General features: G+C 40.1%; 4 protein-coding genes across 5 annotated transcripts; 3 read left to right on the top strand and 1 right to left on the bottom strand.

Moving 5' to 3' along the window:
* Nucleotides 1-50,182: 50,182 nt before the first annotated feature.
* On the top strand, nt 50,183-234,559 carry SCUBE1 (signal peptide, CUB domain and EGF like domain containing 1). Of its 2 annotated transcripts, XM_056481851.1 has the most exons (23): nt 50,183-50,367; nt 52,962-53,084; nt 80,223-80,351; nt 97,842-97,976; nt 142,732-142,857; nt 150,239-150,355; nt 153,122-153,211; nt 167,508-167,624; nt 186,863-186,985; nt 205,835-205,951; nt 207,883-208,005; nt 210,787-210,906; nt 211,918-212,010; nt 213,953-214,069; nt 215,684-215,842; nt 217,020-217,223; nt 218,543-218,704; nt 221,987-222,154; nt 223,025-223,186; nt 224,613-224,810; nt 226,238-226,390; nt 226,863-226,942; nt 227,964-234,559. In XM_056481851.1, exons 1-23 carry the CDS (start codon nt 50,280-50,282, stop codon nt 228,114-228,116), a joined length of 3,057 nt encoding a protein of 1,018 aa, XP_056337826.1. In that variant the 5' UTR covers nt 50,183-50,279; the 3' UTR covers nt 228,117-234,559. The 2 variants fall into 2 exon arrangements, with proteins under 2 accessions (XP_056337826.1, XP_056337827.1); XM_056481852.1 differs by lacking the exon at nt 153,122-153,211 and having other exon boundaries at nt 50,216-50,367.
* Nucleotides 234,560-239,695: 5,136 nt separating this feature from the next.
* On the top strand, nt 239,696-265,021 carry TTLL12 (tubulin tyrosine ligase like 12). The gene is made up of 14 exons (XM_056482576.1): nt 239,696-239,930; nt 246,824-246,999; nt 248,962-249,160; nt 250,323-250,482; nt 251,034-251,167; nt 252,677-252,753; nt 256,801-256,917; nt 257,045-257,239; nt 258,761-258,872; nt 260,211-260,362; nt 260,438-260,519; nt 260,962-261,030; nt 262,505-262,643; nt 264,520-265,021. The coding sequence occupies exons 1-14, from the start codon at nt 239,811-239,813 to the stop codon at nt 264,669-264,671; spliced, it is 1,884 nt and encodes a 627-aa protein (XP_056338551.1). The 5' UTR covers nt 239,696-239,810; the 3' UTR covers nt 264,672-265,021.
* A 1,409-nt stretch (nt 265,022-266,430) lies between these two features.
* TSPO (translocator protein) lies at nt 266,431-275,534 on the bottom strand. Its single transcript, XM_056482579.1, has 4 exons — nt 275,411-275,534; nt 269,472-269,672; nt 267,667-267,805; nt 266,431-266,822 (listed from the first exon to the last, which is right to left on the bottom strand). Exons 2-4 carry the CDS (start codon nt 269,657-269,659, stop codon nt 266,646-266,648), a joined length of 504 nt encoding a protein of 167 aa, XP_056338554.1. The 5' UTR covers nt 269,660-269,672; nt 275,411-275,534; the 3' UTR covers nt 266,431-266,645.
* A 120-nt stretch (nt 275,535-275,654) lies between these two features.
* Nucleotides 275,655-279,203, top strand: MCAT (malonyl-CoA-acyl carrier protein transacylase). The gene is made up of 4 exons (XM_056482578.1): nt 275,655-276,186; nt 276,265-276,352; nt 276,599-276,816; nt 277,089-279,203. Exons 1-4 carry the CDS (start codon nt 275,743-275,745, stop codon nt 277,509-277,511), a joined length of 1,173 nt encoding a protein of 390 aa, XP_056338553.1. The 5' UTR covers nt 275,655-275,742; the 3' UTR covers nt 277,512-279,203.
* The last annotated feature ends 9,155 nt before the right edge of the window (nt 279,204-288,358 follow it).

Below are 288,358 nucleotides of genomic sequence, written 5' to 3'. Positions count from 1 at the left end.
TCCAAGTCTTATTTAACATGACTTTTTCTTGAACTTTACTATGTGTCAGAGGCTGAGATGCTGTAAATAACTCTAAAACCTGAATAGCAGTTGCTTATGCTCCTAATAGTGAGTTGAAATATCTGCATCCTCCTGTATTAAAAATACAAAATGAAGTAGAGAGAATAAAAAAGAAAATGAAGTATATGCATTTTGAAAGCTGTAGTATTATATATTTGGAACAGCTCTAAGAGATGAGCTGCTTTTCAGTGTTATAAATTAAAAAATGTTACTGGGACACCATCTATAGCAATAAAAGGTTTTCTGTTTGGTTGTTTGAGTTTTACCAACTGTATTCTTCAGCTGAGGGGAAAATGTCCATTTCAACAATCAAGTGGACATATTTGTGTTCCTATTTTAGGAACATATTCCTTTTATAGGCATTAAACACAGTTTACTAATGGAAAATTTTAATTTATTATATCTGCTTCATGTAGGGTCTTTCATGTAAACATTATGAAAAGGATTTAGTGTTGAATTTAGAAGTTGGGGTTTGGGGTTTTTTGCCCTTTGTTCTCATTTTGTATTTTATTTCTTTGGAGAACTCTCTCCCCCCCCCCTCCCTTTCAGGAAATTTCACATAATCTTTTCCATTCGTCATCAGCCAGGTTGCTGATTACCAGAGTAACTGCCAAGCTTTCAACTCCTTGTCATCAATGGGCTGTGAATGACAGACAGCATTAATGTTGGCAAGCTCCCACTCTCCTTTTTGCCTTTCCCAAATGTAATTAAACTGCACTAATACAGCGAAAGAAAAGCTGCAGCTTTATTTTACTCACCCTAATAACATAACAATTAAATCAGAGAAGCACACAATTCAGTCAAATAAACCCATCACCACAAGGAAATTCGGAGGTAAGGGTAGTGTGGATCTAGCATTCAGAGACAAACATGAGAAGAGTTTTCCTTTCCTTTCCTGGCACTCCAGTGACTGCAGCGTTTGACCTTCAGTGAGATGATGAGTCCAGCATCCAAGGAACCACCCTCTGACAGCCTGGGCAAAGACCTCCAGTGTTTCCTCTCCTGCTGCACCTTTGGGTTAAGCATAAAGGGAATAATGAACTTCTCCTGCAAATGATCTGCTGTCCCAGGGATGGCTGGATGAGAAGAAAAAAAAAAAAAAAAAAAAAAAAAAAAAAGTTTGGACAGTACTGCATGCCTTGTCCACCAGAAGGAAATGGCATTCTCCCGAGTTTTGGGGAAGCTTTGAGTCTTTGTTTTAATGCCTGTAGTGGCTAGAGGACAGCCAGGGGTCAGGAAGAGGGAGAAACCAGAATCCTCACTTCATTTGCAGGGCACTGTGGAAATCTATAGAATGCACGTACACCACTGAAGGAGATGAGTATAAATATATATGTGTATTTCTCTGGATCAAGGCCAGTGAAGAAGTTACTGGCTCGTAGAAAAGCAATGGAATTTCCCCATGAACCTCTCATTTCTCACAGCAGTGTTCTAGCATGGGAAGCAAGCACTCCTAAGGAGGCTGAGGACTGCCTGCCATGAGCTCTGTTAGCACAGCTCAGGCTGGCAGGAGAGCCTGTCTCATCCTTCAAGCCATCCTTAAAAGCAACACAGTTGGCTTACAAGACAAAGCAAATTTTCAGTAATGCAAAGGAATAGCTTGACTAAAAGCTGACAGAAGAAAATAAAGGCTGTTACACAACTAGCCAAAACAAGGGGCACCATACTCAAAATGAAAAAGCCAAGACCCTCCTCAGCCTCTATTTGGCCAAAGTAGACACAACCTCCAACATGACAACCCTTAGGCCAGCCCAGCTAAACAGACTAAGTGAGTCTGTCTGCTTGTGCAATTTGGGTGAATAATGGTGACTGTTAGCTGACAGGTGGTACCTTATAAATACAGCCTGTGCCAAATTCTCTGAGGAACTGTTCAGTACATACTGTAAGTAAATAAGTAAGTTCTGTGGAGTAAGTCATTTACAACACTGAACAAATTGTCCTGCAATGCCAAAAGCAGTTCAGTATGATGATAATTTTCCAGAGGAAGAAAACTTTGGCTGAAATCATCTTTCAGACAAAGTTTAAAGTAGGATGTTATATTTTTTGTAGGTCTGGGGCTGGGGTGATTTTTTTCTATGCCTGCTAATGTGGCTAAAGTGTAGTGAACAACAGAAAGGAAACAAAGGGAGGCATGTAAAAGATTAAAATGTAAACCCACTGGAGAATAAGCATAGCTGTATAGGGGAAATGCTAAAGTGTTGGAGTTGGAGGTTTCTGTTAGATTTGTTCTGATGTAATACTGTTGCTTTAAACAGGCAGTTGCAAAATGGCCCAAAAGACCTTCTGGTTGAGTGTCATGATTTTCTGCTTGATTCAGCAAAGATCAAGGCTGCAGTGTTCCAAGCCAGCTCCAGGCCCTCAGAGGGAGCAACAGCACATCAAACACCCACCTCATCTGTTTTTGCCATCGAGCAAAGAAAGAAGAGGCCACAAAGGACGTGGAAAAACATATCAGAAGGGCATAACTGAGCCTTCAGCTGTTCTTGTGTGTCAACCATAATTCTTGTTAAAAAAAACAAAAAAACATGGCAGATTTGGTTCTGTGTAGAAACTACCTTGAGCACTTTAAAAGGCTTTTCTCTGAGTTTCCATGAATAGATAATTCCCAAGACTCTGTAAAAATTTAATCTGATTTTCAGACTGCATACTAAGTGAAGATTGGCAATAGAAATTGGCCCTAAAAATGAGAGAAAATGCTTTTACTGCAAGCAAGGTTTGCAGCATTCAATGTGGTGTCCTTTGATTGTTGCAGTGGGCAGCTACATTTGAGGCAGTGCTAACTGATGCATTGGTCCAGGACTACTCCTGGCTTACTCACTGCACCTACATAACACCCTGGGCACGTGTTAGCATCTTTGAACCAAATAAGATATATTTACAAATAGGCTGGGATCAACCCAAAGATTCTGGCCTGAAACTGCACCCAAAGCAATGAGGATTGTGTTAAAAAGAATGTATTTAGGTGTGGCACATATAATAGCAGGTAGGGAAATTCTAATCTAGGATCTTTGGACACCAGAGAGCTTCCCAGAGACTTCCAGATGTGAAGTTTGAGGGACTTTAATCCTAGCAGAGAAGGTTTTTTCCTGTGTTTTGCAGTATTACATAATATTTGCATAAAAGGGGAAGGAAAACAATGTTATTTCATTGGTCATTGCATGATCTACTATTCAGAGATTAAATGGTTCTTTTGACTTTTTCTCTGTTAACTGATCAGGGCTGCAAACCTCATTTTCAAATAGACACAGATGCTACTGTTTATGGACTGGGTATTGATACAGGAATTAAAATTACTTAAGAGGATGACAGCCTATTAAGAGTAAAAGGCAAACCTCTCATGGGAAAAATTACCTTATGTTCTGCAAGTGCTTAAAACTGTAGAATATGTTCACAACTACTTGTAGGAAAGAGATGGGAATGGACCAGCAGTGCTACTTCAGATTGAGAACCAGAAGTGGAACTTACATCCCCCACAGACTGGAATAACTGGTGCTATGGCTTTGTAGTAACCCAAAAGCATGGACTGAGGCTTAAAATTGACTTCTGTTGATGTCTTGTCCAAAAAACTTTATTGTGATTGCAAATGCCAGCCTGAACAAGCAAGGAGCAAAGAATTGATCGTTCAGGGCAATGAGTACGTTTGGGGAGAGGGGATTTTTTTCTCCTCTCCTGTGTTTTTCAGAAGTGCAAATCCAGTGAAACAGTTGCTCCAGGGATTCCCAGGAAACTGAGTGATTCCCACAGAGAGAATCTGCTGCCAGAGTACTGTGTCATTTGCAACAGCCATCCTGGAATATCATCTGTCCCAGTGTGAGTGAAAACTCCTGAGTTTTTTTCACCTGAGTGAAAACTGCATTCACAGTGGAAGGGCTCAGAGTTTACCATCATGTTCTGTATAAAAGATGAGAGGAAAGCAGCAGATTATAAGCTTCATTAGCTAGCTCTAGATCTACTGAAAAATAAGGATGTAGTGTAATGTCATAATTTAAAAACTGCTGGCAATTTGAGGTGTTGTGAAATTATATGATCTCCTTTGCATGGGTTACAAATGGAGGTAGAAGTTGCTAGGAACTATTGAGACATAGAAAAAGCCTCTCTTGAGCAGATTTTCCTAGCAGATATTTCTGATATTTTTAATAAGGACAATTATTTATTATTTGCTTGGGAATTTTGCAGTAGTTCCCAAAATTACTTAAAGATTACTTGGGAAGGCATTGTCAGGGCCCTGATTGCACTAATAAATCTTAATGATCCTGAACAGCCCCACCTGAGCCCTCTACCCACATTTCTTGAGAGACCAGGAGCTCTATTTAAGCTCAGCCTCAGCCCTTTGTTTTGGGTTTTTTTTAAAGCTTTGCTGGAGGAGTTATGGGTTAGAGCCATGCTATACAGCCAGATTTGGACCCATGCTCTGACTTCCTAGCTTGACCTGAACCTGCCTCATCATCACAGTCTTGCCTGAAGACCTGGATTCTTCACTGGACCTGGCCACCATCTCTGGATTTGTAGCTACAGGTATCCAGAATGTCTGTGGGATGGAGCTTGGCCAGTGAGGCACCTGCCTTGGTGGCCCCAGCATTCCCCTTGGCTCACTTTCCTTTAGGAAATAGCCTTGCCCAGGTTGCTTCCTCACAGGTACAAAGTAGAGCAGACTGTAGTAAAGAGGATTAATTAGATGCAGAATTTTGGGGTGGGTCATACACAGGTCAGGGAAGAAGTTGTGAATTGAAAGTGTTTGTGTAGCTTGTGAGACTACAGGAAATTATTAAATAATCACCATCTTGGTACAAGAACTTCTGATATGATGGGGGAGGAATTTGGAGGGGATGCTGGCAGTTCAGCTGACTTTCTCATCAACAAGAGGCAGAAATTAGCATTTTGCATTCCTTTTGAAGCTGTATGAGTGTAGGCTAGCACTCCTCACTCTTGGTTGGCAGCTGAAGACTTTGAGAAATCTTCTACCTGGATGTTTTTTTGTGGAGTAGCAATTATTTAGGTCATTCATAAGCCCTTAATTCCAAAGGGACAAAATCCAAAATGTCCTACACTTGCTGGATATGTTTAAAAACAACCTGTGTTAAATGGGCTATCTGCTGCTGATGTTGTTCTGGTAAGATACCAGTACTCCCCCACTCTTGGATGTGGGTGCTGTGCTGAGACAAGACCCAGAGCACATGAGCCCTTCATCCAAATGAAGCTTGGAGTTTCTCAGCTGGGGAGATCAGGACTGCAGGCTGTGCCAGAGATGACTTTTTTTTCAGCAGCAACAGTGTCATTTCCTCAAATAAAGAGGATTTGTTAAAAGCATCTTAGGTCCTGCTAGATTTTACTGGATCTAAGATAGTTCCTAAGTTACTGGCAAACTTTGGAGATTATCATGTCCTCCCCACAGAACACACCACAGATGGAACTACTTGGAACTGGGAGTTTGAGTCCCTATCACTGCTTTGTGAAGTCAATGCTCATTTTATCTGTGATAATCACTGAGCAGCTGAATGGTTTGGGGAACTTCCAGTTCAGAAGAATTCCTGAAAATATCTCACTTAGATTTGATTTGGATTGGAATCAAGTCTGAAAAGCCCCCTCAAATTTCCATTGAACTGCAAATCTTGCTTTTGAGCCAAATTTGATTGGAAAACTTAAACCAGCTAAACCTTGGATAGGGCCCTACATGAATCTGATGTGAATGCAAGTAGTGTCATTGGAGATAATTTGGGGTTCAGCCCTGGATATAAATACTCATGGCCAAATGAGAGCATTTCCAGGGTTAAGATTGTTCCTCTCCCTTTCTCATCCTAAAATTTGAGCGAGTACTTGTCAATCTCAAAATTGCAAAGGCCATTTCAGTGAGAAACTGCCCCCCTCATCAGGACATCATGTGTGAGGTGCTGCAGCCACAAATTCCTGCTCTTACACCTGACACTACTCAGGAGCCTTTAGCCATATGCTCCCGCAAGCAGCCTGAAAGAAACCTGGACAGTGAGTGGAAAACTGCAGACAGGTGCACTGAGATAGAATTTGGAGTAGCACATGAAAGAACCCTAATAGATAGGATACAATCCTATTGATACTATAGAGTTATACTATAGATAGCTGTTTAAAGTTATGTAATTTGTATTTAATCCTCTAGAAAGACTCTTCTACTTTTATTTCCTTTGAAAGGTGACATATAGATGTCAACCTTCTGTCCCAAGCTGCTGTGATGAGTAAGTGAAGTTAACAGATAGAGCTGTGAGTTGTCTTGAATCGGATCCTAGCACCTCCCTTATAATTCTAGTAAGCCACAGGAAGCTGTAAAGCTTCTTCAAGAAACTCTGCAGTAGAAGTGATGGAGATTTCAATCCAAACAAAGTTATTTATCCAGAATAAAAGACACAAAGAGTCTTCTTTGAGTCCCCTCCTGCTCAGGCCAACAGGGTGGCATCAGAGAAATAGCTGGCCAACATGTTTCTTTTCCAGCTGGAGCAACCTGCAATGGCCAAAGCTGTGAGTCAGCAGGTAAGAGGTTTTATAACACACGTGTTAGTTGCTAGAATAGTTCTGACAGTTTAGAGACTAGTATCTTTTATTCAGTGCATGGATCCAGTTTGTCACCTTGCTGTTTGAGAATGCACAGTAGGGAGAAAAAAAAACCAAACATTGGCACTGAGAGATGTGGATCCTTTCACACTAAAGTTGAGGAATAGGGACAAGCACAAAGGAAAATTCCACAGTAGAACTCTTTTGTTCAGGGTGCCAAGAAAAAGCATGAAAGATGATACTATTAAGGTTGGAAAATAGGAATCTCATGCCACTGATGTTAGAACCTCGGAAATAATGTGTCAAAGATGTTGGAACATTTAGAATACAATCTTTTACTGCTTCAATGTCATCAACATGTTGTTCTCACTATTTTCCTAGACAGGAGGATTTATTGAGTCAATTTGTCTTCAACATGTTAAATGTACTACGTGTAGGAGGGCAAGTTAACCTTATTTATATAGTATTACAAGGGAGAATGCTAACTCACTTTTGCACCCTTGAAAACTGTATTTCTTCTGACAGAAAATACCACACATTCAACACTCAGGCAGGTGTGAGAATAGTGTTTTTTAAAAGAATGGCTTCAACAAAGAAGAAATATACTGGGGGGTAACCCTACCTGTGGTGTTGAAGATACACAGAAAAGTTTATTTGGCTCTCGTTACTTTGCTTAAACTGCTTTCAGGCCAGGTACTCATCCGTCTTCCCTATGAGACCCTAAGATATCTTTTCTTGCTGGCCTTGAAATATTAGTCCTCTTTCTGCTTCATGCATTGCTTTGCTCTTCTCAGCTCCACCTTTTTTTACTGAATTTTGTGCTGCTCTTTGTGATTTACAGGAAGAACAATTTCTCTTTTTCCTTGATGTTAATTTCATTATCCCTTTCCTGCAGGTGTTGATAGAGCAAATAAAACTCAACCTTTTGCATTTTTCTTGTCTTTTACCCTGGCCACTTTATACCTGCTGTATCATCCCAAGGGTCTCAGTTCTCCAGCCTGCTCCTTCTGAGTGAGTTGGTTTTTTGTTACTGTTTGGTACAACCTGTGCAGTACAACATCCCTCTCTGCTGCTGTGTGTACTCAAATCCAGCTGGAAGTTAGGCTACTTTGTGCTAATTCCACATCTTGGGGCAATATCCAAGAGACCCCACCTCTCTGAGTTGCTTCTGGCTGAGGTGCTCTTCCTGCAAGTGATCTTCAGAGTACTAAACTTCTGTGGCTGTTCTTTTCATGTTCCCTTTCCCACTTGGTAGCTGCCAAACCCCTTTGGTATTTTCCCTTTTACTTTTCCTATATACCTGTTTGCTGTGCACACACACAACTGAGATTGTCACTGTGTTTTTTCCTGTACTTATGTTCATTGATATTTTCCTGCAATCTGTTTGAGATCAGTAGTTGTTTATTTGAAACTTCACCCTGAAAATATAAATATATGCTCTTTATATTTTAAACTTTTGCCCTTTTCATTTTCCTTGCACAAATTTCCCTTCTTAAAGCATATCATTCCTCCAGTCTCATCTTTTTCAACCCTTATTTTTTGTGTTTTCTGAGCAGCTTTGTATTTCCTCCACTTTCAATGGCTGTTGGTCAAACCTCAACATCTACATTTCTGCAGAGCAGTCATCCCATATAATTAAAATATCTAGCAGCCCTTTTACCTCCTAGCAAAGGCAGGTTTGGTAATATTTCTAGATGATTAATTAATCCTTAAATGCCTTTCTGTTTCTGAGAGGGATGCCATATGTTTGACTTTCCCCTCTTCAAGCAGAGGTGACGTAGCTGCTTTTGCTAATCATGTGAAAGGTGATATCATATGCAGAGAGAGGATAACAAGCAGGCTGAAGCCAAACAAGTCTAAAGGGTTCACAACTTGAGAGGCATGGTCTGACACCTCTCTCCTTTTCCTCCCCACTCTGCCAAATATTTCTTCAAAACATGACTGGCTTCTTCTCTTGCTAAGATAAGGGTCCTTGCCATACTGTGTCTTATGTCATAGATACTACAATCTGTTCTGCTTTGGCTTTGTAACAGCAACCTTACTTATTCAAACTAAGCCACTAGAAGTCCTTGGATGTCAGTCTCCAAAGCTCAGTCTCTCTTTCCCTCTCCACTTTAAATTGTTGAATCGGCTTTTCACCCTGAGCAGAACATCATCAGTTGCCTTTCAGCACCCAGTGCCTGTCTGGTGACACTTCTGTCAGCTTGAACCCAGCAAACACCCTGCTTCTACAAACTGCTACGGACCATCCTCCTTTCCTGATCTCTTAAACCAAACCCACGTGCCTGGAACATTGTGCTTGATGTTGTGCCTTGCAGCCTCACGTATCAGCTGCACTGCAGAAATCTCACTCTTCAGAATCTTGCAATTAATCATATTAAATGTCCAAAATAACAGTCCAGCTCTTACATATCAAAACTAGGCTGGTGCTTTATGGAGATATACATCCCATTGTTCACTGTGGTGTCTCAAGGAAGAGCAATCTGACTGAAAATTTTGTCATGGTTGAGATGTTTGCATGATCACTCTTGCACACATGGATCCTTGGTGACTAAAAAATCCTAATATAAATAACCCTATTTTCCTCAGCAGAGCTAATTGTAATGTTTCTGGTCACTTAATTCACTAATGCTTGAAAAATTTGGTTAGTCTGGAGCCCTTCCTATCTGGCAAATTTGTTAAAAACTGTTGATGACTTGCAGAGGTACTCTGGGAGAGATAGATGTGCATGTGCACACTGAGAACATGATTTCATAAACGAAAACCCTATAAAGAAGCTTTTAATGTTTGTGGACATTATATTTATCTGTTTTATTGTTACACACCACGTTTATCTCTCCTCACTGACATACCTGGTAATGTTGCCTTATTTTCTATTACTTTCATTGGGTGTAACACATTCTTATACCAGCACTTCCTTAAGTTTCCATGGATTTAAGGTTACAGGTGGCATGAGATTTCCTTTTCCTGTCTTTTGTAGTTCAGATCATCATCTGCCAAAAAAAGGCCTGCAAAAATGCAAAAGTGTCTGTATCCCGTGAACATATAAAATATGTATGTAAAAAAAAAGTATGTAAACTGCTTTCAAGGAACTCTACATGTTTGTGGATTTGAGAATATTTTAACTTAGCACAAGGCACTTGAAAAAATAGTTCAATGTGTATAGAGTGAAGTTGGATACTTCTCTGTTTCATTGCTTTACTTGAAAGAACAAAGAGCTGTGATGGCAGAGGTCATGTCTGTATCTGCATTTTGGACAGAGGTAAGCACTCAATACAGTCATTGGCATGTGGGAAGGCCAATTCATAGATAGGGGTGCTTTAATAACATTTCTAAACTTAGAATTTGGGCACTCTGTTAAGGTCCTCCAGGGCTCACACAATCTGAATCCATTTGGTAATAGTGTTGAGAGCTCTATAAAAGAAAGACCAAACAAAAATAAATTTTAAAAAACCCAAGCAACCATCAAAACTTTCACTTGATACCTAAAATTTGGATATTATTCAAACCACAAAGCAAAATAAGGTGAGAAGTACAACTGGTCTGGAAATTGGAAGAATCTCCACTCGGTTTAAGTAATGCAAATCCTTCAAAAGGGAAGAGCTTGGTGTGCTAGAGCAGGACAGATATGAGTTATTTCTCTAGAGTGGATGAAATGACAGTGATATAAAAATAACTTTTTGATATCTGATGGTGTTAGAGTTTTAGCTGAAGTGTACTTGCGCTAACAAAGCATCTCTAGTAATGGGACACTGCAAAATGAGGTCTGGGCTCACACTATGACCTTCATGTTTTTGGATTTTACTGTGAATGTAATGAACTAGAGACAGGTTTGTCTAAATATGAGCAATAACAAGTGAGGTACTTAAAAATTCAGAGTAAAAGAAGAAAAACAAGATGGAGTTGCAGTGTCCCTGTAAGCTCTGTGGAGCAGGCTCTGATTTTTTTTCTCAGCACTTGCACCATGCCCACATTAATAGCAAGACCCTAATTATGGATCTGGAGTAAGAGAATAGAAGATAAATTTATCTTCAAGAGACACAAATCACAAAGCAATAGCATCTGAGAGGAAAATGTCATCAAAACATGCTGGAATTAAATCTACTAAGGGGATGCTTAGTCAGAAGATTTTACAAAGTTTGGTGCTTTGTCTACAAAATTCCTATTACATTCTGCATGTATATTAGGCAATGATTTCCAGCTTCTTAAATTTGTTATTTGTTTAAATTTTCCTAATTACTCTCCTTAATTTTGTTTCATTACTTCTCACAGTGCTGAACCACATAAAAGAACATCTACAAAGTGAGTTGTGCTTATCACTATCCAAAATGAAAGTATTAAAAGAGACCTGTTAATTCTGCAGGTAAGATCACCACAAAGGAAGATTCTTTGGTCTGGACTCAGTTCTACCAATAAGTGATTCTGGATGCCATGTGACTTTCACTGATGTTGATGTTAAAACTCAGAGTTTAGTGACGTTTTAGTGACTCACTTTAGTGAGTTTTGAGTCATGCAATCTTATCCCTTGATTTACTTGGACAGAAAAAGACCTGAATGAAGAATAGGATGGAATAATTAAACTTTTTTTCCCTGAAAAAAACAATTATTGGGGGGATGAAACAGAGGAATGAACAAACTACTGGGAGAGGGAAAATATGTATCTAAATAGGAGAGAAATTGAGAGACTTGCATTGTTACACAAAGGATTTTTAGGGAATGCTGAGATCTGCCCTTAAACTTTGTCTTGTACCTAAAGTCCCTGTGAGATAAACCTGAGTTCACACCTTTGATGCTTGGTTCTGGGGAGATTCATGGAGTCTCTGCTTTCCAGGAAAACCCCTAATTAGAGAGAAGATGATTTTTTGAAATAGACCTATCTTTAAGTCCCCTTTCATATTTTTTCTTCTTCTCCAAAACTGTCCTTACCATTAAACTACACAAGGCCAAATAATAAACTCACCTTCATTTGAACAACTTTCCTTGTGAATCTGGCCACTTCTTTCCAAAGCTTCATTCTTCAGAAATAAAACACTTCAGGTCAAACAAAATGTTTCCTTTCACTTGAAAAGGAATGTTTTTCCTTTTCTTAAAGCTGAAAGTGTAACTGTGGGTCACACTGAAGCCAAATGTATATTAGATTCAGCTACCAAAATAATTCATTAGCACAGCTCTATGGCAGGGTGTTTTTCATGGCAAATTAACAACTGTAGTGTGCCTTAGGACCTTTGGATGAAAGAGGTTATAGGAACTGGAAGGGATCATTAGATCTATTTAATTTGTCTTTAGTAACATGATGGAGGAAATAACCAGTATATTAAACGTACATGAAATATTTTTGGAATGTGTAGTCCCTTGGAAAGGAATGAATAGTTCATGTTATTAGCAGGAAAATGAAGTATATATAATCCACTGTGTGTGGTTGTCATCAAAGCCCTACTAGGAATGCAGGACTAAATGTGCTATTTTTACTTTCTTTTTCTTTCCTGCTTTGTTTGTGGCTTTGGCAGAACTAAAAAAGACCTGGATAATATGAGAGAGATTGTTTTTCATTTATCATGATTGCATTTGAGGTGCTGTCTTCAGCATGAAGGCACAATAAGCTTTTCATTTATTATTTGCATTAGAGTAGGGCATGGAAGCCTAGGCTGATATCAAAACTCCACCTCTAGGCACTCTGTGCTCATGGGGAGGAAGGGTCTCTGCATCTGAAGAGTTCATGATAAAATAGTTGTGGCAAATGCTGAGGGGTGCACAGAGGTGTTCACCCCATACCTGGAACATCCTGCCAGTGCCTGGTTTCTGCCCTGCTGCCTCCCCTGATCCCTAATGGATGCACATCCTTATTAGAAGAGTGTGATACATGAGTCACTACAAAGTGCACGTGTATGTACCTGCACTATCTTAACTTTGTTGTGACAGAAATTTAAAAATAAATATATTCCTTTTCACCTCCCAAATCTGACCTGGCAAGAACATTCATTTTAAAAAGCTGGTGGTAATGCCATATAAGATATTAATCAGCCTTCAATCCATACCCTTTGTAAGAGAAAATGGGATGGTACATGCCTAGTCTTATTTTATTGCAGTATTTTAACAACAGATGCAATGCTGCCTTTGTTATTATCCTTTATTCCTCAGACAGTGTTCCCCCTCCTAATTATTACTTGTCGTCTTCAGTAAGATTGAGAAATGGCATTTTTTTGAGCTCAGGTAAATATCAAAGCAATCTTACTTATAATGACAGAGCTGCTTTCACTGGGGAGTGAAGCGTAATGAACTAAAAAAGGAATTTAATATGCTTTCCAAATTAAATAATGTATTAATTTCTGCTGAACAGTGGTCCCCAGTCCCCTTGAAAACCGCGGGTCTGGTATAAATACCTGCAAAGTTTGAGGGAGGTTTGGTAATCAGTACCCAAGAAGCAAAAAAGGAAGATCAGGGCCATCTCCTTCAGCTCCAAGTTGCCCATCATACCCAAGGGTGGGCTGTGTCAGGGCATTCTCTGGGACACTGGGCTGTGTCCTTTGTCTGTTCCTTGGTTTGTCCCTTCCCCACTGGCAGTGGAGGATGTTATCAACCCCATTCCCACTGTGTGAGCCCCAGGTTTGCTCTCTTGCCATCCATCACAACATGCAGATCTTCCTTGCTGGAATCAGGATTACACCTCCCCCTCAGAAATGGCCAGGTTTCAGCTTTTGTGATAGCAAACTGTTTGGATACAGAAATTCTAAAGGTTTGAAAATCAGAGGCAATTCCTGAGAACAGGCAATTTCTCTTTAGTATTTCCTTTAGGCAGATACTCTTTTGTTTCAGGCACGTGTTTATTTAAAAGGAATAGGAGAAGATAAGAAACTCATTCAGCTCAGTAGTCTGAACCTCTTGGAGAATTCTTTAGGATTGTGCTGAAAAAAACAGTGCATTTAATGATTTTTTTTTTTCCCCCCAGCATCATTATTTTTTTCCCTCTCTGAATATTTTTTTTATTTCAGAAAAGGAACAAAAAACAATCCAAACAATTTTAGGTAGAATTTAGTGATTCTTCTCTCTAATATGGCTTAAGGTCATTAAAAGCAGCATTGCTGGGAGCAAGTGTGGGCACAGAAACCTGTATTCCACCACTCTCCACAGAATAACCATACTTAAAGCATTCCCATCTGGGCAGAGAGAAACAGACTCTCAAAAGTGTTAAGAAATAAAGGAAAAGTCCCTGAAACTGAGAAATTTCCAGGCTATTGCTGCTACAGTGGGACTAACAGAGCTGGCCAGAAATTTGCTGTTTAAGAACTACTTAAAAAAAAAAAAATCATCTCATTTTGTTCATTAAACTCAAATCCATTTCATTTTAATTCACTTAATGAGTGAAATAATCCTTTTCACTGTGAGGAAAAATAAAAACAACAAGGATGTACTTCACTTTAGGCTTAACTTTTCAGTTGTTCCATTTCTCTGTATATTCCTCCTATTATTTAAAAACAAGCCACTAGTACTCAGAGATATCCTTTATTTTTCAGAACGAAGTGACAAAATACCATTTTTTTTTCATTAAAACATAAACAAGAAGCTGTTTCAATCAGAACTCAGAAACAGCCACTCATCATTATTTTTGAAGTAAAAGATTGAGTTCTGAACCACGGCGACGATTCGGGGAGCGCTCACATTTACATGTTCTTCCTAATACCTGGAATCGAGGTCAAAAATAAGAATAATGTGTTAAAAAAAAAAAAAAAAAGTTTTTCTTTTTTTATCCTTAACAGGCTCTTAAAGCTATTTCGTCCGGAGAGGGATATTGAGAAAGCATTTCCTGTGAGGCACTGACCTTAGTTTCCTTTCGTGCTCTGATTTTTATTCGGCTTTTCCCCCGCTTTCCCGCGGCGGCTCCTGAGGCGGCGGGCGGGGCGAGGGCGCCCCCTGGTGGCCGGCGGCGCAGCGGCCTCACCCGGCCCGGGGCCTCCCCTCAGGGAAAGGCCGCGAGAGGAGCGGTCATTTGGGTATTTGGGGTCGGGAAATTCTTCACCGAAAGGGTAGCGAAGTGTTGGGACAGGCTGCCCAGGGAAGGGTTTGATTTGCCGACCCGTCACGGTGTTGCTGAGACCTGTAGATGTGGTGAAATTCGCAACGCCGGAGGTTTGTGTCCAAAAGGGAGACGGAGGAGTCCTGTAATTTTATTTGAATAAATGGAGAGGGGGTCCATCAAATTGTTGGGAGATTCAAGATTCAGCTCCCTTTTTATCCTAATTTTCCTTTCCCCCATTTGGATTCAAGATTCAGCCCCCTTTTTATCCTATTTTTCCTTCTCCCATTTGGCTGAGGTACTTGGAAAGCACAGATTTCCCAAACTGCCTACTCCATGCCCCCCTCTAATAGGCACAACCCTCCCCCACCTTTTTTTTTTTTTTTTATCCTATTATGCAAAAAAAATATAATTCTATTAATCCTTTGTTATTTTTCTCTAAGTTCAGGAATTTTATTCAGCTTTGGCTGAGCAGCAGTCTGTCAATTAGCAACGTTTTCTGGAACTGACAATTTCTTCCTTTACTTCCTTATCCGTAAATTCCTTGCCCTATGTCCAAGCAGATTCCCATGGTTTGTTTGTAATACATTCATCTTTTTCATTTCATTAGGGACACAGTTTGGTGGTCAGTGCAAGGTTACTGGTTGGACTCAGTGACCTGGGAGGTTTTTCCAACCTTGATAGTGTGATCAGCCACCAGAAGATGACCAGAAGTGCCGTGTTTGTCACAGCTCTGCTGTCCATCCTCTCCTGGCTTTGGCAGCCCTGCAGGGAGAACCTGCTGAGCTGAATGCCCTGCCCTGTGCTTTCCTGAGGTTTCCTCCGTGGAACTGTTGTGCTCATCGTGCTCCAAAGCACCTGATTGCTCAAGTGCAAAAAAAACTGGTGAGTGCCCAAGTAAGTCACCCATGTAGGCAAAGCAAGAAACTGAGCTGTTTCCTTTCCCTCCCAAAAGATATGAAATGGGATAAATGAACTGTATGACACACAGGCTACAGACTGAACATGTTTCTCACTTTTTTTTTCAGGCCAACTGGAAAACCAGACATTTTCCCACAAATGTGTTTGACTAAATTATGGGCTCTGTGTTCAGCAGGGGTCCAACAGATTGTCCCATATGGGAATAGGGCCTTATGAGAAGAAGTCCTGTAAGAGCTTGTCCTAATTCCAAAGAAAGGAAATATATTGGTTCTCTTCTGTTTCAACTCTTCAGGTAACCATGATGTAGCTGGGAGAGTGAAGGAGATGATGACACTGCTCTGATCCTCAGCCTTGGAAACCTTAAGCATGCACTGAAGTGTTTCTGCTGAAGACTATACCACACATATTAGTAGTTCATCTCTACACTTTACCAAGTTCTTGATCCTTATACCCCTTGTTTTTAATATTTAGGTGACAATGCTAAGCAGAGTCTGACTTGAGGCTGAAGAAACACTTGTGTCCAGGCATTGATATGTAGGTAGGTGGACAAATAACACAAATTGCTCACTCAATCTATTGATTGGTCACTGGGTGGCACCTTCCAGGCCATTCATTAATCACTGACAAAGCCTCAGAAGTGATGCATTAAAAGGTAAATACTTTCTGGATGTTTTTCTTCTTTTTTAAGGTTTTGAGGCAATGTTGGAGTCTCTTAGGAAAAAAAAGAAAGGAACAGTTGGAACAACTCATTCAAAACAGTCATATTCTTTTATTTGACAAAGGGATCAGAGTTTCTGCTTTTGTAGAACTTTCCTGCTCTTTTTCCTTACCCACAAGTGAAAAAGGGCATAAACAACAGAAAGCACCAAACCCCTTTTCCTCAAAAATTTATATTTCCCTTGGAAGAGAGAACTGCCTGCTTTGCTTTGCTTAAAAGGTGTTCCACCTATTTTTTTTTTAATGGAGAATGGATGAGAAGTAAATGAGAAGTCTTCTTTTACTTACATTGTCCTTTTTATTCCATAGAAGAAGATGGTTACAGAACATATCTTCCCACACACTCTTATTTTGAGTTGTGTGCCCTTTTCTTTGAGAAGAAGGGGTTTAGAGATCACAGAACTGAAATAAATCCCTCCAAAAATCTTTTTTTTTTTTTTTTTTTCAAATATTTCTTCCTGTGAGAAAGGCAGATGCAAGACAGCAAATAACAGAAGTGATTTCTTTTAAAGGTGGTACTAGGAATTAAAGTAGTGCTTTTCTTAGGATTGCACAATTTTTCCCTTTCTCTGAAGTATCTGCTGGGGTTTTTAAAAGTTGTTTCACTTCTTTAGTCAAAAAGCTGAAATTTTATCTCAGAGTTTCAACAGAGGCAGGGAAAAAAAAGTGAGAAATTTGGCAGGAACAAAAATCCTGCCAACGAGCTTCCATAGTTATGTGAAGTGGAAATGGAGCCACTGCTGGTGCTGCTGTTTTTCACTCAGCTGACATCTGGTCTGCATGAGAATTCACATTGGCACGTAGGGTGTAAATCAGGTGAGATTCCATGTCCTCCTTGCCCTTTCTGGAATTAGGAACTCAATGGGGCTGTGGTTTCTAGGTAAAACTTGTGTTCTAGGACTGTCCAGGTCAGCCCTTGACATGAGACCATCCTAGACAGAACAAGGATATACCACCCTTACAGGAATGAAAAAGAGAGCAGGGAAATGGAGAAGCAAATCAGGAATTAATGTTTGCTCATCAGTGTAGTCAGAAATATATAACAGTTAAGGTTAAGTTAAGTAAGGTTAAGTAAGTTTAAGTTAAGTAATATGACAGATTGAGGCTCTTTGTGCCAAAGAAGCGATCTTGTATTTTTAGGAGTTGATAATTTTTCAGCCTGTGCCAAATTTAATGCTAATAAAACAACATTTTTGAAGATTTAGCTATTCATTCAGGTGGGTTGCTCAGATATCTCCTTAAGCTGCTCCCAAGCTCAGTGATGTCCTGCTCTGTGTTTCTCAATGGGCTAGGCATGCCCTGAAATGTTTAAAGCCATATGAGAAAATGTGGCAGAAAATGTCTAGAAGGAATTATTGCTGGGAAAACCAAATCTTAAGGATATTTCATTACTGGTTGGCAGATTGTATGCTGTGGCTTTATGCAGTTTTGGTGCCTTCATTGAAATCTTCTGTAGAGCTCGAGTGTGAGGCAGTTATCTCACAGTCTGTGCTGACCTGAGCCTGGAGAGCACACTGTCCACTTTATAGATGACAAATGGCACAAATCCCCCTTGAACTTGCATTCTTGTGGCTCACCTTATCATGGTTCTTGGTAAAGTGTCCCAGAGAAGCTAAAATAGTCAGTGGAGTCTTGTCCTGGATAAGTTTAATAAGCTGGTAGGCTGATCGCCAGTCTGTGCTCATGCAGTTGTTATTAATCCTGTATAATTCCAAGCACATAAATCAAGAAGCTCTCCTGAGTTTCCTTTATAATCTCTAGAGGAATGTTTCTCCCACCCCTCCCCATGAATGTAATTCAATTCTTAAGTAAGGAGCAGTGCATCTCCAGAGAATGGTTTAGCTCTCCCAGGTGGCTCAGATGAGATGGAATCAGATCACCATCTCTTCTTTAATAGAAATGCCAGGATAGGCTCCACTGCACCTGGATCACATAGCAGTGAGTGCTAGCTGCTGAAGAAATTTGGGAAGCAGAAATATGAGACGAGGAGCTGCAAAGATCTGATCAGTCCTTTCGGTGCTGGAGAAGGGCAGGCAGGGCAGTGCTGACCCTGACATGACCTTATTCTGGCAGGCAGTGCCTGCTGAGTCAGCACTGGCTCGTATCTCCTCTAGTGCTGGCCAAGGAGTGCCACTGCTTCCCCATCTCCCTGCACAGTCCCCCGTGCTGTTCTCTCCAGGGCTTCCCTCCCTACAAGAGCCTTTTCCAGGAATGCCTCGGGTTTTACTGTTTTCTGTGTTGTTTTCCTCCTTCAGTGAAGGGTCAGAGTTATTTACCCCCACACTTTTTCCTCAGCAGTGGCACAGAATAGAACCACACCTTGTGCTCCACAGGGGTGAGGGAGACCCAAAGTGAAAGCCCCATTTACAGAGCAACTGAACCCACCAGCAGCACTTTGCTGCTTCCTTACCTGCACTAACTAGAGAGCAGATTTGGGGCTAAAACAGAAGAAAATTAACTTTTTTTTCCATCTTGAGTTTAGTATAGGAATAATAGGGATGTATAGCAGGATGTGATTCCTTGATCACTCAAAGCACAGCCTTGGCCACTAGGCCAGCAACAGTTACAGCCCTTGGGGCCTGTGCAGCTACCACAGCACCTTCATGGCCATCCCCCCACCCATGTCCTTCAACAGCATCCATCTGTTCAGCTGTTTGTGCTTTTAAACCCAGCAGATAATTAGAAATACTCCTGCAAATTGGTTTGAACTAGAAACGCTGTTGCATTCGATTCTGGTTTCAAAAGGAATTCTAGTTAAAGCATCCCAGCTTCCACAGGGAGGCAGCAGAATACCTGTCAATTTCTTTGCAACTTTAAACTTGCTGATGCTTTTTTTCCTTCTTTTAAAGAGCTCTTTGACCCAGTGTATATATTGTTTGGATTAAGAGGTTTTAAGAATTTGAAGTTCAGATGAAAATTTTTTCTTGCCAAGACCGAGCTTGCCAAGATCAACATTCCCGTTATTTCCCTCTGAGCTGCCACCAAAATGATTTACAAGTTATATAAGAGCCAATTTTGAAAGAAATATGCTTTTAATTAGAAACAAAAATCAGGGTGACCCTATTGAGACAGTGTAGTTACATTCTGTCAGTATTTCCATTATTTTCAGGGATTTATCACCTCAGGAGAAGAAAGCATTCTACTCCTGTGAAACTTGGAATTTTAGTACTCAATACTAAAAATATAAAATTAGTAGAAAATAATACTATAAAGTACAGCATTTCCAAACCAGGCATTCAAATATCATGGAGCAGACATCCACCCAGCTCCCTGCTGGCTTAAAAAAGGTGAAAATTTTAAAATAATACAAATAGATTTTTTGTTTGTCTTCTGCTGTGTGAACTTTTATGATCTCTATTTTCAAAATATTTCTTTGCAATCATAGAGGCTAAAAAGCATTTTGCTTTTTCCCTTTCTCTAAATGGAAGTTGAGATTTTTTTTTATGTGCTTGCATGACCCTGAAGCAGAATTTTGGAAAAAATTTCAAATATCAAAACTTTATATCTTCACTAAATTCAGCTATATGTAACTTTTCTGAACTGCCTATATGCTTAGAGTAGCTTGCTGGGAAAGAGAGTCAGAAATGTTTTAAATCAGAATGGACAAGCCAGGAATATTTAAATTGTGTATTTGTTTAAGTTATGAGCAGCTGAATTGAAATGCACCCTTCAGAAAATATAGATTTTTTACTTTGATTAGTTTTGGATGGGCTTTTTTATTAATGCATGCAAATTCATAATTTCTGTTAGCTTTATCTACAGAAGAGGTTTCTCATTGCTAGGAAAGCACACATTTCTTTCATACTGTCCTGAAATAGATATCTGTCTGCCTCTGAATTTCACTTCACAGGAGACATCCCAAATAAGCCTTCTCAGCTCCTTTACTCCATGTATTTGCAAAAATACTGCTCTCATGAGGAGTCTCTTAATTGATCCAGGTGGTAAATCTATGTTCCTGGTGAGACTGGGGGTTTTAGACTATTCTTACAGGTTCACTAACTTTATCTTTTTTGGCTATCTCCAGGAGATCAGATCTTGCTCATTTCATGGTCATTTCTTACCAGCACAGAGCTAGATTTGGTTAGTTCAACCCCTGTCTACTTAAGAAAAAGCAAGAGGATTTCAACAGAAATTTCAAAATTCTGTTGAAAGCAAAATCCTTAAAAACTCTTCTGCATTTTTACCACATACAGATACTTTCTTCATATCTTTTTTCATTGACTTACCCAAACAGTGGGTTCCATTAAAAAAAAAAAAAAAACAAAAAAACAAAAAAAACCCAAAAAACTGGTGAAGCAAGTAACAGGTAGAGAGAGGTAGAGATAACTGCCCTGCAACAAACTCAAGTGAGTTAGGGAAAGAACCAAAGAGTGGCTTAGAATCATAACCAAGGGACACTGTGAGCTGGTACCAGAGTTGTGAGCTTGTACCCTTTGGAACATGGTTACAGGTAAAAGATGGATGATACAATTTGAGTAACTGGTAGTGTCAGGCTCTGCTGAGGCACTGGGTTCCTTCTCTAGCTCTAACATTGCTCTCTCTGCTTTGGAGGTGCCTCATTCCCAGTGTAAGCTGCTACCCTGAGCTGAAGGGCAGGGTTAGATGGCCCAGAGGGAGAAGGATGGTGTGGCACTAGGGAAGAGCCAAAGGAGAGCTCCATCTTCATGGTCAATGATAAACACGACCTGAAAGCCTACAGTAGTTAGGGAAACACCCCAAAATACACTTAACTTCCACAGCAGCAGCTGGAAGAAGCCACCAAACTGTCAGTCCTGGTCCATGACTCTGGGAGTGCCTTAGGTCCCAGACCCTGGTGGGGCCTGTCCAGTCCCCAGGGGGAGAGGGGCCAATCCTCAGCCTCTGCCTAGAGTCATTGACTGGACTTTGATACTTTGATCTAAGTGGAAGAACAGCTGCTGGGCATGGAGGGTGTGAGTCTTTCTGAGCCTTTGGTTCCTCCTCAGTGTAACTGATGATCTCTATCTTGCAGGATTGCTGGGAGGGTGAATGCATTAGTCACTGTTCCGGTGAACTACAGGGATGGCTGTTGTCAGGGTAATTTATTAAGTCTTTCCTTCTTTGCTTTTTCCTCCAGTGTTTGGAATTGGTATCATTATGGCAGGTCCTCCTGGTATTCACAACTATATTAAAAATAATCATATTATGATTAAAGGGCAAATGTACATCACAGCCTGAATTCAGGTAGGGCCACAGAAACATAGGACCACTGTGTTTTACCAGTAATGGAGAGCCAAGAACCTGACAACAGGGTATCAATGAAGGTTTTTGTGATGTTTTCTGTTAAATAGATTCAAAGGCTCTGATTCAGGCTCAAGAAATTCATCTGCCTTTAAAATTAGCTGATCTATTTTTCACATCATAGCTGCAGTGTTTCTGTTCTCTGCCCTCTCTTTCACTTCATATGTAACCACATTTTAGTGGTAGATGAAGTGATTCCTATATATAGCATGTAAAACACTTTGTGATTCTTTCAGGGAATAAGTCCCAGATATATCAGATATTTATTTAGCACAGTATTTTTCAGTAGGATCACGGTCAGGAGCACAGCCTTGGAGCACTTTCTGGCTTCAAGCTCAAAGCTGAGCCTACTGAATGTGACTTGACCAGAGTGTTTAAATAGTAGACATGCTGAGAAGAAAAAACAATTTTTGTCTGCATCTTTGTTGAAGCAATGAGCTCCTCACCCTGGATTAATTGCAGTTTCCAAAGAGGCTGACAGTTCTGCCCATTGCCATAGGAGAGGAAATACCAAAGAGTACACTCAAAGGAGGCCCTTTCCAGGAATTTAGAATTTGCTATACCTATCAGGTCAGATATCCTGTTCCTAGCAGCTGTCAGGACATGATGCTTCAAAGGAAGTTGGATGAGTTTACGTGGCCAAAGCATGACTGACTAAAGATGGAGAGGACTGAGGTAAGCATCTCTCTGTGGTGCAGGACTCAGCTTTCTGCCTGTAGGAGGAGATCTGATTACCCTGGCTTAGTAAATTGTATAGCTGTATTGTAAGTAGTAATCATCTTCAGGCTTCTACAATTTTGCCAGGTCATTACATTGTCCCTCTCAGTTACCTGTTCAGCATTTGCTACATTTTCCAAAGGTTTTACAACCAGAATAGGGTACAGTTCAATGGGGAGGCACCACGTGATTTTGTGTGACCAGTTATGTGATTATTCTGCAATGTATTTTCTGCTGGGTCCTGATTTTTGAAACAGATGGAAAGTGGGCAGAGAGCTGAAAGCCTGAAGACCACTCAGCTTCAGCTGCTTTCCTGCCCACCAAATTACAAGGTCAGGCCTTCCTCAACACTTCTGAAAAGTGCCATATGCTAGAGACACCACCAGTCCTTTCAAGTGTCTATTGACTTCAGAGGCCAGCCATCTTAAATTACCCTTTGCTACTGAGGCTTCACACCAGCAAGGATTTTATTCCATGTATTCTTTCAATGTGCCTCAACTTTTGAAAGCTTACAGCATCAACTAAATTTGTCATCCACAGTAAGTGGACCTGAGGTTTTCTAAATTATTTGAAAATTAAGAATTTGAGTACTTCTCATCTGCCTTCCCCTCCTCCTTGGAAATCATAAGTCATGTGGTGTTGTGCCCCTAGTGCTGCTCCCTTGCTTCTAGGAATGGGTTGACTTGAAAGTAGGTTGATAATTTAGTCATACTTATCTTTAATTATCTCTACAGAAAAAGGACCCTTGAAAATGTTGAGTAGGAAAATAAAACAGAGAAACATTAACTTATTCCATACCTTCCTCAACTTGTATATGTTTTTTTCTGAAGTATTAGGTACAGTAGAAGGAAAATATTTTTTTTAAATTGTTGTGTAAAGGTAGGAAATTAAAGAGGTTCTATTATTCCAAAGAATTTCATTTTAAAACAGAACATTCCTTCTCTAAATCTCTTGAGATATACATATCCTCTAGCATAGGAAAATCAATAGATAAAAAGTTCCAGTTCAGTTTCCCCTGGATGTGATCAAGTACACTCAAATATTGAATGATAAATAGGCTAATTTACACATCTGCCAAACTGGCATTAGCATTTTACTAACTCCCTGCAGTGTCATGAGGTTTAATTAATGGTTGTAAAGCACTCCTCTGAATGAAAGGTATGACTTTTTACATTTGAGATTATGTAGGTCCATAAGTTTCTGCTGTATTTGTAACAGCTGTCTAGAAGACTAATGGCTTTGCAGATTTACTGCTGTGCTCTGCTGCTTTTTGCTAGCCTGCACTTTTTGCAAGTTTGGTACTGGTAGTAACTTTCAGAGATTAAGACCCATCCTAAATTTGTTTTCAGATGAAAGAAAACACTTAATTTTTCAAGGCCATTTCCTTACATTCTAATACCTGTAACTTGCACTGTGTCAAATTAATGCAAAGGGCACTACATTATTCACAAGAATGGTGGTTTTCAAGTAGCTGTGGAAAAAAAATATCAATTTATGCAGCCTCAATGAGACAACCCAATGAAGAAATGTCACTTTGTCTGGCTGCAACATCACTGGGTTGGCTGCAGGAGCAAGGTAACATGCACTGACATCTCTACAAAGAGTTTTAAGAAGAAGATGGGTAAAGTGACAATTCAAAGTATTTGTGCAGTTCTTATCTGAAGGCTCTGTCTCAATTTCTGCTTTTAGCTCCATGTGGTCCTGCATGTTAGACCTTTGAGACTGCCCAGAGTATTCCAGTGAGATCACCAGCTCTGTCTAAAGATCATGATGGGACCATCTTACTGAGGTACAAAGGACTTTTTTTTTTTTTTTTTCCTAAATCCTTATCCTCTGTTCTACTCCATCAGTGTGTCTCCTGCTAATTTGGTGTAACTGCCCTTTTTGGGTGGTGGGAAAGAAAGAGATGAGAGTGAATGTATGGCCTTAACTTGAGCAGCAAAAATCTGCAGGCTGATCAAATATTCAGTGATTTTGGCCTCTGCCTTTTGGATTGCTCCACATCACTCAGCACTGTTGACTTGGTCCAAAAAACATCCCAGTTTTTTCTGTCATTGGTTTGAAAACTAAAGAGAGACAAATAGAGCATGGTTGCCTTGGTCACCCTGAAAGTGTCGTATCCCCAGCTCCCATGGATCTGCTGTATCCTGTCTGAAAGCAGGAAGGCTTCCCAGCTCTGAAGCAGAGCCCCAAACAACCCACTGCAATGCTCCATGCCATGTGCCAAATGGATTCAGTGGTCTCCTGAGGCTGACACAGCTGCCAGATCTTGACAGGAAGAGTAACAACCAGGTAGGCTTTTTTAGTATTATCCCATAATTCTATCAGATATATCAATATTAGATACAGATCAAGGCAGGGTATCCTGGGCCTATAAAACTAACAAGTGAATTATTTTACTTACAGAAGGATGTGGCTTTTAACCACATCAAGTAGAATGAGTAACCCAAAGTGTCATTTATGTGTTCTTTATTGTTATATTGATCCTAAATATTGGGGACTGCCAACAACAGCCATCTCTGCTTTAATTATTTTTATCTGTTCTGGCAGTGTAAAGACCAGGACTATAGAAACACATATATCTAAAGTGTTTGAGTTTTTCCCATGCTTTTCCTTAGGATAACCAACTTAGATTCAATTGTTTTTAGAACTCAGCAATTCTGTGGCATGTATAATCAGAAATAATCCTGAATCAATCCAGATGCTGACATGTGATAATTCCTTTACCGCCTTTCTAAGACAAGCACAGTGTTGGAGATGCATTCTTTTTAACTAGCACCTCTTGTCTGGAGAGCTAGAAAGCAGCCCTGCAAATAATTATCACCTCTGCATCAGTGTTGGAGCAGGAAGCAATGCTGTACCAGTGCTAGTGAAGGACTGAAAAGTATAGAAAGAGCTTTAATTACTGAGCAATTACTCATAGCAGGTCAGCAACAAACTTCAATCACCATCATTCTATTACTCTGTTTTAAATTGTTTCCTTTTCCTGAGAGAATTATGACAAAAAACACTGTATAAACCTTATGTGAGCTACATCTGACTGCAAAAAAAAATTCCAAAAGAGAAAAATCTCATTATTGGTGATTTTAATGAATGTATCCTGAAAGGTAGAGAGTGATGCCTCTATGGAATGCATGGATAAAGGTTGAAATTACAAACAGTGCATGGGAACATGTAAGAAGGAAAAGTACAGGACAAACAAATAAAAGTGTCACTCCCCTTGTACATGGAAGAACATATCTAAGGGGCTGCAATTTCTGTAAGTAAGGAGAAGTTGCTCCTGAAGGATGGGCTTTTGCTCCTGCTAACAAGACAGCACTGCTGTAGCTTTTTGCCTGCCTCCTGCATTGACAGAAGCATTCCCAGGGATAGAAACCATGAGATCTTTGTAAGCACTCAGCAAACCCTCTATTTTCTTTGCAGGGATGCAGCTACAAGCCAGTAGGAGTGCCAGTGGATAGCCCTCCTCTGTTCTGGGTACTTCCCAAGAGCCCTGCAGGCTATTGATAGGGAGGTGTGGTGGGTTGACCCAGGTGCCCATCAAAGCTGCTCTGTCACCAATCTATACTAATCAAATCACAGCAGGATAATAAAGGAGAAATAAAACCAAATCTTAAACCCCCTTCCTCTACCCTTCTCTTCTTCCTGGACTTAATTTTATTCACAAATTTTCTACCTCTTTCCCTGCAGTAGTGCAGGGGAGCCAGGAATGGGGGTTGTGGTGAATTGGTCTCTAACTGTTTCTGCTGCTTTTTCCTCCTCAGGGAAAGGGCACCTTACACTCTGTCCCTGCTCCAGTGTGGGGTCCCTCCCACAGGAGACAGTTTTCCAGCAACTTCTCCAACCTCAGTCTTTCCCTCAGGCTGCAGTTCTTCACAAACTGCTCCAGAGTGGGTCTCTTCCGCAGGTCAGTCCTTCAGGAACAGCCTCCTCCAGCGTGGGTCCACCACAGGGTCACAAGTCCTGCCAGCAAACGTGCTCCATCCTGGGATCCTCTTTCCACAGATTCTGCAAGGACCCTGCTCCCAGCACAGGCTTCCCTTGGAGTCACAGCCTCCTTCAGACATCCCCCTGCTCTGGTCTGGGCTCCTCCAGGAGCTGCAGGTGGATACCTGCAACCACCTGCCCTCCAGGGGCTGCAGGAGCTCAGCTGCCTCTCTGTGGGCTGCACCACAGGATCTCAGGGGAATCCCAGCTCTGGAGCCTTGAGCAGCTCCTGCCCCTCCTTCTGCCCTGGGTGTCTGCAGAGCTGTTCCTCTCATGTGTTCTCACCTCACTCTTGTCTGTACCCAATTACAGCTGTGCAAAAACTCTTTTTTTTGTTGTTATTCTTAAATCCATTATGCCCTAGGCATCACCACCATCTCTGCTGGGCTCGAGCTTGACCAGTGGCAGGTCTGTCCTGGAACCTGGGCTGGCATTGGCTCTGCTGGACATGGGAGAGGCTGCTGGGAGCTTCTCACAGAAGCCACCCCTGTAGCCTCCTCTCCACTCCCAAAACCTGGGCACACAGACTGAAGTCAGGAAGGGGCAAGTGCTGCAGCCATGCAGTGCCTAAATCACCTCCCCAGGAGAGAGCTGAGATTCAGCCTTGCTGGCCTGGGTCAGACTTGTGCAAATAATCCATTTGTACAACTGAATGGAAGGAGAACAGAAGAGGGGAAATAACTGTAGACGTTTTGAAGCAGAGAATGAAAGATTGACTTAATAAACAGAATTGTGCCATGATACTGTAATATATCCAGAGAGTCTCTATGCCTCCTTTGTGTTACCACCCACAAAGTTTGTTTGTAGCTGTGTGGCATAATCTGCAGACCAATTGAAGGATGTGTCATGCCACTGAAATCTGTTGTTTCATGACTTGAAATTGCATTTTTTGTTTGACGTTAGACCACATTTGTAGTTTCTGAATTATTTTCTGTTGACATTTTAAGAACTGGGTGTTGTTTCTAAGTAAAAGTGAATCCATCCATCCTCTGTCAGGAGCACTTCAGTTTTAGGCAAATGAAACAGTATTGTTTCTTGTTGTCTTTGTATTTTAATCAGTCATTCCTTAATCTTTACTCAGTATATTCCTTTCACCTGAAGTGTTAGATAGCCCTGATGCTACACTTTGCAGGTTCAATAATTTCTTTACTAATCTTGATTTGCCTTTCAATTTCACCAATGAAGTAAGAGACCAGTTTTCAGGCAAATGGTCTGGGAAACAAATGCAAGAGAATTATATCACACAAAATCAGTCCCTGTTTTGCACAACACTATCTGGCTGTATCAGGATGCAGCTCATGGACAAGCTGCAGTGCACTGACAGCCTCTGTTCCTTGAGCAGGTAGATGGGAGTGTCCCACTTGGCTTTGTGCTTGTGTTGGATACTAAGCCCTTGAGGTTTATTGGCTGTGGACCTTTCCTACTGTTTGTGAAATTTTGGCTGGCCCTGACTGTTGAACAAGATGTGTCACTGCTGCTCAGTGTCCAGTCAGAGGATGCTTTCCATCAGCCCCAGCATGAGGTTGGGTTATCCCCATTGGTCCAGGGGGACAAGTAAGGTCATAAATAGTGGTTTGATGGTTTAGTATTGGGCCATGGCTCAGCCACTGCATGGGGAGCTGCAGTGTGTGCTCAGTGCACCCACAGGCCATCTGCTTCTGTGCTGATGTGATTTATAAGTTAGCTAACAAGCCTCCATTATGGATAGGGGTGTCACAATGTCCATAATTGTCTATCAGGAAAAAAACAAACAAAAACACCCAAAAAATGAAAACCAACAAAACCCTCTGTGAACTGAAGTTTTTTTGTTGTGGTTTCATCCAGCAGACAGCTAAATACCACACAGCTCTTCCCTCTTTCCCCTGCACTGGGATGGGGAGAAAATCAGAAAAAAGGTAAGTTAATAGACAGAAAAGGAAAGGAAAATAATAATGAAGAGAACATGCAACACAAGTGATGCACAGTGTGATTGCTCACTACCTGCTGACTTATGCCCATCCAATCCCTGAGAAGCAGGTTCCCACATTCCAGCCAACTTCCTCAGTTTTATTGTTCATCTTGAGGTCATATGGTCTGGATTATTCCTTTGGCCAGTTGGGGTCAGCTGTCCTGGCTGTGTCCCCTTCCAGCTTCTTGTGCAACCCCAGCCTTGCTTCCTGGCAGGGCAGGAGAAGCTGAAAAATCCTTGACTTAGTGTAAGCCCTTCTTAGCAACAACTAAAACATCAGTGTGTTATCAATACTGTTCTCAGCCTAAACTCAAAATCACAGCACTGTACCAGCAACTAAGAAGAAAAATATGTCTACCACAGCCAAAACCAGAACATTTTTAAGTGTGCTTTTGAAATGGCTCAAAGTACAGTAGGAGCCCATGGCAGAGTCTCTTGAGAGGCAGAGTCCAGAACAGTCCCTGCATTCAAATGTCACTAGTCAATTCTCATGTCCCATTTAGGTTAAAATATTTCATGTTCTTGGGTTTGAGACAAAAAGTTTAGACCAACACTTAATGTCTCATTCAATAATGTGTTAGTGAGTTAATTACACTGAGAGAGCAATTTTATTTTACTGGCACCAAAAATTTCAGCAAATGTCAAGCAAGCTGCAAATGAGGCAATTCCAGACTGGGCTTTTATTGAATTAAATGGATTATTTCCTTGGTGCCTTCAAAGTCTTCAAATATGTCTGGAATCTCTTGCCCATTTCTCTGAGTCTGCTGAAGCCAGATTATTAAAATGGCCCATTTTCCATAATATCATCCTGGGTTTTTCTCATCACTCCCCTGATTATTATAAATTGCATGGTATGATATTTCAGAAGATTAATATTCCATCTGCTTTGCACGCTGCCAGAGGATCAAAACACTTGGCTGCTTCAACTCAGACTTAATCTGCATGATAGGCTAAGCCCTGTAAACACCCGAGTTGCTCGTGGTGGGCTGGTCTACATGGGTGGTTTACACTGGTGGAAAGCTGGCTATCCATATTCAGAGATCTGTGCCACACATCATTGACAAAATGCTCTTACTTCTATTGAGAGCTTTTATTTCTGTTGAGATTAGTAGCACTGGGGCAGTGGAATAAATAATGTCGAGAATCAAGTTAATTTTGTCTGTGCTACCATGTTTTGTTAGCTGTCCAGTTATGTTCATGTATTTCTTTGTGTCTAGTCCTGCACATCGCCTGAAGATTTCCACTTCTGGCCATCTGCTGCAGCACATTGGTAAATGAGAAAAAGGACCTATTCCTCATTGAAGGGGAGCTAGCATTAGTCCAAAGCTTTTTGGGACACCTACCCACAAGCCTGAATGCATGAAGAAAATAAAATGAATCCCAGCAGTAATAGATAACAGCCAGCAGTTTGTTTTGATATGGTTTCTGTTTTTCAGCATTCTGTCTCAACAGCACAGTCTGTACCACCCTGTTCACAAACTCTTCAGCTCTAGAGACTAAGGGGAAATAATACTGGCTCAGTAGTAAGCCAGCAGTGAGCATTACATGGCAATTTATACTCTTTATCTGTGACAAAGGTGAGCTTCAACTCACAGAGGAACATGCTTCTGGTAATTTTTTTACACTCAGAATTAATCTGGACTGTAAATACTCAAACACAGTCATGACAAAGCAGTGTTGTTCACTTAGAGTAATGGCTAGTGGTTCTTCTTCTTCAGTATTTTTCTATTGGTAGCCTTTGCTGACCAGCTCTGCTCCAACTACTTCTGCTCACCTTTGATGTCCAAAGGGAAAGGAAAGCATTCTGTGAAATGACACTGTAAGTGTTTTTGTGATGCTTATTTGTACATTTCTCCATCTCTCACTGAACAGGGCCAGCATGCTAAATTCATTGCTGCAACCCCACTGTAATACCATAAATGAGGAATTAATTGGGTATGTTCTAAGTGGTTACTGGAATCACGGTGTGTAGGTTGTTTAATCTTTTGTTTATCCTGCCCTGAAAATAAATTATCCCCAGCTTGAGAACTTTTACTTGCTAATTTGGACTCTTTAGAAGTTGTTTCCCAACTCTTCTTTGGTCCCCACTGTTTTTTGGTCCCCAGTTAAACTGCTAAAAACCATTGAAACTGTGTGTGAGCAAAAACATATTATCTGTTATTTCTGTGTCGTTGAAGCTAACAAAGCCAATCAAAAACTGCCCTGCTGAGTTTCGTACAAATATTCATTCGTTTCTGTGGCCAGGATTCAGAACCTGAAACCTCCCAAACCATCACAGATATTTCTCTTTTGAGAAATTGAGTCTAACAAGGCTTTGAGAACCCTCATCTGGTACTGAACTTCTAATTCAATTGGGATGGAAATAACACAGAGGCAAAGAACACAGGTTTCTTAACACAGAAATTGTATTTCTAAAGGACTTGTCTGTACAGGCCTTGGGAAATGAGTCAAGACCAGCTACATAGTTCCATTAATCCAGACCCACCACTTCCATATATCTGAAATTTTATCATTATTTTGGGAGTCTTCCTGCTACATCTTGTGTCTTGCAAGACAGTCACTGTGTGTATCCACCATTGACCACACTGCAGCAATGACTGCTCCAGTGCAATCCTCACCTCTCTTCCATGTTCTCCACTGAGTTCCTGGAGCCATCATGCTGCAGTTGTGGTCTCTTGCACAGGAGATGTCCTGGTGAATAGTGAAGGGTCAGGAGCTGATGTCCCCAGCATACATCCCATGAGTTTTCATTCTCACTATTCTTCTATTCCCAAGTAATTTTACTTGGCTGGCCACCTTACAATACTATGGACTGTGGACCTTACCTTCTTTGCTGCCCTACTTCTCCTTTGGTTTTTGGAAATTCTGAATTAGAAAGCTGTGATAAAATAATAAATAATCTCTTGGGGATATTGAGGAGCCAATTTAGAGCAGCACAGTACCCAGTGTGTGTGTGCAGATCACTCTGCATGACTAGCCTAAGTGCCAAGGGACACTTTTTGAAGCAGGTGTGTTTATCAGGGTAAACATAGACCCTAACTAAAGATTATTAGTGGAACTTAATTGTAAAAGTCACTTTGAAAAAGATCCTGGGTATTCCAATTGAATTAAGCTGGATATTTTTTAAGGTATAATGGTGTGAATTATTCTTTATGCCAGTGCCAAGCATTATTATCAGGCTCTTGAAGATGAAACCCTCTATTTTCTGAGTGTCCAACTACAGTGGGAGTCTGAAGTGCAAATTGTCCCAATAATTTAAATTGTTCTCCAGAACCCAATTTGCCACCAGATATTGAACAGTCAAGAAAGGGACAGTTATTACAAGTATTACAAGTGGAGTGAATGTATCCATACCAACTTCTACACTATTCCTTTCTAAAATGGACTGTGAGATTCTTCTAACCTGATTTGTTCAGCAGCAGCTGTTAGCTTGACAAAATGGAGAGAAACAACACATTCTGAAAAGTAATCAGTTTTGAAATTTGAATACATGCTAGTGTCTTTCTTAACTTCCACAGAATAGCATCTTTTATCTGAAGAGTTCAAAGCATTCCTCAGATAATTTATTGCATCTCACCACCTCCTCTCTAAGGCTTTTGAATATTATTTTCCTCATTGCAGAAGATGGAAAAATGGAGAAATCAGAAAAATTAAGTTACTTTCCTAAGACCACACAGTGAGTCAGAATCAGAGTGAAGAGTACAAGTCTGAAGTGATAACTTCAGCTCTGCCATTCAAATGCTGGATTATAGTTTGTCTGCAACATTCCCTACAGGGAGAGGTAATAACTTTCTGAAGAACTGCTGTAATTCAACTTGCAAGTTATTGGGACAGATATGTTAATTACTGGATGAAATTCTGTCACCTAGCTATTCAAAGGGTCAGACTAGATGGTCAGAAAATAGATAGTCTTAAAATAGAAGAGTCATTGCCACCACACAAATCTATTTGGCCTTTCTCTCCTTCCTAATCAGTAATTAGTCGTGTTGAAAAGCTTGCTATGAAACTGCATTTTTCAAATCCAAGGCATATTATGCCAGAGGTTAGCAAAAATAGCTTCAGAAATCCTGAAAAATTGACAGATTGAATCTATCAAATCCATTTTTAATTTTATTTTGACAAAAATTCACACTGGGGCTGACAGCTCCTTGTAAAAACAACGTTGCTGACTGCAGTTTGAAACACACATGCTATAAAACCTTGGGAACAGGATTTATAATAGAAACCTGGCAGTCTCCTAACTCTACCAGTATTATCACCATGTGTGACAATAATATATTAGGACCATACTTCAGAGCTCCTTCATTAGATTCTGACATATGGAGGAAAAAAGAGACCCTGAAAACTAGAGAGGACATAGAGTGCAGTCTCAGCTGTGCATATTTATCATCTAAATCAAGTGAAGGCTATTTATTGACTTATTGATTCTAATTCAAAATGAGAACTTAATTAAAAGTTTAGTTCATTACCACACAATTACATGGCCCTCAAGACATTTCCAGGATAGCATAGTGCACATTTAATCATGTGGTATATTGGATCTTCAGTTGTTATAAATCAGACATTAGTGGTGCCATGCTAATTCATGCCATCTGGGGACAGGGCCTATTAGTTTTCTATGCAGGAGACATTTGGTATTGTTTTAAATAAGGGAATTACAGTTTAATGTTGCCCTTTGCTGAGCAATAGTGTTAACTTCCAACCAGAAGGCAAAGCAGAGATAAGAAATTTAGTTTTGGTGCCATATATACCACATACATATCCCAGTCTCTTCTCAAGCAGCATGAAGGTCTGTCTGCCAAAATTATAACACCAAGCCCCAGAGAAGCTGTTCTGCATTGGAAACAGGCTTTGGTGACTCTGCTAAGAGAGATTCTGGCAGAGAACAAACTTTTTTGCCAATTTCTCCACAGAAGCACAGCACTCTTGTGCCAGGTGCAGCCAGCATCTCAATCACTGTGCTGTGTCAGCCCTGACCTCCCTTTTGGTTCCCAGCCTCACAGGGCTGCACCCACACCTCACAGCTTGTCCTGCTTCCCCTCAACACAGCCAGTGGAAGGGCTTGGTTGTGTAAATTTGCCTTCTGAGGTTGTTTGAATGCAGCAAATTTAGTATTTGGCCTTACAAAGGATGAGAGTCATAACTCTGTTAGTATTCACCTAATGCAGCATTCCAAGGCTATAATCTTAAGGATTTTTGTGTCTTTCTGTATTTTTTATCATTTTTACGTGTTTACAAAGTCTGGAAATCAAATTGTGACAGACCTTCACACACAGGCATGAGCTGTACTATATAGAGCATTTGAGGGCAAGTTCAGCTGTTCATGAAGAATCTTCAGTGACTGAATTTCATTCTCTGAAAGAGAAACTCCAAACAAACCTACAGATTGATACTATGCAGTGTGATCCACAATAAGGTTTTGAAACTTTCACTTTGCCTGGCATCTTTATTCAGCCAATGCTTTCCACCTCTGAGCCTTCTAAAAAGAATTTGGGCAGACAATTTCTACATATGCTCATATTTTGGACTCTCAGCACAGGACTTTCAGCAGTACTGTGGATTGGGCTAATGTCAAGGAGCACAAATTTTACTGTACTTCTGACCTAAGGGACTAAAAGATTTTTCATGTGGTATTTCCTGTACTTCAACACATTAGCTGGACACCAGCAAGGAAGCAGGACTAGAAAAAGTTTTCAGTCAATTTTTGGCTGCCATCTCCTTGGCTGTGTGTTGAAAGAAAGTGCAGCTGGCAAGGCAGGTATGAGCTGACTGAGCAAACAGCACAAACTATACTTGTCCAATCTGAAGCAAGGGAAAGGCAGAAGGAGAGGAGCACAGAAGGGCACCAGACACAGCCATAGAAGCTGAATTCAGGCATTTTTAATCCAGCAGAGATGCAGGCTGTGCTGCAGGAAGCACAGTGATTACCCACCACAGGTACATGTGCTCGTGTGACTGCTGTGGTGGTGGCAACAGAGCCAGAGAAGAGAAGCCTTAAGTGACAGAGCTTCAGAAAACCCCATAGCCCAAGGAGTATCTATAAGGAATTGACTGGGGAAACAGGCATTTTAATAGCTGCTTATTAGGTGCACCTGCTCCACCCAGTGTTCAACCCAACAGTGTTTTCCAGCTATTGATTGAGCACATCCCAGAGCTGCTGAGGAGCTGTTTTTACATAATGCTGGATATTGTGTGTGACTGCTCTTCTCTATTGCCTGGGATGATTCTGTAAAAAGGAAACATTAAGATGGCCCCTGCTATGTTTGGTTGCAATATCTCCAGCTGGCAAGAGCCCATGTTTTACCCATTACAGTTAGAATAATGGTTTGTGCCTTTCTAGTGCTCACAGCTCTCAGCCATCACACTGAGTTTGTAGCAATAGCTGCATGAGACATTCTGCTCTCTCAGATCCCATTTACTGTTTCACTAATTGTCTTTTCTTTCCCTGCTTATGGTTTCTCCTAGACTTCATTTTGGTAGGCTGAGATCACACAATGTGTTTGTGTGTGGCCAGTAAATATTACTGGAAGGGACAGAGGTGTGAGTAAGGATAAAAGAGTTTGTCTTGCAGCTGTGCTCTGTGCCATAGCTTGTAGACCAGTCAGTTTTCATTTTGCAGAAATTTTTGGCATTTGAGAGAGAATTTCCCTGGCACCTGAATCATACTGAAGTCTGAAACAGTACTCAGGGCTAGCAGAGCTAAAACTGCCTTCAATGTTAACAGAGCAATGCAACCAAGCAGTTTATCAGTGCTTTTCATGTCTGCAGAAACTGATCTGATGGGGAAGAGCTCATGCTAGATAAATTTTACATTGATTTCAGAGAATGTCCTAGTAGTGAGGGCAACTGAACATTACAATAGATGAAGGGGGCAGCATGATTGACACCACTTGGAGCCTTTATGAGGCAGTTTGGTTATCTTTCTAAAAGATATTCTTTCAAACCTGCTTTGGCATGAATGGTCCCTTCTGGCCAAGGAAGCTGTCTGGAATGTATCATTCATTCAGCTCTTTCCTTCATATGTAACAGGCAGAATAAGTCCTCAGCATGATCATGATTTGCATAAAGATAATAAAGCCCTGGGCTTCAGGGGTTTAGCTGGGTAACCACTGGGGTCAGGAAAGGTTTTTTTTTCTCTCTCTATACAATTAGCCAGATATACTCTGGGTTAGTGCTTGCTGAGCTCCTCTGAAGCTCTGGAAGTTGGCCATGCCTAGAAACCAAGTCCTCCCTGGTGAACCTTGCAGTGTCCCAGGGTTGCACAGAGACTCCTCTCTGGAATACTGGGGGAAGCAGCTTGCTCAGACCTCAGAGCATCTCCTGCAGCACGAGAGCATGGCTAGCTTGGTCCATCTCACTGTCTCTAAGTGCTCTCCCAGCATCTGAGAGGCTTTGGAAATTGAACAAATAGTAAAGATTGGAGTGACTCCTTTGTTTCTAAATTCTGCTTCTTAAAACACCATTTCTGGAGCTGTAAATGCCTTTCTGTGCTAATTTAGAGAGGACAATACCAAGAAGTTCCAAGAAGGGAGTACATTAAACAATCAGGTTACATAGGGCTCCCTATATTCTTTAACTCTGCTGCTGCATTTTTCCAGCCTGTGTAGGTGTGGCCACCCCATCCCATCACCTTCAGGCCCTCTGCCAGGAGCTCAGGCACACAAGGAGAGGTTGGAGGAGCCTGTGAAGGTCAGTGAAACCAACCACATTAAACCCATTAAAACCCAGCTGGAAATGCTCAGGGGCTGGGAGAAGGACATAGCACCCCCTGGGAATTGGAAGAGGAGATTAGAAGTAAAGGTAACCTGCCAGTTTTGAGCTTGTTTTTAGAGATGCTGGGATTTTCAGGCATCTGAGCTGTCTGTTGATCCACACTTGTAATGTGCTTGTGTCACATTAATTTTTACTTTGTGGGTGCTAAGAACTGTCTGTATTATGCAGACTCTCAGAGAAATTGTTATTGCTGGTTAAATCTTTCCTGTGTTAGTAAATACATAAATATGAGACCTATCAGGCAATGCAACATAGATTTGATCCTTCTTTCTTAACCTCCAGTGGTTTTAATAGAGCAGGAAGAAACCTGATGAGATTTGTCAGGAGCTACAACTGAGATCTGGTGGCTGAATGCTGGATAAAATATAAAACTCTTCATATAGTGCACAGTGCTCAGGTTGAGTCATTGACCTTTTACTATGGCTCCTCTGGCAGTAAAACTCCCATCTTGGAGACAAAGTAGTGTTTTCACACAAATGAATTCTCTAATACAGGGTTCCTGCAGCTCAAGAATGGGTTCTGATTCTTTCATTACTGTAAACTGTTGGTTTTAGTCGAGCTGCTTATAGTAGTTAGTCTCTCTTAATCTTGCCCAGTGCTGGAAAATGTTACTTTCAAAGGTTTTTTACTCAGTGTGACTTCCTGTGGCTACTCTACTGCACAGGTTTGTTGGCTGTTAATAGACTGGCCCATAAGCTAATTCTTTCCACGTTCAACACAGTAGCTTTTTTCCTCTTCTTTTGTTAGGAACTTCAACAAAGATGGATTTTAATGCTTTTTTTTAGCTGTTGAAACCAAGGCTAAGGGAATATATCTAGTGTACCTAAATTCCTAAGGCAGCTCCTTGGCACAGAACAAGATCTGATTTGCAGTCTTTCTTTGTTACTGCTACACAATGATAACAGAAATATAGTAGAAACAGGAGATATTTTATGTATAACCAAAAATCTGTCTTGTGTAGGGTGGGAAAGCATCAAGTTTCTTAGAACTGAGTGTCATGAGATATATGTCTGCTCTGAGGCACTTCCTTTCAAACCATTTTTTCAGTATTTTCCTGTGTTCTTATAATATATATTCAGGCAGAGTGCTGATTTTTCAACAGTACTAAAACAGAGCTGGATTTGTCACATTAAGTGTTTACAAAATTTTTCCCCCCTCTGTCCCATTGCCCTCTCCCCATGTATATTTGTATTCTTTAATGTTAATAGCAGAGCTCCCTCAGAGTTTTCAAAATCTAAGGAAACAGTTTTCCAGAGAAAAACCTCTGCTAAATACCACTTGTTTTCAACCCTCCTGCAGAGTACTAAAAGACAATGGAATTTCTTTTCACTAAAAAATTTCATAAAGTCTAATTGTGCTTAGAATTTTGGATGGTTTTCCAGTTTTTTGTGGCTTCTACTTGACCTTGGGTTTTATGCTGTTTGATTTTTTTTTTCCTTTGTAGGCAAAGATAGCACCTGATTTACCCTTAAACCTGCTTCCTCCAGAACTCTGTCACCCTTCAGTGACTCAGGTGTGCAGGTTTTCTCCCTCCCTTTCTGAAGGGAACAGATGGTCCAGTTACAAGCCAATTTTCTTATGACCACAGTAATTCAAATACACATTGATTCTTGGTCCTGTTTTGCCTAGTGACACTGGTATGTTGTCAGGGACGTGCCAGTGTGTGACAACAGGACAAGCATTTGCTCAGCAACAGCCAATGTGCCTGGTCTGGGGATCATAAACTAACTTTTACAAACCTTACCAAAAAAAAAAAAAAAAGAGGAATTTTAGTTTAGGATATGTGTAGTTTAGATTGTATAACTGTTAAATATGAAGTGTTACCTTTAAAAGAAAATCACACATGTCCAATGTTATGCCAGTTGCAATTCATTTCTCTAAAAATATTTGAGTAAGGATACAAACTAAAAGAATATTTTTCTGACCACTGCTAAAATTTCCTTTTCTGAACCATTCTCATTTCAAAAGTTTTAATCAGAGTTGCTTCTACCACTTCCTGTGAGCTTTAGATTAGGTTGTTTGCTCCACTGTCTGACTAGGGTTGCAGTCATCTGTAAACACAGGGGACATTTAGAGTTAATAAAAGGAAAACATTGAAGCTTTGATCAGGGGAAAAGGAGGAGGTGGGTTTTGTTTTTGAATTTCTTCTTCATGATTTTACAGTTTATTAGCACCAATTTAAACAAGCTAATAGGTTCAAATCACAACAAAATAACTGCAGTTTTTTATAGAGCCCCTATGAAATAACCTCCCTCCAATTTTAACCTTTCATCTTGGTCTCATTCTTATCTGTGGGCTGCTCCTTTGCTCTCTTCTTCCACTTTGCCTGAAAAATAAGCAGAAAATACAGTTTACATTATGTCTGTACACACGTCTAGGTTTTTTTAATATATCCCCAGAGGAAAGTAGATAAATAAATATACATTTTTCAATAGCTGTAGAGCATTTCTTTAACATGGACTAACTCCCCAATAACTAGCAGAAGATTATACATGCAAATCTAATTTTCTGGCTAACTTAAGTCTCTCTTGGGAACCTTGGTGACTACTTGCAAACACTTTCCTTGAATCAGCAGTATCAGCAAAGATACATTAAGGTGCTAAAAGTATATAATGTAAAAAGTGAGCTAAGAAGATGGAAGAAGGTTTAGAAAGAAGAAGGAGATGGAAAAGGGAAGTACTATAAAGGGAAGGGCATCTATAAAGAGAGAGGAGTCTAAGCCTTTTACAATAGAGGCAGACTGAAATAACCATGGTTTCTTCTTTGAGTCGTGAGAATAGCTATTTTCTTGTTTAAAAGCTTAAAGAGCTATTAAGTTGGGCAAATCACTGGTAAAACAGCTGGAAATGTAAATAGCAATTTAAACAGTCCATTGCCCCTCAATCCAAATGTGGAATGTGCAGATCTACTTCAAAAAAGTTCCTCTGGTTTTATTATATTGTCAACGGTAAGAGGATTGAGTAGGCACCCTTTCTCCATGGGCTGAATGGAGACAGTCTGCTTTATTTAGAAAATCCACAATTTTTTTTTCCTTTTCTCATTTTTCTCCTTTTTTTCTCCTCTTCTTTCCCCCTTTTTTCCTTTTTCTCAATTTTTTCCTTTCGTTTTTCTTTTTTCTTTTCTTTTTTATTTTTTCTTTTTGCAAGTGAGCAGACGAGTCTCTAATTTTCACACCATTCTCCCTTAGAGACCTCCTTCAATTGCACCATTCTTTCATTATGTGGAACTAATGAAGTGCTCTGCAACCTTTAGGTCTCCAAAGAATCCATTCCATTGCTCTAGGAATATAGTCCTTAAATAAAACATGTTTCATTGGCTGACTTCAAAACACTATTCTTATGGGGGAGGGGGGATAAATAATTGGCCTGGAATCACTGTGTGGAAAAAAAAAAAAAAAAGTAGAAGAAGAAATTACATTGGACAATTCTTTTAAATTATAGTTACAGTCAAAGGATACATTCAGCAATGGCAGTTTGGGTTCTCATTCCTAGTAAGCTGCCAAAATTGGAATATGATTTCTTTGAAGTTGCAGGTTGCAAATCTTTTTATGACTATTGTCTTTTCAGTGTCTGTGTTCTATTGAAAGGAAATGGGTTTTGTGGTGTTAAAAAAAAAATGCAGTAGCAGATCAATAAGACTAATAATTCAGCAGCTGAGTTGGAAGGCTGGCTGCTTGTGTGTCTTAAAAATAACACCTCACATTTTATAGGTTGCTTTTCTTCTCCAGAGTACCCACCAAACACTAACTCAGCCCTGTGGCTTTTTTATTCAGCAAGTGGAAGAACAGATCTGTTTTATCCATGAGATATCAGATGCCTTATTCTCCCTTGAATATTTGTGGGTATGAGAACAGCTTATTTTCATCTGTCATTATGGACTATAAACAACCGAGTTATTTCAAATTTGTCAAAGTCTCTTCTCTTTCTATGCAATGTCTGCCCTCTGGCATTTTTAATTGATTTGCCTTTTTTCTCTAAAGCTTTTAATTGGTCTGAGCCCTGTTTCCCTTCCCCTGTCCTATAACCTTACAACTGAAATATGCTCTCTCATAATATCTTTGTCTGCATAATCTGCTTTTAAATTAAAAAAAAAAAAAGGGGGGGGTAGGGGGATGGCAACAGGGGGGAAATAAAGCTGTAGTTCAATGTATGATTGCTTGTGTATGTTGGGTTTGTATCTGAACCCAGCAAACAAATGTAAACATTTAAATTTCTATATTAGTATTCATTTCCTTTCACATTGCCTATCTTTTGGTGCTTGATCTAATTTGTAGCATATTGGATTCTGGCTTTTTGTAAACTGAAATAACACTATCAGCATGATTATTGTTATAGTACTGGCAGGAGAAATTTGCTGGCTTAATTTCAGTGAAAACTAGATGTCTGTCTTTGGCTGTAAAACAATTTATATTTATAGAAGCTGTTTTAATCATCTATTTTTGAGTGGAAGGATTTCTTGGAGCATAACTGTTCTGCAATGCCGAGGACTTATCCCAAATTTCTAGTGTCAAAATAATGTGTTTAAGCTCTGTTGAACTCATTAGAAAAGGAAACAGTGCTTAATGAACGTGGGGCTTTCATTTTGGGGTGGCTAGGGATAAGTTACAGCCTTTAATTAGCTCCCACTGAATTTTGGTAGGACAGCACACTGGACTTTGCAGGACTGAAGACTGTGGAGCAGTAGTCAAGAATAGAGACTAACTTTTGCCAAGGTCATTAGTAGCAGTGGTTGCCTAATTGTGGATGCTCTTGAGTGGCCTGATTTCAACCAGGCACAGAGCTTGCAGTCCCTGTGTCAAGCCACTCTTACATTTATAATGGAGACACCTGAAATTCCTTCCAAAATCCTGGCTCTGGCTGTGTTTCTGGGTTTCTCAGACTTCCTGTGTGAACCTGAGAAAGCAATTTAACCTTCTCTGTATGATCATTCCCTTATCTTCTAAGGGAGAATAATACTCCCTTTTTCTGTTATGAGACCTCATTCATGAACATTTATCAATCTCTTTAAACAGAAGAGATTTGTACAATACTGACTTCATCATAAATAATTTTCTAAATTGCAAATTGGAGACCTGCTGGAGTTTTTGTGGCTTGACATAGGAGTGATTCTGGAGCTGCACCCCCTCAGTCCCTAGCATGGAGTGACTTTTTTGTAGCTTTGGTATCCAAAGTTCCTATTTCCAAATCTAAGTGCAACTGAAGGCCAAGTACAGCTAGCAGAAAGCTCTGTAATATTCTGAGTTATGGGATTGGACTTGCAGAGGTAGAAAGCAGACGAAAATTAAGATCCTGGTCAAGCATTTAATGCCCTGATTAAGCACTAGCTGAAGACAAAACAGACAGGGAGAGCTGTAGAAGGTAGGTACTGGCATGTTCAGTGTCAGCTCCATAAAAACATGTAGATGAAATTGTCTATTTCTAGGTTAAAAAAACCAAACAAACAAAAAAACAAACAAACAAACAAACAAACAAACAAAAAAAAAAAAAAGAAAAGAAAAGAGAGAGACGCTGTGTTTCATGCAGGTTCTGAATGTCAAGATCTTACATGTACTATCTGCAGTCTTGACACATGTAAATATATCTACAGACATCTGGACTTTTTGGTGTCCAAGGTGTCTTTCAACAGGAAATTGGTGACACATATATTGATTTTGCTTCTCTAATTGTATTATATTTGATTAAAATTAATTCCAAATTATTTTAGATGTCTAATTTAAATTGAAAAACAATGAAAATTTACCTGGGAGCTTTCAAGCAGTCAGTAGCTTGTGCTTGCTGATTTTCACTTTCTGATAAGATGCATTTTCAGATTTCATCAGCTCTCTCAGCACACTTTTATGAAGCTTTACTGTGCTGTAATCTTCTTTTAGCTACTTTCACTGTAATTTACTATACCTATGTTAATCCAATCCATCTCTAATGACATATTAATACTAACAAAAGGCAACACTAATAATGGGTCTGCACTGTGTATTTCATGTAATTTGAAAAGAGAAGCAATGAACATATGAGACTAAATCCTGCTGTCTTTATTCATTCAGCCATGGCCTTTCAATAGAACAAAATAATATGCAGGATTAAGGTGAGTGGAATTTTACCCTTTCTATATCCAGGCCTCCTGAGGATGCTGCATTTAATTCTATTTGATAATCTTCTCTTTTATTTGCCATTTCACACCAGCTGAAACTGCAGCTGCCTGTCAGGAATTGAGTTAGTCTGAGCTTCAGCTATCTCATAGTAGCTTAGTGCACTAAAGCATAGGCTCCTCTGGAGAGTCCTTAGGGAGGAGAACTCATTTAGCAGAAAATGATAATTGGGGCTTCCAAGTGGTTCTGGAATCGTTGCTGTGTATTTGGATAGAATGATGTATTTTCAAAGCCTCTGCCAGTGTGTAACCAAGCAGGGTGTGCTTTTAAGGGTGAAGCATGCAAGCAGAATGCCTTAATTCCTGGTCCTTTAAAGGTGGTATCTGGGAGAAGGTGTGAGATGTACAGCCTACCACTGAGATGCAGCATGCTGGCAGTATGAAGGGCTTGGGGAGGGTGTTCCCCTTCTGTGCTGCAGAGGGATCTCTGCTGGGTCCTTCCCAGCAGGGCTGGTGTCTGTGTCAACATGGCCTGAGAGCCACAGGCTCCCTCACAGCAACTGCAATTACCCCTGCAGCCACCATGGGACTGCAACAGAGCCCTGGGACTTGGGCAAAACGTGCCAGAAGGAATGAAAATTTGCTGACCTTTTGTTTTGTTAAACTCAGGTTAGAACTGCAAAAATCAACACACATGGGTGTATAGACTTTTTTTCTCTTATTTTGCTTTAAGAAGGGTTGGTGTGGTAGAACAGTCTGAGGCAAAGATTTGAGCTTGGACACTTTCTGCAGTATCTTCTCTGTTGAAAGTTTCTCATAAACTACAAAGATCATGATAGCCTGGTTCCAACAGATTTGTCTGGTGTGTTGACAAGTGCAGCATGATTCTAAACAAGACATGGACTTTCCTATTGCTGGCCAGTTCTGTGGGGACTGAATTTTACTTATAGTATTCCCATTAAAACCCTAAGCACCCAACGGTATCCTTAAGTCTAACTTTCATTTTTTATTTACTTTTTCTAATCTTTCCAACTAAAATATGTTCACTTTCACTGGTGGTGAGATTCATAACAGTGCTCAGCATCAACATTTTAAGCATTTGAATATCTAAAAATGTGAGAAACACAGCTGATATAATATAAACGATAAAATAATTTAATTCTACATTTTTATATCATTCTACTTCATAATGTATATTTATTATAATTTTTAATTATTAAAACTATTTCATGGTATTAATGTAATATAAATTATATTATAATCTTGGCATCTCTAGACTCAGTTGTCTTTAAGAGAATATTAACTTTACAATGCTGCATCCAACTATTATAAAGATCCTGTTGTGAGATTTATCCTTCTTCCTTAAAAGACAGTGAGGGAAAATAGTCTTCTCCCTGCTTCAAATTCTTCTTGTTTCAGAAGCACTATTCTGTTTACTGGGAAACAGTTAAAACTTTTTAATTGTCACAATCCTTAGCTAATCTGAGCATGCCTAGAAATGGAAAATAGTTACTACAGGACCATAGGAGACAGGACCCTGCTTGTTCTCTTTCTGAAATTTTGATTCCAGTGCTCTGAAAGTTATTTCTCACCAGGTGAGCCCCACAGTGCTCATGCTACAGCACAACAGGCCTAAATTTCTGCTGCTATGCCCCTGATACTCACTGGTCTCTCCAGGTGACAGCTAGAGCATTTTATAGTATTTTTTCACAGCTGAAGAGGTTAAGGCTACAGTCACACCAGGGGAGATGCAGGCTTCCTGATCAAAGCCCATCTCAGTTCAGCTGTGCTGAAGGAACTGAGCAACTGAATTAAAATGCATTTATATTTCAATATAGGTACCTACTTTGGAATAAAACTTTACTTGGTCTACACAGATTTTGTCTAGGATAGAAGTTGTTCCTGGTAACAGGCCAGGCATCCTGGATAAAGTCAGGGCTTGAACTCAACCACATCTTTTATAACACACTTCTTGTTTAAGATTAAGTTTATATGGCAGTGGGCTCTTAAATTGTGGATTGTGTGCAGTAAAGACTGCAGCTAAACAAGGGGATGAGTACATGTTTACACTTGAACTAAAATAAGCACATTGATTTTAGGAAATCTGCACTCCATAGCTCTCACTGCATAGCTGGCTTAGGCTTGGACTGGGGAAGGGATTGATGCTCTGACCTGGTTCTTAGTCCCCCAGCTGGTTTTGATGGAAGAGTTTCTGTCCCTGCAGTAAATTGAACAGATGCTGCAATGCAAAACCATCTAAGTTTCAACAGCATTGGACTCTCTTCGTATTACAGCAAATTAAAGGGAAAAATCTTGAGAGCAGCTTTGGTACTGTGGGCCTCTCTGAAGAATGCAGAATTTCAAATTAGTACACAAATCTCACTCTAGCTCTCAGTGGCTGGGTGAGTAGGGAAGGAGGAAAACTGCAGGAGTTGGCTACATTACAGATATTTTTCCTTCCTATCTGCAGGAAGGTGTCTTGAGAAATAATCTTTCATTGTTTGTGGAATTGTAGAGTCAGGAAAAGATTTTATTTTATTACAAAGCGTCTGTTGGAATTTTCCTGAAGTCTTGTTGTTGCTATTAATATTAAAAATGAAATGGTTTTGGTTCAGGAAAGGTTCAAAGGAATTGTTGCAGGAGTCTTACAAGATCTTACCATGATTTGGCAAGATGTCCTACCAACTCACCCACATCTGCAGCTGCTCTGCCAGGCTGCTGTTGAAATTTGCAGCATCTAGAAGTCCTGGGTCTTCTGTGAGTTTTTCAGTTTGTGCTGGGTTTTGGGCATCCTTTTTTTTTAATTATTTTTTTGAGGAGAGGGAGGGCAGGGAGGCAGGGCTCTGAATTGAAAAAAAAAAAAATTAAAATTTCACAATATTAAGTCATTTGTGAAGCTGAATCAGCTTTTGCCTCTGAGCTGCTTCCATGGTGTGTTCCATGGAGCAGAGGTCTGCCCATGTGGATTAGAACCATGTCAGTCCCCACAGCTGGTTTTGAGCTGTGCTGAAGGATAAAGGGAATGTGAGTGAAGGGCATGGCCTCTTCTCTTTATCCTGCACTATGCAATCCCAAGCCTGCTGAGACAGTTTTGCAGAAGTCTCTAGGCAAGAGTAGTCCTGCTGATGAATATGTACATGCTTCAGTGTTCCTTGCATGTTCAGGGCCTTGATTAGGACGGGAAAGGGAACTGATAGCTGATCACAGATCATAGGTACAAGAGAAAGAACCTCAGCCTCAAGGCCCAAAGGGCTTTGAAGAAGAAATCAGAGCCAGATGTAGACATTTTTGAGAAAAAGTTCACTTCCAAACAAGAGATCAGAAAATGTCTTCTAAAACAAACCAAAAGATTTCTCTCATCTGCTGAGTTACTAGAATTCTGTTTGCTGTCCTGTGCAGTCCAGAGCAGTAAATGACTATCCAGAATTTAAGATTTTAACTAAGTATGATAAGCCTAAAATACCGAAGAGAGGACTTTCCTCTGGGTTGCTTGACATTTTTGGAGTGTGCAAACCCGGGTGTTCAAGAGGACTGTGTGCTAGAGCAGCATCAATACAGCATATTCCTTTGCAATCACAATAATCTGTGAGATTCATTTTGAGAGCAACTGAACTGCCAATGCTAAAATACAATGGCAACTCATCTGCAGCAGGTTAGGAGCCAGAACTTGTACTAGCACAAGTCACTGTTTTGAAGTCTTCAGTGGAGGAGTCATTGAGTAAAATTTTCTCTAGTTTAAAGCTAGTGGATGCACAAAGAGCAATTGGAGGATTTTTTTTTTTTTCCCCTTGATATTTCCCTTCTGGCTCCCTTATGCCCCCACTTCTTAAAGCCAAACCGTTTCAGAATGCCACTGCTCATCTCCTTGTGAACACAAGGACACATCACTGCCACTTCTAAAACTATTTGGGCAACAGAATTATCAAACAGGACTTTTAAAAGTATCCTTTCAGCTCTATTTCCACACGTCCTTTCTCACATGCTAATGTATAATCCCAGAACAGGTAGTAGGTACAACCTTGTTTTGTCCATTCTCTCTTGCAGCTTTTACAGGTGTCCCTTATTAATTTCAAGAGAGACTCCTATATAATGAAGGTTATGATGTTTTATCCAGCTTTTTATGCATCAAGCCCTTATTCACCTGTTTGAGATGTAACATCCATCTTGGCAAAATATGCTTTTACTAGGAGTGAGTACCTCTAAAGAAGGATCTATTCAACTTTTCATGGTGATGGTGGCATTTTCCATCTCTTCATTAATGTTATCATCTTTCCCTCTCAGTGGTTATAACTCAAGCAGGAGGGAAAAAAACCAAACATCTGTTACTCTTCCTAGTAACTCCCTCCTTTCCTGCCACTTTCTAGCTGTTAAAGCTTTTTTCTGAATGGAAAACTGTTCATGAGACACTTAGAAGGAAAGAAGCTTATGGATTTGTAGATAGTAATGCTCAGTAAGGTGTTTTGAGCCTTATGAGCCTCATGATCCACTATTTTAAAATAATTACAGGTTTAAGGAAATGCTTTTGCATGAGCCTTCATCTCTTTTAGCACCCTGGCAATGAAAGGGAAGGGACAGTTGGATGTAGCAGGTGACAAATTTTGGAGGAAGGTAACAGCACAAAGAGTAGCTGACATCAAGCATTGAGCTGATACCTCTCTTCAAAGTCTGGCACTGACTTGCACCTTTTTTTCCCCCCAGAATATCTGAATTTAGTACTACTTCCACAAGGTTTCACACATTGTCTCACTGATGGGAGAGTGAGATAAAACTGATTGTGATCTCACCAAAGCTATGGAATAAATGTCCTGAAAAAAAGAAAAAAATATCCTTGTCCTCTTATATGCTGCATTTTCTTGTGCAAAACTTTCACTATGGATTATGGTGTACTTTTTTTGTTGTTGTTTTTTACTCCCATCTACAAGAACAAATCATTGAATTACTTCAGCTGCATGCTGCTACTTGACTTCTGGGAAACTTACATGCTGTATTTTCCTGGAAATAAGTAACACAGCATTGAGTATGTGGTGCCATGCATGTCTATTGCCTGTTAGTTTCAAAAGCTTCCTCTAAGTATGTGTACAAATGCAGAATGGTCTATGTTGCTTTGGAGAGTTGGGCTTGCATTGTTCCTTTCTTCCTAATAGAAAGTACTTAAGTGAAGTTTGGAGATACATGGTTCAGGGTTCAAAGTGTAGGTGCTCCCAGCACAAATTCTAGCACATGGATTCCTTGTCCCCTGTGCAAGGGAGCCAGGACCCTCTCAGTTCTTTGAAGTACAGTTCAGAAAAAGGGATGAAGTTAAAAGGGTCAGGGTTTACGTGCCTCGCTGGCCTCATGAAAGCCCTAAGACAAAATCAGTTTAGTGTGTAATTTGGAGAGGTGCTGTATTAATACAGTGAAAGAGAGGCCCTGCTACAGTGGGCTGTCACTGCAAACAGACAAGAGGGACAGAAGGAAGGAAAAGAACAGAAATGGAGAGGTAAAGCAATTGGTTCAAGTTTGCACAGGCTGTTGAGTGACTGCTGTGCTTCCCAGCACTATCAATAGCTTGTGCTGCCTCCTGAGGCAGCAGTGGCCCCAGTATACAGGTGTTCATAAATAGCAAACCAGGAAACCAAATAATTCTGCAGATGCTATCCTGTCTTTTCAAGGCACTTTTGGAATGGTGCATATCTGTGGGAGAAGGTGTTCTGAACGTGGGAGTACTGTTCTGCAGCCACCATTCTATTTATGCTCTTGCCTAATACACAGCTTTTCATGGGCCTTCTATTCTGTAAAGAGATGCATCCTAATCAAACATACCTCTTTTATTATTAAGCATTATTATTATTTTATTGGGAAAGTCCCCAAGGCTTTAAGGGCATTAGTATGGAAGAACATTAGAAGCCAATTAACATGCTGCCCAAAGGTCTTCAAGCAGAGCAAAGCGCTTTGGTAGAGAGCTGAAACACTGCAGGTGCTCCCCAGGCTGGGCTGGCTCCACCTGCAGCCTGGTGGATAGCTCTTGCTTATCCCCCTTACCCAGAGCAGGTTTACAGTCATGAATCTGCCTTTTACTGTCCACATTGGAAGAAGCTGCTTAGTCATTGCTTCTAATACTAAATTTTTCATAGAATCATTTGTGGAATTGAGGTAGAGATGATGTTAGAGTATTATGACCGAGCACAAGAACATAATTACAGGTGGAAAAGGTGGAAATCCACAAGGATCCCTTTTCTAAGATGTGTCCCTTAGCAAGGAGGACTCTGAAAAGACCCATCTGGGAATATTCAGCCAGGCATTGTAGATGATATTCTTTATTTTATGTGATAATCCTGACTTACAGTTCAGGCCCTCTTTTAGTATTTTTTTGATTCCTCATGTATTCTATCTGTCAGGATCTTGATTTAAGGAAACACACAACAAGCTCTCTAAAAGATAGACACCTGATGTGAATGATCTTTGGCTTCCAGCAGTATGCCACCCTCAGAGTATATGAGAGCATATATAGACAATGTGAGATTTGGATCAAGGGGACTTCCTTTCCTGAGTGTAGTTATAGAAAGTTATATATCTATAACTGTACAGGTGTTATAGGCTACAAATGTATAGAGCCAGGCACAAGTGTGGTGATTCTGTAACTCAACAGATGCAGCTAACATGACACATGGCAGAGAGCAAGTCACCAAGGCAGTGAAAGTATTTTGTTGCTTTACCAAACTTTTTTATTGCACTGTGGCTTTTAAAAAGTTGAGATAATTGGTTTTTTAACAACTAGTGGGTTCCTTCACAAAATATAAACTCCTTGGATTATTTATCCCACGATAAATTTTAATATGATTCCACGAAATTTAATGAAAAGGCCAAGTATGAAATATTTAAAAAGAAACAAATAGGGGGTAAAAAATATTTAGCCTCAATTTTCGGCTAGGACGAAACTCCTTCTTTCCAAAATGTTGGAAAAGAGGCGGCGCGGGTCGCGAGGTGGCGCTCCAAGGCACCGCGTGTCCCTCCGGGGACTCGGGCACGGACGCGCCGCGGGGTATCCACGGAACACCCGGGCTTGGAATCCACCGCTGCACCTCGGCCGGGTCACACACACAGGGGGGAAAAAAAAATAAATAAGCGTCCGGATTTAAAACAGCAATAGCCCTAACCCTGAGGGATTAAGGACGGGAATGCCTAAAGCAGAGGTGTAAACAGGCGGAAAGCAAACAGCTTCGGCACCGTGCGGTAGTGGTTTAGTTTTATTGGAGGATAAGGACCGTGGTGTGGAGTTTTACTAAACACGCAGCTGCGCTGAGAAACTTTTCTTACGTTTCCTTCCCATCTCTTCAAGCGTAAAAGTACTTAATAGTGCTACTTTCTAGTCAAGTGTATTGTAGTAAAGTACACGTACATTTGGGAGGAACTTGTCAAAAAGAGGCATCTGAGGCTATGACAGGGTGTATTTATCTTCCAGACAAGTGGAACTCATGCAGACAGACAGACAGCCTCTCAGGGGAATTAGGAGTTGAAACAAGCTAAAGTAGCAAAGCATTTCAGCAGTGGGAACCTGTGAAAGGAAGGTGTAAAGCCAGGAGAGGTGGCACGGCTGTAACAAGGGATGTCTGGAGCTATTTCAGTTCTTTAAACAGAGTTTAGGGTCATGGAGCCTGCTTCCGATGGGAGAAGTGTCTCATGTTTGGGTTTAAAAGTATTTTCGCCTCCCAGGTGACGGTGACAATGACACTCACGTGTCTGCCTGCAGCGATTTTGGGGAGAGCATCTCGGCCGGGCCAGGGCCGCAGGGATCACTTACGGAGCTGTGGAGGAGCAAACCTAGGGCTGGAAAGGCGCACCGGCGATTAAAAAAAAAAAAAAAAAAAAAAAAAAGTTGTCTTTTAGCCTGAACCCTTCCCAGGGGGAAGGATCCCTGGCCGCGGTTGCCAAGGAGATGGGCAGTGTCCGCCGGCCTGTCTGCCCTCACAGCCGCGGTGTGGGGCTGTCCGTCCGTCCGGCCGGCCCCAGCCGCGGGGGGGCGCGGCGCGGAGGGCGGCGATGCTGAGGGGCGGCAGCGAACCGGGCCGGGCCGGGCCAGCAGCACCGGCCGGGCCCGCAGCGGCTCCCGGCGGCCCAGCACCCCCTCCCCGGGGCGCAGGGGCGGCTCTGCCCCCGGCCCGCCCCGGCCGCGGCACCGCCCCCGCCGCGGGAGCCGCGGCGAATCAGCGGGGCGCTGTCAGGGCGTCAGCGCCGGCGGCTCCGCGCGGCCGGCCCCGAGCGCGTCCCTTATCGCGCACGGGCACCGCCGATCGCATCATTATCATGGGCACTGTTTGCTTTTCGCGGCGCTGCTGTTTGCTTTTCGCCCTCGCCTGGGCCGGCAGGTTGGCGGGAGGCAGCGGGGGCGCAGGTAAGGAGAGGGGGCTCCGCCTCGCCCCGGGGGCGGCCGCGGGGTCCGTGTGTCCGCGCCGCTCTGCCCGCTGCAAGGTGGCTGCTCGCCGCTCGCAGCGCCGGGCGTCTCGGAAGGTGCGGCGGGGAGGCGTTTTCTCGCGTGCTTGACACAGCCGGAGCCGAGGGATTTCTGCAGGGAGAGATGGGGAAGAAAAAGTTACTTTCCTTGAGTGCCTGCGAGATAAGTCTGTGCTGAGCCCTGGAGACTCCGCAGAGTGAGCATTAGCTGGGATTTCTGCACAGGTTTTCCCTGTCTGCGCATTAACCCAAAGACCTGGCGGTTTTAACAGCGGCGCTCGTATCAGGTTAATAGCTGTAATTATACTTGGTCTTTGCTTCGGTGTTTAAAAAAGACAAACCAGAAATCAGACTCCCCCCTCCCAGTCCTATCTGCTTTGGAATGTTGCAAGCCCAAAGTGATTTCTGAAAGAAATGTATGCGTGTTTTGAAGTTGTGCGAGGAGAAATCTTTTAAGGTGAAGTTCGAGCGGGGGCAGGCGGGGGTGGGGGGGAGTGTGTTGAAAAAAATCGCAGTTTCTCGGATAGCGGAGTTTGAATGTAACAAAATGAACGAAGTCAGCCTAGAAGTTCTTAAAGTCCGAGTAATGCAATGTGAGATGTGGAGCAGAGCAGGGGCTCATACTTGGTTTTGCCCTTTCATTTGACTCATTGGCATTCACGCCTGACTCCCAGGCATCCTCTGGTTGCTGTGAAATGTCCCCCTTGGCTCAATGCAGTTTGAATTTTTGACGGCATTATAAAGAGTCCAGCTGTCACTTTTGCTGATCTTGATGGGAGGTGGGTGCCGGTTTAATGACTCAAAAGTATGAACGAGAGCATTAAAAAAACCCCAGAGAAAACCCCCCTAAAAACTTATTTTCTCTTTGTGCTTGACTGAGTCTGTGCCTGATCCGGACAACACCTAAGCTAATTCACGTAAATCATAGCTAGATCTGAACTGGCTCACTGGTGAAAATAAACGAATGGACAAGAAAAAAGGCAACAGATTATAGCAGCTCTGCCTTAGTCCGGAAAATTACGATGCTCGATATTAAAAAAAAAAAAAAAAAAAAAAAAAAAAAAAAAAAAAAAGGCAGAAGCTCTACAACAATACAGAAGAGTCCGGGCGATTCTCTGGCTGGGATTCCAGAGGTGCCCCGTGGGGCCGCCAGCTCTGCACCTCTCACAGAAGTTCTCTGCTGTGTGCCATGCTACAATGTCTGCTTATTCTCCGCTCTCTAAATAGCCCCCTCCTGTTCCCGGTGACTTTGAAGGATCCGTGTGTTATCACTGGAGATGGCTGAGTGAGCACTTCTGAAGCAATTAGCGCTAGGATCTCAAGCCAGCAATAAGACCCGTTTTCACTTTAGCGCACCTTTTTGAGGACGTGTTAATGTAATTGGCATGAAACCGACTGCTCCTGCCTGTCGCTGGGTGCCCGCCTCCCTCCTTCCCTCCGCAGCATCCCCATCCCTCGGTCCCTCCTGCCCCTGAGGCGGGGGCAGCGCTGCGGGTCCCTGTCCGCCCGCCGTGTCCTGCGGAGCCGCAGGTGTGGCTGTGCCATCGGAGCCGTGCGAGGGTTGGTACCGGGGGCTGGTACCGGGGGTTGGTACCGCGGGTTGGTACCGGGGGTTGGTACCGCATTGATGGCCCGGCCCGCTCCGCTCCGGCCGGGGCCGGGCAGATACACAGGGCTGTGAGTATTCCCGTGTTCCCAGCACACGCCATCCCTCAATAGGTCGCAGTTGTTGGGTTTTTTTCTCTCCCCCCCCGTGCTCACTTCATTAACATTCCCACGACTGCCAGGTCTCGACTCTGTCTCATCCTCCTCCCTCCCCATCCTCTTTGAGTCCGGGGAGAGAACGAATGCCCGTCACTGCAATGTTTGCTTCCCGCTCTGGAAACAAGAAAAGCGGTCTGAGTCTCCACTTTCAGAGTCAGACTTACCCACCACAACTGCTGGGACTTTTTTCCTCCTAAATGAGTGTTAGTCCAAGTAGACGATGTTATTGCAGGTTGCTTTCCTCCACTCTACCTTACCGAGTTTCATATGGTCTTCCATTTATTTATTTTTTTGCTTCTCAGTAAAAAGTATTAATGTGGTTTTGCTGTTCAAATATTTCTTTTTTCCATTCCCCCGCCAGCACAGTTTATTTAAACTAGGGTCTATCTTTATAAATTAAGAAAAATCTCTGTGTTAGAACATGCGAGTGGTCTCTTTTTCTCCTCTTATAGGTAATTTAAGCATTCTCTTGTTTTACTAAGATGTGGGTCTCCAGTACCAAACTTAAACAGCAGAAGCTAATTTGTAGTGTTTAAGTATTTCATTCCTGGTGCAGAAATGTGAGAGTGAGTCCCTCCAGCTCCGGGGAGCAGTGCTTAAAAGTGACTTAAGGAGAATATCACATTGTCTGGATTAGTTATTTATGCTCAGATGTTCTCATTTCCAGCATGACACTGGGAAGGCAGGCAAAGGGGAGTATCAATCCTTGGTGTTTTGTGTCTCAGGTCTCCCTTCTTATCTGTCCCCTCGGGGTTCCTTCTGTGCTTCCAGATGTTGACGAGTGTGCAGAAGCCACAGACGACTGTCACATTGATGCAATTTGTCAAAACACACCAAAATCCTACAAATGCATCTGCAAGCCGGGCTACAAAGGGGAAGGGAAGCAGTGTGAAGGTAAGGACAGATCGGCTCCTCTCCTGTCTCTTCTCCCCTCCCTTCTTTTATTTGTTTGCTCTTTAAAAGCTTTTGTAAATAGCTGAATTCCTGAAACGATTAATGCAGATTTACAGCTGCTTAACCTCAAATCTGGGTGTTTATTGGCAAGCATCCCCCTGCTGCTTTTGCTAATTGTCCTGCACTGCAAACGTTGTGCCTGCCAGCCTGCTCTTAAGAATAAAATAAAAGTGGGATGAGAAGGGTAGCACCAGCTTCTCCTGGGCACAGGTGGGCCCAGGGATGGCATGGCATGGCATAGGATGAGCCCCTGGGCAGCTCCCCAGCAGAGAATGGATGGAAAGGACTCACCACTGTTTTCCCCAGGCAAGTTACAGAAGGTGTTTTTCTTTACCTACTCAGTCAGGATGCTGGAGTTTGATTCTCTTTGACACTCTACATGTGTTATGATCACGTATTTCTAGTCCTTGGAACATTATTTTAAAAGGAAACACTTCAGCATTATTGTGCTTATACAGACTTGAAAGAACTTACTTTACTTCTCTATGTCCTCATATCAGTCTTGTAGTTGATAAAGACCTAGAAGGTTTTATTAGACTCTATGTACACTCATATTCTGGATTTTATGCACCCCATCTTGTCTGTTGAATCTCAGCAGAGAGATTCTCTGGTGAAAAGAGCAAATACTGTGATTGCAGCAGAATGCCTTCCAAATAAAAGATGAAAGATTGTTATTTTTTCCTACTTGTAGGTGCTCAGTAGGCATAACATTTTCTTTCCAAGTATTCTTTGTATGGCAGAATGCACCTTTTTTTTAAAAGTCTATAGACAATCCATTAAAAAGATTGAAGACCTAGAAGATAATTTAGTCTACAAAAATTTGAAACCACATATTATTCTCCATGGACCTCCAAAATGTTTGTTCAAGTGCCCTCAGAGAGCATTTTTGTGGTTGTCATATTTTTCTGTCTTGGGCTTAAATTGACAGAGACAAATTCTCATTGTCCACCTTTAGGTGCTCTAGCATCTCTGAGCTGCTTTTCCTCTGGAAGCCAGATTTTCTTTCCTGCAAACAGGATAATCATTCAGCACCAGTTCTTTCTCTATCCATCCCTTCCAGGGAAAGAGCTGCAGAACTCTGAGAAAATGTACTCCAGGCCACAGCTGTGGAGGTTATGGCATTGGTACTTCTTGTATTGTTTTTCTACATTAAAAGTTTCCTTATGCTTTAGCTATTTATATTTTAGTTGTTGAGCTCTGTTTAGTGGTAGACATGGCTTATATTCATGCTTGTCTATTACACATATGTGTCTTTGCCTGGTTTGCCTTGGCTCAGTAAAAGAACACCCAAAAATCCCAAACTCACTAAGTAGTAAAAAAGACAAGATTGAACCTTGTGATGATGTACAGAATAATGGGACATCTATGTTTGATATCAAACTCATATCTAATAGAATTTAGTGTCTCACAAGCCTGATAAGTGAACTGGGGCAGACTGCAGCACATTCTCTCTGGGTGTTCATTCAGCATTAGTTAGGTAATGTCAGCTGTCTAAACCAGGTGTTACTGTGCATGATATATAACTTTTTTTTTACAGTATTATGTTAACAGTGCTAAAGATTTTGTGCCAGTTCTGTGTCTTAAGTTGGTAATCACTATCAAATTTTAGTAGAAGCAGAAAGCTTCAGAAAGGGTCAGTGGCAGGTCTGAGATCTGCCTCAGGCTTCTGTACATGGAGAGTGGGTTTGTTTTGCATCTTGAGGTTAAGTATTCAAAACCTACAGAAGTAAACAGACTAGCTTAATTGATTGATATTCAGTATTCTGTCACAAGACACCCTCAGTGATCAGCTGTTAGAAGTTATCTTTTAAGATAAAAGGGGCTGTTAACAAAGATGAAACCCACTGGATCATTTCTGTTTTGCTAAAACCAGAGCTAGGTCATGAAATGATTCTTGTCTTGATTCTAAAGCCCAGTCTTTATAATTGGGCTTTTCAAAATAAGCTTTTTGATCAGTGGAACTAGTTACCTATGAGAAAAAGATTTTGTACAGATAATGAGCCTCTTCAGCTAAGTTTGTAGCAATCTACCAGTGTTGCTTGATGTCTGAGGAAAATTTAGTGTATCATAACAACTTGCTTATTGCCCAGACTCTCATCCAACCTGATTTTACTAAATTAATAGAATTGCCATTCATACAGTACAATGAGCTTAAAGACATCACACTGTCAAATTCATCCTGATAAATTTTAGTGAGCTGCTGGGTTTGGTGGTATTAGGGCATTGCAATTAATTCAGAAATGTGCATGTTTGTTTATTTTAAATGGTAGTCTTAAATACTGCTTTTGTTCCCTGAAAATCCTTTTTAGAGCAAGGGGTAGAGTATGGAAAGTAACATTTTTTGGATGATTCTTAGGAGCACATATTTGTGTGCTCCTATGTGTCCAGTACATCACTGTATTTGTGTACTCTTGTGTATTTATTTATAGTTTTTCTAAACAATGAGATCCTTGGGCTAATGCAGTAAATGTGGAGCCCAGCCACTTGTGCAGGATTTTGCTCAGGGTTTGCTGCAGTGAGCTGAAGGGTGGGGAGAAATCCATATGACACAAATATTTTTTTAAGGACATGTGGAGAACTCTAGCAGCAATTATACAGAAATGAAACATTTTCCTGACAATCTGTTAAGTTTCTTCAGTAGGGAATTTCTTTCTGAACTTTGATTTTTCTCTCAAAATGTCTTTTGGCTTGAGTTTCTCCAGAGCTTTTGAGGATTGAGGATGACTTTTTAGTTCACAAGTATTTTTCTTGGGTTTTTTTGTCTGGCTAGCTTTCTTGCCTGAACCACTTGACCTGTTTATTTATAAGCAGGTATAAGCAGAGTTATTTCTCTGGACAGGAGAGTTCCTCATTCATATGTCCTGTCTTCTGCTTCCCTCTATAGATTTCAGTTGACCTTTTTTCTTTCTTTCATCAGGTATCCGTTATGCTTTGTAAAGCCTCATGGTCAGCATTGCCATGATATTTTCCCATATCACATAATCTGTCAATATCTCTTGAGCACAAATTCTCCAGATGTCATTTTCATAGGACAGAATAATGTGTCTAACCCAGATAATCTTTAAAAAACAATTCTCTATTTCTAGTCAATATACAAAATCCATTAATTTATAATTAATTTATTTACTTGCCCTTGCCCACCTGCTATTACCTAAGAAGTCTTCCCCATTGTGATTTTAGTCAGGATCCCAAATGCATTGGACTGGATTCAGCAAGCATGGTCTTACATGATCCATAGGACTTTGTCCTTACCTTCTCAACATTGAATTTTGGCTTCCCCATAGGCTGATATCTCAACAAAATTGTGTGAAAGCAATGGAAATTCCTGAAGGTTCAGAAGGATTTCAGGTCCTGGGTTTCTTTATGCATTGACAGAGCCTTGTCTCCAATGCAATGTTGTGTTTGCAGTTTGTAGGATATTGTCATTGAACGTGTATAAAGGGGTTTGGCTCTCAAACCCAGTTGTTTGGAGTTTTTACCCCATACTGCTTCTCTGACTGCTCCAAACTCTCTTGCCATTGATGGTTAAAATTCTCTGTATAGTTGTTGCTTGATGTTTGCCTATGCCTATTTTATATCCAGCTAGTGTTAAGTTTATTTTATAGGTTGTTTTTTTCCTTAGCCTACTTTTTATCCTCAGTGGGACTGTAATTTCAGTGAGTTGCTCTAGCTGTTGGTTTTTTTTTTCCCTTTTGGATTATACCTTACATGTATACATATACATGACCCTCAAGACACATTTATTGGGACCTGTTGCTTCTGGACTATTAAACTCTACTCTCTGCTTTCCCATATTGACTGAAATTTTCCTCTTGGAAAATTTTTTTCTACTGCCTTTCATAGTATTTTCAGACCTCTGCTTCAGTTCCTTTAATAATTGATCTCATAGAGTTGTTAAAATGTTTCTTCAACTTTTTGTGTAGAAGAAAATTGTTCACAACTTTCAGCTGGACTTTTTTCCTTTTTTTAATTCTCCTGTGAAGTTTCATAATGTTGGTGATGGATTTCTTGCTGAGGGCAGCATACAAATTCCATGGCCAAGTGTCTTGGTAGAGTCTGCCCTGAGAGGGTGATTTTCAGATTTCTGCTCAGGTTGGAAATTTGTGCTACATCAGCAGCAGTTCTGCTTGACTGCTGTGAGTGGGATTGTGCAGTTCTAGTGATTTAAGTTGATCATGTGTTCCTATATTTGTAGTCTTTTTCTTAATGTAAACAACCAGTCTAAATAAATAGGCAGATGATGGTGATAATCTGCAATGAGGGCCTTTATTCTTGATTGCCTCAGTGGTAGCACCTCACTGGGTTTAAGTATGGGCTATCTCAAAGTATGATAAACCATTCCTGCCTCAGTCACAGGTGTATTCAGCCTCTGCATGTGTCCATTTGGAAACACAGACCAATTGTCCCTTCTGATCAGTCATTATCATCCTCTGTAGTTTTGTGGATTTGCAACCAAGTTTCTGTTTGTACCTGTTCATTAGATCTGTTTTTAGTGGATTTTAAACAAATCTTAGCAATTGGAAAAACAACTCATCACTTTCATTTAAATAATAATGATCGACTCTCTAGGCTTTACTTAATACTCATCTTACTATTTTAATCTTGCTGACCTGTTTTACCTTTCATTTTCTTAAGAAGCTCATTCATGGTCTCACTCCTTGGGTTTTCATTTTATTACGGTTTTGAAGACCTGTTGTGTTCTTCTCATGCTCTTCAGAAGTGAATCCAAATATTGTGAGAGGGCTGCTCTGAATCAATCAACCTGGAAACACAGGACTTTCCAGACTTCTCATTTCCCAGCTCCCCATCCAGTATCTCATACCAGAGCCTCCTTTTGTCTGCAGGGATAAATAAGTGAGGGGCTTCTGGATACCCTTTAAGTGGAACAATGATCCCTTTTCTTTTAAGAGCTTTCTTTCTTAAGTGAGTCATCTTCATCAATGATATCCTGTGAGAGCTTTGGTTTCTGAAACTCTTGATGCATTTTGGTGGCATCTTGATGCTTGCACAACTCTAGTGAGCTTACACTTGTTCAGTCTGTCTCTGCAGAATAACAGTGATGCCACTGAACAAGGCAGCTTAAGTGACTTCTTCCTGATTGATGATTCTTCCAATAGCAGTAGAAGGTGAATTAATACTTTCAAGGACTCCTTTGATCTCCCTGGATGAGGTTTGCAGTGGATATTAGGTGCTGAAGCTGCTGTGCTTTCTGAAAGAAAAGAAACCACTTTCAAGGAGAAAGGCAAAGCAAGAGGGAAATATTTTTCTTTTCAATACCAAGAAATAGGTACTCTAAAATAAATTATTGCTGGTATAGATACTACTTTTCTACATGTAACATTAGTGGTAATCATACTGGCAATTGTTTTTAACTGACAGTTTTAGGGTGAGTCTGTTGTTTTACAGAGGCATTTTTCCACTTGACTGGTAATGCCACTATAAAAATTTTTTATTGAATTTCCTTGCTTTTTGGCATTGCATTCTGCATGTCATCTGTATACATGCATATGTAAACAGATTCATGGCAAATTCTATTTGCTTACTCACCATAATGTACATGGTTGCAGGATATAGTAAAAGGCATATGAGTTTAGCATGGCCACTTGTCCCAGAAACTATTACAGTCTTTAGAGAAAAAAAGGTAGGAGGGATATGAAAATATGAGAAGGCATCAAAAAGATGAATAATTGGCAGATGGTGCTTGTGTCGTGTTGAAGTTGATGTCACCCTGCCCTAAGGATCATGTTCCAGGTGAGACCTGGTGCTCCAAAGCTTGTGCTGCTGAGTTTGTGGGGTTGGCTTGCAGCAGCTCATCTGAGCACACAGCAACACTCTGCCACCTCCAAATTTTATGGGGATTTGTATTCCAGGGTCAAATCTTCCCAGTTTGATTCACACAGATTATAGCTTTACTCTGGGTGAGCTTCTGTGCAGCTTTCACAATCAATCAGTACATGTTGTCAAAAAAATGAAGGAGAGGGGATATAAACTAGCTTCTTTGATTTGAGCTGGTAACTGCTTTTTTATTTTCTCTTTCTCTTACTGGGTAGCTTGATGCATTTTATGTGGTTCAGGCTGATAAAAGTGTTCCCAGAATTGAATTCTGATGCTTTCTGTATCTGTGCTTTTTTCTTTCTCCTTTTTTTTTTTTTTTTAATTGTCTGGTACTGTTTAACACTCAATTCTGACTTGCAAGTTTTCTAACTTGCACCAAGGGATGAATTTTCTTGGGGGATGGAGAAGTGGAGAAGTAGCAGCAAGTAAGCAAATACTCCTGAGAACATTCTATATTAAATCAGAATTTTATTACAGCCTAAGTGAATTAACAGCTTATGATAACTTTTTTCTTTTTCCTCCTTCATGCTGCTTTCTGTTCAGTGAATAGGGCTTTTGTTTTGGTCAGAGTTGAGCCTTGATTTTATTTATTTATTTATTCAAATTGCTTTAGTTTCCCAACTTTGTTCAGTAGTTCATCCACTAAAACCAGAATATCCCTTAGCTAAGCTGACATGCCCTGTTTAACTGCTCCCAGGGCCATCAGTCCCCATGTGTCACGAACCCTATTGTTTCCTCCTCTCCCTTTTCTTCCCTACCCTTGTCCTACCTCTCAGAGCTGCTTTTTGACAGCCCATAATGCTGCTTCAGTGAACAGCTCCCCCGGTGGTCCACTTTGGAAATCTTCCATTTTGACTTAGAAAAAGAACATTCACTCCAACTTCTTTTTTTTTTTTTTTTTTTTTTTTTTTTTTTTTTTTTCTTTTTTTTTCTCTCCAGAAATGCTTCTTGGATACAAATATCACTATATTTTGCATAAACAAATACCATCCCATATTTCATATGGACCTCATTCTTCAACAGCATTACACATAAATCTCAATTTGGAAAAAAAAAGAGGGTTTTTTTCAAGGACACTTCTCTAAATAGTTGATAAGCTCCCTGTCTGCTGATGGTCTGTGGGTACTCTGGGAACTTATAAATATATATAAAATTTCACCAGCCTCAACAGTTGCTAAGCTGCAGAAGCCATGGTGGCCTCCTGGGGTGATGGAAACTTGGTATTTGGAAGGCACTTCCTTCCACCCAGATAGACAATGTAAATTAACTGCCAGGAAAATGATACTGAAATGGAGCATAAATAAAATGTACTAATCTCTATAGGTCTGTCCTTTTGTCTTCATTCTTTTTGCATCTGCCAGATACTATCCAGTTTTCCTTGTTTTCCCACCTGTCAGCTTTACTTCTGGTGCAGTCCCCTTTCCTCCCAGTCTTCATTATGTTGTCTTGTATGCTCTGTCACTCAGCTGACTTTTAACCTTGTCATTTCCCTACTGCAAATCCCACTTCTCTTTTGTCCTTTTCTCATGTATTTTCAATTATTTCATTTAGCTTTCCCTCCCTTCTCCTCTCAGGGGCTTGCAGTTAGAGCAGCATTGTTCTGAGAGCTCTAAGTGTCCCTTATTGGTCCTTTCTCTTGAATTTCATCTTTAAGTCAAAACAGCTTCTACCAGCTCTCAGATTTCCCCTTTTTTCTTGCTTTTTCTCCTTTTTCTCCACCTCTTTCCTGGCCCCCATCAGCAGCTCAGAGCTCACCTGTCCCTGCTGTTTCCACCCCCTGCAGACCCACAGCTCTTCCTCAGTGTCTGGCTGGAAAAGCATCTTTGCCTGGCTGGTGGCCATCATTTGGGAGCTCCTCTTTGCTTGTGGGCACTGCTGAAATACACATTCTTTGATCTGAGGCTGATGCAGGACATTGCCAGGGAATCTCTCCTGGGATGATGGCATAGGAGGAATTAGGGAATGTGACCTCCTGCTGCTCCCATGCCCAAAAAAACTCCACTCATGCTGCTTCTGTCTGCTGTGCAGGTAGCATCCCCTCTGTCCATTAGCACCCATGCTAATGGGCACTCTGGAGGCAGTGGGAATCAGGGATGGGGGATGCTGTACCTGAGGAGGAGGAGGATACACTCCCTGTACCCCTGCTGCCAGTCCCAGGCTGTTCTAGCTGTGAGCCTTAAATGCAGGGCAGGTTTGGGTTTGGCCAAACCTCAGGCAGTTCTGGGATGGAGGATGTATGGCAGGAATTTGTAGGGAAAATGTGCATGGAGTGTGGTGGCAAAAGGAGTAGCATGCTCCTTTTCCTTGATGGTGCTTTTTTTCTTTTTTTTTCTTTTTTTTTCTTTTTTTTTTTTTTTATGTTGGGGCTATTCTGTGAAGAATATCACTGAAATAACCCCCAAAGTGAAAGACAACACAAAGGAGTACAGCCTGGCCCTGTAGCCATTTCTACACTGACAAGTCAATGAACTGGATATAGAGGCTGAGACACATGGCAGGGAGAAGGGTGGTAATAGTGTGGATAGATTCCCTTTCCTAGTTTTGTTTCTGGAGCCATTGTGGTGTGAAACTACAGCAAAAAGTGTAAAAAACACCTACCAAGAAGGACATTTTGGAAGCTTTAGCTGCCTAAATTTCAGCAGATGCCTGTTGACCTTTGAATTTATTATATCTTGAGGGAAGGGACTAAGGAATTTTTAGATTTTTTTTTTTTTTTTTTTTTTTGTAAATTTTCAGCTGTAATTCGACCATCTTATTCTGTCCTGAGAAATCTCCTGAGAGGTAACTCCCTGACACCTTATTTGAGATAAAATCTGAGACTATTAAATCTGTTAGAGCAGTTGAGGGAGATTTTTTTAAAATATAGCAAAGCAGTGATTTTGCCATATAATCCCTTTAGAAAAAAGCTATTTTTCCTGGTTTTTTTCCTTAATTTGTTTTAGTGTATATATATTTGTTTTAAATTTCAGCTGAAAAAAAAAAAACCTGCCTTAAAGCAGATACCCTGCAAGAAAAAGTGTAGTTCATACATCAGTGTTTGGCAGAGTTATAACAAAATGAAGATAGGGTTTGAGAGACCCCCTTGAAATTTCAAGACTTTTCTACACATTTAAGATGCTGAGAAAAAGGAATATCTTTACATTACAGTTGGAAGAATTTTTTTTTCAAGTGTCATGAATCACCAAAGTACTCAAGCTTATGTGCTCAATCTTAAGAAACTCTTACCTTTTAAAGTAATTCTCTTTAAGTGCTTTATTAAATTGAAGCTACTGCCTCATTTTATGTTGCAGTGCTGCTTCTGTGAAGCCTGTAGAAGGTCACAGTTTTTTTCAGTGACCAAGGAATTAAAAAAAAAAACCTGGATCATTGAAAAAGGTGATTTAAGACCTTGATCTTGCACGTGCTCTAGACCTAAACTTAGTACAGTTTGTTTGGTGCTGCAGGACTCGTAGACAGCATATCAAATTCAAGACCATGCTTTCACAACTACTGACAATGTTTTAGAGTGCAGCCATCAAAGAATTAGAAACATTAAATAAACAACTTTCAGATTGTTCTGATTCTTACAATCAATTTGCTAAGCAGATGAGCTGTTATCTCAGAGAACATAAAAGACAATTTTCATTTACTCTCTCAGGGTGAGGTTACTAAGCTTCATACAATTGTTCCCATGCCTTAATCTGCATGAACTACTTCCAGTCCTTACATCTAACGTCGTGCTCAGCATCAAAAATTTTACTGAGGGGGAAAAAAACAAGAGCAATGCATAATACCAATTTGATTATTAATTTTGTTGGAGGGAATGGTGCTGCTGCAGAAGGTACTTCAGAGGAGGGGAACCTCTGCAGAAATAGGTATTTATTGGACATATCATTGCTGAAAGTACTATAGGATGTTACTGCTGTGCACTCTAGATTTTGCTGTTGTGAGAGGGGAACTGCACTGAAGTGCATTTGCTCTAATTTAATTTTCTGGAAGCAGAGGTCATGTTCAGATCTTTCAGTCTCCCTGTTATAGTGGAAAAAGGGGTTGAAGGAAGTGGGGTGTTTGCTTTGCTGAGTAAGTAGGATAGGTAATGCACATCTAAATTGTCTGGCAGCACATGCATAGAAGGAATTTGATATCAGCCTTCATGCCTCTAGAGATGTCAGTGTCTATGCCAAGCAGAGTTGTGCCTTTATTCTTTTTGCACATTTCTGTTTGTAGGATTTTGTTGGAAAAGGATTCCATAAAACTTATGACTTGGAGACATGCCACAGTTTTTCTCTTACTACAAAGCACCAAAGTCCAACTTTATTTAGAAATTTCCATTTTTTTCCTGATGCATTCCAACCTGTCTAAAGATTAATGGGATCAAAGCTCCTCTTTACTTCTCCTTTCCCCTCCCCAATCCCTTTTCTCTTAAAGCAGCCCAATTCTTGCTTGCACAGTGGTGAAGTCCACCTGATCCTTAGTGCAGGGCTTGGTACAGCACCCTCTGCAAGGGCAGGTGCTGAACAGTTCACTCCTGGGAAATTTGGGATTTTCCTTGGGATTTTCCCCAGGGTCTCGTGGTGATTTGGGCTCTCAGGGGAAAGCATTCTCCTTTGGCTGTGCTGCAGACCAAACCCAAAGCCATCAGGGAGGCCAGCTGCATTATTTGGCTACTAGAGGGCAGACACAAGTGGAACCCTCTGGCTTCTGCTTGGCTGGAACTCCTGGGGAAGTGATTTTACCTCTGTTCAGATGGGAGTGTGCAGAAGGATTGAGAGTGCAAGGAACAAGTGAGGGAGGGAGGGAGGGCTGCCAGGATTTCTGACCTGTGGCTGCTTTGCTGTAGGAGTGAGCCAGGGAAGGGGTATGAGAGAGGAACAGACAACCTCAGCCTGTTGTCTGGGAAAAAAACCAAAAACCTGAATACTAAAATGCTTTGGTTGGATATAGTCTGTTTCATTGGGTAAGAATGTTTCACTTTGTGAAAATGGCAGCAGCTTATTCTGTATACACACAGTTTTACATTTAAGGAGATTATAACTTCAGAATGGGAGAACTTTTATAATACAGTTTTCTCAAAAGCTTTAACAATGGAAACTACCCCATCAAATAGTTTCCAGGAAAATGATTATTTACTAGGAAAATATTTTCTTGTGATATGGGTGAACAATCACATCTAGGTGTATAATAAATGTATTTCTCTTCTTGATCCTTCTGTTACTTTGCATCCTTTCACTGACTGTTTTGAAATACTTTTTTTTTTAAATCTTTATCTTTAGGGAAGTGCAAGAACTTCATTATAAAAAAAATACCTGTTGACTGCATCACATGTGGCCTTACAGAACAAAACCCAAAAGCTTCAGCTTTTATTCTAAATGAGAAATACACATAAATCTATTCAGGATAGGAACAGTAGTAGCATTAATTTTCTAGAATAGCTTAATGACACATTTTACCTTAACTTAATATATAAGTTTTCAATGCACATTTCTGAGTTCTTTCACTGGACTTTGCTGCACAAGACCCAAAGAGAGTTACTAGAAAAGAGTTATTAGAATACATTCCTGTACTGTTTATGCTGAAAGGCTCTTAATGATTTCCATGAATATTGATGTTATGATTAGGTACTAGACATAATTTTGGGCTGTTTATAAGACAGATATTCTGGTGGTCTGTATGGAAGGCAACAGAGAGTTGCTGTAGCCTACTCCCCAACATCAGTCTTTATTATTGATATTTATAAAATTGATATTTATATTATTGATATTTATAAAATTAAGGGAAAAACCATAATAGGAACAAACTTTATACTATGTAAAACTGCAGAATTTATATTTTATATCTTGTTTTTTAAACTATTAACAACATATTGTTCCACTGAAAATCTAGTTTACCAAGATTTTCTTCTTCAATAAACTTTATGATCAACAAGGAAGTAAAAAACTTAAGGGAAATAAATACATGTCTTCTGGTCTGAATTAGGCACTGACATAGTCTTTTCTATTATAGTATTTGAAGCAGGAGGGAGTGCTTTAAATGCTTCAACCCATTTAACCTTAATTGCTTGGTTTTAATAGACATTTGCTAACTAAAGGAACCAAATTATAGCTTGAATTAGGCCTTACTAATCTTAATTAAAAGCTCTACTTTATAATGGAAAACAGCCTATGTTTAAAACAGTAAGCCTTTCTTAAATGGCTTACTTTAAAATACTAAATCTCTTTTGCTAATAATTGTTTAGACTGAATATGGGTAACCCTTATTTTCCTTATATTGCACTTAATTAAAAATATCTCCTCCATGTGGTTTTGTGCAGTGTGCTGGCTGTAAAATTGCTTGACTGGTGGGAGTGGGATTACTTTACTTTTCCTGTGGTAATTTGAAAACATGCTTTCTGCCTTTGTTTTGAAAGTTTTCTGGGGTCACAAGTTACAAGAGTAACAAGTGAATCAATACAAACATTGGCTTCCTGCATTTGTCTGTCCTCAGGCAAATGCTTGTCAGTCACTCACAGCATTAATAATACACCCTGTAATTCCCTTAGTTGAGCACTGAAATTGTGCTCAGGCACTTGATCATGGTCTCTGCACTCCTTCAGACACCTGAATTTCAGAATAAATCAAGTTTGTTGTATTGGGAGGAAGGCAGGCCCTGGCTCTGTCTGTTGGGCATTTGGTGTATTTACAGAATTCCTGTGCTTTTCTGGGCTATCTGAAGAGAACAGAGTGGATTTCATCTTTCCAAAGGTGCATCTCAGTAGTGCAGATCAGCCCAGTCAAACCATTTGCTTTGCTTTCCCTTTGTGGTTGAGGGAGAGAAATTTCCTTCATGCAGTTTTTTATTGGAGACAAAAACAGGTCAGATAAATCATGTCTTGAAAATAAGAGTCTTCTTTTGACACAGGTGTGGGCATCTACAAAGTTGGATGAGGTGCATGAGGGCAAAGAGCCTGCAGGTGTGATTTAAATTCCATTGAAATTCATAAAGAATGTTCTGTGCTTCTATTTTTAACCAGGACATGGTATTTTTAAGCTGCCATATTATAATTGGATCATGGTGAAGTTAATCCTCCCAGTCTCAGTTTTATCTTTTTAATTCTTTAATTTAAGTTTTTTTCTTGATGCACTCTACTGAGGGAGCACTGCTAGACTGTGTGATCATACCTTTCTTTAATTTGCAATGCTTTTAATTCAGTGGCTGAATCACATACTTGCACAAACTAAACGCAAGTTTAAAGTCCTTTATATGCTAAGTCTGCTAGACCTCTGTATGCACTTGGGAGAAAATTCCATAAAAAGTCACTTGTGTTATAATGGAGATGGACAGAGCTTCTTGTATGTCAGTTTTGTTTGCCTAGTTATCAGATCTTTGGAAAACCTCTAAAGCATTTTTTAGAATTTCTCCTTGTTGTACAGTTAGTTTCATGTTCTGTGCTGATGGAATATACAAAGATTTTTAAATTATACCTAGTAGAGGAAGGCAAAAATCAGGAGTCTTTACAGTGGATGCAAAGAATCTGGTCCCTACCCATGTGTATTTATCTTTTGATATCAGAAGTTTGACTGAAGATCTGTCTATCCTGATGTGCAGTCTTGACAGTGGCCAACAGTGGAGATTACAAAAAAAAACCCCAATAAAAATGGAAGAATGCAGCTTGAGACTTAAAGACCTCCTGAGCCAGAAGTTTCATTCAAATCTCTGTGTTTAATGACATCTTTGGAATAGGAATAGAAGATAAGTATGTTTGCTTCTCCAGGTGTTCTGCAAAACTCACAGTGCCAGACAGGTGATCAGCCATGCTCAGAATACTGGGAAAGAATTGTGCAGGAACAGGGAATTGTGTGCACCTCTCTCTTTTCAGCCTCCCATCTGATGTGGTTTAATTGTGTTTCCCTACATGGGCAACCCCTAGAAACCTGAGTTTTTGGCTTGGCAACTAGCACCATCTTCAGAATGATGGACCTTCACACTTTTCTGAAAATGAGACTTCATTGAGGAGAGTCTCAAATCAGTTGTGAAAAATTAATAGATACTTTGAAAAGCTTGACCTGGATGTTTGACTGAACTTCAGATGGCTACACTGTTAAATCAGGTGCTGTGGATCAACACCCATAACCCCAATTTATTTCATTTTTGAGCCTTTTACTGAGGCTGAAGTCCTGTCTTATTTATGGGTGAGTTAATTAGTCAGGCCTTGCTGCCCTGTTTTCAGTGGATATTATTATTACCAAGGATATTGTAATGTGTTCTGTCCTGGACTTCTGTTTATGTACCTTAGAAATACTGTGAGTATACACCAGACACAGTGCTAAAGCAGGAATTCTCTAGAAAGATGGGAGGAAGGAAGAAGCATGTGGAATTCATGAAGAATGTTTCAAGGTGTGGCATCTCAAATCTCTAATTTTGTGTTGGATGTACTGTCCAATTAAAAAAAAAAAAAACACAAACAAATTCTTTTTTAGGTTGTTAACAAAGTCTTTAGGCAGGACATTGCTGCATTTTGCTTATCTCTGCATAATAAAATAACATTGTTGAAAGGCATCTCATAAAAAATCATCTACATGAGAGTATTGGAAATAGGTCTGCAGGACTAAACAATTTTTTATGTAACCTCAGCCACTTTTATCCTTCCACTGCTGGGAATGAGATCAGTACAGTTGTACAGCTTGGCTTTCTATGGTGCATTCTGTCAATAGCAGATTATTATTGAATACTGCACAGAAATTGTAGGCATTCTTTGATTCTCTCTACTGAACATTCTCCCCAACATAATGAACAATTATAATTGCTTTAAATTCCCAAAGGAAGATTTCCAGTCTATCACTATGAGCACTCTTCAATTTTCAGCAAATGCCCATGTTATTATTCCTGTGTCTGCAGTTCCATCCTTTTTTCATTTAATAGTGTTAATGGAAGCTGTGTGTGCTTTCTAGTACAGTATATTTGAGCACTGGAGCCAAATAGTCTGATTTTATGGCAGAGCTGAAATTGCATCTGTTTGCCCTATCTCAGTTTCTTGTCCAAACATCAGATGTGAGAACAGCTTATAAATGAAAATATTTGATGATTCACAGGTCAGCAATGCTGTTTTTCAGATTTGAATGTTAAATTTCATCCTTAGCACTTTCCCTGGACTTTTCCTCACTACGAAATTCGTGTTTGAACAGCTTGGCCTGGCCTCATCTAACCCTCACTTGCCTCATGTCCAGCAAAAATGAGGGTGTAACTTCATTAATTCATGGTCCTGGTATTGCTTACATCTCTGGTTGTCAGAGTGTCCAGGAAATGTTTTGAGAGTCTGGAAAGGGTGATGATGATGATGGAAAAGCCAGTGGGTTGCCTGCTACTGTTCAGTGTCTGTGCATTTATGTCCCTGTTGGACACAGGTCAAAAACCAAAGGCTGCTTACCACTGTTTATTAGGTTTTCTCTGTGATTATTTGTCTCTGGTGATAAATAGGGCTCTGGTTCACAAGACTAATTTCTGCATAGTCTTTTCAAAGATTGAGGAGTTCATCATAACTGATGAACTGGGGATAAAATTTTAGAATTGCCAGCACATATCAGTAGGATTATGTTCTCTGTTTCATCTGGAATAAAAAAATTACATCAATGTGGTATTTGTTTAAAAATACAACCCTTTTGCATTCATCAACTGCAACAACATCTAGGGCTTCTTGTTGATGCTGGCCAGGTCCATGCTTTCAGAAAAAAAAAGGAAAACATTCAGTCTGTACATCCAAGCAAAACTGCATGGCAGGTACTTTACACGCTGTGGAGACAGAATTGTTGGTAAGAAGCTGAGCGAGGCTGTGCCAGAATTCTGAGTTGTGCAGAAAAATTGCCAACTGTTTTGGCATCTTGAAAATAGCTCCACATTTCATGCTGGTACAGTCCTGATGGAGAGAGCTTTTGGAGCTGTGAACTGTTTCAGACAGTGCTTGTGTGTGCTCACATTTAGGGTATCATCATTATTATCACAGGTTTAGTAAGGTAAAACTCAGTGAAAGTAAGATGCTGAAACACAAATCTGCTACAAACTTAAATTTTCATTACAGGAACAAAATGTGACTTGATCATCTCAAACTCTTGCATAGTAACAAAATTTGTAGCCTAGTAACTTTTGTACCTTCTAGATGGTGCACTCAGCTGAAGGGTGGTGCACAAAAATGAATTTGAACTTTTTTGCAAGACTATCTCAGATTAAAATTTTTGTAAACATTTGATGATTTCTATTCAGTTTAGTCCTCTCAGATTTTTTTGAAGTGAATGCATCAAGCACATAAATGAGCCATGTAAATGGTTTAATGTAGGGTCATCTCAACTAGTTTTACTGTTTGTTTCCTAAAAATACCCACAGCTCTGCAAAGGACTCATGAGCAAAATTAACACCACTCTCCTGAAAACATAAACTAAATACAAATAATGCATCAGTATCTAGGCTGGAGCACTGAAATATTTTTTAAGAAAAGCCTTCTTAACACCATAGAAAAGTGAAGGAAAGTAAGAAATCCTCAGTACTGTCTCCTGAATAAAAAGAAATGTATTGTGAAATTAATAATATTGGAAAGCAGGCAACATGCTGCTGTTAATAGATTACTCTTGCCAGAGGTACCCTGTAGTCTTAATTAGCATGAGTGTGAGGGACTTCTCTTTCATTGGGTTTTAATGAATGAGCAATACTCTCATTTTTCAGTGCATTCCATGTGTTTTACACTGTTTTGCCATCATGTCCACCCTCCTAGACTAGATGAAAGCTTCTTAGGTACAAAAACTGTTTACAGCAAAACCAAGCGTGATGATTCTAAACCAAAGATGGATCTGTGTTTTGATGAACCAAGTTACTGTCATTCAGCTGCAGTTTAATGGGTGAGGAGTTCAGCCTTTATCCCTGTGAAGGACTTAGAGTGGCACTCTTTGTAGGCTGCTGTCTGCAAACCAAAATGCTGAGAGGCTCACAGGTCATCAAGGATGCTGTTGGGAGTGGTGTGAATTAGTCTGTGTTCTGGGACAGGTGGCAAAATAGGAGGCAGAGTTGGTTTCTGGGGCTTCATAACTATTGGATCTGGCAGGGAACACAAGTTCATGGTTTCCCTGTGCATCATGTTTAGAAGTAACCTCATGACTTCAGTAATGAAGTGAAAGGCAGCCCTGAGCACACCAGCAGTGTAATGCAGAGCTGCTCTGCTCATAGATTTATTTCTGTGGGACTGTCCTGCCAGTTTTTTTAGGCTGGCAAAATTAATATCTGGTATGCATCTCATAGAGAGTAGGAAGTTTAACCAAGTGATACAGGATGACAGGAAGCCTTGCATTTAACAAATCTTGCATGATATAAATTACATTATATTCCCCAAGTGCATAACCAGCACAGCAGAGTAGTTTTCAACCAGGAGTCTGCAATAGCCCAAGGACTACTGCTAAAGTACAGGTGGGAAAAAATAGTTTGAAAAGGTAAGCCTGCTGTCAGAAGATGGAAATTTGCAATACAAGTGTTTCCACTTCTGCTGGAAAACATACTAGTTCCTCATATCCAAAAAGGTTGAAAATCACTGTTCTGTAGCTTCTCATACTGTTTGTGATCTTGACTGAAGTGTCAGTCTGCCAGGGGCTAAGGAAGCATGTGCTCTATGACACCAAGAAATTTTCTATTTGGCAGTTCATAATCTACCACTGACTTGTTCTGAAATGGGCAAGAAGCAGCCTTCTGTTATCCTACATGAAGGGCCACATAAAAAAAGTTAATATTCATTCTCTGATAGATAATAAAGAAATTTCCTTCAGAATTGAAGGCTGGGATTTTTTGCCCTTGGTCAGTGGACAGACATTTAAAATTAAATGCAAAGTAAGATTGGAGATGAACAATCTGAGAATAAGATGCCTGCAGAGTCTGGGGGGAAAAAAGTAGGTGAATTATATCTGTATCAATGAGCTAATTTCACTACTTGAAACATTCTTCTCAAAATTTATAGGTGCATATTTGAATTTAAAGATCTAGGAACAACCTCCTGCCATGACTTACTGAAGCAATTATCTTTAGGATGCATGCACACCAGCAGTGTCAGTAAGGACACAGAAACACTCTCCCATTAGATCAGCAAGAACTTTGAAGATTCAATGTAGAATCAAACATTTCCCATTGCATTAAAAGAAGGAATTGGGGTGGAAATGGCTGTGATTTAGAAGTGGTGGGAAAAATGCTGTCAAATGTCATGTTTCACATTCATAACAGCTTGTGAACAGGAAACCTCTCTGCTTGAGCTTGTCAGGCATGGCAGCTACTAAATAAAGACAGACTCTAAAACTGTTACGTGCTCTGCAGGTATCCATCTTTATTTGGGTATCTCACTTGAGCTTCAAAGAACTTGCAGCCAATCTGTTTAAATATCAATTAAGACAAATGTCAAGCTGCTCCAAACTCTAATCAAGGGTTTAAGATGCTGAATGCAGGATTACAATAATTTTGGGTTAATCTAGAAGATAAAATGAAACTGGAATGGTCCCAGATAAGTTTCCATTGTGTAGTTGAGATGGCAAATGTCACATAAGGGTAATACTCAGATATATTAATAGAACATAAAATATTCCCTAGGGAAGAAAGTCTGCTTAATTATTTTTTCCCTATAAATGATTCCAGCTCTCCAAGGGTTTCAGGCACCCAAAAGGTAGTGGAGGTGAAAAGCTCTGTAAAACCTCAATGATAATGCAGTAGGAAGATTTGCCAGTTCAGCAGTCAGAAACTCTGTAAGGTCCTAGAGTGTTCCATATCACTTATTTGGTCTCCCCATTCCTGCTGCTGGGGAGTTATGTGTGCCACCATACAGAGGATTTAGGTGATACCAAATGCATTCAGAGTATCAGCTTTCAGTTTGTATGTTACCTTTTTTTCAGTATTTTTGCATATTTCTTACCTCATTGTGCTCCAGTGATAACTTTCCAGTGGCAAGATATGTTTGGACTGAAGCAGGAATACCTGCCTTGAACATCAGGCATCCTCAGAGAAGGAATGAAAGGGGGGGTTCCTGTGTCTGTTGTCAGTTTGATTGGCATATCAATGTCCAGCCACTAAAAATGTCCTTTCCTCTCTTTGAACTAAGAGTTTAAATAAGGAGGGAAATGCACAGGAAAGAGAACAGTGACAGGAAATGGAGGAAGGGAAGGTGAATTTAAGAAAAATGTAAGGAAGGGAGTCTCCAGACACCATATTTCTTATTGATGACTGAAGAATGGGATGGTTGTTCACCAAAAGTGTGAGCTATAACCATTCAGCTACTGCAGAAATTTTGGATTTTTGTCATCTGTTGCCTTGTTTCATTTAGCAGAGTGTGAGCAGACTCAGCTTACAGCACTGGGTGCTCAATGCTGTCTCATCACTTGTATCTTTAAATGTGACTCTAATTCTCTTTGTATGGTGCATAATATTTGAAGATTATTAACTAAAACTTAGAAAGCAGCAAGTGCTAAACACACCTACATTTTCTACAGCTGATAAACTCAGTTCAATTACTTCATTACCTCCCTGGAGAAGGACTTGTGTGTCTGAAAGCTGCTTTTCCCCTTTTTCACTGAGGGTGATTCCTGTAAGGCCAGCTGTACTCTGTGTGACATGAAAATTTGATTCATGCTTGCTGTATACATTATAATAACAGGGAAAAAAATTACAGACACAGGGCAAAATAGGGATCATTAATAGCTGTCTCTGTACTTTCTTTAAAATGGAAAATTAATAATTGTGGTTAGGGAAAAATGATGAAACAATATTAAAATAATATTAGATTGAAAATTACAGAAAATTTTAAGTCATATCTGCAGGCAGTGATAAATGTGATGATGTCTCATCTTTCAGACATATCCTAAATGCTTTCAGGCAAGATAGTTCTAAATATGAAACTCTTCACTCTTAAAATGTATGTGTTATTTAACCAGCTGGACATACCTTTACATAGTTTGGTTTGTATCCCATTTCCCCCACTTTTTTCAGACAATACTTCAGCAAGATATAAAGCATGATGAGCTTTGTGTTTAGCCATCAGAGAAGGCAAGGAAACAAAACTGCTGCAGAGTACTTGATCTTTTCTGGAAACTGGATGAAACAGCTTCCAGAAAAACAGCACAACAATACCACAGATTGTATCCAAATCATGTCCACTAAGCTGGCATGGCCTTTTCATTTTATTGCTGGTTTAATACTGGGAAATAGGGGCTTGTGACATTTTTGAAGGAAGTTGTAAATTGAATTTTTTTTTTTTTTTTTTTTTTTTTTTTGTGGACACACTAATGGGAAAAACATGGGAGAGGCAGTACCCATAGTGGAAAAGCTCTTGAGGGATTTACACTGAAAAAAATTCATGTTAAACAGCATATTGTACCTGTTCTTTTTCCTTCTCCACCGAGAAACATCCGGCTGCTCGTTCTGAGTTTACCCTGCTCCCAGCCTGCCCACCCTTGACCTTGCCTCTTTGAGAACTCCTAATGGCTATCAAATTTTACAGTTTTCTTTGGCACCAGCGTCTTGAAAACATCATGGCAACCTGAAAGCTGTAAAAACTGCACTCTGTGTTCCTCTGGTTCATTAGATTGTAACATTTACAAGGTCACAGCATCTAAAGAATAAAGATGTTAACGTTTATGAGTCAAAAAAATAAAGTATCTCAGGAAGGGCCAGATGTAACAAATAATTTGTTTTATAGAAAAAGTGATTTAACAAGGTTTTTGTGGAATGGGATTTTCAAAAATGGACTTTTCTCTGAAGGTGAAGGGGGTTTTTGGAGTAGAAATATTGAATGAATCTTGGTATGTCAATATTTTCTTCATAAAATTTGAACTTGGAGTAGATGCTGAATTCTGATACCACAAAACACAGATGGAAATGGTATTTCATCAGGTCAGATTGAGTGAAATTGATAATTCATAACATTTTCCCACCCAATTCTTCACACATGGGTCAGATTTTGCAAATTTTAAGAGCAGAGCAGACTTCAAATGTGTGGAAATGTGCTGATGTTAAACTCTTTGTAAGAATCTAACATGTTTAGTATTGTTTCCCAAAGAGCTGCACTTCTGGCAAATTTCACCTGCACTTTACCAGAATGGTCTTTAACCTGTGTTTGAGCTTTTATCCTGTCCTTTAGATCTGGAACTGGTTCCCTTCTTAAGGAAAGTGCAACTTGATATGGGAAATACAAATGCCACAGGTTCAGGTTGTCCAGAGTGTGATGTGTATCTGCTGAAAGTATATTAAATGTAAACTCTGCCAAACATACATATAAATATATAAATATTCCCATGTAATTTTTACTTATTTTTTTGGCTTTTGCAGTCTCAAACCCATGAAGGAGAATAAGATGCTGATCAGACTGTCATCCAGGACTTGAACTTGTTTGTGATTCTTGTCAGTGTGCATGTAACTTCACTTCCACCTGTTTCCTTTAAAGTAGTGGTGTCAGTGCTATGCTGCAGTTTGCTCTGAATTGGAAATGGGAGCAAAAACTTTCAGTGCTGATCCTGTCTCACATATCTCTCAACTATGAATCTCAGAAAATACACCTTTCTTAAAACTAAGCCAGTGGCAAAAAAGCCTCGTGGCTTTTGTCTCAGGCTATTTTATCTTTGGGTTTTACAAGGTTACTTTTCTTTCACAAGCATCTGAGATCAAATTGAAGCTATGCAATGAGGCAGAGAGTTCTGCACTGTAAATCTGTTCTTAGTTGTGCAGGATTTAGAACCCAGGGGTGGACCTTTTTTCCTGTATTTTTCTGTGGATATGAGAATAGTGCATTAGCCCTAGGAGGAACAGTGGCCATAAAGAATCAATAACATTTTTGAAAGTTCTCTGTAGAGAAGCCATAAAAGTGAAAAATATTACCAACATGGAAATATGGGCTCCTGCATCCTACAGTGTACTTTGCTGCATAATTGTTGTGGATAAGCAGGCAAGATGCTGCTGATGCAGAACTGTAGGATGATAGGATGATATCTTTTAGCAGAAGAAAACTAATAAAAGATAATTTTGCATCTGGTATGCTTTGCCCTCTATAGGAGCTAGCAGCAACCCCCCTTCAATCAAGAAGGTAAAACACAGTTTCTTTCCTGTCAAGTTTGTAAGGGCAATGTTATTTGCTGTCTCCATAGTGTCTTTCTGGCAATATTTTGTTTAAAGCAGTTAGAAAAAAGAAAATTAGTATAAATTTATTTTTCTTTAGATGCTGGAGAAATCCATGGCATCATCCATCAAGATGTACTTACAAAGATTTTAATATTTCTTTTTCTAGTTATTTAATGGATCCAGCTTCTTTATGAGATATTCCACATCTTTATAATATACCTGTACAATTGCTTTTGTTTCTGGTTCTTTAAATTAGAAGTCTATTTATTTTAAAATGTCCAAGCACATAAATTACTCCTTTCAAAGTCAATTGAAGTTTTTGTTTACTAAATTAGCTCCAGATCTTGCTCTTATATTGCTAGTCAATAAATACTTTTAAATGGACGCAGATTTTGTTCAATCCCACTCCTATTCTGAACATCTTCTGTTGCATTCTGAGTGTTGGGATCTGTGGCCTTGACAGATGCCAAGATAAAAATTGTGTCAGTGCACACTTTCCCATTTTCTATAGAAATCTGTGGAATTCAGCACTAAACACTGAATTTGGCTCATTGACTTCCAGGCCTCAGTCATTCTTCCTTTTGCATGTTAATAGCCATAAGGCTTCTTGTGACAGTTCAGCTGTGACACTCATCCAAAATTCATCAAATCCATGCAGGCATTTGCTTTGATTTCAGTAGTAGCTGTGCCCATGATGATCTGTAGCTGTGCTGACAAAGTTTGTTGCATGTGTTGGAATGATTTTTGGACATTCAGGAACTTTATTAATTGCAAGTGGTGCAGTGAGGAGTGGGAATGGATTTTTCTGGAGGTGGACGTTTTACTTTCTTGGCAGAAATTCTGTGCCACCTTCTAGGAGAGCTGGTTACTGCTTGGTAAAGATGATTAGCACACAGTAAATTTCATGACACTGCTGAAAATGTTTAGACAAAATGGGAAACAGCTGTTTTGCAACTTCCTTGCTGTTTTACAGTTTGATTTGTCTTGTGGACATTAGTTATTGCACGCTGATGTGTCTTCTGTTCTCTGCTGAAACAGAAAGCTGAAATACTGTGATATAGGAAGCTGAAGAGTTTGATTCTTGTTTTATTTTGACTATTTCATAGCTGTATGTGCTTCTGGAAGAGCTGCTTCTCAGCAAGGTGGCCTTGTGGGATTTCCATCTCTTTGTGGCAGAATACACAAATCAAACCAATCCTGGGGGAGGGTCAGTTTCACCTTTGATAATGAAAGAAGAATCAACCCCGTTATGTACATAGGAAATAGAGGTCCCCAAATTTTCTCAGATACTTGTCTAGGGGTTTCTTAAAAAGTTCTTGGGTGCTTGCATGCCATAATAACTTCAGTCTCATAGAATGGGTGTTTTTTAAGTAACACCACTGCTCCTTGAGGAGGACAGCAGCAGAGCATGGCTGTGTTCCCTAGGGATGTGCTAACAAAAAGTTTCACCTCTGCTTTCCAGAAAGAATTAGGATGGAGTTTCCAAGCCTCTTTCACCTTATAAATAGCTGAACCAGTACAGTAACTAGTACACCCAAGTAAACAAGTCTCTTTTTACCTCTTTTTTTGTCCTGATCGTTTTTTACCTTAAAACTTTAGAAACAAGCTGTGGATTTTTTTGAGATTTTTCCAAACCAGTTCCAGAAAAAGATGATCAAAATTATTTTGCTAGCATCTGAGGATGTCCTTACATCCAGTCCTGGGACTGGAAGTTGCTGTTTCTTTTGAATACACTAAACTCAAATAGGTTCTTGGCAAACTAAGTGTGTCAGTACTACAAATGTCTCTACACCTTCTTAATCATTTTGGTGCATTTAATTCTTCTCTGAGACTCCCACGATTCCTGCCTTTGTAGTACCACATGAAATTAATTTCTCTTGGAATGGAAATACTGCAATTCTCTTTTAAGGTGATTTCTTCACTAAGCAACCCAAGAGTTCCCCATCTGAACAGCTGGAATTTAAGGAATTGAAAGCTTTAGAAGCATTTTGCCAGTGTAGATAAAACCTCAGGTTTTCCTTTGAAAAACCTTGCAAATTCATCAGTAGATGCACCTACATCCATGACAGTTTTGTGGCTGGATACCTACATTTATTTTTTGCTCTTAGTTTTGGTTTTTGTTATGGTAATTCCTTCATGATGAAAGACAGTATTAAGTGACCAAATGCTAAAAATGTTAAGCATAGTTGAAGCTACAAAATTAGCAGGGAAAGCTTAATTTCTCAGAGGTGTTTAGAGTTGATATTTTGATTAGTACCCAATTCTATCAATTATAGGGGGAAAAAAAAAAGAATAATAGGATATGACCTAACCAAAAGGATATGAACAAAGATGGCCCCTGCAAATTTTGAGGTTTACAATAGACTAAATGAAGAGCAAGCCTGCAGGTTTTATGTGATTGAATGTACTCCTATTACTTTTACTCTATATGAAGCTTACTAGGGAAGCTGTATTCTGGCATGTCAGATGTAGCATTCTGCCCATAAATTATAATTGTTCCATACTCAGGCATTCTTTAAAGAATCTCTTCTTCCAGGTAAAAGAGATAGTGGTGGAGTGGTGGTTGTTTGTATTTCTCTTGGCAGCTGGAGCCTCAAAAATGTTCAGCATTTGGGCTTTGTGCATGTTTTTGTGAGGTTTGTTTGTTTGTTTGTTTGTTTGTTTGTTTTGTTGTTGTTGTTGTTTGGGTTTTTTGCAGGGGCAAGAGGGGCTGGGAATTTTTGGTGCGTTTTTGATTTGGTTTTTTTGGAAATGCAAATTCACCAGTCTTAGCCCCTTGTGTTTTTTTGCTAGCCATACTGGAGATAAAAATTCCAATCAGCCTGCCAGGTGAAGTTTTTAAATAGTTATGTGGGTTTTGGAGGGAAGAAATACCAAAACCCCCACAACATGGCTCTGAAAAGGGGGTGGAATGTTTGGTTCCACTTGTAGTTTTGTACAGCTATTGGGGGGCAAAAGGGAGAAATAATTTTCTAATCCTTTTGCAATATTAATTGTGACTTGAACTCCTGAGAGAATGAGATGCAAAGAATCTGTTTCTTTTGCTATTTTTGTGGTTTCTGTATCTGTTGTATTATCTTTCCATAACTTGAGTGTTTGTATTGCATCATCACTTTGTGCTGCTAATCACAGTACAGCTTTTTAGAAATAAGTATTATATAAGGGGCAGTCATTCAAAAGGCTTCACATTTCTTTGTTTTTGGGGTTTTTTCCCCTTTCAAGGCTCTCCCACTGCTTATTTTAACAAATAGTCCTGTTTGAGTCATTGTTTGAGAAAAAGGACAATGAGTTGCTCAACTCTTGGCATTCTGATGCTGAGGAACATAACAGGTAATAACAGCTCCTTCTGAATTCCCTCTTCTGAAAAGACTTATTGCTGGATAAAAGTTGAGAACAAACCTTGAAATAAAGATGCCATTTTTTTCTGAGTGTCCTGAGGGGAGCCCCTGACACATCTGACATCAAAATCATGTTGGATATTTTTTGAGTATTGACTTGGCCTGTTAAAACATGGCATTACTGTAGAGCTATGTTTTTGTAGAGCTCCTGTTCCCTGTAGCCTGTAGGGAATGACAGGAAGAGTCTGGAAATATTCCTGAATAGTTATGGAAGCTGCAAATTTCTGCTGAGTGGAAAGCAGGCTAAGATTTTGGGAATATGCACCCAGGCACATGGAGATGTGGCTTAATGGGAGCAGCTTCTCAGAGACTGCATTGCAGGTTGTTTGGAATGAGCACTTGACTTGCTGGCTCTTGTTTTCAAGAAAAATCACAGATTTTTTTTTTTTTTATTTTTTAAAAACCTCTTTTTGCTGTCATACTGGACTTGGAAAGCAGAGCTGGCTGTGCCAGGTGGGCATTTGTACAACTCATGGATGGAGATTGTTAGTGAAGAATGAGAACATTCTGAAAAAGTCTGGTTCTTTAAAGACTGGGAAATTGACCTTTAAGCAGCAGATTGTGGGGTTTTTTTGGAAGATCCCTTCTCCAACTTCCTATTTCTGGTTTTGCTGTGGTGCCAAATGCTGAGTTATGAAATAGCCAGTTGGTTTTCCAGATAAAGCCAAGTGTGTAATTCCCTTTTCAAGCTCTTGAGGACATTGTGGAAGGGGGAACTTCTGAGCTGTTGGAGGCAGGTGGATGGAGACTTGGAGAATACTGAGTAGGAATCTGAGTAGATTTTTGGGAGAGGCCAACATAGAGAGAGAGGACATGGAACAGAACTTGGGAGAAGCCTGTTCCTGCTCCCACAGATTGTGTGAGAAGGGACAAACCCATCCTCAATCCAAGGGTCAGGAGTGCTGGAAGCACTGAGTGGCTGAGTCTTCAGAGGAGTCTGGTTTAAAAAAAAACAAAATGAGAAAAATCTGTGTGAACAGGAACCTATTTCAGAAATATGTCAATCACCTCTGCAATGAAAGGCACATTTGAAAATGCAGTGGTGGATAGCTCTGATATACTAACTTTAGGTGATTTTCTAAAAGGATAACTTTATCTGTTTATCCTGTGCTGCCTAACTTAGGGAGAGTAGCTGTGGGCTTTGGTGTAGCTCACCACAAATTTAGACCTGATCCTTATCAAGCCATGAGACTCTCTTTAATTATTTATGTATTTTTAGCTGGTTGATGTGCACCACTGAATTATTCACAAGAGTGACTGTGATACTGAAGTTCCATGTATAAGCCAAAATACAGTTTGTAAAAAGAAGAAAGTTTGCATTTTCTAGAATGAGTGAAGAAGTGATTTTTTTGTAATGAGAGAGGGAAGATCATGACAGATCTTGAAGCAGAATCCATCTCTGATCTTTTATGATCCTCTTTCAGATACAGGTTAGTGTGAAAAAAACCCAAACAACTCTATCATATCTTCTAATAATAAAATACTGGACTTCTTGTGGGTCTTGTGGTGTGGATTAATGCAGAAGATTATAGTTTATTTGTTACAAAAGGCATACTTTGTCTCATGCCATATTAATATTGTGCTTCTCATAGTTGTTATAAGTCAAAGGTTTGACTCATTCTCTGCTTGATTATTTTGAAGATAGAAAATAAAAAAGAAAGTTGAGGCATGTGCATATATCAGAAAACATGCTCAGCTGGAGAAATTTTCCTGTATTGTTAGAATTCTCTTTTTACAAAAGCTTCTTTTTCCTCCTCTTGTGTTTCAGATATTGATGAGTGTGAAAATGACTTCTACAATGGGGGCTGTGTCCATGAGTGCATCAACATCCCAGGCAACTACAGGTGCACCTGCTATGATGGGTTCATGTTAGCCCATGATGGCCACAACTGCCTTGGTAAGTGGTGCATGCTGGCAAGAAACTTCCATTTCTTCCTGTGGCAAGAAGGCCTGATGTGTTTTCTGCATTTTGTCATCTAGAATCTCTTCAGGAAAGACTTGACACAGTGAATACATTCAAACCTGTGTGTTTAGTGGGGTTTAGGTCAGACCCTTACAGCTGTCACTCTTAATCTCAACAGGCTCAAAGCATGTTTAATATTGCTGGGGAAAACCCTGATCCCCAAAGCCTGTGCTGGATGCTTGGGCTTCTTCTTTAAGAAGAGCAATCTGTTAAATATACTGAGATACTTTTTATTTGTTTTTTCCAACTTTTGTAATCCCAGTCATTTTTTTTTAGATCTTGCCCTTCCCTTTTTTTCCCTTTTCAGGCAACACAATTCTAGGATATGGTGTATGAATTTAAATTACAGAATGTTAAAAGTACAAGTAAGCAAGGAAGGAATACTTGGGCATTGAAACAGGGCAGAGAAAACACTAATCACTTATAACTGGAGGGACACTGTCCATTGTGCAAAGCCCCAGTGCAGGATCTTCATTGCTTCAGCAGTCTGAGCATTTGGGGATCTGTATTCTTGATTCATGGCCATTGCTCTGGTTTAAATAAGTTGGGTTTGTCCTAGAAGCTGCACAAGTTTTTGTTCTGAAATTCTTCACACAAGTTACCTGGAAATGAACCTACATTGCTATGTCCAGTTTCCCATAGCTGCTTACTTGTTGGTCTTTTGTTTTTTTAATTCTGGTGTTTAGAGACTAGTCTTTCTGACTACTCCCAGTATAAATGTAATGACCATGTTTGGTACAGTCCTAAGTTAATTTCAAGGTGATGTTAATAAAACAGTGTGTAAAAGGGATTTTTTTTCTGTGTCAGCAACAGCTCTGCTTTAGTAAAACTGAGATATTTGCAATGAAATTCAAGAAATGAGGAAGTGAACCAGAAATATTGAAGTTCACCAGTCTGCACTAACTGAAGCTATGAAAGAACTAGGATGTCAGGACAAGGATTTGATTGGCCTTTCAGTAGATGTATTTTGTACTGCATTTATTTTCAGAGTAATATTTGTTCAGATGGATTATATATCCTGGCCATTGACAGGGGTTTGACTCAAAATTCCAAATTTCATTTGTTATGGAACAAACCAAAATAGATTTATTTGCCTCAGCCTGAGGTGGTCAAATGATTAATGGTGCAAGAGGTATTTCTTACACTAAGAGCAGCCAGACATTAGTTTCAAAAAGAAAGAAAAACTATTTATTCTAATATTCATAAATTCTAACTAAAACAGGCCACAAACATAATAAAATAGTTCAAGTATTTGGAATTCAAATAACTGTGCATATGTGTTGTTTCAAACAGCTTGGTAGTTTCAACTTTATCCAAACAACTCCCATTATAGCAGGGAAAAAGCTCTTTTGAGCCATGAACAGCAAAAGGAGTGACCTGATCAAGGATGAGCCATTGAGGAGGGTTGTGGGATTTTTTTGGACCTGCTGTCTGCATTATTGCTCTCTGGTCATGAAAGGAGGAGGCTAAATCAACAGAGAAAGTCACATTTCTAATTATGTTTTTATTATTTTCTATTCAGCCACTTGATTTTTTGTGGGGTTTTTTTTTGTGGGTTTTTTTTTTGTTTGTTTTGGTTTTGTGGGTTTTTTTAATTTAAAAAGAAAAAGGCCAACAACAATACAAACAGATGACTATAGTGGGAGTAATAGCAAAGATCTCCCTTTATCCCAATGTACAACTAAGGACACAAAAAGAGGTCACAATTGTATTCCTAATTTTGAGGCCATGGGCTGGGGAGGTTTCTATAACATTTTGGAAATTGGTTTGCTTATGCCAAAGATTTTCTTTTTCACCATGATGACATTGGGCATTGAAAGGATTTAAAGTTTTGGTGACTGGTTTCCATCTGTTCTTGCTTTTTGAGAAACCACTTGTTTTTCATGGATTTTATGGAGACAAAGGATGCTTCACAAGATTACTAACAATGTTTCTCCCCTTTCAGTGAATTCTTGTAAGGAAAAAGATTGCATCAGAATTTCTGCATGTCTTGTTTGACATCAGGATTTCTGTGTATCTTGCTTGACTGAGGTCTCTGCAAAATCTTAAGCCATTCTTCTTGTTTTTACATTCCTTTATAAATCTTCACTGAATGTCTTTCTAGTAACATCAGTATAGCAAGATGATTAAAATTTTGTCTATAAATAGCAAACTTGGAGTATTCAATTACAGCAGATGCTGTGGACAAGTTAAGTGCTTTTTCCTTCCTTCCTTCCTTCCTTCCTTCCTTCCTTCCTTCCTTCCTTCCTTCCTTCCTTCCTCCCTTCCTCCCTTCCTCCCTTCCTCCCTTCCTCCCTTCCTCCCTTCCTCCCTTCCTCCCTCCCTCCCTCCCTCCCTCCCTCCCTTCCTCCCTTCCTCCCTTCCTCCCTTCCTTTTCCTTGTCCAGCTAAAAATAATTTATTTTTGCACTCCCCTGAAATAGCAGTAGTTTTTTCTCAGAAATTGCTCTAAATTCTGCTCAGTGGATGCAGGACTAGTATTTGGTCTCATACAGTAGGTTTTAAATATATTTTCCCTTCTTGTACATGAAATACAAATCTGGACTGTTTTGTAATACTTATCTCTTCTGATATAAATACCAAGAGTGACCTGCTTTCATCCCTCCTTTTTGTCTGTTGGTTGGGTTTTTTTGTCATATTTTCTTTCTCCCTAGGTCTGATATGTGGTAGTCACTCTTTAATAGGAAATAAGCATTGCTTTTTTGCAAAAGCAATTCTTGGTCCCAGGCTGCACACATCCTAACTCTTCCTTTTTCTAAAGATTAGGAAAGATGCAAAGCAACATGGACAAAAATTTTATTATATTCAGAGGCATGCTTATTTTATTTATAGGTTTTTCTGTAGTCTTAATTGCTGTAGGAACATGCATTAATACCTTGTAAATTGTAACAAATTTGTCCTCAGAAAGTCCTGTAAGGAAAGAAAATAGAATTTTCATTTTTTTGTGGATTAGTAACTAGGGCAAACAGATTGAGAAGAAACTTAATCTTCACACAAGGTATCTTGATGTCCAAAACATAGGTAGGAATAGAATCCTTACTGTTCTGCATCCCTGCTTTTATTTCAGACAGTCTGTGTAGCTTTGGTTTCTCTTACAGAAAAACAGCAATTACTAAGTTTGGACATATGTAATATGATATCTCAATCGATCCTTTTGTGTGTCAGACCTGAAGATGACTATAAAAGTGGATTTTGATGATTCAATATAGTTTGTGGTTCTTCAGCAGTTAATTCTTTGTCTGGGAAGCAGAGGGGAGCAGAAGTCAGGACAGAAATGCAGCTCCTAGCAGGCATGGTGGGTTCCATGGAGCTCTCTGCAGCAGCTGGGCAGACACAAGTGTGGCACTGCACAGTGCCAGCTGTGAATTGAACAGTGGAATCCTGGCTGTGTCCACAGCCTTGGAGGTGTGCTTGGGGCAGAAGGCCTGAATAATGGAAATTAGCTTTTCACTTGTCTGTTCTCAGATGGTGCTTTGCATCTGTTGACAAAGTCACATGGAAGCCTGTGGGGAAGGAGAGGTGGCACCAGGAGTGGCACTGATTTGCCAGCTCTGGCAGGGGGAGCAGAGCAGCAATTCCAGCTGGGCATTTGGGAGCCTACAGATACAGGAGAAACTTCTGGGATAAACCAGGAGCTGATGAGGCACAGGCCTTGAGATGCCTGTTATAAAATAGACCTTGTTCATGTTTGAAGTCACAAAACTTCCTTTCTTCTAAGGTCTGAGGTTAAGATCTAAACCCAAGTGCCTGTCTTGAAGTGCTCCTTTAAAATCTCTTGGCTTATTTTAGGACCTTGGCATGCAGACTTAAATCCTGGATGGGTAGTAGTAATCTGCAATCTGACTAAGATGAAAAAATTTACATTAGTATATACATAGAATCATTTGGGTTGGAAAAGTTCTCCAAGACCATTGACTTTAACCCTTAGATCATTGAGTCCAACTTTTGATGTATGTATATCATTCAGTCCTTTTTCAGTAAATGTTCCAGTGTTCTATGTGGTTTTGTTTTTCATTTTTTTCAAAATAAACCCAAACCCACTAGAAATCAAAATCTACCTGTTCCTACCCTGCTCCTCAAACATCCACACTGGGACTTGGGATTGTGGCCTCATCTGACTATCAGCATGAAGTGGGAGGAGAGTTGCAAATGTGTGAGAAATCATTCCTAAAGCTGCCAGATGTATCTTGTCCAGAAGTGTCACATAACTCAGGATTGCATAATCACTGGTGTGATTAAAGAAACCAGTGTCTTCTTTTTAATTTAGCTGTATTTTTCTTCTTCTCCTGACAGCTGTGCACAATTGTTGCTTGCTTAAACTCCAAGCAAATGCTGGTATTCCTGATGTTCATTTTTCTTTGTTTCCCAACAGTTGAAGTAGATTTTTTTTTTAATATAAAACTAAATAGCTTTTGCAAAGTTGTTTTTAGTTTCATAAAAACAAATATTTTAAAGAGGAGCTAAAAATGGTTCATTTCCTTGGTCATTTTCCAGTTTTCCTTGTCCTTCTTTCCTAATTCCAGAAGACTTTTAGGTGAGCTGACAGTTGTGTTGTCTTTCTCTAGCACATTAGCAGGGCCTCTAATAATATTATCAGTCATATACTCTCTTCCAGATTTTCCTGGTTAGTAATTCCAAGCTCCTTGGCAGATGGAGGAAGGTTGAATACACCCAATAGCCTTCTTTTAATAACTCTTCATTTTTTATTAAAACAAATGTAAAATTATGGTATTTTTCTCGAGAAGGTTAATAATCTAAATCTTGAAGTTCTTACTCTTTGGCAGGTGGTTTATGCCTTAAGAGAAGCAGGCCAGACCCTAAATCAGGTAGTTGAGTGGCAAGAAGCTGTTCTAACTGTGAGGAGTCCAGGCTACAAGATGGGAATGGGGATTTATAAAATATATACTTACAGACAAGATGAGAACTGTTGAAATGCAAGGTTTAGCAACACATTTATCTGCATGATTTAAACCCTTGTGAGCTCTGCCTTTCTGCAAAAGATGACAGATGGTGATCAGGTCCTTGGGGTGTACTAAGAGCCTTGAGATGAGGGGAGCTTCTGGTATTTAGGAACCTTCCCAAGACAAGCTGCAGTGAACACATTCACACAAATCCATGCTGCAAATTGCACAGCAGACTGCCTTGTAGTGACAAATGTGTTCCTGCAGAATGGAAAACTTGAAAGCATTTTTTGAAGTTCTTTGGTTTTCAGAAGCAAGCCTAAGTGACAAAGAAACTTGTTTTCTGATATACTTCTTCAGCAAACTGATTTTTACCATATTCCTGATTTCAGATATTTTACCAGTCTTGTTTGGTCTGTACAAGTAGATTAATAAAAACAACTGTGATTCATCACAGCAATTTAAAGTGTCCAGTCTTCATGTTACAGCAGCATGAATCAGATTTTAGAACATGTATTGCTCTTCTGCAGATTGTGCTGATTTATAGCTAGGTGCTGAGGAAATATGGGTAGCTAAGATGTAAAGAGACAATTCTTGATTAGATGTTTACATGCAACTTATTTATACATGTATTTGCTTTTGTTACTTGGCTGCCAGCATCCTGTGGAAGTCTCCATGGTGCCAAGTGGTAGCAGGCAGTCAGAAAACTAAATTAAATCTCTCTTTCAAGATGGGATTATAATATTTTAGTTCTGATGATCTTCCAACATCCAATAAAAATCTGGAATCCTCTTTGTGATTAATGGAAAGATCTTTGGTATCCAGCCCTCTCTGAAGCTGGGATCTCAACACTGCTTTTCTTATCTTGCTTTTTCTGTTTCTGTATAAAGTTTTCCCCTTTAAAAGTACTCTAATGTTTGGTCACCCCACATTAATCTTTGGAGTTCAAATGGGATATAACTTTCTTTACATGTTAATTTGCCATGTGTTTGCTTTCTTAAGCCAATAAGAAGTACTAAAACAAGTGAGTGTATAAATCAGCATAGACCAAAGTTTTCTGTTAGGTATGGGGAAATAATCAGAAGTGTAGAATAAATCTTGGTGGCTGTCAGCTATGAAGTTAGATTCTCAGACTGTCATAATAAATTAGGAAACTGGGAGCTGTGTGACAGCAGCATCAATCTCAGTCTCTTGTTTCTGCAAGTCTTCTTGTTGTCTGAGCCTTTTTATTTCTTTCTTTTTTTTTTTTTTTTTTTTTTTTTCCCCCAAATACTTACTCCCTGGAGGAGGTAATCAATCACAGCAAAGATATCTCTACATGAAACACTCAGGAAAGTAAAGAGTAAACAGCTTAAAGTGTGAAGCTAATATGTATAACTTAAATCCCACATGGATGCTCTTAGTTTGATATAGGTGTAGATAGTGTCTTGGTTCAACAAGCTCAGAGATATTGCATCCTTGCTGCTTTACCTGGTTTGTGTTAGTTTTGTGTCTTTTGTTAATTCATCTTAACTTTCTCATTATAGCAAATTTCTGAGCCAGTGTGGCCTATATTGATGTATACCTTAAGGGAAAAACTATAAAATGGATTGAATTTATCAAAGCTTTGGGAGCTGCATTGTGTTTAGCACTTAGTTAAACCAAGGGAGAATGTGTGCTCACCTGGGGGTGCAGGATTCCAGCCCATAATGGGTGTGTCAGGTGTGCATGGCATTCAAGCCCTCCCTAATGGAACAGTGCCTTTTTCACTCCTAGAAATGACATAGAAACACTGAATTCATATGGATTACAGAAAGGCATCAGACAAAGTCATCTGATCCCTGGTTTCAAAGAGAGTCACTGTCGAGCTATGCTCAGAATGCAGTCAGTTCTTGGCAGTGTTGATTTATGATAAACATTGTGATTTATACAGTCAAGAAACAGCCATCAGGAAGAATATCTGCTGCATAGTTGCTGACTGTATTAGAAAATGAGACCTAACTCTTTTCCAGTAGGAATGAGCTCTGGATGAAAGGTTGGTAGTGGATTTCTTGTTAAGTAGATTATAGGATCAGATTTCCATAGTGCCTTGCCTTTGCTATCTAATACTCTCCATGAATTTCTGTATCTTTATATTATTCTTTGGGTTTCAGTGGACATTGTGCAAACTTGAAAGTATGGATTTAACTACAAGACCAAGGTAGAGGCTTGTCTTTACTGCTTTCATTACCTTCTGCAGACTTCAATCCAGTTCCTTTTCAAGCATCTCAAAATATTCCCTGTTTCTTACTGGAGCTGGATCAGAGCATAAGACATAGTTTTGCATAAAGGAGGAGCAGGAAGGAACATGGAGTAGTTGATGGCAGCATGTTTTAATAGGGCTTTTTTTTTATGATTGTAGCTAACATCAAAATAATAATAGTCATTAAAAAGTCACTGGACATACTTTTATAAGAATGGTTGTTTAGAGAATTTCCAATGTTTGGGATTAAAGTGGGGGTCCTGGTCCTGGTGAACAGCAGAATATCCCTGAGCAGGCAGTGCCAAGGGGGACAGGAGGCCAGTGGGATCCTGGGGATCATCAGGAGGAGCAGAGCCAGGGTCAGGGAGTGATGCTGCTCCTCTGCCCAGCCCTGGGAGGCACATCTGGAGAGCTGTGTCCAGCTGTGGGATCACCAGCACAGGAGTGGGGCCAGCAAAGGGCTGTGTAGATGATGAGGGGACTGGAGCATCTCTCCTGTGAGGAATCAAATGGAATCTGGTTCTGTGGAAGTCTGAGGGATCTTATAAATGCATACAAGTATCTTCAGGGACAAGGGGCACAATCTGAAACACAGAGTCTCCTTCTGAATATAAGGAAAAACTTCTTTGCTGTGAGAGTGACAGAGCACTGGGACTGTGAAGTCTCCTTCTCTGCAGAGATTCAAAACCTACCAGGACACAATCCTGTGCCACCTGGTCCAGGTGCCTCTGCTTCAGCAGGGGTGGGCTAGATGATCTCCAGGGGTTCCTGCCAACCCTATCTGTTCTGTGTTTCTGTAATGAAAATATATTTTGTTACACAAATAAGGGTTCATATTGTGCCATAGGATGGAGCAAAAATGTTTGAAAAAGTTGAGAAACTATTTAATTATTTGTGTTGTTTATTTTGAAGGCATAATTGAAAAACTACTTCTGAAATTAATCAGAAACTCCATAAAAATTATGAGTATGACAGCAATGGAAGGGTTCTGGATCCAGCTAAGGATTTAGAGGGACTGTGTGATCAGTCATGTAGAGCTTGTTAGATAAGGTGCCTGTCCCTGTGCATCAAAATGTGCAAGCACTCTGGTCCCTGTGCATCAAAACTTCTGTGTGCACAGCAGGTACCAGTCATGATATCTTGCTGCCTGTACAACTGCAGTGCTTCTTAAATAGGCCTGAGAGTGGCTCTGTGTCACCAAGTGTTATTCAGTACTTCCAAAAAACTCTGCAACTCCCTGTATGAACATGTTAGGGAAGTCTAAGAGACCTGGTTTAAGTCACTTTAAAAATAACTTGAAGAACTCCTCCAAAACTATAAAACCTGAGTGGACCACAGGCTCAGGCTGTTAATGACTGCACATTGAAAGAATGTGAGTACTCATTCTTGTGCTCTGAAATGACATGAATACCCCAGGCAAGGACTGACTTTTGCTTTGAGTAGATTCCAGCAAGTGTCCACTTCATCATTTCACACAGGCTACGTGTCTGAGTGGGACCTCAGGGCTTTCAACTTGCAGAATTTGTCAGTAGATGGTCATTCCATTTGCCTTAGCATGTAAATAGTTTTCCCTCTGATTTAATGTTCTGTACAACCAGCATTAGATATCTCAGAGTAAAAGGTAAGAAGGCTTTCAGTGGAATAAGTTGCCCATAGCAAGCTCTGCATCATTCCTGTAATTTACAAATTAATTTATGTGCAAGAATCAATTGGATTTGGTCCTGCTGAGGGCTGTGGAGATGCTCAGGGGTTTAGAACATCTCTTATATGAGAAGAGCCTGAGGGAGCTGGGGCTGGAGAAAAGACCAAGAGAGAATCTTACCAATGTCTGTCAGTGTCTGCATGGAGGGTGTCCTGACAAGAGGTTCTTCTCAGAGGTGCCAAACAGCAGGACAAGAGGCAGTGGCAGAAACTGCAACACAGCAAGTGTTCTATGAGGAATATAAGGAGAAACTTCTTTGCTGTGCAGGCAGCTGAAGCCCAGAGAGGATGTGGAGTCTCTTTCCATAGAAGACCCTCAAAAGCCATGTGGGCACAATCCTGATATGCTCTAGGGTGACCCTGCCTGAGCAGAGAGGTTGGATGATATCCAGTGTACTCCTAAGTAAGAATTCTTAGGGGTTTTTCTTTAAAAATTGCACCTGTTCTATAGCTGTTAGAGAAATCCACTTATGTGTTCCCAGGTGCTGGTGAAAAGAATATACAGGTATGGTGAATTTTACAGGGAAGGTGGAGTTAGGGTGCTTGTTTGTTCTGATTTATTTTGGATTCTTTGTGTTGGCTTTACACTACTAAGCTCTAAACTTACTAAATTCATGCTTTCTCTACATAAATATGATGTTCCTGAAGTCAGGTTTTTTGACTGCTGTTGCTTTTCATTGCTAATTCCCAGCTCAGGGCAATGCTGCAATTTCTTTATAAGAGGTGAATGTGGCTGATGTGTCCATCTGTTGAGTTGCTCAGCATTAACACAACTTACTGCAGCTTACATGTTCTAATGGGTGGCTGGTGCACTGGTGTCCAATTGTTTTCTTAAACCCAAGTAGTCAAAAAAACCCCAACCAACCAGTCCAGCTTTGTACTGTGTGATACAGCACAACTGGGGTGAGTGGTAAGCTGGTGTTGCCATTTCATATTAAAAAAAAATACTATTTGCTGTAAGACCTTAAATATGTTTCAGGCATTTCTGTCCAGAGAAATCAGATAAAATATTTGTTCTAAATACTGGGTTTTGTGGTGCTCATGTTTAGGAGAGTGGATATACTGAACTCATTTCTCAGGTGGCAAAAATACCCATTTACCCAAATGTTTTATGCCAAAGGAATCATTCATTCTCTGAAGCTATTCAGAAGCTGAGGCTAGCTTTATAAAACAGTTTTCACCAATGGAGGTAATTTCAGGAAAGTGTAATTGTTTTGATATGACCTACAGGAAGGATTTCAGGACTTACAAAACATTTCAACAATTTTCTGTTCTCCAGAAGTTTAATGAGTAGTTATGTGTCTGACTAAGCCAATTTACCTGAATAAGCCAATATTTTTCTACTCCTTCTATAATTCTCGTTTCACTGTATTGAAAGTTGTGCTTGAGACTCTCCCATTTCTTCCACTTTTCATGAACCTCAAGTATTATCCACACAGAGCATGAGAATGGCTTCATAGCCTACTGGATGCTGCAGTGCTTAAAATCCCTCATCTGAATCTAGAGAGGCCCCTGTGTTACTGATAGATAACAATGAAAATCTTTAATCTAGCCATTTTCTAGGCTTTTATTACCAGAGCTCAGGAAGGAAGTACTTCATGTGGTGTAGACCTGGAAAATGTTACCAACATGGGATGGAGATACTGTCTCATTTTTCACATCAAGTTTTATGGGTTTTTTAACCCACAGCAAAATCTTTTTTCATTATTGAAACAATAATAACACTACAAGAAGAAGAGCAACAAGCAGGTTTGAGTTGACCCAAACCAGATTTTTCTCATCTTAGTAGGGTCTATAAGTAAATATAAAAGGTGGCAGGTATAAGCTGTAATTATCCTGGAAGAAGGATAGTTCAGTTCAGCTTGCAGCAGTTAATGATGCTGAGGAAAAAGACAAAGTAAGGGGCATGATGGTAATAGATAAATAATAATAAATTATTTTATTATTTATATTATTTATATTTATTATTTATAATAAATAATTTACTTATCTCAGATTTTTCCTTCAATTGATCTGGACTGCTGCTTGTTTGTATCTGTAATTAGCTTCCCTCCACTAGTTTATGGAGTAATGTTAATCAAATATTTGCCACTTGGAGTGCCTACATATAACTAGATGTCAGTGGGAACTGCAGACTTATACAAATGGGGTGTGTGGATGTCTGTGCCTCACAAAAAGAGCTTCATGCCAAGCTGGAGGCTGCTGGCATTCCTAGACAGTGGTACAGATGAAAAGAAGTGTGATCAAATTCACACAAAATTGTCTTAAAACCCCAATCAAGAGAGTGGATAACATGAACAAATAATTGAGCAGGAACTTTGTTGTCAGGAGGCCACCTGTGAAAGGATAGAAGCTACAACTAAGAAGTCACATTCAGGGACTTGGATGTTTATTTTGGTGTGTTCCCTGGGCTGTACAGAGCAAAGGAGTCTCTTGCAGCTGCATTTATGCCATGTTTGCCTGCTGTGACATTTAAGACATTCCACTGTGTGTCACAAAATAGCTGCAGAAACGATTGGAAGCATCCTTTTCAAGTTGTGCAGGCAAACAAGAAACCCAGTCAGTGAGTGCTGGGTGGGAGTGGTGATTGTAGGTGATTGTAGCCCATTGAAAGACTGAATTCTGCAGGGCAGATCACAGCCAGCACTTTAAGTGTTCTATCCTTGTACATAAGCAAAGAGTGGTTCTAGGGATCAATTCATTAATCAATTATTTTTAAATGATTGTAGTTTTCATCACCCAAGAGCGTTCTTGTGATTTTTCTTTATGTTTCTCATCTGTAAAATATGCTTTATTTCTCAGGGGAAGGTAATTTTCCATCTTTTTTGTTGTTTTGGGGGGTGTTTTTCATGTCTAGTTCAGTAAAGATTGACTACTCTAGGATCCATCTTCTGCAAGTGCATCTTTTCTCACCAAGGGCTCTAGTGAATATTTTTGCAACCATGGGGGTGAATGAAGCACTGAATTCAAGGCTGTGGTGCCCTTTCTCCTTTTCTTCACCAGATTTTTCAGTTTCTAAAAGGAGAGGACAAAAAGTAGAATCTAGCCTCATGTGCAAATAACAGAAAATTTAGGTCCAGCTTTTAAATTTTTGTTGAAGTCCAATTTCAGATCTGCTGGAGATTGAAATGCTGGGCACAAAAGCAGCAGTGCCTCATAATATTTCTCCCTGCTTGCTGATACGAAGTCAATCAAAGGAAGATGGTTTGGCAGCTCTTTGAATTAGCAGTGATTCCTGTTTCCATGGCCCCTCAGCTGCTGCAAGGGATCACCCTCCCCACCTCCTCAGCGTGTCACTGCTTGTAGCAGCGTTCCAGCAGGAGCACCTGCCTGCAGCCTCTGCTCTGATCCCACTCCTACTTGCCAGATTTGCTCCCTGGGCTTACATGGGTATCTTGAGATCCCATCTTCCAAGACACCCACTCCAACAGAGCATCATGGTACTTGCAGGATTACAGAATTGAGAAGAGTGTGTTCCAAATGCTGCTGTCATTAAAGGTTAACTCCTAGAAATGAGCACATTTTGTTTTAAACATGATATACTGGAGTGATTTGAATTGTTTCTGTGATTATCTTATTTGTATATTTCTATGCTCCAGGGTTCAGAGGAGATGAGAGAGACACTACAAGGCTAAGGGGGATTTGTAAGATCAAGAAAAATGCAGAAAAATCAAGTAGTGAATGAATATTTACTCTTTTTCACAATAATGAATTCTGGGGGCATTCATCCAGACTATGAAGCAGCATTTTAAAAATAAATACATGCATGTCATTTTTATAAACAAAATTAAATCTCATAATAGTATTGTAGAAGTAATTGCCCCATTGTGTTGGGCACATTGAAGGTTAGAGAAATCCACACAGGAAAGATCCAGCAGGACAATGGTCTAGGAAGTGATTCAGGAAAGTTGATAGGTGTGTGATGGCTGAAACCTGGGAGAACATCTCTGCAATGGTTCTGTCCCATCTTTACAGTCTTCTCCTGAATATCAGCTGCAAGGACAGTGTCAGAGATGCTGGGCTAGAAGTGATTTTGGTATAATTATGACTGTAGTAAATCCAGTATCCAGTAAAACTACTAAATGTAGTTTAAAAAAAAAATTTCATTTACTTTCAGCCAGCTTTCTGACTAGAAATATTCAGATTATAATGACTTTAAAATTCCAGAATCAGGCACCTACATTTTCCAACCCTGTGGTTGCTAATCTTTTCCCTTACAAATGCAAAATATCCTAAGTTGTGTTTTGTTGCTAACAAAACATTATTTGAGAAAAACAAAATTTGAGAAAAGTCTGCAGTATTGCTATCAGTGCTTCATCTCTCTGTCACCATGTTTTGCACTGGTAAAATAGGCATCTTAGAGACATCTTCCAAAAGTTTCCAAGAGTAGCTTAGAGGAAAAGAAATAGCAGGATCAGCTCCCTGGATCATGAGTCAAAATCCTGTTTTTAGAAGTCTCAGTGCTACAGCAAGTACATTTTACTATGGTTCCCAAATGCTTTGGAGATTTTGAAGACTCAGATTTATGAGGGGCTTAAGTGTTTATGAAAATGCTGACATGAAAGAGAAATGTCAGAAGGAAGGAAGAGAAGATCAGGGGAGGAAGAGAACAGTGGACATACTGTCCCTGGCATTGACTGTGTGTAGTGTTTCCACTTTTGTGTCTTCCTGCTGGTGGTTTTGGTTTCAGCTACCCTTAGCAGACCTTTCTCCCTCCATGGTGTCTTTTTGGAAGAGCTTCTTCAGGCCAAATGCTGCAAGAAGCTCTGTGCCAGATCAGGGTGAAACACCAGTGAAGTTAATTTGAAAAATTCATCAGATAAATTAAATGAGAAACTGAAAACATTTGTTTATTTAATATATAAACCATTCATCTTTATCAACTGTAATATTTCCTACCCTTTGATACTGTTCCACACTACCACTCTCCAGAGGATCTCATCTGACTGAGGTACAGAGCACAAGTTTGATTATGTGAAGGCAGTGAGCCAAAAAGCTAGAGGTCTTATGCAAATTGAAATCTGCATTCATTTACATAATGCTTCTGATATATAGATATAGCTATATATGTATGCATTTATGCAGCCATTATCTCTCTGTTCAAAGATCCTTCTCCTTTCCCAGCCTTTCCCTGGGCTGGCTCTTGCCCTGGTCCTGCTTGTCCCAGATGAGGACTGGCCACTCTAAAGTCCAGGGGCTCCTCTCCCTGCAAACATAGGTTTGTCACTGGTCTAAATGCTGTAGCAGCAATTCTTGCTTTTGTGCTGGTTGTCATCTGAGCTGTTTATTTGTGCTGGTAAGGAGCAGCTAAGAGAAACTGAGCTGTTTCTAGGTGCTTCCAGCAGCAAACAGAATCACAGGACAGTTCTTTGTGATGGGCACTACAGAGAATGGTCTAAGAGCATGTATTCACTCCCTACTAGATCTTCATCCTCTTTTGAGGATGGGGTTGGAGCAGCCATGTGGAATAACCACCTGAGCTCAGCTCAGGTTAGATTCTTTCAGCATTCTTTTGTGGGTTTGGACTATAAAAACTTGCTGAAATCTTCCTGCATCAGTGGGGTTTTGAGACTCAGCTGTCCTGTAAGAACTGGATAATGTACTTTAGGAATCTGCGCACTGTTTGATGGGGAGACCAAGCTGAAACTTTTGTTATATAAAGAGGCTAGGAAATGGGTTTGACTTCCCATACACCATTTTAAAGGAATGGAGTCTTGCTTCTGCTCCCTTGAGGCTGCCATCCTCAGAGAGAAAATCTGGTCCTGAATGATCAGTGGTACCTGATTTTGTGTAAAAGTTTATCAAAGAAGACCTGTCTGTTGTTCTAAAAGAAGAGCGAAATCTGTTCTATTAAGAATAGAGTAATAAATCAAGTTAGCTTTGTATTTGTGTTCAGTCAATGTAGAAGTTTTTAAATTGATTTTAGCTGGGGCTGAGAGTAGATGTTTGAGTGAAGGGATTTTATTCCATAAGTGACTTTTTTCAAATCTCTAGAGTTAGACCCCTGGGGTGCAGGTGTAAACTGTCACACAGAGTTGGCACCAATTAAAGATCCTGAGATCTTTAAAAAAAACCCTCAGTTTTTTCAAAACAGTCAACAGCCATATTTGTCATGTAGAGAGCCAGCAAAACTGGAGCTAAAAAACTTTATGGAAAACCTGACTGCTTATTTTGGTGTTTATGTGGAACTTAATCTCTAGAAAATCTGGTTCAAAATTCAGTCCCACCCATGCTGCACTACCAATGTTTCTACATTCAGGTGGATGACTTGAGCTGCACTGAATGAGAATTGCACAGTGAAAGAAAGAAATAGGCCCTTGTGAGCTTTGAAAAAATTCAGAGACATTAAGGAATTACTCTGCCAGATCTATCAAAACTTAACCTTCTTGGAATTGATGGAGTTCACTTGCATAACTTCAGAAGACTATTTTATGCTGTTCTCTCAACTGGGTTATTAATAAACTGACAGGCTAATCACAAAGTGCTTTATTGGAAAGAAATTTTACACAGTGAAGAATTGAATAAGTATTTTCCAGGCATCCATGTCCAATAGATTGCTTGGTGTGGTGGGTATTAAGCAATACTTCCCTGTAAGGCTGAAGTGATAGAAAGTGCTCCAAAAAGCCCAGCACTAGCAGGACTGAGACCTGAGAAGAGAACATGTAAATCCTGCACCATCACCAAGATCCATTGCAAAACATGATAGAGATAGAGTCATCCTAGATCCCAGCTGTCTCCTTTCTTCAAGTCCTTCTCATCAATGCCTATTAAAATGATTTTGAGGCAAGTTATTGCACACAATTGGAAGAAATTCCTCATAGAAAAGCTTTCTAAAGAATTTTGACTGTAATAGTTTTATTCTAGCTTATGGATTTGGGGCTTGGTGGTAAACTGATCTCTTTGTGGAAGTAGTAAATTATTAGCATTTGCTATCAATAGTAGAAGAAAAATGTTTACAAGTCATTGCATTCATTTCAGATTATTCACCAGAGTTGAAAGGCAACTGTTTGAGTGACTTTGTGATACCATAAACAGAGCTCTGGGAAGAACACATACTCTGTAGCATAATTTGGCTTTATGCATGTACCAGCTGAGGCTTCCCTTCAGTAAGTGTTCAGCTGATTTTCCAGAGAGGAGAATCTAGATTCCAGCTGTTCTGAAGGAGCAGGTTTGAGTTGGCACTCAAGGGCAGCAAGGCCTGCTGACTGACAGAGGAAGGGTCTAGCCAAGATATTTATTTTCTTTCTTGTGAAGCAGTAGGCAAGGAAAGTCTTCATTTCCCTGTTTCCTGCACACTACCAAAATCTCAGTTCTGGAAAAGAGTAAGAACTGAAGGCAGGGGGAATTTTGATATGGAGAGTTTGAGTCAATAGTGCTTAAAATTTCCTGGTAAATAAAAAAAGGAGGGTTGTCTACACAGTTCATGAGGCTGCCTGGTTTCCCTGGGTGCTGCAGTAATTACCCCAGAGCTGTCACACCAAGGCAGCACAAACAGCAATAGCTGGGTGAGCTCACGGCCAGCCCTGTGTTCAGACCAGCAAAAGCAGCTTGGGTTTATTTCAGTGTACACTGTCCAGTCCTGGTGGAATTAATTTCTGCAGGAGCTGTGCCAGCTCTTCTGAGGTTTAGAGTGTTGTGGATCATTTAGCTTTGTTGTGGGTTCTTGTTTTTTTTTTTTTTTCTTGCCTCTTCCAAAAATAAAACGAAAGCAAAACACACACCAGCTCCATTGCCTGCATGTTGGCACATACTGTGAAATAACTTAACTGGCTGAAGAGTCCTCATAAAAAAAGGAAAGCATGGAATTTTCAGGTGGCAAGAAGAAAAAGCAAAAAATAGGTATGACTCACTTTCATGAGCAAAACAGGAGAATTGTAAAGTTGAATGTGGGTCGGATGCCTAATAGTGGCAGTGGTTTCCCAATGCTGATACATATGTGTCTGCTAAACACTACAGCATAAAAACAGTTATGCCAAGAGAAGTGATGGGGGAGAGCCCTCAAAACAGCCAGTAGCTAGTGCTGCCTTTGTGGTTTTATATATTTGCCTATTAAAATGACAATACAGACATGGAACATTTAAGATTTAAGAAGCCTTCTTTTCACTAAACAACATTAAACAAACTGACAAAATAGGGGGTTATGACTCCAGTAATTGAAACATGCTGTTCTGTTCAAGACCAGAACTCTATAAAGACTCTTTTCACCCAGTAATGCCCTTTGTGTTTGCCTGCTACCCCTGCTGGAAATTACTGTAGACCTGAAGTATGTCTTTCCAAGTGGAGTGGGAATGACAGAGTGCAACAGCACACTTGGCAGATGGGGTCACAGCCTTTTTAGGTTGTTCATGTTCATTGTGCATTGGAAATCAATTTGCAGCTCAGAATACATGAAGACGACGTGGGATTTCTGTCTGCACTGTTTGGGGTTTTTTTTCATGTTAACTTTAAGCCTGAAATGCAGGAGAAATAATTAGAGGGATTAATTTGGGTAATCTTCACTAGGTTAATTTACAGCGTGCCTTTTTGTGTGTTGCTCACTCCTCTAGATTTATATTCCAAATATGTATATTATCTTGAATTTCTTTTTCCTTCTGTCTTGTAGATGTTGATGAGTGTCTGGATAACAATGGAGGCTGCCAGCAGATTTGTGTAAATACTATGGGCAGCTACGAATGTCAGTGCAAAGAGGGTTTTTTTCTGAGTGATAACCAGCACACCTGCATTCATCGCTCCATTGGTAAGTTTTCAGCATGTAAAATTTGCTCTTGAGATAACAGTGTTCAATCAGAAAAGCTGAAACTGTTTGGGGTTTGTTGGGTTTTTTGTTTTTTACTCTCCACAGTTCCCAAAATCATTTTACTGGTTGGTTGAAATGGATTGATTCCTCTGCTACCCAAACTTGTAGCAGAGCCATAAATAAGACAAAGAAACAGGCTTTGGTTTGACACACAAATTATGCTTGGTTCGCACAGCAGACTCTTTGTGCAGGCAGAAACAGATTTTTCAAATGGTAACTTTCTGCTTCTGAGTTTCCAGAAGTAAAAAATCTGATTATTGGATAATGGTGCACCTGTGTTTCACCTTAGAAAGCATGGTGTCTTAAATCCAAGAGGACAGCTCGTTAATTCTGCAAATTACACAGGTTACAGGGGTTTTGCCAGCTGTGTAACTCTGCTTCATTGCAGACTGATCATGGTTGAATCTGTATTGACACAGGACTTTCCTTTGGTTCAGTACCCTGTCCTAGGTGGATTAAAACACAATTTCTGTGTTGCCTATGCACTAGCAATAGAAACAAGGAATCCTTGCAGAGCTGTGATCCTTGTCTGCTGCTGTTTTGGACTAGAATAAGCAGCTCTCCCTTTTCTATAGATGTCAGACATGGAAGACAAGTTTGAGGGGAAAGGGAGAAAAGAAAACAACATAGTCATAAATCTTTGCAATTAAGTGGACTCTCTCAGTGTTCATTCAGGTTTCTGTGGCCCTGGCAGCAGTGGGAATATATGCAGCAAACTCATTTACCAATAAGCAATACAGCATGACAAAGTAGCAAGATGAGACTGGTGATCAACAGTGTAAGCATGCTGTAAATTTCAGCAGGCCACACAAATGTTTCTGAACTCTTTTAAGTGACTAATACTGACCAGGAAATCATACTTGAACAGGGTATGAGTTTATGATATTTTACTTTCTTACCAACAGAATGACTAATTTTGCTACAGCACAGCATCTCAGAAGTGTAACTGTGTTTCTGGCACTGTGTGTCTGCTTGAACAGAATTGTAACAACAAGCAGTGATTTCAGAATCATGAAACTGTGGAATATATTGACAGGTCCACTTTTTAGCATGATTATTATGTTTTAAGTATTTTGATTATGACAAGACTATGCAATTAAGCTACATGAACCAGTGCATGTTTGTTATCTAATAGGTTTTTAGTCATTCTTTAAACTTTAAATTGTCCAGATTTCTGTCTGCCATAAAGTAACCCTGACACAAAGATATCCAACAGAGCAAGGAATAGTAGCTGGAGGCTTAATGAAAAGCACATGCAGAGTACTGTGCTACAATCATTATTTCAATTTGCACATTATAAAAATTCCCAGCTGTAATAAAAAAAAAAAAAAATTATCTGAGATGAAAATTAATGAAATAAATTAAAAATGAGACTCTAAAGTCAAAAGTTTATTCTAAGGAATAGTTTCATTGGGGGAAAAGGGTATTTTTTTATGGCTGTGAGGATTCCTAGTTTGTTAGAAAGATGAGAGGAGTGGATTTCAACACTGACTGCTATGGGCATATGATAAATATGCATGGAAAATATATTTGTGTTAACTTGTTTACAAAGAAAGTGTCATACAAGACATGGATGTTTCATTTGAAGCAATATCTTAAAACTGTTTCAGATCTGAAAAAAGCCAAGCAAACTAGCAAATAGACTCGTGGGGATTGCAGTTTGTTTTATGAGCAAATGGTTTGCAGCTTTTCAAAAGCAAAGTGTCAATTTACAATAACAGCAAACATTACACTGCAGTGTCATGCTCCCCCACAGAAATACATCAGGTGGGTATGCTGGAGGAAGGAACTGAGATGAAATGATCTCTTTCACTTGTCAGAGGTGACTGAGCTGCAAGCAGTAAACATGCATGGTGAGAAAGCAAATGGCTTTTTTAATATCTGTGTTTACTCGCTTTCGTAGGTCTCACTTGTAAACACTGCTACAGAAACTGTTGGAACACAACATTACACATTACCATATTTATCCAGAGTGGTGCCTGGGGCTGTATTGTGACTGTACCTCTGTTGGTAAACAGGGCTGAGTGGACAAAGCACACCACGCAGCCAGCCCTGCAGTCCAAACACAAAGGCACTGACTTGCCAAAGCCCTTTAGCAAGTTTGTTGACTTTGTGCATAATAAGATCCATTCATTGCAGGGTGGGTGCATTTCTGTCTCTGTAAAATGCATGTGCAGTCACAGAGTGTTGGGTCCCCAGCATTACCTAAAGTCTCTCCAAGAACTCAGCTAGTCTAAAACCATCAGCCACAAGGCTCTTCCTGCAGTTTGCTGCCACCTTTCCCCTCCAGTTTTCAAATGCCTTGGGGAAAAAGGGAGAAGCATTGCAGGGTGCTTAGGACATGATTGGAGTTGGGATGAGTTGGAAGGGAGGGAGCAGCACCAAGCCTAAGGATGTCCAGCTCACCTCCCCACACACCAGCAGAACTGGTTGGAGCTCACCAGCACATTCAATAATGGGGTGGTTTCAGAGTTTGAAAAGAGCTTTGGGTACTGAGAGTTGAGCAGAGGAAGGAATACAACCCTTTCTGCACTCTCCAGGTCTTCCAATAGGAGATATCCTCCTTAAAATTGTTGGCTGCTCTGTGAATTTTCTCAGCTTCCAGAGATGCACTGTGCTTGTCCCAGTGTTTTTGGGGTGTTGGTGTCACTGTGCTCCTACCCACAGGTTGTGGTTAAAAGCCATGTTGGAGTTCATGATGGGGGCTTATGCTCTTGTTTCTCAAATAACATGTTGTCTTGCCATCCAGAAGTGATATTATGTCTTGTAGACAAAAAGGATTAATGATCCACAGAGAAATAATAATTTTATACTAGTGGGAGGCCAGGCTGACATTAAAGTCAGAGCAAACCCTGGTGTCCCAGCATTTGCATTGTTTCACTGTCTTCATTACAGGCCTACTGATTTCTTATGTTTAATCCCAGTATTTTGGGAGGATGCTATGCCCAGTACAGCTTACCTCATTTATTTTTGCATAAAACTTAATTTTGCTTTGCTGAATCAGATTTCAGTGCTAGTTTACTTACAATAGCAATGGCAAGAACAGGGAGAGAGAATGGGAGGGAAAATAGATTGTAGAAGTTATGGAGAACTTAACAGTTGTTTATCTTTGTGTATCTTAATTGCATGAGTGTGTATGAACACTGGGAATTGTACCAGAGACAAGGTTGTGTTTGTTTCTTAATGGCTTAAAGAGAAACCTGAATAAAACAGCTGTTACTGTATCATCTCCAGCTCCAGAGGGAGCATGTGTTTAATAAATGTGGAGATTAGTATCGTGCACTTCTGCTGGGACTGAGGCAGGTTAGTGGGTTACAACACATTTTCACTGAATCTGATGATTAGCCAAAAGCCTTGATTCAACAAAGCCTTGGGAAGGCTGGTGAAAAATCTAAATTTGGCTTTAAAAGTGTCAAAATAGATAGAGTGCCTATAGATAGACAAAACAGACAGAATGCCTGTATCTCCCTTGAAGCTCACACTGAACACAGTGAAGGGTATGGTACCAAAATCCCTTTTGCATTACAACTCACAGAAGTTATTGTGGGCAGGACCCTGGCTCCAAACTGCCTCACCTACCTGATTCCCAGCTCCAGGGGCAAGTTTCCTAAAGCCTAAAGGATTTTTGCCTACAGGAAACATACTTCAGGAGCTCTGTGGCCAGGAGGACTTCAGCCCCTTTTGATTCCATCCCCTGGATGTTTGTATCTAGCACAGTTATATTAATGGTCTTATGTCTGCTCATCATTCACTGCCAATGTTTTTATACAGCAATACCTAGTAAGCTGAAAAGGCAGGTGAATTATGAGTGGCAATTTCATGTGGAGATGAGAAGTGGAGAAGTACCAGGCTATAGAAGGCTGAAATCATGGTGGTCTCATCAAGGGGTGAAAAAGCTTTTTACACAGTTGTCACTGTCATTTTCAAGCCTGTTAAAAAACTGATTAGCAAGGAAATGTTTTTTCACCTCCTCTTATCCCATTAGCCTTAGCAGAATTAAAGAATTCAACATAAAGTCAAGCTGCCACAACTTAGCAAGATTCTCAAAACCAGCTTGTCTCTTTCTGTAGGTTTAGACTCAGAGGAAAAGGAAATGTGCTAAGCCACCTTGTCTTGCACTTGCTAAGCAGACCTGTGGTGTGGAATGGTTTATCATGCTTTTGCTGATACACAGAAGCTTGTTGAACTTGATTATGTGTTAAACCCTTGTTAATTTTGCAGTAGAAGCAGAGGAGTCCATTGGTCAGCTGACATCAAACTGCTGAGTTTCTGCTTCTGAGGATTATAAAGCCACCTTTTTCATTTTTTTTCCTTCCTATTTTCTTGGTTTTTTTTTTTTTTATTATTTTTTTTTAATTCTTCATGGGTTTTCTTAGTTCAGTGAGATTTTGTAATGGTAGAATAATGTGTTAGGACTCCCTGGGAAGAAGTGCTGTCCCCAGTCACTGAAGGAGGTGTAACAGTTGGGATTCTGGGATTCTTTATTCCCATCTCTGCTGCTGATTCTTGTGGGACTCTGGGCAAGAAGGTTTTTGTGACTCAGAATTTCTGCAAAGCAGTTTAGAGGAAAGAGGTGTTTTTTTCTACAGAAAACACAATAATCTATTCACATTTAAATTCATGTGGAAGGGTGACTTTAAATAATTAAGTGTTGCCAGCACTGTTCCAGACTTTATGAAGTACAAGTTTCTCATCTCAACTCTGAAAGCTCTTCCATGATGAAGCAACCAGCTAAATTACTCCACTACCAGGACATGCTTCACCATGGCTACCCTGAGTGCAGGCATCCCATACACAGAACAATCCTGTCCTTTTGTTAGTTGGAATCCTAATATGATTGTAAAGGAATACATGTAAAGCAAATTTTAGAAAGGAAATCACTTCATAGGTAAAATAATGAGAAAACATTTCAGGCAGCAGCAGTTTTATCTGCACAAACATAGTGCAATCTTGGAAGCCTTTTCCTGGAACTGCACACATTATGACCTAAGTGTAATAGAAACTTGTCTCTTTATATATTCCCATGATACATTTAGAATAAAACATTCAATTTGTTATCTTTCACAAAATATAGGAGATACAGATATAGAAAAGCTATTTTAAATCTGACTGCACCCTGTTAGAAATGCATAACTTTTTGAAGCTGTGTATAACCACAAAAATTTGGGTTCTTACTTGTTCCAGCAGCCTGTGTGAGGGACAACTTGCATTTCTTTCTCTATTCCTCTGGAATAGAAAGAGATTTTACTTTGCCTAGAGGGAGGTTGCAACAGGTGAAAATACCTGGCAGGAGTAAAAAGTAATTTCTGTTAGAACCAATCTCCCTTCTTTCATATACAAATGACTTATTATGATTAGGACTAGTAAAATGAAACTGGAGTAAAACCAGTTTAAATGTAACCTGACTTGGGTTTGGCTGTGAGGGGAAGCAGCAATCATCACAGAATCACCAGATCAGTTTTAGGTGAAAGTTTAGGGCTAGATGTGATAATAAATAGTCTCATAGAATCCTAGGTTGGAAAGGATTTCCACTCTTCTGTGGAAAAGGGAGTCTGGATGAAAATACCAAGTTGCCTGTCTGGTCACATCTTGCAAACCACCATCAGCAGTGATGGTGACTCCAGTATGTCCCTGGGGAGGTTGTTTCACTGAATGGCCATTCTCATTGCAAAAATTGTCTTTCTTAGGTCATAAAACTGATAAAACCTTGATCAGTGCAACTTGTAACCATTGCTCTTTATCTTTTCTCCTTGTGGCTCCTTGCAAAAAGAGAACCTCCATCCTCTTTGTAGCTGCCCTCCAAGCACTATTCAAGTAAAACTAAGTCTTTCCAAATAAAACTGCAAAAGCGGGTTTTAAGTATCAAAATTCTCAGTACTATTTTGTTGATTTTTCCCCCTTAGCTTTTCACTTTAAGACCTTCAGTAAATGTCAGCTTAAATGCTTAGGATGTCATAGAATTGGAGACAAAGGTAAGCCACTTTTGGCTTACAAAAATTTTAAATGCATATGAAACCTGAGGCTGCAATCTTCCTTTTCTGTGTAAGAAAACTGAGGTGTAAATATTCCAGTATTGTCTAAGACTGTGTCTGAAATGCAGGACAGATCCCATCCATGAGAACAGCTGCAGTCCTGCTGCTTCAGAGCAGCCCAGACAGAAACCAGGAGGTGAGAAAATGTTATGTGACATGAAATCAAGATAGAATTTCAGTATATCCCATGTTGCAGAGTTAAATACAGCCAAGTGAAGTTGATTGCAGTCCTCTGTTGAGTTCCTAGGGACCAGTTCAGATTGTTATCATACTTACACTCAGCAAAATGTGACCAAGTCTCTGCACATTCTACTTTGGCTTTTAACTCGCTTGCCTTCTTAAAGAAAAATCTTGTGTTTCAAAATTTTCTGTGACTTTGAATTAGTTTTTAATTCAGAAAGAAAACCAGTTGTTGTTAAGTAGTGAATACCTACTTTTGCTTTTCTTCAGCTGAGATTGAATGCACTAGAAAACCAATAGTTATGAGGATACAATAGCGGTGAGTTAATGGAAACTCAAAGGAAAAGTCTCCCAACCCTCAGGAACAAGAGCAGATGTCCAGATTTTTCCAGAAACTGGGGTTGAATTCCAAGAGTGTTGTGCAGAAGCTGTCCTTCAACAGATACAAGATTTAATCATACTGATCAGAACAGGCATAAATATTTTAAAAAGGAAACAGAAAGAAAAAAAAAAAAAAAAAGCTAAAACAATCCTAGCCTAGATGTGTAGAAGTCATATGGATATAGTGCTTGAGTAGTGGATGCACAGCTGAATATGACTGAGTGATGAACTAGGACATGCAGATCATTTCTCAACAAGCAAGAATCTGAAATAATTTAATGGTACAGTTGTTGTTTCTGCATGGCTCCATTGCCAGTGCCTTTGGGTGTGGAAAGGATGAAAACTAAAGGGGGAAAATTAAGCTGGAGGTGCAAAGAAGTGCACCTTGGAAAGAGCAGCTGTTGGAAACACCCTGCAGCAGCATGACAGGCAGCCAGCTTGACAGGGGCAGCTCAGGATTTGTAAATCAGATGGGAAATCTCTCCACACCTGTGTGGCAGAAAGTGGCTCAGCAGCTGAGTGACTGGCAGTGCTGACAGGATGGGAAAACTGCATGCACGAATGGGAAAACACACTGGAAAGCAGGACCTTGAGAAAAAAATCAAAAAGAGAAAATAGGCAAAAGAGGCTTTCACACTCAATCATTCAGCAGCATTGGAAGTGAACCAATGTTCTGTTCATACTGTCTACTTTGGATATAGCAAGATTATACTAAATAAAAGAACTGACATGTTTTTTAAAGGCCTCTAGCATCCAGTTGACTGAAACATCAGGTGAGAAAGATCTGGGAAGAATATTAAGCCAGAGAGTGCTGGAAAAAAGCTTCCATTCACACACAGCACAACAAATGGACTCTGTTTTAAATATACCATATGTTGTATTTGTCATGTGTCTTTCTCTGAATGCAGGGCCTGCTCTGAATACTGTGTACAGATGCTCAGCATCTTTCATAACTGCTGTAGTCACTGTGGGTGTCTCTATGTGTGTCTTGTATTTTTCTCTGTACAGGGAAATCAGTCACAGACTGTGTTGGAGGCACTGTTCCTCTTTTCTGCCCTTCATGACAAATCTCGGAGATGTGATCCAGCAGGAGCTCTAGAGACTGATACTGCAATGTGTTTCTGGTTATAAAACAGTAGAAATTCAAGATTTGAATAGCAAGGACCTGGTCATATAAACTGTTAGCCTCCTGTATGTGGCATGCATTTCATCAGTTCTATTAATTATTCAGTTCCATGTAATTATGTTTGAGGTTGCTCTGAGCTATTCGGAATTAATTCTGGAGTTAATGGAAATAAGAAGGGAGATGCATATATTTTATAGTAATGTATATTTCAAGCCTAAGAGTACTTGCATACTTTGTTAAATTTCTTATCTTAGAAGTCACTGTGAATGCTTTCATAGCAAGAACTTTGTAGGAGCACCATGAGACATTTTTGAGAGGGAGCACAATGGAAGAAAAGAGACAAGGGTTTGTCAGGCAAACAGAAAGTAAAAGGAGGAAGAGAAACAGCCAAACAAGAGGGAATGAGGTGAAGAGGAAGAGAATAGATAGAAAATGAAGAGTAACAACATAAGGCAAAAATCCTTACTTCTTTTCTCTCCTTAATTCCCTGTCCCACCAGTAACATTTCTTTTCAATATCCACTCCCTTTGACTTTTCATGGAGGTGAATTCTGTCCTGTATAAGCCACAGGACAGTCATGGTAGCACTGTCTTTGGAATGTTATTTTTTTCTCAGTGGAATGGATCTTATGCTGAGATTGCAAAGTCAACCTGCAATCTTGAGCAGGTCTTCAGGATGATTTCCCTGCTTTGCTGCTCCCAGGATTCCAGAAATGGGGAAGCAGAGCTGTTAAGTGCAACAGGGGGAGGAGAGCATCTGAACTATGTTCATTATTGATAAAAGCATTGAACCTGTGCAGCAAATCTATTAACCTGGAGTTTGTGCACTCTGCATTTCCCAAAGGCTGTGCCTGGTTTATCAGGGCTGAGGAGCTGCAAGTAATCTTTCTTCTCTTGTTTCATCATAAAGCATTCACCTTGGAGTAAAAGCAACAGCACTTTTGGCCCCCTTTGGTATGGAGTGCACCTTCTTTACAAGTTCTGTGTGTTGACAGCTTGCCAAATGACTGCACATGCCATGTAAGCCCATATTTCCACTTTGGTGCTGCAAGCATTGTGTTCCACTGGTGATTTACCAGAGCTGGCAGATTTTCTGCCTGCACTTCACATGGGCACAGGATGGTGAAATAGCTGCTATCTTCAATACATATCAAACTGCAAAGTACTAGAAAGGCAAAAACTAAGAGCTTCCTTCCTAAAACATTAATTTTTAACAGAAATCCACATGATCAGTGTTGGCATTTCAGTATTTAGTGTAATGAGAATTGGTTATTTAAACTGACATTTCTTTGTAAGGCTACAAATGCCAGGATGGGGAAGCAGGGAGGTGAATGTTCTTATGCTGTGTATTTCTTCTCCTTCTGCTTCTCCTAGTTACTTGCTTTTCTAATCAGTAATTGGCTAGAGAATATTGCAGGAGTTTGCAAAAACTACCTCAGGACTTTACACCCCCTCTGAAAGAGGAGCTATTACACCAAGATATGAGGGACAGAAAAGTGAAATAATTTGCCTGGAGTTACACAGAAGGCTGTAGAAATCACAAGGACTTTGCAGAAAACCTTTGAAGGGACCATTTGTCAGTGCATGCACTTTAGTTGATACTGTGTTGATTCCTTCAAATCTGTTTAGTTCAGCTGAGTATCTGTTTTTCTGTATGCTCCTAGTATGAACAGAATGCAGATACCCTGAACCCCATTCTGTTAATCTGTTATTTAATGCCCTTCTTTCATCCCTGGTGCACTTTAGGATCAGTGATTGATGAATTATGTGTACATGTTTAGAGGTCAAAGTGTAGCAGAGGCAGCCTGGTGGATAACAGTGCATTTCACAAATCCTGTTCTCTCCTGCCTTTCCTTCCCTCATTTCTGTTGTCTTTGTTCTCTGTTGGCTCCCTGTTGTAAATTGTACAATTTCTGATGGTGCCAGGCAGCTTGACTTCTCTCTGAAATTCAGGATGCCTGCTGGCTCTCTGCACTGTGCCTTTGTACTGGGAAGGCAGCAAAATTGACTTTGGAAATGGATAGGTTCTGAGAAGTGAGGAGGAATACAACTACCTGAACATGTCAACAAAATGTTGTTAGCACTAAAATAAGTGTATTCTCCCACTTAGCCTAATTTTGTTCTCTGAAGTAGCTGATTTTTCTGGAATAATAATAACAATTATATATTTTTTAAAATTAAAACATTTAAACCCCAAACTTCAAAACTCTGAAACATGTAGAAGTGGTATTTCCTTGTGTAGAAGTGGTGTTGTATGGCACTGAGAATCCATGGAGCCTCTTATCAGTTTCCTTTTACAGGTGAAATTTTTCAGTGTTTTTCAGCTTTACAGAGGAAAAAAAAGGAGCAAAACAAATTCAAAGGGTCCTGCCAGCTCTGCTGAATGCTTACTTAATGGTCATTTAATTGTTCTGCTCTAATTTGGGTCTGAAAAATATCTCACAAAACAAACCAACCTATCTGTAATGAGCTGTTTTAAAGCAGCATTTGTAGTTTCCTAGGCTAATCTGTGTCTCTCATACTTGAATCCTGAGCAGTACATTTACCTGGAGATTTATTTTGAAAATGCTCTATGTGTAGATCTAAACAGGACTTTTGAGCATTTGGCATTCAAAATACTGTGTGCTGTTCAATCTTCCTAGAATTCCCAGAAGGAGATAGTGAGCTTTCATTGCTGTGCTGTCTCTCAGAGAAGCTGACCACTTATTGGCCCAATGAACACTGAATTAATCTGGAGGATTGCCTATCAGGAGCTCACCAAAATGCTCCATAAAACAGTCCCACAGCAAAGTAAAATGCCAGGAAAACAGTAAAATCAAAGAACACCAGCTGTAATACTCAGTAATTAGAGCCTTTAAAAGGATCTAAAGGATCCTCCCTGGTGGGAGCAGAAGAGCTCTTTTGTGGTTTTTATGTTGTTTTTTCTGGTTTTATGCAAAAGGGATATTAGGTGACTAAAGGAGTTTTCCTGTAGTCCAGACTGTGGACTTGTTGTTTAACCCAGCTCTAGTGTAGATGTAGTAGCACTTCTGAATGTCCATCAAATTCACTTCTTCCTATTAGCTATCAAGTGTCTAAACCCAAAATGTAAATAAATATACCTTATTTATATGTCATTTGGTAAAATATCTTTGGGGTTGCTTTGTTTCTTCATTTCCTCCAAAAACACAGGCAAAGGCCTCATCTTCTCTTAGTGTTTTTTATGACTCATTTCATGGAGATACTTCTGTGCTGAGCTTTATGAAGTTGAGCTGTCTCCAAAACATCTTTGTGATCAGAAGTGTGGCTGTGTTGAAGGATATCTTATTTTTCCTTTTTCATATTTATTCTCTCTTTGGACTTCCACAAGTCCTATTTACAGGCAGAAACAGATTTTCCTTGCTTTCCAATATGGCATGATGTCAGGAAAGCACTGCCATTTTTTTCCTGCTTATCTTGACCACCAATAAATACCACACAAATTAAAATCCATGTTCAGTGTTTAGCTGATGCTTTTCATCAAAGTATAGAAATCAAATATAGCTGCTTATCAAGAATTCTATTTTTTTGTGTTCACACAAGCAGAGCAATATTGACTGCACTCTGTTTAGTCTTCTGCTGACCTCTGGCAAACACCTTGTAGAATCCTAAGGATTTTCTTCACCTTTCTTTACTTAGGTCATTAAAGCCAATTAGTGCATACATGGTGACTGGGGTGAAATAATACAGCATTTCCAGCCTGTGTAATCTGTAGAGGCCAGAGACTGCTCCAGCCACTGCTGCAGTGTTCTCTCTGAAGTGGAGATGAGATCCAACCAAACTGGTTCTGAAGCCCACAGACTCCCAGCAGTGTCAGTAGGACTTGGCATCACAAGTGAACATCTGCCAGCAGCAGAGATTGAATGAGAAGGTGAAGCAAATCCTCATTATTTCTTTGGTCAGGTAAAGAAAGTCAGGAATACCTGTGCTACAGTTCACTTCCTGCAGAAGAAATTAGGAAATCATTTCATTAACCTGTAGGAGAGAAGTGACTCAAGGTTCTGTGCAGAGCTGTGAAGAAGAGAGTAAAAAGCAAGAAAATAACCAAGAGGTACTAAGAAGATTAAAGGCAATTCAGTCCTGAAGAATATACTTGCAGAGCAATTACACAGCCTGCTATTCCCAAATGCTGCTAATGATTGTTATGGTAGTAAGGGCAGAGCTATAAACAGGTGATGCTCTTCACTTTGGCACAGAAGAGAGCCTGCTAGTGTCAGGGTGAAGAAATTATGCTGTGATGCTGACTGAGCCTCAATGCACAGAAAAAGAGCAATGATATGACAGCAGCAGTGTGGTTTGTGTACACAGTGGATGTTTCTCACCCTGAATGTGCCAGCAGAGCATATAGAGTTCTGAGAGAAGCAGGTTCTTCCACTTTCACACCACTACTGCCCTGTAAACATTTCATTCATCTCTGAAGTACAACTTGCAGATTAGACTTCCACTCATTGTGTTCTTGATAGCATTTGGTCTTAAATGGCTAATAACATAGGACTGCTATTTCAGGTGCCTCCACCTGAAATCTGATGCTGAGTGCCCCAGAAAAAAAATTAACCATTTGTGACAGGAATGGGATCATGTTTGCTGCTTTGAGGAAGATGTATTTGCCTGCAAATGCCCCCTGTGTGTCTGTGTTAGGTGCTGGTTGTAGAATTTGAAGAGAGAAGAAAGAGGAATGTAAATGCTAGTGACAGTAAAAGCAGAAATCATAACTATGCTTTAAAATGGTAATATTAGTTTTTGGTAGTGTTCTTGTTCAGATAATAAGGGATTTTGTTCCCTGAGGTAACTGGAAAATGTTTTTTGAGCCCTTTAATGGCACCATCTGATCAAATCCTGATTGCAGGTTACTTTTCTCAAATGGCAATATATTCATCATCCCCATGCTGCACCCATCCCTCCTGAGCATCTCCCACCTCCCCCCTGACCTAGACCCTGCAGTATCACCTTCCAGACTGTGGATCACTCACCTCTGTCCCTTGTGCCCCCTCCAGATGTTATCACCACACCCCCTTGAACCCTGACATTTGGTTTGTGTAAGCTGCATGGCTCAGGCTGACATTTCATTCAGATTCCTCTTCTGAACTAAACTCAGGGAAAACACAGCAGAATATTTTGTTTGCACAGAATGGTGAACTGTCTAACTGTAAAAGCAAGCACAGTAAAAAGTTTGGACATTTTTTCATAGCTAAATAGCCCTTTTGTGTTTCAGCTAGAAAACAACCTGTGGGTTTTGTGTTTTTTTCTTTTTGGCTTAGAAAACAGTGTTATATCACCAATGTGTGTATATTTAATATTTGTGTATACAAATACACATGCATTTTGTAAATACATTTGCCTAAGCTGTCTTTGAAAGTGGCTGCTGTGACCCCACTCCTTGCTTGGAATACCCAAGGGAGGCAGCATTGATTTTCTTCTCTGAGTTTTGCAGGCTTTAATGAAAGCAAGGGAGAGGCTTGTGCCTACATTGCAATTTACTTTAATGTATGGGCAGTCTTTCAGACCTTTGTTGTTGGGACTATTCATGTGCTTAAGTGTTTTGCTGGATTGAAGCCACAGACCAGTTAGCAAATTAGTGCACATACCAGGGTCTAGCATTCTATTTCTTCTTCCCAGACAGTTTGCATTTCCAGTATTTGTACAGGATAGAGAGCAACAAGCAGCCTCTTTGCTTTATTTATGAAGCTGGATGTCAAAAAATGGGATGTCTTCTTGGTAGTTATTATTTCTGTATCACTTGCTGATTGATGATATTCCCCTTTTCTTCCCATCCTAACTCCATTCCCTACAGAAAAAGTGTATGTGGTAGCTGTTGTTGCCATACTTTGTTATCTTGTGTGCATGGTTTCTCCTCTTGGTATGTTTCAAACACTGTTAGAAACAAAATTTAGCTGCCACATGATTAGAGTGAGAGTGACCACAGATATTCATTGCAGGCTGACAGAAGATTCTCTGGAAGCACCTGTCAAATTCTGTTCTTCCAGCTTGGAGTATGGGAGAGTAGCTGTACATCTCCTTTGGAATAAAATTGTGATAGTGGCACTTGAATTGGAAAAACCCACATTTCTACACAGCTTATTAGGCAACAAATATCTTCTAATTTTGCTAAATTATTTGTGAGCTTCTATATTGATGCTCCTTTAGCAGCACATTGCCCAGGTGAGCTGAGGATCCCCACCCTCCCTCTGGCACTGCTTTTTGTGGTGTGTGCTCTCAGGCACCAGTCCTTTTATTCCTCACCTCTGTTGCATCCTGCTTTCCACTTCTGATTAATATGGAGTGGCTTTCTCAGGTCATGCCCCAGTAGAGCCAAAAGCACCAGAATTCCACCTTGCAGAAAGCAGGGCTGCTGACTGCATCTTACCTTGCATGTTGCCACTCTTTCCTGGAATTCTAGGCCTTTTTCTGCCCTCTCCATGCTTGGTTGCATTAACTTTTAATTCCTGTGTGGACTAGTAGGCCAGAAGTTACTTTAAGGCATGGCTATGCATTATTTACTCATGCTTCTGAGGTAGTTATCTGGTTTTTTTTAATAGAGCACCTTTCATCCCCAAATATCCCAGGGTGCTTTAGAGGTGTGATCTAGGAAATGACATTACCTCTGGACAGAGTTGCTTAAATTTATGGACAGCATGGGATGTACAGCACAGGCTGGGTTTTACTGGAAACAAGCTGTGATGCTCCCAGTAGTGATGGACACTACAGTCCAAGGCACAAGCCTCCAAAAATAAAACAAAATCTGTTGTTGTAGGGAGTGGAAATGCTGATGTGCAACCAGGTCAAAGAGTCAGCAGAGGTGGAATTATTCCTTGAAGAGGGGGAAGTTCTGTATAAGAGAGAAATAAGGAAAGAGGGGTTTGTAGAGAAAGCAAAGATGCAAGTGGTAACTACTCTGTAGGTAAAGAGAAGAAAACAGGAATGGTAACTTGCAAGGGATATTGTGACAGAACAAATCTGGCACTGCAGGAGCTGTTAGCCATCATGGCATTAATTTGGGAGCTGCACACAATGATCCTGATTTTTCCTGTCCAACTAGAGATAAGTTATGGGTCTGATTAGGGATATTATTAAGAAAACCCAACAAAAAGAACACCACCTCAGGAAGATACAACTAGACTGGGATCAGAGAATGACAAAAGAGGATGGGATGAGTGATGTTAAAGAAATAGAGAAGGGGAAAGGAAAAATTCCAGATCCTTGCTTGGAAGTCTTCCTTGAATTATCTTATTTTCCCTGCATAAGAAGAGGCCAGTAGTTCCACTACCTCTGTGGGTTAGCATGTGCTTTTCTTTGGTACCCAAAGGTCCTGAAGACAAGTTCAGGGATCTAGAAGGGAGTAACTTCTACCCTAGAAAGCTAGCACAAATCTATTGGAAGAGGGATGAGTAGATGATTTTTTTTTCTTTTAAATTGCTGTAAACAGCCTCAGTAAAAAGTAACTAGTGGTAAATGTGTTGTATTGTATGTAGTACAGTGCTCTGGGTTTGTTTAGCTACTGGAAACTAAAGTGGGAAGTGTGAGAGAAAACATATCTGAGCACAGTAAAATCTCTGTGTGCTTCTAGAAAGTGCATTGTCATATGCTGATTCATAAAAGTGTAAATCCCTTCACACACCAATTTCATTCTGAGAATCCTGGAGCTTTCTGAAGGTGTGTTGATATTAACCATGTAATGAATAGGTGGTAGAGGGGAGTTATCATCTGCACAGTGTAAGCACAGTGCAATATTTACACAATCATTAGACTCTCTGCATTGCATGGGTCATTTGCTAAGGTAATTTTTGCTCCTCATGTTATCAAATGGTCCCAGCTGGCAGTACCATTATGACCAACAGGTCTCAGGCCAGCACAACTGGTGCCCTTTGGTTTTGAGTCTGATTATGAGTAAATGGATTTATTCTGAGATGCTGTGAGGGAAAAGGACTTACTGCTGCTTTCCAACTCTATGGAAAACATAGTCATGCTGCCTTTAGCTGTTCCTGCCAGAAGAATACAGTGACTGTGTGTAGCACCCTCCTGTGGTGTCTTGTGGCTTTTACTGCTGTTTTCATTTTCTCCTCTGCTCCCTCTTTACCAAAGTTAGTGTCCTGATACTCACTGCTTGTAGCCAAGACTGAGAACAGAAAGTTCTACCATAATGAGCAATTCATGTGATGCTGTCAGCTTTCCTCATGGGTCCCATTCTTATTTCTGGATACTACCACATCTTTTCCCCATTCTGCTTGAAATAAAGATTTAAAGAATATTTATTACTTCATCTTCAGCTTTCTGAATGTCCTTAGTCTCATGTTAAGAAGGTAATTGAAAGAATGAGTAATATTGTGAAAACATAATATGAGTAAGTGCCCTTCACCACATCTTTCAAAATTCCTTATTCTTATTTGTTGGTGGCATCTCTTTTCCTTCGTTTCTGACCCCTTGCCTGAGCAAGAGCATGTTAGTTATGCTGAATTAAGTTTAAAATCCTCATATGGAAACATTCCCCTGAATGGTTCCATTTACTCCAAGAACTGAATGTTTCCAGGGTACAGTACAAGCAGCACCAGTCTGCTGTGATGCTCCTCCATTCCATACATTCTGCTGTATCCTAATCATCTTCACAATAAATACTGCAGTGTCACTCTGCATCATCAGTAGGAGTTATTTCTTTTGCACAGAGCTTGTTTTCTCTTGTTTTCCATGTGGTGTTTGTACAGGATCTCATCATTCATTTCCCCTTCTTCCATTCACCTCCAGGAATGATGTGGCTCTGCCATAAACTAGCTTTACCTCAGAATTATACCTTCACAAAGAAGTGATTTTTTTTGTTAGGTCGTTCACAGTAAGGACTTTATAATTCCTTTGAAGATGATGAGAAACTGGGTGTAAGCATCAAAAATTTGATGACACTTCAGTAGCAAGGCAGTGGGGAAACTTGGGGTGAACTCTGTTGTGCCTAATCTAGGTAAGGCACTGCAGTTTGTTGTAGTGTAGCACCAGCATTCTGAAGCACTAGAGATTTGGAGCCTGTCACCTTGCTCTAGTCCCACTGAAAGAGGATAACATGAAGAATTACTGCAGCCAGGCTTGGTGACCATTTTCCTTTATAGCACAAGGTGTTCAGATGCTGTGAACTCTGCTGTTTTAGGGTTTACTTGCCAGGTAATGCAAGAGGCTTCTTCAACTGGGGATAGAACTGTCCAATTAATATTTGACCAAAAGAGCCTGCAGAGTGTCTGCAAGCTGCTCTGAATCCTGTGTCCATCTGCATCATTTGGATGAGCATTAGTCCCACTTTTTCATGATGATGATTTTAGAAGCACAGCTAAAGTGCTGCAGTGATATAACAGACTGCTGCTGTTTAAACTTATGGGTCCTTTAAGTACAGAATTTTTTATTAATATTATTTTTTCTCCCTTTTTAAATCCATTATTATTTTTTATCCATATCCATTTTTATCCATTTTTAATGGATAAGTTCTGCTACCTCCATAATGAAAACAGGCACTATTTCATATGGGTTTGGAAAACAGCCATACAAACATTAGTTTGAGCTGATAGGTTTTAGACTCTTATCTGTGAGAGAATGTTGTTCCTTTTGTATAATATTAAATTGCTGCTACATGTCTCTGTAGAAACAAGAATGGTTAGATGGGTGATGGAAGATAGACTGACAGAAAAGCACTAATTAAATACTGTTTTGCAAAGGCCTCATTGAAATTCATAGCTTGGTACCTTTGGGGACTTGAAAGCAGGGGAGATGGAAAGATTTCAATTAAAAAGGTATTTGTGTGGTTCTTTGTGAAGCCAATCATTGTCTTTTTAATATAAAGCATGTAAGTATCTAATACACTTTACAAACATCAAATATCTTGCCTTGAAACAATGAGTGTCTTAATAGGACTCAGAGCAAGATACTTTGAAATAAAACAAAAATCCCATAGACCTAAAATTTTATTCAAATTAAGGCTGTGCAGGCTTTTTAGCACAATAGCAGTCTTATGTAATTTCTGTATTAACAGATTAGAAAAATTGAAAGGGAAAATATACATGCATAAAGAAATAGTATTTTTAATAACTAGTTATTTGTGTTTCACTATAGCTGTAGTTGCCATTTACAGATTTTTTTATGTATATGATGATTACTTTGTTCTTGCAATACTTTTAGATTCTTTCTTAATTCCAGGGACTTCTGCAGCATGAATCCCTCATTGAATTGGTGTCTGGGCAACAAATAACAGAAATATAGCAATTTATGGCCACAAATTTAAGGCCATCAGTTGAAGTCATTTGCAGGAGATGCACATTTCAGAAGGGTTCAGAGAACATGTATTCCAGATGCTACTGAATACCACGAGCCCACAAAATGCTTGTCTGCAAAACAAACTCAAAACTTACAGTAGAACCACAAAAGCCTCAACCATAATTTACCACAGTAAGAAACAAGCAAAAATCCAGGCCATTGCCTGGTCCTTAGATCCTTGAAGTCACAGGGAGCATAAATGAAATTCCCAGATAACCCTAGAGTTCTGTGTCCAGTTGCAAGAGAGCAGATTCAGAAAGATTGATCTCAGCCTGATTTCAAATAAAAATTTTTCTTGCTCCTGAATTTCCTGGTCAGAATAGGAGAGTGTAGCAACAGACACACATTGGCAGGTGCTTTGCACAGCTGTTTTTGGAGCTGCAGAACCCACCTTGTCTCAGCAGTGTTCTTACCTTCCATCCTCTTACCCAGCTGTGAGCTCCCTCTCTCCTGCACATCCAGGCACAGCCAAGGGTTTCCCACCACACCTCAGAGAATCCCTGGTGCAAGTGAGATGCTGGAATTCAGAGCCAAGGCAATTTTGCAGAGACATTTTGATCTCATTAGATCTCATGCAACACTCAAAAACAAATCTTGAAGCCAAAAAGTTTTCACCCTGTGGATCTCCAGAGCATTGGCTTTAAAGGCATGGAGTTTCTTGGCAGGAGAAGAAATGGCAGCATGTTAAATCTGTGCCCTTTCAAGGCAAAACTGCTCATAAATTTAATCATTTTTGCTGTGTCTGGATTTTTGGGGACATCTGTGATGACACCCCTAAATGGTTGCATCATTGGAAGCAGCAGAGCACTTTACAGGCTCTACAATAAACACAAATATCAAAAGATGGGCCATTCTGATAAGACAAATTCCACCTCCCTTATTGAGTGACAGGAGGATGTAACAGAATGCCTTATTTGAAATAAATTATTTTACCTAATACCATCCCCCAAGGTTTGCTCATCAACTCCTTTTTTTTTTCCCCTGAAGTTCCCTTATCTTTTAGTTTGATCCACACCCATCTAGTGAAGCTAGATTTTTAGATTGTATTTCTGCAGATTTCTGATGTAGAATTGCATGGTTTATGTCCATAAAGAAACTTCATCGTGGCTTTTTATCATGGGGCATGATTCAGGAGTCAGAAAATAGCTGTGGTTTGGGGCCTGTTTGTTGTCTCATGGTCAGTGGAATGCTTTCTCCATACTTATCTGCCACAATAACCCTTGCTTAGTTGCACCAGCATAATTTCACTGTAAACAGCAATGAAAACAAATGGCATTTAAGTAATAACCACAAATGGTACCAATAGTAACAAGTAATAATCATAAATATCATTCAATTATTTATTTTGTAACTATTACTACATTTTATTTTAAAGTAACAGCTACTTGAAAAGCTCAGATGCTTAGATTTGCATTTTTCCATTATGAGGTATTCTTAATTTTCTTTTTAACAAGTTTTGTGCATAACTTGAATTAAAACATATAGTCTCTTGAATTTTTTTTCATTTTTGGCTATTCATTCTTGATAATTATGGCTGTTTTACACAGGTTTAAACATAGTAAGAACACAGTCTGCCAGTGGCAAAGCTTGTGCATTTTTCACTTTGGAAAAGCACATCACTATCACTTAGGTGATGAATATTTCAGCAGAGGAGCTGGCATTGAACAAGATGATGCTATTTTCTTTTTATACCACTGAGGTCTAAAAAAACAGTTGCATCACTGTGGTAATTGCAGCAGGGATGGTGAAAATCTTTAATGCAGTGCATTTGTTTTGTGGATGGTACTGTGGCCAAAAAGTGTATTTAGGTAGCACTGCTGAAGGGCTTGTGGAAAAGTAGTATTAATTTGTATTACAATAGCTTTTAGGTCTGGGTCTATTGTGTCAACTGCTATACAGACACAGAGAGAGAGAGACTGAGGGGTTGAGGCTCTCCATTCAGCCAGACAAAAGATGTGTATCCCTACTCTACAGGCAAGGAAGCCTGGTATTCAGTGGGCTCCCAGAGAGAGAGTGCTGCCTCCTGATTCCTGGCTCACTGGATTCCTAGCCTTCACTGTTTTGGGCAAGATCCCACAGGCAAACTGTTCATTAGTTGAAAAATCATGTCTGTGTAACCTGGGCTGATAAGCAGATTTGCAGAGAAATCAGAAAACTTTCTCAGAGAAACAGTAATTTGAGATGAATGCATGTACATCTTTTAGGCTAAAATATCTGCAGGTTAAAACAATAATTTGGATTGTTTTTAAATGAAATTGTTGATGCTTCATTTTCCCAAGCAAACTGCAAAAATATCCACTGAACCTAAAAGAAACAAAACCAAAAAGTGTATTAGCCTTAAAGCACAAAGCCATCCCTCCCCTATGGATGTGGTGCTTTAATGTGATGCTCTGAAGCTTTAACATTTGTGCTCAAGTCATTAATAGGAATGGCTATGAATTCCAGTGGAGCTGTGATTCAGAGCACTTGAGTTCTGCACATCTCCAGAAGGTCCCAGGAACATTGGCATTAGATGCCTAAAATTAACAGTGCAGATGCCTCCTTTTGCCCTTGAATTTGATGTGAATTCAGTACTGCAACTTCACCAGCTGGGAACATAAGCTTACTTCCACTTGAAAAAAGAGACCAGTGAAATCCTATTATAGGTCTACTAAGGCAGCAAGGAGCAGGAAACATTTGTTTCAGTGGCAATTAAGCCCCCACTAAGTAAATTGAAAAGAAATTTGCCTTTTAAATTATGAAATAAAACTGCATTGCACATCAAATTTTATTTTAAATGGTAAAAATTGGTTTAAAGGTATTTTAAACCCTTGCAAATTAGCCTTTGTAAAGAAATATTTGCTGGTATTTTCAAATACACATATCTAACTTTGCATTCTGTATTATGAGGCTCGTTCACCCTTAACGATCTAGAAAAGTGGTTTGTTATCAATCAGAAAACTGCTGGGTGAGAGTAACTGGGATTCAAATATGCAAGTGTGTGAGTGCCAGTTTATTTCTGTGGACTTAGCAGCAGAAAAGCTAAAAAAAAATAGCATTTAAGAAATGTCTCATGTGCCTTATGAATAAAATAATTTCTTCATTATCCAGGAAAAGTGTGGAATGGTAAAATCTGGTAGTAATGGGGAAAAAAACCCAGAAAATGTAGGCCACAGGGAAGATACCAGAGGGATTCTTCTTAGATAACAAGAACAGTGGTACTTGATCAGAGTACATGCCTGTCCTGCTGTAATAGCTGTCTCCAGTAATAGCCCTAAGTACCTAGGGAAGAGGAAAAGCAGGGCAGGCACACGTGATTCCTGCACTGTTCCCAGCTCAGGGGGATTTCCCAAGCCTGGTGTGGCTTGTCTGCTCTGCAGCCATTAGTGGATCCCTCTACACACTCTCCTTGTCTGTCCTGAATGCATGCAGGCTCAGGACAGAGCCCTTCCAGCCTGCAGCCTCTTGTCTCAAGAGCTGCCACATCCTGTTTGTCTCATCCTGGCTCCTGCTCCCTGCATTTGGTGGCCTCTTGGTCCCAGGGGCTGAGAGAGAGAGCTGCTGGTGTGTGTGCAGTCTCACACATCCTTCCTGATCCCCACTCAGTAGATCTGCTCAGTGCCCCCCACCCTAATCCTGCTGCATCCCCCTGCTCCAGCCTTGGAGTGGAGCAAGGAACAACCTGGGGGCCAGCAGGAGATGCAGAGCCCTCCATCCTGGTGTCTGTCAGAGAGACACAGGAAACAGTGGGAGTTTGCTTGCTGGAGGATTACTTGGTGTGATGTGTTTGAAAATGTAAGAGAGATTTCTGAATATTTAAAGCAAGGCTTGCTTAGTAAAAGCATCAAATATGTTTCAAAGTAAGTAGTGAATGGAGCTGAAAAAAATAATTCTGTGACTGTGTTTCCCTCTGTCCAAACAGACTAATTGCCATAAAGTTCTGTTTCATGTAGGTGGGTTGCTAAGCCACTATTAAGAAGAATTACTTCTGTTGCACTTGGTTAGACAAAAAGTTCAATTTTTCTCCCTGACTTAAAAGTTGCAGCGATGATTTTACAGTGACAGGGAGCAAGCAGACCTACTGCTTTGTCTCTCTGTCTTAGCTGCTGGTAATTCCTCCTTCCAACATGCTGTGCTGCCTAACAATTGCATTTCTGGTGTTCTGGTCTTGTTTCCAATATGAACTCACAGTTTTCTGCAAGCTGCTCTACAGTTCTGTTGCTTTCCTGAGACATTAAGTTGGTGCAGGTGTGAGGTGAGGCAAGAGGAAGCAGACTCGGTATCAAAGCTTCAGCTCTGTGCTGAGATGAGGTGGAAAAAACGAGTAGCAGACTTGTCAGTTGTGTCAGGATGTCTGAGTAACAGGGATGGAAATGTGCTGTTAAAAAATGATGCACTAGAGCATTGATAAAGCTCTTTTTGAATTGCAGAAATAAATTTCAATTATCATTTTACAGTTTATGTCCTGTAATGCAAACTTACTTACATTACTCCATAAAGATAATTTGATGTGGCATCATTGTGGTTTGTTGGTCAAAGATAAGCAGAGCTGTCTTTCTATGAAGTAAAATCATAGCATGGAAAATAATGAATGGAGCCATGTTTGGCATGTAGTGGTAGTTGTGGTACAGAGTATTAGGGCCTCTGTTATGGCCCTAATCAGTTCTGAAGAAAGGAATTATAGAAGTGAACTGAAAAATTCAAAATTTGTCGTTTTAATATTTTTTTCAAGAATCATATCTAAGCTGTACCTTTCTGAGCAAACAAAAACCGTTATGGGATTAATCCAACACTACTGCTATCAATACATCTTCATGTTGAATTTAGCAGGATTAAACACATAACCACTGAGGTTTTTGTTTAATTTCCAAGAGTTTTTCTACTCATGTTATTCTGCTGGAGGGTGTTGATTTAGTTAGATGTAATAGATTACAATGAGCTATTACACAATGAATTACCTATTTTAAAAGCAATAGATTTCACAAATGAATACTTCTTTTGCAAATAACTCATATTTTGTACCACTTGCATTGTTTCCCCCTGTTAGTCAGATCATGAAACAAGGCTGTGCTTCACAAATGTCAGTAGTGAAATGAACTTCTGACTCCAGGAGGAGTGAGTCTCATGCAAGATCTGTGTTCTCAGCTGCCATTCTGGAGCAGCAGGTGTGTTCCTAAGGCAGACAGCATGAGCATGATGTGAGGAAACTCTTCATCCTTAGCAGAGGAAAAGTCTGTTTTCTATGCATACCTAAGAAAGATTAAATTAAAATTTATGTTGGAGACAGATGCACTTTGTCTAATGCAGGCATTTTGACACAACTTCTAGTATTATTGAACAGTTTTTTCAACAGCTTCAAGGAAAAAAGTGCAGTGGGGCTTCAGATTGGAGCCATTTGGATTTCTGGTTTTCATCAGTGACAGGTGCCTGCAGGTCCAGTTAGCTACGGTCTGGCATTAAATGGACTAATTATCAGAAGGAGAGTGCTTAGTAATTTCTGAAAATTTTGCTTCTTAAGCAGAACACAGAAGTTAGGTCCTGGAATACTGACACATCCATTTCTGAGAGCTGGCCTAAGTAAAAAAGGAGCTGATAAGTCACAGTCTCAGTCAATGGAAATACATCTCAATCCTGATGAATACTGCATCAGACTCAACATGCCTACAGCAAGTGAATTCCTACATCAAGAAAAATTCACTTCATTCCATAAAAAGGACAGGGATCATTTGTGTTTAGAAGAGGTCATACAAGTATATAGAGGTCCAAACCATTTTCTAGTGCTGTCTGACTTCCCTCCTGAATTTTCTTATGTAATTTTCAAGGCTGTTAGGTGTGAATCAACTTGTTTCCCCTTCCTTTGCAACCACCTTCCAATTAGAGAAATAAGCTGAAGTGGATAACAGCTCTGGCCTTTTGCTCCCAGCACTCTGTTTCTACTCCAGTGTGTTGTTTTTATGGAATGACTTAGGTGGTCTCAGTTCACATCCCGCCCGACTGTGGACTGTGTTATAAAATCACTGTGCACAGATTCCGTGGAATTGGCAGCCCTTGCTTGAAATAAATCCAGGGCTGAACAGGCATAAAGAATTAATTATTTCTTGCTTCTGGAGAGGGTCTCTTTGGGTCAGGGTTGAAAGCATTGGCAGGCCAGTGTAGGGAAGCTTCCACTCCAGCTGCCTGCATTGAAATTAGGCTGTCGATAAATAGAGGACTACAGTTTTCAGAACTGCCAACTCCTTAACCTTCATTAGCACAAATATTTGCTCAGGGTTTCATGAATGTTGTATTTTCAGTGTGTACTGTTATATTTCATTCCTAGAATGATCTCTTCAGGCCAAAATATTGGGGAGTTATCTTTTTCTTTAACGGACATGCAGCAGCATAAGCAAGGTGTACAGGATTCTGCAATATTCCCAGAGAAGTTTCTGTAAATTTCTCAAAGCATTTCCTCTTGTCTTTGGGTGTTGGGTTATATGGTAAAGAGGTAGCACGAATTTTTCCTTCATAAAATAAGCAGGAGGCCCACAGGGACTCATAACTTGACTTCAAAAAACTGCTTTCTTAAGCCACTCCTTACGGCAAACTAGGAATCCCTGGAGAGCTGGGTTAGTTTGTGGTCTTGGCAGGGTTTTCTTCTGGCCCACCAGGTCTGGTGCAAGCACAGGTAGTCCTAGGCATAAATAACTCTGATTTTAATGAAAAAGATTTATGTGGTCATAAAGGAGAAATTTCCCAGTGAACCAGTTCTGTACATACCTAAATACCTAGACACATATGTACAGAAAAATTGTGTCTTTTTTCTAGTGTTATCCCACCACATTGACAATAGAGATGACTTTGGATAAAGCTCTCATCACTGTGTATGTTGATGGAAGTTTCTAACTAGATGCACATAAATTAAGGAAAAATTGGAAGTGAATATCACACAAAGAAATACGGCATAGAAAAAAACCCTTCTTCCCCAAACCAACATTTTGGGTTTGGACAACAGTTCTCCCTATTTCCTGGTTGTGAATCCAGTGCAGCATCAGGTGCAGGGAAGTGTGAATCTAATACATAAGTTAGGATGATCCATTGCAAATATATTTTTGTGGATTTCTTCTAACTGTGACTTTCATCACCCCACAAGCAGAGTTCAACCATAGGCAAGGGGCACTGGAGTTCTGACAGTGTGAAAACATCCCCTTCCTCACAGGAATGGGACCTGACTGGAGCTGGATGCCAAAGTTCTCTCCATCCTTTTTTGAAGCAAAATATAGAGAGGGTTTAAAACAGTGAAATCTTAGTTATATTGAAATTTCAACAAATTTTGGTATTGTGTTAAAGCCAAGGGTTCACCCAAGCGATGGGGTGTTTCACAGTGGGATCAGATATCTTATCAGAGCTCTAGGGCAGTTTGGGGGTTGTCAGAAGACTGGATTTTTTCCAGACTGACTTGATAGGCATGGAAAACAAAAGTGTTGAAAGGTAAATCTGAACCAAGCACAATTGTTCCATACTTAACCAGATGCACAGAGGGAAACACTGGTTGTAGTGAGCAGGGCAATGAAGGATGATAAAATCATTATCTCCAGTGTGGAAAGGAGAAGGATGGTAATAATTGTTCTTCAGGTGATTCTCAGTATCTCCTCCATGCAGGTAACTTGGTGTATTGCATTACTGGTTTTTTTTTTTTTTGTAATAAAAGCACATTGCTAAAGTGACAAAAATACAGGTGACAAATATCACCAGCACGAACTTATCAGTAATTGCATAACAAAGGGCTGAGAATTTTATTATAAGATTCCTCAGAACTGGTTTTCTTATGTTTAAAAATGACATTTCACCAAATATAACATAGCTCATAGCTATGTGCTGAATAAGCAAGATCCAGCAATGCAAGATCCGGTGTAACTTTGAAGCTTTAAACAAAAGATCTTTAAAGCAGCCTTCCAATCTGTTATTCAATTAATTTATGACACCAAGAGTAGCTATAATTGATGTTCTGATGCCATGAAGGTGAGTATGCAGGTAGACAGGTGTGTAAGGTGGTTGGGTTGGAAGAGTGTTCTCTGAATCTAGACTGCAGTTGTAACCCTAGGAGTATGTATATAATGCAGTCAAAAGTATGTGCTGTGCTTCTTAGTCCATATTCATCTCTTTTCAGAGAAGTCCAGCATTGACCTGGCAGGAGAAAAAGGTATCCAAACTTTTTAAAAATTGTTTGGAGACACCTAGCTTATCAAAGTGCTTCTAAAGTTGCCCCTGAATGAACACAGAAAATAATATCTCTGTCTACATGACACTAAAACAGTTTTCCAAAGACCTTGAAGCTCAAATCTCTGGCTCATGAGTTAATTTTTTAACAAACTTCAACAGCAGAGTCACCTCACATAATGATCAGTTCACAGTTCAGAAGGAGATATAAGGGAGAAGGGAAGATTTCCAAGGATGCATTATCCTTCTTTGCATTTTCAAGCTAGGGTGCTATGTAAAGTTCTTCTCCACTCCACTTTATTTCATTTACAAAGCAAATTCCAAGATAGCATACAAATTATTTTAAAACTCTCCCCAGCTGGCTTTTCTATTTGAAGATTGCACAGCCTACACCTTAGATGCTGCATCTCAGCCACTCCTGTCACCCTTAAATCCAGAGACAGTGACTCAATCATGACCCTTTTCTAACCTTTCCAACCTTAGCTGAAAGATTGGGGTGTTACAAGCATGTCATACTGTGACATTGCCACAGAAAAATGAAATTTCTTATATTTCAGTGGAATTCTCTGTGTTTTAGTTCATGCCCATCACCTCATGTCACTTCACAGGGCACCACCAAGTCTGGCACTGTCTTCTTTATTTCTCTTTTACTATGAGATGTACACATGGATGAGATCCCACTGAGCTTTCTGTTCTTAAGGCTAAATGATCCCAGCTCTCTTAGCTTCTCCTCAAATGCTCCAAACTCTAAATCATACTGATATCTCTTCACTGGATCCTGGTGAATCCAAAAACAAACTTAAATTTCCAAGATTTTTGCTTCAAGATACTATCACCAGGATAAAAGAAACATTGCCATATCCTGAAAGTAAATTTGCATGGATTTGGACAAGTTTGGAAGGAGTTGTCCCACACCCCTGAAATTTTCCCTAATAACTGGCAGAAAGGCTATTTGGGCTTTCAGGTCTAGAACTGATGATTACAAAATTAAAGCATGTTTTCTGCTCACTGCCATTTTGTGAACAACTGTAATATTCCAGTATTTCAAGTTAAGCCTGTAAAGTTGACTTATTTCCAAGGCCTTTTTTTCTCTACCCTTTTATTTTGTTCTTGCTTTCATTTCTGGTAGGCAGGTATTCTTAAATGGTTGCAAGAAAAAAATGATATCATTTTTAGACCAAAATATGTTGGTTTATTTGGAAAAAAAAAAAGTTTAGATGGATGGTTTTTGTCATTTTTAGTAGACTCATTGCAGGGATTCCTTCCCTAGTTTTAGGTGATAGGTTGTGAAAGGAAGTTGATCTTGGTTTGTTTCATGGCCTAATTGTAATTCAGTGTTATGAGAAGTACTCTATCACACCTTGAATCTTGCAGTAGCAAAAAAGAAGAGTTTCTCCAGTAGTTACAGTTCAGAGCCTTCACTTGCAAGGTAAAAGCTGTTTGATTAATCCATTTTTCAGTCCATATCTACATACTCTAGAAGCCATATCTTCATGATTTATGTTACCACCATGGCTAGCAGTCAGGTGTGAATTCTTACTCATATACTCTCCAAATATTTCTTTTCATAAATAATGTGTAATTCCAGCTTAAAAATTGCCATTTCAGCAAAATGCTTTTGCCAGCAAATTATCTGAGTGAAATTCATTGAAAGCATGCCTAAAAGGGGAATGTACTTGAAAATACAGATGCACATTGGGCATTCACAGCATTTTTAGAAGTATCTAGTGCATTATTGCTCAGATCTTCAATCCTATGGAATTTTATGGCTGAGAACCAACATCTCTGTAGACCATACTGGTGATGATTTGTGGTTGGAACTGCACCATGTAATAGTAGGGTTTAACCCTGAAAAATACCAGCAAATTACACAACTATCTCATCTTCTAAACCACACAGCAGTTATATGGTAAATACTCAGGGATCTGATTGAGCATAATTATCAGGTGAGCTGCAAAGACATGTAATTATTGTGAAGCCCTACCTATGATATTCACTGGTGGAGTTCCCACATAAGTCAAATATACTTCAGAGCTCTGTACTCACTCTGTCAGTATAAAGTATTACCATTAGTTTTTGTCATGGTTTTTCTCCCAGGATTCCTTTATTTGTCGAGTTTTCAGCTCGTGTTTCCCATTGCACCCTCATTGAGGAAGGGCTCAGCCCACTCCTCCCGTGGGAAGGGTCAGAAACCTTCCATGCCATCCATCTTCCCTGTCCTCCACTTCCTTCAGCATGCAGGTAGTTTTAATAATTTTGGTTTTTTGGGTATCATATGCTCCTGTCAGCAGCCAGCTGAGCCAGCAAACCTGACACCTTCAGTACTGCACTTCCAGCTTTGTGCAGGCAGCTCATGAAGAAAACCTGCTTGTTCTAGCAAAGTCCAGTGCTAAAAGCTGAAAAAAAGTTCTACATACCTCCAAAAAGAAAAGCACCAGCTTGAAGAGATAATTGCTGCCTACATTTCTTGGTACTTGCATAGAGTGATGTGAATGCCTAAAGGTGAAGCACAACTATGGCACAAATTGTCACCAGTGGTCCTGGTGGCAGGAAAGAATAAGAATAGTAGGATGAAAGTATTTTAAAGTCTGTTAGGAAACATGGGTAGATGCTCCAGATGTAGTTGTTGCACTTTTTGAATGAAATAGATGTCATATTTTCTGCTGTATTTTGTAATTTGTATCTCCAGGTGCGAAATTTTTTGCTAAGGATCTTTTTTTGCTTCAGTGTGGTACACTGCACAGGACGAGAATATCATAGATTAACTGAAGTGAAGCAGAGTGGCTTGGATGCTGGATAGTTGTTTTGTTTGTTTTGGGGCTTCTTTTAAAGAGGAAAAACACAACAACTTTGAAACAAATAATGTTTTCTTTGGTCATCCTGTACTACCCTGTTGTCTTAGACACTGGAACACAATCCACACACACTTTTTATAATCTCTTAGTCATAGGAGTGTTTGATCATTTCTCACAATGATGTCCAAGTCTTTTTTTGTCTCTTTATGGTATTAAAAGTGTGTTAGATGACATGGACCTGTTGGAGCAGGTCCAGAGGGAAATGATCAGAGGTACAGAGCACCTCCCCTGTGAAGACAGGGTGAGAGAGTTGGGGTTGTTCAGCCTGGAGAAGAGAAGGCTCTGGGCAGGCTTTATTGCAGTGGTTCAAGTACTTTAAGGGGTGGTTGTAAGAAAGATAAAGTTTTTAGCAGGGCCTGTTGCAATAGGAGAAGAGATAATGGTTATGAGCTAATAGATTCAGGATTGATATGAGGAAGAATTTTTGTGTGTGAGACAAAACTGACATGAGAGAAGACTGTTCTCCAGCACAGTGAACATATTCAGTCATCTTTTAAAATACATTCATCTGACATCATGTTGGAAAGCTGTAGTTCACCAGAAAAACTCTCTTTAAAAGGCTGAGGGGATTGAGGCACTGGAACATTGTCTCTGCACTTAATGTCATATGTCTGAGATTCTGACTTTTAGGGGAGTGTATTTCTCCTCCTTTACCATGTAAGAAGAAAAGAGACTACATTTCTTCTATAGATAGAAACTATTTGAGATGGATTGTAAAAATACAGATTTCCCACTTTCACATCCCTTAGTTTCTTTGGAGTTATTAATGTAATCTAAGTAGTCTCAAATTTGGGTTTACTGTTTGTTCATGTAAAATGCAGTTGGTTTGGAGATTTCTGGGAAGAAATATTTGTGCTGGGAGAAGTAGCAATTAAAATCACTGACTTAACTGGCCTTGCTATAAATGCTGTTTAATTTTCTTCAAACATCTTTATTATCCTTGGAATCAGAGAATCACAGAATGGCTCAGGCTGGAAGGGACCACAGTGGTTCATAGGGTCCAAGCCTCATCTCAAGCAGGGCCATCCCAGAGCACAGGGCACAGGATTGTGTCCAGAGGGGTCTGGAATATCCCCAGTGAGGAGACTCCACACCCTCTCTGGTCTCTGTTAGTGCTCTGGCATTGCCCAGGGAAGAATTTCTGCCTCATGTCCAGGTGGAACTTGCTGGGAATCAGTTCCTGCCTGTTAAAAAATTTCTGAAGATATTGAAAATAGTCATAATTACAGATTTATCAAGCTGGAAAAGACCTCCAAGACCATCAAGTCCAACCTATGGATGGTTGATCCCCACCTTATCTCCCAGCCCAGAGCACTGCCCAATCCATCCTTGGACCCCTGCAGGGACAGGGATTCCCCCACCTCCCTGGGCAGCCCCTTCCAGTGCCTGACAGCCCTTTCAGTGAATAAATCCTTCCTGATGTCCAACCTGAACCTGCCTTGACACAGCTTGGGGCCATTTCCTCTTGTCCTGTGCCTCCTCCTGGATTGCAGCAGGTCTGTTCTGCTCCCTGTAATACTGATGCCTTGTGTCACTGCATGGCATAGGAATGCACACTAATTTATTCTTACTCCTAGAAAATAAAGGTTATCACTTGAGGCCTTTGAGCTTGTCTGAGAGTAAGAGAAATTATTTAACTTCTTCAGTTTTAAACTCTGTACAGTTCTTACAGAACCAAAGTAGTCAGTATTAAACAGAATACTTTCCATTGGTAACAAATCTTGTCTTGAAAAGGTATCTGTGCAAAAGTGATCTTTAAAAAGTAAGCTTTCACAATTTTTTCTTAATTAGTCATGTCAGGCTATCACAACCCATTTTATAATCTTCAGTGACAACAACAAGGGTAATTTATACAGTGACAATAAATTAATCTATGGTGCATTCACAATGAACCAGTAGCTGCAGTAATCATTCAGCAAGTGGCTTCCATCATCTTAGAAGGAGGAACCTCTATAATTTTCTGTCCAAACAGCAGATTTCATTCAGATGCTCTTTAATACACTTTCCTTAGGGACTTTTTCTAGGATAACTTGTCATCAAGGGCCACAAAATAATTTTCTGGTTCCCTTCTTGTTCTAACATGAGTGGCTCAGTTCAACCAAGTCCATCACAGTTTTCTGTTCAAATGGAGACCCCTTCCCAGCTAGTCCTTCATGAAGGAAATTAAGTGGCAGCTCTGTGCTGAGTAAAAAGTTCACCAGTGATTATTGTGTAGTACTGTCCCCTTTGGATCTGAAGGCTCTTGCAACATCATAAATTCCATGCAAAGAGCAATGACTTCTAAATTATCAATCTAAGCTTGCTCAACATTTCATCAAAAACCCCTCTTTGGTAGGAATGTGTGTGCAAATGTCATCTTAGAAAAACTCATTAGTGCAAAGCCTCTCACAAATTACTACTTATTTATAAGATTATGTGGGTTTACCTAACATTGCTCTTGGATTCCTTATTATTTCCAAATTACCATCAGTAGAACTTGCATGCAAGAGAGAAGACCTGGAAGACAGGAGTCAGGGTCAAAAGTAACAGCAGCTCTGTCAGTACTTACAAAATATGGGAATTGCCATGGTGAAGGGAGAAAGTAGAGTGGCTGCCAGTGGGGTTTCATAACAGAAGGAAAATCTGTCCTTTCACTCACTGCACGAAGTTGGAGATGGAAGTTCATGGCATCATTGTGGAGCAGCATGTTATAAATCATGTGAAATAAGTTCTTGTTAGACAGGGATGGGACATGCCCTCGTTAGCAGATGTGCCAGACCCATAAACCTGCATGAGCAACTGTGAAGGTGAGGTCACAACAGCAGCTTCCCAGAAGAATTGCAGAAGGGAAGAAGAAAGGTTTCCTGTAGCAGTTCTGGGACGCTCAGGGGGAGCTGTCCCAGTTTTGCTCTCTGGCACCCATCACTTGGCCAGTCTTCTTCATCACTTTTGGGAGAGCAAGCACTTCCAATCTGCTAAACACACATCCTCAAGCAGCATTGTGTTCTCTTCCTTGGCTGGCCAAGTGATGTAGGTGGAGCTTGTTGAGCATCTGTTGTGTTTAATTCAGATTGTGGTGCCCTGTAATTTTCTAGGATGTGGATTACCATCAAACTGGATTTTAAAACTTGAAGTCAGGCCCGAGTGTGGGTTCTTTGCCTCTTTCATTGTTTCAATGAGTGTAGAAAAAAGCCCAAACCCAACAGCACAACATGTAAAATGGCACACAGCCCCCACCCTGTGGGGATTTTCCAGATCTACAAAAAATTCCAAGTTATGGTAATAACACAGCCAGTTAGAAACATATTGTCTGACCCACAAAGAACTCCACTTCATAAGGACTCAAGAATGCTAAACTCAGCCAATATTTTACCTGGAGTCTGAAACTCCTGTTTGTATCACAGGTTGTTTGCTTCTAAACTGAGAGAGTTTCCAGTGTTATGCTTTGCTGGATATTGATAATGATGGCCCTTATGCCAATGGGAGAGAGGAATGCTCATGTTTTTTCAGTCTGATGTCACCCCACAAGCAGCCTGGGCACACAGAGCTGTGATGAGAATGTAGCAGATGAAGTCAAGCCTTCCCACAAAACTCTTATTAGAGACCTTGGAATGTTGTCATGTACATGTTGTCAAGCCAAGAACTTGAGTGACATGTAAGCAGTTGTGTCCTGTCCTTGAGGAATGTGGGAAAGCTCAGTGTCACACCTTTTCCTGGTGAGCCTGAAGGCTCTAGACAGTGACTGCTTCTGTCTGCTGCCCTTTCCACTTATTACTCCATTATCCTGCTTTTTCAGTATTTTCTTCTGGCTTTTTCCTGTTTTTCTAGGTGCGAGGAATGTACCTTACTGGTCTGTTCAGCACACTACCTTCCCTATTCCATATCCACTCTAGATCACTTCATCAAAAACATCTTTGCTTTCCTTCTCTTGATGGGACTTGCCTTTCCTTCTCCAGCATGGATTGTTACCCTGTGTGCTGGCTGCTCATGTGCATCATTCCTCATGTTCCCTGCTGGCTTCTGACTGTCCCTTCAAGCCTGTCCAGCCTCCTTCAGCTCTTTATTTTACCCCCAATGTCCCAGCTCTCATTTGCTTTCTCCATCTGAGCAATGCCCACACATTTACAGCTTTCATTTTTCTCTCAGCCAAGGATCTGGCAAGTTTCTTGGCAGGGATGTGTCACAAAAAAGTCTACTCTGTTACCTCCATGGTGATGAAAGAGCAGCTGTAAAACATATTTGCTAGCTTTTGTTTTGCAGGTTGTGGCCAAAAAAATGTGTCATTAAATCTTTTCAGTGCCATCTTTGAGAACATTTAAAAAATGATTTTGGCACCTAAGTGTAGGGCAAATATTCCCATTCAAGTAGAAATTGTGATTACATAGAGGTGAGTGAATTCTTGCAGAGGCCATAAAAATCCCAGAATTTTAATCAGGTTATAGTATGATTTAGTTTCCTTTATTTTTGTGACAGTCCAGCCATAGGCCACTACGGACATTAGGTTTATCTTCAGGTTTCTTTTCTGCAAATATTCCTAAGATAGAAAGATCTCTCTTTTGAGAAGCACCATTAGTATTTAGAATATATTAGCATAAGGAAGTTTGATTTTTTTATGTCATTCCTTCTGCTTCTTCTTAAAAATGATACTATTGTATAGAATCAAATGGAGGAAATTCCATCTGAGGATTCAGGGGACAGAAAAAAAGAAATAATTATTTAGGTAATGATGAGCATTGTGAAGAATTTAATTTTTTTTTTAATTACTGGTGAAGGAGAATAATGTAAGTACTGGCATATCTTCTAAAATATCTGATCTCAGTAGCTTTCTTCTCTCATCAGAATAAAAATTACAGAAAATTTTCTCAAAGATCTTTGTAAGAACAGTATTATACTGAAGTGACCCTTATTTATTGCATGTGTTCTGAGGTAACCTACAAGCAATTAATACTAAATGTCCTTTCAGTCACAGAGTTCAGCAGAGTTAGGAAACTGTTGCTTAATAAGACACATGTACACTTTTAATACTTACTTCATAAATTAAGCATATAAACTTCTAGTGGTTTTGTAATTATCTCAGAGGAGTTCAAGAGGCTTTTACCAATTCATCAAAACAATTGGTTTGTTTTGTTGACAGCCATGCAGGAGTGTTGATCTGAGGGACTGGTAAACTGGGAATTATCATTCAGCTTTCAGCCTATTGAGGCCAACTAGGAAATTACAAAAGTTGACATTTTCTTTCCAAGTCTCAGGCAAGTGGTAAGGGAAGGGAATCATAATGTTTCCTTCCAGGAATTTGTCTTTTATTCCTTCGATTTAAGAGATAAAGAGTAATGTTTGGATACTGAGAAACAGATTTCACTAATTGTTGTTTTCTGGGGAATTAGCCCCTCAGATAAGCTGGGTTAGGCCATTAGCTGCTGTATTAAAGCCTTTTCACGGGGTTTTCTAAACAATTCCTAAATGTGTTGAAATCTAGAAAGAATGTGGAAGTTCTTTTTCCATTAAAGAGTACCCAGTCAGTGTTAGCATTTAAACTGAAGTGAATAATGGAACACTTTACAACATTGCAGAAGTTCTAAATAGAAAGGAAAAGAATTGGTTCCTGCCATCTCCATGTGTTTTTCCTCTTTACTGGGCCACAATTCCTTTGGGATTTTCACAGTGACAAGTAGAAAGCTGAAGGAGCTATCCAAAATGAGCAAGCATAATCTCTCTCTTTAGAGGTAGAGGGAGAAGCAGTGAGAAACTGAAGGACAGGTTAAGACCATGTGTGTAGGAAAAGATTCAAATATCTTGACATCCTTTTCCTACCTAGCACAGACTTTTCATTGTAAGTGTGGCCATATGGTTAACTTCTCCTTTGCTCATAGACCAAATTCAGCTCAAGACCTTGGAATTGCATCCTCTTATTAAATTCATGTTGCTGGTTTCAATCTCATCAGTTTTCTGCTATGTATCTTTGCTGTCATTAACCCTTTGGTCTAACTCTGTGGTGTGTGCACATTCCTTATGTCCAACTCACATCTTTCACATCACTCCTTTCTTCCTTTCCTCCACTTTTCCCTTGCACGTGTTCCTTTCACTACCCAGAGGCAAGGAGAAGGAAGCAGAAGGTTTCCATCCTCACCTTCAGCCTCTGACCCTACTAGGTATATAAAGAAAGGTCCAAAAGACACTAACAAGCCAGTGCACAGTACCTGGACCTTCACTTCATGTAGAAAGCACCAAGCAGCACATTCAGGGTTTGAACATCTCCATCAGAGTCATGACAAAAGTGTAATGTTTCAGAATTGCTTCCTATTTATTTGCTATATGACTCTTAGAAGTCCCTGCAGTCAAATCTTACTTTGGTAAGGATTTCATTATTTATGAACTGACTTTGTGAAAGAAGTGTATCTACCATTTTGCTTTGGCCACTGAGGTTTTAAACTGAAGAGTGTTTTCCATCTGTTTGGTAACACATGTAGTGTTGAAATCCTGTTTCCCCCATTTGTACAGAATCAGAATAGCTTCCTGTTATTATGTGACTTAAAAAGCCCAAGTTTCCCACTATGGGCAACTTTAACCTGCTGGCTTGAAATTTATATTGGTTCTGTCACTAGTCTAGTTGCTTTTGTTATGAGTCTTTTAGGTGAATGAGCAGGGTTCTGTAAATTTAATTGCAGCAGATGTTTCTCTGGGTTTTCTCTCTCTCATTTCACTCTGGATTTTAGTTGTTTTTCCTTGGAAAGGTACATGAAAGGGAAATCCTTGTATAGTCAAATGTTTGTTTTACCATCTAAAGCTTGCAAAGGGTCCTTAGCCTAGGCTGATTTCTTCTTGAAGAGCTGTAATTATTCATGGAAAGGGAAAAAAAAGCTTTTGTCACTAATAGGCTTCTTGGTGCTTCTTGTAACAGTCTTTATTATTCCTTTCTACATAATTTTCTATTGATGAGGTGAATAAAGGCTTCCTCTGCTGTTGAGAAAGAAAAGGTAATTGTTCTTTTTTCACATTTACCAATGCTTGTTGCGTTCCTTATGTGTTTAAAGGACAAGGATGCAGAAAATGATGTTATTGATGGCATCACCATGGCAACAGTTCTTTGGAATAACACATTCTGGCATTGTTATTCTGCACACACAAAAAAAAAGGGGGACTTTCTTTTAAGCACAAACAGATTGTGCCCCTTTTAAATGCACCCATGAACTTTGCTTTTCTGAAGATTTACAGACTGGTTTGGGGCAGAAAGGATTCTGACATCATTTACCTCTCTGTGTACATCACATTATGGTGTTAAAAAAAAAAAACACTTTGAAAAAGCCAATGGTTTAAAGAGACACAGTATGGGAAGGATACATAAACATTTCTTTGATCAGAAAGACAAAAAAAAACTTGAAAGAATTTTGGAATTTATGAGCTCCAGGACCAGACTCACTAAATAATCAATCAAGAGACAGAGGAGACTGGAGGAGCCAAACACTCTCAGCTTATTAAAGTAGTTATTTAGTTATGACAATACTCCAGATAACATTGCTTTTACCCCAGACACTGCACACATCTTAAGACATTTTGATAGGAAATCAAATTCCATTGTTTTGGTTCTAACTTGCATGTGACTTTTCTGGAAGTCACCACAGCTGGTAGAAATCAGCTGTTTGGTTGTTGGACTATAACTTTGACCACTGGATTTTCCTGCTCTCACAATCTTGATGAAAATATGAAACTCTGGGGACTATAGCATGGCTACATATGGATTCTGCTTTACATTCAGCTTTCCATGGCTGAAGTGACTCCCAAAAAACTGAACAGGAAGCTGGAAACTCTGCTGCTTTGTCTCTGAGTGCTGCATGGACCTATCAGCACAGGGGCAAGTTGAGGAATTCCTTAACATCCCACTCAGTGTTTAGTTTGTTTGGTTTTTTTTTTTTTTTATTTTGCAAGAAACAAGGTGACAGAATGAGCTTTAGATCTTGATCATGTTTAGCCCTACTACAAAATTTATAATCTTGATGTAAGAATATTCTTAATCTGTGCTCTGTATTTACCTGGAGAAGAGTGAGCAGCCTTCATTCCTTGCACAACATACTTTTGAATTTGAATAGGTTATATATGCATTAGTACATATAGAATGACATATAATTATGAATATTCATTCTATATAAAAATTGCTACATATATATAATATTATATCCTATTACATTATTATGTAATATTATGTAATATACATATTATTATGTACTGTAAAATACATACAATATGTACATCTATTACTGTACATAATATCTGTAGATCCATATACTGTAATGTCATGTATCATTTTGCTAATGATGTGATTTTGAAAGAAGTTGTGAAATGTCCTGGGAAGAGTTTGGGATGTGAAGGAGTTCCTGCAAAGTGTTGTTGAAATATTTACTGTTATTCCATCTATCTGAATATACTCTATGTGTTTGAAAAAGTGCCCTAGAAATATTTACCTTTAAAATACCTTATTAGAAATATTTCTAGGAATCAAGTCTATCTCATGTCAGTTGTGCAGATTGCAGAAGGAAAAAATTTCAAACTTTTAATTGGGTTTTTTTAACCCTATCCTCCCATTGCTTGCCTTATCTTTACACAAATGATACTGTAGTGACTTAATTTTTGCTCAGAACTTGTTCAAAACCTTCTTATGAAACAGTAATGAAAAGCCATCTTTTCAATTGATTTTTTAATTTATGTTTGTGAAAAGTGTCTGCTGTCTGAGATTATTTTAAGTGTTTTTATTTGAGATCTAAAAACTTCGCTGTATATCTTTGTGAGAAGTTTCATTTGGTAGAGGTGGTGAGTGTTTAATTAAATACTGAATTTTCCTGTGACCAGGAAGGGCAAAAATATTTTCTTGCCATTGTCTGATATTCTGCTTCACAATTTTTCCATTTTATAAACAGGTACGAAGAGGGAAGTTAAAAGCAAGTTGTAGTGCTGACTATTTTTTGTTTCTCTTGCCTTTTTCTTCCCTTGCCATTTATTCCCCTTTAACTTCAGGTGCCAAGTCTGTACTGGCAGAGATCCACAGCTGATTCTGCCAGAGCAGCAGTGGCACACAGGTTCTGGGCTATCTTGCAGAATTATTGTTTTTTTAGATAATCCATATTTATGTGTGTGTGAAGGTTACAGAGACTATTTGAAAGAGTTTCAGCAAGCCTCAGCTTCTCTTGGTAGCTCTGCAATGTGGAAAGCAAGTTGAGATTGCAGACCTTCTTTTATGTGTTCACCAAAAAGCCATCATGCTGTCACAAGCTGGTCACAACCAGCATGGGATGGATTTAAGCCAGTCTTTATTCTCTTCCTGGTTCTATGGGAATTGATGATTTCTCTCCCTATTTCCATAGTTTCTCTCTTAAACTTGGACCATTCATTCTCATCATTCTCCTGAAACCACAGCACCTTTGCAGGACTGCAGATCTGTGCTCTTACTGCTGAAAGAATGAAGTTATATTTCTGAGACATGCCCATTTCTAAATCTCAAGACAAAAGCCCTCTCCATGTGGTTTCCTGGCTGCCACTCAGAGCAGGAACATCTTGTCAGAGATCAGACTGCAAGTCTGCCTTCTGAAGATGCTGGCCCTGAGCACGTTTCAGATCCAAACTGAAAAGACATGTAATTGCTAAACAAACTTGAATTTGTTTATTTTATAATATACCAGCAGCTGTTTTCTTGTACTATGTCCAAGATTTCTCCAGACAACCTACTTAATAGTGTAGAATTCTGTTTCCTTGGGCCAGTTTGCCTGCTTTATTTGTTTTCTTTCCAACCTCTCTTGGGGTGAGTTGTAGTCACTGAAACAACCATTTTTTCCTAAAACTTTAGGCAGAACCAAGTAGCTTATTTCAGGAATGAGGATGGGAAGATGTTGTGTTTATTCAGTTAACTTTATGAAAAACATTAGATGTTTATATAGATGATTGCATTTCCAGCCTGTCCAGTATGGAATTTCTCACTTAGCTCCAAAGGTCTGTTCCTAGGTGGATGCTTTGTACCTGTGGCATTGGGATCAGCTGAGGAAGGGCTTCTGCCTCAGCCAATTAGTTTCACCCTCCATTTTCCTGCTGGAGAGAGCAAATCTTGGTGAGGGTTTTTGATGCTCAAGAAAGGACATTCTCTTTTGAGATGAAAACATCTTGCTTGTCTCGCTGGGGAGCAGAGCTCACCCAGACATTCCTCACATCAGCAGGTTCTTATCAGGGAGCCAGAAGTGTTCAGAAGATCTGATGCAACTAGGCAGATCCAGTCTGCTGGAAAACAGTCCTTTGGCTTTAATGATGCTAAGACCTGACCATATGTATTTGTTGGCTCTAGTTGGGTTCTTTAGCCAAATGCTGATTTTCCTCACCCTTGAGATGCACACGAGATCCTGGAGTTAAAAGGCAAAGGCAGAGACACTCCCAGGTGTAGGTGGGGAGCTGCTTTCCACAAGCCAGACAAAAAGTTAGCAGTCTGTTTCTGTATGACAAAAAACCTACATGCATAATGTGCCATTTGGCTTAGAACAGCCATCTCACATTTTCACTAACATCATGTTCCTGTCTCCATCAGAAACTTGGTGTCTTTTGGTTGGCTTGCATTCCTCACAAAGTAAGAGCTCTGTGAGAGGAGTTGTCTTTGTTAGTTTTCTAAACTGCCTGGTTGTTGAGCAGTGTGGTTCACTGTAGCTCTGTAGTTTCTTACACAATTTTTAAAAAGAGGACAAAAAAAAAATTCCTATGATGTTAATAGTTTACAAAACAAGTAAAATGAGAATGCTTGTTCCCTCTTGTATTCTTTCCTCTCTCTGCTGCTGAAGATATATCTTATATATGGTACAACTTAGTAAGAGATCTCACTGTGTAGCTTGTGTTAAAATCAACTTATCAACAAAAAAAAAAAAAAAAGGATGTGATTGTGTAGTTTTCAAGATTGAGTGTAAATGATGCAGATGCTACTGGGCATGTCAGTGTGTATGCAAGGGTTAAATTCAAGATTTCCTGTGTCTTCTTTGCACATTCAAGCACATTTAGTCTGACAATATTCTGAAAGTTGTTGATGCAGTTTAAAGTAGTCTTTTTGGAATCAGCATGTTTGTTTGAAAGTTATAAAAACAGCAGCAATATAAATACAGAGTAAGTGAAATCCTGGCAATATAGAGGATAATCTATGCATATATGATGAGCCACACAGTAAAATAATTGCTAAAAGTCTTAATTAAGATGAGAACAGACAGTGTTAATGAGAAATAAAGGCTGATCCATGCTTTAGTTGTCACAGCCAGCCTGATTTAAGCACTTTCAGGGCCATTGAGCTGAAAACATTTTTAGAGCATAATACAATGGAGAGGCCATTATATCAGACTGAACATTTTGCAGAGCAGCACTATTAAGAGATTTCTGATAACTAGATGGCAGACTGGATTAATGTAGTAGACTCACATCCAAATCTCTCCTAGGCCAGGAACAAAAATGAGTGTGGATTGTGGGTATACATAACAGTGGCTGTCACTCTCCCATGAACAATCTTTTGTAACTTAGGAAAAAATCCAGGAAGGCAATAGAAGAGAGTTTCTCAAGTCATATCTAAAATGCTGAGAGAGGATTTAGTTTCATTAGATCAGTGTTTTCCTTTCTTAAGTGACACTTCCCTTCCTGTTTATATTTTCCATTGGATTTTGTTTTGCTGTCTGTAAGGTGAATTTGCTGAGAATGTGTCTGTGTTTCAGAAGTTTATTTGACTGTCTGCCAGCACTGCTGAAGAGACATGCACCCATTCTTGTGCTGGCTTTAGAGATTGCCTAAAGTAGCAGCATTTGGGATTAAGACACTGCTGTTATTAACAGTTAATGTGTAAAACCTAGAACATTTAAATAGTGGACATCTTAGTGTTGTGCTGATAAAGTAAGGATTCTCTCTTGTCAATACTTAGTCTTTCCCTTCATTTGGGAACCATGGTTTTGCACTTTACTCATAGTCCCATCATTTCTAGAAGCTGGGACACACCAAGCACTGCAAAAATCAAGACAAGGTGGGAACAGCTCCTTGTGTTCCAAACCAGAGTGAGGCAGATGTGCACACAATGGGAGAGAGAGGGGGGGTCACAAGTTCTGTAAATAATTCAGTAAATTCCTTCTGGTGAGGCTTGGATGGAAGATCCATTGTCTGGTACTTTGCCCAGGCTGTGCAACACACTGAGGTAAAACTGCAGTGGGCATAATTCTGTACTGACTTGGAAGAAGCCTCCAATAGTTCCATGGGATTCTCCCTCTCTCTCCTGTCTCTGCACTGCATTAGTCAGCTCATGCATTGTAAGAAGCTGCTGAGTTGATGGTGATAAAGAGAAAATCTTCAAACACATAAATAAGCAGCAAAATCCCATGCCATTTTTCAATGATAAGTGTTGCTGTTGTTGTTGTTGTTATTATTATTATTATTATTATTATTATTATTATTATTATTATTATTATTATTGTTATTATTATTATTATTATTATTATTATTATTATTATTATTATTATTATTATTATTATTATTATTATTATTATTATTATTATTTTTCCTCCCCTTTCTGCAAATAAAGTAAGTTTGGCTTTGATTGTGGCAGTGGGGCTGGAGCACACTGCCCACCTTCCCCTTGTCCTGGGGTTGGGCAGCAAGGCAGGCATTGAGAGATTTAAATCCCCCTTCAACATTAAGAAAAGTTTTCCCATGCTGTTATTCACACTCTGTGCCCCTTATGGAAAAGCATGTGGCTGCTAAACAGTAACTGAAATATTGCAAAGCTTTTTTTCTCAGGGGGCAATATTAGGGAGAAATGATAACTCAGACATCTCACTGCTCCTGTGGCAGCAGTGAGAACCCATCAGGGAAATAGTGAAAACAGTTCTTCACTACCAGCAGTGCTTCTTCTTCCAGTATAGGAAAATACTGGAGGTGGTTTATGTATTTCTAGTTGATTTTAAAGTTTGGACCACGTGCTGCTCAAGAGAATACAGAGCAAAATCATTTTAGGAGTAGTTTTCTCTCCTATTTACATGCATTTGTATAGAAACTAAGATTAGTACCAAAAAAATGCTTAGCATATTGTTGTATTTTTAGTGTTACTTATGTGCTGTATCATTAAAGATTCAGTATTGCCTGAAGAGTCAACTTGCAAAAAAAGTAAACTTTATCAATGGTGATTCATAAATTATTTGTGTATGTAGATTGATACTAAAGACATTTGGAGAAATACTGAATCTGAAAAATCTAAATCTAAATACTAATCTGAAAAATTATGATTTTGAATTATTAAAATTACTTGCCAATTAACACAATTTTGGGTTAGATTGCATCCTTAGCAAAGTAAAATATTAATTTGCTGCATTCTTATTTCGTTCATTTTTTTCAGGCTACAAAGGTTTTGTTTAGGAATTTTTTTGTAATTTAATTTTTAGAGATTTTGAAAAATACTGAAATAAAAATGGGAATTTTTGTTGTGCATGAGCTCCTGCTCTTGACTGAAAAATAATGGTCTTTCATTTTACCAGAAAAGAAACTTGTATTTTCTAAAATAATGTTTTTTAAGCTTAGGAGATTTCTATGGTGTTCTCCAGCTAAACATGGAACTGAAATAGTTTTTAGACTACTCTGATTAATACAATAGCTAGAATAATTAATACAGTAACTAAAATATTGTGGTCTTACACACAAATCCAATCACTTTTGTTTCTAAACGTAATGATTTTCATCTTTGTTTTTTCCCAATATTTTTAGCGGCGCACAGTCTCTGTCTTCCCATAAAAGCAGATATTCAGTATCTGCAAGTAAACACTGAAAAATCACTTGCTTGATTACACTTGTGGGCCATTAAATATCTGCTTTCATCTCTCTAATTCCTCTCTTCTCAGAGCCTGGGCAGTGGGACTCAATCAGCCATGTGTTATCTTTCCCAGATCCCTTTCGGAGCACAGCGCAGTGCACAGGAATGCAGTTTGTCAAACACATTGTGTCTGAAATCCTTTGTTGGGAGAAGTGGAGAGAAAGAGATTATAAAATGCCTCAAACCCTTCAATAAGGCCATTCCCAGGTTTCTTGTATCTGTTGAGCCCAACAAAGCGTTCATACCTCGCTTTGATGTGTAGGATGGGATATTATGGCTTGTAGTGTGGTTTGGATCTCACAGCAGCATCTGCTGTCCAGGCTGCAGTTTACACAGAATAACTTACTTGGTTATAGCAACTCACTTTGTTTTGGCAAGTTTTTAGGCTCAAGGACAGCACAGAGGGATATTTAGGATAAATAAATACATCTGTTGTCTATAGTATTAGTTTTCGTAGGGGGTGAGATTTAAGACCCGATGTGTTTTGTAGGAGAGGTGAACAAAAATATCCAATCAGACTGGTGATGTATGTTTTTCATTACCCTGCTAATACATACCTCTCAGAGGTAAAGCTGAGCAGTGTGAATAACTTCTTGAAGCTGTTAACTTCTGTCACCCCCAGGCAATCTCTGGCTGACTTTCTCCTCAAAATTCGAGACACAAAAATATTTACTTGCAATACACTGGCACTGTAGGTTTGAACATTTGCACTGGAGTAGTTTTGAGAGATTAGCCTAGAATAAGTAGGAACAGACACATTGCAAAGTGCCAAATGAATTGCAGAGTCCACCCTGATGTCTCTTACAGCAGCATTTTTTTTGGGCAGCACACGAAGTTTTCAGCGTAGCAAGCTGAGTTACAATGTGAATTCTCTGCCAGTGCATTCTGAGAGAATTTGTCTCTCCTTTACAGGTCAGATATCCAAGGGGAAGTCTGGGAAGGCTTTGTAATGCAAATCTAGCTAGCCTTCGTTCACACAAGGAATGTTAGATGCTGACCCATAAGAACTGAGTTCAAGATTTCTGTGAATATGTGGGATTTGAATTAACACAGTAATGAAAGGCTCTAAGAGTATAAGGTGCATTCAGTGTCCAAATCACTGACATGGTTTAGAAAGCTAAATTTGTCTCTGTGATGATTAAAAGAAAGCTGGTTGATACTTTTTCCTTGGCATAAACATTAGCAGGAATCCACCCATGGCACTTGGATGTTTGTTGAGCAACTGGTGTGTTTTGTTTAATAGAGTCAAAGAGAAAAGTGGTAGTAGGTTTGTTGGAGTTGTGCTGTGTTTATGGCAGATGACAGAGGATTGAGATGTAAAACAAATAGCAGAGAAACAGATCCAAGCAAAAATGCTTGGTTATATTATTTGGCAGATTTTGTGTGTTAGAAAATATAAAGCACATTAACAGGCATATAAAAATGCACCAGACAGTAACAGCCACTCAATTTATACAAGAAAAAAATAACAGTGAGATAATTTATTCAGCTCTGTGGGACAGACAACTTCCTGGACTATCCTTTAAATCCCTGATATTTTCATGCAAGATTAGAATATAGATACAGAATAGAGAAATCCCAAGTTTCTATAGGAAACAGAGACACAGAGTAGTGCTTATATTTGCCCTAGAGCATGTTTGTCTTTTATTACACTGTTTTGTTGGCTCTCTCTTCTCAAGTCTGTTCTTTTGTCTTGTGGAACATGGTCCAGATGAAAAACAAAAGCTACAGATAAAATTATTGGAGGGCTGGATGCGCATAATTATTTTGTAATTTTATTTTAATGCTAATATTTTCTATTTTTGTTTCCTTTTCCACAGAGGGTATGAACTGTATGAACAAAGATCATGGGTGTGCACACATCTGCCGGGAGACACCCAAAGGTGGGGTTGCCTGTGAATGTAGACCTGGCTTTGAGCTTGCCAAAAACCAGAAGGACTGCAAATGTAGGTAGATGAAGATTAAATTTCCAATGCCCCAAAATGTCTTGTTTTTTTTCATTGTTGTTATGTTCCAGAAGAAGTTCACTTTTTTTTGGCCAAGGGTGATTTGCAATTTTAGTAATGAGGGGGTTTTTGCTGTAGAAGATGCATTTGGGGATGGGTAAGAGGGATTGAATAATAGAATGTTGGCAATTATCAAAATAATAACTTTGCTACCTTCCTATGAATGCAGAAAAGTGAGGGATCAAATTAATTCAGACTTTCCTTGTGAAGCAATACAAATAAAGCATAGTGGATTCTGACTTGGAGTATTTTGAAGGTCCACAAAGGTGGATGCATCAATGAATTTAATGCTAAGGATGCAGATACTCATTAGCCCACAAAATTAGAAATTGTTCTGTACAGGTTCAAATAATTGACCTCAGCATCATCATCTGAAAGCTTCAGAACATTTTTCTGATGGCTCCAGTGAGTCTTTGATCTGGGTCCAGTAGCTTGCATTCCTACTTGGTAGCTTTGAGAGAGAGAAAAAAAAGTGCAGTAGAACAACATAAAATGTTTGCTGCTTTGCACAGGGCCAGGATTTTTGAGACAGTCTTTCTTACACTTCAGGGTTTTTTTCTTTCTGAGATCTTCACTATTCAAACACACTTTGGTGATATTAGTTCCTAAGTACAAAGTCAAAAGAATAACTTTTGAATGTTATAAATAAATGCCACATAGTATTGTACAGCCTGATTTCTCCTTAATATTAAGAGGCTGCACAGGGGTAAAGGCCAAAGCATAAGAAAAATGCCTTTATGGTATTTTTCATTCTCAATGTTTATTAGAAGTGAATATTGTGTGTTGTTAATTGGAGTGCAACATCAGCTGTATTGGTGAAGTGTGGGAGGATGTTTAATTGTGTTGTTATTATTTGTTTCCTCAAATCCTTATATTCTTTGGGAGTTTCAGTAATAGATGGTGGCAGGAGGATTAGAGCCTTTTCTGGAACATTATTTCTAAATGTCTCAGGGTTTAACAGAGTAAAAACTTCAATTTATTCTGTGCCCTCTGGTGTTCAAATTGTAGTTGGAAGTATAATGAACTTTTGGTGACAGACTTCTAAGAAGGGACACTGAGTTTTCCAAGGCTGCAGAGCTTACTTTGAAGCACACCAGCCTCTAAATCCACAGCACATTCTTGCAAATATGATCCAGAGTCTTACTTAAAATAATTACTTCTAGTCCTTCCAAATGCACAGAAGTATAGAGGTGTAGCTTGGGACAATGTATGAGATTACAGCAGGCTATTTATAGAAGCCTAATTCTGAAACCAAATATCTACTTTTTTAAAAAAAAAAAAAAACAACTTTTTGACAGCTAACCATTTCAGTGGAATTGGCTTAAATCCTGACCTGCAGTTTTGCAGCTACTCAGTGCAGTGTGTTGGAGAGTTAGACACTCCCCACTTGGACTGGGGCTGTAGTCCTGTCTGACAGGGACTGGTAGGGGCTGATACACCTTGGTAAAATCCTGTATCCCTCTGAGTTATGCTGGTTTATCATGGTCCTCCAGGAGTCCATGCCTTTCAGGGCTTGTCAGAGCTTGCTGCTCTGGTTTTTTATGAGAAAAGTGGCAGAGAACATAGTCCCTCTTAGTACACCTGGTACCTCTCTGGGTGAATTTTTATCAGCCAGTTTGCAATTCAATCACTGGGAGAGGTTTTCAAATGTATTGGCCCAAAGGCTTTGGTGACAATTCAAATCTTCCTCAAAGGAAGGTGTTAAAATAAGTTAGAGAGCAGAAACTTGGAGGAAGGCTCCATCCTTTTTGTGCATGCATCACATGATTGTCATTACATGCTAGTTACATAATCACATCCCATCTTACCATAACTTCCCATGCTGTTAAAACAGTCACTCTTGCTTCACTCAGTGTCCATGATGGTCAGTGGTCATTGAACAGGCTTGTGTTGAGTAGTTTCCTCTCCACAATTTAGTTTCATGCCTTTCCTGCAGCACAGTATTTAAATCCTATTGTGAGCATAAAATTTTTCATTCCCTCATGGATTTTCCCATGATACTCATTACTGTAGTATCAAAGTGCTTTGTAGACATTTGTAATGTATTTTCAAAATATTCTTCTCAAGTGAAATAGTACTGCTTTGACCATCTTACAAAAGGGAAGTTAATAAAAAGATATTAATGTCAAAGTCATTTAGTAGTGATAGGTGATTAACAAGAGCCACACAGAACCCAGCTAAGCATTTACAGCAAGTTAATATGATCCAAGCCAAACTCCTGATGGCTCCAGCTGTAGTTGCAAATGCCATGGAGAAAGGACTATAATATCAACAACCTGTAATAGAAGAGATGTGAGTGATCTGCCAAGCTCTAAGCAGGAATTCCACAGTGAAGGCAGAAATAGGGTAGAGTTTTAAGGGCTCTTTCCACTGTCTGACAGTCCATTTCTGGTTTGCTACTCACTCTGCAGCAGATGAGAAAAGATTCCCAGCTGTTTCCACAGCCCTGACTTTCCCCAACTTCACTAGGCACCAAATGAGACACAAGCATTTTCTGCATTTGTCACTTAGGAGAGTTATCATGACACAACAGGTCTATGTACAAGTTTGGTATTTTGTATGTATATAAATTTTGAGTGCTTAAGATTGCAGCCTTGATGGTTTCTTAGTGTAAATTTTAAGTATGTGATTTCTAATTGCCCAGCATGTTAAGAAAACACTGAAGTGTTGAGGCTGAAAGGGACATCAAGAACCATCTAGAAATACACCAGGCAGAATCACACAGATCCATACATGATCCCTCAGATGAGCTGCATCCTTTAGATCCAAAGCATCAGTAAACTTCAGCTTCTGGGAGTTTGCTGCTACTCCTGTAAACTTTTAATGGCCTCTGGTGTACACAAACCCAGAAGAAGATTGTGCTTTGTCAGAAAGTTTCTTAGATACTTGCTGGCAGCAGAAAGAAGCTTCAGAGCTGTCAATTTGGCTCCAGATCATGTTGAAAAAAACCATGCGAATTTATCTCTTCTTTCTACATCTGTATCCATGGTAGATACTAAGATCCTGCTCCTAGGCATGATTACATTAGAAATTTTTTATAAACTGAAGATTTTTTTCCCCAAATATGAACAAACCAAGACATTTTATGTTCCTCTCTTTCTTAGCTGGAAGCTTAAAAATAAGAGGAAATCTAAAGCAGGTTCACAGCCCTGCAAGTTGCAACCTCAAAGAGTTATAAACAAGTAAAAGCTGAATCTTTTAGTGAAAAATGCTGGGTAACCCTACCTGCAGCTGTTTCTATCTGCCTCCTTGGAAAATAATGATTTAAGTGAGCCAAAAGGCTAGTACAAAGTAATTCTAAAATTCCTAAATTATTTACACAACAAATTCCAAACTCCCTATGCCAAGTGGCAGCTTTTCAGCTCCTGCTGAGAGTGTCCTCATGCAACTGTTTGCTATCTATACAAAGATCTCCAGAATGTTAAAAATGTAAAGTCATACTAGAATAAATCATGGAAGCAGTGTTGCATGCACAGCTTTATCACATAGAGGTGTCCATATATTTATGTAAATTAGGTATTTAATGGCCAATTTAGTTGAGAAACAGTTTTCAAGTTATCTGGAGTGGCAACATGCTCATTTGAAAAGTCCATTCTGCAAAAAAGAAATATCTGTCTTTTGACAAACTCTGTGGCATCTGAGCCATGGTATATATTTCAGTCCACATATGAACAGGATCAGGACACTGTTGTCCTGGGAAATTGATTAGGTTACCAAGTAATAAATGCTAGATTAAATAATTGGCCATATGTTTTCAAGTACTTCTTGTCATGGCCACGTAAGATGGAAGAAACCAGGAAGGGGGTTCTGTGAAACTTCAGAGAAGCACTGAAAACAGGATTTAGGCTATAGAGTGAGGCTGGATTCTGGTATTTTCTGTCTTTTGAGGAGTTTAGCATGGAATATCAATATCAGTACTTAGTGGAATGTTGGGAGAACATTCTGGTGATTTTGCTGCCAGCACTGGATGTGTCCCACGAGGCTGGGGGTCACTGTAGGGCTCCTCTGCTCTTGTACAGGGCATTTCTCCCATAAGGAAAGAGCCCAGCATTCTGACTGCACTTCAGACACATGCAAATGCTGAAGCACTGTCAAAAGATGGTGTTATTCTGGTTTTAAATCTGCCATGTGGGGATAAGTATGTCTGAGTTGTAACAGATATGTGAATATTCTCCTTTGCTTAACAAAAAAAAAAAAACAACTCACTGTTTTCCATCCCTTTCATGTTAACATGATTTATGATACTTGAAGGTGATCTGTGTTTTGCCTCTGTTTGCCTCTTTAATATCTCAGATTCTGAATGAGCACACAGTTGTTTGCATAGCTGCAGAGTCCAAATTTATCAGAAATGGTTTTTAACACCTTGTGAATTCTCCTATTGCTTTAATTCTTTCTGACAAAAATGGAGTAGATCTGGATGTCTATTTGCTTTTAAATAATTATGATTTTCTTCCTCTAAGCAAGAGAAAGTTCTCACTGTGTCACTGGCACAGAATGAGGGCTGGAAGAAAATTGAAGTGACATATTTTACAACAAGATTTTGTACCAATTTCACCTGTAGAGCTGTCAAACTTCAAAATGGTGACTCAAGTTACTTAAAATAAATAAATAAATTGTAGTCTAGACAGAAATTCAAATCCTTCAAAAACATGATTTACTAATGTTTCTCAGAGACAGGAAAAGGAACTGACCTACATGTGCATTCATGGACTGGGTAGAACTTTAATATGCAGGGAAGCTGTAAAAGTGTGTGATTCTGCAGGATTTGCCATAAATGCCATCAGCCTAGTACAATTTTTTTCATAGACAAATATAGTAAGGAAAAGTTGCTCATATTACATGGGTCAGAGCAAGCATGTTAAGATATTTTCATCTCTGCCAGCAGAGGTTTTCAGCAAGGAATGCCAAAAATAACCACTGCAGTCTCATTTTTTAAATACACACACTGTTGCTGATTGCATTTTAAAATCCTCAATAAAAATACTGTTGGCTAGAAATGTATTTAAACATCTGGCATAAACAACACCTTAAAGTTAATTTGTGATGGCACTGCAGTCTTACAAGGATAGAAACTCCTAGAGGCATATGGGGTCAAGTAATAAGCATGTCTTAATTCGAAAGGTGGAAATTTTAAGAATAGAGAATTAACATAGAATTTTGTTTGTTTTGCATCAAAAATAAAAACCAAAATGTTACTGTGTATTGAAGGGAAAGAAATGTTGCTTCCTGTTGATGCAAAGCTGGCTGATTTGCTTCAGCTATTTTTTCACAAAAATAAATTATTAGGTAAGCTGTAAAAGTGGAGAAGGAGAAAGAATGCCTGAGGGTGGCTGTTACTTAGGGGGTTTTGTAATGTAATTCCTTGCAAGTTTAGGATTCTTACGATTTGGGGTATATTCCCTCCTCTGTCTGGTTGGGCTGAACCCACAATTTCCATTTTCCAATCTAGTGCACAAACTGTCAAGCTCCAAAAAGAGATCATGGATCAGGCAGGTCTCCCCATCTTTCTCACTGCCATGCTTGCAGTTGGATAGGGCAGTGATATTCCTGGAGAGTGAGGTGGGAATCCAGGCATTCTCCCTTCTCAGGGATTTGCCACCAGGCTCCAAGGCTGTTCCCTCTCTGTCCTGAGCAGCACAAGGGTTTTCATCCCAGGTGTACAGGGAGAAGGATGCTTGCACCTGTGGTGGCCTCAGGTCTGTAGTCACTTGAGGGGTGGACAATTCCTATTGTGATCTTTGCCAGAATTCAGGAGCTGAAATTGTAAACTTGTGGTTCCCATTCTGGCAGGAGGTTTTAATGGGAATTCTGTTGGGTGTGCTGTGGTGGGTCTCCCTCAGTAGCTTTTTTTAGAGCTGTTCCATTTTAAGCTAAATACTTCAGTGATTACTGAGAGTGGCAAGGCTGCTCAGCACTGAGGAACTCACACTAGAGGTGGGATATTTCATTTCCAGTTACTGTGATGGAAAATTCCAGTCTACTCATTTTCAGGAGCTAGAATTAAAGCAGGGTCACTGAGTTCAGTGGGGAAATATATGAATTTAGTCCTCTTGCATTAGGTACAACCTCAGATTTTAGTTAGATACAGGATTTTCAAATCCTGTTAATCATTATCTTGATTTTACTGTATGTTGCAACTTGCTACCCTTCCTCTTTTATAAATTCTTATCTAGAAGGAAAATTCTGCTAAGACCAATGTGAGGAAGCTCCTTCTGATTACTGGGAGTCAGTATTTAAATACATGTAGTCTGCATTTAAATTACTATAACATTTCAAAACATTTAAGCCCTCTGAAATGATAAGTACATAAATAAATAATGGCATATTGGATTTCCCCTATATTTGCCAGTATATATTTACCAGTAAAGAACCTAGTCCAGATAAAGACAGTAAATTCAATTCAGAAATCAGTCAGATCAGAGCTGTTATTCACCATCAAGGTGTGCAGCTGCAAAGGATGAAATGACACAGGGGCAAATGAGAGGTTTTATTAAATTGTACTGGCCAGCTTAATATTTTAAATCTGGTTTGTCTTAGCTGGCAGAAATTAAATCCATTGTGTGACAAAGGTAATTAATTGAATCTGATCTATTCATTCATGTAGCCTTCAAGACTACCTATTCTCATGCAAAATGTTTTCTTTAATGTATGTTTAGTACTTTTTCACCAGAAGACATTTGAATACTAAAAGCTGTTCTTCACTATATTCCTGGAAGTGAAAGTGGCATCTCCAGTGCTTCCTTCCTGGCTGAGGCCAGCACATGGCATAGCCATAAAACTGTGTATTTTTGTTGCAAAGAAAAAAAAAAAAAAAAAAAACCAAAAAACCAAGCATTTCATGTTTTATTTTTAAGCTTGTTGCTTTAGGCCAGCACTTTGTATAGTGGATTTCAAGACTTTTGTGGTTCTGTTCTTGCTGCTTGGTCTGTGCTTCCTCTACTGAGAGAATGAAGGGACAACAAAAGACAGATGCTGTCTATGAACCTGAAACTGTGCATTTCTGTTGGTAGACTGTTAATTTTATCATGGATATGAGGCATGTAGCTTTTAGGAAGACATGGAATTGGCTAAAGGTCACACTAAGATTATTAATACAAATAGAGTGGGGAAAATGCTTTTATTTTTCTTTCTCACTATATGGATTGAGGCTAGGGCATGAGGGAGGGGGCAGAGGGAAGAAATAGAAATAATTGCAAGCACAAATGTTATGTTGCCTTATGTTACTGCTCTTCTATGTTCTGAAAGGCTCTCCAGACTAATTGGTTTCATTGTCATTTTATTTATATATACATATATACACATTCATTTGGGGCTTAACTAGTAACCTGTAACTATGGGAATGGAGGCTGCCAGCACACCTGTGATGACACAGATACTGGTCCTGTGTGTGGCTGTCATCAGAAGTATGCCCTGCACTCAGATGGCCGAACCTGCATTGGTGAGTACTTCTCTGCAGAAGAACTTCTCTGGTTTCGGGTCGCTCAGAATTTCTGTGCCATGGCTCTGTGTGTGTGTGTGTGTGTGTGTCCCACAGAAGGTGTTCCTGCAGCTCCTGGCTCAGCCAGGCACACACAGAAGCGTTTGTGAGTGTTCTGTGCAAATGTTTGTTGGTGAAAAATCCCTTTGTTACCCGCTTGTTTGTGTTCATAACTATATTTGAAGTAAAAGGTGCAGAACGTTCATCATTTTGGATGAAAGTTCAGCTCTTCAGTTCACTTCCTTGCTCGAGCAAGGTTAGAAAAATTACCTCCCTTTCTGAGTTGTTACCAGGGAAAAGGAGTCATCATTATGTGCTTTCTTCCCTGGTGTATGTTCCATGATTCTGAAAACTACAACACTTGCAGTGACTAAGCTTTCATTCAGAATATCAGTAGGGAAAAGTTGGTCAAGACATGGAGCATCTTGGCAGATGCTTTGCAAACATTTATGATTATAAAGTGTATAATTTGCTTAACACCATTTCTTTCCACTCCACTTTAAAAAAAAAAAAAAAAAAAAAAGTGCATTTTTGCATAGTGCAAATTAACATTTGAAAATTCTTACTCCCAGATCAGAACCTGAAATCCATAATGGTTTTCATTGGCATTGCGGACACATTGACTTTTTTTGTTTGTACAATTTCAAGTTCTTACAAATTCTTAGTCATTTCCTGAGGTTAAAAAAAAAAAAAAACACAGACACATATTTATCATATTTTCTCTCCTCTACTGCAAGACAGAGCATTTGAAACTCATGGAAACCTGTCATTTCCCTTTAGCCAGTCTGTCTTGGTCAGATCCATGGCATAAAGCTCCGTGGCTGACAAAGCCTCGCTCACTTCTGAGGGGTTTAACTGCACAAATTGTGGGGCAGGGCGAGGTTTATGCTGGCAGAGGTAAAGCTGGAGAGCTGGGCTCTCCTTTTTGTCTGCACAAGGTGTGTCTGAGTGCAGGGGATCTCTCAGTGAGTGCCTCTGATAATGCATCCTACAGCCCCTGTCCTGTGGCACTTCCAGGTGGGGAGAACTTGCAAGGGTGAGAGCTTTGAGAGCAGGTTTTTTTGAGTGGATAATTGCTCTTCTATTTATTATTGTTCACTGATATCCTTGGATTGATGTTTTATTTTGTTCCAGCATGTAAAAAATTATTTTAAAAGCTGTGTACATTGCATCTGTATTTTTTTTACTTTTTTTTTTTCCCATTTTTGTAATGTAATACATACAACTCCATGTTACATTCCTTGGTCTTGTGATGTAAGTCACATATTACTGCCTGTGCTGATTTTCTTCTCTCTAAAATAGTTCTTTCTCTTAGAATACTTCTAATTTTTTTTATTTATTTTTTACATTTATTTATTCCTGCTTTCTGGTGATGGTTCCTGATTGCCTGTCTTGTCTGATAACTGACGTTTATTAATTATTTACAGAGAAAAAAAAAAAAAAAACAAACAAACTCAAACAAAAGCCTCTATTGCAGCCTGATCCCATCTAGAACTTGTTAAAAACAAAACAAAACAACTTCTTGTTACCACTCAACCATGTAGACTTGCCACAAACAAAACCTGCCAGCCTCCTCCTCCTCCTCACTTCAGTGATTCCAGTGTTTGCTGTCTTCAGTGGTGTATATATTCCAGGCATCACTGCAAGAATGCAAACTTCTGCAATGCCAGATAAATACTTGTTGACCCTTTGTCTAACATATTTTGTCTTCGTTTGCTTGTCTTAACCTTTTATTTTTTTTAATGTTTGCTGCATGTGAAAGTCCCCACTTGCATTTTCATTTTTTGTTTTCCTAATGAGCATTTCCCTTTTCCTACAAATCATTTTATTTACCCAGCTCCTGCTTCTCCATTGCTCTCCTGTATCAGAAATCTTTAATTTTATTTCACCTACTGATCATCTCTTCCCACACTTGTGACTGTTTCTGTGTATTTCTAATGAAGCATAACCAAAGTCCTCATTATGCTGTATGAAACTCTTACTTGTAGGATGTCAGAGACTACCTGGTAAAGTGACCTCTGATGCCATCATCCTGCTCACTGCATGCTAATAAAATTACTAAACCCTGTTCTTGCAACATCTTTCCTAGCGTTGAATGTTTAGCTAGTAGTGTTTCATAGACAAGCAGGCAACCAGCACTGCCCAAACTGATCTTTTTTTGTGTTTGTTTGGTTTGTTGTTTGTTTATTTTTGTTGTTGTTGTTGAATTTGCATGCTGCTGTTCCATTTCTCAGTGTGTCCATGTGTACAAGGCTGTGGTGCATCTGTGCCCATCCATCACCGGACTCTTGTGGCTCTCTCTGTCTGTCTCAGTCTTCTCCCTGCCACTTTCAGATCCTGGTGCTCCCCATTAGCATAGTTTGTCTTTGGTAGTTTGTGTAACTGTAACTAGCCTTCCTGAATTTTAATTTTTGTCATTAACACCTCTCTGGGGCACCCATGTTAGCTGTCTTGTTCTCCAGTAGAAATCCAGCTTCCTCTGTGTGATTAATTACTTCTGAGTTGACCATTCTTCCTTCTCACCCTCTTTCTTCCTCCTTTCCCTAAACACCCTTTTCATTTTCTCCTGGGTTCTCAAAGGGAATTAACTCTCTAACGGGGATTTAGTGCTTTCATGCCTTGCTTCTTGGCTTTGGCTGTGCCATGCCAAGAAACTGTCTTAGGCAGTGGAAAATTGGGCTTGTGATTAACCAACTGCTCCATGTTTGTCCCTTACTTGTGTTTTAGAGAAGGATGAGGCTGCAATTGAGAGTTCTGAGTACAATGCCACGTCAGTAGCTGATGTGGACAAGCGGGTGAAACGGCGGCTACTTATGGGTAACACTTTTCTTCCACTTCCTTTGTTGTGCTCTCACTTTTGTCTGTATGTGTGTGGGGGGGAGGTTCTCTTTTGGTCTCATTTGGTTTTGGTCTCCTTTGGTTTTTGGTTTGGCCTGATTTTTTTTTTTTTTTTTTTTTTTTTTTTAAACCTGACTTCATCTGTGTGGAAAGGTCACCAATTTTGTTAAGTTCTCATCTGTTGTACAACTTCATTCCTTGTTTTTAAACTTTTTTTTTTTTTCCTAATGCTGCAGCTTTAATGTTCAATTTTCTCTGCATAGAAAGAAGCTTTTGCCATTAACCTTACTTAGCTTATGCAAGCTACTTTTTACATGTGATTTGTGTGTTTGTGTGTATGTGTTGCTGTAGAATTCCTGAAAAATCTCCTGTTGCAGACCTGCCTATTGACTTAAAAGTGGATGATGCTGATGATGATAACAATATAAACCAATGTTCTATTACATTTGTGGTGTTAAATGAACAAGTGTATTTGCCTAATTTAAATTTCCTGCTCTTTTTATAGAAGTGTAAACATTATGACTGGAAATGCATTGATTTCCTTTGTACAGTTATTTTAGTAACCACTGAAAGATCTTTCCCTAGTGACTAGTGAGCTTCTGTACATTCTTCTTTCTGAGGCATGGCTTCTTTCTCTGTGTTGTTGGAGGCTGAGAGTGGAGGAGAGTAGGAAGTGCACTGAACAGTGAAGATAATTCTTCAGCTTCAGCTCTCAGTTAACCCATTGCACACCCTTGTGCTTGCCTCCTTCACTTTACATTTCTGGCTGTTACTGAGAAGGGCTTTTGGGAACAGAAAGGGTTGAGTGGCTGGGGCTCTGCCAGACTTTGCAAAGAGCACAGAGTAGCACTGGCTGCTGAATGATGCTTGGAGGTTTTCAGGTGGTTTATTTCTCTGTATTTTCCACTCTGATGCCCTACTCTCCCCATAAATTTATTTCCACTGGGTTTTGAACATAGTGACCATTGGTGAGATGTACCCAATGGACCCATTTAAAAGACAGGGCTTCAACACCACAGAAAAGATTCTGGCAGGACAAAATTCTGCTCTCTTCCCATGGTTAAAAACCACTGAGTCCTTTGCAGACTGTCCTGCTAGCCTTTGGAAAGCTCAGCTCTGCCTGTGAGCATCCATACCTGTCTGGAGTGACCTCCTCAAGGAGACCAGAGCATCACTTTGACTATTGAGTTGATTGGTGGCCTAATAGTTGCAGTAGGTGGAAATATTTTTAAAGTTTCCATATCATTTGTATCTTGTCATCCATGACAAAAAAATCCATTTACCCAGAGGCCAGCATACAGCCACTGTGTAGGAAATGGCATAGTGTTGACTCTGAGATGGTATTAGATGACAAGATTGAGGTCAAATCTCTTCCTTCATGTGAAAACCTGGGCACATGTTCCTTTATTTTTAGATTTTCCATGATTGTTAATTTCCAGTTGGTTTGCAGACCTAGCAAGTGGCCCATATAGTTTTATTTTTTTAATGATACACAATTTCAAATAATTTAACCTAACAAAAGCTTTGAGACAGCTCATCTTGCTTTATAAATGTGCTGTTAACACTTTTAGCTATAATTTCAGTAAGATCTATAGTCTCACAAGAAATCAGAAAAAGAAATGTGCCAGAAGGTCTCTAGACCACTGAAAAGTGCAACCCTCTGGGTCTCAATGGTGACTGCCCAGCCACAAATAGTATGTACAGTACTCTCCAGAGGTACTGAGCAACTTAGTGCACTGTGTTGATGCCTCACCTTCTGAAAAAAATAAATATCCAACCTGAAAATAAGCTCACACTGCTTCCAAGAGTCCAGGCAAATACCAGGTCTGCAAGTTCCAAGCTGAACATAGATGCTAGAAATAGGCTTAGGGAGATAGTCTAGAATCCAGTTTGCAAAATACACTGTTGAACTCTTCAGTATCTCCTGTATCAGCAGAGAGTTTCTGGACATGCTGTGTTTAAACCACTGATTCCTTAAAAAAACATTAACTAGAGAGGAAAATAAATTTAATTAGTAAGTGAGATCTGAGTGCGTGGCTTAATATTTATGGACTTTTCTACTTGTTTGTTTCTGTTGATTGCTGACACTCAGAATTATTTTTTAATGCAGTGTTACTCATTTCCAAAGTGTAGTGGCATTTCCATGAAATTCCATATTGTCTTCAGATGTTTTCTAAACATCTGTTTTAGGAAACACTGGAAGGCCCCTCAGGAAACTTTTTTCCCAGTTTTTCTAAATGGATTGTGATTTTTGACCCTCCTTGCAGGCAGTCTTGGGAGAGTAGGAAAAGTAGACAGCTTTATGTAATTTTAGTATTCTGATGAAAGATGCTTTCAGTTGCAAGTCCTGAGATGATAATTGCTAGTCCCCTGTCATTTGCTGCTTGCTATCAAAATTATTATGGTCTGTAGAACCCTTAATGCCAGCCAAGGCTCTGGATGAGCTTGGCAAGGTTGCTTTAGAGCAGTGTTGCTGTCAGACAGGGCTGCCTGTAGCAGACATTGTGCTCCAAGACTGGCCTCTCTGTGTCTCAGACTGGCTCTTACAGGAGCCTGTGTCTGAGTCATGCTGTAGTCCTGTGACTTGTGGCTAAATCTTAAACAGAGAAAATTAGATAAATACACAATTCTCCTTCCTGACAGATGCATTCTTATCTAGATCTTGTGAGGCAGATGAGAGACTGGTCTTCTGTGATGACCTACAAGAAACTTCCCTTTGGAGCTGTCCAAAGATGCCTAGGAGCTTTCATTCAATTTTTTTGTAATGTTTGAACATCAAAAAAGCTGAGGGCTTCCAGTTGTCACTTATTTCCCTGGATTCAGAGTCAAGGGAGGTGGCACTGAATGGCTGTTGTCTGGTCAGTGAAGGTCATACAGCTCCTTTCCCTCTTCCTCCCCTCCCCTTGGCCATTGCCATCATGGAGTGGAGGCAGTGCAGCCTTCATTCCTCCCCAGGAGGGCTCCTGGAGACTGAACTGGACCTTGAGCCATGAGCAATCCATGGATGAGGAAGGACATTGATCCTGCAGAAGTGCACAGCTCCAGCACCAGAGCTGTACCATTCTCCCTAAAGCACATTTACATTCCCGTTGTTGCAGGACACCTTGCACTTGCTACAAAGCAGAAGGGACAATCAATGTCTTCAGGTCTTCTTAAGCATCTGGTATGGTTCACCTGGCAGTTAGTTGAGCACAGCCTTCAGCTCTTAAAATTATGTTCAAATCTCTGTTTTGTATGATATAACAGAATTTTTTCTGAAAATATTTTCTGTATTTCTTAGGAGCATCACAGAGACCTTCTCCATTTTCCTTTACTTTTTTTTCCTTGGGAACACACTTGCCATGATTCTTTTTCTGTCCTAGCATCATAGCATGACTCTGCCCTACCTGGTTAGAGGAGTGGACTGGTGTATTTCACTTAATTTTCTGTCTGAATCCAGAATGAGTGTGAATAACAGTTCATCTGCCCTCCCTACCTGTATGAGAGCCATTCTAGTATGGGCCCACAACTTTAAAAGCACCAAATTTCCAGTTAACCCTACTAATGCATGTATCTTCAAAGTATTTTGTTCAGTGTCACATCTTCAGCAATGGAAGTTGCTCTTATTCATGTTTCCATATCTCTTTTTGCTTTTAGAGCCCTGGATAGAATTCATAAATCAAACAGCCCCATCACAGTCTACAACTGTAAAAATAAATTATCCAGCAGCCTAGCACTTTATCATTAAATAAATTGTAAGTAATTAAGCCTTATTCTTGTTGGCCACTGTCTTTCACTTGAAAAGGCTGCAAGATTTTTATAGAGTAAGTGTCTGTTGATATCCTGAAGCTTTCTTTTAAAAACCTTTTAGAAATCATCTTTTAGAACTTGATATTATAGGAATAGGAATAGGAATAGGAATAGGAATAGGAATAGGAATAGGAATAGGAATAGGAATAGGAATAGGAATAGGAATAGGAATAGGAATAGGAATAGGAATAGGAATAGGAATAGAATAGAATAGAATAGAATAGAATAGAATAGAATAGAATAGAATAGAATAGAATAGAATAGAATAGAATAGAATAGAATAGAATAGAATAGAATAGAATAGAATAGAATAGATGGCATCAGTTATGCCATCAGGCTCCCTCATTACCAACAAGTCAAGTGCTTACAAAGAGGTGACAAGCAGCTGGAAAATTCCTCTTTCAGGAACCAGAACTGTAGAACTGTCTGAAATTTGGATTCAAGGAGTCCTCCTCTCCCAGACAGAGATAATTCTTTGCTCTTTAGCTGCTCTTTACATCAACTCTTTAGGCAAGTAATTTTATGAAGTATTTTTTTCTATATTGTCTTTAAAAATGCAGTTACTTGCTACATTACTATCATCTGAGGTCTTATTAGACTGCAGGAACCTGTAAAGTGTTTTAGCAACACAACCATGATGCTTTGTGCAGGCTGTTTGTTAGATCCTGTTCTCTGGTCAGCTCTTCTTCAAGAGGCAGACCTGACTGTTCTCCCACTGTGTTTCATTTTCCTTCCTCTACTCTTCAGCAGTCAATGGATCAGGTTCATTTGGCTTGACATAAGGTGAATTCAGAACAACTGCCAACACTATGCATCTTCCTCACCTTCAATCCCTTTTCCATTTTTCCCTGAGATCACTCTTGGAAGAACTCACTTTGGCCATAAAATGTTTTTTCTCTGGCCCTAAAAGATAAAAAGTTGGTTCCTTCTTGTCACAGAAGAGGGGTTGTACAAAGTACAAAGTTTAGCAAAGAGCATTGGGACAATGAGCCCATCCTGAAGTTGAGGAATTGTAGTTATTTCCCTTGCATGCTTAAGGGAAGCAAAAAGGACACCATTGCTAGAGGTGTCTTCAGAAATCCAAACTGCACAGAAATTCACTCCTTCATGAGACATATTCAACTAATTTTGTCTCAGGGCAGCTGAGGATTTTGCCATTGGACACTGACTTCTTGGGTCATCAGTAAGGTTGTTTGCAACCCACCTCAAAGAGAGTGATGCAATTCTCTTCCCTGGAGGCTGGTTCCTAAGAACCCTCCAAAGGCATATATGTGTGTGTGTATATATATATATATATGCTGATCTTTGTTACTTCTCAATTTTACTTCTGCCTAGATTGCTTCTGTGGTGCCATTTGGAAACCAGCAAGGACCAGCTTTGGCTGACTGGGATATATTACACCTGTATTACATTTCATCCCTGGTTTCCTAGAGTTGTTCACAGGCAGGGCTGTGGTCTGGCTGTGTTTCTGGCACAAAACCAGGAAATAAGGCAGTATTTTCACTAGTTCTGTGTTTCCCCTCATTGTGGCAAGAATCATTTGACTTCTGCAGATGTCTCCTCTTCCATTACCTTATCAGTGGCTTTCCAGCTGTTTATAATGAGCACCCAGCTACCTGCCTGGAGAGGTGAATGTGCATTCCCTCTGCACAGCAACAACTAGAGATGTGAGCTATGGAAATTGCAATTTGGGCATTTCTGCCATGGATTAGTATATGAGAGGGAATATACTTCCTGCATGTTATGTGGGGCAGAATCATCTCTTCATTTGTCTCTGTATGCTGTAGAAATTGTACTTCCCCATCAGCTCAACTCCAAGGATCCCAAACATTGCAGTAAACAGCCAAAGCCAGTGCAGAATAATAGATAAAATAGATCACAAGTGCAAGTCCTGCTCTGGCCACTGTCATGATGTGCCAGTGTTCCTTTCTCTGTGTATTGTTCAGCTCTTTCATCCAGTCTTGTGCCTCCTGAAGGTACCTGGAAACATCAGCCCAAGTAACTGTGTTTATCCTGTCCTGGCCAAAACTGTTTATTTAGGTTTCATATCTTTAGCCCAGTAGCTACAATGGATTTTAATGAGATGCTCATATCATGTTAAATAAAAATCCCACAATTTGAACTTATGGCTGTGACTTACAGCATTTGTAGCAAAGGCAAGCATTTAAATATGTTACATCAAAAAAGGCAGAGATTTACAAATTTAGGGCTTGGGTTTACCCATTTGAACCAAAAGTGGTACTCAACATCATATGCCTTGAGTTTAATAGTCAACCATATGGCATCTTTTCTTAACCCCAGTTATCTAAGGATTAGGCTGCCCTATTCATCCTGAACATCAAGCATGCTTTGACTTGTCTGGAGCACCTGATAAAAAAAAAACACCTTCCTATTTTTCTAGTGAGCCTCTTTTTACTTCCACCTCTCTGTATGACACACAGAACTCTCTTTGAATTGCTGTTTTCTCTTCAGTAGAGGCATCCAGCTTTTTCTTGATTACAGGAAAATAGAATGCACAAAGTTAACTGCAATTACCATAATTAAATTTATTATCTCCTGCCATGTTTAAAATGACAGCACATCAATATGGAAATTTGTCTTCTATAGTCTTTCAGCATCCAAAATCTCTCTGCTGGTGACTCAGTGTGAAGAACTTATTCAAAATCAAACATCTATCTTGAAATACTGTATAAACCACACAGTGACAGTGTAGATCATATGGAAATCCACCACTTGCTGGATTTCAGGACTCTGTGGTAGCTTCTTTGCAGATAAGGAAAAGGAGCCACACATTCTTAACCTAAAAGAATCTTGTCATCTGATGAGAGTTTTGTGTCAAAAGCCTTTTTTCTTGAAAGTGGGTTTATGGGGAGGCTCTGGTTTTCACAGTGCTTTTGCCTGCAATGATCTTCAGAAATAGGGAGATAGAATGTACATAGACAGAACATACTTGTTAGAATATTCATTTGAAATATTCTAAAGACCCTTTCACAGCACATTGCTGTCCCTGTTCAAGGAAGATGTTATTCTGTAAAGTCATACTAAATCATGATTGCCTCATGTAAATGTTCCACCCTTGGGGCCATTACTGGTAATCAGTAGCCTGATAAGGATTAGGGATTTTTTAGTTCCAGTAGACATAAAATCATAGAAAATGTGACCTGGGTTTCTAACATGCAATTTAATGCCTGTTCTACTAAACACTGGAGTAAAGAGTGTACGAGATCTGATTTGCCATCAGAAAATTTCCAAAAGTCTTCCGTTGTTTCATTCCAACTTGAATTAAAAACTGATTTTGCAGACTTTATTTTTGTCTTCCTTCAAAACAGAATGAGGGTGATGCTAGTCCCAGGTTTCTGTCTCAAAGAGCAGGATGATGGACAAGCTGGTGTTTGTTTTCAAGTGCCCTTTCAAAGCAGTTAACTTCTATCACAGTTGCAGCCTACCAAGGGTCACTGAGCCAAGAGCACCTTTGCAGTGTGTACTTCAGTACCTGGCTTTGTTGTACTGCCTCCTAGGACTCTTTCCAATTACTTTAAATGTGTCCTCATTTTTCTGAATGGCTCCTACCCAACTTAGAAATGCTCACTGTCAGAAAACCAAGTGTGTGGCTCTGTATGCATCATAATCCTTTTGTGCTTTAATCAATAAAGAATTGCAAACGTTTCATGAGCAGGCATATTGCTAGGAGTATAATTCAGTTACTGACTGTGAATTTAGCTCCTTCTGTCAGTTCTACTTTGCTGTATGAAATCATAGCAAACAGGGGGAAGGAGTTCCTGAGGTCATTCATGCATTCTCTGTCTCCCACGGGCAGATCTTTTCATCTTGAGTTACCGTCACTTTTATTCACTGAGTTTGTGAATGGTGTGTTATTTCCTGTAAAAATCCCTTTTCTTCATTCCTTTGCTGATGATAAAGACTATGACCTTATCCAGAATTCCTGGCAATACCTTCCATTGTTTTGCTTTCCCTTTTTAAAGGAAAGGATTTCTCCAAGGTCAGGAGACAATGCTCCTTTGCAATGTTCAGAGAATTTCAGTTTTTCTTAAATGTAGCTTCTCTATCTAGAGAGAGCACCACAGCTACAAGTGTTAATTTTAAGAACCAGGCTGGACTCATAGAATGCTTATAAAACACCTGATCCAATCTATCAAGCAACATTCCCTAAATATTTAGTGTTCCCTGAAGAGGAATCGAGTTTTTCTGAACTGAGAGCTGTGGAATTCATGATTCAGTGTAAGATTCACCTAGTTGTTTCTTCACACATTCCCTATGTGGCAGGGCAGAATCCTCATCCTATTTTCATGCAAATAAAATTCTACCAATCATGAAATTGCAAGGAAATGAGGAGACAAGCATAACGAAGTGAAGAATTCCACATCCTGCAAGTTACCCTTTCTGCCTTACCTTTTTCATTCCCTGAATATGAAGCTCTTTCAGTTTCTCCTTCATCTGTTCACAGCTATTTGTTTCTTTCATTATACTCTTGTGAATGCTCTTTCTCCATCCTTTCAGCATCACAGAGCATAATTTGCATGAGAATAGAATAGTTCTCCCTTAACTGAAAATTGAAATATTTTGTGTGTTCAGTTTCTTGTTGTGCTTGTTGGGACCTTTGGGTCTCTCCCTGTACCCTGATCTCCTGACACACAGCACATGTACCTCATGTACTGCTGCTTTTAGTAAAATTCTTTTTATGGATGGCAACAGCAGTCTTATCATCTGTTCTCTGTCTCATGGCTTTCTTACTCATGCTGCATATTCCCTCTTATGTAAAGGCAAGCTCTCATTTTATAATCCACAGAATTGTATTTTTTAATGGCTTTTCCTGAGTTAAGTTTGAATCTCTTCCAAGTTTCAGGCATTTCAGAATTTATGCATTTTTGATCAGAATTTGCAGGGGATCTTCAGTGTGGTTTTTTTATTCAGTTAGGAATTGTTCTTAGGATGGTCATGCACTTCACCTACCACTAGTGGTTAAAATTATTTCTGGATTCTCTAGATAAAAGTTAGGAGGAAGAGAAAGAGCCCCAAGTCCAAAACCACAGTGTGTCTGGAATTCAGACAAAGTGCTTTTCAGGAGTGAGAGGAGGGGAGGTGCAAATTAAGGACTAATTTGACTCCAGACACTCTGTATATTAAACTAAATTAATTCAACATTCTTCAAGGGGAGGGACCTGGTACCACTCAGCTGAGCAGGATCTTGCCCTCTCATAGAACTGCTCTGGTACCTCCCCATCATCACTTTTTCAAAACTGCAGCATAGCTGGCACAATGGAGTTGGTCCTTTTGAGTGCCCCAAAACACTACAGTGATGGAAGGAATCATAACAGACAATGGCAACAAATGGTTTCAGGTTAGACCTTCTCAAAATTCTCAAAACCAGGTATTTGGTATCTTTAACAGATGTCTTTAATCTTTTCTCAGTTTTTTGAAGTTGGTGTTTCAGTGAATTAAATACAGAGAAATAAACTCATTTTTAGGATAGGTAAACAGGTTATCTCTTGATTCAGAGACAGTAGCAGTTTACAGCAGCTTTAGTGACAGCACATCTGCTGAGGAGCAGATATTGGGAGTACTTTACCCTTTTTGCCACTCCAGTTGCCAGGAATTATTACTACAGAGGCACCTTTTTAGCAAAACCAATGGTCTAATTAATCCATATACCTCCTTGTTGCACTGGCTGAAACTGAGTGCACTAAAGCTGCCATCCTGCTTGCACCATTTAGCTTTAGTTGCATGAAGATTGCCTTGTTCATGTGTCTGACCCCCGAATTTAAGACAGTTATTCTGAGCATGAGATGCCATGTTCAGCTCTTGTGCAAAATTCAGACCAGGTGTAGAAATAGATACAATTTCCATCTGAGTACAGTTACTCATAACTTTGCTTGGACTATGATTTATTTGATAGGGCATGATTGATTCACTAAATTTTGAGCTCCAGGCTACTCCATCAAGAATTGCTTTTGCCTAGCATAAATGTTGACTTAGAATAAGCTCAAAATATAGTGGCACAGAGTTTTGAGAGCAAAGCCCAGTCATCCTGTTTCTGCTGACCCCAATGAGCTTTAGTCCTCTGCAGATGAACTCCAAATAAAGTTTGAATTGCTAGTTTTCTTTAACTTGCCCTCTGGTTAGTGTTATCATTCGGGCAATCATAGGAACTAGGTAGTGGGAAAAAGCATTTTTCCACTTTCAAGTCTTCCTTTCAGCTGTACTTACTGCTTATCATGTCAACCTAAACAGTTTATAGAAATCTGGCAAACTTAGAGGATACTCCTTGTTTTGGAGGACTTTATTGGTGTTTACTTGTCCAGTTTTAATACCTGTCCTCTTGATTTACCACAGATTATGGAGAATGACCTAGTAAAGACATAAACTACTGCATGATCTCAGATGCATCCCTGCTAGTCTCAAGGACCTGTGTAATTTTGTTCTGCTTTGCACCTTATCTCAGTTCCTGTAAAACTGGTTTGGATCTAGTCCAGATTGAATTAACAATGAATAATAAAGATTCCAAGATTTGCCTGATTTTGACCAATACCCTTAAAATCATGTCATGTTCTTTTGTTCATGAGATAAATTGAAGTCACGAAAATTGGCTTTATAAAATAATTATCTGCTTATAAAATCCTCAAACAGATTTTTATTAGAAGCTTATATTTTAAATGGTTGTATTTACTTGTTTCATAGAAGAAGCTAAAAATCAAACTTTCAGAAATATTTTCAGACTTTGAGATGTGATTGGAGTTTCAGGCATTTAATAGAATTCAAAGCCAAATAAATCCTGTCTAGTATGACTCTTCTTCTTAAGAAAGTGACCTGTTGCCACCTGGTAGAGATTCTGCTTTAGCTCAAAAGCTTCAGAGGTAGAACCTGAAGAGCTGCTTTTTTACTGCCAAACCATTGCAGGTGGAGTAACTTCACCTGGTAATTAATTCAGTGTTCCTGATCCAGTGCTGAAGGACTAAGAGCTGGAGCTTGTGCTTTTTAATTGGATATTTTGATATCCAGAAGGAGTGCATATCACATAGTGCAGTGGGCTAATGTTGAAGCAAGAGTTCCTATGCATTAAAGCATAGCATTTTTATAATGATTTTTAGTTATTTCTTGTCTGTGGATCCATTAAACAGATACACAAGAGATTGTTCCAGAATTAGGAGCTTACACTGGAAAAATATAATGTAATATCTCCCAGACTGCCTTATATAAATAGATGCCCTTTTCTTTAGTCAGTTTCTGCTTGAATTCTCTGGTAGGAATTCAGAAGGGATGTAGATGGGGCTGCAAGCATCACTTTAAATTAACAGTAAGGTCTAATTGTTTCAGATTAGCTTTGTAATAATTCAGAAGGAATCTAAATGTCAGCAACATGACACTGCTTTAGTTGTGTCTTTCAGTTCTTTTTTCTGCTACCTTGTCAGAACAGAACACAATGAAACAAAAAGTTTGAAATAAAAAAAAAAAACCAAGAAAAAAGGCTAAAATGTTGAGGTTGTCTTTCACAGAGAAAAAAAAAGCAAAAATTATCTGTAGGATCACTATCACCATGAAGACTTGATCCAGTTTTTAACATCTGTTCTTTCCCTTCCATAGCTTCTTCAGTGTGATAGGATGGAAATAAGTAATTTGCTTCTGCTCTTGGCTTGACACCTAAAATTCATATTTGTGTTTCAAATATATGCTGAGGTTTGGTCGTGGTGAGGGGATGGAGTTGGTGTCACCCCTCTCCGAAGCACAGGTGGTTTCTGAGCACTCAGTTTGTGCTGTGTGTAGGTCTCAGCTCCTCCCTTTGATGTAGCCTCTTTCCCACATTCTGCTATTCATGTTTGCTTTCTTTTACCAATGTTTTCTCACGACCTTGAGCTAAAGGAATTTCATCAGCGCATCTCTCCAATTATCCAAAGTGTGAGAGGTACTGCCACATGTCCTCTTGCTCACTTAGATCTTCATTCTGTTAAGAGTTCATCATGTATGAAAGTCAGAGTTGCTAGGAAGGTTGCAGGGTATTTATCCTTCTTGGTTTGTTTTACTAAATCTGTGTGAAAATAAGAAAAGCTGGCTTGATTCCTTCTATTTATACGTAGAAATAACTCTTGTTCATTGAATGACCCTTACCCTATAGATCCAGTCATCCATGCCATGGGAAAAAAAAATTGTTGTGCCTATTCATTTTCACTGGATGTCATCCAGAAAGCAGAAATATTGCTGCTTATGTTCATCTTGTGTTGAGGCACTGCAATAAAGGAGTCTTCATATGCCAGAGTTAATCTGCAAACAGAAGATTTACTGCTCTTTGCAGTGCCATTCCAAACGTGACCTTCAGCTTTTTCCTGAGTTTTAACCTTAACTCTTTACTCCTGGCCAATCTTCCTGCCCTTAAACTGTGCCCAAGTTAAAAATTTTAAATTACCTGAAAAGTTATTCCTGCCCTGACATGTAAAATTCTTATTTGATGTGTTGGTCCATATCAACATACACATTCACATACAAATGGGAATGGCAGCATGTCATTTGTAGAACTCTTCAACCAGGAGTTTCAGCTTGTAAGTCTATAAAATAGTATTTCCCAGAGCAGTAGATGAAAATGAGAACTATATTGTTTAAACAGTTAGGTTCAGGTCCTGCAAGGTGAGCAAGAACTGCCTGAAAATCAGGAGCTGCAGACTCAGCTCCATTTTCAGAGAGCCTTTCCAGAAAACAAGTCAATCCATTTGTTAGCTATGCTTCCTGGCAGTTATATGCAAATCCATTTCTATACTGGTAGCTCTTTCTACACCATGTTATTACATAGCAAAATAAATAAAAATTTAAAGTCTGTCTGGAGGACCATGTGTGAATGTATATGGGCTCAGAGATGTGCCCCATGCTGTTAATGCATGTGTGCCCCAAATCTGTGTTGCAGTCTGTTCTTAAGTGCCAGGAGCTTTTTCACAACTGATGGAGAGGCCAGTGTAAAAGAAAAATAAAAACAGTTATACTTTTCTTTTTTTTTTTTTTAAAGCATTGAATTCCCTCCAAATGGCCAGTCTAAGTTCACCTTCAGGGCAAAGCACAGGCTACTTTAAAATAAAAATCTTTTAGTGCTAGTCAATAGAAAAATAAAGCCTGTTCTGTTCTGTGTAAATAATTTTTGATCAATGTACTGTTCTAAGGCAATTCCCAATTAGCATATCCTATAGCTGATTGTCAGACCCTGTCCACAGGGTACAATTGTGACACAGGCTGTGAATATTCAGCAATAGGAGTCTGTAAATCTGAGTAAGTAATGACAAAGCCTCTTTAGGGAAAGAGGTGAGCTGAGTAGAATAATGGCAATCTTGGGGGGCACTGGGGTATTTTAATTTAATCAAATCCAGAGCAACTGAAAAAGATACTATTAAAAGGACTTATTCTCTGAACTAAATACTTCTCAGAAAAATGTACAGTTCAAACTGACGTGCTAAATTGGCATCCTTACATCCACTCCATTCTGTGGATCAAAGCAAAGTTAATCATTTCCCTTGCCTTTTATCTCCTTTCTGGATGTGTTTGTGAGTGTGTGTGCATATGCATGTGTATGGTGTGTGCATGTGCATACATGAGTAACACAAAACAATGGCAGCGAGGGAGGGGTTCTTGCTTTTTCTGTAATGAAGTTGGAGATTTTGTTTTTTTATTTTTTTTAATCTAGTGGTACCTAATAGTCACTGCCCACTGTAGTAAAAAGCTCAGAAGTATTGCAACTTTCTCTTGCCTGTGTTTGCCCAGCCACCCTTCTACATACTACAAGCACTGGGAAATTTCAATGACACAGCTTGGAATGGGTTCAGTGACCTCAATTATGCCCTCCCACCCACTCCAAACTCCTTTCAATTTGCAAAAAGCTTTAAGTGGACAAAACCCAGATGCCTTTTGCTTGTAGTTCAGTAAGAACAGATTGGGCATGTAGATTCTTGTCAAAGTGATATATGTAGTTCATTTTCCATTAACTCTTTCTTAACTAAGGGTTTTAAATTCTCAGTTCCAAGTCTAGCACTCTGCTTTGCTTCCTACTGTTTTTAAAGTTCATTGTGCCTAAGACATCATTTAAAAGTGAACCTTGAAATACCTCAGCTAGACATTGACTGATACAAAACAGAATGTTTGGTTCTTCTTTCAAAGGCAATCACTGTTTTTTTTATCCTTTTTAAACTTGTTTCATATGTAATAACCCATCCTATTGTCTAAGAGAGTTGAAAAACACTAACTAGACACACTAAGTCTCCAGTTTGGGAGGGAAAAGAAACCATGACTTGTGGAAATGATTTACCAGTCAAAACCAGTACATGGACATTGATGACCTTGAGCTTCAGTTGGCTTGCTTAAAACTTAACAAAAACTTACCATTGCTTTTAATACATGGTGATATTGCCCCTCAGAGGCAGAGCTCTTCCCCTCCCCCAGAGCATTTCATTCCACTGCCTTTCTCCCTCTCTCTCCCTGTGTGTCTTTCATTCTGCAGAAACATGTGCTGTCAATAACGGAGGCTGTGATCGGACTTGCAAGGACACCGCGACAGGGGTTCGCTGCAGTTGCCCAGTTGGATTTACCCTGCAGCCTGATGGGAAAACGTGCAAAGGTCAGCCTGTGTTTGCTTTGCAATGCATCATTTGCTTTCAGCAGGTCCACTACAAGATGTAAATGTTCAGTTATTTCATCAATACTTATTGAGTCGAGGCCATGCTGGTGTAGTGGTTGCAATTACGTTCATTAGTTTTCTCCTTCCCTAATTTTTACGTATTTACCTGGTTCAGTTGTTTTTTTATTTATTAGAGGGGTTTTATTACTGCAAAGAAATGAGATGCAGAGGTCAAACTGTTTCAAGCTGAGCAGAGATTTAGGGGAACAACTCAGGGCTGCAAAAGCCTTTAGTTTCAAAGGGTATTCTGATACCTTTGTAAAACCTCAATCATCTAATGGTGCCTGCATTTATCTATTCAGAAAGTGAGTTACAATTATCAAGCAATGCTTTGTTACCTGTGGATAATCAACTGCTTATTATTAAGCTAATTAATTATTATTATTAAGTGAAGCCAGGTATTGCTCAGAAAAAAAACCCCAGACACTTGCTCATTTCTGCACCTTCAAAAGATAAATAGCCAGCTACAAAGAAAAACCAGAATAACATTTACAAATTCAGGAATCTGAAACCACACAGCTGATGCTCAGGTTTTACTGCTCCAAAGGCAGCATGGGAACCTTGCTGTTCTGTCTTTCATGTGTGTGTTAAAGCTGAGGTCAGGGGAAAAGGGGGCAGAAAAGAGCATCTGATGGCACTGTCAGCACAGGGACAGCTCTCAAATGTCCCTACACAGTCACACTTCGATGGCACATGAGGAGATTTGGGAACATATTGGTAGGACCAGGCCACCCACCAACCATTTTTCCATTTTCCCACTTTCCTGTGTATTCCTTTTGAGCTTCTTTGCAAAAGACTTGGAGATGGAGATCCAGGAGGACATGGCATAAATTCTTGTCACAGAGAATATTTTTCATCACTCAGTGACTTAGCTTAAGTTGACCTAACTTGCTAAGAAATTACTGTGACTTTTTTTCCTTCAAATTAACCAGAAATGTCAGAATATCTTCAGTCTAAGGCTTGATGTTACTTAAAATAGTAAAACCCACAAAAATAAACAGAAAATGTGTGGTTTCCTCTTGCTCCAGGCTGAAAAATCCCAGTGCTTGGGCATGATCCTGTTAGTATTTATAGAAATAACAGTCCATTTGCCTGTTTATTTGAAAATAAAACATTTAAGCTGCCATTGCACACAATGTTAATAGTTAAGGGTGAGCACACATCAAAACTCAGTCATCTTAGTTCAAGCCACATAAAAATAAATCTTCATTTTTACCAGCAGACTAGCTAAGCCATAGCAGAACAGTAACAGTGATTCCACCAAGTGCTTAAAAAGGAGGCATTTTAATAATGTAACATACACCTAGGCTTGATCATAACGTTTATTATTGAAACTCTGTCATGAAAAAAAGAGTCATTCTAAATTTAGACATTTGGCCAGAGAACTAACATGAAACAATATTTATATAATAATCAAGACTGTAATTATTCCCACAGACAAAATGAAATATTCTACTGATCCTCAAACCAAATACCTTAGCTCTAAGCTCTTTCACATTTTGCTTTTTCCCCTTTTTTATGAGTAGAAAACAGTAGAAACAGAATCTGTATTTTTATGATGCTTCTGATTCTTTGTTACTTTATTAAAATAAGCAGCAACTGAAAATTAACACAGATGGTTTAATAAAGTAACAAGCCATTTCTTTTTAACCTTTATTGACATTTTAGGAGCTACTCTTTATCATAAACTGGTAAAATATACATTTTGAATTTGATTTAATTAATAAAATTTATCTTGTGTATTGCACTGTGAGATTTCTGGGCTAGATCCTGCTCTCCTGAAGCTGTATTTCCATTTAAACCTGTGCACAAAGGACCCTGCACTTAAACTGACCAGTGAAGTTTCTTGCACAGCTTTTTGCAGGCAGCCCTTAGTCAAAGGGGATGCTCTGTAGGATTTGCATCTCCTAAAGGCAAAACTTTTTGGTCGAGTGACACTGATGTCCTCTTGGCTGATAGGTAAAGCCTGGAAAAAACCAGGCAGGAGAAAGTCAGTGTGTGCATATTCCTTCCTCTGCATTCTCTAGAAAAGAAAAGAGGAGAGTGATCAGTACAAGTTTTCTCCCTGTATTTTTTTTCCTCTTTACTCTCCTTGATTGGACTGGCCCCCAGTTCTCATATATCCATTTCCCTGTTTCCAGCTGTAATTTTACATCTGTGTGGCAAGAGCAGGGGATTATCTCTTGGATGCCCTTTAAAGCATCCTCAGGGATCATGGAGCTGTCACATCCTGTCTTTCTTGGGCACAGTTTTCAAGCCCATGGAGTGTCACAGCATGTCCAAGTGAGGTTTCTCATAGAACATCATTTTAAGGGAGGTTATGTTTCTAAATATAGAAGAAAGATATGCCATTGTGTGTTAAGGGAAAGGGGAGATGTAGGGCATGTGAGAAATGCTGAGAGGAACAGGAAGGAGAATTAATATATTAACTGAAAAGTGCAATTGTGGGTTGAGAAAAATGATTAATGTGTTTAGGTTTAATTTAGCAAATAATGGTGACCAAAAATAATGTTTTTATTGGAAAGTCTGTGATATTTTTTTTTAGTCCATTTTGGCGTCTTCCTCTCTAAGCCATTCTACATAGTGCAGCTACTGCATGAAATTATGTAGATGCTTAGATTCAAGAGGCTTAAATAAGACTCAAAGAAACATCTGAACTTTTGGGTATTGCAAAGTGGATGTAGGGTAATTTATTAATGTGTAATTCTAGCTCACTTGTAGGTGATTTCCTCAATAATGTGCTTTTGCTATACTGGTAATTCATAGAAATCTGCTGACATTACTTCCTTATTTTTTAACCAGAGAATGAGTTAGGTTTTTTTAAAATTTCATTAAATAGAAATACCATTTTTCTAAATAAAAAAAAATTCTCAATGATTCTGTTCAACAATCAGGACTCTAGGCAATTTTAGGCATTGTGTAGACATGTCATGGGAAAAAAAGTTTACTGTCCAAAATATCCACAGGTTTTTGTTTAGTAGTTGGGAATTACATTAATTGTTTAGTATAGAAAAAAGGCAAATATAAAAAGGAAAGACAAGTTCTTAAAAGAGTATGTGCAGATATGCTTGACTGCCAGAATATGGCTTTGCTTTCTGGAAACTGGAAAAACCTTCTCATCTCTGATTTAAAATCTCTGATTTCTCTGTTACATACATTACTTACCTGGTCTTGCAGTGAAATAAGAGCAAAAGGATTGTCTGTAGTCTAGTTAGAATGATCTTCAGATGTATTAATGGTGCTGGATAAAAGTTCATTAACCTTTTGCTGTCTTCTAAAAGTCACTCTTGAACTCAAGTCTTCCTTCAGTTGGCTTGGCACACAATGGAGAATGCTCCTTTATTCCCTTCAGCTTTCCTGTCAACTTGGCTCTTAATAAGCCAAACCATGGAGGTTTTTGACAGCTAAGAGAAGAGATATTCCAGGCAGAAAGAGTTTCATATTCTCCCTCTAATTAATGCTATTTAATTTCTGCTGCCATTGTAACTGGGTGATGCCAGCTTGATGCTCAGCTCATTGGATGCTGTCAATTATTGTGCTACACATGAGGAAGCAGTGTAGGTCACTTCCTTGAATGCCTACCAGGTTATCCCACAGAATCCAACCAACTCAGAAAGGGAGACTGAAGATTAAAAGTTGCAGAGGCCTGGGATGCATATTGCCCATTGCCTCCTACCCACTTTTTAATGTCCTCTGTGTTGTGTATATCAGAGTTCTGTGGTCCTCAGCTGCCTTGTTTGTTGGTTTTTGTGCCTTTTTCCTGCTGAGTGACCTTTTCATGGATCCAGCTCCATTCTGCCCTCAGTTAGAAGATTCATCAGCTCAGCAATTTAACTACACTGAATACAGCTCAGGTAACAGATAATGCAGGAGGCTTGTAGGGTTCAAGAGGAGTGAAGTCAGACTAGATTAGACTTAGCAAACATTTCTGAAGATTGTTGGAATCCATCTGCCAAACTGGATCAAAAAATAAAGAGCTCACCTTCCCGAGGGCAGCTACAGGAGATGAGCTGAGCCAGGGAGAATTCTTCTCTCAGGGCTTAAAGGAGAGAAGGACTGAGAAAGATGGCAGAAGATGATGTCTGAGAGAGACAGGGACTTTCCTTTGTGGCTTCTCCAAAAAGTGAATTAGAGCAGGAGGAAGGGCCACAAGCTTCTAGCATGGTGTAAAATGTATGACCACATGTATGGTATAGATGCCCTGGGATTTAACAAAATGTGCCCCAGGCACTCTTGTGCCAAAATAAAGCAACTTCCCAGCACTCTGCACTAGACATAGAGGAGCTGCAGCCCTTGCTGAGCTCCTAGAGTCAAATGGCACAGCAAATGAAACTTTGAAGCAGGACAAACTGGATTTCTAAGGGACATTGAGCAAAAGCAGCATCTCAACTATGACTTTTCCATGAATATCCATAAAGTGCTACCTCACTTTGCAATGTAATAGCAAGATGTGGATTATTTTGTTCAGCTGCTGTTTTGCATCATTTCACCCATCATTTGATTTGCATCTTGTGATCCACCCTTAATGGGAAGGAGCCTGACAACAGGATTTTGGGATAGTCAGCTGGGCAGGAATGTCAGGGGGTTTAGTAGCAATGTGATATTACAGGTTCATAGTGTGCTGTGGCTGAAGGATCAATTCCTTGCAGGAATAGGTCTGTGCCAAGCCCAGGGGATCCCACAGTTCTGTGTTTAGGAGGCAGAAAGTTTCCTTGCCATCCCCACCTGGAGCTGGAGCATTTTCCTGGCCCCTCTCAGTGCTCTGGCATATTTGACCAGAGCAGTGTTACACTGGGGTTATGTGCCTGCATGGCAAACATTTCTCCTTCCTGCTGTCTCATTGTCATGGTGACCCAGCAATGGGGTGGGCTCTGCTCTTCCTCCAAGGCCCCCATCCTTCAGCATTCAGACCTAGCAAAGAAATGTGGCACTTAGAGCTCAAATACTTGCAGTGGGAGTATCAGGAATGCCTGAGTGGTGAATGATCTGTCCAGTAACTCAGCTCTGAAATTTCCTTTATCATTAAGCAATCTAGAAAAAAAAAAAAAAAAAAAAAAAAAAAGCAAGAGCATAGACACTAATAAAAAAATTCAGTCAAAGAACTGCATTGAAATTTATCTGAAATAAAAGGGAAATTTAGCATTGGCTGTGCTAGCTTGATATAGTAGTTATGTTTTTTTATCTTGCTTAATTGCAGCCTGTTACAGCTGGAAAATGTGTTTTAAATCAGTTTTGGGTACACAAAAAATGAAACCCTGAAAGTGAATTAAATTTTGAAAATGGAATTGCTTCAGTGAGAAAAGAGTTTTTTAGAGAATGAGTTTCAATGAAACAAAGTATGTCATGTTTTGTTAAATATGAACTGAAAGGTTTCATTAAATTAATGCTTGACATCAGTTTGGTATAAGATTATGACTCAGATGCTGAAGGCTTTCCTCTCTTTTCATTCAGAACACACTAACACTGGTTGAAAAGCTCTCAGTGAACACTTTAGTTGGCCAATTTGGCTTCATTTCCTGGCTGCAGAGTATCTGTGAGCAGTTATGATTTCCTCCATACTTCCATTAATCGAAATTACTTAAAATTTGTTTTAGCTTTTTTTGCTCTAAATTGAATTAAATAGACTTAGCACTTAGAATTGCATCTTGTCAGTCTCAATCAATTCATATGAAACTGAAAATGTTTCCTCTTTTCTTTAAAAGAGAGCACAGGTTATTTTTGTTGTTTATTATTAGTCATATATAGGTGTTAATCTCATACATCCACTATTAGCTTGCCTGAATTATGATTATACCTTTATTTCACTGTGATTAATTAGGTAAATTTCAGAGTGGTATGGGTTTTTTTCATTTGTTGCCTAAATACAATGTTTTTGCTGTCAGAGTACCTTTAATAAATTCAGGTTTTGTTTGATCAATTTGACCTTTTTTTTACATGTAAGTAAAAATTAAACAATAAAATATAACCCAGTGCAAGAAAATCTCTAAAATGTATGCATCAGTTAAATATACACTAAGGCAGATAAAACTTTGATGGCTTATATGACCACATTTCTCACAATGAGAAATTGTCATTCTCTGTCAATGCCTTTGGAGTCAGGACTGTAAGTTTGGAACAGACCTTCTGAACTAGATGGATCTGACCTGAGAGAAAAATACAAGTCCCAAATGATTTCATGTGAATGAGCTTTTTTTGTCCTTAGTTGTAAAGTGATCTCATTGAGAGTAGGTTCATCATTCACATACACCAGCAACTTAAATGGAAAATAATTTAAGTTATCTCCTGATATTTTAGAGGCAAATCTGTTCACAGCTATTCCTATAGATTACTCCTGCTTTGGTTGCTCAGCTTCTTTCTGTGCCCTGCCATGAGCAGTGTGTGCAATACCTGTGATGCTCCATGCAGTGAAAGGAGTGTCAGTGGCCTTAGAGCAGGTCCTGGGCTTACAGAGAGAGCTTTTCCCAACTCACCTTTCTCTAGCAACATGAATTTTTTCTTCAACACTTGTGAAGAGGTCAGTTCAGCTCCCTCCACATAGACACATACTGTTATTGAGGAATGTAAGCATTATGAGCCATTAAAAAAAAAAAACAAAAACCAGGAAAAACATGCATGCAAATGTTGTGAGAGTATAAACTCAAATGAAAGAAGCTGCTGACAGTCATCACCTCCTCTGCAGGCAGAGTGCTGTGGTACCAGCAAATGTCAGCATAAATGTCAGCTTCAAAATTACAAGCAGCAGTGGGTTTTTGAAGATGATGTCTGGCAAAGCCAGAAAGGGCAGAGACCTGCTTGTCTTATTCTCCTTTTCTTCTGATTACATTTTCCTTGATCATTGCACCATGGCCATCTGCTTACATTTCTTATCTTTGAGAGAATTTAGGTGGTTAATGGAGTGATTGTACTTTTACATTCAATTCTGGTTCATAATGTCAGTGCTTCATGCCAGAGAAATGTGGTGTATAGCACATTAAATTTTGTAGCATTCTGCTGAAATACTGCCTTGGATTCATAGTTTGGAAAGGAGAATATGGGAAATGGTCCCTTAGCCTTATCTTACTAGTGGTACAGTGGCAGGGAGAGATGGCAGCTTTTCCTTTAAGCTGATGAGCAGCATCTCTTTGCTTGCTGCACATAAATGAAGGTGTCTGGGCTGGATTACTCTGGGATATCCCAGAGATGAAGTGTGCATGTTACTGAGAGTCTGTCAAAAGTACCTAGGGAAAAGACAGGATTGCTCTCAACCTACTTTAACTTACTCTGCTGGAAAAAAAATGCCCAACTTTGCAAGTAGAATGAGATTGAGATACACTGAGTGCTTAGACTCTATGAAGAAGCTGACCCAAGCTTCTGACTAAAGCTGACTTTAACCATGATCCTTGGAAGTGGCAAGTAGTACAAATGTTTTGAGATCCTAAGTCAGATACACTTCTGACTTTTTAGAGGAAAAATTCTCAGATATTTCAGAAAACTGAATGCTCATGGGATTTCAAGTCAAGAACCTCAATGGAAAAGGCAGTGAAAATTGATGTTTCATTTTTAAAACAGAATTTGTCATCCTCAAGCTTTTGTGTAGGCTTCACCTTCTGTGACTCTTCATTTGATCCCAGGCCACTGTGTAGAATCTCTGTCCTCCCTCCTATGCATCAGCCCTCAGGGGGCATCAAATTCAATTTTGCACCTCACACCTTTTACTTGTCTCAGGAATCCCTCAGTGAACTGTGTTCTAGAATACAGTCAGAAGAATAAGTGACCCCAAGGGAAAATAAGCACAGCCTTTGATAATTCCTGATGGGATTAGAGATTTTCCATCATATGGCTCAGCTACCTCCTATTTGTACAAGCTTAAAGAGATGTGCATTGGGAAATAGCATGGCACAGCTCTGAACTCATATCTTATTGCAATATCATGCTCCTAAGGACATGGACAGAGTTTATTCCCAACCTGTAGGGTACCCACTTCACTTGCCTTGGCAGTAGCCCTTCCAATTCCCCTCAGAGTCTAAACAAGGAATACAGTGCCTCTCCTTGAGCTCAATAATAGAAGCTAAATATAAGAAAAAGTATTAATATAATAGTGCAAAGAGGCCTGTGTTGTCCATTCAGATGTGGAAGTCAGTGCAGGACAAATTCTCAGTCCCTCTCTGGTTTTCTTCAGTGTTCCTCCCTCTGAAAAACATTCTACTCCAGAGGAATCAGAGTGCCCTGATTTTTTTTTCAGTGGCAGGCCAAAGGCAAATGATTTTGTCAAATGATTTTGTCAAAGCCAATCCACAAGCTGTCTGAAGTCAGGGGGTAGAGTTTTGAAGTTAGCTGTTAAAGTATTTATTGTCTTTTAGCAACTCTTAAGTGTTTACTGAAGTGGTTCATTTTGATCCATTCTCCCCCACTCCCTTGATAGCTTTCTCATCAACTTAAGAAAAGAAACTCAAGAAAAAACTTCCCAATAACCAAATCAGATCAAGTTTCCATCATTCATTATAACCATTATACTTCTATCAGATTCCTTACAGAACTCTGCTTTCAAGCTGCAGCACCTCACCCTCCCAGTGTTTGCCACTAGAAATAAGTGTGTGTTCAAAAATAAGCACCATTGGAGTTTGCTTCTCTGTACTCCAAGCAAAGAGCTATCAGAAAATAGATCAGGTGTAATCACAAGCCAACTATCACAACAAAGAATATCTTTGCCCTCTCCATGCTGATCATAAGGCAAATACAAATCTTGTGGCTGTCTTTTATCCTGAAAACAAGGAAAAAAATAAATACAAAATCCCCTTATGTCTTTGCATGGGCAGAGGGCCATCTTTGCTTTGCATGAGAAGTTGGTGCCTAAATTATTTCATGAACATGAGACTGATATCAAGAATGATAGCAGTGAAAATGTGTGTTCTTCAGTAATTAAATTAGTGCTTTTAGGAGGAACAAAACCATTAATTGAAAATAATAATTTTCTATATATGTGGTGCACATTTATTGTGCAATTAAATATTCCTTTAAAATAGCCTAACTTCCTTAAAATTACCTGCAGACCAACCAGTTCTGACCATTATCCAGTACTTCTGCACAGTCAAAAGCTTTTGAGACCACATGCCATTTTCAGGAAGCAAACAGGCAGATTTGTATGAATCCCAAACTGCTCAACTGATTTAGAGAAACCAGCAGAGTTTTTTTTTTTTTAAATGTTGCAGCAGCTAGATCACTCTCTCTCTTCCCCTTCCCAATATTCTGCTTTTTCTGACAAAACCATATGATTAAAAAACCAGAGGCATTTGTGACAAACAAATAACCAAAGGCAGCCAGAGGGTGATTTCATGCTGTGTCTGCCCAACCAAAGAAAAAGTAACAAAACCAGCATTAAATGAGAGGAAAATCAGGAATTTTATCATGAAAACAGTGGTCCTGTTCAGGATTTGAGTACTGGCAAGACTTTCAGAATACACATTTTGGGAAAGCCCCCAGAAGACTCTTATAGTTGGACTCACTAAATTCCTCTACAGGGAAGCTTTTGGCACATGTACCAACCCCTGCATGCTGCAGAGATAACAGGTAGGCTTGTAGATGGTGAAAGAAGAAAACACAAAGGGAGCTTATTTGCTAGAAATGACAAGTGAAAGACTAAAGCCAAAAGGGAATATTAAAATACAGAGGCAGTTTTGTGGTTATTTTTTGTTTGATAGCACTGTAAGGAAGATGCATGACTGTGTCCAAAATAAACCATCATAAAGATCAGAGGGAAAACTGAGTAACCAATGGGAGAACAATAATCAAGTTCAGTTTATCAGAAGGGATGCTTGTTTTAGAAAAGGTGGATAAGACTCTCAAGTTAGAGGAGAGCACGAGTTCCCAGGTAGCTACAAAAGCATTTTCAAAAGAGCTACCTAAATGTGGATTAAAGAAACAAACATTAAGGCCTTTTTGCTGAGGCTGCAGTTATTTTATGCTGTTCCATCAATGTTGTCCAGGTCTCAAGACAGAATATCCAAGATCAATGCAGTGTGAGGGAAACAGCTCAGCATCCAGCAGGCAGCTGGAGCAGCTCAGTAGAAAGCTCTGTGTCAGGTCCAGTGGGAGAACCACAAACATCTGGGCCAGCACTGCTGCCCTGGAAACAGCTGCTTCAGGACTTGCTGAGGCTGGGGAGTGACTCAAAATTAAGTTTGTAATTTTTCTCCCCACTTTTTCAGAGGAAACAGGGAGTTGGCTGTGGTTGGTGTGTGATAAGAGAGGTGGTAGAGGATGTGACTGAGGAGAAGGGTCAGAAAAGTTCATGGTAAAACCATAAATAGTGGAAGAGATGTTGGAGAGGGAAAATGAGTGAATGAGTAGGGATTGAGGGAGGAAAAGATGGAAAACTCTTGGTGTAATTGGTGACAGTGGTCAGAAGCCTTGTGTGGCAATCAGAAAAATGAGCAATTGGACATTCAGTGAAGAATATGTATGTGACTGTTTGGTTTAGAGACATAATTCATTCAAACTTTCCTAGAGACAGCTGAAGTTTCAGACCTCAGTGATGAAAAATCAAATTATACACCCATGATTTTTTTATTAAAAAAAAAAAAAAAAGAAAGGAAGTGCAAATTTTAGAGATCAACACAGATGAAATTTGTGAAAGAAGAAAATGGAATGAAAAAAAAAAGTGAGAGAGAATGGAGAGCAAAATCCTTCTAACTGCTGCTGCAAATTTATCTAATCCAGGATATATATGAAACTTTCATTGCTCCTTCCCTATTTTTAAGGGAACTGCCTTTTAGATTTTCAGTTGGGCCTTGGGTTTGGGGTTTTTTTGGCTTAAAGAGATACAGTTCATTTGTCTGCTGTAGACTTGTTCATGACAGACAAATATAATATAACAAATTATCTTCCATTAAAAAATTGCAGACTTGGGTCAGCTGCCATGTAACTCACTCTGTTTCATTCCCTCCCAAGGGTTCCATCTATCCCCACAAAATAAATTCATGTGTACTAAGTTAGGGTTTTTTTCATGACTAGGCAATATCCCTGTTCCCTGGAAACTTGCAGTTGTTATTTGTCTTCATGAACCTCCCCTTTGAAAATGCCAAATCCTTTAAATTAATGCTTCAGAGGGTCATATTTTGCATTTCAGTTGTTGAAAAGACCTTGCATTTATTCAACAATATAAAGCCCCTTGAGGATCAGCAGCCACAGTATTTTATGGAAAAGTGTGCTGTGCTTTCTGTTACTTGGGAGCTGATTACTCACATAATCATAACTTCCAACATTCAAAACTTGCAGTATTTTTTTCATTCTTTTATCATTGCCTTTTTCATCATAAAGTACAGCTTTTTTTTTTTTCTTTACTATGAGTAGATCCTGCTCTCAATGATGCCTCTGTCTTCCCTGGTACAGAGCAGATCCCTGACTGAAGTTGTGTCTTCAAAAACTTTTGGAGGGTTCATTTTTGGTCAGCATCCAAATTTCTTTGATTCATTAAAAGCTGTTTAAATTATCATGGGCTAATTGTATTCAAGTGCCCCTTTCAGAAGGAGTAGCTTTATCCCAGGGAAAACTAGCACAGTGGAATTTTAGAGAAAACATCAGTACCTTTAACTGCCCTTAATACCAATTTTATTTAATTAAACAAATTAAACTTTTCTACAAGCAAACTGAGATTCTTGGAAATAAGCACAGAGCTTTCCTAAGCAGTTAATAATTCCAAGGGGGTAAATGAAAACAACCATGAGTAAATATAAATTGAGTTCATACACTAAATCTAGGGATTCTTGTTTCTTGGTCCAGAAGGGCAGTTAGTTCACTTGCCCCTTTGCTCTTCATTCTGACTATATGGAAAAATTAAATACAGAGCCAGGCCTTGTTTTTTAGTGACACCTAGCACAGAGAAAATGCCCCCCAGTTCTATCTGAGTTACTCCTTAACACTGAATTAACACTTTTATTCTTGTTATTTACCTGCAGCAACCCAGTTAATTCTTCTGCCTGGGCTCTTCCTGCATAAACATTACAAATAGAGTTATTCTGGTGCTAGTGGCTGAGTGAATAATTACACTGCACATGGAATTATTCTGGTGCTAGTGGCTTTGTGAATAATTACACTGCACATGGAATTATTCTGGTGCTAGTGGCTGTGTGAATAACTAAGGCAGGTAAGCAGTCAGCCCAATGAATTTATACAGTTTTCTGCCACTGTTTTACCCCCAGCTTCCAGATCTGCCTGTTCTCACTCTCATGGCCACAGGTTTCTCAGAGTTTCTCAGAATTTGATGTCCTGTTCCTTCCACATGCTCTGTCAAAAACAGAGACACATTCTTGAGTGCCCCAAGTATAGATGTGTAAATGCATGGGAGATTGAACAGCACACTTATTTCTCCCTCTCCAGTGTTTTATAAAAAGCATTTTGATTGACAAAAGCATTTTGATTGATAAAATGTCACGGGAGGAGGAGAACTAGTTTTATTTCCTGGGATTCCTGAGAGGTTTATCTTTGCTTCTGGCAGGGGGGTTGGTGGGGAGGAGGGTTAGTTTTGGCATTTAGCTCAACCTAGACAGTAAAAGACTATCAGTCTGTATCTTTGTGTCTCCAGTCCCCTTCACATTCTGTGTCACAGCCTCAGACAGCTTGCACTGTTTGGGTTCATAGCACTGCACTAACATGTTTTTAAGGTTAGAAAAGAATTCAGTGTTCAGCAAAAATTTTAAATGAAAATCCTTTCTTTTCACTTTAGATTTAGTAAATCCCTTCCCTTTTACAAATGAGAAATCTGGGCCTAACCTATTATGACAGCAGTTCTGAGTTTTTCACCTGTGAAGGTTTTTGTGTTTTATAAATCTAATTAACTGTAATAAGAAAATAATAGGACATAATGTTTGTTTTACAAGGTGATTGATCTCTTGGCAGCCTGGCAGACTCTTTTATTGATTGGTTGGTGGATAATGTCAGAGTGGATATGTCCTGGAGGAGAATAGCTGACACCTAAATCCATATGTGACAGATTACCATCTGTGTTGGAAGACAGGTTTCTTCGTGAAATTGCGAAGATAACAGGTGAAAATTGAGAAAGTGACATGAGGGAAATGTGTTGAAACCTGCCTCAACCTTTCCATGCTCTAAGAGCATTTACACAAAGCTCTCTATTTTGTGGGCAGCCTGTTTTCAGGATGAGGGAGATTAAATTTTAATTACATTCATTCCTGTCTGCCCAGTCTAGATTTAATCCTGTTAATTAGGAAAATGCCTTGTCCCACAACCTAGCTATAAAGCTAATTAAACAGAGAATCTTCATTTGCTACTTAGTGGAACTTCAGTTCAGTAATGACTATCATACTTTACAGTTAATTAGCACTGTGGGAGGGAAAATGAGGATGTTGTTGAAGCACAGAACTCAAATTAAAGGTGCTATAAAATGTGCTTTATTTCATTTTGTAGCTATCTGATGCAGGCAAGTTGCATACTATCCTACCTGCCTCAGTTTCACATTTGTTAAAGAAGAATTAATTAAATTTATCTCTCCTGCAGAAGTGTTGTGTAGGTTTAATGTATTGAAGAAAATAAGGTGCTGGCCTTTGAAATCCACAAGTAGAAGGTACTGCATAAATAGAATTATTGCACCCTGAAACATGGAAGAGGCAATGAATGTGCAGTTTCAAGTGGAGGGGTGGAACAGCAATTTCACCTCCTAAAGTAAACATGGACCTAAAAGTCCTGGAGACATTCACAAAATCTTCCAGTGCAAAGCACAGCCAGCATGGAACCTGCTGCTGGATCAAACCATCCTGAAGCCCAGACCAGAAATTTCAAACAATTGTAATTTGACTTAAAAATTTTGACAGCAAATGACTTTGATTTGTAACACCTTGTTCCATAACAGTGCATTTTAAAGTATTGGTCCTGAGAATACCAAGTGATAATTACCAATCCCCAATTTTACAAATGAAGTGAAGCAGGGAAGTATTACACCTTTCCCAAATGTTGGGTAGAACCATTGTAAAACTGGAACTAGAGCTTACAATTCCCTGGAAACCAACCACACAACAGCTGGATGGAGCAGCAGAGCTTGTGTTCTGCTTTGATTTAGATTTTCTCATAGTGGCACTGATCCAATGGATCTGGGATATGAGACTATCTTTCTACCTTAATGAGATATCCCTGTGTTATTTAAGATGCTATGCAATATTACATTTGGAGTATTGCAGGTGGAGCCTGGTAGCTTCTGCTTATGCAGATCCTAAGTTTACAAGTTTTATTAAGAAGTGGCAGGCAAATATCAATATAATTTCAGTGTGAGCATTCATTGGTAGCTCTGTAATATTTGGGACACAGAGCAGTGTGCAGTACAAGGTGTTTTGTGCCAGCCTGTGCTGATTGACACCCCAGGGTAACATGCTGAGCTGCACACTGGGCTTGGATTCAAGTGTGGATGAGTTAGTTTTGTTTGTTTTTTTTCTGCTCCTCTATTTCTCCAGCTCCAGCATGGGGTTAAAAAGTTTTGTGGCTGCTTTGTAAAGTACTTTGTGGTCTGTGCACATCAGGGAGCTAATGTCTGTGTCAACAAGGCAACAGTAGCTCCAGATTTTAGGGGACACTGAGGATTTGTAAAAGGGAAGAAAAGCAAGGGAAAATTAGGAAATCAGGGGATAAAAAGGACTAGCAAGCCAGCCCACCTTGCAGAAAATACATTTATGTTGATGTCCAGTGTACGCTGGCAATAGCATGACTAGATCCAGCATGCTGGCTTTCATTATTAAAAACAAGAAGGTTATGAAGTTTCAGTAATTATTTTAGGCTGATCTGGGAGTATATTATTTTCCTGGAGCTAGGTAGCATTTGAAATCTGCAAAGGATTAGACAGGCACAATGAGTTCAAATATTTGTCCAGCCATTGAAAGGAGGATCCTCACTTCCGCCTGTGCTGAGGCTTTGGAAATCTCCATCTCCATCATTGTTCAACAGCCAAGTGGAGATTGCATGTTGATTTCCCTTTCAGTTGCCTTTAAGCAGCTTATGGGAAATGTTAAGTTCTAAGTTATCTAAAATCCCAACTTTTTAATTTGTTCCCTGGCTTGTATGCAGCGAGGCAAATCTCTGTGGGTTTATATGAGCAGAACCAGCTCCTTCCAAACATGAATTGCACTGAGCAGAGCTTAAAAAAGGTGCAAGTGGAACAGGAGAAGGCATTCCCATTAATCTTCACAAGATCATGAAAAGAAAAATAAGTCTGCCTGCTTAGCCAAGTCAAACTGTAGGTATGCAACTTAGCACAAAGCATCTGAGTTTCTGTAATTATACTAGAAGCTGAAAAACTTTATTCAAAGCTGATTCCACTGCCTCACTCACATTTTCAGATCCTCAGAAAAAATAGGATTATCTATTATTATATATTATAAGAATTACAATAATTATATTAATTATATTTAGAAACCCAGGGTTTGTTTCTGGGTTCACATGGATACACAGCTTTTGTGATAGTGTTGCTATGCTCTGTCTTCAGACAAATACTTGCAGTTAGGGTTTTTTCCTTCAAATATTACAAGTTTAAAGAAGGTGTTAGCTTCCTTGTTGCAAATCTTCTATTTGCTTTTGTTTGTATTTAATTGCTTGGGAATTCAGTGGACCATTTTCAGAGCTAGCAGAAGGCTCGAGTGCTGAGTTGTTTATTGCACCATGCCTTCACCTGACAGTTTTGACCATAATTTTCAATGCTTCTGTGGTTTCTCACTGGCCTGTATTTTCATACCTGCATGTGTCCCAGTTTGTTTTTTTGTAGCAGATCATCAGCCTGTATGAGCAAGATATCATTTAACAGTATTGACTTACTCCATTGGGAGAAATCCCTTGGGATTTTATTCCCAAAGCACTGAAAGCCCATCAGATCTCCTGGTCTGAAATGACTCTCACAGTATCATCAGGGCATTTTATGTACAACCCCCATGGAGGAAATACAGCTCTTTCCATCCTTTTGCATTTCTGAGGCTAAAGGGGAGCAGAGCCTGTGGGAAGTTGGAGCTTTTTTTCTGCAACTTCCATCTGAAGGAGCCACTTGAGAATTATGTTTGAAGAGAGCAGGTTTATGACTTCTCCACAGACAGTCCCAAAATAGTAGGGGAATATTTGACTAAATAATGTCAAAGCTGGTAGAGACACCACAATGGGTTTCCAGTGTGTATTTTTGCCTGTCATGAGAGGCTCACCCTCTGTGAAGTTCAAAGAGACACTTGACAAAGTTGGGTACCAGTGAGGCTAAAGATGAATGGGTCCTCACCTTCTCACACAGTGGAATCATTTATTTTCACATGGCTCATAACACAAATTATTTATAGCCAAGGAAAGAAAAATAGTGGGGATACAAACTTTTTGCAACTTCTCTGAACCAGTTTCACATGATACATACAATACATACTGCTCTCTTCCAAGTGAAATGCAGCAATGTGCTGCTCTCCACAGAGTGAAATAATTTTTACATGCCTTGTCAGTCTTGCTATGGCCATGGAAAGAAATACAGTGAAAGCAGAGACATTGGCACTGTTTATGTTATTTAGAATGTTTTTGCAGCTAACAGTTTTGACCTCTATTCTGTTTTGATGGTCCCTGTTTCAAAAGGTCATGTCATGTTTTCCAGTTAGAAGAAATGAATAAATACTTTCTTTTCCTGTGGACTCTCCTAGGTTTAACCCAGACTCTGGTTCAGAATTATTCCAAAGAATTGCTGGTGTAAAGCTAATATGCTGCATTGTCAGTGGAATTACAGTTATTAACAGCCTAAAACCTACACTCTTATGCCAGCAGAGTTTCATTTTTGCCCCTTATGGTCATGAGAGACACAGAAAAGAGACTGGAATTTGGAATTTAGCATGTGAAATCCAGAGGCCATCATTTAAAACATCACTCATTACTCCAGAATGGTGTTTGACAGGCTGCAAGTAATTTCTACTTCAAGCAGTCTGAGGCAGCAGAGTAGCCCAAAGGTCATGTTGTTCTTATCATGGGTAAAAGATACTTTCTTTCATGATGGATGACTGTTCTGGGTGTTTATGATGCATAACTTATTAGTAATTTTAATTCACAATTCCATTTGTCCCACAGTTTTGTCAGGGCAAGCTGAACTGTAGTTAGGTACACCTAAAGGATGGGAGGTAATCCACACCACAGTCCCAGCTGCACCTTAGGGAGCTGGGAGGAATCATTTCTACAAAAGGAAATGCCAGGCTGCAGGAATTGGGCAGAAAATTCTTCTCTTTTCACTGCCAGTCTTGACCTGTGCAGATGATCACAGCTGAAAGCAAAGGAGTTGCTGCCTCCAGTCTCGTGGTGTTGCATAGAGTGACCCTCTGTTCTTCACCAGATTTATCAGGTTGGGAGCTCAGGGTTATCTGTTCCTGGCCAGCCAAATGCCAGAACTGCAGCACCACAGACAACAAACAGACTCCTGATTTTGGGGCACTTTGGGAACTTTGTTACCCGAGACACAAGATTTGAGCTGGCTTTGCACAAAGCACTCAGCTGCTGCCTACAATTTAGCCTCATTCTTTTAATTGGATTGAATGCAAAAGCTGTTCCTCTGCAGAACCAGACAGTCACAGTAAGAGTAATAAGCAGCAGTATTAGTTCAGAGAGTCTGAGAACAAATTTCCCATCTCCTTGCCATAAGTGCCACTCATAAGAAAACCTCTATAACAATATACATTCTTATTTGAGCCCTGGACATATTTCTGTCAGTTTGTGTGCAACAAAGTGCTCTTTAGAAATGATGGCTGAATTTGCCTCTCAGCTATTGAAATTTTTAGATCTACCACCTCACTCCTCTTGCTGCTGTTTATATTTTGTATGCAGAAATGTGGTAAGCACCATGCCACTTTCCCGCGTTGGAATCTTCCATTTCCAAAAATTAATTCATTACTTTCACTAAGAATCCTCCTAAATTCAAATAATTTTTAAAGTATGCTCTTCATTCACCATCATATTGCTGGTTTTGGTAAATTTCCATCTTATATATTAGACCTTTTGGCATCTAGATTTGCACTTTGAAAGATTTGCTCTTTAAATGGCCAGCTGCTACCTCAGAGTTTCAAAGATCTTATAGCAAGAAGCTTTTCAAAAGAAAACATCACTCTCCATTTAGTTCCTTGAAAGATCTTGTTTTCAATTCCAGAAGTGGGCAGTCAAGGCTCAATGTCATATTACTTCTTCACTGTATGCATTCATAAAAAGAGCTATTATTTTTGCACTGGTCTTCTCCTAAAAAATAATACAAGTACTTTTTTTTTCTTTTTCAAATAAACATGGATCCATGGTTTTATAACTGAGGGAGGATAGAAAGATACCCTGTATTTCAAATGAGGTTTTGTGGCCTGTTATTTACTTACTTCACAGCTTTTTATGGATTGGAAATGAGATTGGTCATTCCAGTTGTTCAACAGCTCTGGGAGACATTAAAAGGAGCTGGAAGTAGAATGATCAGTATGAAATTCAGAACAGAGGTCTTACCAGATTCATCAGTCCACTTCATAATCACTGTTTGAAGTAAGAGACATTGATCCTGTCCTTCATACATACACACACACAAATATATATATATGGCTTTCAAATAAAGGCAATAGGTGCCCTGTCTTCAGAATAACTGAAGAAGCAACATTTCACATGCTAGTTCCTTTTCTGCTACACCAAGTGAAAAAATCTTGATACATGAAAATACTGTGTCACTGTATAATGAGCAAATAGCATATAATGCTCATTCTGAAAAAATGTATCCTTGCATTTGTTTGTGTAAGTAGGATAGAAGCATTTCTTCAAAACTCAGGTGTCTTTTACTTCATGTTTGTTATTGCTTCAGTTTTTCACGTGTTCTTATGTTTTGCTAGTTCCTATGCAAGGTAGAAGATTCACGTCCTTCGCAGGTTGAAGTCAGGCAGAGCTCTCCATCTACAGAGGAGCTTCCCTGAGTGTTCCCTAACCCAGAGTACCTCAGCTTGGGTCATCTGTTGGTTCCAGTTCTACCTCCTGAGCAGCTCAGCCCATAGTTCTCCTTGTAAGCCTTGTGAGATAGGTCTGGGAAGGGACACATCAGACCAGCCTGGTTGCTGACAGGGACAGCAGCCTCCTTGGGGATCTGAGTATATCCCTGTATTCCTGCCCTGAACGACTGAATTGCTGTCACAAACTGCATTTTTGCTGTCATGAGTTAAATCTTTGCTGTTCATTCTCTGCAGACATTGATGAGTGTTTGGTAAACAATGGTGGCTGTGACCATTTCTGCCGGAACACGGTTGGCAGCTTTGAGTGCAGCTGCCAGAAAGGATACAAACTGCTCACAGATGAAAGGACCTGCCAAGGTAATACCTCATTAACCTTACTCTTCATATAATGAGAGTCTTATTTCCATTGGATTTTTGTTGTTGTTGTTGTTGTTTTTATACTTAAGTCATTTGTACTGCTTTAATTGTACTGTCATAGGAAGTAAGGTTAGAAAACACCTGTGAGATTTCTGTTTTCTGAGGTGGGATTAGAAGATTATTGGAAATGTCTTGTTTCAATGTTTTTAGTACTAGGAATGCCAGTGTCCTGTTGAAGTGTAAAAATTCAAATGGCATAGTGGAATAGCCTCAGGCTAAGAGTCTTATGTTCAAATCCTCTCATTTGCTATGATCTGAATGGGACAGAGGCTTATCTTATTTAGACCAGGGTCATTTAGAGTAACTGACTGTAATACAGCACTTGCAAGATTTGAACTAAAAAAAAAGGGTTTAGTTTGTGAGCTCACCTTTGCCTTAGAGAAACTGTTTATGAAGGGAAAATGGTGGTGTTTTGTGGGAATTCAAATGAAGCATGTTTTACATCGTTTGCTGTGTGTGTCATGATTTGTTACCTAAGTCATCTGATGTTATGTGTTCTGTGACTAATTAAGTGCATAACCATTTCCAAGTACTGACCAGGTACCTGCAGCTTTACTTTTTAAAAAACTCATAGAAAAGGCTAGAAAGATGAGCGTGCATCAAAAGAGAGAGAAAGGGAAGGTTGATGTATTCAATTAAAAATTGGCACAGAAAATGCCATTTTATTAGTACGTGATTATTTGCATGAATTTTGAATAAGTTAAAGTGATGAAGTCCAAAACAGCATTAGTATTTTAGATCTTTTTTGTTTATCCACAAAAGAGAAACCACTATCTGGAGATACATGTGTCATTCTGAATTTTTCCATCACTTCTCATTGGTGCTTCCATCCATCATTTGAGGAGCCACCTCCACCCTGACTGTGTGATTAGGCACAAAGGAGTTAGTGAAAGGTTGGTTTCAAGCTGGACAGGATGGAAAGAGCTGAGATTAGCACAGCTCATGCCACATGATTCAGCAGAAATAACTGTAGGATCATGTCAGACACAGGGAAGTTATCAGGTTTTGATTTACCTGCTAAAAACAGAGGCAGAATATTAAAAAGAGCAGTTCCCTTCATGATGTATTTAAAGATGGTTGGGAAGACCTTGTTCATGAATTTCATGTGTGATGACATGCTCTCACTGTGGTATCAGTCTGAGGTTGCACCATTGAACTAATTGTTATTACACCAGGGAAAAACTCGAGAAAAGTTAGGCAAGAGCTGCTGCAGAATTTATTTGTTCATTATGCAGAGGGTTAATAATCCAGAGGCTGCAAAAGCTCCCTGTAAATAACCAGGTTTCCTTGATGATAGTGAGAATCTAGAAGCAGCCCTGTAAATGCTGTTTTGTTCTTTTGTTTCTTCACGTGCCAGAGCTCCAGAATGAGAGAGTCACCAGTAACAATACACACCATGCAGGGACTAAAGCAGGAGCTGATGTTCTCCTTCTCGTGTGATCAGACATGGAATTATAACCATCATCTGGCACCCTGCTTTTCCCATTGTCAGTGAGGAAAGGCTGGCACTCAGTCTTGCCTCTACATTATACATTGACTGATAAAATGTAGCTTGTCTGTTGCTGTAAGAAAAAAAAAAAAAAAAAAAAAAAAAAAAAAAAAAAAAAAAAAAAAAAAAAAAAAATTAGATCAGTGCAAGCCCAGAGAGGTTTTGGGCTGGACAAGTTCCTTCATCCCAGAAACTCTGGTTCTTCATACCATGAAATGGGGAGGACAAAGTAATTTCCTGTTTAAAGTCTGAGGTATTTGGGCCCCAGCAAACATATGTGATGCCTGCTTTGTGGGGGGATCATTGTGATAATTTAGTTCCTGTCTGTTTAAGGTGATAATTGGTGACTCATGCAGTCAGTATTAGCCTGCTAATGAAGGGAGAAGGAAAGTGAATGCAGAGCAAGGAATCACTGATCTCTGAATCACCTGCACTTTGCTTCTTTCCCTGCAAGAAGAATATAGTCAGGGGAAGTGGTTGTAGTTATTAATGTCAGGTCCATCAGGAAAATGTGGTTTGGGGTTAGTGACTCTCCTGGGATATAAATCATCCACATTTTGTTTTTTGTAACAGCCGGTCAACGCTGACCGTAAAACATTAATGAGAGATTCAGGGAAATTTATTTTCAGCATATTAGCCTTTCCAATGAGTGAAACAGAACAGTCTAATTTCTATTTATAAAAGATGCTGTTGTTCATGTTACATCTGTTGTTTTGATTCATAATAGAGTTTCCATGATTTATGATCTTTCTGTCAACATTGCCCTTCTCTTCTGGTTTTCATTTTTTAAATAAAGATTTCTTTCAGTTGCTAATCAACATGTTTACAAAACACTCATTTAGGACCTCAGAAATCTGCATTGTTTGGTATTGGGTCCTATTTAGTTCAGGTGGCCTCCCCAGTGTATAGAACATTCATCTCCAAACCTGTTCATCATTAATATCAGCACAAGGCAATTCTACATATTTCAATATAAAATGTTCATTCATATTCCCAGTGAAATTCTGAAGCTGTCCCACCTCATCTAATTTCCTTCATGTCCTTTCATTGTAGAACTCAGGGCTGACTTTAAGATTACAGGGAAATTGTATCAGTGCAGACTTTGTTCTGGTTGTTTGCAGAACTCCCACCCTGGTCGTTCCAAGTGCCTTCCCCACATTCATACCCCGTGTGAAGAGGAAAGCATTTCTCTTTCAGTTTTTAGGCAGAAAGGGTGAAGCCAAATATAGCAGCTTGCCTAAGATCACACATATAAATGCCTGGACTGCCCAGAGGATAAATCTCCAATTTTTGTAAATCTGCCCCTGCTCACTTGCCCATAACGAGGTATTCTTTTGCTCTTGTGTTTGTGCTCTTATCTTGATAGGAGAATTCCTTGATTTTTTCAGGAACTCTGAAACTTGGTCTCTCTTGGTGTCACTCTGCATGCTGAGTGCCTGTATAAGCACACTTGCCTTTGGAAGGGGCCTTAAAATGTTCTGCATTTGTGTGTTTACAGCTAAACCATTTTTAGCCCTGGCTGCAAAGAAAACCATTGTCAATCACAGATTATTCTGCTAGGGAGTGGTTCTCACGCTGTGGCTCCTTGTTAGACAAGGAGAGTGGGGGGTTCCCTTCCTTTCCCCTCCCCTGCATTCCAGCCATTTAAAAGGAAACTTATTTGTAACCCAGAAGGTGAAGAATCCAAACTGCCCTGCCAGTAATATTGTGGAGACTGATACTGTTTTTCCAGAGTCTCTTTTTTTTGCTCAGACTTAAAAATAGATTTTTTCCCCCTCCTTTGACAGGGAAATCACTGTATGACAATACCAAACCCATCTATTGTGTATTACTTTAATTGATCCCTTAAGTCTAAGGTATTGTAAATACTTTGGTGCAGGAAGAAACAGTTGGATTTATTTGTATAATCCTAGCAAAAAGAGGTCTGCATCTCCTTTGAACATGTAGTAAAAATAACATAGCTATATTTATAGCCAGGAGAGCTTGTGTTTGTAACCTTTTTGGTAATTAATAGAAGGACAACAACTCAGATCAGTTCTAGAATGACATCAGCAACAAGCAAGCAGGCAAGACTTGCTGCAGTGAAATAAAGCTGCAATGAATGTGTGTAAGCTCAGACATAATTACCTTAATCCTCAGCCAGTATGAGTTTTAGAGCCAGTTAACTTAATTGCTTATTCAGTTTCTGTTTGTTGTGCAGTGATCTTGAAAAAAAATCAACAATAAGCAGTCTCTCTTCTCTGCTCAAGTTCAAGCTTCATTAAGCACCCAGAAAAATGTGTGAAATTCTATCGTAAATAATTTTCTCTTCCTGCTCTAGGCATTGCTTTTTGCAAAGCAAGACAGTGAGAGACAGCACACACATTTGTTATAAATCTCTCCAGGGAGTGGTAGAGATAGAAAGATGTGTTACCTTGAGGGGAAAAAAAGAAAAATTGCTTTTAGTGGATGCAGTGATCAAGGTGTAATATTTTGGGCTGCTAAATCCACACTCACCCTCTGCCCCTCAGTTCAAAATAGAGACAACTCCTCCTACCCTGAGGAATTTAAACTTTTGCGGGGGCCAAAAGCTCAAGGCATTTACATCATTCTGGTCCAGTTTCAGCCTCCAGAATAGGCTTTAAGTAGGGTTTGATGATACCACAGGCATGATAAAGTCTGCTCAGGTTGCCTTCTCACCAACCATTTGAATTGTAGTAAAAGCAGATGACTGTCCACCAGGGAACAGTTCCTCCAGGACATGTGGAATACCTGCATGGGCCACCTGGCTTTTTTGGGCTTTCTTTACAGCCATAGATGACAGCATTTTTTATTTGCTTTGAAGTATTGCCAGTTTGACTGTTGGTTATTCTTTACAGCCTTCCTACCAGATTTTAAACAAATGTAATTGACCCTTTTGTAGCCAGGCACTGGAGCACAGGGTCTCACAGTCTGCTGTTGATATTGCTGGTTTCTGTCCAAAGGAGATTCAGTGATGCATGTTTCTGCAATAGGAAATCCCAAACAGAATTTGCCCCATTGCCTCATGAATAATTGAATTTTCCCTCTAGAGGTTTTCTATGGGCACTTTTTGCTATATTTGCATAGCTACAAAGCTCTCCAGTAGAGCTCCAAGTACAGCTGATTTGAGGTGGTTTTTCCTCTCACTACAAGACATGAGCATTTACAAATATTTGATATTTGTACTTTTCTTCCATTTAAAACAAATGTGCTTCTTATGCCCCACTCTACTCCCCTTCCTCTCTCCTCATCCCCACTTCCAGACAATACACCTCAAACCTTGTCCAGCTCTGGATTTTTTGCTTCCTGGAGTTTTGGGGTTTTTTGTTTGGTTTTGGGGTTTTTTTGTTTGGTTGGTTGGTTGTTTTTTGTTTGTTTTGTTGTTGTTGGTGGTGGTTGGTTTTTTTGGTTGGTTTTTGTTTTATCTCTACATATCTGTTACTAGAGGGATTCTTTACATAGGGCTTCCAATCCTAGTGTCAGGAGAAGCCTTCCTTCATCCTAGAATGAGAGAAAGAAAAATAACACCTTGAAAAACACAGACCAGACCTGGTCTGGAAACATTGCCCTATTAACTGGGCAGGTAATCACCTCCCATAATGTCCATCTTTTAACTTATTATATGAAATATGCACTATTTGCCTTCCCAGGGTCAGATTTGGATCTCCCAGCATGGTATCTCCATTTCAAAATTGAGTCTGAAATGAGGGATTAATCATACAGGGAAGGACAGATAGAAGGTGTTTGTGGGAATTATTTTTGGCCTAAAGAAGGCCCTAAAGATTAGCTACAAAGATCTCATTATACTCTTCTGTATGGAAGCATTGATGATAAATGTGGATGTGCAGGGCCAGTTTAATCCCAAATAAATCAGTGTGTCCACACCAGCAGCACTGAATCTCCAGCCATCTCTGACACAGAGTAACCAAATTTAAAAATAAAAGATAGGCAAAGAGTTTGCACCCTTGGGTTACATGGCAGTGACTGCCACTCACATTTGATCCTGCAACCCAACAAAGGAATCCTTGTCCTAATCACATAACCTGATGATGGTCCCAGGGTTAGGATGCACCCTTGCACTGATTTATACAGGACACAATTGCTTATCTAAGATAACAAACTACATCAGAGCACAGAAGTCAGGGCTGGAGCATCTGACCCCTCAGACTCAGTTTATCAACATGGTTTGGCCAACTTGCCAGTGAGAAGAGGTGGAAAGTTTCATTGTTGATCTACCCCCTCTCTTTCCTTTTCTACCCCTATTAAATACATGGAAAAGCAAATGCCTTCATATAGCCATTCCATCAGACAGATGTGCCCTGACATATCAAATGCATTGGCTGATTTTCATCCAGCCCAGCTGAGTCTGGCCTGAGTGTTTTAACTGTGGGAACTCTTCATGGACAGCCAGCAGTGCTGGTCCAGCTGCCAGGGCAGTGTAGCTCTGGAGGAGACACTGGGAGCTGCTTGTGGAAATCAGACTAGCTCAGAGAAGGAAAGCTCAGGATGATTTCCCTGTCACTGATGATGTTCACTCCCTATGCAGATTTTCTCTGTGGCATTCTGCACCACTGAGCCTTACAGAAATATCTCGCTTATGACAAGCACCATATTGCTTCTGGCATCAAGATTAAAAAATGCTCCACTGGGTAAGCAGCATGTTACACTGTCAGTGAGAGGAATACTTCTCAAATCCTTTCTGTTACACTGGGTGTCAGTGAGACTGTGAATATTGGTGCAGTCTGCCTCTGTGAGAAAAAAAGGGTTGCAAGATCATACCCAGAAACAATAAATGCCCCCAGGTAAGAAGTAAAAACAGCTCCAGCCAGTACAAGTTTGTTTGCCAAGTGATAGTATCTGCAGTGTTGGTTGTAGCAATTAAGTCTGCTGAAACATGAAAACAAACAGATCCCTCCAGCACCTCCAGTTCTCCCCTCTGCAGAAGTGTTTTCATAAGTTAAAGGGGAATGTTCTTTGGTTGCTGCTTCTTGGAAGGCATATTAAACCTCACAATCTAGGCTTTAAATCACTTTCTAATAGAATGAGGCCTAATGTGGAGAGGGCAGATGGGACAGATTATTCCATTTCTGTTTTCCCATGAAGCTTCTGACACAGGCTACTGTTGGAAGTTAGATAGTAGATTAGTTTGACCTCAGGTCTCATTCAGTATGGTAGCTCTTATACTGTTAAACTCTATAAAGTACTCTGCTATCAAATTGCTTTTTACAGCTCTGCCTGGCCCCCTCCTCTTGATGATGTGTGTGGGAAGCCAAGCAAAACGTTCCATTAGTGTTTAGAAAGAGAATTTGAGATATATTTTTTAGTTGATGTTGTAGGATTTATGACTTGTATAGTGCAGAAATTACTTTACTGGACTGGAATCATGTTATGTATTAATGAATTACCAGGATGTGAGTCAGCCTTGGAATAGCTGGAGCAGGAAGGTAGCATTCTTCCACAAACAATCATCTGTTGATAAATTGTGCTGAAAGCTGTAATTCAATAGGAATTGTTTTTAAAGAGAATCAGAGAAAGACTCTATGTGTATGTCTATTCTGCACTGTGGGACATGAATGCCATGTTACTGCACTCAAGCATTCAGTCACACTGATTATGGGCAGATAGCCTTTACCCTGAGTGCTAAACAGAATTGCAATAACATGACAGCCCTATCCCAAATATTACAGACTTTCATTTTCCTGTGCTTGCATCTACACCCCTGGGCCTTTTAAATTGCCCTGGTTTGTTTATTTTCTTCTGATGAGAAGTTTCTAACCTGTTGAAACCAAGGAATGGGATTTTTCTTGTATTAGCCATGTTACAAACCACTGCTCTTGGTTTTGGTAGCTTGGAGACGAGGCCTTAGTTAAGACAGGTGAAATAAAACCAAAAATTTAAACTCAAATGTTGAGTCAGTGGAATGGAGGAATGTCCTCTGGGGTTTTGAGGCACGTTTGCAAATCATGGTGTTGGTTTTTTCAGTGGGATTCAGTGGATTCTGCAGAGGCCAGCCTTTCTGGGCAGGGTTTTAAAGCAGGGTTTTTTAAGGTTTTTTTTTTCCTTTGAGGTAGAGCCAGAGGACAGCAATTCTTGTGTGTATATTCAGTGGTCCCTTGACTTCAGCAAGAGCTTTGAGCAAGCTGGGAATGCACAGGTCCACGGGAAGTGAAGGGAAGTGCTGCATTTGGGTTCTCAGCTGAAAACTGAAACTGTGTTGTTGTACTTGCTCTTTCAGCACCATCAAATAACACCAGGCATGTTTTCACCCAGACTAGTTCCTTGTTCCTTCAAGAAGTCTCACTAGCAGCTCCTACTTAAAGGGTGATAGAGACAACACCTTAGCAACCCGAGCAGTTTTCTCTTTTCAAAAATATGGCTAAAAATCAAATGTATTGCAGGATAGAGGGAATATTCCTTCCTTGATACAGAAAGGGTAAAACCTTCATTATATTCTCCTCAGGCTGTTAAGCTGCTTTTACAGAGTTGCTGTGTAAATAGTGGCTTGAACAGAGTGCAGACTAGTAAATATATTTATGTTTGTAGGAAAACAAACTTGCCTGAAGTTTGTTTTAATTCTCTTGATATATGGCTTCTCCTACCCCAAGCTCTTGGTTTAGTGGCACAGTTTATTCCTATAATAGCAGTAGATAACTCAGCTTGCCTTTGCCTTGGGAAATAATTGATACTGGAAAATTATACATTTGCTTATAAAATCCTAGCAATGTCTTGATAAAAGTACTTCTTAAAAAAACACTGGAAAAGTATTGACTTTAATTGCATTTTAGATTGTCCTAACAAAACAATGGTAAGAGGATAAACATAATAGGAGCCAAAGCCAATTGCCTCCTGCTGGGTTCCTGAGATTAACAGAGGAACCTGAGCACAACAAAACCCTCAAGTAATGGAGAGGGTGGGGAAGAGCTGGGACAGGTGAGCAAAGGCCCAAGAGCAAGGGTAATGTCTGGCACAACTTCTGTCTCCAATCTCACACAGAAAATGAGGCTTTTGCCTTTCTGGTCACAATTTCTCTTTCACTTCATGTCACAGCAGAGTCAGCCCTCAAAGCCTGGAGAAGTTGTGTTGCTGGGAAGTGGTTGTGTCCAGCTGTCACACAGAGAAATGCAAGCTGGCTCAAGAGGATCTTTATTTTCATACCATAAATACCTCTGTTTCAAAATCTTATGTCAAAGACAATCTGTACCTAATGTGAGGAAGTTATAAAGCCAATAAATTCAGTGTCAGGGGTGTGTTGAGTGTTCCCACTTCTGCCAAGCAATGCATTCCACAGAGCAGTGCAGATGTGGCTGCACAGATTGGTCCCTGAAATGCTCATCCATTGGGAAGAGCTGTTCTCCAAGGGCTGCACATCCTTGGTGCCCACAGTGCCACAGCTTCACTGGTGCTAACATCCATAACAGCTTTGACTTCATCAGAAATGGCTTCTCCAGGCTAAGCATTCAGGGGAACAGTTTCAAATCAGGCTCATTTATCACAGCTTTCTTGAGCTTTCTCTGATTTGCCATTGCTGAAAAGTTGAAAATGTACTTGGGCTTTTCTTTGGTCTTCCATCTCTTCCTGATGCAATCATGGGAGGATTTGGTAGCTCCTGTGATCTGACAAAATGCTTAGCTTAACTCATTTCCTATTGATTTTAGAGGTAATAGGTTATAAAAATGAATAATACTGTTAAGTGTACTTAGGCATTTTTTTATGCTGTTAGCTTTGCTAGAAGATAATGGTGCTTTACTCAGCTTCAGATCCCTGTAGTACATTTTTATATGTTTTAAAATTCATTTAAAAATCTTCTTAAAAATTGTTATTCACAAAGATAGCAGCAAGGAGAAAAAGCAGGAAGAGAGAACTGCCATGAGCTTACAGTGAGGATAAGTGTGATGTGCTCAACAGAGAACACCAGTACCAATTTCAAATCTTTCCTTCCAAATACCTTTATAGAACACCTCCCTAGGCTCACTTTGTGCCTGTGACCTTGGACAGACTTACTAATTTTATACCATTGTGTCTAGTTATTAGTAGGTTTTTAACATGTTCCATAAGAGACCAGGCAAACTTTCTTACCTGCAAAAGAAAAAAATCCCTTTCTTTTTTTAACTTCTCTATTTGAAAGTATCTGCAGAGCTGTCTCTGGTGACCAGCATTGGTTTTCTCATTCTTCTCTCTGCTAGGACAACTGACCAAATTTAGAATTGAGCTCAGATGATGAATCAGAGGAAGAGGGAAACTTGGCATTTGAGGCCAGGCACCTTTTCCTTCTCAGCAGTCACATGGCAAAAAGTTGACACTGCTGTTCCCCAGCTCTGCTTGCAGGACTGAGATATGGGAAGTAGATTTTCTCAACCATGTTTAAAATATTAGAATTACTATCTGCCAAAATTTAATTTATCAGGTAATCCTCTACCATTATTCTGTTTTTAAGTTTGATGCTGCCCCCAAAAATAGTAGATGATGGGGTCTCCCATGCTGCTGCAGGGAAACATATCAGAAATATTTTTTTTTGTCCAACAGCAGAGAAATAATAATGTAATAATAATGGTGGTAATAATGATGATGTATTTCATTATAGAAAAAGCCTTGGTCCAAATCCCACCACCTACAGTCAGAGCAACCCCCAGAGACCCCAAAGCTGGCTGCCAATTTTTGCCTGGCTGAAATTGCCAGATTCTGCAGTTTCCATCCAAAAGCATGAACCTTCCCAGCCCTTGGGCAGAGCTCTTGGTGATCCAAGAGCAAGCAAATCCATGGCTGATGCATGAGGCAGAACAAAGCCATAGTGCCTGGGAGCAGACTTGGCTCTGCAGTGCTGACAGGAAGAGGAATGAGTGGTGGTCACTGTGGGGAGCACACACATGTGTTAAGGGAATAGGCATTTACTGCACTGAGATGTTGTTCCACAGCCCTGCTGTTTCTGCAGACTCAGAGGAAGTCCTGAGGGAAGCTTGTGGAAGAGAAGGAGCTTGTGAATTCTGCGTGGAAGAAAAGCTAAATATGGAATTTTTGAAAGAAACTGAAAAAGAGAAGGGAAAATTAATTTGTTGCTACGTGAGATCACATAAAGCTCCCTTGGAAGAGTTCCTAAAGAGAAGATTGTGTTTACTGTGGAGAGGGAGCCTACGATTTTATTGCCAAGTCTCATTTTTTAACCTGCTTTCCTTTTGTTTTCAAACCCCAGAGATAGCACAGTGGTTCACAGAAAGTGCAACTGGTCTCTTTTGATAAGGTCTGATAGCAGAGATAAAGGAAACAAGCAGCCATTTGCCTTTAAAGACCTTCCCAAATATACTGTCCTGTTCTTCCTAAAAGCTCTTCCCTTTGCTTTAAGGTCTAGGTAAATAGTGGGAAACCAGTTCTGTGATGTTAATGAGGGTGGTGAGTTTGCTGGGTGAAGAGTGGTCCCCTTGGTGCTTAGCATCAAAGAAGGATGTGCCTGCTGCAGTTCCTCTGACACTGGAATGGCCAATGAAAAATTGCTGTCTTTTGAACTGAGGTGAATTCACAGGAATTAGAGCCAGCCAGCCAGCCCAAGGGAACTGCTCAGTTGGAATCATTCCTGCTTTCTTGTGTGTAACCTCAGGCCCAAGAAAATAGTATGAGAAATCTAAAAGCATGAACCTGCTTATTCCTGAAAGGATCAGGTATGCATTGTACTTTTTAAAGTAAACTATTCAGCCTTTACAAAACTTAGCAGTTAGAAAGGATCACACCAATTTGAACTCTTGAGAGTTAAACTGATGGAAAGGATTAAGGGATCTGTTCAGGAAGACACCTAGACAATCCCTTCTGGGACAGGGATGCTTTTGGAGTTTACCAAGCAAAATGCTGGAGGCTGCTTAAGTACAGGAGCTTGGACTAAATGAGTATCAGTATTTAATGCTGGTATTAAATATCCTCCTTCTATCAAAATAAACATCCAGTTTCTGGATTATGTTTTGGAAGACATTATTCAATTTCAGACATGTAGCAGAAGTGTGAGAACACACAGTAAAAGGAGGATTCAGTGATGCTCAGATATTCATTTGAACAAAACGAGAGCATCTAAAAATGATCAGACCAAAATGATAAAAAACAGAGACAGCTGTGGCTCCCTAAACTGCACTTGCACCAGAGCTATATGGAGTGTTCATTCTGCATGAAGACAGAGGAAGAAGACATGGCCTGTCCTAAGAGTGAGAGCCCCAGGAGCAGAGATAGGGGATTGTTGAACTTACTGTGGGTACAGACAAGCTGGGAGGAAGGGGAAAACAAGCAGTTTCCAGGATTTCAACAAACTGAATAAAAACACAGAGACAGGATCCTCAGGCTGTGAGGCAGAGTTAGGTAAATGATAACATTTGTCCTTAGTACAGCAATATACTGTGAGCCTATCCCTGAAGCTGAGCAGCAGTCACTGCTAAATCCTTGAAATACCTCCTCAGTGGGATGCTTACATAATAAGTCACAGATTTCTAATTATTTATTGCCTCTGTCTCAAACATATATTGCAGGTTTCTTTTGTTGGTTATATACATTTATTTGTTTTACTACTTCTTTGCTTTCTAACAAATCATCTCTAATAAAAAGCACATTTCCTTGTGAACAGAATCAATTTCCTTCAGAAGTCTTTCAGCCCCTGATTAGTGGGTTACATTTGGTCTTCACTAATCACATACTTAACTGTGAGCAATAAAGTTCTTAAATAAATAAATGCTTTGGTCCAAGTCAACATTAGTCATAATGGAGAGTTTCCCACTCAAATTTCTGAAATACAAGATAAGACTGTGTTACCTGGGCACTTAGCTTCCCATTAAAAGTACAGCAATTAATGCCAGATCTGGCTTTTTTCTGCAGGTCATTAGGTATATTATTAACAATTAAGTCTCAGCAGCAAGATGACTTGATTGCAGCTCAGTAGTGCAATGGGAAGTCTAAATGGGTGTGGGTTTTCAATTACTTTTAAAGGCCTGAGGTTATGGCTATTTTTTTCCCCCTTTGTGTTAGGCTGCTCCAGAAGCACTCAGTGGGAAGGTAATGAAGTAGAAGATTTGTACATTACTTCATCTTTCCCTGCTTCCTTTTCATTGGTTTTATTATTGTAAGCTTTGAAACTTAAGGAGAAGTTAGCTGTAAGCCATTCCTCCAGATCAGGGCTGGCTGTGTATTAGAGAGCTGCATTCTCACATGGAGGATGCATTTTTACTAACTGTGAACAGGGCTAAGTCACTGTGGATCAAAAAAACCTGGGCTGTGGTGGAAACCCCATCACACTGCTGCTGTAGCAAAACAATGCCTTCCCAGCATTGAGTTTAAACCACCATTTGTTGGGGAGCATAGCTTGAATCATGACTCCCTATGGTCCAGCAACCACTCAGATTAAGATATGTGGTTTCCCTAATGTCTGTCAAATATTGCTGGAAGCTGGGCTGGCTGGGCTGTGAGGTGAACAGCATTACATGGGTGGTATCAGCTCCCCACAGAAATTGGAGGTGGGGGGAGGAGAAGACAGAATATAACTTTCAGCCAAAATACATACAAAAAAAGCATTAGTGTTTATTTTAAAAACATCATGTAACACTTCTTTAGAGTTTCTCTGTATGTGTGCTTAATGAATGAGAACAAGGAAAGGCTCTGTTTCTCAGAGGAGTCGATAACTTGGGAGCTGGGAAAGGTGAACACAAAACATTCTGACTAACCTTGAGTTTGGCTTGTGTGCAGGACCTGACTCCACACTTGGCTTGGGGGTTAAAAATAAACCAGGGCTGTGTGAGATGGACAGAACAGAAGTACATCTGAGGAGATAACCCCAGTGCCCTGAGAGTGCCTTTGCTGTGCCCACTGCACTGGGACAGCTGAGCCACTGCTCCCAGCTGGGGCTCAGCCCCACCACCACCTCATCTGAAACCCACAGATTCCTTGCTGTGGATATTCCTCACAGCAGCCTGGGCAGCAGTTAGGAGGTAGATAAAAATCCTTGCTGCCATAATCAAGGTATGCCTAAGCTTACTGGGAGGATTTGGGCTCTATGGACTCACAGCTGTAATAGTACTTTAAATTATTGCTATCATATAAAAAAGGCCCATTTTTGATGTACCAGCATTCAGGGGGTCATCAGTCACTTCTGCTGATGAAGGAGTTGATAATTGATTAATATTTCCTTTTATTTTTACTGTATACTCTAACTAAAAAATATTTCTTTTTTTTTTTTTTTTTTGTTTTACTTCATTTGAAATAGAATATTTAAATTTAATTTATCTATTTTGAATATATGCAGTGATCTAATGTATACTTCATGTCCTGCCTCACCAAACACAGACAAGTCAAATATAAGATGGGTTCTTTGCTTACAGCATCCAGAATCTTTACAGTCTTTACTCTGTTCTCCATGCCTGTTTCAGCTTTTGTTGATTGTCTTTGAGTCACTCCTGTAGCACAAATAGCACCACCAAACAATGATCTCTCCTTGCCACTTTTATTTTCAGATCAAGTGAAAAATACTCCAGTCTCAAGAGTAAACTGTTATGCAGTTATGATATATGACCTGTGGATATATATATATATATATATACACATATACATATATATGGAGATATATATATATATATGTGGATATATATATATATATATATATACACATATACATATATATGGAGATATATATATATATATGGAGTTATATACATATATATAATATATATGGAGGCTCCCAGTTTCATAAATTGACCTAGCTACTTATACATCTCAGAGAAAAGCTTTTGAGATGACCATTGGTTTTCTCTAAACAATTTCTTCACTTGTTCTTAATATTAACAAAGTTACATTAAGGAAAAGAGAGATGGGACAGTCTTCATTTTTTAAGGAGATTTTTAATGTGGAATTGGGAAGCTGCACATCAATTCTTCAGTTCTGTAACCACAACACTCAAATCACAGCTCTGTGCAAGTGAGTTTTGCACAAGTGCATTCTGTCAGGGAGTGCAGCAGCTCCTGCATCAGTTTGCAGTTCTAAAACATCTCTAAATCCAGCAGGATTTACCAGTCTCCCCTGTGTGTGTCTGGTGCTGATCTGCTTGTTTGTAATGCTAATGCTTTTTTGGAAATGTCCTGCTTTACACTTTGATTTCCTGATCATTGGTTCCTTTTAATTACTCTGAAATTTATTTCAGAGAGATGACAATCAGGAGTACAGGGTGCTGTGTCTGAGGGCTGGAAACAGAGTACAGAAAGGAGCCTTTCACTTCAGAGCTGCTGGTAGGAATCCAGCTCAGGTTCAGGCTTAGCAAAAATCACCTCTGTGTGATGGATCTGGGTGCCCTGCACTCTGCATCCACAAGTGACTCAGTGTCCCCATCACACAAACCACAGAACAATTGCTGCTACTGTAATTGGGAGTCTAGTGGCAGCAGCAGTGGAAAGGGCAGGGACTTGAATGAGCATGGAAAATGAGCTGCTTTATTCCCTGTTCCCTCAGGTCACCTTTGAGACACATCTGTTTGAGGAAACTTAGAAGAAATTCGATCTCTGGTAGCTCCCTTCTGGAGATAGAAGAATTTACTTTGCAGTACTGACAATCTGACACCCACTAAAAAACTTTACATTCTAGAAAAATAAAGATCATTATGGGATCATTTAACATGGGAAAGCCTGAACTTTAAAAAAAAAAAATTAAAAAGCTACGTATGATTGAAAAATCAACAATAAAATCCAAATGCTGACTTGAAATAATAGGAACCTAGCCAAACTAATATTATCAAGCATGGCCACCACTGCCAAAAATTGCTTCCCTCAAAACCTCAGGGAAATCCTGCGCTTTTATTAAACCATTGAACAATCTCTTCCAGTTGAATCCCTTCTAGGGAAAAATTAAGGAGTGTTTCCTCAGGGATTCTCTTTGGAGGTGAGAACCTGGATTGCTAGACAAGATTTGGACTGTATTCAGCCTGAGATGATGCCTTGATGTCATGGGAGCAGGGACTGGCAGGAGAGCTGTCAGCAGCACAGGACACCATGAAGAGAAGCCTGGCACTGCCAGTGTGCCCATGAATCCATGGTGGAGCCTGCAAGGGAATTTTGGAGGTCACCTCCTCCAACCCCTCAGCTTGGCACTTCACTGGGTCTGCTGTGAAGCAGGGAGCTCCTTTCTTAGATTTTATGTGTATCATTAGTATTCCTAAGAAAAGCTGGCAGGAAATTCACCACGTGCTACCAGCAGGGCTGTGGAGACACCTCTTAACATGCTGAAATGACACAGTCACCTATGCTGACTGCAATGCATGAAATTTTGGCTAGGTGAAAGTAAAAAAATTGTGTTTGATGTCAGATAAGTGCATTAGCAAATCTGAAATGTTGGGAGACAGTTTGGACTACATGTGGGTTTACACCAAATGCAACCAAAAATAAAATACAGACTTCAACCTTAAGTTGAAGTTTTCCACCCCAGTTCCTCAAAACTACAACATTTTGACTTTTCATCTTAAAACAGTTTAAAAACTTAATTTAAAAGCTTTAAATAATTTTAAGAGCACCTCAGACCCAGGAAGGTAATTTATCAGTATTTATTTTGGGGTGTGGGAGGGGAGAAATTCAGAACACCACAGTACAAAAATGTTTGTGTGTTTGGGTGTGTACATGGGGGGTAGTGCCACATCTCTGCTTTTGTATTTTTTGACTTCTGCTCAGTAGATGAGGCTACCAGATTTTGTAGTACAAAAGGAGAACAGGGTTCAATTTTTTTAGTACAAAAGGAGAACAGGATTTAATTTTTTTAGTACAACTAAGAACAGGGTTTAGATGCTCACGTTTGTTCCAGGTTGTGGCAAAGCAGGATTTGAAACTCAAGGCTTTGAAAGTCAAATTCCCAACTCCATGGTGTCTTGTGAGACACACCTGTGTCATGAGAGTGGTGGGAAATAAGCACATCCTTTCAGGCTGAATATGGAGAGTGTTGTGAAGCACCACAGAGCTGTGAGGGCCAGCTTCAAACTTTCTGGGATCCCAGGAATAACAGCACCCAGAGCACAGATTTCAAAGTTTCAATACAAAAAAAAAAAAGAACCAAAAAAAAGAGAGGATTTCAGCATCCTGTATCACCCCACTGGTTTCTTGTAACGAAGAGAATGTGGTGCATATTTTTGCCTTTTCTATGACAAGTGCTGAATTCCTCAGGGGGCTGGTGATTGTGCAGAAAGCTGGGTCCTTCCCCAGCCAGGAGCAGGATGCTGGATTCAGCACACTGAATTTCTGAGAGCAGCAGCAGGAGGGGGAGTGAGGGCTTTAAAGGGTGAAAAAGCTGTGGAGTAAAAATGCATTTGGCCATCCTGAGTGCCTGTTACTTGGCAAGCAGTGGTCATCAGACTATTTTGGGAAGTTCATCCTCCTTGATGTGAAGAAAAATAAGCCAAACACAAAGTGCTGCATGTGAAAGCAGTGCATGAACACTATGGACTAAACTAGTGCAGGGTAAGATCACTGTTTAGGAATATGAAATTGGTTGTGAAAAAGAGACTCCCAAGGTAAGTCAGAGGCCAGAAAATGAACTGCTTTTGTAAATTCCCACAGTTCCACACAGCAAAGAAGGTTACACATGAATGAAACCATGATGTATGATTTGGCTTCTTAAGCATTAAAAATCCTTTAAACTATAGCTGCAGTGTTCATTCCCAAATGATTTCACTGTGTGTATTTATTTAGAGAAAGCTGAAACAGTTTGCCATTTATGTGTATTCAAAAGCTGCACATTTCCAGGACTATAAAGGAAACCTTAAAAAGAAATTACATTCAGAAGTCAAATGATGATATTTTAAAATTGATTTTGAAATGCATTAAAAATTAAATAGATATAAGAAAGAGAAAAATCTCAGTTGTCACAAGGGATTGTGATGCATAAAACTGTATAGCACAGATTTCTCTTCATTGTGTTTCTTTCATTCTAAGTTATGCATTTGCCTGGACAGTTGCTTCCCACATTGCGAATTATCTTTTGTGTGAATGTTTTGAAACATTTTAAGTTGGAGGTCATAGAAAATATAGCTGTTTGAGTCATTCTAAATTTGTGCATAAATTCTCACATAGATTTGTATGTGTACACATACAGGAAATATTAATTTTATAGTTCTGGAAGGTAAGTACTTGCATTTATAATGACAGAATGAGACCTAGAATGCTTCATTAAATGTCAGAACTATGTAAATAATACTTGGCTATAGGAATTGGGTAGCATACCCTAAAGTATGGTTAGTTTTCAAGTTTTTTCAAACACCAACAGCTTTCCAAACTGTTTTTCATGTACAACATGTAAGTCTAAGTTACATTTTGTGATGATGTTGTTCAGGTTTTGTTCTTAAAAAGTAGTTCTAGAAACTGTCATGGGAATATTATTCCATTCACTTATAACTCAGGAACATTGGAGGAATGAGATTTGTTGAAATGACCACTGTCAAATAATGTCATTGTATTCAGCTTTCTGTAAGCAGAAGAATGAATCACTGAAGAGAATTTATTTTTACAAAAAACAATAAAATTAACTCATATGTGTTATTTTGCACAGATTGCTATTTAAAGTACCTTTAATATTTTTAGCAAGTCCATTCTGTCAGGACTGCTGTCAAATCAGCCTCACAGCACCTGCTCAGCAAAGCCTTTTTACTGTCCTGGAAGCAACATGCTCCTGGTTGCTTTTTTCATGGCCTGGTGGATGAAAGAGGCTGTGTAAGCCAGGGTTTCATATTGCTGAGTAGATAATTAGAGATGCCTGGCTTTTTTTTTTTTTTTAGGGGGAAAAGGTCATATTTCCTTAGAATGTGGGTTTTGGAGTAGTATTTTCTGTGCTAGGTGCAGCCTGTCCATTCCATATTCTCCAGCAGTGGTTTGCAAGTCTGGACAGTCTTGTAAGGCAGAGCAGAAGTCTGGGAGCAACTCCCTGTCCTGGTGGGCAGCATGTCAGCATATGGAAAGTGAAAGAGGGAATTGCTTGATTGAACCTAAACCTTTTCTCCATTGTGCCACTAACTTCCCCAAAAGCTCCTGCTGGGTCAGTATGATCAGAAGTTAAAGGTTGCCATCTAATGGGGAATGTACATAATGCAATCTTCATTGGGTTTTACCAGATTATCTCTTCTTGTCCTTCTTCATGTACCTCTAAGTATTTTCTTTACAAGGCACTAGAGGAATGAGAATGATATTTTATTCAGATTTATCATGGGATGGTAAGTGATATTTTATCAGTAACAAGATGTTGCAACCCAGTGAGAAAATCCAGTCATTTGGTGTAACCTGATTAAATCCAATTCCTTAATGCTTTTTCTGTTAATTCAGATATAGATGAGTGTTCCTTTGAAAGGACCTGTGACCACACCTGTATCAACTACCCTGGAAGCTTTGAGTGTCTCTGCCACAAAGGCTACACTTTGTATGGACTGACACACTGTGGAGGTTTGGAAACTGAGCTTTGCTTACATGTGTGTTTGTTTGCTTTGTGTACTGTTTACAGAGCCCCACATTCTTTTAGATTAAGGTTTTGTAACTCAAGATGATAAAAACATAACGTTAAAATAAACTTAAAATATCACGAGTTGACTAAAATTTCAATATCTCAGATGTGCTGAAGCATTCCCAAGAGGAAAAACACCAGTGAAAACCAATATCCCACCATTTTTTTTATCAGAACTTCCACAGGAGTGAGGTTACCCACAACTGTAGGGAGGCTTCATATGATGGGCAGCAAAGAGAATATGGGAAAGATGTCAGTTTTGCACAGTTTGTGTATTTTGGCTCTGTTGGCATTTGTCCTTACCCATCTGTGACATAAACTGCCTGTGAAATGCATAATGAAGGCTCCCATCTTCTGGGGACATACTTTCAACCTTTTTGGGTATGATTGGAAAGAATTGGTGCTGTAATGTTGTAATGCTGTAGGAGAGGGATATTTTTGAAGTGCAGCATTACCACAGTGACCAATTAGAGGTTCAGCAGCAACAGATGCTGGCCCCTCACTTTTGAGGGCTGAGCTCACCTGATTTTGTAATGTCAACATGAGACCCTGCTAATGGTATCTCTGCATGGCTTATTTTTTGGGAAAAAGATACAGGAGAGGTGTATGCTGGTCTCTCATTTATGGAGAAGTATCACATGAATTCATGGTAAGAGTAGAGGTAGGCAGGAAGAGAAATAGGAATCCATCTAAGGAAGCAATTTGGGAACAGACCCCACTTGAAAGCAGTTGTGAAACCAAGTTCTCAGTCCAAATGTTTTTGGGACTTGTGGGAGAAACTGGTCTTCAGTTCCACTGTTAATGCCTTAATGACTTAATGGACTAATTTAGGAAAAGCCTCAAAGTTTGGGGTTCTGCCTCAATCTTTAAATAACCTTCAGCCTTGGTTCAGCTTCAGTCTTTTCAGGAAGACTGAAGGACCAAAACTGCCACTGGAAAATCTCAGTGATGAACTTTGACCAAAACCATAACTATATCCAAACCTCCTGCTTTTTTCCATTATGAGCAGATACAAAATCACAACTCTGAGTCCAGACTTGTCCAGGCTCCAAGTTTTGCCACCTAGCCCTGTCATTAGTTTTAGTCCTTGCATGCTTAATTTTGAGGTCTACCAATGAGCCAGAGCATTAGCAATGCTGTGTATCTCCTGTTGATTTGGTGTCATTTCAGTTCATTAAATAAATAAATGTTCTTTCTGCTGAGAAGAGAGAAGATGAGAGATTGACCTTGTTGGTCTGAGTGTATCAATGCTGAATGCTTGGACTAAAAAGGATACACCTCATACTGACTAAATACCTTTCTAATGTAGCAAAAGTTGAAAGAATTTTGTGGAATATCAATGATAACATATATGATAATTTCTTCACCTTCTTGCAAGCTTTACCTTCTAGACTTCGAGGAGTAGAAGTCTAAACTACACTTCAACTGCTTTGTTTCTTTTGAAAGCATCATTTCCTCTTCTAAAAGAAACTCTGGGAATCACTGTGGGGAATTTATCTCCTTATTCTGCAGAAGTGATGTAATCTTACAGAGGTTTATGTCATTTTTCTATATAATGAATTATTGTCCAGGTGCTGCAGAGACTTTTGAGGATATTTTATATTTTGTGAGTACTCCCAAGAATTTCAGTGTAACTGGTGCTGGCAAGTAAACTATCAAATGCATAAATCCTTGGGAGAGTAGGAGCTGTGCAGTTTCAGGACAAATACATGCAATATGCACTAAAGTTGTTTGGCACTGGTTTATGCATGTTTGTACAGACTCAAATGCAAAAGATCCTGTAGAAAAGGTTTCCTTATGCAAGCCATACCTTAATGCACAGTCTGTGTGCACACATGGTTAAGACTCTTCACAACTTTAAATCTGTTTTCAGATATTGATGAATGCAGCATCAGCAATGGTAGCTGTGACTTTGGGTGTCTTAATACCATGGGGAGCTATGAGTGTGTCTGCCCACCTGGAAAGAAACTGCACTGGAATAAAAAGGACTGTGTTGGTAAGTGCAGATGACTCAGAGGTGACTCTGGGGAGGCTCCTGTTCTCTAAGGTTTTGTTTGGGAGAGGCTGCATTTTCACCATCTAGATCCCCAAATTCATTCTATAAACTCAGATAACACCTGAGTTTATCCTGTGGAGCTCCATGGATACAACGTTAAGTCGATTACCGAATGAGCAATATGTTAGATTTTATTTGTGTGGAATGGTGTTTTTTTAAGTTTATGAGTTCATTCACAGAAATCTAAGTAGTATTATTATTAGCTTAAGTATTTTATACTTTTGTTTTAATTTGCCCTCTTCCCACCTCTGTAATGTCAGGTATAACTTTATTTACCTCTAACACTAATTTAGAATATTCAAAATATTTATCTGTTTACAAGTAGGACATAATACCTACGTTTACAGAACCATACCCCAATTTTTCAAGTTGTCTGTAAAAGTGTCCTGCTTCATATAAAGTACTGACACTAGCTGAGTCAGAAAGTGTTAATCACAATGATCACAAATCCTGAGACCAGAAAAATTTGGCACTTGCTGCTAGTGCCACTTTGTGGCAGACCTGAATTTCTGTATCCTTGAAAGAGATTGACTTCTTTTTCTGCAGTCTTATTTGAAGCACAGCAAATCTTGGTCATGGCTACAGCCAAAGTATTTTGTGTGAGATTTTAATTCTCATTTTCCATTTTTAATGAGAATGGCATACCTGGGGTTTTTCATGGCTAAATTTTTTAACCACAAATAACTTCTCATAGGCACATTTGGGGATGATGCCTAATACCCAGGTGGGAGCATGATAGAAGAAGAAAAAGGGAGATCTCCCTTCAGGGAATCTCTGCACATACTGAGAGAAAGCACTGCTTAATCTGGACCAGTGAGCACAGCACTGGCCTTATGTGATCATGCAATTGTGGCATTTTTTACATGGATACAGCACTGGCAAGCACTTTATAACCAAGGTGGGGTGAGATGAGAGCCTCAAGCTGAGTTCCAGCCTTTGCCTCTATGTTCTTCCTAAGCTCAGTTAAGTGCTTCACTTTCTATTACCTTCCCTGCTATGTAGAGAATAAGGATTGTGACAGCAAGAAATAGCTCACTGTGGTTTTTAGTTCTCCACTAATTCTCCCTTGCCATATACCAGTTATTCCTCTGGAAAGGATTTTGTAAATTAACAGATGGGACTAAAAGTTTTGGAGGTTTGATATGAAGTTAGACTACTTGTGGTATATTCCCTCTCTCAGCCTACCAAGAATGTTGGTAAGAGGCTGCATTGAAAATATTTTCCTGGTTGTAAATTTCTCCTCATTATTTATAATGCTCAGCAAGAAGATGGAAATAGAACACCCTTGTCTAGTGATACACACTCTAGTATTTGGTGGCTTCAGTGAGGTTTAAAATGAGCATCATCTCCCTGCTGATTGCCTGCCTTCATTATCAACATTTTTGAGAGGAAACTATGTTCTAAATTGTTACAAAAGCACAATAAAAAGTGGAAGAGTTATATTTAGTGATCCTGAATGCCATGTGATTTGGAGACATTGGCAGTAACAAAACCCTCTTTTGCTCAGCAATGGCACTTTGTGCTTTGTTGCCTCCTCAGCCCAAGGAAATAGTTTCTTTAAAGACATCACCAAAGCAACATAGAAGATTTTGGAAGGAGATAAGTGGAGGATGATTATTCCCATATCTCTGATATGAACATAAGGCAGGTTTATGGGGCTTGGAAATTTTCATATTTACTAACCAGTGAGGCCAGGAATACAAACCAGCTGGAGGCTGCTGGGGCTTTTCCTCTGCACTCAAGCCAAGTCAGGCCACATTCATTCCAGCTCCTGCTTTGGAACTGCTTGGTTTCATGATGGCTTTACTGGGCTTTTCCCATGCCCTGGTAGACCCAAACCAGTCTGGCTGCTACAGCTCTGGTGTCAGAAGCAACCCCTACCTCAGTGAGCTCTGCTGGCAAGCTGACAGGTAGGAAAAATGACATTTACAGTACCACAGTCAGCAGTGAGAAAAACAAATGTCAGCCAAACCTGTCTTGTAAGGTGAGCAGATCTGGAAGAAGTAGCAAGAAACAAGAATCACTTGGGAGACCTGCAGGGTGCTCTGTCTTCACCCTGCCATGAAGCCAAGAGGAGAAGCTGGATTTTTCCTTCCCATGAGAAATGGTTCTGTGGTCTCTGTATGTGTCACAGGGTCCCTTCTAGTATTGTTTGGGGCATTTCAGCAGTGTCTGAAAGGGCCAGCAGGACTGTCCATCTCCATCCTAGCCTCACCTCTGCCTGGCTGGGAAGTGTTCTGGCTCCAGAAGCCAGAGCATGGAGCTAAAGTTGAAAAGTCAGTGGGAGTTAGAGAATTAAAAAATACCATTTTAGTGGTCATCTAAGTAAACAGACCACTGTGCACAGTTGGTCTGTTCAATCAGAGAGCTGTGCCTCCAAATCAGAGAAAGGACATTGCAGTTGATTAACGTTGCCTGTTGCTTCTGAGATCAAGAATTGTGCTCATAGAGCATAAAGATCCCAAAGTGGAAGACAGGAAAAAAAGACTGATCTAGAGTTTAGGTCTAAAAATGTGAAGGACTTCCATATTCAAGTACAAGCCAAACATCTCAATCCAGATGCTCTCCCTTAATATGTGCTTGTTTCAGAAATACTTGTATCTGTCATTATGTTTTTTGCCACTTCCTGCCTTTTCTCACCATTGTATCCAAGTGTGTACACAGGTTCTGGGTTGGGCAGTGTCTGATTGTTTTACATTTCTTTATTTTTTTCCTCCTCAGAGATGGTGAAATGTCTCCCAAATGCCAAACCAGCTCCCAAGGCTCAGCTAGTATGCAGTAAGACAGGGGGCATAGAGAGCTGCTTCCTGTCATGCCCATCCAACACTCTCTTTGTTCCAGGTTTGTGCAAAGTATTTGTCCCCTTATGTCTGGGATGTGACTTGTTGACTTTTCTCTTTTTTTTTGCACTCATTTTTTCTTATGGACAACAGTAAATAAGAAAAACCTCATTATAAATTAAAACAAGAAGAGCTGATTGTCAGTCAAATACATATGAGAAGTTTGGGCCTTCATTGTTTAATGTGAGATGTCAGTTGTGAGGGTGGGAAAATTCTAACCAAAAAAAGCTTGTATTAAAAAGTAACAGGAAATCAATGAAATCAACTGTTCATTTTTGCCCTCCCTTTTGTCACAGCAATTCAACATATAACAATTTTTTTCTGCACCATCCTGGTTAATGTGGATGTGTCTCTCAGTCCTGCTGAGTATTATTTATAAAAAATTGGGCATTTCATTCCCCTCCCTTCTTTTTTTTTTTTTTTTTTTTTTTTTTTTACCATTTGCTGCTAGTAGTTTTCATCTTCACAGTTTTGCAGGGAAGGGGGGGATTGCTGCTGCTTTTTCATACATCATGTTTAGTCTTGGCATTACATGCAGTAGAGCTAACATTTCATTCTCATTTTATTTTCAGTTTAGCAGAGATTACTGGAAGTGTGCATTTCTCTAATTGTAAGCACCAGGACACAGTTTTATCTCTGTAATATGTAAACACTGTTATGGTTCTAAGTACCCCACTTCTGTTTCTGCCAATAAGTTCTGTTGGAGCCTGAAGCTAAAATTATTATGAAAGTACATGATTTATTTTCTAAATCCCAGGGATGATCAAAGCAGAAGGACTTTGCCTTGGACAAACACAAAATATTTTTCCTTGTGCACAGCTACCTTGTGCCAAGTCACTTATGAAATTTTACATTTCCGTGCTGGGAGAAACAAACCTTTGGCAAAGTATTTTTAAAAATCCACATCCAGCACTTAAAAATGTCTCATTGTTTGGCAGCAGTGGGAAGCTGAAGCCTCAAGCAGGGGCTTTGTGAGGCTGCTGCCCCTGTGCTGACTGTGTTCTGTCCCCAGACTCGGAGAACAGCTACACGCTGAGCTGCGGTGTCCCCATGCAGCACGGCAAGGCGCAGCCCAGGCGCAACTCCACCCTGCCCAGCTGCTCAGGTGGGTGCTGCCCTGCTTGCTCCCCCTTTTTATGGGACTGGAGGGATGGCATGGACCTCAGGGGGTTGGCAGGACATGCTTAGGTAAGGCAAAGTTAAGGTGTTGCCTAAGGATAAAAGGATAAACCTTGCGACGGAGTTGGAGTGGTGAGATAAAGAAGGAATTCTTGCAATAAAGTGGTAAGGTTAAAAAAACAGTTCTTCAATGAAAGCTTTCAGGTGTGCAGAATATGTGTGTACAGGATTTCTATAATTCTGTAAGGTTAGTTAATTAGTATGTCTGGCTGGGACATCCTATAGGAAATGTACCCCAGTAATCCATCCATGGGTCAGCCTCCTTGGAGTTTCTTTACCCTGTTCTCTTGTTATGTCTCCTAAGTTCTGGTAAAAACAAGATGTCCTTGTCAGGAATTCTCATCTTAAGAATAAGGCTAAACAGAATTCCAAGTATGTGTTAGTGGGTTTTTTCTTATTATTCTAAAATCTAAGAGAAAGGACAGGAAAAATACCAGGAGCTATGTAACTATATATTAACGTCTACAGATCTACAAATATATTGAAAATGTACAAAAAGCAGAAATCTTTTGGCATGCAGTGTTCCTTATGCACACACTCCTTTTCTGCAGCCTCTCCTTGAGGGTGGGGTGTGTGGAGCTGCAGTGTTGTGTTGGGGGTCAGTGTGGGAGTTCTGCAGGTTTGAGATATGCTCAATAAGGACAAATATTTAGAATTATTTGTTTTCCATAGTTTAGCAAGGCAATAGTCAGCAAATCAAAATGGGACTTTTTCCCAGGCTTTGGAGTGAGCTGGAGGGACCCAGCAATGGCACTAAGGTGGGTCCCAGCCCTCACCTGCAAAGCCCTTCCACAGGAACATTCTCCTACTGCAAGGACAAAAGGTTATCCTCCCATAGAAAAATATTATGAGACTTCCATAATAAAATACCACATTTCATTAATCTTTTTCTCAAATATGGCTGGATTGGTTTTGCAGAGACATTTCAAATGTTTATGAAAGCTGATAGCGTAAAAAAAGACCAAACCAAAAACTTGAAGCCTGGCAAAATTAGAAACAACATCCAGCAGTAGGAAGAGTCAGCCCACCTTACACATACCTGCTGTACTTCTCTCCCATCTTCCAGTCCTTCAGCCATGTATTTCTTATATATTTGGGACATGCTAGGGGTACAGTGCTGTGGAGTGACACAGCCTGGCAGAGATGTGTCTGCTTGTGGCACAGGGTCAGGCCACCTCTAAAGTCCTGGTTTAGCAAAGCCCTACCAAGGAAGGAGGGACCCAGGCTGTGGCATCACCTGGGACCCCTCTTCACCTTCTGCAGGGTCAGCTGGCAGGTGACAGCCAGGCCAGTCTTTTCCTCCAGGGAGTTCATGAGGAAATCAGCCAGCAGCTCCATTTTCTATTCATTGCACTATTGTGTAACAGCCTTTAAAAGAAGAATGTGCAACCTGCCTTGGGTTTAAAGCTGGCTGGCCACAGACTGCAGCAGAGGCAGCTCCTTTGCATGGTTTTCAATTGCCAACAGCACAGCTCCACTAAATTAATCTTACTGGCACTAGCAGGAGCACAACTACAAGTGACATGGGAATTCACAGTGTCCAGGAAAAAAAAAAAAAAAAAAAAAAAAAAAAAAAAAAAAAAAGAAAAAAAGTAGGAATTAATCTTTCTCAGTAAAAGACAAATTCACCCAAAATCTGAGAACATGTGCAGAGCAAGCATGGTACTAGCACATTCATTGATCTGTGTGGGTGCAAGGGTAGGTACTCACTTAAAAAATGAACTTGTGGAAATGGACTCCCTTGTACAAGCTGTGTCATTCCTGGGCTGCCTCTTCCCTAAGTCACATTTCAGTCTGTTTTTAAAAATAAGCTTCAGATCTCATTTCATTTCCATCCCAATGGTAGCTTTTTTACTTTACATCAACAGATTCCCTAGCCCCTCCAGTCAAGCAGAAAGCTCGTTTTAAAATCAAAGATGCAAAATGCCATTTACGGCCTCGCAGCAAAGAAAAAACAAAAGATTCTGGCAAGCAGGCTGTTTCAGGTAGGTGGTTTCCTCCAGCATGTAAACAGCACTTTAATTTTTTTCTTTGTTTGTTTGCTTGTTCATTTGTATGCTTTGTTTTCACGCTGCAGAGAGTAAAAAAATTAATGATTTCATATGAATTAATTCATAATTCATATGAATTTAAGTTCAGGCCAATGTTCTCACTCTGGCTGAACAGTGCCTTGGGTTTGGGTCTTGGGTGCTGAAAGTCTCACCAGTTGCTTTGAAAAATCTTTATTCAGAAGTTCATAAGTTGGGAATTAAGCTGATCCTTTCTCTGGCCTTGATAATGGCAGAAATACCCTGAGACAAAAAGCTATGACTAATGCAAAGTTATGTGAAACAGTGTCAGTTTGGTTTGGTTTTCCCAAATGAGGTTTCAAAAAGAAAACAAAAGCTATTATTTGTTTGGTTTATGCTGGATTAGTAACCTATTGTAGCACCAAAGACAGCCCCTAAGAACAGAGGTTATTATGAAAATCTGATGTTACACAGCCTTAGATCTTTTGTTATGAAAGTGAGTAGTTATGCTAGAAAAAAAAAAAAATATAAGATTCAGGTGTAATTAACAAAAATGTATTAAAAAATTATATTGCTGCTTAAAGCAACTTATCAGCTTACACCAAACATCTACTGGTGATGTATTCTCTATTGTGAATTTGTCTTACCAACACTTTTGTTAGTGAGAGAGAAATCTTACATGAGCCCTGAACAGAGAAGAGTAAAAATAGCTATTCTTTTAAAAAATTGAATGGTTTAAGGATTTTCTTTTTAAAATTTAGACTTATGTTTCATCTTTATCCTACAATCTGCACATTTATATCCCTAATTTTACAAGTATTGACTTAAGTCTTAGTCATCAAGGTGCTTACCCTGTGAATAAGATGTGATTATCAGACTCATTTTTAAAGTTAATAGAAGTTGAATTTCTTGGTCCATGCAATCATTATGGGAATGTATTTCTTGGATGCATTTCCTTGTCCTTTGCTTGCTCTGCTTTGTGTTTGATGTGTCATCTGAACCTCTGTGTCCAACAGCAGGATTACATCACACAGCCACACCCTCAGAATTAAATCCTTCTGGTGGCTTGAGTGCTACAAATTTCTCTCTTCCCTGACCTGTGGCAAACTATGATTTCTGCTTAGATAAAAACCTTTGAATACATTTTTATAACCTCACAATCAAAGCCCTTTAAAGCCTTTGCTGCCTGATGATCATCACTTCTGAAAGAGATGGAGCACCCACTGATAATTTTTAGAGGCCTGACATTCTCATAGATTTCTGAAATTTACTCTTTTGCTTTGTTTAGCCATCAAATATGGTTTATAGTATTTGCTGAGTAAAGAGCTTTCTAATCCTTATGCAGAGAAGGGCTGGGCAGTTTTAGGCACTGGAGGCACCACTGTGCAGCTGAGCATCACCAGACTGTGCTTTTGCCTCCTGCCTTCACCAGCAAAATGAGCAAACCCAGCAGTGCCTAGAGAAGGAGGTGTCTCAAACACACAGGAGGTGTTATGAAACCTGTCACTGCATTGTGAGATGTCACTTGTTAGCCTGTCTTTGCTACTTTGCTACTTGATTTCCTTGCTGTGTTGCTTCTCTCCTGCAAAGGAGGTCAGTTCCCCTGCACAGACAACTGCCAGGTGACCTTTGTGAATCTCAAGTGCGATTCCTCCAAGAAAAAGCGCCGGGGCCGCAAGTCACCATCCAAGGAAGTGTCCCATATCACTGCAGAGTTTGAAATGGAGATGAAGTCTGAAGAAGTCTCAGGTTTGTGAAAGATTGGTCTGTGGAGAGAAATCAGAATTTAGTTGCTCAGTCTGTTGTTAAAATCTCTCTGATGCTGTTTCATCAAGCTGCCATGAACACCTTTTAGCACAAGCCTCATTCAACAGCCTTTCCAAACTCAAAGTTTCAGAGATTTAATTGAAAAGATCCAGGGATGCAATTAAGCCAAAGGAACAAAAATTGAACCTGTATCATTAAGAGTGATCAAGTTTTTTATGGCAAGAGTGATCAGGTACTGGAAAGATCTGCCCAGGGAGGTGGTGGAGTCACCATCCCTGGATGTGTTTAAAAAAAGATTGGATGTGGCACTCAGTGCCGTGGTCTAGTTGAGATGTTAGAGGATGGGTTGGACTTGATGATCTTGAAGGTCTCTTCCAACCTAGTCATTCTGTGAATTCTGTGAACCTGCATCAAAATTCCTTCAAGGCCTTGAGTTATGTCATGTGCTTTAATCCAGTCTGACTTCTTTGAACAGCAGAAGTGCTAATCAATGTACAGGGAACACATGTAGAAGTTCTGCAAGAACAATAATAAAAATATCCTCCAGAATTGCTGAATGTTTAGTCTGCAAATCAAACAGTTGAAAAAAATCATGTTTTCTTACCAAACTTTGGAATAAAACTAATTACCTCAATTTATAAATGAGATGGAGTATTATAAATTCCAGCCAAAGAAAATGTGGACTGAATCCTATAAAGATGTTAGTCCTCAAAGGCAGATTCCTTAACCTTGTGATTCAAGCAGTAGTTGTGCCTGAAAGCACCTTTCTTTTTGTCACTGACACAAGGGTGTTTTGGTCAGGGAAGCTGCAGGAGTTCCTAATCAACTGAGAAAAGTGTGGGCAAAGAAAATTCAGGAAAATTCACATGAATGGTGGCAGGCTGTACACACACCTGAAAGGAGAACACATTGGGGTTGATGCTTTCTGCAGCACTCAGGGTGCACTTGCAGGCCATGGAACTGGTCCATGGACCTCAGGAAACTGTCCTGTCCCTTTTAAAGCCCTGATCTTGAATACAGTGAGCTGCTGCTTCAATTTATATGGACAAGACAGTGAAACAGAGGTGTCATAGTGCAATGCAGGCTAAGCTTTTTGTTAAGCACCTCTTTTAAACATGAATCTCAATTGCTTCTAGTTTTGTTATCATTTCCCATCTAGACACCTGTAACATTGACTGTGTTCGGAAAAGGATGGAGCAGAAGCTGCAAACTGCAATCAAAACATTGAGGAAATCTATTAATAAACAGCAATTTTACATTCAGTTTTCTGGGACAGAATATGAAGTGGCTCAGAAGCCAGCTAAAGCTACTGAAGGGCATGAAGCATGCAGTACAGGGCAAGTACTGCAGGATGGAAAATGTGGTAAGTCCAAAGAGTTCAAATATTCAGTCATATCCTCCAAAACAAGCAGTCTACAAATTACTTTTTCCATGGTGAACTAGGGAGGAAATCTCTGAGATAATGATTTAGAATTTAATGATCAGTATTACTCTGCATGGACTATGGATGGTTCATAAGAGTCTGAAGTGAATTCATTACATAGCTGTAGGAAAACAAAAGCATAAATATGGATACATTCACATCAAAACCTGCCACAAGACAATGTTGGCAATTAGTTCCCAGTTGCTACCATCTTGCCAAAATATATTTACAATTTGGTAAAACAATATGATGTTTACCTAGTTACCATATATTTACTTCTATATCACCAGTATCACTCTCCTCACCACCAAATAATCTGTGATCCATGGATATGTTATATTTACTGCTCAAGAGGTCCAGTTACAAAAAAAATCATAGAAACCTATTTTATATAAAATACCTAATTTCTTTAAGCCTTTTCCCATGTTATCAGGCTCTAGTGCTTTGCTGGGGATGATGTGCTAGTGCAAATTTATTAATGGCAGTTCTGAGCACTGCAAGCTTTCTAATCACTTCTTTTCAAAATCAGCATACCTATTTTTCCAGCTTTTGAGATACCAAGTGATTTACAAGCCAAAAGAAATCACATCTAACAGGTGCTTCCAGTGAGTGGGTTCAGAGGTAACTGTATTCATATGGGAACAGTGACTTAAAAACTGTATTTGAAAGGCTGTTGCTATCAGTATCTAGAAACTCAGAGCTTTTAATCACCCCTATCCAGCAGGGAAAAATGTGTAATGTAGTCACATGCCCTGTTGAAGCAAGACAAGCACATGTATTCATACCTGTATTTAAGGTGCTGTACAGCTGGGGCATTTGAGTGGCAAGAGACAGAAATTATTACAGGGGATGCATTGCCTATGGAGAAATCTCTAGAACTGACCTCAGGGGACAGACTTTTTGTAGTTATCTGCCATAAAACCAACTTGTAACTGCACCTGGTGTAACTAAAAGCTCACACTTCACACACTTTATGTAGCACTGCATTAATAAACTGCAAGGTGCTTTATTAACAGCACAGGTGTGATAAACACCTGAGTGCATTACAAAGCCAAGCAGGACCTCACCCTGATACAAACTGACCTAAACCACAGTGGAGATGGCTCTGTTTATACCAGGATCCCGGAGTAACACATGCAAAACAAATCCATCATAACCCCATGGCCAACGACATCCACCTTACCTAAACGTTCAATATTAAGGCAAAAAAAGGTGCTCAGAGTGCTCATCCTTACCCAGCACCGCTTTTGTCTCCCCAGTCACCTGCAGCACGGGCACCTTTTACAGCGGGGAGCAGCAGCAGTGCGTTCCCTGCTCGCCAGGAACGTTCCAGGACACAGAGGGACAGCTCAGCTGCGAGCCCTGCCCCAGCAGCGACGGCCAGGGGCTGCCGGGAGCCAGGAACGTCTCGCAGTGTGGAGGCAAGTTGAGCTTGGTTCTGAAAGATTTAGGTGCTGCCACACGTGCAGCCTGTGAGGCAAAGGAGGCTGAAAGAGGAGAGAGCCTGCCACGGGTCTGTCTTGTAAAGGTAACGTCAGGAAAATGGATCCACAAGCACCAGAGGTTTGTGTGCAGAAAGGAGACAGAGGAGTCCTTTTTGCTTTATTCGAATAAAGGGAGAGGCCATGGAGCATTCCACTGGGATCTCTGAAGTTTTTGGAGGATGCAGCCTCCTTTTATCCTAATTTCCCAGCCACTTTTGCCTCTCTCTTCATCCATTGGCTGAGGTACTTGAGAGGCACAGACTTCCCAGAACACCTGACACCTGAGATTCCCCTCTAATGTATAACCCTCCCTTTTAATTCTTAATTCTTATACAATTCATCATTCCCCCCCCACTCCATTGCTTCTTTCATCTTCTGATATCCAGTTTCATTTATCAGCAAACCTACAGTTTGCTTGTAAAGGCAAATATCTTTTTCCATTCATCAGTCAGTGGAATCCTTCCCATTGTTTCTTTTATTTCTCAGGGCTAACCTTAGCTACCAGCAGACCCACAGCTTGTTTGTAAAGACAAATCTGACATTCCTCTCAGTAACAAGAAATCTCTGTGCACTTACAAGCAATGATGGTTCATCACTGAACTTTCCTTTTTCTGGGAAAATCCAAGCTGCTTTTTCCCTGGCTTTACAGTATCCCACAGTTGTGCTGCAGGGATCTGTAACCCAGACCCAGAACTAATGATTGCAATTTTCAGTGCTGCTTGAATGCACTGTAACTTTTGACAAGTGATGTAGCATCTCTGATTCAACTTCATGATTTATAAACTAAATTATAATGATAATACCTGGTGCTTCCACCATAACTTGATCAGTCTAAGTTTTTAAGATACAGCTATGTGGTGGTTTTAGTTTGCAAATTTGAGATTCTGTATCTGTTAATTATTTTCTTTACCTCATTTCATTACAGGCTATCAAAATTTAGTTTATAGCAGATACATTATCTGACTTTGAAATAAATCTGTCCTATCTGCTGCACAAGTTCTAACTTGAAAACTCATCCATGTAATTTACATTAATGTGTTCTTCAAGGATATCTAAAGAGAGCACATGGCAAATGTCACTTGAGAAACTGCTTCTTTTTCCCATCTACTGAATAAAAAATAACTGCAGTGTCTCCAGTCCAAGCATATGATAGATTTTGCTGATTTGCTATATGAAGGAACTATCAGAAAAAAATTTGAAACATCTGTGCATCTCTGCTATGCTGATTTGCATTTATCCATAATACAAGTAAAGCTTATCAAAATACAGTCTGAGTTTATAAAGATTGACTATAGAATACTAACAAAAGCAGCATAAAAACTAGAAGAAAAATACTTTTGTTCCAAGGCTTACATTGGAATTATTGTTCTGTACAACAGCAAAAACAACCCCTTCTGATTATTTTTGAAGAGTGGATTTATTTCACAATGTTTATTGTTATCAAACCAGTTTGTTTTTCTGCTCAGCTCTTTTTCCTTTGGAAGTGGCAAGAGAGAATATGCTTTGGACTTCATAAATTTCAAAGATTTTATCAAAATTTGTGTCAGCCCATGTGATGAAACAGTGTATTTTGATAACAAGACTTAGTTGGAAAGTCTGTACTGTCTGTTCTCACTGCTAGTAATCAATAGTGTTTTTGCATCATATCTTCCAGAGCAGAAATGCCTGTGCAGTTACCAGTAAAATTTTACTGAAATCCTCACTTCTAAATGCAGGGAGTGTACATTCCACAAGTGTGTCAGAGATTTTAAGTGCCTGTTGTGCACTCAAATTGGGAAAATGCAGTGAATTCATTACTAATCAAAATCAGAGCAGGATAAGGAGAAATAAAATATCTCCTAACAACACCTCCTCCACACCCCTCTCTCCTTCCCAGCCCTACCTCATTAACTTCTCCAGTGTGGCTCCATCTCATGAGCAAGAGTTCTCCAGCACAAGTCATTTTTCCACAGGATCAGTCCTTCAGGCACAGCCTGCTCCCATTAACCCATTGGATCAGGCCAGGTAGATCAGTTATACCCCTAAAAACAAGAGCAAAATTGTCCTCAAATGAGTAACATCATACTATTTCTCTGAGGTCTGTGTCACAACAGCCACTGTACAGTCATATTCCAGCCAGCTGGGATGGCAGCACAAGTAAATCCTGGAGATCCTGACCCCACAGGTGTCCATAAGAGTTTGGCTTTTGTGGGGATAGAACTTGAACTTTGCTTTCATTCAGGAGCTCTAGTTCATCCTAAGTGCCAAAGTACTTGGTTCATGCCAAGCACCCAAGATACTGAATGCCCCAAACATTTCCCAGCAAGTGTCAGGGTTCTCATGAGACTGAAACAATACCTAGAGCTCTCAAAACTTTCTTGTTTTCAAGCCAGTTGTTTCTGTCTCCTGCTCAGTTCTCAGGGAAGCTAAATTACAAAGTACTGGGATTAGGCAACCTCAGGGAATATGTAGCATCTCACAGCACTGGTGTCCCCAGTCTGGAGTGGTGTGAAGATACACATTGATGCCATAATCCTGAAAAACCTGACATCCTGGTTCTCAGGTTCACAGAGTAAAGTACTCAAGCTAGCAAGGACCAAGCCAAGCAAATGCCTGTCAGAAGCTGCCTGGAGAGCAAGTTTGGAAACTTCTGTCAGTAGATTCATTCACAAAGCAATTTGCTTTACACAAATCACCACTTCTTGGCAGAGGAGTACCTGACAAGCACTAGTTTTCACAACTATGTGAAAAGCTGCTGGTGTTAGGTATTCTCATAGACAAGGTGCTGGACTGGCACCATCCCATCTGGTAAACCCCATGATCCACTGTCCACATCCCTAAAATGGAGATACAAAAACTTCCTTCACAGGCATGGTGCAGTTCCATTTCTTCCTAAAAAGTGCTTTGAAATACTGAGATGAAAGACTTGGTGAAAGTACAAAGTATTCTAATGAAATATTAATAGACCCCTTTCTTAAAAAATAAAAATTAAAAAATAATCCAAACAGAATCATAGCTTCCAAAAAGCATATTATGAAACTGGTTTTATTTACTGGTGGTGGTTTTAAGAAGAAGATACAGGAAGAATACAAAATTTGCAGGTAAGATTAGAATTTGATCTGCAGCTGTCTTGATGTCACATGTTTTAAGTGAAAGAAAGGCTTGCTGTCTACTAGTGGGTTTTATATTTCATCCAGAAAAGTTAACACACTAATACAGATGATCACTTTCATTTTCTAGGACAGTGTTCTCCTGGGCACTACTCTTCAGATGGTTTTAAACCTTGTACAGTCTGTCCTCTTGGTACCTATCAGCCTGAACCAGGAAGGACCCTCTGCTTTCCCTGTGGCGGTGGGCTCGTGACCAAATACGAAGGTGCTGTTTCCTTCCAAGACTGTGAAACCAAAGGTGAATTCCCAATTCTTCCACAATTCATCTTCCTACTTCTTGTCCTTTGGTTTATTGTCATCAGTGCCAAGGGGCTCTTGAAGGCTCTAGGATAAACATTGTCTCTGCATGGGCGTGTGATGGTCAAGAAATCTGTAAATGGGAAAGATCTTCTTGGGGTGTGCAGACTGAACAGGATTTATGGTTTTCTTTGGAATTTACCAGAATGTAATTTCTGGTATGGTAATTTCTTTGGAATTTACCAGGTTTGGGGTCAGCACTGCTACTAGTAAGGGAATCCGCCTCAGTGTGTGGGAATAAATAACACAAACTTTGATTCAATAATGCTTTAGCTTTCATGTCCTGTATATTTTTATTTACTGTATTAAAAAAGCTACAAAAGTTACACAAAGTTAAGGATTGATTACTCATGGGCTAGGCAGAAACTATAAGTGTGCAAAGCGCTCTGTATTCCATAATGTCAACTTCCAGTCCCAATGCTGGAGAAAGAATCTGCCCAAATGCATTTTGGTTTACTTACTGGAATGACATGCTGTCCCTGGCAAACAGACACTTACTGAAACCTCTCTCCTGCTACTGTGAAAGTAATTTTTCTTGTTGAGGTGGATTTACATCCACTTCTATTTATCACAAATATATTAAATACAGTGACAGGTATGTATCATGCATTTCTAGCTCATAAGGGTTTAACTCTAGTCACAGAGTTTTAGTTGAAAGATCCTTTATATTGGGAAATACAGGGAGCTGGTGTCTTTTCTCCCTTTCATGGCCTAATAAGTATAATCCAGACCAGGTATGTCCAGGGCAGAGGAAAACTGTCTGCACTGGAGGTTGCTGCTTGTTGAAAATAACACACCCCATCCCTTGCAGTTCACTGCTCTCCTGGACACTACTACAACTCCACAACCCACAGATGTATCCGGTGCCCTGTGGGGACATACCAGCCTGAGTTTGGTCAGAACTACTGCATCACCTGCCCTGGCAACACCAGTACAGATTTTGATGGCTCCACCAATGTCACACATTGCAAAAGTAAGTCACATTTCTGTCAGTGACAGAGCGTGTCTTTGGATCTGAACCGCAGCTCGAAGGTTCCCTCTGCCAGGCTGGGCTTCAGTTTTGTATTTCCTAGTTAGCAAATATCTACTGCCAGAGGGAATAGTAGAATTTGGGAAAACAATGAGGAAAAAAAGTTGGGAAAGTAGAATTTGAGGCAGATGAGTGTTTTAGCTTTAATATTATTTCACAGAGTGCCAGCTACAAGTTAAAACTACAGAGCCTTTAATTTCCCAGGTCCTACAAGTTGTGTAACTGATGCCTATTTCTGTGTGTCTCTGTAGAGCAAAATATCTTCTATCAGAGCAACTGCCATTTTAGAATAATTGTAAAATATTACAAGATAGAGTCATACATGCTGCAATTGCCAGGTAATCGCTTATGATAGTGAGATCTTAACTTTGAGATCTTTAAACTTTTTTTGCAGTACTCAGCCTCCTATCCTAATTACCATTTTAAATATCCCCCAGGATTTCAGTGCAGTTTTATATGATGCTTTGGGAATGACTGATTATTTTAGGCAAGCTTTTTTTTTTTTTCACCACTACCATGTTAATTTAAGAGAATTTTTCTATAATAATTAAGCAGCGTCATCTAACTATTCATGTACAGATCTCCTGTAAGTTTTTAGTCTGATTATGTGCCATGTGTTTTATAAGACCTTCATAATTTCTTATTCCATTTAGAAATCATTTACTCATCATTTGAGTAAATTATATATTTGTATGGAATTTGAAGAAGTTTGATGGCTTTCGTATAAAATAAAACCATCCTTGTTACTCTGCTTTCTTAGATCCTCTCAGTTTTCAAGCCAGTTTCTGACCTTGCATAATAATTGGGGGTTGGATTAAGCAAAATATTTAAACACATATCTGATTTTGTGTGGATAAGTAGGCCTGGGGAAATCAAGCTTAAGTAACTTGTGCCAAATTCAACAGGATTTTTAAAAACTCATAAAGAAAAACTGATCTATCAATTGAGAGCCTTTATTAGCTGGCTTAATCTAAGATGAAGCAAGGCAGATCTGTAATCAAGTAAGGCTGGCTATTGGGACCAGCACTTTCATTCAGCTAAACCCAGTTAAAAACCAAATTAAGTTAAAGCAGAATATCTTCTGCATGTCAGCACAGTATCCATGGTAACCACAATTGCATCATGTTTATTTACCTGTGCTTCTCAAGCAAAGTTAAAGCAGCCTGGATGAAGCATTGAATCAGCTCATGCACCAGAGATTAAAGTTTTGCAGTCAGCTGGAGCAACCTTGTGGATCACATATTCTTTTGAAGCTGGAGGATGTGTGCATTTCTAAAGCCACAAGGAGGAGTTTAGACTTGCTCATGACAGGTCTAGAAAAACACCTCCAATTAATTTAACACAAATGCTAATTTATGTTTCTCCCCAGACCAGCACTGTGGAGGAGAACTGGGGGACTACACTGGCTACATTGAATCACCCAACTATCCTGGAGATTACCCAGCTAATGTGGAATGCATTTGGAATATAAATCCACCCCCAAAGAGAAGAATACTCATTGTAGTACCTGAGATATTTCTCCCAATTGAAGATGAATGTGGTGATGTTTTAGTAATGAGAAAAAGTGGTAAGTTGCCAGACTTTTTATGGGTTATATTTCCTGCAAACTGATGGAGTGAATAGTTCATATTGAAGGGATGACTGTCTTCAGTGTTTCTTAAAGGTTTCTTGAATGAAATGGCACAGCAAGTTAGAACACTACTAATAAGAGTTAGCAGAGTGATATTAATTATTCAAGCTTATTGTCTGAATCACAAAGCTGTTAATAGGCTTCTGTCTGGCCCAGTTACCACATGGGATAAATCACTGCCATCCTAGAAGTCAACAGTGATAAATTATATTTGGAGAACTATCTCTGTAATCTGTACAAATTGTGCTCTCACCCTTTGTAAAAATATATATCCTGCAGTTATTGCTAAATCTGAGCAGTGTGTTGATACAACTGACACCTCAAGAAATCCAAAGTTATCCCACTTTTCTGTGGAATGGAGGGGGTGCATAGTATCTTTGGTTATGAAGTTAATTCAACAACTTCTGAAGTTAAGATCCCAATGAAATGCACTCCTCTTTTGCATGAAGGATGAGGACATCCTTCTGGTGATTTGTTGCTAAATCAAGAAGCACCAAACCTGAAAGGCAGTTGTTCATATGGAGTTTTTGTTCAAAACAGTGTATTTAGTCACAAAAATGGTGTCTCTTATTTGCTAAAACAATTTTCACAACTTTTTATCCCTGAGGGCCTGTATTGACACCTCTGTATATCAGAAGGAAGACACCTGGTCACTATAGATGGAAGGAAATTACACTTGTGCAGATGAACTTTTTTAAAAGCAAAACACTTGCTATAACAAAACACATCAGTTGTCCTTCTAACCCCAAACCGTGGTTCCCACAGTGACCAAAGCCACCCACATCAGGGTAAAGTTACACTTCAGGCATGATTTGCCCTTAGTGAAGCTGTGCTGGCTGTCACCAGCCACCTCCTCACATCCAGGTTAACTGTTCTGTGGGTCACTGACTCTGCAGGGTGTGACAGTCTTTTATTCAGAATCACCATACCAGACATTACATTCTGGTTTTATTTATAAATGTTTTTATTTATAAGTGGTTTATTATTAAACTGTGAGGGGCTGGCTACCTTGTCTGCCTGGCCTGCAGCTCACTTGTTCTTACCTGTCTGGGACAAGCATATGGGTGCTCTGGGATACAATGTTAGAGTAGTAAAAAAATAATATTGATGTAGTTTTATAAATATCAAAAATTATACCTCAATATCTGCTTAAGCTTTTTGCTGAGGGATTCCATTACTTTTGTAGGAAAAACCTGCTTCTTTTTATAGGCAAATGAGGACAACATCCATTCTGTCACATACACCTTCTGCTCTCAGGAACATGTCAGCTGAGAAGTATCTTGTCAGTTTGATATCTCTGACCCCTAGATGAGGAAGGGAGCAAAAATTATTTTGTAAAGAACATTGTTTAACTTTATTTCTAGCTTCCCCTACTTCAATTACTACATATGAAACATGTCAGACGTATGAGAGACCCATTGCATTTACCTCAAGATCAAGGAAACTCTGGATTCAGTTCAAGTCAAATGAAGGAAACAGTGGCAAAGGATTCCAGGTCCCCTATGTCACTTACGATGGTGAGAATGGAGTTGGTTTTCATCTTTGTGTTATATCTGAATTACAGAAAATTTTCCTTTAGAATAATCTCTCTTAAACTGCTTGCAGGGACAGAAGAATGAGGAAAATCTGTATGTGCTTCATTTAATTTTAGTAGCAAAAATTTTGAAATAACATACATATGTATAATGTTTGAAAAGTCATTTTGTATCCCTGTTTCTTCATCTCTAGAGTGGAGATAATGCAGCATTATTATCAGGAGGGAGTAGTTTTTTGAGGATGTTAGTATTTACAGGGATAACTCAAAACCACTGTTATAAAGAAATAGAGAATTTTAAGGTGATTAGTTAGAATACAGCAGTCTGAGAGACACTGAATAATAAACTGGATACAAAATTTCTCAGCTCTGTCTTCAAGAGGAGGTCTAGCTCACATCTGACTGTTGTCCTCCCAAGGGATGTCACAGTCACTCAACTGATCTTTATTTTTCAGAGGATTATCAACAACTAATAGAAGACATTGTTCGAGATGGCCGATTATATGCATCAGAAAACCATCAAGAAATTCTAAAGGTAAGAAATTTCTGCTTTCTCTGAGGCCAACCAAGAATTCCTTTTTCTAAGCATTTTCCTAAAATAGTTCTCAATACCTTGATAAAGTCATTATATTTAAAGTTTAAGGGTGACCCAAACTCCAGTTCTATGTCTTCTGAGTTTTATGCCCAAAATCAAGTAACTGAGCTGGGCTCAGCATGTGCTTATGTCCTTTGTGGAAGCAGGAACTAAATGAAATGCATGCTGATAAGATTGTATGTTTGAAAAATTAGTCAGCCAAGAATGAAGGACCTGTTGTTTGAAGAGCCTTCTTCAGCCTCAGCCTGGTGTTTAAATGTTTAAATGACTCATTGAATTTGCTGTGCAATTAAAAAGTGTATTTACCTAAATCACTATCTTGCCTCAATAAGAAATGATAATAATGATACAAGCAACACCTGTAACAACTAACTAATTAAAACTGGAAAAAGGCTGGTCAGAGGCAAAACTGAGCCATGTAAATGGCTTGGAAGGACAGGAGCTGAGGAAGAGCTGGCTCCCCTGGCCATCCCTGCCCAGCTGTTCTCTCCCTCCAGCTTTTGGGTTGCTCAGGTCCCAGCTGCAGTGCACAGTGCCAGGCCCAGGCTCAGCTGAGGCTCTGAATCAAGGCTCTCCCAAGGTGCAGGAGAAGGTCCTTAGAAAGCTCAGCATCACTGAGGACCAGCCTTGTCTCCCATCCATGGAGGGAAGGCCAGGACAGCAGCACAGAACAGCTGGGAAGGACAGTCAGAGGGAGCCTGCAGTTCTCATGCCCAACATCTGCAGTTTGTGGTTCATTCAGTGCTGCCCTCCCAGGGCAGGACCTGCCAGGAGCACTGCAAAAAGCATCCAGCACAGCAGGGAGATCATCCCTCTAAAACTCCACAACAACATGGAGCAGTTTCCTTACACTGCTTTACCCAGACTCAAGTTTTGCAAACCTGATTTCAATTTGGAAACCTAGGTAGACATTAAATCCAAACCTTGCTTTTATCTAACATATCTATGTTGTCTTCTGTAGGACAAGAAGCTGATTAAAGCTCTCTTTGATGTACTGGCACATCCTCAAAACTATTTCAAGTACACAGCACAAGAGTCAAAAGAAATGTTTCCAAGATCATTTATAAAGCTACTGAGATCAAAAGTTTCCAGGTTTCTACGACCATACAAATAGTCCAGTGGTATTCAACTTTTGGTTACTTTGCATTCCTGTCAAATATTGTCTTTCCTCCATAGTAGAAACATTTGCTAATTTGAAAGCTCTTTTTTGCAGTCTTTGTTGTCAATTGTTATTGAAGAACACCTATAATGTTTTATAATTGTTAAAAGTCAGTGTTCTGAATGGGATTCTTACTACCAAAAAAAAAAAAATTATCCATCCCTGAGTGCATCTAGTTGTAGATCCAAATTTGTGTCTGCACTAGTGTGTCCTCACTTTCCATCTGAAATCTCACTATGTAAAAATATTCTTTCTAGCTTTTTATTTTTCATCAACAATAACTTTTGTCAAAGAAAGGAGGAATCTACACAAATATGATTAAACTACCTGCAGATAAGTTCTGTTATAGAAAGAAGTATGTAGTATAAATAATACTTGGATTTTGAATTGCACTTGAAGTTTATATTTGAATCTTTAGAAGAAAACAAAACAATCTAAATTTTGTTATTTCTCATTTGTGGCTTGGTGGAACCTCTGTCCAAGTAGAAATCAAAAAAGAAAAAAAGAAGAAAAAAAGTATAATTTTGTTTTATAAATTACATGAGATTGAGTCCCATGCCCTAATGTCCTAATGTTTTTATCTGTCCTCTTCTAAACTTCTTCAGAGGTTTGCCACTATCAATTACTTAATTGAAACAGATTTAGCTCTGGATTTCCATGCATCAGTTGGTCCCTTTGAAGACATTTACAATAGGATATGTGAGAAATGAACAACAACACTAGTAGTCTTGTTTTTCTTTCCATTAAGAGAGCATCTAATTAAGTACAATATATAAATATATAAATATATACTTCTATTTGTGGGTACATTAGTAATGTTATCTCTAGTAACTGTAAATATTATTCATGCTTAAATCTTTACTCCCACACACCCTATTTACTCATATCTATATGTAACTTTGTGTAGACAATTAAATTACTTCTCCAAGTGCTTGTCACCTCTATTAACACCCAGCTGAAGCCTTTTGAGGTTTTATAATACTGGATAGTGGTTTCCTCTGGGACAATCTCTTTCAATATGTATTATTCCAGGAAAAATAGCATCAGTGAGGATGCAAGTGCTGCCCAGTAAAGGGTCAGCTGTTGCCTCTTCCTTGGGAACCCCCCATGCAGACCAAGAGAGTGACCCTCAGGACAGCACATGTGGCAGGAGCTCAGCAAGGAGGAGCTGCTGCTGTCCCTGAAGCACTGGGAACACAGCTTTGTCCAAGCCCCACATTGCCAGGGGCTCAGGGCTGAACAGGACACAAGTTTGCACAAGAGCTGGAGGGCAGGTTCTGTACCTGCAGAAACCTGGCTCTCCCTTTTATCCCAAATTTGTTATCACAGTGCCCATCAAGCACAGGGACTGCAGGAGAGCTTTAGCCTTGTGCTCAGTCCCTGCTCACAGAGCCACAGTGGGTTTGCCATGATGATAAATCCTGAGTTTCCTGCTGTTTCCTGGCACAGAAGCTAATCCAGTGAGAGAGGGGAGCCTTTCTTTGTGTTAGTACTTCAGCCCCTTTCCTTTTCAGTCCCTCCCTCTTGTGTACCATTTTTCCCTTTTGATTCTACAAGTTTATTAAATGGAGAAATGAACTTTCCTGGCAGCATCCTTCCAGAAAAAGACTAACACAGTTTTGCTTTGCTGCTTTTCTTTTTTTTTTTTGCCTGTCTACTCAGTAGTTTAATACATCCTTAGATGTTCTCAAAGGCATATATTAGGGGTGGTTGTGGTTATCTTCTGACACTTTTTTTTGTCCTTGAGCAAGTACTGCTTAAATTTACACAGTTGGTTTCTGTTGATGACAAGTGCTTGAATATTCCATTTCTACGAGAATATACCTTAAGTATTCAGCTGAGTTTTTCTCCTTAACCATCTTGTAATTTTGCTTGCCTTCTTTCCTTTTCTGTTGAAGAATATAATTTTTTTTTTCTTTTTTTGGCTGAACAGTCTGACCTTATAGTCTAACAATTCTTTTTTTTTCCACTCATGGATCTCAAATCTTTGGTAAGCTTTCTTTTTAATATGTACATTGCCCTTTGCTAAAAAATGTCACTTCTCCACATAATTCCTTTGTTAAAGGCTGTTAAACTTAACTTTTTCTTGAGGATATTAAAACTACTTTTATTTATTATTCACCAAGGGTCACTAAAAAGAACAACTTTTCATTATTTTTGTGTTTAACAGTAGTCATTTGTACAAAAAAAAATATAAAAAGCAAAAATCTTTTCAGGTATTAAATTATGCAGGAGTATTTAGATAAAAAAACTACTTTAACCAAGCAGTAGTTCAATGTCTGAGAGGTTATTCAGAGTTTTGTTCAAGTCCATTAGAATGAGTCAGGATTGCAGCCATTCTACTGAAATATATGAAGAAAAAGATATGAAAAATATGGTGAAAAATAACTTCCTCACTTGACAAATTATTTACAATGATCTTTAGTATTTCAAACTTGAGTAAGCAAACTTCAGAACCTGGTACTGTACAATGATTTTAGTAAAATCCTTGCTAAAATTTTTGTTTAACAATCAACATGTTTGGATATAACACCATTGTCTAACACTGATACCAGACTCCAGAAAGCACTGGCATCATAACATTTTCCAGGTTCTTAGCTCCATGGGAAATCCAGTGCCAGAGAGGAACCATAAAAGGGACATATCCCAATTCTGACCACTGGTAGTGAGACCTCAGTAGAGCTGTGAGAGGTGAATACAGGCAAGAGAGATCACATTTGGCTCTGGTACCCCTTGCCCTGACTTAAAGCCAAACCAAAAAGAAGCAGGGTTTTGTCCAGTTCATCCTGACAACAACCTGAGAATGAGGCTGATATTCCCCAGAGCCACATCAGGGCAGGGACTCCACAGTCAGGACAAGGCATTTGTGGACTTCTGTGGCAAACACAGGCTTGGTGTTGCTGAAGAAAGGCACTGAAAGAAAGAATAATTTGACCCTCAGAAGCTGACACTTAAATGCTTGTGAATGTAGAGGGAGTTCATATCTGATATATTTAGAAAATGAGTCAGGTTGAATTCTTGCCACTGCATAGAAGTGCTCTTGGATGTGCAAATTTCTAATGAAATAAGTAATGACAAGTGGTATATAGGGCAGCCTGAACTGGTTTCATTTGAATCAAAGAACAGCACTGAATTTTTATATCAGCTCTAGAAGTTAAAAATGCTTTGATTTTCATACTAGACTTACAGAAACTGGCAGTCACCAAGTAGGAGGTGAGTTCAACTCTTCATATGTTAGTGTAGGATGCCTTCATTGCCAAAGCCTGAGAACCTGTTGATACTACATAATAACAGCACAACAACAAAGATTGTTTTCTTCTTCAGAGAAGACCTACACACATTTGGGAATCAAAAACCATACAAGGAGAAATGCAGCTGCCTTTAAGCAAATCATCTTAATGAATGTGGCAGAATATAACATTTTAGCTTTTACCCTAAATATGAAATACTGCATTTGAACATATCAATAAATACAGCCCTGTATCCATTCTTACAGAATTACACATTGTCTGCAGGACAGGTGCAACAACACATTTATGTGTAATTACAGGTAGACTGAAGAAGTGCCCATTTGTGATTGCCCAATTGACACAAACAGAGCTCTTTATTTTCAATTTGCAAATGCCTGTATGCTTAAAGGTGCACCTGCAGCACTTACCATTTTAAGCCTCTCTTTCTGCTTTAAATACTGCACTTATTTTTAGTGAGGTGGTGGTGAATCATCCCTAAACATTCTCACAGACCACCAAATCACTGCCTGCACACCTCCTGCAGGTCATTGCAGCAATCACAAGTTGCTCATCAAGCCCTGAGTTGTGCCTTGAAAGTGCTGAGGACACAAAGGTGCCTCTGTGTGTCATTTGAGTAAAGGGAGCAGCAGGATTCTGTGTTCAGTGCACTGCCATCTCTTCTGCCACACTGCATCTTGCCTTCAATAACAAGACTTATTCTGCCTGGAGATTTAGCTCACTGAAACTGGATTTTAATGTTCTGAAGTCTTTTCTTTCAGCCCATTTTCTTGTCCTGTCTTCCTTCTTCCATCATACATCAGATTTTTACCTAAAGACCAGCTTTTCAAAAGAAATTTATTTCCTCATTGTGCCTCCCCCACAGAATAAAGTTATGACTACTTAAGATTTAGACTAATCCTTCCTACACAGCAGCCTCATCCTAGAGTAAGCTTACTTAAAAGTAAGTAGGTTTACTTAAAATAGCTTACCTTGTAAGCCAGGTCTAGTTTAGTTTAGTTTTAGACTAGCTTAAATAAATACAGAATTGGTCAGAGAGTTTTCAGAGGGTCCACATTCTGATTTGCCAGTGGGTTTTAAAGAGCACAGCTCACCTGAAATCCTGTCTGTGAGCAGAATGAAGGATGCTGCCACATGAGTGAGAAACATCCTTTACATGTGTTCAGCATTCCAAAAGGATGCTCAAACCCCACCCTGTGCCTTTTATAAGCCTGCCCAACACATTCAAATTTCTCAGAGCAGTCTTACCTATAAAAAATCCAGTTTTAATCTTGCAGAGAGCAGTTTAGGAACTTCAGGAGCAAAAGTAGTGCTGTGATTCTTACGCAGGGTCTGCTGACAAAATGTTTGACAGGAAAACTCACCTGCTCTGTGACAGCTCCCAAGTCTGCACTCTAAATACCTTTGAAAGCTCTTAAAATCTTAGCTGGACCCAGTGGCAAATTTCTCAGCAACCTCAGGGGTCTGGATGATTTCTTAATGATGGGAATGAGTGACACACACACACACAGTTCCTTATATCTGTATCATGAGTTCAAGGAGTTGCATTTTTTTCATAGTTTAAAACCACTGATTGACAGGAATGGGAGTAACTGGAGGAGTTCTTATAGAATCTCAATACTTTGGGACTTTATTGAAATAGTTTTCTAGAATGAGAGACTGTTGTAAGCACTTGGGAAAAGGAATACTTTTGTCTTCCAGAAGAATTTATGGAAGAAGGGAAATTTCTGTAAGGTACTATGAACTTACTCCTCAGTGAGAGACTTGGATTCAGAAACAAGTCTTGTGTTTTATCTCTCATCTGAATAGAAGCAGAGTGGGAAATAAACAATGTCAAAAACTGTCATCTAGGGATCTGAATATATACAATTCCAGTTTGTTATTTCATTTATTTATTCTTTCATCATAAAGCTTTTAATCTATAAAATTAATATGTAATATACAAGAGTAAAATGTACAGAAGTACCTTTAGATCTAATAATTTAAACCATCTGTATTCAGAGAGCGGAGATAACAAGTTTAAAGATATACAAGCAATTGCAATTCAATTTTCTCAATATCTAGAAAAAAAAGTGGCTTTGATTAATTAAACTTTATTTTAATTATTGTGAAAATATCTTTTTTAGAATTTGTTTTTGTTACTTTTTTAATTAAAATTATTTTGTAAATATTGTTCTCTATGTTTTATAACTTAGAAAGGCCATTAATTTGCATTGAGAGCAGCAAAGACTCGACATGTTAATGATAAAGATACTTCAGGAGACAGGGGTGCATGTGAGGCAGTTGCCAGATTTATCATTCCAGATTACAGATCCTGTTATTCCTTCAGTCTCTCTGGCATGACAGGAAGAGTTTTCTGGGGCAATTTAACATCCTAATTTAAACAGAAATTACTATCAAGTGTCATTCTAAAGTGCTTCCCATTTTCATAACATAAAAAGAATATGCATTTTAAAGTTATTGCTGATGTCTTCTTCCATTGTTGGGATAAGAAAACACAGAACTCAAAAATAAAAGGGAATTTAATAGATTACATATGGATAGTGGAAAAACAAGGAAAGCTGTGGGATCTCTATGCTTGAAGGGAGCAGTGGAAGTGATAAAACCTCACATTGGATCAGATCACAGAGCCTTTTTTAGGCAAAACCACTGCAAAAAAAAAATTCATTATGATCATGTCCAGCACGAGTTCTAGCAGGAATTTCTGGCAGGCTGGATTTCAGAGGGAAGCACATAGGGTGTAATACTGGTTTCTGCATCAATTTGCTCCACGTAAACCACTGCACAGGAGTGAGATTTTAAACTGAACTGTTGTAGATGCTGCTGGGACTTCTAAGCTTTATTACCAATGTAAATTGTGTACAAACAGCTATTTCCATATGAAATGTACAATAATAGTTTAGAGCAAGGGTAGTGAATAACTGTACAAAATTTGATACTTAGAAAATAAGATACAGTGCTAAGCTTTACCAATATTTTAACAATTCTGTCAGATTTATAGTAGAAAATGTTGTTGTAAATGTACCTTATAAGAAAATACATTTCCTTTTGCCTCTGTATATTAATAGCTTTGATTTCTATGTCAAAGTTAAAAATGAAGCATGTAATAAAACTTTTGTTAAAATCACTTTCATAATAAACATGAAATGGAATGGATACCCCTGCCTGACATTTATTTGTATATAGGACAAGGCTTCTTGCAGAAGTATGGACAAGAAATAGAAGAGAACTTCTCTTTTTTGATAGATTTACAAATTTTGGTCTAATTTTCATCCTTTAGCAACAGAGAGTGTTTTCTTTTTCATCGAACCACTGGAGTTTGTGGGACATTGATGTAAGTTCCTTCCAAACAGGCTTCAAGGAGAGCTGGCTACAGTGAAGAATCACATCACCAATATCCCTCCAGGACTTTTAACTACTTGTTAAACTAACTCTGGTGTTACCAGCTCATGCAGCTGCCCTTTGTCACAGCCCTCTATTGAGAAGCAGCCTCAAAGAAAGAGAAAGGAAGCCCTCATGTTCCAGCATGGTATGTGCCATTCTGCTGCTGTCCTCATGTAAGCAGTTCAGCTTGTTAAGAGAAAGCATTTATGATGTGACAGTATCAGCTTTGCTGATTTTATATGTATTTATAAGATTTTAGATGTTCATTATATAAATACTGTCGATATGACTGATGACTCTCGGTGTCTGGAAGGTTTGAAAGGCATCAGGAAATTGGCTGCAAAATACCAATTACTGCCTTTTTCAGCTGGTAGGAATTCACTCAGGTAATATGGCAGCTATCCTCACTGCATTCCAGGAAGACACAACATCACTTTTATGGGACTGCAGATGTGCTGTATGAAATGGCAGTCAGCTGTCCTTGTAGCTTCAGAGCTTTAAATGAGTAACAAGAGAAGTCAGCTCCTATCAAAGACACAAAAGCTGATTCTCAAAGTTCCTAAAAGTAATTGGAAATCAAGCTGATTACTGGTAATGAAATATCTGTGCACAAGAACAAAATCTGGAATGAGAATCTGGAGAGGTCCTGGCTGACTGGAAGCTGGCAAACATTGTCTCAATTTTCAAGAAGGGCAAGGAAGGAGGATTCCACAGACTCCTGTCAGTGTCACTTCAGTACCTGGTAAAATCATGGAAAAAGTTATTCTAGGATTTACTGAAAAATAGCTGGAGGACAACACAGGCATCTGTCACAGCCAGCATGGCTTCATGAGAGGCAAGTCCTGTTTGTCAAACTGATTACTTTCTAAATAAGGGTAGAACAGACAATTTTATAACAGCCACTTAAGTTTCAGCAATCATGACAGTCTTCATTTGAGTACAAGATTCTCATTTACTGGAACAGGCATTGCCTGGTGTAAATTGCAGAGGGGTCCATTCTCAGTTCCAATCTTGCCATGACTTCCCAACAAGTATACAAAACATAATGGCCTGAAGAACAGCACTCTAGTACAATCCAGCAGGTAAGTGAAGGCAGTCTGGGCATAGATTATTCTTCTTTTTATCCAGGAATCAACATCAGCTGACTCCTGGCGTCAAAGAAAGGGCCTATCCAGTACAACCACCATAATTGGCTATTTTTGCCTCTTAAATACAACATTTAAATGGGCAGTCAGCACAGCATGAGGTATGCTACACTCCAAATGCACTTCTTAATGTGTAGAATAACAGCACCTCCACCTCACTTGTGTGTGTAGAACAGTATTCCTAAGTAACGATCCAACTTTTATAAAAGTAATATATTAGACAGCATGCTATGTATGCCTAAAGACATGAAAAGGGAAGAACAGAGACCTGCCTTTCTGAAGGCACCCAAGCAGCTGGTGAAAAACTGCAGCAGTGGCTGTGGAGGTACAGCAGGATGCCTCAGGACTGAGGGCAGCATGTTGGAATGCCTACAGGGACACAAGATCCTTGGAGCTGCCTGGCAAGGTGTTTTTTCATTGTTGTACCCCCAGAATGAGGGCAGCCTCCCTCTGTCCCAGTACTGCATGAGCAGTGAGAGAGTATTTTGAGAGTAAAACACCTGCACTTGTCAGTGTGTGTTATGTCAGCACATAATGTGGGTGCAGTTAATTTGTCTCTTGGGGAAAACACTCAGTGGAAGTATTGTTTGTGCCCATTTGTTTGGTTTATTATCCTTCACACACTGATCTCTTGCCAGACTTTTAGAGAAGAGGCTGAGTCCAGCCTGCTAAGATCACTCATCCACCTGCAGGGTGTTCTCAGGGGCTCTTTCCACACTCCACGCTCACATTGGGCACCATTCCAAGGTCAAACATGGGTTTCCTTCCTCACTCATGTGACCATCCAGCCACACAACAGGACAGCACAGCCCCACTGTGACAAGGTATGGGACAGACCTCATACAGACTCCAGCTGGCTGGTGGGTGTTGCAAAACCTTCCCAAAAGTTGTACCTGTCCACAAAGCAAGCAGGCAAAAGCTATCCACAATAACTGCTTTTTTGATGCAGAAGAATATATTTTCCCTTCTTACAAAAGCCTTCTTACAAACCTCTCTGGGGTTTTAAACTCACATATACAGCTCTGATAAAATATTTACAGCAAATTGTGTTCCTCTCATTTAAGCCCCTATCACAGCTTTCCATGCTCTGAAGTTCTAGTTTTACCACAACAGAAAGCTGTGGACTTGAAAAGAAATGGTTTCTTTTAAAAAATATTATAGGTTTGATTTTAAAGTGCACCAAAAATAGGTCCCTTCATTTCCTTTTCACTATGATGTTAAAGTCTCTTCTGCCCCTTATATCCTCACCTCTCTTAAGGAGGTTACCATGCAATGTTGGCAAAGAGCAAAGTTCTAACATTAAACAACAGGAATATGAAGTGGGGAATGTACATCAGATCTATTTGGATGAGAGAGCCATAAGCACCTGGAATAAAGCCACAAACTGCCAGACTCACAAAACTTTGCAAAACTCTAGCTGTGTTTGTTGGGGGCAAATGCTACTTCACGTTTGCTAACTCATGATAAATTTCTGCTGCAGGGTGGGAACTAAATGTGGTGGTGGATAAGTCATGGGGCCTGCTGTGACAGAGAGGCTCGAGGGCTCCATAAGTTGGCTTCCTACGGATAGTGCCAGAAGGGTAAATCCTCTTATTTTAGACTGGGGTAGTGCTAGTAAGCTCAGCTTTGCTGAGACCTTTTTGCATTCTCTCTGAATACCTATGTAAAGTAACCCATTAAATTTAACAAGCACATAGCCTGAGTAAGAGCTGCACTGTTCAGGAACTTTAAATCAGCCACTCTTCCTAAGGAAACAATCAGAATAAAATACTGTGGTGACTTTTCTTTACAAATATTATCCACAAACACCTGCTTTCATGAGAGGCTGGCAGTGGTACCCCGAGGCTATGGCTCTGGCATCCATCAGAGTAAGGACTGCTCCTGGAAGCCTCACAGTGCTTGAAGCAGCGGTAGGAGAAGGGTGAGTGCAGGAATTTCTCCTGTTGTGGAAAGCCAGCAAAAATAGCAGAACAAGCTGCCAAGCACAGCAGGTGAGCAAGGAAACATTTAGGTAAGTGCTGGACAAAGTCCGGGAAGAGCCCATTTACAGTCTACTCTTGATATCAGTGATTCTCACTGTGTCTTATTTATTACTTGGAGTTTATCAGCAGCAGCCCCAGACCTGCAAACTCACCCAAATAGCCTGGAACCACGGCCAGCCAGCCAGCAGCCATAACTCCCATCCAAAGTGAGGTGGGAGTGCAAACAAGCAGTGAAAAGGCAGCTGCCTACACTTGGTGAAAAAAGAATTATGTAAATCTCATGTTTGAACAGGATCTCATTCCTCTTGGCTCTGGACATGACATGTTTTACAATACTAGGGCAAGATCAACACCACAGCCATCCTCTTCTCCTAAACCACAGTATTAGCAGAAAATGTGCTCAAACTCAGGGTAGCAGGGTGGGAACACAGTCAAGGAACACTGGAAATAAAAACCTATATTTTGATCTTCTGAAGTTTAATCAGGAAGGTCTCCTTAAAGACATCCTAGTGGAGCCTTTATGGTGGAACTTTATGAGAAAATGTGGGAACACAGCATGTGGTAAGGCAGACACAGTCTCAGGCAAAGAGGAAAATTTGCCTGCATTTACTATTCAGATATCCAACCTGGAGATTTGAGTTAGATCCTCAGCTGTTGAGTGGTGATGTACAGTTACAGCACGTAGGCACCATTTATACACCATTTATAATCTCTTTCTACTCTCTCTCTCTGCCCAGCCAACCTGTGGTAGCCTTTTAATTTATAGACCTTCCTCCCAAATAATTCTGTGATTATGTGGAGAAAGGGATTGTTGCTACTCTTGGGTAGTTACAGAGGACACCAGTCCAGCAACACCAGACAGGGCAGAGAGCAAAGAGGTATTTCTTCAACATGGCACATTCTCCACTGGCTGTAGTCCGTGAATGTGAGGCTTTCTTGACCAGCTACTAGATCCTAAAATCCTATTTCTTGAACTTGACTATTTCCATGGCTGTAGGACAGTGCTGGGAAGCACTGCAGCACTGAAGCTGAATCCTTGATTTGAGGATAGGCTGGCAGGAAAAGGAGTTTCCACAGTGTGTGGAGCAGATAGATTGTAGAGGGTGGTCCCAGCAGTAGCAGAGAGCACAGCAAAGCCTGACCTGTGTTGGACACCTTCCTTTGCTCTTGGAGCTTTATAACCATACCTGAGGCAAGACAAAGCTACCAGTAATGTTTTAAAAGCCTCAGGTTAAACTGTTTTAGGCTTTTCCCCATAAAATCTTAGAAAGAAGGGATTTTCTTAGAAATCTCTTCTAAACAATCCAAGGAAAGCACTGGGAATCCAGCACTCTACTACTTGCAAAATGCAAAAAGCATTCCTCACTCTCTCTTGTACTGACAGATATTTAACACAGGCCTACATGTTAAAATTCCCTTGCCAACGTTCAAAATGAAAAAGATTTAATTTGATAAATGACTGACACTGTGTTTTTCCTGAGCATTACAACTGAGAGAGAGAGATTCCCACTGCTGTGGCCGGCAGCCAGTGCCTCACACCCCACCCGAAACCAACTTCAGGGCTACGGCTGGGGCCTTCCAGAAGAGTCCCTAAAATACCGGGGAAATAAAAAACATCTTGTGGCCAGCACTGCGCCATGAATGCTGCGAATTTTATTAACGCTCAAGGGCAGGAGAAGAATAAAAGAGAAGCAGAACCCGCATCTGCACAGCGGACTGAGGGCTGCTCAGGCCCCGCTCTCCTCGCGGGCGTCTCAAGCAGGCCCAGCGCCCCGGGGCCAACGCTCGCCCCGTTCCGGGGCCGAACCCCCCCGGCTCCGGGAACGCCCCGAGCGCCGCTCCCGCCTCCCCGCCCGCCCTCGGCCCCGCCCGGCGCGTTCCGGCCCGGCCATGGCGGGAGACGGCGAGGAGGCTCTGGCGGCCTTCGTGGCCCTGCACGGGGCCGCGCTCCGCGCATCGCGGGTCCCCACGCAATATTGGGAGAGCCTGAGCCGCAAACTGCGCGGGGAGGTGGGTGAGCGGCGCCGGGAGAGCGGCGCTGAGGGGCTGCCCCGAGCTGAGGGGAGAGCGGAGCTGGGGGGCAGCCCAGAGCTGAGGGGAGGGGAGAGCGGAGCTGAGGGGCAGCCCAGAGCCGGGGGAGAATGGTGCTGAGGGGCAGCTCCGAGCCGGGGCAGAGCGAAGCTGAGGGGCGGCCCCGAGCTGAGGGGAGAGCGGCTCTAAGGGGCAGCCCCGAGCCGGGGGAGAGCGGAGCTGAGGGGCGGCCCCGAATTGAGAGGAGACCGGCTCTAAGGGGCAGCCCCGAACCGAGGGGAGAGCGGCTCTAAGGGGCAGCCCTGAACCGAGGAGAGAGCGGGGCTGAGGGGCAGCCCCGAACCGAGGGGAGAGCGGGGCTGAGGGGCGGCCCCGAGCCGAGGGGAGAGCGGCTCTAAGGGGCAGCCCCGAGCCGAGGGGAAAGCGGCTCTAAGGGGCAGCCCCGAGCCGAGGGGAGAGCGGGGCCGAGGGGCGGCCCCGAGCCGAGGGGAGAGCGGGGCTGAGGGGCGGCCCCGAGCCGAGGGGAGAATGGCGCTGAGGGGCGGCCCCGAGCCGGGGGAGAGCGGCGCTGAGGGGCGGCCCCGAGCCGAGGGGAGAGCGGGGCTGAGGGGCGGCCCCGAGCCGAGGGGAGAATGGCGCTGAGGGGCAGCCCCGAGCCGAGGGGAGAATGGCGCTGAGGGGCGGCCCCGAACCGAGGGGAGAGCGGCGCTGAGGGGCAGCCCCGAGCCGAGGGGAGAATGGCGCTGAGGGGCAGCCCCGAGCCGAGGGGAGAGCGGCGCTGAGGGGCAGCCCCGAGCCGAGGGGAGAGCGGCGTTGAGGGGCGGCCCCGAACCGGGGAGAGCAGAGGCCGTGGGACATGGCCGTGGAGAGCCGTTCTGAGGGCAGCCCCTCAGCTTTGGGTGAAAAGGAGTCACGGTGTTGCTAAGCAGGGGACAGTGGGAAAGGCACGGTGCGGGTTTTGTTACCGGGACTGTGAAAGACGTCAGGTGTGTTGGGCATATCTGCTTTCGTCCTTTTGTTGTCGGCGTGAAGTTTGGAAGCGTTTGGAAATTCTGGTAACTAGAGATACAGTACTGGAGAGAGGTGATGAATCTAAGAAAGCCATAGCACTATAACAGCTACTAAGAAAAAAATTATCTCTGTCCCGGCCAAATACAGTCCTCAACCCTTCAGCTTTTTATGCTAAGTAGAATTAAGAAAAACAGCTACGGTAGTAATGTTAGACTCGGGATGTTGTCATATCGTAATCCATTATGTTTCGGTTTGGCTTTTGCCTGATTTTAATTTTTTTTTTTTTCCAGTTCACTTCCACACAGGTCTGCCCTGCACTCAGTCTTTGTAAATATTCAGAGCTCAGCCAGCTCATGTATGTGTGCAGAGTTCCCTGGCTTGGACAGTTTTTCACGGGTGAAGCTCCAGGGTGGAGTGTCCCTTTTCACCTTTGTAGCAACCATCTGTTTGCTTCCTGAAGCTTTGTGATGAGAAAGGGAAGAAAAACAAAGTGAAGAAAAGGAGTGATTTTAAACGCATTATAAAGACATGGGTTGTATTTAGAAATTTTATTTCGGTTTGCACATCTGCAGCCCAGCCTCAGTGATGAGGAAAGCTGTCTTTGATTTGTGGGAGTAAAGAAAAAAGGAGCTGAGGCAGGAAGGAGACACAACCCGAAACCATTTGTCTGGAGAGTTGGGAGTGCTTGAGGGAGTCTGGAGGAGTCAACCTGGAGAAGAAGATATGAATGAGGTGAAGTTCTAGTCCTGGGGAGAGAAAGAGATCTGATAAGGGGAGAAGGCAGCTGCTGGTGGTTTGCTGGAAGGCATGATAAGCACTGAAGAAACCAGTGAGAAGTTTGAACAGGTAGTATAGGATGGTAGGGAAGGTGAGGGAACTGCAGTTTAAAACCCATGTACAGGTAGAATAATTTATAATTACCTGAGTGCTTCTTTCTCCCGTCTCAACTTCAAAACAGGGACAGGAGAAAAGCATTGCAAGTCATGGTATGAGTGTTTATAGTCAGGAAGGGTCTGAATATGTTCCTCCTGCTTTCAGTCTGTTGTGTGGTACTGTTAATAACAGAAATACATCTTTATTACAGAGAAGATAAATCTACATTATCTCAAGCATATGCTCAGTCACAAACTCCTTGTGGAAATAAGCCCCCCTCAGGAAGTATTCATGCAAGAGACTTGGAGCAGGAATATCTGCTGCTCTACTTAGGTAGGAGGGCATGATGAGGGATGTCCTGGAAGAGGATGGAACAGAAGGCAGTGTAAAGCTGCCAAGGAATCCCAAAGTTGAGAGCTGTTGTGTTTCCACGTGCCACTGTGAAGCTGGAGGTAGAACACTGAATCTGTGCTGTGACCTAATGCAGGCTTGAGATTTGTGACCTGTGGCTGAAATCCTTGCTTGTTACCAGCCTTGCTGGGAGGGTGTAACTTCGAGAAGGTAAGACAACAGAGTGAGAAGAGACCCCGTGGTGCTGGAGTGAAGAAAGACAGGAGGAAGAAAGCACGTGCCCTAAGGCAGCTGGCTGCTCCTCCTGCTTCATTTTACTTGCTGTGGTGGCTGAGCAGGCTCTTCTGTACTAGATGTCCCAGTGTGTGTGGAAAAAGAGGCTTAATTATTTCTGTGAGCTTTGGAAGATAAAGCTGCTGAGAGTGCTTCTCTCTACTGCTGCAGCTTCTGGTTTTTATCCAGGAGAAAGGCAAAAGGACATTGAGGAAATTGGGATGTCCAGGTGAAGTTACTATGAGGAGTGCTGCGGACTGGGATAACCTCTTGAGGAGGTAGAGACAGAGCTACAGGACCTTAGTTAGAACTGGACCATGCAGAGTGGCTGGAGAAGCAGCAGTAAAGAAAGAAAAGGAGGTGAAGGGAAGGGGTGAAATGGTTTTGGAAATCTAGGTAATAAAGTATAACTCAGGGAGCAAAAACCCAGTGCAACATAGAGCATAGGATGAGTTTCCTTGTTACATGTGTAAAATGGGAGGATTTTTTCATTTGTCCTAACCTGCTGCAAAGATTAAAACTTTCTAGCATAGAACTTGAAAAATTTCCATCCATAGTACAGATAAAAATATCTCTTGTATCAATACCTCTAGAACCCAGCCCAAGCAGCTGCTTTCCAACACTCTCACACGTTTCAACACCCTCCCTCCACTGTGTACACCAAAGCCTGTGAGAAGTGGATGGTTTGGGGTTTTTTTTTTATTTACCTTGGGATCTGCTGGAGCAGGTTTCCTTCTGAGAGCATTATGTAATTGGATTGCTCATTCAAAACATGGCTGCTAGATTGGTAAACCTGCCTTAATTTATTAGTTTTGCATTTAGCATTCAGAGTGTGTTGGGAGGATTTTTTTTTGGTGTTTCTGGCAGAAACTTGAAAAATAAAATATATGCATGTGTACTATTCACTTTATGTGCTAAAATTTTATGTCTAGTGTAGTGGTTGTTTCTTATGTTATTGGATAAACAGTGTATAGTACGTTTATAAGCCTTGAAAATACAGTTCCTGCATCTAATTTTACTCACTTTTTTTTCTATTTCAGCTATACACTAAGTTATTTTGCAGGCTTCTCTGTATTGGAGGAAGGCTCTTGTAGCCCGAGACATTGCTGGCAAAAGACTGCTTAGAGTTTCACCCCAGTTAGAAATGGAGGCTTCTAACTAACTGCTGAAAGGAATGAAGCATGACAGTACTCCTTGACTTTATTTTCCAGAGCAGTGGAGGGCAGCTTGTTCCTCAGAGGTTACCTGTGGTCTTCAAAGCAGTTTGCAGTGTGCCTTAAAAGAATTTGCTGGAGATGCCTGTGTGGTAATTGCCATGACATGTGCCTGCTTTGGTGTCAAGTTCTCTGGTTTGCTGGGGTTGATTAGATTGGAGCTGCACCTGAGCATGTAGAGGGAGGGATTTTGCCTAAACATGTCTTGCTTATGAGCAGTTGTGCCACTGGAATGTGTTGGTACCCTTTTGCTGTCTAGAGGTTATTGGTTGCTCTAGTGGAATACTTAATGTGAGCTCTCCCTGTTCTGAGATTACTTTTCAGATTGGTGGTGTGATCTTATCCAGCTGGTTTTTGCTTAAGGAGCTTACTTAAGATTCCCTTAATGGAGCTGCTGTGTTAATAGGTTCAGTGTGACAGCCTGGCTCAAAGGGAGGGAGGGGGAAAGAGAGAAGACACAAAACTATCTGTGTATCCACACTGACAACGTGGTGCTTCTGCCAAACCCATCAGTGAACTACTGAACTGCTTGTATTATCAATTATGAGTTTAAGTAACAACAAAACCCTCACAAAAAGCTGTGGATAAGGTGGCCTTGCAGCTGCTGCTGCAAGAAGTTTGGGTGAAGAATACACATAATTCACTTTTACAAGGTTATAAATTCTCAAGGAGAAATTTTTCATTAAGCATAATTCTGTAAAGGAATTAAAAGTGGAGATATTTTTGCTAAATGCTACTGCTACAGCCTCATGCATCTGATTATTTGTCAGAGGGAGAGAACAAAACTTTGGCTTAGGGCATTTGTAATCCCTTCATTTTTCAAAGTCTTGTCATGATATTAAATTTAAAAGAAAATAAAACATAAACCCAACAACTTCCCCTTAGTGTTGTGGAAGAACTTGATATTCATTGTGGGCGTTTGGTTAATGGGTGGAGCGTGTCGTGAGCGAAGGCTGAATCTGAGTCAGTCGCTGGCTTTCCTCCTATCCCTCTCTCACAAACTCCTTAAGACAAAAGCTAAGTGTGGAAAACACACAGTGCCACACTGCAGCACATATCAAGTGGTTCCCCTGAGTCACACTCACACTTTTCATTTTCCAATGACTCCCAGTCTCTTGTCTGTCCTGATGAGGTTGTTGAGGATGGCCCTTGATCCAGCGGCAGGAGCGCTGAAGTGTCACTTCAGGAAGAGCGGAACATGTTTCCTGGCACGCTGCATGTACTGGCTGCCATGGACTGGGATTAGCATTTGTGCCCTGAGCCAGACCAGGGAGCTCACCCAGCTGGGAGCCAACCTTAAGAAATTAATTGTGAGCACAGAGAAGGGCTCTTCCTTTTGCTGGAACCTGCCTGCAGCTACATGAATTTCAGTGACTACAAACTTTCAAACTGTGCATAGATGTAAAAAAGCATTGGAGGCTACTATTACAACAGCAAGAGGTTATGATACTGCTTACTACTGAGTAATGTTATCCTCTTCTAGCAACTGGAAAACTAGAAATAAATTGGAGCTGCTATTTTGATACCTGCTGAGGTGAAAGAAAGGAAGTTTCTGACTTTTATTTTTTTTTTTAAATAGGTGTGTTTTTAATCTCTTGTTTGCAAAGTAATTTTCTTTACCCTAAAAAAATGTGTAAGTATGTATTAGCCAATATACTGTTGGCATCTCCTTAGCATATAGCTAAGAAGCTATTAGCTAATAACAGCCAATAACAGCTCATAGCTGCTAGCTGTTGTTAGCATCTGGAGGGCCCATGGCAGCAGAGTTGGAACTGAGATAATCTTTTAAGGTCCCTTCTAACCCATTCTATGATTTTTAATCCACCATGGCCCCTCCCCTTGCCTTCCACCATCCTAGAGGAAAATACCATCATCCCCTGTTCCTCAGGAGGGAATTTCAGATGCTTCTCCACTTGGATCTGCTCTATAAATTGTGGCTTAAGATGAGAAGTAGCTGTTGTTCCCCTGCTGACTTCCTCTTTGAGCAGCTGTCTGCTTTTTCTAGGTGGCCTTTCTTCACAAATGTGGAGTTGATTTCCTCACCCTCTTGTTGAGACTTTGCAAAAATAATTGTCCTACAGAAACGCTCACCTGAACAAATGAAAGCTTATTGCTGCCACTGGCATTTTGCAGCTAAGAAGTTGTCAATATGTAGAAGTAATGATTTTAATAATGTGACATTGCAGGCTGTGTGTTGAACCATTGCAGTTTTGGAGTGTTGAAACAGTAATTCCAGAGCTCACACTTCAGACCTTTCTCCCTCCCTGCTACTTTTTTAGATATTAGATTGAGGCAGAGGATTTGCCTGCCCATGTCTGGTTTATTAGGTGGTGTGTTAGTGATTCTAGCACAACAATTCTCTGTGAAAAAAATTCAACAGTCTTTTGAGGCTTTGCCTATTTTTGTCTTTGTAAAAGCATATGTTCATTTTGAAATGATGAAAGTTGTCAGCAAGGTCTTGGTTCTGCCAGATATGCAAGCCCACTGTTTGGCAAGGGAGTCTTGTGTGGTGACTGCCCTCATTTCTAAATGTTCTAGATGAAGTTGTTGCATCCAAAGTAGGCAAGAATGTAAACAAACCCCTTTCAGCACCTTAGTAGAGAAAAGTGTATAAAACTTAACTTTATGTATAGCACTATAAGGAATCTCCCAATTTACCTGGAGGTGAGCGAGCACTGATAGTTTCTTTTATAGGGAAAGAAAAGAGAGGGAATCAGGCTGAGATTTCTTAACTGGTTCAGAACTCAATTGGGAAAAGCTCTCTTTCTTCAGGCACTTTAATGTACCTTAGTATGGTTGTAGAGCCTGGGTAACACTCGGTTTTGCAGGTCTTAATTACTGATTGTAGCAAAGGTATCCTATTTTCAGCCTCTAAAATTCTTAATGAGGTGTTAATAGACAATCATTAGTGGACCTGCTGGTGCCAAAGAAACCAACAAAGCTTCCTACCAATATTAACTAAAGAAACTTCCCAAACAAACACCTCTGTTAAAATGTGAAAGAATAAATACTGTTGTTCATTCATCTCTTAAGTTAAAAATGCCAGTTTTTATCAGATTACAGGGAAGAAATGTCTGCAGGTGTTGCACTGTGCATATCAGGGTACTGCCCTATCCAGTTGCATGATATTTTGTGTACTTTCCATCTCAGATATTTGATGCTGGGGACTACTTTGGAATAATGCAAGTAGAAGAGGTGGATGAGGAGGAAGAAGTTGATGAAGAAATGGAAGAACAACTTAAAAAGAAACCAAATCCTGGAAATGGACCTTGTTTCAAAGTTATCGTAACAAATGAAAATGGACTTCAAGCCTCCAATCCTGATAGGTGAGTTGTGATTTTGAAAATAGCATTCAGTCTTTGAGTAGTGTGAAACTCTATAATGATAGTGACAGTTTGCTTTGAGATTTATTTGATTCTATTCAGAAATCCTCTTTTCCAACTCTAAACTAACTAGAATTATTTTCTAACTCTATCTGGGAGTGCAGATATCTTAATGTGGTTCCTTTCTAAATCATGCAGGGAGGTAGTTAGCAATTGGTTTTAGTAAACTCAGGGAGAAAATAGGGAAAAGGCAACCTTGAAATGATTTCTGCAGAAATTAAGCAAACCTTTGTATCTGCAAGACTGTGTGCCTGTGGAAAAAAAGCATTAAAGAAATACTCTCCACAAATCTCATGCCAAGAAGGTACTTAGGTAATATTCAGTGGGCTATTACGTTTCCTTCAGTTGGTTAAAGTATAAATTCAAGAGTGTGGTCATGTGTATACATGTAGACACATGACCACACTCTTGAATTTATACTGTTCTCTTGCTTACAAATCAGCTTATCTGCCATGAATATAAGGCTAGGAGGATCAATAAAACTAGAATAAAGTTGTGTAAGAAACAACTTTATATACAGTATTGCATTTTGTGTTCTTACTGGCTTCAAACATAGAACAGGGTATTCGTCATACATTAATAAAAAACAGATGAAGTCATCTCTGCTGGAGATCTAAATGCACTTCTGCTCAGTTTTATAAGACTTCTGTGAGACCTTTCGTACTTTTTAGATGTTAGGTAAACATGCAAAATCTAAAAATTTAAATTATACTTTATGAGGAAAACCAACAAAGAATCATAAGTCTGTGCCTTTACATCCCTGCCTTAACCTAAGTAATCACCTTTCCAAATCTGAGAATGCACTTAAATTATCAAGTTCAAAACCAACTCCTGTGATAATCTTGGGCTTCATTGCAGCTTTCAGGTGTGTGAATATGGGTGCAGAACACCAACATACCTGTTTGCTAATATTTTCAAAGAGCTTGACCTTAGCATTTAGTTTTAAAATTAAGTGCGGTTTCATGCGTGTGGAATCTGGGATACAATAATTGTTCAGCCATACTTGCGCTGTGTGACTGCTGACATGTTTTCAGCTTTCTGAAATATGGGTGTTGTGGAGGGTTTTCTGTGTGGTTTGGGGATTTTGCTAGCAAGTAGAATTCAGATTTTTCTCTGTATTGGTTCGGTCAAATGATAAAATCAAAATATGAAGAACCTTTTTGTTTGAAAAACTGGGTTTTTTTCCTAAAAGTCATGCAGCTTAAACAAGGTTTGAACTTGTCAAGAGAAGTTGTGCCAGTTATGTAAAGTTTTGTTTTGGGTTAGATTGTAATTTTTTTAAACAATGCATTTTTTCCTAAAAATAACTTGGTGACACTCCCCATCCCCACCCAAAGGAAAAAAAACCCAAACCATACAGAAACAATCAAAACTTATTGCTCATTTTCTTTTAATAGCATATACAGGCTTCTGATGATCAGACTTCTCCACCTGGCTTTGCAGATGACCGTAGGTGTCACAGACCTCGTGGCTAACAAGGTCCTCAAGTAATTTTTTAAGTAGTGTATTGTTTTTCTGCTTCAGGCAAGAATATCAGGTTGATGCAGCAGAGTTAATAGTGATTAAAAGGGAAGGCATTTGTGTTCTTGGCTTTTAAAGGGAGTAAGCTCACAAACCAACTGCCCGTTCTTTGTTTGCTCCTCATTTTCATGGAAATGCTCACTAATGCACCAAAAGCTTTCTGGAGCAAAACCAGAGCATAAATTACTGCTGGGAAGTTGCTCCTGCCCTGCAATGCCACAGTGTGTGCTCTGGGAGTGACTTTGTGACTCAGAGCAGATTAGCTGTCACGCCATCTCCGGGGAAACGCAGCTGTTACTGCAAGCATGTGCCTGTATATATGTGTGTGTGTGTGTGAGTGAGAAGCCCGGGCTGTAACTGTAACCCCACCCAAACTCTCCGCAGCGTGTTCCTCGTGGACCACGCCTGGACCTACCGCGCGGAGCACGCCCGGCAGCAGCTGCGCCGTGTGCCCGGCCTGCTGCACAGGATGGCCAGCCTCATGGGCGTCCACTTCCACGGAGAGGTCCCAGACGAGGGCAGCATCGAGCAGGTGCTGCAGGAGATGTGGAAATACAACCAGACCTACCAGCTCTCTCAAGGGGTAAGGCTCTACAGGATGCTGGAAATGTTGGGGTGAAGATGTTCCTGTACGTGAATATTAACAAAGATCCTTCAGGCATCAATCTATTTGGAAGGAGAGCAAATGCAACTTTTAGCAATCATGGGTAAGACCACCCCAGTTTGGTCACCCTGCCCCCTGTAGTCCTTCAGCACTGTTCCAGCATGTCTCGAACCTTCAAACACCTTCAAGTGCACACATGCCCTTTCTGAGGGAATGCAACCCACGGGGTTGCAGGTGAAAACCCTGATCTAAGGTTTGCAGTGGAGCTCCAAGGTTTCTTTGAGTCTTTTGAATTAAAGAGGAGAAAAGTGAATTCTTTGGCCTTGGCCCTATGCAGAATGGGCAATGCTGACCCTGAGCAATGAGAGCATGATCAGACCGCCCCTATTAGCTCAGGGTCCTGAGATTGTTCTCTGGACTGGTCATCTTTATCTCTTAAGCTCAGATTTAACTCACAGTAGAATCAGGTCTGAAAAATCCCTGAGAAAGAGATTCATTGTGACTTTTTCCTTAAATGAAAAGGAAATCTGAACAATATCTCTTTCTATCCTATCTCTTTGTTTCTCAGTTCATCACGAATAGCTTGTGAGTCAAATGGAATTATCTGTGTTACCACTTGAAAAGATAGTTAATTCAACCTGCAGTTTAACTTGTCTTCTGTTCCCTTTTCTGGGATTGGGCTGCTTGAATATCTTAAGTCAGTCTCTACTCCATTCCTGCCTCTCTAAAAAGACCACAGTAGTGCTGCTAAGCAAGTTTATTCTTTCATTCAGGATTTTTTTCATGGCAAGTATTGCAGGAAGGGGCACTTAGATGATGTAGCCTCGACACTGGTAGCCAGCTGTTGTTGCAGGCAGCAGTTTTGCTCTCCTTCACTCTAAAACTTCAAACACTTTTTAGTTAATTGATTCTGAGAGAAACTGCAGGAAAACTAATCCTACCAGGCAGCCTTCTGCTGGTTTAGCTCTTTTAAGTGGCTGCTTTGGTTCAAGGAAAGCAGACCCGGTAGGCAATAGCAGTAGCACAAGAAAGAGGAGGCTAAAGCAGGAATCTGAGAAGTGGTGTAGGGATGCTGCCAGTGCCTCTGTCTCACACATGTAGTCCATGTGTGTAAGATGTCTCCCTCTGTTTATTCATACAGACTGCAGAGGAGAAGGTTCCTGTCTGGTACATCATGGATGAATTTGGATCACGCATTCAGCATTCAGACCAGCCGAGTTTTGCAGCAGCACCTCTGTTTTATATGCCTCAGCAGATTGCTTACACAGTTCTCTGGCCTTTGAGAGACCTTGAAACTGGGGGTAAGTGTGTGTCTGAGGGGCTGGGGTTTTCTTTAATACTTACAATTAATCATTGAGCATTTCACAGTAGAACAAATGGCTGCATTCTTGTAACACTTTCAAATAGAAAAGTTCTTTCTATCTGATATTTCTGTATTTCAGTATAGAGACCTTTTACCGGTCCAAAAATGTTGCTATTGTTTTGTTGGCAGAGAATTTAAATCTTGCATCACTGCCTTAGTGAAACTGCAAATTCAGTCATCTGGGGGTTTAAAAAATTCCTTAAAGTCCGTGTTTGTGGCTTTGAGTCAGAAAGTCAGGCTCTGAAAGTTGGGAAACACCAGGCCAATGATTTATTCCTGTAATCTTAATGAGGGGCCACCCTATGTGTCCATCATTTGGAGAAAATAAGCATCCTAAATAATACTCTTTTTATCACATTTCTTTAATTGTCTCTGATTTTTCATTTAAATACTGACATTTGTGCTGGTATTGGCTGTACAGCTGTCATTTGAAGATTTCCAGTGGGAAATGAAAGGCAGTTGCTAAAGGTTCTCCTGGTTTTGCTGCAGATGAAGTCACTCGTGATTACGCTTACGGGGAGACGGATCGCCTGATCAGGAAGTGTGTTCTGTTACCTTGGGTGCCTGCTGAAGTGTTGGATGTCAACTGTTTTACCCCAGAGCCACCAGATGAGCATTACCAGGTAAGATTTCAACAAGTTAATTCCATATCTTATCTCTGTTAAGAAGAGACAGTATCTAAAAAAGCATTGCAAGAATGCCGATTTTGCTGCTTTTTCAGCTTAAAGAGTGATTCAGAAGACAGCAATTAAACTAAAAGCACAGTAAAATTAAATTCAAAGCACAGTAAGACAAATATCTTATATTTATATGTAATATCTAAGTGTTTAAATACTGGAGCAACATAAATGAGTTCTAATATTTTATTGTTGTATTGCATAGCTTTTTTTATAAGCATACTACAAGGTACTTCATATTAAGACATCCATCTTCCAGTTAGATATTTGATGCATTGTCTAATAGGCTTATTGATTGATTTGTTATTGTAGCATTGCTATTCAGTCTTGAATTGCAGAAAGATTTGTTTTACTATTTTAGGAAAAGTTATATTTTTCAGACTAGATACTGGCTTATGTTGTGGTTTAGAACCATTAAATATTGGAGGAGGGACATTTTTAATTTGATGGCACCCTTATAAAGTACTCATTCCATTTTTTTCCTTTCTAATAAAGGTTTGGGATATTTTAAGGATGTGAAATTAATGCTTGGAATCTCCTTTTCATGAGTAATGTCTGCACAAGATTCACTTAGAAAAAGGAGGAAACTGATACCTATGAGGATGCTGTACTGACTACTAAAGGCATTGAAAGTACAGCTTCTAAAGATGAGTCAATTATCTGTTTCTTTAGGATGACTGAGAGGCAGAAAATGCTCTATTCATCTTGTTATTAACAATATCTAGTCAGAAATGAAGTTAACCTGCTTCTGCTAAATAAAGTTGTACTCTCGTAATGGCTAGGCTATTGTAACCTACGGCAGATTGGTTGGGATTTTGCATCTTTGGAAGAGGTTTATTTTGCATCAACACTTCTTCTATCCTAAGGTTTCTGGGAACTGCTTCCTTTAGCAGGGCATCAGCAATGATCCAAGAGTGTATTTCCCTTTATCAGTCAGAGGGGGGCTGTACAGGCTGGAGAGAGACTCTGCAGGCAGGGTTACTGCTGACAGCTGCAAAAAATGTTTTGTTCATTTTCACAGGAGCAGAACTGGCTTCCAACCTCCTATAATTTTTTAGTCATCTGTAACAAAGCATCACAACTAAATGATAGGTCCTCCATTTTGTTGGAAATACAGCCACTTTGTCTTCTATCATATGCGGTTGGCTGTGATTTGAAGTGTTTTTTAATGTTGAGGAGGCAAGAGTTTCTCAGGGTCCTCCAACAGTGTTGATGTGCCCTGGTCTCAAAGCCTTATTTCTTGTTCCGTTTTACTGATAGGATTTCCTTCTGCCTCTGCTCTTGTACTGGTCTTTTTTATCAGAACAGCATATTACACAATGTAACAGAACTGTCAAAATGTAACTGAAATGTAATTTGCTGAAATTCATTTGCACCAAGGAGAATGGAGTAAGACATGCAATGGACTCTTCCATTCTGCCTAGAATTAATTTTTTGTGGCTTTCTGTTTTTTAGGCAATTTTAGCAGAAAACAAGGAGAAACTTCCTGTAGCGATAAAGCCACCAATTTATGCCAAAGACAAAGTTTTCAAGTACGTATCCACAAACAAAATGTTTTCATACTAGGATTGTGTGCAGTAATTGCAGTTTGTTCAGGCTGATCAGCCTTTTCCATCTTTGAACAACAGAGGCAAGTTAGAGGTGTGTTTATATGGAGCCATGTGCCTAAGATTCTGACTTACTAGTTGCTTCTGTTGAATTTATTCTTCAGACTGAAAGAATTGTCACAGAATTTCTAAAGCATAAATATAGTGTGTTTTGTTTTGTTTTGTTTTGTTTTGTTTTGTTTTGTTTTGTTTTGTTTTGTTTTGTTTTGTTTTGTTTTGTTTTAAATAAGTGCCACCTTCTGGGTGGAAGAAAAGTTGCATCATGTTTTAACAGTAAGTTACAGTGTTGTTTTCACTAAGTATGACTAAGGTATATAAGAAAGACCAAAGACTTATCTTTAGCATTATAGCATTTATCTCTGTAGGGGGTACCTGTACTGCTCTGTGCTGTGTGAATATAGCACTAATTCCCCTTGTTCAGATGGCATTACCAAACAGGGAATCCTATAAAACCTGGGATGTTTTAAATTGGACATGTGTTTGCTACAAAAATGGACTGTATGCTGTGAAATCATTTCAGAAGAAAGCTGGGAAAACATTGCAAAGATAAGGGATTTTTTTAGAGCAAAAACAGTGATGCTGCGTGGCCAGGCTGCCTTGTTACTGGTCCAGAAAAACAAACCATTGCTTAGCCTGTGCTGTGAGTTGCACTAAAATGTGTTTGTAGTCTGACACTTGGATCACAGATCTTGCTTGAAACATTTTGCTTAAATGGTGAAGTTGCACTAAAATGTATTTGGTAGGTGCACTCACACACCAGCTTCCTGTGTTGATTTGTTACTCCCTAGATCAACTTTACTTGAGAACTACTGGAAATCAAAGTCACTGCTTGTGAGGAGATGTTTGTTAACTTGCCCAGTGATAGTCAAGATTCCATTTGTAGTTGAAATCTCTGATTACATGAATGTGAAGATGAGCAAAAGCTGGTATTTTTATCTGATGTACTCAGATACAGGAGTCAAAGGCAGATGCATTTTAATAGAGGCAGAAAGCAATGCTGAGGGTGTTGGGAAACACTGATATATTTTTCACTGCTTACCTCTTTAGTTTGTATATTACATTTCAAATGAATGGCATTTGCATTAGGCAAGGAAGGAGAGGGGCACACATCAAAGTCTCCCTGCCCTTCTTCTAAGGAATTTAATCCATACCAAATCAATGTACTCCTGAGGGTTTCCCTCTCTTTTCCTTTATCATGTTTGTATCTGGACAGAAGGCTGTAAGATCCTTCTTGTGCTCTGAATTTTATGGTCTACTGAAGTTCCTTCACAAGTAGAGCAGCATTTCAGACTCCAGACAACTGAGTGGGAGCTGCAGCCTTCCAATGCTCTTGGCTTCCTTTAAAGATTTTAGGGCTGTCACCGTGGGCAGACAGAGAATATGTGGAGCTGGGTAGATGGGTGTAGCCTGTTAGTAACTTTAGTTTGTGCTCTACTCTGTGGATTGCTGCTGTCTTAGGGGATTCAGAAGAAATTCAAGGCACTAGGTAGCAAAGTTGAGAACCTGGAACAAATTCTTTGTCATCTTGTATCCAAGCAGAGCTAAGACAGAGAGTGGAAGATTAAATAAATGTTTAACCTGAATCCTGAAAAGCAGGGGAGCGAGTACAAGTAGTTTGATACAGCAAAATTATAGGTTTAATTAGGTCTTGTAGCATAGTAACTGATGCCCTGGGGAGATTATTCTATCCAGCTGTGCTGATTGCTGAATGGAAAAAAAGAATCAAAGAACTAAATGTTTCAAGGATGGATTTATTAGGGAAAGTCTTTCTAGTTTGTGTTGGGCTTGATCATCTCTGTTTGTTTTCATCTTCTCTTTCATGTTTCTCTTCAACTACACCAGTTACTGTTTTAAAATGTCCAAAGAGCAAAACTCTTTGTTTTGGTTGGTCATGTCAGCTCTGTGCTGTGGGAGTTGATTCTCATAACTGCTTCTTAGCTTTAAATATTTTGAGTAAATTAAGTAACATCTAAACATATTTATCCTACTTGCTACTAATTTCACTGAATGTTGTCTTTAATCCCAGACTTCATAGCACCCCTACCAGGACTTCAGTGAGACAAGGGGAAAAAAAACATCATTTGGGAAGTATTGTTAGCTGGCTTCATGAGTGCAGTGTTTCACTGATACTAGACTGAAAGGTCCAAAATAGCTTGGCTGATACTAGAGGATTACAGTTTTGATTTTCTGCCAGAGCCTGGATGGGACTGGGTGCATTTCTTACCTTCTGTATCTTTTTGTGGTGTTTTCAGTGTATTATTAAAGTATTATTGCCTTAGAACAAATTAAATGGCCGTATTTCCTTTCTAATCTTAACCTCCCTCATCTTATTACAGTGATGTTCCTGCACTTAATAAAGCTAGATTAGAGCTGTCCTATTTCTTTAGTGCTGCATTTTAAGCAAGTCTTGAAAATGCATAATCCTGAGTGCTCTGGCACTGGGTCTTTGCAGGATAGCCAATTTGAGATTTTCTGAGTAACTTCAATTTTAGTAGTTCTTGTGCTGCATGTGTTCTTTCTCTATTTGTCTGGAGATACAAGATGCTTCAGAACTTTGTTACAGCATTATCTAATTGGCCTTTCATCTTCAGGTCACCACTTTGATTTCCTTTTGCTCTGACAAGGACTAACAGTTACTCCAAACCAGTGGATATTAGGGGGAGCTTGTGGGTTTGGCAGAACATCAGATTTGATATTACACTTTCCCCTGTTGTGCAGACTTACAAGGAGAAGCCACAAATTGCAGGAAAAAATGCTAGTGAGACTCTGTGGAAATACTAATTTTGTTCTGTTGCAAAAGTGAGGAAAGACTGGTGGCTTCTTTCAACAGGCTGATTCCCTTTATCCACAGTGAAGTTGTCTCTCTCAGTTAAAGGCTTCAGCATAAATAGTGTAACTATTGTAACATCTCATACATGCAAAGCATCTTACCTACCTTGCTTTTTAAAGAATTTATTTCCCCATGTGACTGGGCTGTTTCTGCACTTCATCTTTTTAGAGAAGTGTCTCTCAGGAATATATTTTCCAGTTGGTTAGTAGTGGAGGAGGAGAGGAAAGTTCCACAACTGATAAGAATAGATCTGGAGAGGAGGAAGAACACAGTAGTTTCTCATGGAAATATGAGTGGTTTTTTATTCTGTTAAATGTTCCCTTACCATGAGAATGATGTAAAAAAACAGTCTTGCTTTTTGAGTCAACATGCTGAATTCTGAATTAAGTGGCCTCACTTTAAGCTGTAAAGTCATCAAAATAACCATTATTTCTATCTGCTTATTTTAGCATCCAAATCACTGGTTTTATTTGAGAGGGAGATTTCCTAAGATATGCAACAACTTGCCTCGTTCTTGGTTACATTCTGAAATGTCTGTCAGGTTTGGGTTGGAGTTTTGTGTGATTTTCAGTGGGGTTGAGAGAGAATTTGTATCAAACCTCAAAGCTGTGCGTATTCCCAGCATGTACCTACTTTCATATGTTTGGGTTATTTAAAGTTCTGAACAAACAAAAATAATCTTCTGAAGCTACAGAACTAAGATGACAAGATTTCCTATGACTTTCTTTCATGTGGATGACATCAGGTTGAGTTTTAGAGCTTTCAGGAGCGAGGGTATTCACAAGGCCACTGTCACTTCAGGACTTTTCATGTAGAATAGTGAATTCATGTTACTGCTTCTCTGTCAGGGATTTAGTCATCATCTTCTGAACTGTTATTTTTATGAAGCTGTCAGAGCTAGACTACCTTTGAGATTTCTATCTCAAAATAGATAATTTTTAAGTAATCACTCACAGTTTTTTAATATATCCCACTTCAGTTTGTTTCAGTATATCAAGAAGAGGTTGTCACAGAGGGTGTGTATGGGAAAAACACAATTCTTGTAGAAAGTCAAACTTAAAAGGTTTTTTTATTTTCAGGCATGAGTTGATCAGTGTCAGAAACTAAACTGACATTTTTCTTCATCTGCTTCTTTCTTCTAGGGTTTTCACAGACATTCAGCAAGTCCTCAACAACCTGACACATCCCCGTTTTGTATTCACAGACAACGAGGGAGAAGCAGACATCCTCTACAACTTCTCACACTTCAAAGATTATAGGTTAATTAATTAAAGGATTCATTATTTTTCTGATAATACCTTTTTAAAAATTCCTTTGCTATAAAAACTATGTTCCCAAAGGCCTCCCTAGCCTTCCCCCTTCACCAAGCACTTGTTTGCTTTGTAGGAAGCTAAGTGAGGAGAGGCCTGAGGTAATGGTGAATCAGTTCCCATGTGAGAACCTCCTGACTGTCAAAGACTGCCTGGCATCCATTGCCAGACGAGCTGGAGGACCTGATGGGCCCAGGTGGTTGCCTCGGACTTTTAACCTCCAGACAGAATTGCCTCAGTTCATCAGCTACTTCCAGCAACGTGAGAGAAGGTGATTTGTGTTTCCTATTCCTTAGGTTTTGTCCTGTCTTGATCCCACTTTCCTCAAAGACCAGGAGCTCACATTTTGGTCTTGGCAGCTGTTGCACCACCATGAGTTAGCTCCTGCTGCATTTATATTCAAGTGCATTTTACCTTAAAGGTGGGGGCTTTTTAGGTTTTAATTTTAGGTAAGAGTAGTTAAGCAATGCAGTTTGAAACCCAGAAACTTTGCTGTTATTTAAATGCAGAGTTGAAGTCCATTGCTCTTTGCCTAGTCAGGATCTTGTCTCTTGTGTTTAACAGATATGCAAAGCCTCAATATATGTTTGCAACAAGTGTGGGATTTTTTTCCAGGAGACAGTAGCAATTGTTCTTACACTTAAGCCAGCGTGGAAAATGTTTAAAGTTCTTGGGTTCTGTAAGGTTATAAAAATAAAATTTAGTTTTAGTGTTAGACTGAAACAGTTGTGGAGCTTTAGGGTTTTAAATCCATATTTCTGCTGCTGCAGCTGCCTTGAAGTGGGTGGAAACTATGATTTTTCTTCTTGTAAGAGAGAAAGAGAGCATTAGCTACTGCTGTATAACCTCTTCTGTCTGGCATGGAGTATTCTGGTTAAAAGGTTGCTGCTTTGGTGACACCTGTCCAATGTTTCATTTGGCCATTATTTACTATGCATAGTCTAGTATGGACTGGCATTGACCAGGAGAGAGCACACCTGCCACGTGTCCCTAGTGGGTGGTGGTTTAATTTCTTCTCAACAGCAAGGACTGAATGCAGTGTGTATGTAAGAAATGGGAAGGTGGTGGTAGGAATTTTCAAACAAACTAAACAGAAGGTAATGGTATCTTCAACCCACTTCATGATGCTTTAATCGGTTGAGGAAAGGACTCAAGCATCACCTTATCCTGACTTGGAAAGACAGATGGAAAGTCCAGCATATTGCTGGACTTTCTCAAGGATACCTCAAAGAATTTTGCCCCTGGAGGTGTCTGGATTTCAGAAAGCAAGAAGATGGTGGTGTGTTTTTAGTTTCCTGTAGTGTGAACTGTTGAGACACTGTGTGGTTTCTTCCCAAAGAGATGGGTTCTGGTGTCATTTAATAAGAATGATTTGGAGGTGTCAGTAGGGAACCAACGTGGAAAATTGCACAATACCCCTCCAGGAGGTTCTCAGGCTTCTGGCAGAACAATTCCCTGCCATGACCTGTGCTTGTTCATGGTGATGCTGTCCTGTTGATGGGTTGTTTTCCCCTTTCGATGGAATCAGATGCAGTAGGAGATAAACAGTGAGAATGTGTTAGGCTCTAACTGAAAAAAAATAAATTGTGAAAGGTACTATGGCCTTTTCTCTCCCTTATTCTTAAGACCTACTCCTTCCAGCTGTCAGCAAAAGTCTTAATTCTTGCACTGTAGCCCACAGCTTTATAAAGTATTTTTTCAGGAGAAGACACGGATCAAGCCAAGTAGATGTTCAGCCAGATGAACGAGGTGGATATTTACAGGTGTTGCTCTCTCTCTCTCTCTCTCCTAGAGGAGAAGACAATCACTGGATATGCAAACCGTGGAACCTGGCCAGAAGCCTGGACACCCACATCACCAACAACCTGAACAGTATCATCAGGCACAGGGAAAGCAGCCCAAAGGTAAGAGAGCATGGCTTTGAATGGGATTTAAAAGGCAGAGCTCAAAGAACTGCTTCATGGAAGGAGGTCTAAAAATACAAAGGAAATTTATTTTCCTCAAAATTCATATGCTGGCCATAAGCTTACAGTTGCAGAGATAAACTCAGAGCCTGATGTTGTCTTATTTAAAAAATAAAACTTGCTCTGACGATAAGGGATACTCCAGCATGGTGCTGCTGTAAAGCCAGTGCTCAGGCTGGCAGACAAACACATTGGCTATGGTTAGCATTGGTCATCAATTTGGGAACATTATTTCTTCTGTCCCCTGGTTGATTGTTGTTGCTCTGCCCAGTGGCACAAAGGACCACCTTTGCCAGCAAGAGATGAATCACAGAGCTTTTACAGGGAGCCTACAACATCCACCTGTACCTCACAATGTGTGAGCACTGGAGCTGGCTTCAGTGCCATTTGTTGGTGACATGTGGACTGCTTGTGTTTTCTGGGGTACAGAAATACACACGGAATTGCTTCACAATTGTTGCAAAACAGCAGGGTCACCAGAGTTAGACATGTGTGATGAGAACATCCTGGCCTCCAGTTTCTACACCCTGCAGTCAGAGTGTGACAAAAAGTAGTGTTGTCTATTTGTGCACCTTTCTGAGGAAGAGCTGAAAAGCAGGCAGGGGGTACCCTAAGTCACCAAGGTGCAGTGACACTTGCATTTCACCTGAGCTGTGTTGCCACGTGTGTTGGAACCCTGAAGCCTGGGAGTTCTGAACTTTCTGTGCTTTCTGACACTGACCCTCAAAAGGGCACTGCTTTTGGCCTGAGGCCTTGGAGAGGGCTTCCAGGTTTGAGTGATGGAGTTGGAATCACGGGTGTGTAATTGGAATAGAAGTGTGTAATATCACAAGGTGAAGGGTTTGGAATTTGGAGTTTTGAAATCTAGTAATAGGTATGGGACAAGATGGAGGTTCTTAGGCATTGTCTCTCCTTCTTTCTTGTTCCTTCTTGATTTTAGGTAGAATTTTTTGGTTGGCTAGAAAATCCTGCTGTTCAGGTCACAGGTGTTTGGTTATTGGGTCAAAACTTTAAATAACATAGCTGTTAGCTTTTAATTGGATAGTTAGCCTTTAAAAGACCTTGTAACTAGCTAGATCGACCAACATTTTTCTCACTTTTAGCTTGTTATCTAGAAGTGCTTCAGAACTCTGTACTGTAGATAAGAATTAATAAACAGCTGAGTCCCAACACAAAAATCCATCTCTGGTGCTTCAGTCCTGACTCTGAGTGAAGGCAGAAGAAAAAAGCAGCTAGCCACTAACACGTGGAGCCCCTAACCCCCGTGCTGTGCTGCAGGTGGTGTGCAAGTACATCGAGGAGCCGGTGCTGTTCGAGCGCGAGGATGTGGGGCTGGTGAAGTTCGACGTGCGCTACGTGGTGCTGCTGCGCTCCGCCCGGCCCCTGCAGCTCTACAGCTACGACGTGTTCTGGCTGCGCTTCTCCAACAGGTGCTCGCCCCCCTCGCGCTGCGCACCTGCTGGAGCTGGGTACCTCGGAAGCTGAGCTCTCCTTCTGTTCCTTAGGGCGTTTTCGCTTGATGACTTGGATGACTACGAGAAGCATTTCACCGTCATGAATTACGCTCCTGGTGTGACATTGAAACAGGTAAGCAAACAGCCCAAAACACTCCCTCACCTTTCTGTTGCTAGAAAATTTTCTGGTGCCTGCTCTGTGGCTGTTGGCACGTAGTCTATTTCACATCCACTTCAACAGGGTGTTCAAAGTACCTGAAGTCCTAAGCAAATGCTTTTCTAGACTCTTTCCCCCAATCATTGGTGGTTATCTAGGGTTATACAAACCTACATTCTGAATAGAACCCACTTTGACAGAGGCAATAAAAGAATTATAAAAAATGGCTGCTTGTCATTGTCAAAGCCTTAAGGGTGGTCTTTTATAACAAGAAATCCTGGAACAAGGAAGGTATTCAGGAGCTGTCTTAATTCCCTAGTTCTCTACTTGCATTTATATGAATGGCAAATATATTTGATGTTCCATTCTCTTGTCATTCCTGACCAAGACAGCCTTTGATGTTATTCAACTGTTTTAGGTGCACTGTGAAGACTTTATTCCTCTGTTTGAAAAACAATATCCTGAATATCCTTGGACAACAGTACAAGTAAGTCAGCAATTCATCTTTCTCATGTAAATATTCATTATCTGTTTGGGTTTTTTTACTCAGCAAACCAGCTTTTCCAAAAGTGTCGGGTTGTTAGGATTTTTTTTCTCAGAAGACATGTTTCATGTATATCAGTTTCACAAAGGAGATCATATGTTGACCTTTACTTCAGAACTTTGTATAATTTGCCCTCAAATACTTGCTTGTTAGAGAATTGTATTTTATAATTTAAGAATTTTATTTCATGATCGCACTATGGTAATTCTTTGTTGGACCAAGCAGAACAGCCAGTCCTGACTACTCTCAAATGCAGAGTTTCCTGCTGCTGTCTCAGCTTCTCTGTGTTAGCAGCCTTGCCAGAGCTCTGTCCCTTCACCTTGCACAGATGACTTTTCACAAGAACACAGATGGTTCTCTGATTCCAGGGCATATTTTGACTGTAAAAAGGAAGCTCCAGATACTACAGCTCCATAAAACATGTAGGAAGGCAGATGAGGGCCTTCTCATTGATTTTAATTTTTCCTGTGATTCATGCTTGAAAGAAAAAGCTGAATGTGAAGAGCTGGTTCAGAAACATGCACAATACTGAATTCTTTAATTCTTCCATATTTATTAGGAGCTGGAAGAAACAGAGGGAATGATAGATGAGCTTTTATATGTGCATATTTATTCAAAAGTGCATAAATTATCCAACTGTGACTTGATTCCCATAAATTAAGTCACATTTGTTTTAACTAGACCCTTGTTTTTAATTAATGATACTTGGAATATGACAGGGTTTAAAATAGTCTAGGAGAGACTACAAGGAGGGAAAAAAGAGAGATGTCAAAATACATCTTGTAGGTTATCCAAAGTAATACAGTGTACAGAAAATTGAGGGAATGGTCCACTGTAGCATAAATTCAATGCTAAAACCCAAATCTGTATGTTCTTCCTGGTTTATTTCACTTTCAGATTGGATATCTTTCTGTTTTTCAAAATACCTTCGTAGTACATTCTTAAAATCTCCATGTACCCCCCTCCCTTCTTAGGGGTATAAATGGATAGAACATTTTTCATTGCAGAACAGAACGAAACAAAGCTACAATGCAACTGAATAGGCAGGGAAAAAAGCCAGAACTTTACTTGTACTGCTGGTCTTCAGAGAACTCTCCTGCATTTTCCTTTTCCCCTCCTCTACACATATGTGCAATACTTGGCATAATGCCTGAGAAGGGAGTTATTTCTAATGTTAAATGCACTACTTTCAGGATTTCCATAGTATTCATTGGCTCCCCAGAAAAGTCCATGGGTATTGCCAGATGTGTTTGTTGGCATTAGGTCTAAATGCACATTTGGAAGCCAATACTGTGCAGATTTTCTGTAGTGCAATTGATACAAACCCTTTAAAACACTGCATGAATGAAGTGATTGGAAACGTGTGTTGCTTTTATGGAACCTCACTCCTCATTCAGAGACCTTTTTCTGTTATTAGGCAAGTATTTTTAAGGCATTTGCTGAATTGTTCCATGTTGCTTCGTCTAAACCTGCCCCTCTTGGCATCTGTGATTATCCATCATCAAGAGCAATATATGCCATTGACTTGATGCTTAAGTGGGACACCAGCAGAGAAGGTGAGAAGCTCCTTTATTTGAATATTGAATTGTTTATGTTTCTGGACCTTTTCAGAAGTCTGTTCTCTTAACTTGTACTGTTTCTCAAGCAGTGTGAACTGTGAGCTCTGTGCCTCCCACTGACACCTGAAGTTGGAAATCTGTGGGGTGGTATCTGGCATGCTGCTTAACAGGAGTGATGAGGCAGCTGCCAGCTGCTGGGCTGCATCCTTGCTTCCCTGCTGCTGGTGTTCTCTGTTTGGAGAAAAACAGCAGAACAACAGAGGGGTGGGGGGGAACCAAAAGAATCCAATCAAACCACCACACACACAAAAACCCCAAACAAATGTCTGAAATACCAAACCCTCTATGAAAACCTTGGAGACATCTAAATGTCTGTGGCTTCCAGGTTTGGTATTATTTAGTATTATTATTATTATTATTATTATTATCATTATTACTACTACACAGTGCCTTATTAGAGCAGGGAAGGGGCCACATTCAGCATTGCAGTGCTGTTGTCTTCAGGGCTGACATTCAGCTGTTACCAAGTCTCTGCAAGAACATGTGAGTGAGATTGCTTCATTCCACAGCATGACTGACTACCTGAAGCCTTTCTTTCAGGCAGCAGTGGAGGACTGTAGCAAAATCTGCCAGACAGTCTGAATAATTTGTTATCTCACTAGGAGGCTCAGAAATGTTCTGTAAATGTGCCTGACCCAGATGTGTTTCTTGTAGAGTTAAAAAAGTAGCAGAGGCACCAACACAAAGAGAGATACAAGGGAGTATTGAACAGAGCTGAGCATACTCTCTTCTTGTGGTACTGGGTTCTCTGGGACACAGGAGAAGTTGATTGCCTGTGCCCAGGTTTGCCTGCAGAGCAATTAGATGTTGTGTGTTGGATGAGTTCCCCATGGCCACTGCTGCAAGGACTGATTCTGTAAAGATTGAGACACTTTAATGGAGGGAAATTATTGGAAATCAGGAGGTATAAAATGGAGCCTTTGCTGCTTTGATGAGATGGAGCAAGGGGTTGAACGTGGTTTGCTACATGCCCACTGGTGGATCCACTCTTTCACCTGTCCCAGAGGTGTCCTGAATGGGAGAAGCAAAGCAGCTCACAAACTTTACTAGCTTGAGGAAAACTACTGTAGTAAAAGAACCAACCTCACGTTACATGCCTGGCTGAACATGAGCTGCACAGTTCCCTGACCTTTTGAAGATGAGGGGTGGTGCCAGTGTCAATGCTGTAAAACTGTGGGCAAAGAGATTCATTGCTCCTGTGCAAAGCAGAGTAGGATTTACTTATCCATCAGGTTGTTCCCTCCCTTAAAAATCTCAACACCAGAGATGAAATAAAATACTTTGGTTTTCTCTGCACAGAATGCATTTGATCCAGAACTGATGAAGTTTTAAGAGAAAATTAAATTTCATGACTTGCTTTAGGAGTAGCATGAATGGCAGATGGGGGTGGCTGCAGTTAAAGGAACAGGACTGCTAAAAACCTAGGAGGTTTAAGAAAGCAGGTTTGTACTGAAATGTGAAAGGAGAAGCAGAGTTTTCTTGAAGATGTTTGAGACTGACAAGCAGAACAGCTGATTCAGGGAGATTATATTGAATGGCTGCAAATTCTCATTCTAGAGGAGGCACTGAATAGCACAGTAGTTGCTGAATCTGTTGGATAATTGTCCTCTGGATAATGATGGTAGAACATACTCCTGTCCCTCCAATACAAACCAACCCACTGAAACAAAAACACCCTACTGGCTTGGCAGTTTGGGTCACAAAAGATGCTTTTCCCAATCATTTTCTATGGTTTCTGGATTAAAGACAAGTAGTGACTTGGGATCTCTGTAGAGCTTGTATTAAGCAGCAATGTTTGTGTTTGCCTTGACAGGGAAAAGAATTATGCAGCCTGAGATCTTGGAGGTGAACTTTAATCCTGACTGTGACAGGGCCTGCCAATATCACCCTACCTTTTTTAATGATGTCTTCAGCACCCTATTTCTGGATGAAACAGACAACTGCCATGTGACACGCATTGTCTAACAACAGGAGACATCAATTTCATTCTCAGATATGCTTAACAGCAAGATTTATATTTCAGTTCTATGAGCTGCTGATGCAACTATTTCCCTATACTGATCACCAGGGAGAAAAAATGGTATCAGAAGAATATGCATATACCATATACTGTATGGGTAATCCCTTTGTCTGCATTGTCCTTGTCTTGCTTTGTTCTTTCTGTAAATCATTGCTTTGTGTTGACAAAGTGTCTTGTTTATTGAGTATTGGAGACCTCAGAGTAGGACTTGTTTTTCAAGTAGCCTGATTGCTTGCTTGCTGGGAAACATTGCACAAGTTCCTTGTGTCAATATTAAAACTATAATTTACTGAAACATGTTGGGGTTTGTATGTCCCTTTCTTATCTACCTCTCCTATACAAAGATCTAAAATATTCTGGTGGGTGGGAAATAATATTATAATAATAATAACAGGGTATTTCAGTGCAATGAACCATGGGGTTACTTAGGCTAAAGACTTCATAGATCTTCCCATTTTTCTTACTTAAAAAGAGAGAAACACCACAGCATTTAGGAACCTTGTACTGCTGACCCATCATCCTTAGCCTGTCCCTTAAAGAAATGGGATTTTTGAGGAAGTGAGCAGGAGGTAATGTCTGGAGCAGCACAGGAATGCAGAAGCTTAAAGGAATTAAAAGAATTTTGGAAACTGCTAAAAGCCCAAACAGTCTTCAGACTTCAAAGTTTAGGGCCTTAGAAAGAGGTATTTAGCAGTGGGGTGCCCATTTGAAATGTGTCATTCCTAATCTTTCCTCAAATCAGGGTCATTTGGCTGAAATTCAGCAACTTTATGTGCAAGCTACAAAAAATTCTCCTATCTGTTGTGACATATATATTGTATGGGTAGTAATTATTTAAGCTAGTTTGCAGCAATTAGGATGTGCTTGAAAGGAAAGTACAGTTATGAAATTGTGTACATGTTCTAAACCTTGCTTCAAACTTTGCAAACATTCAGCACGTTATCCCTCATGATCAGGAACATAAAGGAATATTTGAGGCTATTTCAGGCTGGTCTGCAGGAACCTGCTTTGTTCCACTGACTGGAGTTCAGGCTGGAGAAATAAAGTTTGGAAAATCCAGTTGCTGTGCAAATGGGGCAGAAGGGAGAGTGGGGTTGCACAGCCAAAGTGATGCTCACACCGTGCTGGCCTCCTGCTCAGGGGAACCCAAACTAGTTTGGGCTCCTTACTTAAATTTTACTAAAGAAATGTTGTGACTCTCACAGTTTGTTTACATGTGCTCTGAATTTCCTGGTTTGTCTTGGCCATTGCAAAGGTGAGGAGAAGAAATGAAGGGGCTCTCTTTGAGGCTGTAGCATCCTGCTGCCTTCAGTGTTTTTCTGCTCAAAACAAAACAATACCAGCAAGGGACAAGGTTATTAAGTTTACATGTAATTTAATGCATTTAGCTGAATGCATGTACAGTTCTTCAAAGTGGGGAGGCAAAATTGTTAAAAAGAGCTTTCTTAAATGTTTCCAGAGTACAATGGCCAGAAGACAAATATCTGGTGGCTGTAGTGGGACACATCATAGCACAAAAGCATTGTGCCTATAAATATAAAACATTCAGGCCACAGTCATGCCTGTCACTCTTAGAAACACCTTTCTGGAAACCTGTTAGTGTGTGGCTGGATTTCTTCCTCTGAACAGAAGGAAGTTTGAGTTCCTGCTTTCTCCTGGAAACAGTTAAAATGCTGTTGTCATGTAACATATAATACTATAATATGGCACTTACCACTTTTTAATCAAGACTTTTAGTTTGCTATAAAACCCAGTCAGCCATACAATCCTTGGTGGCTTGCCTAATAAAGTTGTATTTGTTTTGTCAACTGGTAATTACCCAAGTAATGGTAGAAGTAGTTCAGCTAAAAATAAGGCCATAACTTTTTTTTATATAAAAAGTTATTATGGGGAAAAAAATGGTTTTGGCTGAAAACTGCTTATTCAGGTTTTTTCTTGTTGCGATTGTCCTTCCAGATCCGATAATTGAGTGCAGAAGCCAAGCTTAGCCAAGCTAAATAAGGAACCATCAAATAAGCTGCTGTTTTGTTGATGTTATACCAGGAAGCAGTGGTAGCTGTTGCTGTACCAGTTGTAAGCAGGAGAGTCACCAATCCCTGAAATATAGAAGGTGGTTAGTTTTGTTTTTACTCATTACATTTCCTGCGTGTCACTCCACCTAGCTCTGGCACCTGTTCTATCCCTCTGTGAGTTAAATCCTTCTCATAAAACCAGCCTGCAGATAAAGATGATAGATTTCTGCTGAGTTACATTCCACTTCAAGTCGTAAAACAATAGCAGAAAGGGCATTACAGCTGGGAGCAGAGAGGGAGAATGAAGTCTCTCTCACCCATACCCTCTTTAGTGGGCAGTGAGACACTTCCAAGAGTGACTTGGAACAAGCAAACCTGTCCAGTTTGTTCATGTCACCTGAAGAGATGAGGTATGAATGAATCTGTGATGGATTGCAGTCTTTCCCTGTTAGAGCATTGCAAGTGCAGCTAGAGAACCAGGCAAGTATTTTCTATTTTTTATTACCAATTCTTATTTTTGAGAACAATTGAACTGTTTCTCTTCAGAGAGCTGCAGAAAATGAGTATTTTAAAAGGGGTGTTACCATGTGAATAATGTTGTAATAAGCTGCTTATCACTAGTGTTTGCCAGAGAGACCTATGATTTGCAGGAAGGCATAAATGTTTATGTTTTCTAGTCACACAAAACTCTTACCAAAGGCTAGCAGAAAGCTGCTTGATATCTCTCAATTTAAGGATGGTCTAGATCTGTAAATTCTCTCAGGTGGCTGCTGGCATGCATTAAAGAGAATTTTAGAGAAGTTCCACAAGCCATATTTTATATTCGGAACCATTTTCAGGGAGAAAAGATTGACACAAATCTTTCATGCTAATACCTTGTAAATAAGAGTAATAAACCTTTGGTTTGGAAACGTAGTATTTCACTTACCCATCCCATTTTGTGAGCTCCAAAAAATATTGGAGTCCATGCCCAGTTTAATGCCAGGTTCCCTGCATACAGACCCAGAGGAACCACTGACTTTTCATTGAAGCCCCCCAGTTCCTTCCACACCAGGTAGGAGCCATATCTGCAGAAAGCAAAGGGGAAGTGTCATTCACTGCACTGTTCAAAGCTACCACACATTCCTGATCAATTAAATAACTTCAGTGCCAGGGTCTAGATTAAGTTGGAAGATTTAGATATCCAGGCCCTACTTGGCAAAGTAAGTGACAGCACAGGCTTGATCAGCTGCTCTGGATAACAACATGAAGAGAGAAAAATTCCAATTGTGCCAGAATTCTCACTTCTAAGTGCATAGAAGCAGATAACCTACTGCATTTCAGTCTTTAAGAAGAATGCCATGTTGAAATGGAAACAAGTCTAGGATGCAAATAGTGAAGAAAACTTTGTTTTAGTAATAATAAATGAAAACCCACTTCTGAAGTGGATTAAATGAATGGCATTGAGTGGGTTCCCAAAGCAGAGTTGAGTATGGGGAGCAGGAAAAGCCCTTTAGTCACTTTCATTACTTTCAGAGGGACTGAGCAATGCAGCTTTGCTATTTTGGCAGTTTGATTGCAGAGACTAATGAAAAAAAAAAAAAAAAAAAAAAAGAAAGAAAATTTGGGCAGGGTAAGCATTAGAAACTTCAGTTTCCTAAGTGATTTCCAGAGACCAGCATGGACTTGCACTTGTTCATACGTCTAACTTCAACTTCAGACCAAGATCATGATGTACAAATCTAAGGAAGCTGTGTCAAGAAAGGCAGGTAAGCTTCTTAAATCTTGCTTTTAGTTATTTGTTGCTTTCCATGCAATTGAGATGTTCTGGAGGAATGAAATGTCTTGGTCATTCAAGGAACATGTGTGCATGACGGATTAGAGAAGGCTGGTACTAAGAATGATCTTTTCATTGGGCTGGATGTATAATACATAACCAAGACAGTCCACCTTAGGATACACTGATTCTGCTATTATCAAAACTGATAAGCTGTCACAATCTGGACATTTTTAAGGTATTTAACCTGCATCACTACTCGGATTTGTGTGGAGGAATCCAGACACAGGGTTACAGATTGTGCAATCGACTTGAAGGAAGTTGGGAAAGCCACCCAGCTCTTTTTTCCTTGATAAAATGTGTGTTTTTATTCACAAGTCAGTAATGATTTCATTCAACTCTTCAAATACAGAAGTATTCCACTTAAATAAGTAAAAAAGTACAGTCTGTATGAGGATAAAGAAATGAGAATACTGGTGGGGGAGGGACAAGACATGAAGCTATAAAAATTACAAAGCTTTTCTGGAAAGAAAATGAAACCAAAATAAGAGAACATTCAGCATTCAGTTTCATCCATTGCATTATTGAACTCTGTTAGAACAGTTCTATCCTAATTTCCCCAACCCCTTTCTTTAAAATTTCTTAAAACTACAGAAGGACATGCTTAGAAGAATCCTAGTGCTGCCTTGCATCACTGTTTCCAGCTTGGCAGGTCTTCCCCTCAGAATGAATGAGGAAAGCAAATTAATGGCAGCTTTTTGAGCTCCTGCTTTTGATGTGGATGCTTCTGCATATATAATGTCCTATCAAACCCACACACAACTCCCAAAACATGTTTTTACCTGTTAAAGAGGCAGCTTGACACAGTTTCTTACAAACAGGGTTACAGGAGTACAGTCACAATCCTCACGATCAGCATTATATCAAATGCAACTTTGAGATCAGGTCAGTGCCTTAATACAATGTGAAAAACATACCCCATAGATGTATAGAGAGTTCCCCAAACAGGAGCAAACACCCAATTAGGTGGACACCAGGATGGCTTCTGCAGAGTTTCATACCATGTTGGGATTTCCCTTTTGGTTATATTGCTTCCTAAAAATCCTCCTGCATGCGGCAGGAGTGTAAAACCTAATGCTGGGGCCCAGGCTGGTACCACTTCCATTGAGACAGTGAACCTGAAACAAAACCAAACACTGATTGGCAGAGAACTTTTAAAGTGCAACTGCAGAAGTTTCCATTTTTAACAGATTCAAAAAATAGGCATGTCAGATCTGATCCACAGCGAAGTGTTGTCACTGAGAGAGACTGCAGCTGAAATGAATGGATCTTGTACCAATACACCTGTAAAGGAATCTGTCCCTGGGGAGGGGGTAGCTGGTAGGAAGTGGGGCCTTTACTTCCCTCTCAGCTGAGTGCATGAAGATTACTGAATTTTACCTGTAGAGCTATCCTTACCCATAAGTATGGCAGAGGCATAAAGCAGTTTGATGTTATATGAACTGCACTTGAAAAAGTAAATAAATGCAGTAAGAAGTGTGTATTTCTGCATTCCCTCAATGAAGTGGCAGAGCCAAGGAAGTAGAGAGCATGTGCTTTCCTGGAAAAGCATTTCAAGCCCAATAATGTGAGAGATTGCCTGCAGGATGCTCAGTGGGAGCCAGAGGGATGTGAATCAGCAGCAGACACTTGAGAAGCTACCTTAGAAAACAAACACCAGGGAGGACAATGAGAAGGTAAGTACTTAAACGATGTTTTGCTAAACAAGAAAGGCGATCTGGATACATGGGGAGTACACCTTTGGCTCCTTCATGAAGCATTCGGTCAGTTGCAGCAATTGTAGCTGCCAAGCCCATTAAAGAAGTAGGGATAAGGAATGCCTTGCTCTGCTAGGCCATGCTGTTTTAGTTAGGGTACAGGCAGCAGGAAAACCAGCAAGCAAAGAAGGAGGAAAAAGCTTCATAGCAGATTCTCTGGCCAAAAGCCAAGTGCTACAGAAAGGCTGTGCTTAGTTTACTGAAATGTAAACATTAGAGCTACAATAAAAAAAAAGGGCAGAACTGAAAGATGTAGGTAAATACACACAATTCCTGTTCATCTGTTATGCAGGAGATTATGAGAGAATGCAGGAGTGGGGAAAGAGCAACTGCAGAAGGTCCAGGAGAGAAAGTAAAATTTTAGATCAATGAGCATTTCAGATGCTTGTCAGACAAAAGTGAGGAGGCAGGGAGTGGGGAAGAGGAAATCCTACTTGTGACAGATGTGCTTTAACTGATAGGAAATGGCACAGATGAGGTTGTATTGTCACAGCTCTGACCCAGTGAATTTCTGTTTGGATGAGGGTAAGCTTGGGCTGCAAGGGAGTGCTTGCATTGTGATTTTTGTCCCTGCACTCAGGGCTCTGCCCACACAGATTTAATGTGAGATTTCAGTGGCTGGGCCCACAATGCAGTTTGTATGGGATCAAGAGAAATCCTGGTGATAGAAGCAGAGCAGAGTTTTGAAGGCAAAGTGAGTATGGAGGGACTGGTAAGGCACACAGAATGAGAAAGGTTGAGAAGGATAAACAAGAAAGGGCAGGTAGGCCTGGGCTGTGGGCTTGGGGGAAGTTGGCCATGAATAAAAGTATACACAAAAAAGGCAGCAGACAAAGCCATCAGATATACAAGTCAAGGTCAAAAACAGGTGGGGAAAAAAGCCAGGGAAGAATTCAGAACTGAGGCTGGAGAGAAGGAGAAAGGGGAAGACAATGTGGTACTCTGCTGTGATAGGATCAATTAGTTCTTGGGTGGAGGATGGACAATGGAGGGAGGAAAAATCTGCAGGGCTCATTGCTGCCACACTTCTGCCTAGTGGATTCTACTTATGAGGAATCATCTTAAGTGGAGCAGAGGAGTTCCCCTGCTCTCCTGCACTTAGATCTGTGCTGCTATTTCCCAAGGAAGCAGGCTGTCACTGCCATGTGTGCTACTTGTCATGCCCACCAACAGTGTGAAAGGCTCTGCTTTTACTGTGATGTGAAGAAATTGCCATGTGCAGGAGCAACAAGGTGTGATGGGAACAAGAGCTCCGAGCTCAATGATTCTCTTGGCTGCCTTCAGATGAGTAATTCCCAATTAGTTAGTTAGGTTAAGTTAGAAATTGAAAGTTAATAAGATGTCACTAATTTTTAACCCTTTTGCTTTGCCTACAGGGAGGCCAGGCTTAGCTCTCTATACATGTTGTGATACATCCAACTCCAGCGTGGCTACCAAATACTATTTTTTTCAAAAGTGAAAAGCAAGAACCCAAAGAGTTTTATGCTTTATTTGGATGTTAACAATATAAGGGTGGTTTCTCCTTGCAGAGTTCAGTAGCTGGACTTTGTCAGGGGTTCTGTCAGCTTCCTCCCAGGGAAAGTCTGAAAGTGTTCTGTAAGCTTAAAGTGCTAAATACTATAAAACTGAAACAATACTGCTCTGTGACAGTCATTAGTGAATAAATGATGTACCCATGCATGATGGAGGAAGAAAACTGAAACAATTCTTAAAAGAAAGAAAAGCAGGCAGGCAAAAAGAAACAGGAAAGGCACAAAGCAAAGAAATGAGAGAAGTGAAGTCACTTGTGCAAGGGGAGGAAATAGAAATGAAGAGATTGAACATACTGGCTGGAATTCAATGCTGGTGTCCCAGTCTTTTAACTACTATTACTACTAATTAATTATGTGCTGTATTTTCCAGTAGCATCTCTCAGGATTTCCCAAGCGTGGCAAAAAACTCTGTCTTGCAAGGAGGAGGGACAAAACCATGCAGTAAGATGTGCTGGCAGCAGGACCACAGCTGTCCATCAGCAGTGGGAGTCCCTGTGTTTTCATTCCCAAGAAATTAAATACTAGTATCAACTCTCCAAAAAAAAGCAAAGGTAACTCAGAAAACATCATGGAAGAGGCCACATCTGTGTGTCTCTGGTTATCTGATGTAGGTCTTTAGCAAGACAATGAGTAAAAGGCAAGGATGCACTGGAGAGTCTGTGCATTGGGCAGTGCTGCACTCTTTGTTTACCTGTGCAATGTTTACAGAACACTCTGTACATTTTCTAAAAGTAATGTAAGCACAAAGGTTCATCTGCCCTGCCTTCCTGCCAGTGTACAGCTGATGATCTGAAATGAATTGGTGAGAACTTACACACCACAAACTTGTTAACACAGCCCCACTGGCTGCAGCAGCATTACTCAACCTAGAAATAATAACTACTTTCCCAATCATATCCCAGCTCCAGGGTGAGTTGCACAATATTCTTGCACCCTCATTTTCCTACTGAAGAATGCTGGATGTCTGTGGATGATATCTGCAGCATACCCAGCAGATATCTGCCACTAAAAACCACCAAGGTTGGAAATATTTTCTTCTCACACACACTTAATGTGTTTAGTTCTTTTCCACTTCTTATTTCTGCCCTGCAACAGATTCTTCATCATACTGCCCCTTTTCTATTTAGCCCTAGTGTGACTTCAGGCAGTTTCAGCAGTGCAATGAGGGCTGCACTAGGCCACTTTGCTTTGCATACATGTTAGAATAATTGTTCTAGGTGTTCAAAACATCTGACTCACCCAAAGTTCATTCCAGCTACACAAAGTAAAAGGAAAATAAAGGGAGCCCCTTTTATTATATTTATTATATTATCCTTTTATTTATTATTTATATCCTTTTATTGGAAGCCCCAATAGTTAAACTTGCTGCCTAATGGACTTCACTCTGTTTTCCTATGGTGGCATAACATGAAGAAAAAACTAACAGAAGCTTTCTGTGTCCTCTTTCTGGAAAAAGGGATGGGGTGCTCTGTAGGTGGAATTAGATATATCATGACAGAGCAGCTGGGTTGCTTCAGCCTGATGAAAAATGAACTAAAACACTTCTTTGCCTTAAGGAGGTCTCTGAAAGACAGGTGCCTTTCCCTCCTCGGGGCACTCTGTCAGCAGGAAGGAGAAGGAAGGTAGGAAAGGAGAACTGCTTTCATCCCATTTTCTTATACTCCTGTGCTGACAAAACTTCTGATTAGTTCCATTCTTGTGGAGCTTGGGGCTGGCTACCAATCACATGGGGCTTAAAAACCGCATTAAAAACACAAAGGAAAGTCTCTCAGCAGGGCTAAATCACCCTGGCAGCCCTGGGGTTCCCAGTGCCCAGTGTTTGGAGATGGACTCACAAAGCTGGGAGCATACCATGGAAGGGGGTCCCTGAGACAAACCTACCCTCCCTCTCATCCCCTACCATACTTTTTTTTTAAGGGCAAATAAGGCTCTGCCCAGGTGTGAGAGGCAGCATGCAAATTTTCCCCAGCAAGAAGGTTTCTTCCCAAGATAGCTGTCCGAAAAATTAAAGATAACATACTTAATTTATATTGATAAACTATTTATGCGTGTTGTGGTTTTAATTCCTGGGAAGCTGCAACACTAAAATCAAATTTACATCACAGTCTCTGACAAAAAAAGTAGGCTTATGTCTTCTATAATCTCAAGTAATAGAGACACTTCAAACAATAAATGTTATAGAATATAAATATCTAATAAGTGTATAATGTATGTTTATAATAGATATTAGAATTTTATAATACATATTTAGATTTTTTTTTAAATATGGTATTTATTGAAGACTGTAATGTAAGGTGTACAGATGGAAACAAAAAATCTCACTGCCCAGTTTACACTTCTTTCAAAGTGGCAGAGCATGAGCTGTGCAAATAAATCTGTGATTTATTCACATACAGGGAACTGAAATGCACACTGGAGCAAGATCTTTGCTGGGACAATTTGCCATTTACTGCTCAATCTCTTCTCATTGACACTTATGTTACACGTAGAGGCAGCCCTGGGCTGAGATGTGGTCACATATATGTCATACATCTCCTTTGTTACTGCCCCTATATTTCAGCTAATTTGAGCAGCTCCCTTCTAGGTATTTTACCTGAAGGCAGACACAAATGGAAGAAATCATCTTACAAAATAGCACGAATAATAGAAAAGTGAGAAAAACCTCGCCCTGATCCTTTGGAACGGGCCCAAATAAAAAGTCAACATAATTTCTTGCTATTGTGACACATTTTCCTTCTCCCAAGCTGCACTTACAGTCTCTTCTGCTGAGCTGCTCTGACTCAATGCTTGATACTGTTTCATAACCTTACTTGATGCAAAGTCGTTACAGAATTGCAACTCCGGCAACTTTCACTTTTAAAAAAATAATCTTACCATTGAACGCTCAAATCACATCACTGTGCATTTTGGGCTGATTTATAAGTATCACTCAAAAACTCCGAATTGAAACCAAAGCTCTTTCTTTCACCCTTAAAGAAACGCTCCTCGGCGACACTGAAGGAAGATCGCTTTAGTTAAATAGCAGCGCGAACGCTTCTCCCGAGAGCGGAGAGCGAACGTGCCGCGTGTGCGCCGGTCCAAGAGAGACCAGAGAACCGCTTCTGCCTTTCCGCTGTGAACCTCTGACAAGCTCGTGTGCCGGATAAAAACTAAGAATAAGCTTCCCAGCTTGGTGTGTTGTGGGTTTTTCTAAAGCACTTTCCATGCTAAACTCCGGCACGTAAAATCCGTGTTTGCCCAAGTCGTCTCCGACCGTGAGCGGCGGAGCGGTGCCGCCCCGCCCGTCTCCATCCGGCACCGCGGGTCCCGTCCTGCCCGGGCTGTCCCGGCAGCAGGGAGCGGGATCGCCCCCCTCACCCTCTCCGCGACCCGCGGGGGAGCCGAGGGCGCGGCGGGGTCCCGGCAGCGGCGGCAGCGCTCCGGGAGCGCCGGGACCCGCGCGGGGGCTGGGGCGGGGTCGGGCGGCCCCTCCGGCAAAGCAGCCGGGCCCCGCCGCGGGGCTGCGCCGCCCCTCGGGCTCCCCGTCCCGTCCCACCCGAGCCGCGCCGCGGGCAGCGCCGGCGTTACCTCCTGCTCTGCCGCGCTGCTGCTGCTGCCGCCGGCCGCGCCTGCTCTGCCGGGCGGCCAAGCGCCGCCCCCGGGCCGGGGCGGGCTGAGGCGCTGGGCGGGCTGAGGCGCCTGGCGCGGGCCGGGCCCAGGGCGGCGCGCGGGGCTGAGGGCGGCGAGCGCGGCTGAGGGCGGTGAGCGCCGGGCGGCCCGACCGACCTCCCTCCCTCCCTCCCTCCCTCCCTCGTTCCCTCCCTCCCTCCCTTCCTTCCCGTCCCTCGGCCCGGCCCGGCAGCGGCTGCCGGCGGGGGCCGCCCCGTTCCCGTGGCAACGCCCGTTCCCGGGCGGCGGCCATGGGCGGCTGGGCCGCGGCGCCATGGCGGCTTGGTGGCTGCAGCGGGCGCGGCGGCCTCCGCGGCGCTGCGCGGCGGTGGGGCAGCTCCCGCCCCGGCGCTGGGGACCGGGCGGCGAGCCTGAGCGACCTCCTGCAGAGCTCGGTGGAGGCCGAGGAGCCGGGCGCGGCGGCGGCGAGGCGGGAGCGGCGGTGCCCCCGGGAGGGCACGGTGCTGCTCTTCCCCGGGCAGGGCAGCCAGTTCGTGGGGATGTGCCGCGGGCTGCAGCAGTACCCCGGCGTGCGGGACATGTACCGCCTGGCCGAGAAGGTGCTGGGCTACGACCTGCTCTCCCTCTGCCTGGAGGGGCCGCGGGACGCGCTGGACCGCACCCAGCACTGCCAGCCCGCCGTGTTCGTCGCCTCCCTGGCCGCCGTGGAGAAGCTCAACCACCTGCAGCCTGAAGTGAGCGGGCGCGGGGGCCGGGCCGGGGTCGGGCGGGGGCCTGCCCGCGCTGCGGCTGAGCGCTCCGTGTGCCCGCAGGTCGTGGAGCGCTGCGTGGCGGCCGCCGGCTACAGCGTGGGGGAGTTCGCGGCGCTGGTCTTCGCTGGAGCCCTGGACTTCGCCGAAGGTGCCTGGGGGACGTGCGGAGCTCCCCGCTAGGATCTCCCAGCCCGCGCTGTTCCCAAAGCCTTGCCTGTTCTCACTGTGTCCCTCCCGCTTTCTGTTTTTAATTAGAGGACGAATTTTACTTTCTACTCCCGCTGTTGGCTTTAATGTGTGTAATCCGGCATTAAAAGCATTGACGTTTCACAGGAGCGAACCACTGCCCTTTCTTGCGCTCACATTTACGCCGCATCTCTGTTTCTCTCCGTAGCGCTGTACGCGGTGAAAGTGCGCGCCGAAGCCATGCAAAAGGCGGCGGAAGCTGTCCCCAGTGGAATGCTCTCGGTTGTCGGCCGGCGAGAGGCAAATTACAAATTTGCCTGCCTGGAAGCCCGTAAACACTGTGAATCGCTGGGGATAGAGAACCCCGTGTGCACAGTTTCAAACTATTTGTTTCCAGACAGCAGAGTCATTGCAGGACACTTACAGGTATTGCTTCGGAGTAACTATTCCTTCAGTTGAACTGAGCATTTCACTTTTTAAAAACTTTTACTTTGCGCTTCTGTGTGGGTGTTATGTACGGCCTTAGTTTGTCCAAACAAAAGTATTTCCTCTGTGGGGTTTTTTTTTTCCCAGCATGTGTTAAGTTGTTGGGTAGGGAAAGGAATCCCTTTATCACAGTAAGTCTGATGAGGTGATTCTTGTGGGGTGACTGAGAAAACCTTTGCTGTGCAAGACTCACTTCTCTCTCTCTTTTATAGGCTTTGGAGTTTTTGCAGGAGAATGCCCGAAAATATTATTTTAAACGTACAAAAATGCTTCCAGTCAGTGGGGCTTTTCATACCAGACTTATGGAACCAGCAGTAGAGCCACTGGCTGAAGTCCTAAAATCGATTGACATTCAGAAACCGCTGTTCTGTGTGTATTCCAATGTCGATGGCAAAAAGTACATGCACTCAAAGCACATTCAGAAGCTGTTAGTGAAGCAGGTGGTGTCACCTGTTCTGTGGGAGCAGACCATGCACTCAGTGTACGAAAGAAAGCAAGGAACAGAATTTCCTTACACGTATGAAGTGGGGCCCGGGAATCAACTAGGAGCCATTCTCAAACAGTGTAATTTAAAGGCCTGGAAGCAATATAAACATGTAGATGCTCTGGAAGACGAGGAAGCAGCAGAGACTTAAATGACCCTTTGAGAAAAATCCACACAACTCGTTTTTTTCTGATTTAAAACTTTGTGCTCCCAAAAGAGGAAGTCTTAAACATTCATGGCTTCTCATGGTGTAGAGAGCACTGTGTGTGTGATTGCAACGAACATTTTTTTTAAGTTCCTCAGGTGTGGAAAGGGGAGAGCAAAGTTTGGCTCTTCCATCTGTGTCGGGACTGCAAAGCTTTCAACAAACAGGCCAAGCAGCATTGTTTGGCCTCAATCCTGCAAGCAACTTTCCCTCTTGGGGGTGTTTTTGTTTGTCTTTTTTGGTTGGTTGTTCTCTGAGGAAGTTTTTTGGGTGTGGATTCAGGTTCCAGTTGGTAGCCTTGCTGTCTGGTGCAGGGATCTTCTGCAGAAATGCAGAGATTGTTGACTCCAAGTTTGTGTAGGGCTCTGCTCTGGGCTGGAGGGTGCATTTAGAGGAGCCATTTGTTGGGGCAGCTTTCAGCATGTTGATGTCCTGTTTTTTTACTCAACTGACTTGTGGGGTGTTTATGTAAAGTTCTCTTACTTTATGTCCACATTGCCAGGTAGCAGCTGAGTGAGGCAGATGATGTTATGAGAAAAATTATTTTCTTAAGGTTAAACTATAAATAAACTATGAAGCTTTTCTTGCTATTTTTAATGCTTTGAGGTGCTTCATTATTGGCTGTCCACATGTGGATGGAAGTAACTTTCCCTCCACTTGTCCAATGCCACATTGGTTGTGCTAAGTTACACAAGAAATGTTCACTGGGAAAAAAAAGTTAAATAAAAATATTATGTGCATTTCCTGGCAGCAGGAAATGATGAGCTGGAGAGCAGCAGGTTGTTCCAAACCTTCCTGGAAAGAGATTCCCATTTCCCAGTTTGTATTTTTTATTTTGGTATTTTAGTGCTGCATATAACAGATACATAGAAAACACTTAGGATGTATTACTTAAAACAAATGAGTGACAGCATCTTCAATAATGTATTATGGAAATACAGGAGAACTTCCAGTTACAGTACCAATCATTCTAATTTCACATTTATGACAGGGAGAGTGAAGCAAAAACACTGGCCCTTATTATCATTGCTAAGTGGGCTGTATTATTAAACAGTTCTTTTGTGGACTGCAGCTGGCAGCTGTGCCTGCCCTTACAGTACAAATTCCACTTTTAGCATGTGTAAACATTAACAATTAGTAAAATACTGAAGAGATTTTCAGCTTCACCACTCGACTGCTAGAGGCTGATGACTAAGGGTTGGAATAACTGTAAAGAAAGTTATTTCAGTGAAGGTTCCTATGTTACAGGTAAGGTGTTAATTATTCAGGAATGCATACCAAGGTCTTCAGTTATAATTATTGGTTAGAATATTACAACTAAATCCCATTCATATGATTAAACTCTGGATTGTCCTGTGTTAGAAGTTTCTGACCACACATTGTAAGACCAAATGCAAAATTGATGATTTTCAAACCAGCTTTTATGATAGTTGAAACTGAGCATGGTATGTTGGTGGCACTAATTTTAGTGCTTTAAAATTTCTGGACTTTGCTTTTAATTATTTAACCTTTCTGAGGAAATGTTGGAGACCTGTTTTCTGTTTGTAGTGTTCTTGCCATAATTTTTTTCCTTCTTCCCCCCCACCATTTCACTTTGTTGTATACTTTGCTCAGAATTAAAGTTCTTTGGGAAATCTATGCTAGAAATCTCTTGTTTGCAATCCATTAGATAACCTTTGCACTTTTTTCAGCTGCAGAATGCAGAAGGGAAATCTATATCCTAAGAGCATTCCAATCTTGTGGGTCTTGTTTAATTAGTAGGAAGAAGGACCCATCACCATTGTTGGGTGTTTTGTTTTCTTCTGTGCAGTGGTTGAGCTGAGGCTGCTTCTCAGTGAATCTTGTCTCCAAAACTAGAAGCCAGAGGGAATCATGCTCTTGTGCTGATGGTGCAATTTCTAGGAGCAGAAAAAGTGTGATGGAAGTCTTTGTACCTCTGAAGTGTTCAGGGTTGGTTTTGTGTGGTGCCCATCAGCATAGCCTCACCTCACACATGCTGTAACACTGGCTGTGGCTGGGCAGAGAGTGCCCAAGTAATTACAAATCCTGCACCTCAGAGCATTTCTTTAATGTGTTTGCTCATCTATCCCCTCTGCTTCTGGAAACTGAATGTTTGAGAGGTGAGAAACCAGCGTGGCTCCTTCACCTATGAACAAGCAGAAACAGGATGTGGAAGAAAATCAAGTGCTGTAAAAGCTGTCACATATGAGGAAGTGTGCAGTGAAAAAAACAGAATTAACGTTGGGTCTCCTGAGTCACTGTGGGGCTGTGACTAGAGGATTAACTAACTGTGCTCCACAGGTGCAAGAGGAGCCTGGCACTGCTCCCTGGTACTCCAGCTAGTGCTGATTGCTGTGGCTTTGGATGCTGTTTGCTCTGTGTTTCACTTGTTTCTTCGCTGGGATTGAATTTTTTATTCCTTGAGACTGTGTTTTGCTCCATACATGCTGAAATTCCCCTGTCTTGTGATTCAAAGCCTTACATTATAGATTACAAGAGTGGGAAAAAGCAGTCACTCCACACAGCTCTTGGATGAAATAGGCAGTGAAGAGTCTCATGTTCATCATTGCTCCCCTGTGCATAAAAGTTATTTGTCTAGAAATAATTATTTGGTAGTATTAAATTTATTCAGTGGAGGAGTCAACTTTTTCCTAGCTGGTAGTTTTATTACATATTAATAGTTTATTAGACCCTCCTGATGTTAAATTTTACCCTTTACTAAATGACAACTTTACATATTTTTCTATCACACTGCTATTATGGAGCTAAACAGAGCAGTAAATTCACTGATTAAATTTTGGTCTGTTTTTTTGCTATGTGGGCCAACTTCTGGCCTGTGTGTGACTACAGTTCCACGTGTGCTAACTGTGCTTTTATAGAAAAAACTTGCCTACCTGCTGCTGAAGGGCTCATCATCTTGAAAGCATTTTGAAAAAATGTGACACTGGAATATATGCTGCTGCTACTTGTATTTCTGGGGTATGCTGGAGCCATCACCCTTTACATTCCTTCTTTGCCTGCTTTCTTTTTGCTCAGCATTTCAAGTCATCCGAAGATATTTCAAAATCCTTTGCATGAAACAGTCAAATGAAGTAGCCTTGTGGAGTTTCATTTTTCTTTTTCCCAGAAACATTTCTAGAGAAGAGCAGTTAGGATGATAATGGGATTTAGGCAGCATTAAATTAAAAGAGGAAGCACGTTCTTCAACATGCTTAAATTTGGCTTGGTTTGGCAGTTCTGTTCACTAAAGAGGCAACAGACAAGCCTTGACTTGTTTGATTTATAAAAGAGATTCAAACTTCTCTGATGAGTGCGTAGATCATAGATCCATTGAATATTGTAGTTTCCTGTTGTAAAAGTATGCTAAGGTTAGGAGTTGCTTGTCTGGGCAAGAAGCAGGCATCCCCTGTGCTGAGGGGAATACCCAAACCACAGAGATGCACTTTCATTTTCTCTCACTGAGAGTCTGTAATGCTGGACACTGAAAACCAGCTTCAACAGCAAAGAGAAGATGCACTCAGATATATAGAGAGAATAACCAGGCACAAATGGGAGATCTTGAGAAGGGAAAAACTCAGCTGTGCCCTAAAGGCCACCCGTGGAGTCCAGGAGGGTGACACCTCCACCATCTCCATCCTGTAAGTTGTTCCCCTCAGGCTTCTGTTCCCCCCAAGCAAGTGCCTTGCAAAAAGACATGCATCCTCTGAGAAAATCCCTTCTCAGAATCTATCCAATTCTTGGGGCTTTGTTCTGGGCAGCTCCTAGTTTTACTTTGAAAAAGAGCAGAAGATACTGACATTAATGTGTGATAGCAGAGTCTTGGGAAATAATTCAGACAACACTGCAAAAGGTTTGAAGCAACAATTTAATTTTAAAAAAGTATCATGGTTTTAATCTTTGCTATTGCTTTTACAGTGTTAAAATTTAAAGGATGGCCAGCATGCCTTCAGTTTTTCTCACATCCAGAATCTCTAACAAACTCATTTATAGCAAATAGACACTTTATATTGAATTAAAATAAACACAAAAAAGACTTTCTAATTGCATGGAGTCACATTTCAAAACTAGCAAGTCAGGCAGTTATCCAGCAACAACCTTCTTGTTTTACAAGTTTTTTCTTTAAAAAAGATATGAAACAGCAGTGACCCAGCACTAGCCTAGGTTTTAAATATTAAAGAGATTTTTATCAGTGTAAATTTGAAAAACAAACCAGCTGCCACCACTGGGGTGTCAGCAATGTCGGTCAGTGTCCAGCAATGACCTCCTGCTGTAATTCTACAGTCCGTAATTCATGGCCCACCAAAAGGCAGCAGCAAGCAAGGCTGCAGGCACCAGCTTCTGGCAGAGGCACCTGACAGGAAGCCTGCAAGTCTGTGGGAAGAAAGGGGAAGGTAATTAGAAATAACAAGCACCAAAAAGAAGGTGCAAGGAAACTAAGAGTGTGCCCATGTGGGAGGTCAGTGTGGGCCCAAGAGCACGGACCAGTTCTGCAGCAGAAATGCAGAAGAGGGTGAATTTTGCTGGGGGCTCCAGCTACTAAAAAATCCTCCTCTCTTCTCTGGGTAAGCACTACTGGCAGCAGCTCTGCTCATCTCTTCCAGCATTTGATAGTGGCAGGTGCTTCCCCTCTGAACAGAACCCTGTGAGTTGTGTGGGATTTGGGCAGCATCCTCTGTCTTTACATGAGAAATTTCAGCCTAAAGAGAAAAAAACAGGGCACTGAGGGGGCACCAACAAACTAAGGGATAAACCCCAGCCTGAAGCCACATTATATGCTTCACTCACTGACATTACAAGGGAGTCAGGTGTTCCTGTTGTCTACTTGCCAACAAAAAAGTGGGAGAAAAGGGAGAGAGCATACCCAGCCTCCATAGCCAGTGATTCGCTTTGTCCAGTTACTGCTCACCACATCTCCAAAGCTTCTTGTAACACTTTTAATAACATTCCATGTCTGGAAAACACTGATAGCAACCCTGATGATTTCAACAAAACAAAGAAAGCATGAGGATAGGAAGTGGCAAATAAAATATCAACATTTAGGAAACAAAAACCAACCCAAACAAAACCTAACAAAAACCTTTAGTATATTCCTTCCTAAAAGTGTATGTGTACATGTATACTTCTCTAAATATTTAGGAAGAAGACCTTTGAAAAAGATTATCTTTGAAAAGATAATTTAGTTTCAGAATTAAGTGATGCAGTGATAATCTTTGTGATTGTTTCAAACTTAGAAGAGCATGACCCAATGAGAGATGTTTATATGTGATGAATCAGGACAGCAATACAAGACTGACACAGCAGTGCCACAGGCTCTCTCTGGAGTGTGAATCCAGCTTTGCTGTGGTAGAAGATGTATATATATGTTATATACAGATATATTTATACTTTATGTTATATACCTGAAATTGAACTGCATTCTGGTAGGTCTGCAATGAGTGACCATCACCTCCCAAAAGCAAGGAGAAAATAAGGCAGAGTATCTGTGGCTTTAGACACAGCTGAGTATCTCATGTTAGGACACTGCATGTCAGTTAATAACTGTGAGGACAACCTTCAGCTCACAGTAGATAAAAGGCAGTTCAAACTAGTCCAGCCATGTTTTCTTGTATATGCATGGGTAAGTTATTGCACATGCAGTAACATGTTGATCCCACATTGGGCTGAAGGTCTCTCAATCACTCAGTTGGGCTTAAAATTGTGTCTAAAGTTACTGTGCCTCTGAGGAATTTGAAACAGCAAGACACTAAGTCTTTTGACTTAAAATGGCTGTACTCTGTGGAAACTATTTACACTTTACATTATTACAGAGCTTTTCCTTGTATAACAAACTGCTTTGCTTTTCTATGTTCTGTATGAGGCAGCAGTAGAAGCAATAACCTTTTTATTTTGTTTACAGAACCGTTCTTGTTTGTCTAACATGATTTTTAAAAGGATCTGCCAATAAGGTAACTTACACTCGTGCCAGGTGAAGCAGTGTTTCTTCTAATGTCCTGTGGTACCTCCTGTTAAATTCATCCCCAATCAGAGCCAGCTGATGGCCAACCTGAGTAGCTGAGCTGCAAGGCAGTCAGGATGTGCAAGTTAGAGGAGAACCCTGCAACAGCAATTCTTTAAAAGCACTCTGCAAATGTCAGGTACTGTTATTCCCCCAACAAATGGGCTAAACTGGGCATGTGAAAGTGAAATGTTACAGGAGGTTTGTTTCCCATTATTTATGGGTTTACTGATTAAGTATTTTATGCCTATACATGAAGTGTTTTGATGTTTTCATAAGAAGCTGCATATTTGGCACTTTTGTAAAAACATGTTGATTTTTTTAGGTGTTTCATTTCTTTATACAAGACAATGGGATTCTGGTTTGGGGCTTTTGATTTTCCCAGTCCCTTCCCCCTGTAAGTCAAAGTATTGAAACCGCCTTCAAGCCTTTCAAAATATTTCACCTTACAAAAACATTGGCTTTGTCATCCAACAGATTTACTAATGAGTTCCACTGTGCAGCGTGGGTCTCCAGCTGGGTGGTGCCCAGGTACAAACTGACCAAAACCTAAAGGCTTTTAGGGAGGTTCTGGGGTGTACAGAAACTGGAACAACATCTGTGGCACATGTTGATGCTAAAAACTGGTTATGCTTTCCTGATGAAAATTTCCAATCAGATTTAGCTTCTCTCAGACACATGTTTTTCTTCTGGTAGACAAATACTATGAATATACATTTTTATTTTAATTTGCATTTCTGCTGAGATGTGCTTACAAGATCTGCTGAATACTAAGTAGGCTTAAGAGCTTAATTCTAGATCTGTTGAAAAAAAACAAAACCCTTGGGCTTGGTCTGGTCAGTCCACCAGCAAAAAAAAACACCACAAAGACTACAGAAAAGAATTTTCACAGGTGGAGGAGAAAGGCAACCCCTGACTCTTGTACTGAAATAAATGTATGTATGGGATTAAGAAAAACCCAAGGCAGCACTGCAAGTTTGTTGTAAGTGGCGCCTGGAGAATTATGTAAAAATGGCTTCTTCAGCTGCTTGCTGTAACAGGTGGGTCTCTAATAACAAGCCATATCTGTGCCCCTGTGCAAGATAAAACCCTACAGACATTTAATGCAGCATAATCTTGCATGGTCAGCGTCAAGCACTACAGGTTATCTACACTTGCATCTATTCCATTTCCAGTACTATGCACTATGATCACTTGGCTTAGCGGTTTTCTGGAAAGTCTGGCACTTTGTACTTGAGGAGGACAGAAGGAGTATTAATGTAGTGTGATACCTGATATCAAACTCCATTTGCTCTGTGGTGTCTGGAATTGTTTGGAGGTTACTGTAGATTTCTTCTTCTGGTGCTGCATTGGGGTAGCTGGAGAGGACAAAGTGCCTGGGGGCTCTCGTGATGTGAGACATCTTACTCTGCAAAAAGTGATTAAAGACAACCTCAGGGCTTCATTTATGCAAGGTATTTTCAGTTTAGATGGAAATTGTTTAAAGTGCTCTTCAAGTTACTCTTTTTACTTCTCCAGTCAGAACACAAGTGTTTCTAGGATAACTATTTTAAGAGTAGTCATAGGAAAGTTTCAGTGACCCAGCAGATGTCCAGCAATTCAAACCTGCAGCATTTAGATGGCTGCTGCTTTTTACTGGCTCAAAACAACCCAGAAATTGGAAAATCTTGATAAATATAACTAGTATAGACATGTATAGTTCCTCAGTAGTTTCACTTAGTACAAGAGGCTTTCCTACATTGTTTGGAACAACCTGCCTGGCATTAAATCACTCTAACCCATGGAGATCCCCAGGCAGCAAAATACCTAAAACAAACTAGAACATGTTTTCCTAAGTCAAATTCAGGTCCAAGTTTTCACATCTTCTTCAGATGGAGGCCACCACCATGGAAATTACAAGCAACTCACCACAGAAATGTAAGAAAGATTTAAACCCCTTAGTAGCTTTTGACATGGAGGAGCAGACAGTAGAAACCAGTAAAATCAGTGGAGCTGCCTGCTTGTAAAATGGGAAAGTTATTCACAACCAGTACCACAAAATCAATGGCAATATTTAACAGGATTCAGCACATGTGGCTTGTGTCTAATATGGCAAGTGTTTGTGTAACAAAGAGAGCAGTGTTTGGAGAGCAGAGCTGATGTTTTTGTAGTCATTAGGATTGTTTAATTTGGTTTATCAAGGGAAACAACATCAGAGCTGTGGATGAGGATTATTCCAAACTGCACATGTCCTTGGACATTTGCTGCAGTGGAAGACTCTTCCTCATGAGGAATGTAACTACAACTTTCTGGAGATGCTCAGGTTTTACCTGGCATTGGTTTTGGCCAGCTTTTTTACTGTTTCTTTGCTTCCTGGCTCCATCATTAAAAAACTGATCCCTTTTGTTGATGCAGTGATCCTGGAGAGCAACAAAGGGGAGTTCTACTGGCTGGATTTCTTTCTCATTTAAAACACACTCTCAGCAGGTTAAATGAATACAACTCAAAATATTCTCAGAAATAAAACTAAACAAAGTGAAAGGAAATATCATAATGCTGTTTGGTACAAATTTGCTTTGCTACATTGCTGCAGTCTTGTAAAAACTTTAAATTTTATGCTTGGGATAAGGTTAGGGCCTTTGTGATCTTCTTTCAATATTTAGGTGAAGTTTACATTTTCCACAAGGCAAAATTATTCATAACTAATGTGTATACATTACTGCATAAGCAAACTCACAAAAATATGATACTAAATAAAGTAAAATATACTTGGTTTACAGAAGTGTAGGATCCTCTTAGTGGTGTTTAACATGGCTGGAAAAAAGCATGTTACAGACTAGTGTCAGCTGGCAGATATTATGTGTTTTATACAGTTTGTAGTTTCATCTTCTGGATTTTTTTCCTTCTATTTTTAGCATTTCTCCTTTACTTACAAGGATGTTTCGAATCTAGGATTTTAAATATCTCCAGGGTCCTGAAAAGCTGTGTAGTTTAGCAGTGACAAAGAGAAGCTGGGATCAGGTCTTCTGAGTTTATTGCACCAGCTTTGAGGGGAGCTGTGTGACCCAACTCTCTTTCTAAGGGGAAATACCACAGCCTTCCTTCCAAGGGAGCACCTATCTGAATGTATGCTACAGGTGAGCAAAAAGGCTCTTTTCATTCAGATAATATTTTTTTAAAAAGAGACATTAGTTTGAGGTGCCATATTTGATTCAAAAGATGCCCTGTCCTGTTTTAAGTGCTTCCTTTATGTGTGTCTCCCTCTTTCATCCGAAAAAAAATCAGGAAAAAAATGGTGATGTCCACAGAGGAACTCTGTGCACTCCAGCACCATACCTGATTTCCAGATACCCAGTCACCCCAAGGACTTTGTAGCTCTGAATCAGGTGCCAAGGCTTCATACACACACCAGAGTGAAGCTGTATCACATTAAATCAATCCATATTCACTGCTGCAGATACTGAACGGATCTTCCATTTCCCAGGGCAACATCTAGACCAGTGGATTACTGGGTGTAGTGGTGGCCAAGGGCTGATCACGTTCCCACAAGTGCATCCCTGTCCCTTTTTGGTGCAAGGTACTGCAGTATAGACTGGGTGACCCAGGGCAGCTCCTGGTTTGAGAACTCCACCAGAGCTTGGGCAGAAGCTCCAAGGCATCCTGTAGATCCATGAATGGGAAATGGGAATGGCAGAGCAGGGTTTGGAGGATGCCAGGGATGCTGAGGTACTCCCTTGGACATTTAGTGCCAGTTCTCTGGATGCAGTTAACCTCAGTAGGCTGCATAGAGAAACAGTCAAAGCATGCAGTGCTGGACTTTTGGAGGGTTAACAACCCAACTGTTTGGCTCACATGTACAAAGTAAACATCTAGGGATGTAGTGGTGTACTCCTGCAGCCTGTGGGTACCAATGGAAATGTATTAATTGTGTTTCTTCACAGTTCAAAAAGTTGTTAAAAGTTACCTAGTAAAACAAGTGCTATAGTGGATAAAATGTAGTAAGACCAAGCATAAAAGGTCAGCTGTCTCCTGCACATGTATTACTATTTTCAGCTTTCACAACGACATAGTGAGGGGGGAAAAATACTAAAAAAAGGTATTTTCTTTTTCTCTTTTTTCTTCTTCTTCATTTCTAGACTCAATGCTAGTTTCACATTCACAGGGCCATACAACGGAAATGTCTATATCTGTGTGAGATGAAAACTGTGTCCTGAAAAAGACCTATAATAAGTCAAAACAGTACAGAACTCAGACATGTAAACAAACCATACAATACCACAACAAAAGCCCAAAGTGCAACATATGCTATCTCACACCTGTTCCCATGATAATACCTTCCTCCCACAGGCTAAAAAGAGTTGTTGGGTCATGCTCTCCACAGCTCAGCTGCAGTCTTGTGTGTTGGCTTTGCCCACCAAGCTGTCTCAATGCAAAGCCCATCCAGCAAGGAGGGCTGTTCAAATGTATTTTACAGGATGGGCAGTACTGAGTCAAATGTAGGTTGGGGGGCTCACTGACACGAAGGAGTACAGGACAGGTCTAATTTAGTTTCAGAGCAAAGCATAGCAATTATCTTCTTGAGAATTACCTGTCTTGAGGCCATTTACTGACTTCTGTCACCATTTTAAAAATATGTGTGTATAGATGTAATATAGAATTGCACACAAAAGCTACATTAATATGGACTTGTTCTGTTCCTCAGGTTTGGATCTGTGCAGAGATGATCCAGAGGAGAATGTCTCACACTCCACAGCAGGATGTGTTAATCTTCTACCACCCATCTCACCCTTCTCTTCTTTCCCTCATCCAGGAAGGAAAG

Source organism: Oenanthe melanoleuca, chromosome 1A (genome assembly GCF_029582105.1).
Source record: "Oenanthe melanoleuca isolate GR-GAL-2019-014 chromosome 1A, OMel1.0, whole genome shotgun sequence".
Classification (NCBI taxonomy): domain Eukaryota; kingdom Metazoa; phylum Chordata; class Aves; order Passeriformes; family Muscicapidae; genus Oenanthe; species Oenanthe melanoleuca.
The sequence above is the reverse complement of the archived record's forward strand: the minus strand, read 5'-3'. Positions and strand labels throughout refer to the sequence as shown.

Excerpts from the sequence above, each read along its gene's own strand:
- SCUBE1 (XM_056481851.1), top strand. The coding sequence starts at position 50,280 with ATGGGCACTGTTTGCTTTTCGCGGCGCTGCTGTTTGCTTTTCGCCCTC. Across the intron at positions 205,952-207,882 it reads TGGACTGACACACTGTGGAG|ATATTGATGAATGCAGCATC; the intron begins GTTTGGAAACTG and ends ATCTGTTTTCAG. Across the intron at positions 223,187-224,612 it reads CAATGTCACACATTGCAAAA|ACCAGCACTGTGGAGGAGAA; the intron begins GTAAGTCACATT and ends GTTTCTCCCCAG.
- TTLL12 (XM_056482576.1), top strand. The coding sequence starts at position 239,811 with ATGGCGGGAGACGGCGAGGAGGCTCTGGCGGCCTTCGTGGCCCTGCAC. Across the intron at positions 250,483-251,033 it reads GAGAGACCTTGAAACTGGGG|ATGAAGTCACTCGTGATTAC; the intron begins GTAAGTGTGTGT and ends GTTTTGCTGCAG. Across the intron at positions 251,168-252,676 it reads CACCAGATGAGCATTACCAG|GCAATTTTAGCAGAAAACAA; the intron begins GTAAGATTTCAA and ends TCTGTTTTTTAG.
- TSPO (XM_056482579.1), bottom strand. The coding sequence starts at position 269,659 with ATGGAAGTGGTACCAGCCTGGGCCCCAGCATTAGGTTTTACACTCCTG. Across the intron at positions 267,806-269,471 it reads ACTCTCTATACATCTATGGG|ATATGGCTCCTACCTGGTGT; the intron begins GTATGTTTTTCA and ends TGCTTTCTGCAG. Across the intron at positions 266,823-267,666 it reads GAGCTCACAAAATGGGATGG|GGATTGGTGACTCTCCTGCT; the intron begins GTAAGTGAAATA and ends TCTATATTTCAG.
- MCAT (XM_056482578.1), top strand. The coding sequence starts at position 275,743 with ATGGGCGGCTGGGCCGCGGCGCCATGGCGGCTTGGTGGCTGCAGCGGG. Across the intron at positions 276,187-276,264 it reads TCAACCACCTGCAGCCTGAA|GTCGTGGAGCGCTGCGTGGC; the intron begins GTGAGCGGGCGC and ends GTGTGCCCGCAG. Across the intron at positions 276,817-277,088 it reads TCATTGCAGGACACTTACAG|GCTTTGGAGTTTTTGCAGGA; the intron begins GTATTGCTTCGG and ends TCTCTTTTATAG.